The sequence below is a fragment of the Panicum virgatum genome, chromosome 5N (genome assembly GCF_016808335.1).
Source record: "Panicum virgatum strain AP13 chromosome 5N, P.virgatum_v5, whole genome shotgun sequence".
Lineage (NCBI taxonomy): Eukaryota > Viridiplantae > Streptophyta > Magnoliopsida > Poales > Poaceae > Panicum > Panicum virgatum.
This window is the reverse complement of record NC_053149.1, coordinates 51,834,446-52,113,725: the sequence shown is the minus strand read 5'-3', so window position 1 is coordinate 52,113,725 and position 279,280 is coordinate 51,834,446. Positions and strand designations below refer to the sequence as shown.

General features: G+C 48.2%; 24 protein-coding genes and 2 pseudogenes across 45 annotated transcripts; 14 read left to right on the top strand and 12 right to left on the bottom strand.

Moving 5' to 3' along the window:
* Window positions 1–15,016: 15,016 nt before the first annotated feature.
* LOC120675296 (zinc finger protein BRUTUS-like) lies at window positions 15,017–27,338 on the top strand. The gene is made up of 14 exons (XM_039956435.1): window positions 15,017–15,530; window positions 16,465–16,674; window positions 19,567–19,761; window positions 19,856–20,190; window positions 21,379–21,604; window positions 21,679–21,847; window positions 21,953–23,185; window positions 23,713–23,884; window positions 23,955–24,176; window positions 24,600–24,737; window positions 25,732–25,966; window positions 26,065–26,124; window positions 26,485–26,556; window positions 26,641–27,338. The coding sequence occupies exons 1-14, from the start codon at window positions 15,252–15,254 to the stop codon at window positions 26,773–26,775; spliced, it is 3,681 nt and encodes a 1,226-aa protein (XP_039812369.1). The 5' UTR covers window positions 15,017–15,251; the 3' UTR covers window positions 26,776–27,338.
* Window positions 27,339–29,533: 2,195 nt separating this feature from the next.
* LOC120674917 lies at window positions 29,534–31,232 on the top strand. The gene is made up of 2 exons (XM_039956015.1): window positions 29,534–30,739; window positions 31,026–31,232. Exons 1-2 carry the CDS (start codon window positions 29,534–29,536, stop codon window positions 31,230–31,232), a joined length of 1,413 nt encoding a protein of 470 aa, XP_039811949.1.
* Window positions 31,233–34,640: 3,408 nt separating this feature from the next.
* On the bottom strand, window positions 34,641–36,131 carry LOC120675398 (proline-rich protein HaeIII subfamily 1-like). The gene is made up of 2 exons (XM_039956611.1): window positions 35,250–36,131; window positions 34,641–34,955 (listed from the first exon to the last, which is right to left on the bottom strand). The coding sequence occupies exons 1-2, from the start codon at window positions 35,901–35,903 to the stop codon at window positions 34,890–34,892; spliced, it is 720 nt and encodes a 239-aa protein (XP_039812545.1). The 5' UTR covers window positions 35,904–36,131; the 3' UTR covers window positions 34,641–34,889.
* A 5,224-nt stretch (window positions 36,132–41,355) lies between these two features.
* LOC120675408 (predicted GPI-anchored protein 58) lies at window positions 41,356–42,627 on the top strand. Its single transcript, XM_039956627.1, has 3 exons — window positions 41,356–42,055; window positions 42,149–42,208; window positions 42,294–42,627. The coding sequence occupies exons 1-3, from the start codon at window positions 41,501–41,503 to the stop codon at window positions 42,297–42,299; spliced, it is 621 nt and encodes a 206-aa protein (XP_039812561.1). The 5' UTR covers window positions 41,356–41,500; the 3' UTR covers window positions 42,300–42,627.
* A 27,094-nt stretch (window positions 42,628–69,721) lies between these two features.
* Window positions 69,722–74,824, top strand: LOC120675359. Its single transcript, XM_039956563.1, has 11 exons — window positions 69,722–69,863; window positions 71,003–71,195; window positions 71,285–71,370; window positions 71,832–71,916; window positions 72,607–72,685; window positions 72,809–72,936; window positions 73,042–73,128; window positions 73,227–73,339; window positions 73,679–73,809; window positions 74,017–74,142; window positions 74,416–74,824. The coding sequence occupies exons 1-10, from the start codon at window positions 69,781–69,783 to the stop codon at window positions 74,127–74,129; spliced, it is 1,098 nt and encodes a 365-aa protein (XP_039812497.1). The 5' UTR covers window positions 69,722–69,780; the 3' UTR covers window positions 74,130–74,142; window positions 74,416–74,824.
* Window positions 74,825–91,356: 16,532 nt separating this feature from the next.
* On the bottom strand, window positions 91,357–93,334 carry LOC120675357 (adenylate isopentenyltransferase-like). The gene has a single exon (XM_039956561.1). The coding sequence runs from the start codon at window positions 92,838–92,840 to the stop codon at window positions 91,731–91,733; it is 1,110 nt and encodes a 369-aa protein (XP_039812495.1). The 5' UTR covers window positions 92,841–93,334; the 3' UTR covers window positions 91,357–91,730.
* Window positions 93,335–108,792: 15,458 nt separating this feature from the next.
* Window positions 108,793–109,990, top strand: LOC120675410 (glutathione S-transferase T2-like). Its single transcript, XM_039956628.1, has 2 exons — window positions 108,793–109,010; window positions 109,095–109,990. Exons 1-2 carry the CDS (start codon window positions 108,936–108,938, stop codon window positions 109,638–109,640), a joined length of 621 nt encoding a protein of 206 aa, XP_039812562.1. The 5' UTR covers window positions 108,793–108,935; the 3' UTR covers window positions 109,641–109,990.
* A 1,708-nt stretch (window positions 109,991–111,698) lies between these two features.
* Window positions 111,699–116,708, top strand: LOC120674916 (caffeoylshikimate esterase-like). The gene is made up of 9 exons (XM_039956014.1): window positions 111,699–111,915; window positions 112,664–113,160; window positions 113,770–113,799; window positions 114,161–114,290; window positions 114,377–114,523; window positions 114,616–114,746; window positions 115,619–115,756; window positions 116,038–116,136; window positions 116,292–116,708. Exons 1-9 carry the CDS (start codon window positions 111,699–111,701, stop codon window positions 116,499–116,501), a joined length of 1,599 nt encoding a protein of 532 aa, XP_039811948.1. The 3' UTR covers window positions 116,502–116,708.
* A 1,588-nt stretch (window positions 116,709–118,296) lies between these two features.
* On the top strand, window positions 118,297–121,550 carry LOC120675375 (IST1-like protein). Its single transcript, XM_039956587.1, has 6 exons — window positions 118,297–118,452; window positions 119,211–119,343; window positions 119,443–119,546; window positions 119,660–119,831; window positions 119,918–120,058; window positions 120,946–121,550. The coding sequence occupies exons 1-6, from the start codon at window positions 118,403–118,405 to the stop codon at window positions 121,297–121,299; spliced, it is 954 nt and encodes a 317-aa protein (XP_039812521.1). The 5' UTR covers window positions 118,297–118,402; the 3' UTR covers window positions 121,300–121,550.
* Window positions 121,551–121,801: 251 nt separating this feature from the next.
* On the top strand, window positions 121,802–125,493 carry LOC120675364 (serine/arginine repetitive matrix protein 1-like). The gene is made up of 6 exons (XM_039956568.1): window positions 121,802–122,470; window positions 122,577–122,628; window positions 123,535–123,633; window positions 124,786–124,850; window positions 124,956–125,126; window positions 125,208–125,493. The coding sequence occupies exons 1-6, from the start codon at window positions 121,862–121,864 to the stop codon at window positions 125,274–125,276; spliced, it is 1,065 nt and encodes a 354-aa protein (XP_039812502.1). The 5' UTR covers window positions 121,802–121,861; the 3' UTR covers window positions 125,277–125,493.
* Window positions 125,494–127,320: 1,827 nt separating this feature from the next.
* Window positions 127,321–131,259, bottom strand: LOC120675361 (methionyl-tRNA formyltransferase-like). The gene is made up of 10 exons (XM_039956564.1): window positions 131,085–131,259; window positions 130,802–130,999; window positions 130,598–130,700; window positions 129,828–129,898; window positions 129,643–129,747; window positions 129,037–129,070; window positions 128,687–128,787; window positions 128,119–128,178; window positions 127,865–128,062; window positions 127,321–127,749 (listed from the first exon to the last, which is right to left on the bottom strand). Exons 1-10 carry the CDS (start codon window positions 131,202–131,204, stop codon window positions 127,657–127,659), a joined length of 1,083 nt encoding a protein of 360 aa, XP_039812498.1. The 5' UTR covers window positions 131,205–131,259; the 3' UTR covers window positions 127,321–127,656.
* A 3,906-nt stretch (window positions 131,260–135,165) lies between these two features.
* LOC120675382 (acidic endochitinase-like) lies at window positions 135,166–136,480 on the top strand. The gene has a single exon (XM_039956594.1). The coding sequence runs from the start codon at window positions 135,432–135,434 to the stop codon at window positions 136,341–136,343; it is 912 nt and encodes a 303-aa protein (XP_039812528.1). The 5' UTR covers window positions 135,166–135,431; the 3' UTR covers window positions 136,344–136,480.
* Window positions 136,481–138,756: 2,276 nt separating this feature from the next.
* Window positions 138,757–143,754, bottom strand: LOC120675314. 10 transcript variants are annotated; one of them, XM_039956490.1, is made up of 4 exons: window positions 143,248–143,754; window positions 140,405–141,834; window positions 140,141–140,202; window positions 138,757–139,747 (listed from the first exon to the last, which is right to left on the bottom strand). In XM_039956490.1, the coding sequence occupies exons 2-4, from the start codon at window positions 141,783–141,785 to the stop codon at window positions 139,013–139,015; spliced, it is 2,178 nt and encodes a 725-aa protein (XP_039812424.1). In that variant the 5' UTR covers window positions 141,786–141,834; window positions 143,248–143,754; the 3' UTR covers window positions 138,757–139,012. The 10 variants fall into 10 exon arrangements, with proteins under 10 accessions (XP_039812424.1, XP_039812420.1, XP_039812423.1 ...); XM_039956486.1 differs by lacking the exon at window positions 143,248–143,754 and adding an exon at window positions 142,652–143,224; XM_039956489.1 differs by lacking the exon at window positions 143,248–143,754 and adding an exon at window positions 142,994–143,224.
* A 4,066-nt stretch (window positions 143,755–147,820) lies between these two features.
* Window positions 147,821–149,987, top strand: LOC120674915. The gene is made up of 4 exons (XM_039956012.1): window positions 147,821–147,950; window positions 148,027–148,218; window positions 148,294–148,676; window positions 149,931–149,987. Exons 1-4 carry the CDS (start codon window positions 147,821–147,823, stop codon window positions 149,985–149,987), a joined length of 762 nt encoding a protein of 253 aa, XP_039811946.1.
* LOC120675371 (guanine nucleotide-binding protein subunit beta-like protein A) lies at window positions 149,880–152,802 on the bottom strand. Its single transcript, XM_039956579.1, has 2 exons — window positions 151,830–152,802; window positions 149,880–150,202 (listed from the first exon to the last, which is right to left on the bottom strand). Exons 1-2 carry the CDS (start codon window positions 152,718–152,720, stop codon window positions 150,095–150,097), a joined length of 999 nt encoding a protein of 332 aa, XP_039812513.1. The 5' UTR covers window positions 152,721–152,802; the 3' UTR covers window positions 149,880–150,094.
* A 2,326-nt stretch (window positions 152,803–155,128) lies between these two features.
* On the top strand, window positions 155,129–157,948 carry LOC120675391. Of its 2 annotated transcripts, XM_039956603.1 has the most exons (8): window positions 155,130–155,480; window positions 155,745–156,088; window positions 156,608–156,679; window positions 156,922–156,989; window positions 157,081–157,216; window positions 157,302–157,382; window positions 157,483–157,575; window positions 157,655–157,948. In XM_039956603.1, the coding sequence occupies exons 2-8, from the start codon at window positions 155,828–155,830 to the stop codon at window positions 157,748–157,750; spliced, it is 807 nt and encodes a 268-aa protein (XP_039812537.1). In that variant the 5' UTR covers window positions 155,130–155,480; window positions 155,745–155,827; the 3' UTR covers window positions 157,751–157,948. The 2 variants fall into 2 exon arrangements, with proteins under 2 accessions (XP_039812536.1, XP_039812537.1); XM_039956602.1 differs by having other exon boundaries at window positions 155,129–156,088.
* LOC120675388 (ribosomal RNA small subunit methyltransferase nep-1-like) lies at window positions 157,789–161,344 on the bottom strand. The gene is made up of 7 exons (XM_039956599.1): window positions 160,948–161,344; window positions 160,022–160,114; window positions 159,055–159,199; window positions 158,851–158,961; window positions 158,693–158,775; window positions 158,543–158,600; window positions 157,789–158,055 (listed from the first exon to the last, which is right to left on the bottom strand). Exons 1-7 carry the CDS (start codon window positions 161,236–161,238, stop codon window positions 157,976–157,978), a joined length of 861 nt encoding a protein of 286 aa, XP_039812533.1. The 5' UTR covers window positions 161,239–161,344; the 3' UTR covers window positions 157,789–157,975.
* A 2,784-nt stretch (window positions 161,345–164,128) lies between these two features.
* On the top strand, window positions 164,129–177,787 carry LOC120675307. Of its 9 annotated transcripts, XM_039956471.1 has the most exons (19): window positions 164,140–164,281; window positions 166,170–166,298; window positions 167,596–167,745; window positions 167,851–167,967; window positions 168,041–168,125; window positions 168,403–168,511; window positions 168,599–168,666; window positions 168,784–168,909; window positions 169,003–170,108; window positions 170,907–171,110; window positions 171,206–171,266; window positions 171,485–171,598; window positions 171,836–171,949; window positions 172,021–172,110; window positions 172,476–172,534; window positions 172,630–172,790; window positions 173,539–173,604; window positions 176,489–176,635; window positions 177,439–177,701. In XM_039956471.1, the coding sequence occupies exons 2-15, from the start codon at window positions 166,192–166,194 to the stop codon at window positions 172,482–172,484; spliced, it is 2,460 nt and encodes an 819-aa protein (XP_039812405.1). In that variant the 5' UTR covers window positions 164,140–164,281; window positions 166,170–166,191; the 3' UTR covers window positions 172,485–172,534; window positions 172,630–172,790; window positions 173,539–173,604; window positions 176,489–176,635; window positions 177,439–177,701. The 9 variants fall into 9 exon arrangements, with proteins under 9 accessions (XP_039812411.1, XP_039812402.1, XP_039812405.1 ...); XM_039956472.1 differs by lacking the exon at window positions 173,539–173,604; XM_039956475.1 differs by lacking the exons at window positions 172,476–172,534; window positions 172,630–172,790; window positions 173,539–173,604 and having other exon boundaries at window positions 169,003–169,693; window positions 169,811–170,108; window positions 177,439–177,787.
* A 1,602-nt stretch (window positions 177,788–179,389) lies between these two features.
* Window positions 179,390–190,859, bottom strand: LOC120675365 (EEF1A lysine methyltransferase 2-like). 2 transcript variants are annotated; one of them, XM_039956570.1, is made up of 7 exons: window positions 190,366–190,859; window positions 188,913–189,041; window positions 188,251–188,439; window positions 187,284–187,380; window positions 186,510–186,613; window positions 179,991–180,042; window positions 179,390–179,862 (listed from the first exon to the last, which is right to left on the bottom strand). In XM_039956570.1, exons 1-7 carry the CDS (start codon window positions 190,638–190,640, stop codon window positions 179,650–179,652), a joined length of 1,059 nt encoding a protein of 352 aa, XP_039812504.1. In that variant the 5' UTR covers window positions 190,641–190,859; the 3' UTR covers window positions 179,390–179,649. The 2 variants fall into 2 exon arrangements, with proteins under 2 accessions (XP_039812504.1, XP_039812503.1); XM_039956569.1 differs by having other exon boundaries at window positions 188,913–189,044; window positions 190,366–190,771.
* A 382-nt stretch (window positions 190,860–191,241) lies between these two features.
* On the bottom strand, window positions 191,242–192,669 carry LOC120674914 (annotated as a pseudogene).
* Window positions 192,670–206,074: 13,405 nt separating this feature from the next.
* LOC120675289 lies at window positions 206,075–207,107 on the bottom strand. The gene has a single exon (XM_039956414.1). The coding sequence runs from the start codon at window positions 206,953–206,955 to the stop codon at window positions 206,338–206,340; it is 618 nt and encodes a 205-aa protein (XP_039812348.1). The 5' UTR covers window positions 206,956–207,107; the 3' UTR covers window positions 206,075–206,337.
* A 7,625-nt stretch (window positions 207,108–214,732) lies between these two features.
* Window positions 214,733–219,291, bottom strand: LOC120675287 (65-kDa microtubule-associated protein 3-like). Of its 2 annotated transcripts, none has more exons than XM_039956413.1 (13): window positions 219,033–219,291; window positions 218,712–218,813; window positions 218,391–218,597; window positions 217,684–217,932; window positions 217,357–217,566; window positions 217,113–217,268; window positions 216,850–217,009; window positions 216,403–216,554; window positions 216,227–216,314; window positions 216,037–216,110; window positions 215,854–215,928; window positions 215,517–215,751; window positions 214,733–215,425 (listed from the first exon to the last, which is right to left on the bottom strand). In XM_039956413.1, the coding sequence occupies exons 2-13, from the start codon at window positions 218,781–218,783 to the stop codon at window positions 215,037–215,039; spliced, it is 2,067 nt and encodes a 688-aa protein (XP_039812347.1). In that variant the 5' UTR covers window positions 218,784–218,813; window positions 219,033–219,291; the 3' UTR covers window positions 214,733–215,036. The 2 variants fall into 2 exon arrangements, with proteins under 2 accessions (XP_039812347.1, XP_039812346.1); XM_039956412.1 differs by having other exon boundaries at window positions 214,733–215,434; window positions 219,033–219,216.
* A 2,347-nt stretch (window positions 219,292–221,638) lies between these two features.
* Window positions 221,639–226,121, bottom strand: LOC120675286 (ATP synthase subunit beta, mitochondrial-like). The gene is made up of 9 exons (XM_039956411.1): window positions 225,517–226,121; window positions 224,596–224,671; window positions 224,407–224,495; window positions 224,211–224,328; window positions 224,021–224,124; window positions 223,782–223,940; window positions 223,148–223,372; window positions 222,752–223,063; window positions 221,639–222,031 (listed from the first exon to the last, which is right to left on the bottom strand). The coding sequence occupies exons 1-9, from the start codon at window positions 225,982–225,984 to the stop codon at window positions 221,918–221,920; spliced, it is 1,665 nt and encodes a 554-aa protein (XP_039812345.1). The 5' UTR covers window positions 225,985–226,121; the 3' UTR covers window positions 221,639–221,917.
* A 3,687-nt stretch (window positions 226,122–229,808) lies between these two features.
* LOC120675285 lies at window positions 229,809–245,817 on the top strand (annotated as a pseudogene). The gene is made up of 20 exons (XR_005675282.1): window positions 229,809–232,172; window positions 232,255–232,372; window positions 232,479–232,560; window positions 233,047–233,149; window positions 233,345–233,441; window positions 234,020–234,122; window positions 234,533–234,661; window positions 235,155–235,202; window positions 235,724–235,821; window positions 235,896–235,961; window positions 241,510–241,669; window positions 241,795–241,902; window positions 242,758–242,807; window positions 243,342–243,376; window positions 243,472–243,534; window positions 244,081–244,238; window positions 244,301–244,389; window positions 244,480–244,577; window positions 245,049–245,173; window positions 245,328–245,817. The product of XR_005675282.1 is annotated as a DNA ligase 6-like (transcript).
* A 16,484-nt stretch (window positions 245,818–262,301) lies between these two features.
* LOC120675284 (transcription factor RAX2-like) lies at window positions 262,302–263,923 on the bottom strand. The gene is made up of 2 exons (XM_039956410.1): window positions 263,539–263,923; window positions 262,302–263,413 (listed from the first exon to the last, which is right to left on the bottom strand). Exons 1-2 carry the CDS (start codon window positions 263,672–263,674, stop codon window positions 262,596–262,598), a joined length of 954 nt encoding a protein of 317 aa, XP_039812344.1. The 5' UTR covers window positions 263,675–263,923; the 3' UTR covers window positions 262,302–262,595.
* A 3,911-nt stretch (window positions 263,924–267,834) lies between these two features.
* LOC120675283 (protein DETOXIFICATION 14-like) lies at window positions 267,835–271,513 on the top strand. Its single transcript, XM_039956409.1, has 6 exons — window positions 267,835–268,364; window positions 269,398–269,942; window positions 270,050–270,136; window positions 270,242–270,298; window positions 270,408–270,852; window positions 271,009–271,513. Exons 1-6 carry the CDS (start codon window positions 268,086–268,088, stop codon window positions 271,063–271,065), a joined length of 1,470 nt encoding a protein of 489 aa, XP_039812343.1. The 5' UTR covers window positions 267,835–268,085; the 3' UTR covers window positions 271,066–271,513.
* Window positions 271,514–279,280: the final 7,767 nt, after the last annotated feature.

Sequence of the window (279,280 nt, the reverse complement as noted above, 5' to 3'; positions counted from 1 at the left end):
CGCTACCCTCGAGCGAGGCGGCGGTGGTTGGCCCGCTCGAGGGAGGTTCGCTACCCTCGAGCGAGGCGGAGATGCGGGGCGCAGTCGTGGGCCCGATGGGAGCCCTTGAGCGAGGCGGAGATCGTCCCGTGGGCATGAGAGGGGTGCAAATGGGCCGCATGCTGGGCTTCTTTGAGTCATTTACTTTCTTCCAGATTGGAAGAAGGCCGTGGGCCTTTGCTGGCCCAGTTGCCTTTTAACACGTGTTTGCGGTTTTTAGGGTGATCTTAGTACCCCAATTAGAATGTCCCTAATCGTGGTACCCCACGGTAGCATAACAATACATGACATATTTGTCTAATGTAGTGTAAACTATGAATGAAAATAGTCACAATTTAATTGGAACCATAGCAAAAGAATTTGACACCATTTACTGCCTTACTTGCACTTGTAGATTTGTCAATCGGTGTGGGAGCACGGGATCCACATGTGAGAGACACTATAAATTTAAGCAGAATACCCTTCTCTAAATTTTGTTACTCAGCCGAATAGGAAGAATCAATCATGTGTCAGTCTCAGAGTTTTAGATCGTCACCCCAAAATTTTTGAAAACGGAATCTTGCCATTTAGAACTATCAAATAAAATTTATTTATAAAATTTTTTGTAAGGATGAGTTGTAAATCGCGGCACGAATCTAATAAGCATACTTACAATTCATCTGTGCAAAAAAAAATTATACATAGATTTCATTTAGTACTCTATGGATATGTCCAAATATTTGATATAGTGTTTTTAAGTGTAAAAATTTGAAATCTAAACACAAACCCTAATCAGGCAAGGGGGCAACAAGAAAGCTACTTCTACTCCTCGATTGGTCGCCGGGGACTTCGGTGGTTGGAACTTGGACCTTGCCGGTCGTCGTCTCGTCGAGCAGTTTGGGTCGGTACGTCGCCATCGGAGGCTCTCGGTGGGGTCCACCGCTCCCGCCGGGCAGGCTGCTGTGACTGGGAGGTGGGCCCTGGGGGCGTGTGGTCCGACGCGGCACGGGTACGGGCGAGCTCGTGATCCGCCCGTGCCGGGCCCGTCTCGCCACGTGCCTGCCCCCGCCTGGCGTCGCCAGGGCTCATTGCCACGCACCGGCGCGGAATTGCACACGCGGGAAGGGCGTGGGGAGCGATGACGTGGCATGGCAGGTGCAAGCGTGGATCCATGGGGTCCGATTTTGCCACGCCGGCATTGTGTTGACATGAGAAATGATCAGGAGCATAGCACTTTTCCCAGCCACAAGCTTCAGCGTACTTTCTCTCCATCCCGTCTCTCTCTCTTCTCTGTATATTTATAAATCATTTGGCGCGTCCAAATTTAGCTCCAATTAAAGCAGTTCTGGGACATTAGTAATCAATCCGTGAGCTCCAAAAGATATGGTGCACATAGCACTAGGATTAACTCTCAGTTGGGTTAATCAATGAGTAAATATGGCTTGCATGACTGTCCCGCCGTTTTATTAGGAGGAAGCGACTTCGCCTTCCTGGTCAAGAAAATCCCACGGACCATGGCTTCCTCTGGCCTGTTTGTTTCCGTGTCCACCCGCCGCGCGATACGCAAAATCGCGATGGAGAGAAGCGCAAATTCCCTCGCTTCCCGAATAAGCCGCGTTCCAATTGAAAAATGAACAGCTGGCCGCGGCCGCGATAGGGATAAGCGCGTCTGTCACGTGGTGTTTGGCGGGATTCTCCGCGTTTCGTTGCCGCCGCCGCAGAAATCGCGGTCCCAAACACGCCCTCTAGCTAGCGAGGGAAATTTTTTTAATATCAGTCTGAAATTCGCTCCCACACCAGGAGTCGAATTCAGAATCTGAGGTGTGCTACCAGAACCATCGAACTGTGACAGAATCGCCAAATTAAACCATCTTAATTAAGCATAACGGCTATTAATGAACAAATCAGGCTTATTAGCTTAATTAAACGTAACTTGACAGTCTGTTTCAACCCACAATCCGATCGAAACAACACCGGTAGTCCCGCACGAAGGTGGGCTCGAATGGTACAAATATGACATAGTCAACATAACTTTTTACAGACTGAGTACGACATATAAAGTTTTACAAACCAAGTTCCAATATACACATAAGTTTTCAAACTTAACTTCTATTTAAACTCAAGTCTGACAGACGTGAAACGATCGACTTTATACATATTTGCAAAGATGATTTACACACTCAGCCCACGAGTGTGCAAATTCCGCACTTCCAAAACTACGCATCCGGGTCCTCGATGTTCCAGCCCTTCGCGTCCATGCGAATGAACTTGGCGCAGCACGGACAGAAATCCACATGTGCAAGTCCTGAAATAATTGTTCAACAGAGCCCTGAGCAACTAATACTCAGTAAGACTTACCCGACTATTGGTATATACTTAGCCGACTCCTAGTATGCAAGGCTTTTGGCTAGTGAGTTTGTTTTGCCAAAAGCAACTAAAAATAGATCCTTACTTTCAATATTTTAGCTCAAGATTAGAGTTGATTGACTATTCTTCTAAGTTGGCATTTCTATAGCAATCAGGGTGGGAAAACAATTGATTAGATAACATCACACTTTACCATCTCATTTCCATTTCATCCTTCACTACGATGCGACGCGGTGACCAAGGTGCTCATATCCGAGAGCGACTGACGGCGAATCGATCCGATTTAACCTTGCAAGGTGGACCTAACCAACACAGCACGTATTTGCCCCGTCGGACTATACGAGCCAACCATTCCTCTCCCCGCCTCGAACTACAGAACCGCCCCCACCTACATATAGTCAGTCGAGCCCTAAGAGAGACAACCAAAAGTAAATACATACATCTCAATTCTCCGCGGTCACTCGACTGCCCTAAGGGGTGGCGATGAAGTTCTGTACTTTCGAAGTGAGGCAGTACTAGGCTCACCGGTTTCGACTACCTCCTACTCCCGGTATGCGGTTAGTACAATTCAAACTTGATCAGCAGGGCCAACACCGCCCGGTCTCCAATTTCCTTCCTTTCTTCTATTTTCCAGTATTCCATATACCCGAATTATAGAGATATCCTATATCTCGCGAGTAACCGGAAATTACTCGACTTCTACCGAATCTTATTTAGCGTAGCTGTCGCGACCCCCGCTTACACAGGAGTCACATGTGGTACAATTCCAGTCCCAGGAGGCTGGTACACATATTTCAGCAGAATGGATCATTGTCGGTTGTATGACAGCGGTTTATGGATTTCAATCCAAAATAAAAGAAGAACAAAAATAAAGTAAGCTAGTGCTAAAACTAAAACAACATTGATGAAACAGTCAACATCGCAACTCAGCATCGTGAAGGCCCACACCACAGGCAAGTCGGGTGCGGACGCGACGACTACGGGTAGACTTTTCCGACGTAGAACCGTCTCTGTAAACGCAGGCAAGGGTGAGTACAAAAGTACTTAGCAAGACCAACCCCACCCTACGGAGGGGGATAAAAATTCATGCATAATGGAGTACAAGGAAGTGGCTAGGGTTTATTTTGCGAAAAGCAGGTTTTTACCCATGCAAGGTTAATTTTGTAAAGGCATTTTAGCAAAAGAGTAATATAGTCATATTTTTAAGTATTTTTAAAAAGAAGTGAGTTCAACTTTTAATGCTACCGGACACTCCGTCTGCAGTAGCCCACGACACTCTTGCCGGACATTTCCAAAATCAGACCCAAATCCCATTTTATCAAAATGGTTTTAAAAGCTCTAAAATCGGCTGTCTAGTTCAAGCGCTCTTGACCGTGAGCACGGCTATTCGAATAGTTTTACACTCTACAGAGGTTGTACACTTTACCCATACGACATGTTTCGCTTTGATGCCAGCGCGAGGCCAACGCGCATATACACAATTCCTTTGATGTGTCGGCAAGCTAACATGACAAAGCCATTACATCAACCGGACCCAAAATATACTACACGACAGACTGCCGGAGTATCGCGGCTCCGTACATCTGACCGGGTTAGCTACCCCGACACCGACGAGCTCCTCGAGCACTCGGGCGGTAGCATCCTCGTGGGCCGACTGACTTAATAAGCTAAGGCCAGTGCCCATTTAGCCGTATGGTTGCACTGTAATACTTGACTAGAATCCTGCCAATTACCGGTCCTTAATCGAGACAAGGCGGATAACTACAAGAGCATACCACACAGGCTCGAGTCCAATCTCCAGTGGTCCCACACATGGACCCTATTCCGCCCCGTCTCTGGGTAATCACCATCATCGTCCTCATGTTCATTATACTTTTTAAAAAATTTAACTCACACCTTTTAAAAACAACCATCCCATTTTTCTCATTTGTAAATGATTGCATTTGGTAAATAACAGTGAATAAGATTGCATAAATAAATCCTAAGCATGCTAGTATCATTTATCAAGGCATTCATCTAAACAGAGCTAATCATGTTTAGAGATAAATCTTTGGTTGTTAAGGGATAATCAGGATATAAACAATAGCAAGGTATGGCCTTTCAAATGGGTATTTAACTACATCAAGCAGTAAAATAGTTCAAGGTTTCATATACAGATTGAATGCACTTTTAAATAGGCTTCTACGGGTTGTGTTTAAAAACTGGGATAAGCATGATCAAAAGGAAAAATGTTGGACTTGCCTTCGCTCAACAAACGGGTAGTTCAACTCGCGGTACGCGTTTCGATTTTCGGCTCACGGTACTAGTCCTCGTGCTCGCGGTATGTACTCCGGGCTTCTGCTTGCGGTACAAACTTCATAACTCGCGGCACCGGACTCCAGGCTTCTTCTCGTCGTCGTTCGTGAACTCTCGACGACTATTACGCGGCACAAATCAAACAAACAAAGCATACATAAATGTAAACTGAACTCTATAAATTATAAAACTAACAAAAACAATTAGAACTAGGTCTTTAGATAATTTCAGGAAGGGGTCGAGGTACAATATGTGTGCTTACCAAGGGCACGATGAGCTCATTAGGATGAGAGAGTGACGAGCAAATCCTTGCTCTGATGGAACCGAGGAAATGAGTGAGCTCGGGATGGAAAGGTAGCTGGGCTGGCTGGGAAGGAGAGCTCAGCGTCGCCTTTTATAGGCCGGAGGTGGAGGAGCGGTCGGGCATGTGAGGTCTTGCATCGCTATGTCTGACGGCATTTGTGACGAGGCCGGGCAAAAGCCGGCGAGGGCGCTGGTCTTTGACGGTGTTGTAGCTACGCATGCGTGGAGCTGTTGGCGTGGAGCGGCGTGCTGGTGGCCGGTAGCGTGATGCGCGGCGGTCTGCGGCCATGTGACGGATGCGGCAGGGCACCAGGAGGGTACTGTGGTGCAATTGAGTGCAGTTTGCGCGTGTCATGTACTCAGCGAAAGGGGATGGCACCGCGAGGGGCACCCTGAGCAAGAGGTTGGTGCGTGGCAATGAGTCGGCAACGTTTCGTCCGGCAAACGGCTCGGCGTCCATTTTACCGAACAAAAGTGTGCCACGTGTAAGGTGGTAGCCACAGTAGCTAATATACAAACACATGGTTATTATTTAATAGGGATTGTTTTTAGAAGATTTTAGAAAAAAAGAATCACTTAATTCGGAGTTAAAATGAAAAAGATATAGCTAAATTAAGGTTCTAGGGGCCTGGTTGCGAGAATTTTGAAACTTACAGGGGCTAACAGGAGGAAACTAAGGGCTAAAACATAAATAAACTAAAAATACAAGGGTTAGTCTGAAAATAATAAAGGTTGGACGTGCCCCCACAATTTCATAAAAGATCAAGGGCTAAAACATAAATAAAAGAGCCTAAGCCTAATTTCTTTTGAATTGGTAAGGACTGCGGGTTGATTTCCATCAAACCCGGGGGCTCTTTTGCAAAAGCAACATGGCTGACCGGTATTGACTTCGGTTGGGTGGCTGTGATCCGTTGAATCTTGATCCAACGACTGGCATCGATTGGGGATGGTTCGCGGCGGGGCTGACGGCGGTGCGCGACGGCGAGCGGCGGTGAAGCCACCGGAGATGGCCGGGACGGCGCTCTGGAGCTCTGCTGGGGTCGGGACTTGGTGCAAAAGAGAGAGGAGATGACGACGAACTCGATATGGGACTCTGGACGGCAGGGTGGTGCGGCGGAGGGAGTGCTCGGCGGCGAGGGCGGACGCGGTCGCCGGGGGTGGCCAAACCCGGTCGATTCGCGTGCTGGAGCCACGTTCGCACCGAGCCAGCTGTGTGCGCGTGTACGCGTAAGTACGCGCAGTAGGACGGGCCGCAGCTCGGGACTCGAGGGTCGCCAGAGCCATGCTGGCGGCGAGCCACGCGGCGGCCAGGAGCGGGGCAGCGTTGTCAGGCCGATTTGCCCACCGCCAAGCCCAAAGGAGGCATCGGGGAGACTCGTCGTGGCGTGAGGAAGGCCGTGGAGTGGCTGGATTGGGCAGAGGGCGCCCGGAGTGGGCGGTGGACGGTGGCGCTTATGGCGGGCGGCGGTGAGAAGTGGCAGGGGCTCGGGAAGAAGGAGGGGTGGCTCGCACGGAGGATGGAGGGGTCCTGCGAGTCGCGAGCGACAGCTTTTGGGAAGCAGAGGCCGCCCAAGCTCTCGACGCGGCTCGCCGGGGCTCGCCGGCTCCGAGAAAGAAGGTGGTGGCAGGGCTAAGCTGAGAAGGAGGGAGGAAAGGGGGAAGATGCCACGGAGGAAGGAAGTGGTGAGTGGCGCGTGTTGCGGTGCAGATAGGAGCGGCCTATCGCACTGAGGAGAGGGGAGAGGTGGCCATGGTGGGGCCCGGCGGCGAGCGCCACAAGACTGGGAACAGAGAGGAGTAAAGGAGGAGGAAAAGAGGCAGCCCTGAGCTGGTCATGGAGGAGCAGCGCGCGGGCGGCGTGCAGCGCTGGGGCTCCTCCCGGCCTTGAATGCGCTTGTCCAGCGCGCGACCTTGGCCCGGGCGGCGCGGGAGGAAGACGACGTGGTGCTAGTGGAATCCACCATTGCATAGGGGAGCAGGAGGAGACCGAGGCGGCAGAGCACAGGGTGGAGGAGGCGGGCGTGCTGTGCTGGTGGATGACGGGGCGCGGAGGAGCAGTGGCGGCGTTGGCACATGCGGGCGGCGCGGCCGCAGCGACGCGCGGCGCGGGAGGAGGAAGACGACGCTGCTGATGTGCGGGCCTGGCGCGTCGGCGACTCGGGGAGGAGGAGGCGGCCGGGCTGTTGTGGGCCACGGCGGCGGGTTGGACCGGCCCAGGAGGGAGAAGAGGGAAGGGGAGGGGAACTGGGCCGGCTGGGATTCGGCCCAAGTCGAGGTGGTTTTCTTCCTTTTTTGTTTTGATTGAATTTCAGGGATTCAAACTAGAGTTTAAATTCAAACAAAATTTATTTAAACACATTTAGAAGCTTGGCAAGATTAACCTAGTTCTTTTAGCATGGTGTTACTCATCTTTTTACTATTATTTCTTTTTCACAAAAGGACTTTTATGCACAAAAATATGAGAAGAACCAAATAAAAATGAAATCAAACATTGATTTATTTATTTATCTTGGTTTTATTTATATTTGAAATTTGGGTTGTTACAGTAGCAGCGCTAACGATCTACACATTCTAGTATTTCGACCAATGGAACCTAAAGATCATGCAACTAGGGTTTTCATTCGACGCCTAAAAACTTAATGCATAATCAATAAATAGATAACATTGCACAAGTTAAAATAATAGGTTATGCTCCGGGGCTTGCCTTCGGGCTGCTGTTCTGCACTAGGATCGACTGGGCCCTGGGCCGGGTTCTTGCTGACCTCTTGTTGGGCTTGCTCCGATTGCTCCTGCGGTTCCGCAATCGCCTCGTACACGACTTCTTCGGTTGCGGGTTCTACATGAATGCATATGACATGAGAAACACATGCAAAACCTCTAATTATCAAATCAGTATCACCCGAGAGCAACTAATAATCATCTACACAAATTGCAGCAGTCAACCCTGTTGGACCGGTCGGACGACCGGCTCATTCAAGCGGTCAGACTGCTTATGACCGGTCAGACCGGTAGCCACTCCGGTCAGACCGGCCGAGCAGGCCGAACTCGGCCAATGCCGGAGCCGGCGGTGAGGCTGTCCGGCGGCGAGAGATGGCTCTATACGATCTAAGTAACCAGGGACACATGGCTATAGGTGCTATACTCGACCAGAAGTGGCTGAACATGGCCAGCAGCGCGCGGCCTTGGCAGCATGGTCGGAAACATGCACGGAAACTCAACGAACGCGAAGGAACGAGGAGAGCATGAGCTTCAGTGCATCACCTAGAGACGATTTGAGCAGTTGGGCGAAGAAAATGATGGCCGGACGATGGAGTTTGACGATGAGGTGGATTTTGGGCGCACTGGTGGTCGGCGGCCGGAAAATCGGCGATTCCCGGCGGCTCAGGAGATGGGGCTCACGAAGGAGGGGTCGAGGGGAAAGCTAGGGAAGTGGATGAGCTTCGGGTGCGAGGGATTTGGGATCCATGGAGAGGAGCTCGCGGATTCGACTGGAAATCGTGAACTCACTCAAACCCTAGCTATGGTGAAACAGAGGAGAATATGATGAACAAGAGAGTAGAAGAGGTAGAGCTCAAGCTGCGGGAATGGATTAGGACGTCCAGGACACCGGAGGCAGCCGGAAAAGGGGGGGGGGGGCACCGCCGCTTCCGCCGCCGGCGCCGATGTTTGCCACGCGGCAGCCTGTGATGCGAAAACGGTCACCAGAGACGAAGCACCGGTCGGACCAGTCCTCAAGACCGGTCGGACCGGTCTTGCCAAAATTAATCTCCATTTAGCTTCCAATTTGAATTCTGAATTCTGGGCTCTTACACGAACCAAGTCAGCTAGAGGCCCTTTTACGCTAAAGGCCGGCTAACATTCAATCCAAAACAAAATTTCTAGAAGTGCTATGCGCAAAATTCAATCCAATCCAAAATTTCTGGACATGATATACAGGATATATTCAGGGATATCCTTTTTTTAAAAGTTATCACAAAATTTCTAGAAGTGCTTATGCGCAATAATATTGCTTCTAGGCTAGACATACACTATTATAAAAGAGCACAGTTTTTTTACACTATATTATAGAGTCGTGTTTGAAAAAGAAAAAAAATCAGACTTCCTAAACGTTCGTTAAATCTTGAAAGCAGCATTATACATATTGGACAAGCTAATTGGCAGCTGTGGCATTTTTTGTACGGGAAATCGGTGCACCTAACATTTACAGGTGTAAAGGTTGCGTTCGAACTTCTAATAATAATCTACGCGATCATCACCTCAGGGACTGCAAAACGTTACTTTGTTCTGGGGTTATTGGAGTGGTAATACCCGTTCTGCTTGTCAGCTAGCAACGGCATGAGTCACCATGAAACAGACCGCCCCTAATCGGCGATTTATTTAAGAAGACGCGGCCGCACGCATGGACGCGACAAAATGACGCTGAGCGGCTGGGCCTTCCTGAACATCTTCAATTTTTAAACCCTTTGCTATGCATGACTTGTCGATCGTTGGATTAGATTTTGCAGCTCTGTCTCATGTCTGGCCGTGGCCGTGACCATGACCATGACATTACAATGGTTCACCTTTTTTCAGTTTTTTTTTTCCTTCGTTTGGTTTCAGGTTTCAGAAAGTCAAACCATCGACGGAGAGCCAGCCACGCAGTCCTGCACGCAGAATACCAAGAATTTGCTGGAACTAATACAATGGTATACATGTCGAGATGACGTGGCCGTTGGTGGGTGGCGAAGCATTATAGTCCAAACTGTTTGTGCCTTAGTCCTTAGATTATGGTACGGTTGACAAAAACAAGCAGCAGAAAGACGGGATGTTATCGGCGGCCGTATGATGCATTGCTGGATGGAGAGGTTACCCTTTTGTTTTGACTAGCAAATGTGAACTGACTCCCACTTCCTGGACATATCCGGCAGCAAGATCGGCTCGTCGGCGCACACTCGGATCCTACTACCTTCTGTCGTGCCACGCGGCCCGAACCAGCTCTTCAGATTTTTTTTTATTACGTGCCTAAAATGCTCTGTAACAGGAGGATTGAATTTATCGAATCCAATTAAGACCTCATTCGTTTAGGGTGGATTGAGGGTAGGAACTAATCCAGTTGATCACTGCCACTATAAATAAACCTGCCATTCCAGGCTCCAGTTCCAGGTAAACGAAGAGGCCCTAAGACGGTGTCAATGCTAGCCAAACAAGCCATGTGAGTGTGACATCTCGGTTCATCGTTTTATAAGATATTTATGCTAACAAGTTGCAACTTCTTTTTCGGGAACTGATCTCGAAAAAAACTTTGAGGTTAAACATGCTTGACCTGGAACAATTTTCGGGATGGATGACCGACAGGCACATGTATTGCAGTTGCGCTGGCTCGAAAGAACCCTGAGTTTTAAGCATGCTTAGCCTAGTGTGCCCGAGTGAGGATAAAGTGTGTAGAAAAAATATGCGTTGGTCTGTGAGGGCAGTCTATGTCGTAAAAAACTGCCAGATGTAAGCGGACTTGGCCTCGGAGAAGCGGAACGTTACAGGGAGCCAATCCTAAAATCGCTTAATCTTCTTGGTCTTGTGTCAAGTATGCTGTTAGTTGGGTCGTAGTACCGAATCTATCTGTGTCTAAAAAAGATCATATTCTCTTTGCCCTTGTAATAATTAAAGTAAATAATATATACTTGCATTAGCACAAGAACACATGAAACGAACAGTTAAGAATTCACATGAGCCAATTTTAACATCGCCTATGACTAAAACATGCATGAGGGAGTCACCGGTGGCGCACGCCGCAGGGCAGCCGCCGCCCACATTCCGGCGAGCGTTGATGATACTCTCTGTATTATTGCTCTCTCGATGCGCCTTTTGGGACGTCCGTGGAGGCCGCAACCGCATTCCATCCAACGCTGTCTCCTCATCTGATATCTCCTCCGGTCTCTTTTTCATTCTTGGCAAGATTTGTACTGCAGGGAAATGCTGGCTTGCATTGCTTAATCTCCAAACCGAAAATGGGTCGGTGAAGTGGACGATAAGGCGCGCTTCTCCTGAAAGAGGGAGCTGATGAATGATGATAATTAAGGTTCGGTAGACAGAATTAGGTTGACAGAGAGACCGTGGATGTTCTGTATTTTATTCGTTGCTACAACAACAATCTTCTGCATGCTAATTTTCATCTGATGATTTGGGTCAGATTTGGCGGCTTAAATTAGATCTGGCTTTACCTGAATCTAATGGACGTTTTAGCACTGGCTCAAATGGGGTTTGACCCCAAAGGCTCCTTTTCATCATAGGCTCAACTACGCCTGGTTTTATATATAAATATCCTCCTTGGCCAACCTATATCATATTATACTCTTGCTGTTCTTAGCGTGGTAGTCAAAATGAAGTATATATATTACAGATAATATATCCAGTTCGTTTAAGCACCAGCGAGATATGCATCGACACATCCCATTAGCTACCTAGAGATAAGGTGTCGCAAGTGTTTCTTTGTGCTTTGCTTTTGTTTTGAAAGTGACTAGGTGCTCTAGCCTAAGAGGGGGAGGGGGTGAATTAGGCACTAATAAAAACTTAGACCTATGGCTCCAACTAGTTTGCACAAAACTTAAACTAAAAAATGCTATCTAGATGTGCAACTAGGTTGTTCTAGTGTGAAACCTCTATCCCAAAAGAGTTTAATAACCTATAGCCTTTCCTATCAAGAAACTATTCTATGAAAGTAAAGGCACACAAATTGCTAGTATGAAATGCGGAAGCTTAAAGAGAGGGATAGGAGATAGCAAACTCTTGACGCGAGTGTTTATCCCGTGGTTCGGTTAGCCACAAAGGCACACCTACATCCACGTTGTTGTAGCACTCACTAAGAGTATTGCTACTCGGCCACCAAGTCTCTTCCGTGAACACAATCACGGTCACCTTGCCCCCGGGTTCCACTAAGGAGCTTCTCCACAAAGGATGGGGGTCTCCACGTCCCCCGCACAAAGATGTCGTCGTCTCTCCACACCAAGTCGGAGGGTCGATGACGTTGCTGGCGAGCTTCAAAGCTCCAAGGTGCCGGCGCACCAAGCTCTTGTTTTGGTTCACTAGAGAACCACAGCACAAAGGCTCAAGGCCTTGCAATCTCACTCACTAAGAGCTAATTCTTTACACAACACTCTCAAAGTGTGCTAAGGGCTAAGGATATGATCTTGATACTTTTGTATGGCTTGGAGACGTTCTTGGGTGTGTGTGGGATGTCCAGCAACTCCAGCAATCTTCAAATGGCCGGGGTGAGGCGTATATATAGGCCACCAAGTCTTGTAGCCGTTGCTCCAACGGTCAGCTGAAAATCTGCGTATCACCGGAAGAACCGATGCCTCTTGGCGGGGTAGCGTCGGTTCATCCGGTCACTCATAACCCGAAGCAGCCGTTGAAGTCCTGACAGCTGACGCAGAGACCACCGGTTGAACCGATGCTTTGTACCGATGCATCACCGGTTCATCCGGTGCTTAAGAATCTTCTCCTGACAGCTGATGTCATTACACCGATGGTATGCACCGATGCCTCACCGGTTCAACCGGTGCTGAAGAATCTTCTCCTGGGGTCTTGACATTGTCTCTGGAACATTGGACGCCCAATGCACCGATGCCACCTTTTTGACCCGTCGGTTCAACCGGTGCCTATAGGTTGACTTGACTTAGATTCTCTTCTGCACCAAACTTCATAGCGCCGGTTCTTCCGACAAGCGTCGGATGCACCGATGCTTAGGCATCGGTTCTTCCGGTGCTCCTGATCCGAAGAGCTTTCAGGGCGCTGCCCTGAGACCTGCGAGGGGCGGCTCCCCCTCGACCCCCATCCGCTAACCGCGTAGCGGAACCCCGTAGGGGTGGTCCTTCGGGCCTTGCTACGCCTATCTTCTCTTTCTCTTTGTCATCACTTGAACGCCTGAGAATGATCATCTTAACAATTATATTAGTCCAAGTATTGTGTTGTCATTTGATCACCAAAATCACTCGAAATGGCATAAATGGTGCCATGTTCGTTACATGTTTCAATGCCGGATTGCGTGGCTGTCTCTTGCTTGGTTGGGTTTCTAGAGATGTGCTTAGGTGTCTTGTCCTCTACAGATAGGGAAGTTTTGTGTTTGGTTGAGCAAAAAGATGGGCAGCTGTCAGTGTCTCGTGTGGGAGAAAGTGGGTAGTTACGAAGAAGGCACACGGTATCCATTTTGTTGCCCCAAATTTCGTGACTGAGTAAACAAGCATCTTCACTTTGTCACTCACATTTTCTTGGCATTAAAATTTAGGGTAGGAATAATAATACACGCGCGCAAGTTTTTTTTTTGTGGCGAAGTAGGTACTAGGTACAAACATTACACGAGGGGCCTTAAATCTTGTTTAGACCTAGGTATAGTTTGCATTGCATCCGCAAGTGTATGGCATGTACTGCAAAAAAAAGCACTCATGTCTTCTTTGGAAAAATAGGGATTGCTCTAAGAATCCTTTTTTTATTAATTGTGCTAACAAATAAAAATCATAATTTCTAAGTACGCATCTTCTTGAAATCGCAAAGGGAAGTTTGCAGAACCTTTTGTGTGGATTGTTGTATGTAAATTCTTCTAAATTTAATGTACAATATAACAATAACGAGACTCCTAGCAATTTTTTTTTGCTGGAAACTACCTTATTGTATATTCTTAAAACGGCTCTGAAATGCATGCAAAAAGGAGAAATATAATCCTACCATTTTAAAGAATCTCTGTGAGTGGATTGATCTACTTGAACTCTCTTACAATTATTTTATTTGAAAGCTGACTCTTAGAAAGCTTTTTCCGACGATTAACTTCTAAACTGCTCTGAAATGCATACGAAAGGAGAAACCTTACCCTTACTATAGAATATTTTTGCCTAGATTGTTATACGTGAGTTCTTTTAAATGTAATTTCTATTACAACAAGACTCCAAGCAAAATTTTGGAGCACTACCTTATGTATATCTTCTCAAAACTGCTTTGAAATAGTACATGCAAAAAGGAGAAACCCTACCATTTTTATGGAATCACTTTTTCTGTAGGTTGATAATTTGATATATATGCCAATTCTCTTAAATTATTTTTTTTGATTATCCGGCTCTTAGCAAGCTTTTTAGGAGGACTAACCTACACAACTTCTTGAAAGCGCTTGAAATGCATGCAAAACAAGAGACCCTGCTATTTTTACGGAATATTTTTGCATGGATTGATATACGTGAGTTCTTTGAAATGTAATTTCTTTTACAACAAGACTCCTAGTCCTAGCAAAGCACTAACTTGCACATCTTCTTGAAACGGTCCGAAATACATGCGCGAGGAGAAATCCTACCATTTTTACGCAATCATTTGATATATTTGAGTTTTCTTAAAACCTAACTCTTACCGAACACTAACTTACGCAATTACGCATTTTCTGGAAACTGTTTCGAAAATATGTGCAAAAGAGATATCCTAGCATTTTGATGGAATCATTGCATGGATGATATACATGACACATCATGAAGAAGATTGCATCATAACCCACGCTACTAACATACTTTTTACATGAAATTCATCAACTTCGTTCGACAAATGATTCATCCAGACACTAAAGTGGCATGTCTAACTTAGTGGCAGATTATTGAGACATGAATTACATAAATATATTCTACAAACACCGCATCATCTTTTTGCCAATCGTTCATTCTCCATGTCGAGAAATTTCATTTACGTGCAAATGCTTTTGCGTATATGTATATCTATTGCGCCTTTTCTATAGCCATCACCCTACTTCATATATGTGTTTGTTTTGACTGTTGATGGAGGTAGCCTGGTGTTCCTTTCATTGGGACGAGTAGCATAAAATCGTCAGTAGCTTTTTCGAGATGGTTTTTGTTTTTGTGCTCCTCGGTGCTTCCGTGTATATTCTATTCTGGAAGCTTTATAACCCTCTTGACCTAACCGAACGCCTCAAAGTTCAAACCGAGAACAGTAATCCTTGGCGGAAAAATAACCACACGGAGGACAGGGGAGGGATATAAATAAAAATAAAAAAGATTTAAGGGAACTCCGAGCGAAAGAGACCCCGGAAAGAGAAGCCAACGCGACGCCAAGCCAAATCCACTCCACCTCCCTCTTCCACAGGCTGAGGGGCGAGAGGGCCGAAGCCAGCCGAGGAAGCCAGGCGGCAGGCAACGCCAAGTCGCGAACACCCTAGGGGGTCGTGGGCTGCGGGGGAGAGCCGTGGCGGAGTCGCCGTCCGCGCCCACGGAGGAGGAGGAGACGGCTACGGCGCCCGCAGAGGGATGGCGACGCCGACGCCCATGCCCGGCGGCGAGGGGACGCTCGCCGCGGTGATGCCGCGGTCCCCGTCCCCGACGCCGGCGGAGGCGGGGACCTCGGCAGCCGAGACGCCCGTGCTGATATTCCTCTACTTCCACAAGGCGATCCGCGCGGAGCTCGAGGCGCTGCACGGCGCCGCCGTGCGCCTCGCAACGGAGCGCTCCGGCGACGTGGCGGCGCTCGCCGAGCGCTGCCGCTTCTTCTTCAACATCTACAAGCACCACTGCGACGCCGAGGACGCGGTACGGATGCTGGCTGCCCCCGTGCTGGGCTCCGTTTCTGTGTTTTCGTCCATTTTTCCCTGTTGCTTCATGTTGGGTGGTGGCCTGGTGGGGGACTTGAACTGTGGTGGATTTGGGCATGGATGCGCGTGGTTTGGGGTGGGCATGGATGTGAGAATTTCGGTGATATTGGGTTTAGGGTTGCGGAATTGTTGCCTTTGTTTGGATGTACCTGGTGCGATGGGGATTGAATCGGGGGAGCATTGTAGGATCTGAAATTGGGTTATGTTCATACGGTGGTGTTGAAATTTCCCAGCGAGTTAGCGTTTGATGTTCCCTTGATGGTATGGTGGACAGTATGGGATGTGTTTTGGGTTAATTAGCCATGCGAGTACAAACAATTTTTTTCACTTTTATGTCCTTCCGATGTTAACAGAAGGAGATGTAGTCTGAGTTGAACGAAACATGACGGGAAATACCTCTGTTCAATTGAAACTGCCGTGGAAATTTTGATTCATGGCCTTGTCTGCCTAGTTTCTAGGGTAGCACTTCCATCTCTTCACTGTGGTTCTAGCGCAATAATGTTCACATTAGTCAGATTGAATCTGGTAAGCCTCTTATAGTTGTGACCAGTTAGAATCAGTGAATAATGGATTTTGCAACCCATAGAATGAAAGCAAACTTTATTATCTCCTTTTTTTTGTTACAAGGAGTCTAGCTTAAAAGGACACGTACTCTGATCTCCAGCTTTTCCTAAAATGCCGCCAAAAGTATATGTTTGAAACGCAAAAAAGGGGGCTGGTTGTCGTTTTGTAACTGCCTGACTGTTTTTTTAATGCTTGAACGTTATCGCTGTCTATCTTTCTAAAATGATGTCAATGGTTTAGAAATTGATTATATAATAGATATGTTCATTAAAAACATGCCTATATGTTTCATTCCTTTGGAATTGCAGGTTATCTTTCCAGCACTTGATATCCGAGTCAAGAATGTTGCAGGGACTTACTCCTTAGAACATAAAGGGGAAAGCGATCTTTTCAGCCAGTTATTTGCTCTCCTACAATTGGACATACAGAATGATGATGGTCTCCGTAGGGAGCTTGCATCATGTACAGGAGCAATACAAACGTGTCTCAGCCAACATATGTCCAAGGAAGAAGAACAGGTTGGTAGGCAGTACCATATACCCCCTTTTGAATCTCATTTATCACATTAATCATGGCATGCCATGCTGGATAAATAACATAGTTTGGTTGCACAAATTTAGTTTCTATAATCAGCGGATTTTGTTAAGCATAGCATATCCTTGCTATAATTGAAAATTAGTTGTATATGTGTGGCTTATGCACTTATCTGGCATTTCATTAAGAGTTTTATTGTCTCTATTTGGTTGCAGTTTCCTAGGTGGAAAAAATATCTTATTGTAGGCTGCAAAGTATCTTATTTCTTTAAACAAAATTTGAATGGCCACAATCTCTTTCACTGGAGTTATACAAAAATAGTTTATGACAAATCAAGCTGGCAACCTTCTCTCCATCTAAATTGTTTGGTAATTTTGCATCAGTTCTCCATTTAAGATCATTGATGGGTGTCACCTAAGTGACAATGCACTCTCAGGGTCCTGGGTGTTCCAATCGCCTTGCCAAAATTAGTGAGAGGGGGAGGGATGGAGGGATTGAAAAGAGAGGAAGAGCTAGTGGAAAACCAGCTAGCAAGGCTAAGCAGGCAGCACATGCCTCATCTCTGGCAGATCCAGCGCTGGTGGTCGGCATAGCACTCCCTGCGGTCAGCTGCAGTGGCAGGTGTCAAAAGGTTTTCGATCTGAGGGGGCAGGGAAGTGTGAGAGGGAGGAGTGGGGTGCTAGAGGAGCATGAAAAGAGAAAGATGCGGAGGGGAGCGAGGAATTAGGTGTTGCGAGAGAGGGAAGCGGAGAGAGTGGTGCACACAATCTGGGAGAGGAGCTGCATCCACCTTGTGGCTGGGAGGGGATATCTGCAGGAGGGGAGGACCCAGATGTCTGGGTCAATCCCCTTCTCCCTTTCTACTTTCTCCTTTTTCTTTCTTTTTCCTCCTCCCTGCTGCTGTAGTGCTGTTTATCATCCTGGTAAGGCATTGCCCTGGGTCGACATGTTGTGGCTACCAGCGCTGCGGAGGAAGTACGAGTGGCTAGTCGGTGGGCGTGGCTTGGGGTCCCGCCGAGGGCGAGTTCTCGATGCCGTCCTGGCGGCCGGTGGCGAGGAGGAAGGAGGCTAGTGTGAGGGTTCGCCAAAGAGCGAGAGAGATAACTCAATCTCTGGCTAGCTTTCTCATTACTCGATGTTTGGTTCTTATATAAATATCCACAAATATCCTAACAACCTTTAATTATCTGGCCTAACAAACTGGGACTCTCAGTTGATAAGATCCTAGAATCTAGGACGCTGGCGAACGTCCATGCAGCAAGCCCCGCGTGCATGCTCGTGTACACAACTCAGCCACTGCTGCGCCTCCTTCTCTCTGATACACACGGCCTACCATAACACGACACAACATGCCTCGCCTTACCGCCTTAAGAACAGAAACAATGACATTTACATATATGTGCCCTCTTCGATGCATGAAGCATTTAATAATTTCTTTTATTGTTCCCATTGCAAAATATATATCAGCGTAGAATCGCAGATAAGATGATGACTGAAAGTAAGCTTTCATTTCTAGTTCCAAGTTCCTACCTAACGGTAGCATGAATAGCAGTATATCTAGGTTAATTTGCACAGCGAAAGTGTTCTACTTGTAATGGTGTTGTGATAGTTCTCGGTAGCGTTTCCAATGAATAATATCTAGTCTGCTTCTTGTACTTCAAAAAATACTACTTCCTGTTAAGGCTACTTTGTTTTGACTGTCATATTGGCAACTTGGCATTTGAACTGCACTGCATTGTGATCAGAAATGCAACTAAGTTCTGCATCCTAGTTAGAGAAATTGGGATGTCATTGGCGGTGCAGTTGGCTATTGTAATTTATACTACTCCCTCCGTCCTGAAATGTAAGGCATTGGAGGGTTTAAAATTTGTTCCCAAATGTAAGGCATCCTAGAGTCCTTTGGAAAAAAGGCATGCTAATCTTCTTGGTTTTGGTGCTAATTTTGTAAAAAAAATCAATTGCGATGGGCCAGGGGAGTAAAAAAGGCATGCTAATCTCCTTGGTTTTGGTGCGGGCACTGAAAATTAAGCAATTGATTTAACTGAACAATGCACTAATGAGGGGTACATGCGTCTTTTCTCTACCTCTATAATCTGTCTACAAAAACCCAGGACACCCTACATTTCAGGATGGAGGGAGTGTATAGGAAGGTCAAGGTTAAATAATGGCATACTTTGCTATCCTATATATATTAGAGTATAGAGTGTTATTCTTTTACATTGTAAATTTTTGCTCTCTTGCTCTTATGCCACATTTTTTCAAAAAAGAAAGAAAGAGAAAGAGTCTTATCTCATTATGGTATACAAGCTGTTTATCTTGTATTAAAGTTTTTTTTGAGCTATCTAGGCAAAGAAGTGGAGACTTGGTTTTCTATTCTTTAGTACTGGGACAAAATTTTTCTTTTTTGCTGTTTTGATGGATCATGCCTCCACTACGGTGCCTGCATTTCACAAACTTTTTTATTGGAGGCAATTGATTGGATAGACCGATGGAATGAGAATTTATTGATGTAGAAGTGGTAGTCTTTGTTTGTTTGGTGGCATGCGAGTTCAGGTGGGATGTGAGAATTTGAGGGTCCAGCTCCCACCATTTTAAACTTGCGGGGATCGGTAATCGGTCATATCTACCTTTCATCGGGGACTCATTTTAGCATGTATTGTGACTAAAAATCAATTTTCTATAGTTTTCCATCCCTTTTTCCTGATAAGGTCTTGGGGTTAAAAACCAATATCCCATGGCCCATACGATATCTTCAAACTTCCATCCCTCCACCTGGTTGTTACCAAACAGATCTAATTAGCACTTAATGAACATACTGCTGTGCTGTAATGAATTTTTATTGGCGTCTGATCAAGGATCATTTAAATCTGTTTCAGGTCTTCCCGTTGCTTACAAAGAAATTTTCATGTGAAGAGCAAGCTGATTTAGTTTGGCAGTTCTTGTGCAACATTCCTGTAAACATGATGGCAGATTTCCTCCCATGGCTGTCAACTTCTGTTTCCCCTGATGAGCACCAAGATATCCGTAACTGCTTATGTAAAGTAGTTCCTGATGAGAAACTTCTTCAGCAGGTTTCCATGAGCGCACATCTTATATTTTCTTTCAATATGACAATACCTTGCTTTTTTATATCCTGTTAAAAGTTTAATGTTAAAACTTGTGAAGGTTGTATTCACATGGATCGAAGGGAAAACAAAAATAGAAGTGGCAGAGAGTCCTGCTGATGATAATAGTGCTGAGGATGTCCCAGACCAAGGGGAGAAACATATCTGTTCACGTCAAGATTCCAAACTTGGGAGTAGAAACTGTGCAGAGTCTAATGATGGACAGATTCACAGGCATCCTATAGATGATATTTTGCATTGGCACAATGCTATTCGTAAGGACTTGCATGATATAGCAGAGGAGACAAGAAGAGTGCAGCAGTCTGGGGATTTGTCTGATATATCAGCCTTCAATGAGAGACTTCAGTTCATTGCAGATGTATGCATCTACCACAGGTGTGTAGAATTGGACCTTCACTGATGTAAATGTTGTCGCCATGGTAAAATGGTCCTTCACTGAAATGTTTTTCTCACCTTTCTCTTTTTCTACCATGTTTTTGTTTAGTTAAAAGTAATGCCATTCATTGGTCAATTTTAAACTGTTGGCTTTTCTTTGTGTCAGCGACACATTTACCTTTCTTGACATTTTCTGTTGGGTGCAACAACACTAGGTGGCCTGTCCCTGTGTTTGTGTTGTGGCGTTTTCTAAATTGCAGTTTCATCTTACTTTGTCGTCAGCTCCTCTTTTACAGCTTTTTCCTAACTAAATAGGCCCCACAACAATTTTGATAACAGCAAAACGATGGCCAAATCGTTTATTACCACCATGGAATAGGATTGTATCATCCTAAAATTAACAAAAGTGTAGCTTAGTATAAATTTTGTCTTGCTTGAGTCGGGAACAAATGGTTTTGTTCATTTTTAAGCTATTTTATTTTTTTCTAGACAGGATATCATCTTTCCATCTGATGCTATCTGTGACTGCACAAAGCTTGGTCAAGCAGCATCATATGACTTGCTGATTTTCCTCGTGTTTGGGCAGCTTGCGTGCTCATTAGTGTTGTGTATTGTTGTTTTGCTGCATGTTATGGAATTTATGCTACCAGGTATTGTTTGTGTGCTCGTAATTGCTTGTTAAAAAAAACTCGACCGGGCAGGGGAAAGACCGCCCCTGCGGCATTATATTAAGAAGAGGCCAAGTTGACCCCGGCCGAGAAATCCCCCGAACCCCGGCTCTTGATCTTGGGTCTGGTGCCACGTTCCTGGGACCGTTACCCAACAGGCCGGGCCCAAGTTGACAACTCAGCCCACTGGGTCCGGTGCCACGTTCTTGGGACCGTTGCCCACCGGCCGGGCCCAGGCTGACTACACAGCCCAAGTCATCAAGAGCACAGTGAGGAGGGTTTTTTTCCGCAGGCGGGGGAAATCCGCCCCGGTGGGGGTTCGAACCCCCCACCTGCGGGTGCCGCCGGTTGCACCCAGACCGACTGAGCTAACAACCTTAGGCCTCGTAATTGCTTGTTAGGCGATATAACTTAGTTTTTCTTAATTCACTTTGCACAGTTTTCATTTGAACAAAAATGTCCCAGTTGTTAAACTGAACCTTATCTTTAATCTCACTTCCATTCATTTTCTGATCTGCAGTATCACTGAGGATCAGGTCATATTTCCTGCAGTCGACAGTGAGCTGTCCTTTGTGCAGGAGCATGCTGAAGAAGAGCGCCGATTTAATAATTTTAGATGTTTAATTCAGCAAATCCAAATAGCAGGAGCCAAATCAACTGCAGTGGACTTCTACTCGAAGCTGTGTTCACATGCTGATAAAATACTGGAGACAATCGAGAAACACTTCTGCAATGAAGAAACCAAGGTTAGTACCTAGTATTCAGGTAGCTTGGCTGTGTTATATTGGTCAAAGCCTCATATTTTTTTTAACTTAACTAGGTGCTTCCTCAAGCTAGGATGCTTTTCTCTCCTGAAAAGCAAAGGGAACTTTCATACAAAAGTCTCTGTGTCATGCCATTGAAATTGTTGGAGCGCGTTTTACCATGGTTGGTGTCGAAGCTGAGTGATGAGCAGGCATCTTCTTTTCTTCAGAATATGTGCTTGGCAGGTTATCCTTTTACTTAAATCATGCTATACTGACATCTCTATGCATTTATTAGCTTTATTTCTTCAAGAATTACATATTTGCTAAAAAAAGATGCACATGAAACAGCATCACCATCGGAAACTGCACTGGTCACTCTTTTCTCTGGCTGGGCATGCAAAGCCCGGGACAAATCCAACTCAGGAGAATATTTATGCTCAACATCAGGTACAGTGAGATGCCTGTTGGATGATATAGATGATCTGGACAAATGCCGGTCATTCTGTCCATGTGCTTCACGCAACAGTTCAGGTCTTCCTGTGCAGCTGCAAAGTGAAAATGGTTCGAGGCCAGGCAAGCGAGGAAAAGATGCAGAATCTTTTCCTTGTACTAATGGAAGCTACTACTCTCAAACTGCTGTCATTGAAGCAAGTCCATGTAGTAAAAAACCATGTTGTATTCCTGGGTTGAGAGTAGAATGTAGCAATCTTGGTATTCGTTCACTGGCTTCTGCGAAGTCCTTTCGCTCCCTATCATACAATTTTACTGCTCCTTCATTATATTCAAGCCTCTTTTCGTGGGAGAAAGATGCATCATTGTCCTGTCCAGATGGCATTTCAAGGCCAATTGATACCATATTCAAATTTCACAAGGCAATTCGCAAGGATTTAGAATACCTAGATGTTGAATCTGGAAAGCTCATTGATGGTGACGAGTCTTCCCTTCGCCAATTCATTGGAAGATTCCGTTTGTTATGGGGTCTTTACAGGGCTCACAGTAATGCAGAGGATGAAATTGTGTTCCCGGCATTGGAATCAAGAGAAACATTGCACAATGTGAGCCATTCATATACTCTTGACCACAAGCAGGAAGAAGAATTATTCGAAGATATATCTAACGTTCTTCTTGAGCTTTCACATCTATATGATAGCCGGAGTCATGCCCAGACTGAAGTTAATGAAGTAGAGCGAAACTGTTCCGATTCATCTAATGAGGCTGATTGGGCTAGAAAGTATAATGAACTTACCACAAAACTTCAAGGCATGTGCAAGTCTATCCGGGTTGCCTTGACTAATCATGTCCATAGAGAAGAACTTGAGTTGTGGCCATTGTTTGATAAACATTTTTCTGTGGAAGAGCAAGATAAGCTTGTAGGTCGTATAATTGGTTCAACAGGTGCTGAGGTTCTCCAATCTATGTTACCATGGGTTACATCAGCGCTATCTCAAGAAGAGCAGAACAAAATGCTCGATACGTGGAAGCAAGCAACTAAGAATACAATGTTTGGGGAATGGCTAAACGAGTGGTGGAAGGGAGCTCCAACATCATCTGATTCTCCAGCAGAGGCATCCTCTACTCCAGGTCTGTGTAGCTGTTTTCTTTTTGCCTTGGCCTCCACCACTAACAACTTTTCATTTTGAATTGTGCCCCTCTTTTCAATATAATCCGCAATCTAGACGTTTTATTTATTAGAGAAAATCTTTCATCAATTGGTCAGTGTTGTATTTCTTATAAGTTGTAGGTGCAATGTTTGGCTAGATGAACCTCGAATTGTTGGGTCAAACCATTTACTTTGTGGCACATAAATAAATAAAAAATCTGGAATTATTGATATTTCTCTGCAATGGTACAAGCAATAATACTATGGTTTACCGAGGATACATTAAATGAAATCCTTTCAAGGACTATTCATAGGGTGTTTCATAGAGCATAGAAAGACTTTCGGTTCTTAGAATTGGGAAATTTGATGTACAGTGCTAGAGCAACAAATTGATAAAACATATGTCCTTTATGCTTATTAGTTTGAAAGTAGTTCTATGTTTGGTTCCTTTTATTTTCCATTGACGAACAACTTTCGTTATGACTGAGCTTTGCTTTGTCCTCTGTAGATAGTCATTTACAAGATAAGCTTGAACAAAATGACCAGATGTTCAAACCTGGCTGGAAGGACATATTTCGAATGAACCAGAGTGAACTTGAGGCTGAGGTGCGAAAGGTTTCACGAGATCCCACACTTGACCCAAGGCGGAAGGCATATCTAATCCAAAATCTCATGACAAGGTTTGATATCTGAATGTTTCTATGAATTTATTCTTACAAATATAAATATTCATAATTTTGTGCGTGTCAGCCGCTGGATAGCTGCTCAGCAGAAGTTGCCGGAACCAAATTCAGAAGAGTGTACTGATGGTGCCAGTATACCTGGATGTGTTCCTTCATATCGAGATGAGGAGAAGCAAATATATGGTTGTGAGCACTACAAACGGAACTGCAAACTTGTTGCTGCATGCTGCAACAAGCTGTTTACATGCCGATTTTGCCATGATAAAGTTAGTGACCATACGATGGAAAGGTAAATTTCATTGCCTGTTCACATGCACTTGTTTTTATCTTGTTGACCCCGAATGGTAGTGTGTTTCGACTTCTCAGATTTATTTCCTTTAAACCTTAATTGAAACTGCTCAGCATGCTATATCAAAATAATGGAGACGTGTAGGAAAGAGAGATTTTGCAGTTAAAATGTTCTCCAGGTCTGCTGCTCATCATTGTCTATATGGCTGCACGTACCTGTGCATGCGTGATTTGTATTTGTCCATATGGGATTGCAAGTATGTGTAGCCTGGAACTTTTTGTGCCTTGACTTCTCATGTCATCCTCTTAACACTGCCCAAAGCAAAATTTGTTTCTGTCCTTGGGTCTGTCTGCATTCTCTCTGCTAGACATCTGCAAAACATTCCAGAAAATACAATGAACCAACTCTACTTGATATATGTAGGAAAGCAACACAGGAGATGATGTGCATGGTGTGCCTGAAGATTCAACCTGTTGGTCCAATCTGCCAAACCCCATCTTGCAACGGGCTATCCATGGCAAAGTATTACTGTAACATCTGCAAATTTTTCGATGATGAAAGGTAATATTCCTCAACATGAGGCATTGAACAACTAATATTCTAGTCATATTTTAACAAAAATGTGGATCCGTATTGGTTTTCTTATTTGTTTTTGACATATGTAATAGATATGGATCTGTTGAAATGATTACCAATATATATATAAAACCTCGACCTGCGGGGGGGTATGACGGCCCCCGAGCATTTGCTAAGAGAAGACCTCTCACGCAGGTAGAGAGAACCCCCAAACCCTTGCCCCACCCTTACACAGGGGTGCCATAACCCGTACCATTGCCCGTGTGAGAGCGGGCCGGCGGGCTGGGACCACTTTTCATGTGCTTTGGTGTGTAGGCAAGCGAGTGGATCTTTTAACCTCAGCCTGAAATTCGCTCCCGCCGGGAGTCGAATTAGGACCTGAGGAGTGCTACTGAGGCCACCTAACCAGTTTGGTTAGGCGCCCGTTCAAATCTATATAACAAGATGTGTCTTACATATATTTGCATCCAATTCAAATCTGTGGTGTGTCCTACTCTACCTACATTTCAAATTTTCAGGGTTGAATTATTGGTTTTACGAGAAAGAAGAGAGCAAGGAAAAGAGAGGTGGATTTGTTGTTACTGTTGTGTTTGCCATTTTCTTTCTGTTACGCATATAAGAAACATTTCTCTGTTAGCCTAGTAGTCTTGTGTCCACCTTTGTGATTCCTTGAGAGGTTTGTCTGACACCCAAACCGAGGTGTGTTGCAGGGTTGCAGACCACACACCTAGCTGTTGGCTTGACTATATTTGCAAATTCTCTTTGGATTTTACGACACTACCCTGTTGGTTTTTAAAATATTTAGATTTTTTTCCTGTTCATTGTCCACTGCCATCAAACTAGTTGAAACCTTTTAACTTTCAAAGTAGTGTGTTTTTTTATATCGTAGGTTTGTTATCTTGTACCTCATGTTTCAAAATAAACATCTGGATTTGGAAATAAGCAATATGGCTCTTCTAACATTTTTAATGTTCTCCAGGACCGTTTACCACTGTCCATTTTGTAACTTATGTCGTCTTGGGAAAGGTCTCGGTGTTGATTTCTTCCATTGCATGAAATGTAATTGCTGTCTTGGAATGAAATTAACTGAGCACAAATGTCGAGAAAAAGGGCTAGAGACGAACTGTCCAATCTGCTGTGACTTCCTGTTTACATCAAGTGCGGCAGTCAGGGCCCTCCCTTGTGGCCACTTCATGCATTCAGCTTGCTTTCAGGTATGCCTTATGTTGCATTTAGTTGGACCGTGATGTAATTTTGTGATGTATTATCTGGCTGTCAGCAATGATTTTTAACAAGTTAATTGCCAATCCAGGCATACACTTGTAGCCACTACACTTGTCCTATCTGCTGCAAATCCTTGGGAGATATGGCGGTAAGCTACATCACTCTTATGAAGCTGTGGCTATTTTGTGTTTACCCTTAGTGAAGTGTATTCCTCTGTGTTTGATACTCGTGTACGGCAAACTTGCCAATCGGTTTGCATCTGCCTTGGAGTAGCATGGGTTATTGTTGTGGTTCTTAGATTACATGCTGTGACTACATGCAGCAGAAGGAGTACATCATGATGTCTTGTTGTGTGACTTCTGATAGTAAAATCTTCTCACGCAGTCTATTAATATATCTTAAATTATCATGAGGATAATGGTTGCTGTCTGAGCTGATTGTCTAGATTATGGAATCTGCTAATGATCATACCGAGTTAGATTCATAATTCATTTTTCCTGTGCAACAGGTGTACTTTGGCATGCTTGATGCATTGTTGGCTGCTGAAGAGCTTCCTGAGGAATACCGGGATCGGTGTCAGGTAGTCCAGTTCTTTTTTTTTCTTTGATTTTCATTGGGTAAACCAGTACAGTACTTATTTATTTTTATTACATGGCCTGTCCAGGACATACTTTGTAATGACTGTGAGAAGAAAGGGAGATGCCGATTCCATTGGCTGTACCACAAATGCGGGTCCTGCGGTTCGTACAATACCCGAGTTATCAAGACTGACACAGCAGATTGCTCGACACCAAACTAGTGGGAGGGGACATTCGTTCGTATTAGTATCTGTTCTCTCTCTTTTGTAAATATGATCCAGCGAGATGGAAAAAAGGAAAGTTGTAGAAAGCCACCATATTTTGATTCCGTAGTTATTTCAGTTTTGTAAGTGTAGCTTGCAATTGACTAGGTCTAGGGAGGTACATAAATGGACGGTTCTGCATGGGGGGAATACATAATTGGAGAAGGCTGACTCATTGAAAAAAAGGGAGATAAAAAAGAAGTCACCAGGATAACATGTTATACAACTGTTACAGTCACTGGTGGCCTTTTTAGATAGGGAGGATTGGTCTACTGATTTCTGAAATTTAGCTGAGAACAAACATGCCCTGAAGACAATTCTGGACAAATAGAAAAAATCTGGTCCGTACTGTGAAATAACTCCTGGAGGCTGGATACCAATCTGCCGCCGGCATCAACTCATTTTTCTTTTTTTATAAATGGAACCGGCAGGAGAGCTGCCCGTTGTATTAATAAGAAGAGAAACTCCAGATAGCAGTGGCGGACCCAGATTGTGAATGGAGCCTAGGCCAATACAAGGTAGCTGTCTGTTCTCGGCTCTGGAAGAACACATGAATTATAGATTTTACAGCTAGTGTCTTGTGATTGTTGCTTCGGGAGCCCGGGCCGCCGGGCCCTGGGTCCGCCCATGCCAGATAGAGATGCAAATGGCTGGTCCTTAGTTGCACCTCCATACTATTTCAAAATAGGATTGTAGAAGTAGTACAAATATCTGAACTAGGAAGGATTGGAGGTGCACATAAATTCCTATTGGAGGTGTATATAAGAATCACCCACTTGCATAATTTTTAACTTTCACAAGAATCAGTTAAAATTCTCACGTAGAAGCTCGGCATCAACTCTCATGTCGCATCAACGGCTGCCAACCCTTGCTAAGCGGGCATTTGGTCTGGCTTTTTGTCAATAGCCCCGCATCAGGCCCAACTATCTATTATCTTATTATTTGACCAACAAATAGAGTCTCCAAGTTCGCTCTTAAGATCTAGAAAATCTCATATTAATCGGAGAAAAATAAAAAATAAAAATTACCCACCAGCCACCACTGCCATTATAAACAAATTAGCCTAAAATACTTTTGTGCCTAATTAAAACCATTATGAAAAAATAAATATATAATACACTTTAGCTATGTATCAGTTACAAATATATACTATTAATAAAACTTAAAATTAACAACAATCAATCAAAATAAAACCAAAATAAGAAATAATTATATGCATAATATTATTAAAGCTCAATAAATCAAATTGTTATTAAAGGTAGATCATATTTGACATGTTTTAACCAACAATAAGACATAATTTATGATAATGAATATGGTGATGTATGGTAAAAAATAGTATAATATTTAAATAAGGATACAACGACATGTTTTGAAATTTTCAATACTAGCCGCGCAAATGCACATGCTATACGCCTAGTTTATATTATTACACATGAAATGATCAGAGCCTGGCTTGACACCGCGATGCTGAGTTTAAGGTTGACCGTAATTGTAACGACCCGGCCCGGGATAACGGCTAAGATCTACTCTTCAAGTTGAGTAAACCACACCTACTAATTAATCCTCTTGCGCTTTCGTCCTCGCTTCGCGCAAAAAGAATCGATCCGGAATTAATTAGCTTCCCGTGACTCGGTATTTAAATTGGTCTGGCTCTCAATCGGTTTTTGGGACAATTCCCGCGGGTGAACAGTCGATTTCTTTTTCCTCCCCCTTCCCCCGCACCTTTCCCCTTCCTTTCCTCCTCATTCCCTCACGACGGATCGAGATCCCTCCCCTTCCCCCACGCCCCTCCCGAGTGGATCCCGGCGACCCTCCCCTTCCCCCTTCACTCCCCCCTCCCCCGAGTGGATCCCGGCGACCTTCTCCAACCCCTACCACCCGCTGCGAGGAGGAGGAGCTCGAGGCGGAGATGGGCGAGGAGGAAGCCGGCGGCAGGGTGGCCTCGGAGGCGAAGAGCGGTGGCAGCGCGAAGAAGCGCAGGCGGAAGCAAGCGGTGGCGGCGGCGGCCCAACCCGCGGCGGGGAGCGGCGCGGGGAGCAGTGCGTCGGCAGGGGCGGCGGCGCTCGCCACCAGCGCCGCCCCCTGCCCAGATCCAGTTTTTTTTTCATACAAATTTTTTTTGGATGTACTTTTTTTTTCTTCCATTTGACAAATTTCTCTCAGTCAAAATTTTTCTCGTAATTTTTTTTATCTGTCCAATTTGTTTCTTGAAATTTTTTCTACCCACCAAAATTTCATCCGAAAATTTTTTTGACTCATAAAAAAAATCTGAATTTATTTTTCTCAGAAAACGACAAATTTTTTTCTAAAAACAGAAAAAAAAACTATCGGAAAATCGACCGTACGAGAGCCACGGTTGACCGTAAATTAGCGTGGCCCGCTTGACACGAAGCTCTCCCCCATTATTACAGAACTCATCCAGACAGACACCTAAACCCGTGGTGATTATCGGAGTCGGCATTACGCCCCCGGGTGTCCGGTCCCGTCCGTTGATCGATAGGGAAAGAAGGCCTCCTATGAACGCGGGCGAGACGGGTCGGTGGATGGGCTCCACACGGGCCGGGCTTTTCAACGGCCACAGAAGAAAGGCGATGCCACACGACCCCGAAAGGCCGTCGGGTCAACGGCGCGTTCCGTTCTTTATAATTGTTGGATTGGATGCATCCATTGTTCTCCATTCCAATTCCACCTGAGCCGAGGGATCAGGGATGGGATGGAGGTCGGTGGTGAATCGTCCGCCGTGCGCCCCGCCGGCGGCGACAGCTCCAGCTGCTCAGGTACCCACTCGTCCACCTACACACCCGGGGCGTCTCCCGTCTCCTCCTCCTGCGGCTTCCATCCGCCTGGCGCTTCGGAGCTGGACGAGGAAGCAAGAGCCAAGAAGCTCGGCCATGTTAGGGGCCTGCTGGAGGAATTCTGTAGCCACGCCGGCGCGAATGTGGAAGCCCTTATCGAGAGGTGGCTCTCGGAGATGGACGCCGCCTGGGTTCACCTCGCTGGCCACGATTCGCGGCAGCTCCCGCAGCTAACTCGCAGCTGGATCCTGGCTCTACGCGACATCAAGGACTCCATCTTCGCGTACATCGACGGATTGTGCGGCGAGGACGACAGCACTAGTCACAGTCAGCCAGCTCTTTCTGAGTTCTCACGGTTTGTCGAATCCACAATCCTGAAGATGCTCCCCTTTGTTGACGTCATTGTTGCTCTGAATAATACTGTAGCTAGCTCTGGCAGCGAACACATTGTCGCAGCAGCAGCTGAGACTCAGACGAAGCTCCAGGCACTGATACAGGTGCGTGACGCTCTCTCCACGGCCTCCGAAGAGATCCAGTTCTGGCCCCATTCCTCGCTCTACTACCAAGAATCCACACGGATGGTCGACGACATGAGCGACCTCTTGTCATCGCAGCTGGGCAAGCTGGACAAGGCCATATGGGACACGGTGGACGAGATCAGGAATGGCATCATGGACGCCAGCAGAGCAGCAGCAGCCTGCTTGTCACCGGACATCCACGAGCTCACTCGCTCCGTGATCAGCTGCATCAAGCTCCTGGACACGAATTACGTGCTGCTGAGCCGCATCGCGTACGAAGCGGCCCGGCATGGCACCTTCGTGCCTGAGATCAAGAACAAAGCCCCTCTCACCAGCCTCATCATTGAGATGTTCTCCTGTCTGGAAGGAAAGCTCGTCGCAATGTTGCAGTCGTTCCAGCATGACAGCCTTGGGTTCCTGTTCTTGATCAACAATTCGCACTTCGTGTGGCAGCAGCTCCATCCGATGTTCGATCTGGAGTTCCCCATGGCAGTCCTCAATCGCAGGATCGCCGACTACATACAGAGCTACCTCCAGGTGTCCTGGGGCCCGGTCCTGTCATGCCTGTACAATGATCCCAGACCTCTGCGCTTGGGGAGATACCGGGTGTGTTTACATCTGTAAAATAAAATAGGGGTAAAAAGGGTCATATCGGATATTGTGGTACACTGTAGTACTTTTCATTTGTTTATAATAATTGTTGTCCTACTATAATCTAACTAGGCTCAAAAGATTCGTCTCGTCGTGTACATCAAAACTATACAATTAGTTTTTTTATTTATCTACATTTAATACTCCATACATAAGGTAAAAAATTTGATGTGATAGGTGAATAGTGAAGTTTGGAGAGAGAAATTCTGGAAGTGAACACAGTCACTCCCCTATGCGTCAGTTCGGGTTTGAGTTCCAGAAAGTGCACACCACCCAAAGGCTGTGGAAGGTCCCAGACCCTGAGCTGAGGGCAAGGCTGCGGAAAGCTATCGCCAAGAAGATCACTTCAGGCTATGCGAAATTCTTGGAGGATAACCGTGCCACCACCACCCCGAGAGTCACTCCACAGGAGCTTGATGAGATGGTGCAAGAGATTTTCGAAGGGTAGATAGATTATCAAGTGGAAGTGAAACGCACCCCCCCCCCCCCCCCCCCCAAAAAAAAGTTGTTCCTATCGTAGCCCTGCTCTGTATGTACTACTTCTTACTGGTACGTGTAAGTTCCCCACTATTTTTTACACAAATTGAACAATAGTACCCCCCCACTTAGTTCGAGCCTCCTTTTTTTTTCCAAGGACAGGCTTCTATTTTTGTTGTGCTCAAATTGACCAGCAATGGAAAAATGGTATATGCCCAAAATTTAGACCAAACTAAGAGTTTGTACGAGAATAGTAATATATTATTATGGTATGTTTAAGAAGATTAATATTATTATGGTATGTTCAAGAGGTAGACGTTTCTACTTTAACCCAATCGTGAGTTCTGTGACTAGAGTCTAGAACATCGAGAGCTCCGGTGTCCGAGATCCCGTCCGTTGATCGATAGGGAAAGAAGGCCTCCCTAACTTCCTTAGGTTAAGTTGACTTGACCGGATAGAGATTCTTGCCCTATCAGGCCTTTTTGCCCCACCACTTGTGTTCTCTCTCTTTGAAATGGTTATTATTGTACTCCTGTTGACTTGACCCACAAGTAGGCCGTTATTGATTTGTAAGTAAATACTAAGACCTCGTTTAGTTCCAAAAAATTTTGCACAGTACCAGTCACATCGAATCTTTAGATACATACATGGAGTATTAAATGCAGTTGAAAAAATAACTAATTACACAATCTAACTGATTAACACGACCTGAATCTTATAAGACTAATTAGTCCATAATTAAATATTATTTGTAAAGTAACAACGAAAATGTGCTACAGTAATAAAATCTAAACTTTTTCACCAACTAGACACAACCTAAGAGGGTGGATGATTCAAATAGAAGGTAAGGACGAAGATAGCTGAATTTAACGGGAGCGCACTTGCTTCAACAAAATTCAGCTATTATACACCGGTTTTTTTAGCACCTGCGGGCGACGGCGACATGGCCGATGAGCGTCGAGGTTGACCGTCGCCCGTCGTCGTCGGTTCCCGGCTACCGCCCATCGCCCCTGCCCCCTGGTCGCGTCGCGCGGCCCGTAAGGGCAGTTTCGTAAGCTCGTCTTGCCGTTGCCTGGCAGTTTGTTTTCGTCACTCATTCGGCGTACGGTGACTGGGCGAGAGGCCGTCGTAGCCTGACGCGCGTTCCAGGCCGCGACCACAAAAAGGTCGTCGTCGTCAATAAATCATCATGCCAAATAAAGAGCACAGATCAGGGTAATGGTCGCGGGCTTGTGGCCTCCGCCACTGCTGCTCGCCTGCTCCGAACTTCCGAATTTGCGACCTCCGTCACTACTCACTAGTTGACGCTTCAGTAGCAGAAAACGAGAGAGAGAGAGAGAGAGAGAGGAGAGAGAGAGAGAGAGAGAGAGAGAGAGAGAGAGAGAGAGAGAGAGAGAGAGAGAGGGTCCATGGCTTTTGCGCTTGACAACACCTTTGGTCCTGCACGCAGCACTCGCGCCCTTCCCTGCGCCTGTGACGATCCGGATAAGGAAAACACTCGGGCACTGTTCGCGAGTCGCGACTGCTCGCCGTCGCATTCGCGTCCTAAGGTAAGCGCGGCCCGTTTCTGGAAGGAGCGAGCTAGCGAGTCCTCCGCATATGGGGTCGCCATGTCCCGCGCCAAATGGAGCGTGACACGGATGCGATCCGGCACCGGCGGCCTACTACCCGCGCAGCGTCTCGCCGCACGCGCCTTTGTTTGCCACCAAAGAGGCGCCGCGCGAGACGGCACCGGTCCGAGGAACGTTCCAAGCGCACAGACGCGCGCGCGCACGGCGTGCTAGGGGTCCGGGGTGGACGACCGGCGGAGAAAAGAGTACAGGGCAGAGCGGAAGCAGACATCCCTGCCCTCTTCAGAGCGTCGACCAGTCGACGAAGCATCGTATATAGTACAGGATTCAGGACTCGGAGTCGTGCGCCTTCGACGCCCCGCGCGGCCCAAAGACCATTCCAATCCTACGGTGTCCTGGTTATTCGGTTATTCCTTAAGCTTTGGTATACACGTCACCTGCTCAGCTCAATAGGAAAGTTCAAGGTGCCTGTGGCTATACAGCTGCTATTCTATTCGTTTGGCTTATCAACCATCCAGCCGGCAGTATTTTTTTTATATATCAAATCAGTATCAGTCACCAACCACCAGCCAGTCAGCAGTACTTTTCTCTTATAATAAATCAGCACCAGTCATCAGTCACGGCCAAGCGAACAGAGTGCCACCAACTGAATGTCGTGACGTTCGTCTTGCTTCCCAGCCCTGCACATTAGATTTTCTCCTCAAGATTATCCAATTTTTTAAGTAGTATATTTGTTTGTACTGCTTTAAAAATGAAAAAATAAAATAACAAATGAAACGGCAGCTGGCCGGCGGCCTCCGCACCCGCACTCGCCGAGACGCCGCTCCTGCAAACTTCGTGCCTGCTTCAACGCGCGGACCCGGCAATTCGCAAACGCACGGGAGAGAGTGTCCTCTACATGTGGGCCTCCGTTCCGAATCCGGCTCCACGAGGGGAAGCGGCGGCTTGCCTGTCGCTCTAGCAGCTACAGTACACGCCCGGCGCGGTAGCGCGGCTGACGCGTGGGACCGGCCCCGACAACGCCGCGCCGTCGCTTTACGTGAGCTCGCCTTTATTGATCGCGTAGGAGTGGCAAACAAAGGATCGCTCCCGTTACAGAAGATCCGGCGAGCGCACGGGAACGGTGAACCCGACCGGACCGAACCGAACCCGCTTCCCGTACTGCCCCTGGCGGCCTAGCCCCCCACACGCACAGGCGCATCTCGTCTCGTCTTGGCAGGCCATGCGACGCTGGCCAATCATGTGTGCTCGCGCTTCCACGGTGGCTGTACACGTACCCCGGTACCCCCGCGCCATCAACCACATGCCGCGTCCGCATGAATTCGAGTTCGGGGCGGTACCAGGTACCCGGCCATGAGGGATCTGCGTAGCATCTGGACTCGAGCAGCCAAAACCTCAGCATGCCTAGTGATCAGTAGTAATAGGATCCATGGTCCCGTCATGTTAGCCCCAAGTCTCGGCAGCAAGTCCCAACCCCAACAGGTTACAGGCGGGATCCAAGGATCCCCGGACCAGCCCAACCAACGACCTCGCTCTCCCGGCCCGATGGAAAAATCACGCCGCACCCCCCGCTGCCCGTGCGGAGAAACCACGGGGGCGCCCCCCGCACCGCACCCCGACGAGACCACCCCACGGGACGCCGTAACCGGGCAGGGGAGAACGCGACCGACCATCAGGATGCAAGGCCGCCGTGGCGGAGCGGAGTAGAAGCCCTGCCGGCCACTGCCAGACGGCATGGGTGGATAAAGGATCTGGGAGTAGTGGGTTACAAGCATCCGACCAGTCCCGTCCTCTACACCCGGAGAGCGAGAGATCGATCGACACACTCACTGGTTAAGATTTTTAAGTGAAGGGGGGAAAAAGGTTACACGGAATGGGACAAGGCGAGCGAGCGACCACAGGTACCTATCATCAGCTCGACTAGACCTAGCTAGTTACAGACAGGTTCTGCTTGAAGATTTCCGCGACTCGTAACAAGGGTAGTAGTAGAATGGAATGGTGGAGAAAGAACCAGGGCTGCAGCAGCAGGTGGTGGCGGGTTGCTGTTGCAGCTTGCGCTACTCGTCGGCGACCTTGTAGGCGTCGGCGGTGATCTCGGTGAGCCACAGCCCGGGGAACAGCGACTGCACGGGACAACAGCCAGTGTGAGTATTAGCTGGACGGATCGCCAGTGCGGTGCTCCTCCGCCCAAGAATTCATTGTTTATTATTCAATGCTGATGAGAAGAGAGTACCCCTATACTGTTATCATTATACAATAATAATTTGTGCTCGCTAAGCAGAGGCTAATAGCGTATCGAGTGGGTAAAATAGCAGTTTATTTGTTTTTTTTATTTATCCTTTTTTGTGCAAAAAGAGAGGTGTGATTTGGACTTTGGAGGGGAGGGAGGAAGGGGCAGTACGGGGAATTTGCCTTACATCGAGCTGCCGCTGCACGACGCGCGGCCGCTTCCGGGGACGCCGCCGCGGCCGGGCGCCGGTCAGCGCGTACACGTCCTCCTCCACCTCCTCCGCCGTCAGCGCCACGGTGAAGGGCGCGCGCGCGTCGTCGGCCCGCGCCTTCTCCGCCGCGGGCTCCCACGCGGGCGACGCGGCGAGCGCCGCGGCGGCCCCACGTGCCGTCTGCCGGCGGCACTTCCGGTCGCGCAGGTTCCACGGCCGGGCGGCCGTAGCTGCTGGGGCCGCGCCCTCCTGCTGCTCGGGCGGCGGAAGCGGCGCTGCCGGAGGCTGACGCTCGGGCTCCGGCTCCGGCGACCGGGGCTCCGGCTTCCGCGCCGGCGGCAGACGGAGGCGGTCGGCGGCGTCGCGGAGGTGGCCCATGAGCTTGGCCCGGAGATCTTCCAGCCGGCCTTCACACGTCGGCGGCGGCTCCTCCACGGCGGCGGCGCCGGCACGTCGGTGCGACGAGGCGGAGCGGCGCCGATCGCGCGCGCCGCCTCCCTCGGCAACTTGCGGGCGCGAGGGCACGCGGTGGGCGCGAGGCGGCGGCGGCTGGGGCGCCCACGGCTTCATCAGGTGGTGCGACGGCGCCGCGGGCGGCGGCTTCGCCCTCGGATCCGCGGTCGCCGCCATGGGTGGTCGCGGCCGGCCGTCCGCGCGCGGGCCGCGGCAGCCGAGGCGACGGCAGCGGCAGGGGCAGAGGAGGCCACCCGGCGTGGAGCCGGCCGGGTCGCCGGCGGACGTCGAGGCGGCGGCGGGGGCACGCAACGAGGCGAGCGGAGAGGGACGGTGGGGTGGGGTCGTCGTCCGCGTCGCAGCGTTTTGTTACGGGGGCGGGGCGGGGCGGGGCGGGGCGGGCGAACAAAGGCAGGCGGCACGGCGCGGCAGGCGTCGCGAGGGGTGGGATGGTCAGATGGTGCGTGCGCGGGGGGCAGTTCGGGCAATTCCGCGGGGCGGCAGGACACGCGCGCCGGAGGGTCGGGCGGGGGCGACTCGAAAAGGGCGTGAGACCCGAGCTCTCTCAGCAGCAGCAACCGATCACCACCGGGCGGGCCCCGCCGGCAGCGACCGACCGAGCCAGCGAGCGCGCACGAGTCCGCGTGGCGCGGCCGCCGCCGGAGTATACAAGCGGGCCGGTGGTGGGTTCGTTGGAACTCTCAGGTGGCTGCGGAGCACGTGGACCGGGTCCTCCCGGCGGTGCCGGTGCGACGCCGGGTGCGCCGCGCCGCTGCTGCCCGCGCGCCGTGCGGCACACTGCCTCACGCGGGCCAAACACGGCACAACGCTTGTGCGGTGCGCACCCGTATACAGCCTGCGCTGGCTCGTGGCAAGCCCGCACTCATAAACAGTGGCTCGTAACGCTGAGACGGCCGCAACAACTTTGTTTCCAACGAGGGGCCGGCGAATGAAGCTGGTGATTATAAATTTATAATTAGGTTCTGATTAGAGGGAGAAATCAGTGAGGGCGTGCGGGCGGGAGGGGCGCTGTCACGTTAGTGTGAAGCCTCGGCCAGCCTTATTAGCGAGCAGTACGAACAACACCGTACGTGGGGCACACGTTTCCTTCCCCTCCCCTCCCCCGGGGCGATGCGACAGGTGGATGGAAGGATAACGCCACAGGAAAGCACATGGCAGTAGAGAGTTCGCCGGTTTAATTTTGGTGCGGGAGTATCCGGAGCAGTGAGTGGCGTAGCACGTCCTCTGTAAAAATCCGTAGCACGTACTTTTAGACGACACCGAATCGATGCCCGGGCGACCATAAATGGGGCGAGCAGCCAAATCAGCGAGCCGTGCCCATACCACGCGCTGCCGGAGTGCTAGCTCCGGCCGTAGAAGAACGTTCGCACTTCGCAGCGGATAAGTCTGAAGAAGAATCGTTGCACGAAGGATATGAATATATGTATTGTACCCCTCGCCATCAACTATGACTGGGCATTCGGGTTATCCGAATTTTTCGGGTCGGGTAATTCGGGTAATACAAAATTCGGGTAGTAGAAAATGCTACCCGATTTTAACTCTGAAAAATCACTACCCGACAATTCGGGTACCCGCAATTTCGGGTTCGGGTATACCCGATATACCCGAGGTCCTCCCGCTGACCACTGGGCCCTCCCCCATCCATCTCCCTCCAGCAGCCCGAGCAGGGAGGCGCGCGGCCACCTCCCCCCGCGCCGCCGCTGCCGTCCCGCCTCTTGACCGGCGAGCAGGGAACAGGGAGGAGCGGCGGCCATCTCCACCGCCGCCGCCGCCTGCCTCTTGGCTGGCGAGCAGGGAGCAGGGAGGCGCATTGGCCACCTCCACCCACCCTGTATTGCTGAAGATGAAGTTCGCGGCGGGGGCGAGGCGGAGCCGGCGGACGAGATCACCGGCGGGGGCGCAAGTCCGGCGAAGCTCGAGGTCCGCGAGCAGGGGAACACGGCGGGGCGCGGGACCGGCGGAGCTCGCGGTCCGCGAGCAGGAGAACGCGGCGGGGGCGAGGCGGAGCCAGCGGACGAGGTCGCCGGTGGGGGCGCGGGGCCAGCTGAGCTCGCAAATCCGTGGGCAAGGGAACGCGGCGGGGCTGAGGAGGAGCCGACGACGGGTGAGGTCGCCGGCGAGGCGCGGGGTCGGCGGAGCTCGCGGTCCGCAAGCAGGGGAGCGCGGCGGGGGCAAGGCGGAGCCAACAGACGAGGTCGCCGGCGGGGGCGCGGGGCCGACGGAGCTCGACGGAGGCGGGGCCGGTGGATGGAGGCGGGGTGGGCGAGCGGGAAAGACGGACCCTGAAGCTCGCGCTCACGGAGTGGCGGCGGCGGTGCGCCGTACTGGAGGCCTGGGGGCGGGGGCGGCGGCGCGGGCGTAATGGGGGTGGGAGCGGTGGCCTGGTGGAGCGGTGGGCTGGGCCGCTGGGCCAAAAATAAACAAATAGACTTGAGTGGGCTGATTTCGGGTAGTTCGGGTAATTCGGGTACCGTGGCCCAATACCCGAACTACCCGTAATAATTTCGGGTACCGTAGGTTAGAACCCGAATTGGGGTTCGGGTTTTTCGGGTTCGGATTTTTCGGGTTCGGGCTCGGATTTTTCGGATTCGGGCTTCGGGTTTCGGGTATTTTGCCCAGCCATACCATCAACCCTGTCATCAGCAAGCAAGAAGCAACCCCTCGCCCGGATTGGGAAGCCGCAACCTCTACTACTGCGAAGAATCCAATCAACGTCGTCGCCGCGTCTGCATAACCGCGATTAGTAGACTCCAAAAAAAAAGGAAGACACGAGGCCTAACCTTACCCGCGGAATCGATCCCCTCCTCGCGCCGCACCTCATCTCGCAGGCACGATGGAGCGGTGGTGGCTGCTTGTTCATGCGTCGAACAAGAAAGAAAACAGGTGCACGGTGGAGGGCGCCGTCACAGGCACAGTGCCATGTTGGTGTGAAGTCTCAACAGATAAACAGACCCTGTAGCGCGCGGGCTCGCATGTCCGGCGATCAACAGCGGGGCGTCCAGTTAGTACGATGGCGTCACAGGAAATACACTTGCGTGACTTGAGTCTCCGTCGGGTGTACCGGCTGCAGTGTGCAGAGTAGCAGCACTCCCTCGCAGATCTGTTTTACTGTTGGTGACATCGATGCCAAGCGCAAGCGGATCCTAAATTAAGCAGCAAGGCAAAAGGGAACGAGGATGATGCTCACAAGGATTGCAGTTTCTGTCGATCCCCACGACCGCACTGCACAGTTTTTTTTGTCACCTCACCGCATTCCACCGTTCACGACAACGGCTCCGCACGGTGCGATCTCCGTGGACGGAGCCGCCTGCGCGCCGTCGCCCGTCGCGTACGGCCACATTCGCTGCCGCGGGCGCCAGTGCCATGCCACCGCCTCATGGAACAGTGGAAAGAGCCAGGAGCCACCGAGCCGTGAGCAGAGACCGCGGCGTCGGGAAAGCACACGCAGAGCAGCGGGAGAGCGGGACGCATGATGGTCAGGTCGTCGAGGCCCCGGAGCTGTGGCGGATTCGTCAGCAAATGCTCGAACGGAGCACAGCCGGGCCAGTCGGCCAGAGCCACACGTTGGGCCATTGGTGGGCACTGATGATCACGCAGGAGCCTTCAGTCATCACGGGCTCACGGCAAGGACAGCATGCGGCCAACGCAGGCCCTGTTTGGGAGCGTGGATGAGAAACGTGCATCGGCGATAAGCCAACGCGGCTAGCACCTCACTTCTGCAATAAGCCAACCGCGCAGTTCAAACCCGGCTTAAACTGCGGACGGGCGGCCGAGGAACGCGCGTTTGTCGCGCAGCGTTTGGCGGGTTTAATTTGCTTTATTTCGCGGATAAACTGCGCCAATGCGGTTCCAAACACGCCCGCAGCCTGCTTAACGGATGAAACGCCAAAAGCAGACGCCGGCCGCCGGCCGACTTGTGAATTGACGGACGATCCCCATTCCTGGGTGGTCCGGGCAGGCTTGCCTCCTTGCCTTATCTGAAAAACAACGAGCAAAAGTTATATACTACCTATACAGTAGGAATACTGAACATCGGATAGTCAGGTAGGTTTGTACAGTACGGCACCCGGGCTTTCTGTGGTAGTATTAAGCAATGCGTTTTTGTTGCTACAATTCCTCCCAAGAACTAATTGGGAGTCGCTGGGCCGGACCCGGACACGTCTTTCTCACAGTCTATCTTCTAGAAGGATTTTGCTCGCGTTCATCTACGACCGTGTGTTTCGGTCACTATCCGGTAGAGACTACAGCAGACCCCGGCCGCTAACTTATGACGTGTTAGAGTCATCCTCTTTTTTTTTGCCCGTGCCCTGACTATGTTTTGGCCCTGTTCCGCGGTTCGTTACTTAGGTTCCAAAGAATCCTAGTGCAAACGTCCGAATATCTACGGGTCTGTTTAGTTCATTTTGCAAAAAAAATTTGCAAAGGAATCTTGGTCATTTGAAGTACTAAATGAAGTTTATTTGCAAAACTTTTTACATAAATGGGTTGTAAATCGCGAGACGAATCTAATGATGCTAATTAATCCACGTTTAATCAATAATTAGCGGATGGTTACTGTAGCATCACTGTTTCAAATCATGGATTAAGTAGGTAGGCTCATTAGATTCGTCTCGCGATTTACAGCCCAACCATGCAAAAAGTTTTGTAAATAGACTTTATTTAGTACTTCAAATTAGCAAGATTCCTTTTCACTTTAATGCGTTTACGGCTTTTTTGTATTTACATGTAAAGAACTAAACAGGGCCTATGTACGATTTTTATGCTACAACAGTCAACACAGATGCAGAGATGCTCAGGAACGCTGTCTTCACGTATCGCGGTGGCTAGGAAAGAATGAATAGAAAGGGAGAAGGTGGAATTCCCTTTTAAAAAGGGGAGAGGGGAGGGAAATATAGGGAAAGAGGAAAGAGAAAAAAGAGAAAATTAATCTGTTGGAACTAATTTTTTCCCCTAAATCTCTTTTATGGCTAAAAAGTGGAAAAGGAAAAAGGGATGAATCTGTTGGAGTTGCTCTAACAGAGGCTCTCCTTACCTGTCTCTCAGCTTCCAGTTGCTTGCATTGGCCTCTCAATTTTCAGTTCTTGCATTGGCTTCCATGATTCCATCGGAGTGCGAGTGCTGCGGACTGCCATCAAAGACCTCGGAATGAACTGCCGAACAACGAGGCTTGCTGGTCCCCTGGAACCCTGCTCGGTGCGAGTACGACCTGATGCTGACGGCGGCGGCTCGACGCCTCGACATGATGGCAACTTGCGAGCCCCACCCCCACGTGATGTCACCGCCGCCCGTCGTCGGGCCGCACCGCACTGCACCGCACCCGACGGGGCGGCGGGAAGGAACGCGACGCCGCCCGCCCGCGCCACGCCACGCCACGCCACACACCGATCCGGCGGCGATCCCCGTAGGCCCGCGCCGCGCCCGTCCTGACCACGCGCGCGCCACACCCACACCCCCGAACCGAGGGAAGCCCACCAGGCGGAGGCGGAGCAGGCGGCCGCGCCGCAAGAGGCGAGGGCCGAAACAGAACCTGGCCTGGAGTCCGGAAACAATTTTCCGAAGGGCTTGTTGAGAAATAGAGATGGATCCCAGAGGGCCGCACGGAAAAGCGCCTCCCCTTTACCCGCCGTTTAAAAAACCGGCCCTCTTCTCTCCTCATCCATCTCGCCTTCCTCGCTTCCTTCCTTCCCTTCCCTTCCTCCTGTGACAGGTGGGTCGCTCTCACCACGCGCCCGGCCGCCCGCTCCGCCCCTCCCATGGTCCTCATGGGCGCCGTCCACAACGACCACCACCGCGGCGCGAGGTTCTCTCCTCCCCCGCCGAGTTCCCTGGCCCCCGCGCCGGGGGTGCCGCCGCCTTCCCGCACGCGCCTCCACGACTTCTCCTTCCCCACCCTCAGCTGGGGCACGCACCGCGTGCTCCGCTGCTCCAAGAGCGGCCACGCCTCGTCGCCCCCGCCGGCGGCGCCGGAGACTCCGTCCCTGGACAAGGAGAAGACCCGCCGTCCCGACGGCGGCGCCACAGGCGCAGGCGCCCCGCTGCAGCGCCAGCGCGCCGCCCGGCAGCCGTGGAACCTCCGCACCCGCCGATCCGCCGCCGCCGCGCCGGCGCGCCCGGCGGGGTCGGGCGACGCGGCCGAGGAGGCGGTGCCCGCGGAGCGCCCGCCCGCGCCGGCGGCGGAGGCCAAGAAGCGCGGGTTCTCCATCGCGCTGTCCAAGGAGGAGATCGCCGAGGACTTCGCGGCGATTCGTGGGTCGCGGCCGCCTCGCCGGCCCAAGAAGCGCCCGCGCACGGTGCAGTGGCAGCTCGACGTAAGGATCCCCTTTGCCTGTAGAATTGAAATGTTTTGGCTTCCCCTCTGAATTCGGTGTTTCATGCGAATTCTCCTTGTTTCGGGATTGCAGTTGCTGTACCCGGGGTTGTGCCTAGCAGATGTGACGCCGGGCTCCTACAAGATCGAAGAGGTAAGGGGCTGCCCGATTTGTGGTGTTGTTTTTGAGTCGTTTTCTTTGGATTGGCTCTGAAGGTGCAATTTTTGTGTTCCTGCAGAGGTGATTGGGTGCTTTCTTGAAGCTTCAGATGGACGGAGTTTTCGGATGCTCTGATCTTTTTTTTCCTCTTTTCTTCTGATGGCTAACGTGTCTGTTTCATATGTGCTCCGTTCTGGGTGGATTAGAGGAAGTTGAGGTGGAATTGCCTGTGATTATCAATTGGGCTGCGGTTGGCGAGGAGTAGGTTTAGCTTTCGCAATTTGGTTACTGGGCTTGTAGGATTGTCAATTGTAAAAAGGATTATGATCCTGGTGGGGAAGTGTCTTGTCTTGTACATGGTCTAATTTATGAAGCAATCTTAGTTGTTAAATTATCAATTGTTCTTCTGATTCTGGCGCCGTGGTATATAATGCTCTGGTGCGTGTTTGGCTTCCCTTGCTGGTGATTTTTTCCCCAACTTGTTGAATTTGCATGGCAAACATACAGGGAAAGATGAATTGCATAGGAGTTATTTGATTTTGAATCCAGCATTTCTAGGCCGTTCTTTCCGTTGAAAATGTTTAAGCGAGGCTTATTCCTAATTGAAGAGCATGCATGATTGCTGCATAGTTCTGATTCAACAGTCAAAAGTTGGTGAGTGATTGATTTCTCAAAGATAATTGTATTTTAATCTTATATGTTTAATGCTTTTATATGGTGATTGTTCTAGAATATTGGTTATGTAAATGTTGTCTGATATTGACCCAATACTTTATTATGATTACACCATTCTTCTATAGCTCGTTTCAGGCTGTTGGTTTGTTGTGTATCACGCTATTTAGTATTTTAGTGCATATAAGCAAATCTGCATCTCCTTTTGGTTTGAAAATGCAAAATTCTGTAGTCTGATCGCTCGTATAAAATGCAGCTGCCATCAACTTTGATCACTGATATGCAGGTTGTTGATCCTATGCAGCCTTTATGCAAACAAATACTCCTTAACATTACATACCGAAGTTATCTTCCCTCAATCTTGAAGTGCTTGAGGCTTTTAAATTGACCAGCCTGAGTTCAGATCACTTCCATTTTTCCATTTTGGGATAAGGATATCTTCCAGTTTTGGCTGGACTTTGGAGCTAGCTGGGCTGTTCCTGAGGTCATCTGCCACGTCGCTACTGCTTGGGCGGTTGGGCCTGGCAGGCGAAGCCAAGCATTCCTCCGTTTTCATTCGCATTGTGTCTGTTGCCTTGTTGAGCAAGGTTATATCCAGACGTGTCTGTGGACTCTCCGGGTTTGCAACAAATGGTACCCATGCTTTGGCTTTAAGCAAGAGGTGCTCCCTGTCCGTTTTGATTAGAGTGCTTATTTCACTTATTTCAGATAAGATTTTATCAACCATTACTCTATTAGTATAAAGTTTTTTTAAGACAAAATTGATGTCAACAGATTCATGTTAACAATACTGATGATTATTGTCGTGGTGTGCAAACCCACAGCCGGGTGGCGTAGTGCACCTGCTTAAACCCTGAGGGTGCGTACTCGGGGGTTAGCTAGGATTAGCCCAATCTCGGTGGAAGAACGCGATGAACACAACAGTTTAGAGTGGTTCGGGCCGCCGGAGCATAATACCCTACGTCCACTGTGTGTTATATTGCTTGTGCTCTCAAGAAATTGAGAGCAGGGTTGTTCAGTGTGAAACCGAGTTTGTGTTGTGAGAGTCTTGGAGCATCTCGAGTGTGCAGCGAGCGCCTCCCTTTTATATCTCAAGGGGGCGCGTATATGGCCGTTGAGTCCCCGACAGGTGGGCCCAACGATGTAGTTCAAAATAACATACTGTACAGACATTATGGCATTGCAGGCGACGGAGATCTCATTCCTGGATTTTCTTGCTCTGCCCGTGGGAATCTTCTGTCCGGCATAGCCATACCCAGTCTTGTCGAAACGGCGCCATGGTGTAGCTTGCGGTGTTGCCTGCAGCATAGCTGAACAGGCCGTGTAGCTTGCGACGTAGGCGGTATGATGAAAAGGTGTCGTGCCGTCGTATCCATTTAATGCGGCAGACGGGCTCTGCACGGATGCGGCGCATGCGGCTGCACTGTATACCTCTGTAATATGCGGTCTACAGTGAGGCATGACAAAAGCTGCCCCGCGTGCCGCGGCGGCAGAGCACGACTCAACCATCCGCATTGAATGCGGTGGGTGGGCGAGTCTTCCAGCGGAAGACTCGCGCCCGCGCCTGCGCTTGCGGGACACGTGGCGCCCCCGGACCTCGCCCCGGCGGTGTATTGGTTTTATGCGCGTGGGAGGTCCGGACGGGCGCGAGGAGGTCTCGGACCCCTATGGGGGTCCGAGCCCTCGGCTGTTGGCGCGGAGCTTCCCCTCCTCAGGGACACGTGGCGTCTCCGGACCCGTCCTAGAGCGGGGAGCGGGTCCGGGCCCGTTGGCCCGGTGAGGTAAGAGCCTGATTCGTGGGGCCGGCTGCTCCGCCCCTTAGGGCGTAGTTACAGATGACTACGCGAGTCCTGCCTTGCGGCAGTAGGAGTGGGTACCCCTGCTACAGGGTACCGACAGTGGCCCCCGGGCCCCACCTCGGGAGAGGCGACGAATGCTGCAGGAGTCTTGTCCGGCTTTGACCATCCATCGGGTTTCTCGCTGCCTCATCACATCGCAACGGCTTACTGACTCGTGGCCCCCACATACAGTGGTACACCTAGTCACGCGAGCGACGCTCGGCATTGTTGCGGCCGGGGTAAATGAGATATTTACCACCAGCGCAGTTCCCGAAAAGCCTGGTCTTGCCAGCGCTTTGTGCGCGCACGTCAGCTCAGCTTCCGCCTCGCTTCGCGCGCGGGCGACGGTTCAGATCCCGCCTTTTTACACCTTCGCTTGTTACCCGCCTCCCCTGATAGGCGGGCCTGGGCCCCCTGGTCATGGACTGGGCGGCTAACGCCAGGCGTGAACGTCGCTTGGTTTCCGGCGACGGTTCCGGGGCGCGCCGTATGGATCAGGCTTCATAAAGGGCCGAACCGCATTCCGCGGTTACTTTTTCGCATTTGCCTTCTTCCTTCCAAACCTTTGCACCCCTTTGCCTTCGAGCCTCCTCGCCCCTTGCTCTTCTGCGCAGATTGTTCCTCGCCTCCACAGCAAGATGGCGTCCTTCGTTCGTCCCCGTCGTTTCTCAACCGAGGAGGAACTGAACACGGTGTGCCGCCTGCTTGGGTGGAGTCCACAGGAGGCTGCCTGGGGGATTCGAGCAGGCTCGGTTCCCCTCGGCGATCTGCGCATCGGGGAATTTGTGCTGTTTATTTCGCACATTTCCACCGGCTTGGGGCTGCCGATCTCTTCGTTCTTCCTGCTGCTGCTGGAGGATTTCGGCCTCCAGCTCCAGCATCTCACACCAGACTCCATCCTCATGACGTCGATCTTCGTCCACCTATGCGAGATGTTCGTGGGGGTGCGGCCCTGCGTCATTCTCTTCCGCCACTTCTTCGTCCTAGTAAAGTCCGAGAAGGGCAAGGATGAAGTGGGGGCGTACTACTTCCAGACGAGGAGCGATTTGCGGACGCCCTACATTCCCGGGCTTACTGGCGGGAAGTGGGAGGATTGGCGCAAAGAGTGGGTGATCGCCACTACCGAAGCCAACGAGCGCCTCGTCATGCCAACCGGGGGACCCGCCTCCGACCGCCAGTCCTGGAGGGCCAAGCCGTCCCTGCCTTCGGAGTTTGACCCCGTGCTGAGCAAGATCAGGGCGCTGGCGGAGAGCGGCCTCACCTCGCTACACATGCTCGGGGACTTCATGAAGCGCCGGATCGCCCCTTTGACGCAACGGCCGCGTCCTGCCTGGAGCTTCACCGGACTCCAAGACTGCAGCTGGACCCACCGCGGGGAGGGCAGCGATCTGACCCAGGAAGGCCTGGAGGTCTTGGTGCGGGCGGTGACGGGGGAGATCTTCATCCCGGTGCACCTGATCCTCCCTCAGGGCGTCGTTCCTCTCTGCGAGGACTCGAGCCTGAGGGCTGCGGTGCTGGCCACCCTGCCGACCCTCGACGATGGTGGGCTATCAGTGCGCCAAACTGGGGGCGACCCGGACCGTGGGATCCGGATCCCTGGTGCGTCCGGGGAACAGGCCGTGCCAAGCTCCGCGGGGTCTGGCCCTTCTGCCAAGGGAAAGCAGGCCGTGGCTGGTAGCTCCGCCGCGAGCGGTCCCAGCCAGGCCCGGAGCAGCTCCGGCACATCTCCGGAGGAAGTGAGCCGGCATAGGTTGCACCGTAGCGACGGGACCCCAGTTATGGAGCCCGCCGTAAAGCGTCAGAGGACCGCTGAGGACGCGAGCCAGGGTAGCTCCCGGGCCCCCGGCTCACGCGGGACCCCTGGAGTAAATGCGCCGCCACCACCACTGCCGGGAGGTGCCTCCCCCCGGCAGCAACAGCAGCAGCACCAGCCACGAGGTGCACCTCTTCCGCCGCCACGACAGCCACCACCACCGCCGGGAGGTGCCTCTTCCTGGCAGCAGCAGCAGCAGCCACGAGGTGCACCTCCGCCGCCGCCTCGGCAATCACCACCACCGCCGGGAGGTGCCTCTCCCCGGCAGTAGCAGCAGCAGTAGCAGACACGAGGTGCACCTCCGCCGCCGCCACGACAGCAGCAGCCGCAGCCGCCACCTCCACCACCACCGCCACCACCAGGGCAGCAGCAACAGCAGCCACGAGGTGCGCCTTCACCGCCACCACAGCAGCAGCAGTCGCCCAGCCTCCATGGACGCTGGAGACCCGACGCTTCGGGGTAAGTGTTCTTCCGTTCACTCCCCTTATTCACGGTGATTCGCTTTTTGCTGAAGGGCTTCTTCTCTTTGTTTGCCAGGGCCTCTCGCCCAGGCAGTTCTTCCGCCGCCGCTGGCTCGTCAGCGGGGGTCCAATCGACCGGCGCTTCGGCGGCAATGGCGGAAGCGACGACGGATGTGGGGAGCTCGGGTGCGGCGACCTCCACTAACCCGATGGCGCCCAACGCGGCGGCGGAGGATGCGCTAGTGCCATGCGCAGCAACGGCTGACGCGGTGGCCCCCGAGGCCCCGTCTACGGCGGCAGACACGCCGACACCGGGCTTGGCGACGACGAGCACAGCGGCAGCGGGCGCGGCAACGGCAAGCACCTCGGTACCCGAGGTCCCGACTTCTGTGCCGGATATCCCCTCCCCCATCTCCCAACCTGCAGCAGAGGAAGAGATGGAGGTGGTCTCTGGTAGGCGGCTCTTGTAGGGTCCCCCAGAGGAGGATGCGGTTCCCCTCCCCCGGGTGCTGGTCCGGGTCCGACGGACGATAGAAGAGGCGACCTCTACCGCCGAGGCAGCATTCCGGCGGGAGTGGGCAGCTCTAGAGAGCGAGCGTCAGTGCCTCGGCGACTGGCATATTTGCCTGGAGGAGCGCATGAAGGCCGAAGCCTCCCGTGTTGCCGCCGCCCGGTCCGAGCTTGAGGCCGACCTTGAGTCCTACAGGAAAGGGCTCCGGAAGGTGTTCGACCGGGAGCTCGCGGCGACGGGACGGGAGAAAGCCCTGGCGCTGCGGGAGGAGGCCAGCCTTGCGGCCCAGCGATGTGAGTTCGAGCCTCGCAGCCAGGGACTCGAGGTCCGCAAGCTAGAGCTCGACAAACTCTTCGAGTCCCTGCATCAATGGCGCCAGGAGCTGCAGGAAACCGCCAGCCAGCAGGCTGTTGCCGAGACAGAGCTCGAGGGGGAGAGGAAGTCCCTTGCCAGGCGGGAATCCCTCACCACCAGCATGGAGCAGGCCCTTGCGCGCCAGCGCGAGTGTCTTAAGACCCTGAAGGAGTCAGTGGCGCGGAAGGAGGCCTCGCTCCAGGAGAAGGCCCGCCAGCTGGAGGCGGCTCAGGCGGCACTGGATGCCCAGGTGCAGGAGGCGGTCCAGGAGGTAGTCCGGAAGCTGAAGGAGGACCAACGCATGGGGGCCCAGCGAATCATCGACTGGGCGAGCGAAGCAAGCTCAGCTCTAGTGCCACTTGGAATAAGTCCAATCCAAGTGGCGGAGCCGCCAACTTCAATTGCTAATGCCCTCCCAGTGCTGAACTCTTCTTCAGATAGACTCCGGCGCCTGGAGCCGATCCTTGCTGGCCACCTTGAAGCTGAGGGCCGCGAGCTGTGCCGGATGGTGGCGGATTACATTTTGACATGCCTCCGGAGCCATGACCCTACCATCTCGCTTGCCCCCGTCGTCGATGGTCCAGTGGCGGCGACGGAGGCCTTTGCTCGGGAAAGCGTGCTGGATGTCGTCGACTTCATAGCTGCTTATTTCAAGTGGGAGCCTGCAGATTCCTGAGCTGGACCATCACAGCAGGCGAACTTTTGTTTTTTGTGTTATGTAAAAATATTGTACTTGTTGAAATTTTAATAGAAGAAAATTTCAACTTAGCTGTTTATCAGTTGCTCTGGTTTGCGGTATGCAGCACCCCGGTGCCCTGGCCCCCTGGTAGATAGGTTTAGTTGTTAGAACCTATCTGCCATCCGAGCTGAGAAAACGCTCCGGACCCCGTATGAGGTTGAGCAAGTGTCCTTGGGTATAGGTGTAGCATAGATTGCAAGTCAAACGAGCGACTTATTCCCTGTATAGTAGAACAAACTACAGAGAGAAATATCAAACTTGCTGGGATGGTAGTAATGATACTGCAACTTAGCTGTTTGACGCATGCAGAATCGATTCTTGGTGTCTGGCTCAAAGCGAACGCTCCGGGCCCCCTGGGAGACATGCTCAGTTGTTTTGAGTCTGTCTACCACTAAGACTGGATCTCGATCTGCATGAAGCCTTAAAGCGGATGCCGGGACCCCCTGGTAGGTAGGCTCAATGGTTTGAGACTAGCTACCACAAGTCAAGGCCTAACCTGCATACTACTCAAACTCAAAGCTTAGTAGCAGGCCCGCGGGACCTATTCTGGACCGGCCCCCAAGCTAGTACGAGGTCCGGGGCTCCAGATACGCAGGTCCAGGCAGCACAATGCTTGTTACAGAGTGGTGGAGTGTGTAGGCTTAGGGTACGGAACCAGACTAAGGCGTTACACAGGGCTCCGGACCACTCCAGTAAACAAACACGACTTTACCAGACCTGGCTCCGACGTTCCGGATCGCTCCGTAGCAGTGGGTGAGGCCATTCTGTCGTACTCGATCCTTTGAGATATGGAGCTGGAACTGCCGTGTAGGACTTAGGAAGCCAACCCTTGAGCTAGAACGAGGTCCGGGCCCCTAATTACCCAGCTTCGGGTACTAGAGCACTCGTTACAGGGTGGTGGAGAGTGTAGGCTTTGGGTACGGAACTGGCTAAGCGGCTACACAGGACTCCGGACCACCCCAGGAAACAAGCAACCCCTCTCCAGATCAGGTCCCTAGGGGTAAGGATGGATTCGGATGTCTGGAAATTCGAATTATCCGTATTCGTATCCGCTAAAAACGCAAATATGGATATCCGAATTCGTATTCAAATTGAATGTGGATGGCAAATGGAAAGCATCCGAATTCGATTACTAAATCCGGATCCGGATCCGGATATCCGAATTTCTGTCGGATCCGGATCTGAAACCGGATGTATCCGCTATCCGCGAACAATTTCAGCCGCGCGCTCGCGCACCCGCCGCTCGCGGACTTTGCGCCTTTTCCTCCCGCTCACACCATCGCTTCGCGCCATGATTCCTCTGCCTGCGCGCGCAAAAATCCTTTACCCGCAAACCTTATAACCTTATCCATCCATGTACAGCTCCCATTTTCTCCTCATCCAAAGGCAAAAATTCCCACCGTGCACCCTAACCCTACCTGCTCGGGCCCGGCGGCGGCGGCGCGACGGCCCGGCGGCAGCGCCCCCGACGGCTGCTCGTCCTCTGGTCCTCCCACGGCTCCTGCTCCTCCTCCTCATCCTCCCACGGCAGCTGCTCATCTCCCACGGTGGTCTAGTCTGCTACTCCATTGCCTCGCCAGTGAAGGTCTGCGCTCTTACTTCCCCTCCAAATTTGTGCACCTACGACAGCCCCTCCTCTGATTTCAAGGTGACATTTTTTTATGTTTCTATGTTTGGATCATGAACTTGGTGCCCTGTATGATGAACAACAGAGCATATATGGCCATTCATGTGAAAATGTGGGATGTAAAATTATTTTTCTATATTTTTACCTCTCCTGATATGATGCTTGTTATGCTTCTGTGTTCTTGAGCAGCTGTGTCATGCTTCATGCTTTTATGTTGTTGAACTGCTGTTTGCCTAGTTGATCTTTGTGGTTTGCCAAAATATAGATAGAGTAGCTTGTTAAACTGTTGCAAAATTAACTAATGTATGCTTTAAATTTGAAAAAAAAAGATAGATATAATATCAGATCCAATCTAACAAGCCTCTCTAATACTTAACCTCGTGTTTTAGAGAATTGGAATCAAAGGGACAGGTGAAGCATATCAGTAACCATGGTTTCAAGAAACACAAGGTCGTCAAGAAATAACCAGGTATTTCATTTTTAGGCAACCTTTCCCAAAAAAAATAATCTATCAACTGAAATATGTAAATGGATTGAATCTATCAACTTTTACAAGAATTTCTTCGTTGCAGAGGTCAGCGACATCTGTAAATGGAGGAGAACTAAATGGCATTGCTAATGCGAATGCAAGTGAGAGGGACATAGAGGTTAATATAGAAGCAAGTGGTGCAGCTAATGTTGTGACTGAATCTGAGGCTGCAGCAGGAGGAACTCCACCCACCAGAGTCAAGCGTGCAAAGAAGAAAACTTCACCTATTTGGAAGCATTTCACTGAAGTTTTTGTTGAAGAAAAGGTGGATGGCATGGTTATCAAGAAGCCGAGGGCAGTATGCAAGTATTGTGAAGATGTTCTTAGTTCCCAAAGCAATCAAGGTACCACACGCCTATGGAATCACTATCATTCATTTCATGATGAAAAAAATGAGAAACCTAGCATAAAGAAACTAAGTTCAGATTCTTTGAAGTATGATGAGGAGACTAGTGTTAGAAAATACTATCTTGCAATTATCATGCATGAATATCCAATCAACTTTTGTGAGCATGAGTATACAAATGATTTTATTAGATCTTTGCGCCCAAATTTCCCAATAATGGGCCGCAAGGGCAGTAGGACCAATATCATGGATATCTTTCACAGTGAGAAGAAGAGTTTATTTGACTTTTTCTCCACTCTTGACTGCCGCTTTAGCTGCACCATGGATTTGTGGACATCCAATCAGAATAAGGGGTACCTATGTGTGACTTGTCATTTCATTGATGATGAATGGAGGATACATAAAAGGATTATAAACTTCATGCATCTTAAAGGAAGGCATACATGAGCTAATTTGAGTGCTGCATTTATGCAAAACATGGCCTCTTGGAACCTTGATCATAAATTATTTGCATTGACCTTGGATAATGCATCTTCAAATGATGTTTGTGTGGACACGATCGTTTCTATCCTTAAGAATCAAGGTTCTATACATTGTGGTGGCAAGTTCTTTCATGTGCGTTGCGCTGCCCATATTATTAACCTCATTGCTAGGGATGGTGTGAACACAATTTCAGCTGTTATTGCACACATTCGTGCATTAGTAGTTGCTATTAAGAGCTCACCTTTGCAAGAGGAGTTGTTTTTTAAGCAAGCTGCTGATTTGGGAATATTAGAAAGAGGTCTTTCTTTAGATGTGTCCACTAGATGGAATTCAACCTACCTAATGCTAGCCGATGCTCTTCACTTTAAAAGAGTTTTCCAAAGGCTTATTCTACTCCATCCTGAGAAATATGGTCAGCATGCTCCTACAAGAGAAGAATGGGACAATGCTGCTTCCTTATGCAACTGTTTGGAAATCTTTTATGAGGCCACTAAACTTTTGTCAGGATCTTATTATCCAACAGCAAACTTGTTCTTTTCTGAATTTTGTGAGATTAACCTCAAGATCACTGAGTGGCTCAAAAGCAGCAACAATTTCATTGTTTCCATGGCAAAGTCCATGAAGGAGAAATTTGACAAGTATTGGGAGATGAGCAATACTGCTCTAGCTGTTGCATGCTTCTTAGATCCAAGGTACAAGATGAAGGTGGTTGAATTTTATTATACTGAGATGTCAGATGAATATGGATATGATGATATGTATGAATTCAAAAGAATTTTGAAAAATCTTTATGAATCTTATGCCTCTATGTCCAGTTCTTCTACAACTAGCAATGTGCAACAAACTCAAGTTAGAACTGCTAGAAATGCTAGAACATCTCAGTGCTATGCAGACTTGAATGAGGAGCCAAAGAGAAAAAGATTAAGTTCATTTCTAAGGGAAAACACTGAAGTTGGCCAAGAACAATCTGAGTTGGATCAATATAGCAATGAACCATTGCTGAACTGGAAAGAAGATAACCACTTTGACATTCTGAGCTGGTGGAAAGCCCATGGTGCAAACTGTCCTATCCTTGCTCGAATTGCAAGGGATGTTTTGGCTGTTCCCGCGTCAACAGTGGCATCTGAATCTGCATTTAGTGCTGGAGGAAGAGTTGTTCACAAATATCGTAGTCGTTTGGACCCTCATGTTGTCGAGGCACTTATTTGCACAAAGGATTGGATAAGGGCTACAAGGAAAGGTATTTTTCACCTCTATACTTCTCAGTACTGTTTGCTTGTATGTCCAGTTGGTAGATTAGTTGTTGTTGATTTTTCCCATGTAATTGTTGTCTATTCTTTCAGATCCAAGTGATGTATCTTCAATCATTGATGATTTATCTGGTTTTAGTATTCATGATGATGTCGACCAAGATGGAGGTACATAAACTATTTAACTTGACTACATGATGTTAGTTTCAGATGCTCAGATTTATTTGTTTATACATATCATCATTCATGATGTAGAGACTTCTAATGCTGCTGACCAAAATGTCGACGGTGACAACATTGTGGAACTAGAAGATGTTTAGGATTGCTCTCTCTTTAGGTATTCACTATTCCCTTTGGATTTTTTATTAGATAATTGTGTCAAATCTGTACATGTGTTATTAACAAATTAACAATTTTTTTAGGCGATCAGAGGTGCTTGACCTTTTTGTGCTAGTTGTGCTACTGAGCACTACAACTGTTGTCTGCTGCCAGCTCCTACTGATGACTGCTACCAGAAAACACTTTAGTTTTAGTTCACTTGAGTTGAATGTCATGTACTTTGTTATCTAATTTAACATTAATGGTCGTACCATTGTTATTGAGGATGGATTTCACTTTGATTTGGTATGGTACTGTATGAAGAACCCATATTTTAGTTTACTTTGATCTATGTAGTACTTTGATTTTAATTCGAGTTGGCTATCTATGAAGTTGACACTAATATCTTATTCGTCTAGATTAAATTTTAGGAAAATAATTTCGAGTTGATTCTGAGTAAACATCCGAATGCGAATTCGAATTCGAACCATCCGTTTTGTATTCGTATTCGAGAAGATTCGGATTCGTATTCGTATTCGAATTAAAATGTGGTAAAAGGTGATATCCGGATTCGAATTCATCCGTATCCGATCCGAATCCATCCATACCTAGGGGTCCAGACCCCTCTCCCAGCAGCAAGGGGGTCCGGACCTGGACAACAATTTGGCAACTCAATACAGATCTTAGCTGTAGTGACAAGAGTGGAAGTCCGCGCGGGGGTTAGAGAGGGAAAAGCTCGAGAATCGAAATGCAAAATACAATTTTGACACAAAGACAGAACTGGGAGCAAATCTTTCCATTGCAATTTGATATACATGGCTTGCGCGATGGATGCCAGAGGCTGGGTTTATGAGGGCGGACCTCTACCGCTCTGGGCCGCGTGTTAATGTTAGCCGATGGTGCGATGGATGCCAGAGGACGGGTTTACGAGGACGGACCCCCACCGCTCAGGACCGCACGCTAATTCTATCTTATTACAAAGGAAAATTTCATTTTCCTGCTATGTCTAAGTGTAAAACTTACGCAGATGTTCTATGTTCCATGGGTTGGGTAGCGGCACCCCTTCTTCTGTGGCAAGGCGAACGCATCCGGGCCGGCATACTTCTGTAACCTTGAAATGACCCTCCCAGCTGGGGGACAGTTTGTGGAGCCCTACTCGGTTCAGGATCCGCCTCAGGACGAGGTCCCCAGCCCGGAGCTCCCTACTGTTCACGAACCGTTGATGATAGTGTCTGAGCACCTGGTTGTAGCGTGCATTTCAGATTGCTGCTCGCCACCTTCGTTCGTCAACGAAGTAAACATCGTTACGCCGCAGTTTTTCCTGCATGGATTCGTCAAAAGCCTGGACCCGTTGTGAGCCCAGGTGAATTTCCGGGGGAAGGCATGCTTCAGCCCCGTAGACCAGGAAGAATGGGGTCTCCCCGGTGGCTCGGCTGGGTGTGGTCCGGTTGCCCCATAGTACGCACGGAAGCTCATCAACCCATTTTGCACCATGCTTCTTCAAGTAGTTATATGTGCGGGTCTTGAGTCCCCTAAGGATCTCTGCATTCGCTCTCTCGACCTGTCCATTGCTGCGGGGATGTGCCACGGACGCAAAGCATAGCTGGATGCCGATGTCCTCGCAGTACTCTTGGAAGAGTCTGCTTTTGAATTGGGTCCCGTTGTTCGCGATGATGCGGCTTGGGACGCCAAATCTGCACACAATGGACTTGAGGAATGCGACTGCTAATTTTTTGGTGATGTTCACCACAGTAGTAACGTCCGGCCATTTTGTGAATTTGTCAATGGCGACGAAGAGGAACCGGTACCCGCCGACGGCCCGGGGGAACGGCCCCAGGATATCCACGCCCCATACGGCAAATGGCCATAAGGGCGGGATCATTTGCAGAGCTTGAGCCGGTGTGTGTATTTGCTTTGCATGGAACTGGCATGCTTTGCAAGACCTTACCAGCTCAGCCGCATCCTGGAGTGCTGTCGGCCAGTAGAAACTATGCCGGAAGGCCTTACCAACAAGCGTGCGAGATGAGGAATGACTTCCACACTCACCTCCATGGATCTCCGCGAGCAACTCGCGACCCTCTTCCTGGGAAATGCAGCGCATGAGGATACCATTGGCACCACGGCGGTAGAGATCCCCTTCTACCACCGCGTAGTGTTTAGCCAATCGTACTATGCTCTCAGCGGACACATCGTCATCAGGAAGGATATTGTCTTTCAGGTAGTCCCGGATCTCGGAGATCCATACATCGGGACCTCCCTGAGAAGGTGCGAGTGGCGCTATGAGGTCTCCAGGGTCCTCAACAGTGCACACAACCCTGGGCGGGCACCACGGATGGAATGCCGCCGGGACCGCTAGCTTCGAGGTGCTAGCTTGATCCCCTTCACCCAGTTCGGCAGGCTGGGCGGTAAGTCTCAGCAACCGTCTTTCGAAGATGCCCTCGGGCACGGATGCCCAGGTAGATGCTCGCGGAGAGATCATCTACTGCTGAGTTGAATTCACGGGGAACATGTTGCAGTTCCAAGGCATCAAAGTCCTTCTCGAGCTTCCTCACGTGGATGAGGTATGCCGCGAGCTGGGGATTGTTGCAGCTGCAATCCCCTCGGACCTGCTTGATGATTAGCTGAGAATCTCCCTTCACTAGGAGCTGCCGGACCCCCAGAGACAGGGCTTGTGTCAGGCCAAAGATCAAAGTTTCGTACTCTGCCATGTTGTTGGTGGGCTTGAACTCAAGGTGCACCATGTACTTCAGCTGATCTCCGTTTGGGTCGATGAGGACCACACCAGCTCCAGCGCACTACTTGCGGACGGACCCGTCGAAGAATAGTATCCAGTGGGGCTCGGTGAAGACTGGTGTCCTGACTTCCGGCTTCGGGGGTCCAGCGTCGTTGTCCGGACCCCCAGAATTGCTTGGGGAAGGAGTCCATTCTGCTATGAAATCAGCCAGGATTTGGCTTTTGACTGCATGGTGGGACTGGAAGTCCAGCTGGAACTCAGTCAACTTTGCTGCCCACTTGGCGATGTTGCCCGTGGCGTTGGAGTTGTGTAGGATCACTCTCAACGGATAAGAGATCACTACGACAACTCTGTGTGCCTGGCCTTTGCCTCGTGGAGGACTTCACTGACATAGTAGACTTGCTTCTGGATGGTCCGGACCCTGGCTACCGGGTCCGGCTCGCCCTTATCCACCGTGTCAGGTCCTTGGGCCCCCAGCGGTTCTGGACCCCCTTGTCCGGGGTCCGGACCTTCAGACAGAGGAGTGGTTGCCGGATCCCCATGTCCATGGTCCGGCTCACCATCCTTGACCGGGGAGACCCTGGTGTCCCCCTGGCGAGCTTGCTTCGTCCTCTCGGCCACCAGCACCATGCTGACCGCCTCTGCAGACGCAGCAAGATACAAAAACAACGTCTCACCTGGCTCTGGAGCCACCAATACTGGCAGCGAGGTGAGGTGCCGCTTCAGTTCCTAGAAGGCTTATTCAGCCTCTTCAGTCCAAGAGAATGGACCGGACCTCCTCAATAGCTTGAAGAAGGGGAGGGCCCTCTCACCCAGCCTCGAAATGAAGCGGCTAAGAGCGGCCAAAGATCCAGTAAGCTTCTAGACGTCCTTGATGCGGCCAGGAGGCCTCATCACCTCGATCGCCTTAATCTTGGCTAGGTTTGCCTCGATGCCTCGATGTGAGACCAGGAAACCCAGCAGCTTCACCGCCGAGACGCCAAAAACACACTTCTCGGGATTCAGCTTCGTACGCGTGGCGCACAGTCGGTCGAAGACGAGGGACATGTCCTCAACTAGTGTTGACCCTACCTTAGTCTTGACTATAATGTCATCGACATACACCTCAACTATATCTCTAATTAGATTACAGAAAGTTTTGTTCATAGCTCGCACAAACGTGGGTAAGGCATTCCGCAGACCATACGGCATGACAATATAGCAATAAAGTCCATCCACTGTTACAAAAGCAGTATGTTTCCTATCCTCTCTAGACATCTGAATCTGGTGGAAACCAGAGTATGCATCTAGGAAAGACAAAAGGTCACACCTGGAGGTGGAGTCCACAATCTGATCGATACGTGGAAGAGGATAGGGGTCTCTAGGACATGCCTTGTTGAGGCTGGTGTAGTCGATGCACATCCGAAGCTTCCCGTTGGCCTTTGGGACGACGACCGGGTTGGCCAACCACTCGGGGTGGTGGACCTCCTCGATGAAGCCAGCGTGTAGCAGCTTGCGGACTTCTTCACGGATGAAGTTCTGCTGCTCCACAGACTGCATCTGAGGTTTCTGGCGTACCGACGTGGCGTCAGGGTAGATCCTTAGATGGTGCTCGATCACTTCCCTGGGGATCCCGGGCATCTATGACGGTTCCCAGGCGAACACGTCCATATTTGCCCAGAGGAAAAGTGATGAGCACGTCTTCCTATTTCTCCTCCAGGTTTCCCGCGATGCGGGTGGTCCTGGAGGAGTCCGCTCCGATCTGCACGGTCTTCACGGGAACATTGTCCGGGTTGGACGGCTGAACCTTAGGTGCCTTTGCGGGTGCCCTGGCTCGCGAGGTGGATGGGTCCTCCTCGGAACGTGCAGCCTCTGCCACCAGAGCATGCAGTTTCTCAACTGCAGCGACGGCAGCGGTGCGGTCACCCCGCACGGTGAGGACACCGGCAGGGGAAGACATCTTCAGGATCAAATACCCGTAATGGGCAATGGCCATGAAGCGGTAGAGAGCCGGCCTGCCAATGATGGCATTGAACTGGAGGTTTACCTCCGCAACATTGAACTGGACGCTCTCTGTGCGGAAGTTCTCCTCGGTCCCGAAAATGACCGGCAGAGTGATGCTCCCCAGAGGGAACACCGGATGTGGGCCCACTCCGGAGAATGGGCGAGAGGGAGTCAGCTTGGACTCCGGGATCTGTAGCTGCTTGAACGCTGCATAGCTGATGATGTTGAGGCCAGCCCCACCGTCAATCAGCACGTGATAGAGCCAGACGTTGGCTATGACAGGGGCGGTGACTAGAGGTAGTACACCAGCCCCGGCCAAGTTTTTTGGGCAGTCAGATGGCCCGAAGGAGATGGTGGTGTTCCTCCACCTGTGGTGCGGCGCCGCTTTCGGGACCCCTGGCTTCGCCGAAAGGATCTCTCGGCGAAGGGTCTTCACGTCCCACCGGGAGACAAGCACCCAACTCCCGCCGTACATTACGTACAGCTTCTTGCGAGACTCCTCGTTGTCAGAGTCGGAGTTGTCGTGGCTGTAAACGCCCTTCAGCTCCCGAGCGGGGGATTGGTACCCCAGCTCCTTCTCCCCGACAGCGGTCTCGCTGTCGGAGGCTTTCTCCTTGCCAGACCGCTGGCGAGTAGGGGGTGAGCCGTCCTTGGAGGCCTGCTCACGCCGCCCACTGACCCGCTTCGCGAGTTTCTGGATCTTGCGGCAGTCAACGGCGCTGTGGCAAGCGGTGGGATGAACTGGGCATGAACCTCCGTTGCCACCATGCGGGCGCGGGCGCTTGCCACGCGCATTCTGGCCCCAAGCCGCTGCCGCAGCAGCTGGTGCCATTGCTGCAGCGACTGGACCGCCGGGATGTGGCTCCCCGCGACCCCGGTTCTTGTTCTTCTTTTTCTTGCCACCGCCCTAGACGGTAGCCCCGGAGCCACCAGCCTTGGCGTCTCCGTCTTGGGGGGATGAGTGCCATGCGCGGCCCTCAGCGGCCCTGGCACACTTGTCAGCCAGGGAGAAAAGCGTGGTAACGCTTTCTACCTCGTGCGTCGCCAGTTTCTCGAGCATCTTCTCATCACGTACCCCCTGACGGAAAGTAGTAATGATAGATGCGTCAGAGATACGAGGAATGGTACCCCGTACCTTGGTGAAGCGCGAGATGAATGCCCGGAGCATCTTTCCGGGTTTCTGCCTCACGGCGTGGAGGTCAGCCTCCACACCATGCTGCTGGTACGCACTGGCGAAATTCGCAGTGAACCTCGCACATAGCTCCTCCCAGGACTGAATTGTTCCAGGAGTGAGGTTCATGAGCCAAGTCGGCTGGCCCAGTCAAGGCTACATGAAAGTAGCTCGCCATGACAGCGTCATTACCACCAGCTGCTGTGATGGCGGTAACGTATACCTGCAGGAATTCAGATAGATTAGTGGTACCGTCGTACTTCTCCGGCAGGTGCGGGCAGAACATGGACGGCCATGCCACCGCGCGGAGGTGATCCGCCAGCGCAGCGCAACCCACACCAGCCACCGGGGTGCCCCCTGTATCCGGGCATTTCCCGGAGGCTTGGGTGCCACTGCATCCAAATCGGCGTTGAGGTTGCGGCCCTCAATGTTCAGGCGGCGTTCTCGCGCCCTTTCCACGGAGATGCTGGCGTCCTCACCCGCGCTCCTACGGTTGAGCTCCGCCCGCAGGTCTTCTGTTCGTGCACCCCTCACCATGGGTGAGTGCACGGACGCCGACGCACCACCCTGGCGCCGGTGGTAGGGTACCACCACATTGCCAGGAGGAGGTCGTTGCCCAGTCCTTGCAGAACTGGGGGAGGCCTGAGCCAGATGGAGGAGACGGTCAACGTCGTCCCGCCACTGCCTCAGGACGTCTGGCGAGGCTGCAGCAGCTGGAGAGTTGTGAAGCAACTCACTAGCTGCTGCCAGCGCTCCGCCGCTCGCAGCTTGTGAGGGGGCCCTTGACGGGCGTCCTGACTCTTGCCGACGTGCAGCGCGCGCTGTTACCGACGGTGGCTGCTCCACGGGCACGGTTGCCCCTGGCGCAGGAAGTTTAGAGGCGTGGGGCGCGGATGACACTACACCCTCCGTCATCTCCACGTTGTCGTCGTGGTGGGAGTGCTCAACCACCCGAACCATGGAGATGAGCAAGAGATGAACTAAGACCAGCTAAACACCCCTACTTGGCGCGCCAAATGTCGTGGTGTGCAAACCCACAGCCGGGTGGCGTAGTGCACCCGCCTATACCCTGAGGGTGCGTACTCGGGGGTTAGCTAGGATTAGCCCAATCTCGGTGGAAGAACATGATGAACACAGCAGTTTAGAGTGGTTCGGGCCACCGGAGCGTAATACCCTACGTCCACTGTGTGTTGTATTGCTTGTGCTCTCAAGAGGTTGAGAGCAGGGTTGTTTGGCGTGAAACCGAGCTTGTGTTGTGAGAGTCTTGGAGCATCTGGAGTGTGCAGTGAGCGCCTCCCTTTTATATCTCAAGGGAGGCGCGTACATGGACGTTAAGTCCCCGATAGGTGGGCCCAACGATGTAGTTCAAAATAACATACTGTACAAGCATTATGGCAATGCAGGCGACGGAGATCTCATTCCTGGATTTCCTTGCTCTGCCCGTGGGAATCTTCCGTCCGGCATAGCCATGCCCTGTCTTGTCGAAATGGTGCCATGGTGTATCTTGCGGCGTTACCTGCAGCGTTGCTGAATGGGCCGTGTAGCTTGCGGCGTAGGCGGTATGATGAAAAGGTGTCGTGCGGTCGTATCCATTTAATGCGGCAGACGGGCTCTGCACGGATGCGGCGCATGCGGCTGCACTTTGTACCTCTGTAATATGCGGTATGACAAAAGCTGCCCCGCGTGCCGCGGCAGCAGAGCACGCCTCAACCACCCGCATTGAATGCGGTGGGTGGGCAAGTCTTCCAGCGGAAGACTCGCGCCCGCGCCTGCGGGACACATGGCGCCCCCAGACCCCGCCCCGGCGGTGTATTGGTTCTACGCGCGTGGGAGGTCCGGACGGGCGCGGGGAGGTCTTGGACCCCTATGGGGGGGGTCCGAGCCCTCGGCTGTTGGCGCGGAGCTTCCCCTCCTCAGGGACACGTGGCGTCTCCGGACCCGTCCTAGAGCGGGGAGGGAGTCCGGAGCCTTTGGACCGGTGAGGTAAGAGCCTGATCTGTGGGGCCGGCTGCTCCGCCCCTTAGGGCGTAGTTACGGATGACTACGCGAGTCCTGCCTTGCGGAATTCTTCTCCTTCTTTTGCTTGTTCTTCTTGAACTTCTTCTCAACCTTCTTAAGTTGATGGTGAGGCCCATCTTTGAGAAAGACCATATACCCCCATTGAGTTGATTTTCTTCAAGTATTTGTTCATCTTCTTTACTTGCTTGTAGAGGTTGTGATGCATTGGCTCTTTATCATCACTTGAGGAGTTTCTTGCATCCTCTTCTTCCTCATCACTTGAGCTACCTTTAATGGCCATCTTCTTCAACTTCTTGAGTTGTTTGCATGCAAGAGCGCTATGCGTTGGTGAAGAAGAAGACGCTTTTGCTTTGATGTCATTGCGTAGCTCATGGGCGATCACCTTGTTGAGGACTTGATTTGGTGTCATTGTGGTGAGATCTTTTTCATATAGAATTATTGTCACCAAATCATAGTCCGGCCTTCGGAGTGAGTGAAGGATCTTGCGAATGAGTTCCAAATCTTCAATTTGCTTCACACCTGAGGAATTAATCTCATTCACAAGAGTGTTCAAACGTGAGTACATAGATTCGGCATTCTCATCATCAAGTTGCTTAAAGCTATTAAGCTTATAAATGAGAACATGATATCTTTCGTTGGCTACATCCTCCGTGCCCTCATGGTTCTCAATGATAGTCTTCCATAGCATTTTAGCATTTTCACAAGAATAAACCCGGTTGAACACATTATCACTAAGAGAAGACAAGATTATGCATTTAGCGGTGACATCATATTGCTTCTCTTGTTGACCATTATTTTTTACACCTTCACTCACAACTCTCCAAATATTTAATCCCGTTGTTTGGAGATGGGCTTGCATCAAGACCTTTCAATGTTGGAAGCCCGTGCCGTCGAACCGTGGAGTGGGTCTAAAAGGATCAATCCTTTCCCCCTAAGAGCTAACTCACTAGGCGGTGAAGCCTACCGATCTAATGAGCCTCCCGGCTCTGATACCAATTGAAAGTGATCGGGTGCTCTAGCCTAAGAGGGGGAGGAGGTGAATTAGGCACTATTAAAATCTTAACCTATGGCTCCAACTAGTTTGCACAAAACTTAAACTAGATCAAGCTATCTAGATGTTCAACTATGGTTCACCTTAGTGTGAAACCCTCATCCCAAAAGAGTTTTGCAACCTATAGCCAATTCTAGCAAGATACTACACTAAGAAAGTAAAGGCACACAAGTTGCAATATGAAATACAGAAGTTTAAAGGGAGGGATGAGAGAAAGCGAATTCTCGACACGAGGATTTATCCCATGGTTCGGATTGCCACAAAGGCGCCCCTACGTCCATGTTGTTGAAGCACTCACGAAGAGTATCGCTTCCCGGCAATCAAGTCTCTTCCGTGAACACAATCACGGTCACCTTGATCCCGATCTTCACTAAGGGAGATTGCCCATGAAGGAGGGGTCTCCGTCCCCCGCACAATGTTGTCGACGCCGCTCCACACCAAGCCGGAGGTCGTTGACTTGCCGGTGAGCCACCAATTGCTCCTAGGGGCCGGCGCACCGTAATACAAGTGTGGTTCACTCTAGAACCAACCACAAGGATCTCAACCTTGCTTGTTCACTCACTCAAGAGCTAATCTAGCACTCACACTTTATAAAGCTAGTGCTACAACCTAAGGATATGATCAATGAGCTCGTGTATGGCTTGGAGGTGTTCTTGGGTGTGTGTATGACTTCTAGTAACTCCAGCAAGCTTCAAATGGCCCGGGGATGCCATATATATAGGCCTCCAAGTCGTGAAGCCATTGCTGCAACGGTCAGCAAAAATCTACGTACCATTGAATGAACCGATGCCTCTGCATGGGGTAGCGTCGGTTCATCCGGTCACTCTCAGACCCGAAGTAGCCGTTGGCTTCTCTGACACAGTTGCAGCAGTTCCAGGGACCATCGGTTGAACCGATGCTTAGGGTGTCGGTTCAACCGGTCACACACAGCAACTGGATTAGCCGTTGGGCCTCCCTCTTCTGCTGACATCATTACACCGATGCTATACTCTGATGCATCACCGGTTCAACCGGTGCTGAAGACTTGGCTCCTGCGCGCTTGACATCGTCTCTGGAACATAGTACATCCAATGCACCAATGCCTCTCTTGACACCATCGGTTCATGCGGTGCTTCACTTGTTGCTTCACTTAATCACCAGAGGCGCACAGACTTGGGCCACACAGCAGGGCGTCGGATCTTCCGACAACCATCGGATGCACCGATGCTAGGGGCATCGGTTCTTCCGGTGCTACTGGTTTCAGTAGAACTCGTCCAATTCAGCGTTTCTTTGAGTTCTTTCTTCATGTTTTGCTTTGCATGGTCTTTTTACTTCATCTCTGGGATCTAGAAATGTTCACTTAACAATACCATTAGTCCCATTGATTGCGTTGTCATTCGATCACCAAAATCACTCGAAATGGCATAATTGGTGCCATGTTCGTTACAATCTCCCCCTTTTTGGTGATTGATGACAACACAATCAAAGCAAGCTTAATATTTGCAAAAATTGACAAATTTAATCGCTTGATATCAATTGAAACCAATTGAAACCACTTATACTTGCTTGGATGCTTGCCACCATCCAATGATGGCTTGGCCTCCCCCTAAAACCATGATTCCCCTTTGTTCCTCCCCCTATTTGCTACTCTTTTCTCATATGTTGACTTGATCCAGTCTGTATTTTCCCCCTTTGGAATATACTTTTCCTTCTTGGGAACATCTCTCCCCCTTTGTTGGGAACATGCCTTGCTTTGATCCATATTTTCCCCCCTTTGAAATCAAATCACCTAAAAGGTCTTGCAAAACAATATAGCTCAAGAGAAGATTAGTAACCTAGGGAGTTAGTTTCATGACTTATGACCTAATTGTATGATATCAATGAAGATACCAATTGAAATTTTACTATGGAGGATCACAAAATCACGAAACTAGCATGACATGAGCTAAGCTTTCCATAAGTATGAGCACAAAATGATAATGTGAAAATCAAGTGCACAACTAGGTGTTTTAACAAGAAAGCTTAGATCATATCATGTACAGAGGTAGCTCTAAAAAGATAAAGATTTGACAATGATATCAATTGAATAAGTTTAGAACCTTGCATACCTCCGGGGGTTTTGTTTACCTTGCATGTACCAATTTGAAAGTGACTTGCATCCAATTGAAAGTCTTTGAAAGAAGAGCACTTGTTACACCAAGGTTAAGCAAATGTATGAGCGCATAGCCTATGAACTTAGATATGAGCATTTAAGTTTAATAGAGCATGGCTCAATATGCATGAAGCACAATTTATCTAATCACTCTTATAAAGTTGTTTGTTCACATTGAGCGTGAATAACATTCTCTTAGAGTGTTAACTCCACCGTGAGACTACAAAAGATAAACTTGTAAACATGTTAGTCTCAAAATCACAAACCATAGAGTGAACTCCCCTAAATGTGTGCATTTAGTATTTGAATCACCAAGCAAATGTATGCATATTGATTTTGACACAATTGAGAAGTTTACCCTATAGCTTGTGTTCATCTTACACATATGAAATACATACCTCATGAGATCCATGTACCATGAAGGATAACCTTGTGTAGCTTTCTACACACTTATCAAACCATGTAGGTTGCTCATGGGTTAGAATCATGACACAAGCAACTCACCATATATAACACTAGGAGATGCAAGATATGCAAATATCCTAGCAAGAATAATGGAGCTACATGATGCTTGAATTGAAATCTAGCTACCGTTACCTTATGGGGGACTTGGGCAACGAATGTCCAAGTTGTGAGCTTAGCTTGTTTTGGCTTGAACCTTCACTTCAACTTGTAAGCTAAGCCTCCAAATCCCCCGAAGCCGTTCTTGGCTTTAAGTTTCCTTTAGAACCCACACCATTTGAGACCCCTTCATGTTGGTGATGATGCCCTTGGGCACCCAAATGGAGTGGTTCCAACTCTTTTCCTTCTTCCCAACCTTGTGAGCGACCACCTTGCCATTGGTCTTCTTTTTGATCACATAGGAGGTGCTATTGCTTTTATTCCTCTGGTTGGGCTTGGTGTATATGAGAGAACTCTTGATTGTGAGTTTCTTTTTGTTCCTCTCATCCGGAAGCTTCTTCCTTGGTTGAGGACACTTATTGAACTTGTGGCCTTCTTTGTGGCACTTTGAGCAAGTCACGGTGGACCCCTTCTCAAGCTTCTTCACCATGTCTTCACGATTATCTTGAGAAGGTTGGACATTGCTCTATATGCCTTTGCCCTTCAATCTATACAAGTCCTTCATGAGTCTTTCCACTTCTTGCTTGAGCCCATAATTTTCCTTGGCAATGAGATCATCACATGATTCTACAACAACATTCTCATAGAATTTCTCATTGCAAGGGTTAGAGCAAGAATCATCAATTAAATCAATGCAAGAAGTTGAAGCATCTATCCTAGAGATAGGAATTGCACAAGGGATAGTTTGCTTCATTTCCAAAGAGTCATTAGTATCATTAATGCTCTCAAATTTTAATTTGAGCTCTTCATGCTCCTTGCTAAGTAATTTGAATTTGCACATCAAATCTTCAAAATTTGTAGCAAGAGAAGCATTTAGATCTTTGAGAGCGTTAAGGTTTTTAATTTCTTTTGATTGCTTCTTAATGACTTTTTGGTGCTCATGAACAAGGGCAAGAAATTCATCAATTGAAGGAGAGTCGGAGTCATCATCACTTATATCGCTATCCATACCTTTGGCCATAAAGCAAGTGTTGGATGATGATCTCATGCGAGTAGTGAATTTCTTGTTTGATTCATCACTTGAAGTTGATTCTTCACCACCGCTAACCCATTCACCAAATATGGCAAATGATTCATGTTTGGGCTTCTTCTCCTTCTTTTGCTTGTTCTTCTTGAACTTCTTCTCAACCTTCATAAGTTGATGGTGAGGCCCATCTTTGAGAAAGACCATATACCCCCATTGAGTTGATTTCCTTCAAGTATTTGTTCATCTTCTTTACTTGCTTGTAGAGGTTGTGGTGCATTGGCTCTTTATCATCATTTGAGGAGCTTCTTGCATCCTTTTCTTCCTCATCACTTGAGCTATCTTTAATGGCCATCTTCTTCAACTTCTTGAGTTGTTTGCATGCAAGAGTGCTATGCGTTGGTGAAGAAGAAGACGCTTTTACTTTGATGTCATTGCGTAGCTCATGGGCGATCACCTTATTGAGGACTTGATTTGGTGTCATTGTGGTGAAATCTTTTTCATATAGAATTGTTGTCACCAAATCATAGTCCGGCCTTCGGAGTGAGTGAAGGATCTTGCGAATGAGTTCCAAATCTTCAATTTGCTTCACACCTAAGGAATTAATCTCATTCTCAAGAGTGTTCAAACGTGAGTACATAGATTCGGCATTCTCATCATCAAGTTGCTTAAAGCTATTAAGTTTATCAATGAGAATATGATATCTTTCGTTGGCTACATCCTCCGTGCCCTCATGGTTCTCAATGATAGTCTTCCATAGCGTTTTAGCATTTTCACAAGAATAAACCCGGTTGAACACATTATCACTAAGAGAAGACAAGATTATGCATTTAGCGGTGACATCATAATGCTTCTCTTGTTGACCATTATTTTTTACACCTTCACTCACAACTCTCCAAATGTTTAATCCCATTGCTTGGAGATGGGCTTGCATCAAGACCTTCCAATGTTGGAAGCATGTGCCGTCGAATCTTGGAGCGGGTATAAAAGGATCCATCCTTTCCCCCTAAGAGCTAACTCACTAGGCGGTGAAGCCTACCGATCTAATGAGCCGGTAAACACAAATTTACCAATGGAATTGGCTTTTTTGTGAGAGAAGTGAGTCCCGGCTCTGATACCAATTGAAAGTGATCGGGTGCTCTAGCCTAAGAGGGGGAGGGATTGAATTAGGCACTATTAAAATCTTAACCTATGGCTCCAACTAGTTTGCACAAAACTTAAACTAGATCAAGCTATCTAGATGTGCAACTACGGTTCACCTTAGTGTGAAACTCGCATCCCCAAAGAGTTTTGCAACCTATAGGCAATTCTAGCAAGATACTATACTAAGAAAGTAAAGGCACACAAGTTGCAATATGAAATGCGGAAGCTTAAAGGGAGGGATGAGAGAAAGCGAATTCTCGACACGAGGATTTATCCCGTGGTTCGGATTGCCATAAAGGCGCCCCTACGTCCACGTTGTTGAAGCACTCACGAAGAGTATCGCTTCCCGGCAATCAAGTCTCTTCCGTGAACACAATCACGGTCACCTTGATCCCGATCTTCACTAAGGGAGATTGCCCACGAAGGAGGGGTCTCCGTCCCCCGCACAATGTCATCGACGCTGCTCCACACCAAGCCGGAGGGTCGTTGACTTGCCGGCGAGCCACCAATTGCTCCAAGGGGCCGGCGCACCGTAATACAAGTGTGGTTCACTCTAGAACCAGCCACAAGGATCTCAACCTTGCTTGTTCACTCACTCAAGAGCTAATCTAGCACTCACACTTTACAAAGCTAGTGCTAAAACCTAAGTATATGATCAATGAGCTCTTGTATGGCTTGGAGGTGTTCTTGGGTGTGTGAATGACTTCTAGTAACTCCAGCAAGCTTGAAATGGCCGGGAGATGCCATATATATAGGCCTCCAAGTCGTGAAGCCGTTGCTCCAACGGTCAGCAAAAATCTGCGTACCATCGGATGAACCGATGCCTCTGCATGGGGTAGCATCGGTTCATCCGGTCACTCTCAGACCCGAAGTAGCCGTTGGCTTCTCTGACACAATTGCAGCAGTTCCAAGGACCATCGGTTGAACCGATGCTTAGGGTGTCGGTTCAACCGGTCACACACAGCAACTGGACTAGCCGTTGGGCCTCCCTCTTCTGCTGACGTCATTACACCGGTGCTATGCTCCGATGCATCATCAGTTCAACCGGTGCTGAAGACTTGGCTCCTGCGCGCTTGACATCGTCTCTAGAACATAGTACATCCAATGCACCGATGCCTCTCTTGACACCATCGGTTAATCCGGTGCTTCACTTGTTGCTTCACTTAATCACCAGAGGCGCACAGACTTGGGCCACACAGCAGGGCGTCGGATCTTCCGACAACCATCGGATGCACCGATGCTAGGGGCATCGGTTCTTCCGGTGCTACTGGTTTCAGTAGAACTCGTCCAATTCAGCGTTTCTTTGAGTTCTTTCTTCGTGTTTTGCTTTGCATGGCCTTTTTACTTTATTCCTGGGATCTAGAAATGTTCACTTAACAATACCATTAATCTCATTAATTGCGTTATCATTCGATCACTAAAATCACTCGAAATGGCATAAATGGTGCCATGTTCGTTACAACTATGAAAGTGTCTCTTTTTGTGCGGGTCTTCAATCTTCACAACTTCAACAAAATTAGATCAAAGTCGAGTGGACTTTGAAATTTTGAGCGTAGGCATGTACCCTGTTGGATCCTTCTTGGGCCTACTCTGGCAAATACTTCTGAAACACATTGAGACAACAATTTTGAATACATTATTGACAAATATGTAAACTTTGAACATTAATAAGTTGAGACTTTGAAGACATGTATTCAAAAAATAACCAACTCGCTCTAAGCAAATCACACATTTTTATTCCAACTCTAACATTTTAACTTGAAATTCACATAGAAACGCACAAAATCACTTGGGTTGTCCTTCCTTTTTCATCTGAGATCTTTGGGATAGAAAGTAAGGTTTTAAATCTTCGGCTATAGAGATCGATATAACTCACTATAGTTGGGGCATAGTATAATTATTAGTGTTTGTGTACAAATCGTTTTTGCAAAATCATCATTGTTTGCATAAAACATTTTTGTAAGGTGTTTATGTATAAAATTATCCACAAATCGATGGATCTTCTCGATTGGATGATCTCTCATATGTATAATACACATTTCAGTTTTGTTCCGAAACAAAGATATCTACGGAGGCTGGTTCGTTCGTCCTATTATGATATTTGGTCCTGGATTCTCTTTTGGATAGGCCCTGAAAGGAGAAGAGAAGCTGAAATGCCAATTGATCTCTGTCTATTCTCTAATTCACTCGATCCGATAGTACACGTTTTTGGAATATGTCCTTGTTGTATGTCTCAGAATAAGTATCATTCTTCTACCCTTTCCGAGTAGTAGATGACTATTCACAGCTACTACCTTAACACCAAAAAAGAGTTCGACCCAATGCTTTAATTTCGTTACTAGCTTTTTTAAGTCATGCCGCTAAATCCGATAGCGGGAGATTCGGAGATATGACGGTTTCACGAACGATGGCTGGTTGACGGCCTCGAGGGGTTTCTGCCGTCCCCACTGAGGATGCAACCGGATTTGTATTATTCCTTTCACATGTTAACCCAATGCTAGGATATCAATTCGTGATGGCGAGCCTATCAAAAAAAAATCGTGATGGCGAGGGAACAATTTTTTCCCCGAAAACTGAGGGAACAATTTTGAAACCGAGCAGCCCAACTCACCGTGTCCCAGCACCGCGGACCGCTATCCCATCTGGAAGACGGAATCTGTGTCCCATCACGTGCGAAGCAGCGAACGCGTGGTCTGTCACGTGCCGTCGCCGTGACCCCGAAGCGAACCTCACATCTCGAGTCCATCAACAGACCGACCTGTACCGGCGAGTCGGACCAAAGCACCAGCACCGGGCGACTCCGGCGAGATGATGTCGCCGAAGCCCTCCGCCTCCGCCGCGGCGGACGGCGGCGGGGGCGCCTCCAGCTCTCGCTCGGCCCCCACGGCGAGGTGAGGTTCCCTCCTCGTACCTACCCCCATTTCTCTAACCAGTCACCCCTGGCGCGGCACAGCGCGAGATCTCGTTGTTGGATCGCGTTATGCATCGTTTTTTTTCCGTTTACTTTTGAAGCTTAATTCGAGTGGTAACTCTCACGAAGTTAAGTTACTAAGCGGCTTTTAGTCCTGGTGTGAATTTGATTGGAGAGCGCAAAATCTGCGGTAGACTGGTGATGTATGTTAGTTCCAGTGTGCCATTTTTCATACTTTTGGCAGCTCAGTTCTGCATGAATCCTTCGGTATCTCCAGTTGTCCGGGATATGCTACTTTGCTCCATGATGAATAGGATCATCCGTTTTACTTTTAAGTACTAGTTTCGGCATGATTGCCCTGCTATTTGTAGTTGCAATGGTGCTTTAGCTAACTAATACGTGCTTCAATCTCATCCAGATGTAGACAAAATATTAATGTATCATTTATTGAGGAAAGTAAATTAGCTAGATTCATGAAAAAAGATATACTAGCAATGCTCCACACCTTTGTAAATTAATTGGTTATAGAAGGGCCCAGAATTTGCTGCATAGTTATCAGGATCTTGCTGAAGAGGAATTATTATCCTACTCTCTGTGAGAGCACAGATCACTGACACTAAGACTAACAATGAACATGCTGTGGGTTATAGTCTCAGCTAATAGTATAAATTTTATGTTAAGTTTGCAGCTCAATCTATTCTTGAATTTCTGGCAACTTGGTATATCATCTACTCTTAACTGTCTAACATATTAGCTGGTGATCAGTAATTGTTCTGAATTTCTGATTAAGTGATTATTGCTCTCAGTTCCAAGCATCTATTGGCTGAGGCTGTTCATGGTCTATACTGACAATCGACTACCTATATGTGCAGTAATTATGTTGTTAATCCATGTGAACATAGTTTTATCTTTTTTATGTGAGAGAAATGTAAGTGAGGTGAGCTAGAGAAAGATGTGATCTTGACTTGTATCTCTTTTCCTTCTCTGATGTATAAAAGTTTGATTGCCCTTACTATCATATTCACATAAAAAATATTTAAGTTTGCCTTTCCAAACATATGTGATACCAATCACTGGCTACTTTCTGTTGACGAAGCTGCCGTTATTTGCTTTTTGTAGGTCAACACTGTTGCAAGTGATTCATATCTTGGGAAACTTCATGAGAATTTGGTCTGTTTACTCGTTATATAGCTACTTATCCAACAGTGGGGATTCAATAGTTGGCTTTATCTTCAGCTGTCTTGTACCCACATCCGTCATATTCTTGGTCTTACAGAAGCCTTGGAAAGGCCGGCCTTTGCCCAACTCGCAGGTTCTGTGATTCCATCATGTTCTTGAGATTACATCACCTGCTATTAGATGGTCATTTCATTGTATTCATTCTCGTGTATATTATTTCAGGTTGTTCCTACAGTTGTCAATGGAGGAATCCTGGCATTATACTTTGTATTGTGGGGTAAAGGACTTCTTGCTTGTGGCCCACTAATGTAAGCATACTGTTCTTTGAGCACCATGAATTGTCACATAGTTGTGTGATCTGTGGTATGGTGCAAGTATGGCAGGGAATACTAGTTTAAACCTCCTGCCAAGCTAATATGCAATGTGTAAACCATGCTGCGAGCTAATGGTGTCAGGTCATCGCAAAATGACTTGCACTCAATGGACACCGCAGCATAATTTCTCTCTTGATCTAATGAATGATTGCCATTGTGACTGGAGGTGACGACATAAATTTGCATGACTGCATGTAGAGGGGGCCTTGCAGTTACTCTCCTAGGGGTGTGATTCTATTTCTGAACACTTCAATTGCAAAACAACATTCATATTATCATTACCAACAAATCACCTGCATATATTGTGCTGCTTTGAGCATCCTAATTGTGTTACTATGAAAGTGTTTGCTGGCACTTCTGTCTAAACTTCATTTTACTCTGTCTATTGAGTCTAGCGCTCTGCTGGCGGAGTATGCAGGTGCTGTTCTTGGAGTTCTCTCTGCTGCTTTATATGGAAGGAAAGTTAATATCTGGAAAAAGGCAAGTTGCTGATTTTAATCAGAATTTTTTGTGTTTGATATTTCAATTCATGTAATATATTGCTCTATAATATTTTTGGGTTACAAGCATAAGGAATTAGTGCTCATATCTGGCATTGAAACCTTAAGCATTGTGTAATCACTGTTTTTCACTTTTTCGTAGCCCATTTGATATTGATCTGTGCTTTTTCAGTAAATATGTATAAGTGAGATAGTATCATTTATGTGCACATGCACTGGTAAATGTAGTGGGCCAATAGCTGTACAATAAATGTGGATATGGGCACAAGAAATACCATCTCTGTTGTAACCAGTTCATCTTATTTGGTTGGACGTTATGTGCTTCTCATGATCTCATCCTCAAATGTATAACATAATTTAGAATTGTTTTTTATCTGATGGGCATTAAGAACAAATAAATGTGCACACATCGCAATGAGCATAGACATGATCATTGATCTGGGGAATCGACATGATTTTGAGCAAGGTCACCAGTCTAAAATCTCATTAACTAAACTACCATAGCTGGACAAATTAATAAAGAATCTTGTGTTTGATTCTGCTGCATGTTTACTCATCAATGTGTTCTGCATTCGGTGGACTTTCTTGGAACAAAATTTAGTACTTTTAACTAGAAGCTGCGGAATTTCCTAGGAGGTGATACTGACATCTGTTTCCCCTGGATTTGTAGATTGGAGGCCTTGCTGCTATGTTGGTAGCATATTGTCTCTTATCAAAGGGATGGTCTACAAGAACACATTCGCCACTATGTATCCTACAACATACATGTTTCTGAAATGATATACTGTACAAGTGGGAATTTCTGTCAGTTTAAGTATGTCTAGCTTTAATGGACTAATGAATGTGTTTTGGGAGACCTTGACTTCATACAGATAGCTTTGGAAGTGAACCACTGGAGAGGGCAACACAAACTATTGGGATGAAAGAAATGGTGGTGCCAATTACTGCTGGGATTTTATCTGCTTTAAGGAGAGTATTAGCTCGGCGTGTTTCTCTCAAGGTAATCTCAGCTTCTCTGCCATATAGAGAAACCCCTTCAAAGTAATCAATGCATCATAGTTTTCTTTATGGAATTGATAATCACCATCATTCTATTCTTCTACAGAATCAACTTAAAATGCGACTTCATGCTATAACTATAGCTTCTGCAACTTGTTTTCTTTTTCCATTTGCGATGTGGGATACAATCCTTGTGAGTACATACCATCTATGCTCTAATTATTTCTGTGGTTGGGAAGATTTGCAGATGATTCCTTCGATTCGTAGTGATTGTTATTTCCTTGATTGCAGGGCTCAGCATCTGACAGCATAGTTAAACTACAACTACCAAGTTGGGCATACTTGAGTACTGTTCTATTCGGGATGGTGCTCATATTCTATGTTGACAATGTTGCCGAGGAAAAGTAAGATATTTTCTCAGAAGGAAGGCACATTTTGAGTTAACTTTAAAATTTGCTTTGTCAGTTTGTAAAGAAAACCATGATTGTTTTGCTATCATCAGTATGAACCAGATCTCCAGTAGATTATAGATTTGAAGTTATTATTCAATATGCTCAGGTGCAACAATAGGAAGCAATTACTTTTCTTTTTCATGGATGCTTCTTGAAGCATTTTTATTAACTTTTCAATGAATCATAAGACATGAATTTCCTTCCTTTAGTTAACTGCCCTTTTTGCTTCATGATTAGACCATTGCTTCATGTTTGTAACATGTTAACGTGGTTGTTATTCCTACCTGGCAGGTTGCATCTGGTCTTCTCATCTCCAAGGCACTTAATGGTCTCAACAGGTTGCATCATTGTTTTGGAGATATTGTACAAAATGGATTTCTCCCTTTTGGGGTTTCTGGTCTGTTCCGTCATTTTGGGATTTGGTGAGTTTTGACTTTTGAGATCTCATTTGTTGTATCCATGACTGAATTCTAAAATTACTCCCTCAGCTATACTGCTAGGCTAGTTGTCAAACCTTTTCTCCTCCATGTCCTAAAATTTCTCATATCTGCAAGTAGTAATCCCACCAAAACAAAAGGGTAACTTCATTTTGGTTCTTTCTGTTCAATGACCAATGGTATCCCTTTTAGGTATTTTTGAAGCAACTTCTCTGGAGCGCTCAAAGAAGAGCCCTTTAGAGGCACATGAACTGTCGAATGGGGTGTTCCACAATCAGTTGCCAGTTTCAGCACTTCCAAGCTAAAGGATATACCTGGGTGAGATTCATTTAAAACATAATTTTTTTGTGAAACTACTTATCTATTAAGGTTGAGGTTGCTGTGCCCATTAATATTTAGTCACGTGTTTCAAGAGTGGATTCCTGTTCAGTTTCAACTGTGAAGTAGTATCCACTCTGGAAGAGTCTCCAGAAAAGGTCTTTGAATATTGTAAATAGGTCAACAAAAAGTCTTTGAACGCGGTTATATTCTGCCGTAAATAGTCTCTCGACCAACAGGACTAACCATCCTTTTTGTATTCTTGTACCGCAGTCACAACATGGTCAGAGTCCGTGGTTGCACACCTGACACCTCAGATTCGTGGTTTCAATCCTGCCTGAAGTTTGGACGAGACACCCCTCAAAAAAAAAAAGATTGGACGAGACAGAAAGCATGGATTTTTTTTTGACCTGCCAATGTGCATGTCCCTGTGATGACCTGTCCTGCAGCCCACTTGCATCCTGTAATCCCCTGTAGATGTGTATCAATATTCCTCTTGCAGGTATTGCAATTGTCACAGTACCCTGTGTCCCTACGCCCAGTGCTTGTATTGGTGAAGTTTTGCTGTTCTCACTTAGAACGCAGATGATTTTGGTCGGGACAGAAGTGTTTTTTTTTTGTGACAATGAAACGTGTAATCCGTCCATGAAATTATTAACATGCTGACTCTTTTTACCTGTAACTAGTCTGCTGCAGACTGCAGTGTCTCTCACGACGCGCATGTCAATGGTTGAGACACACTTGAGCTGGTCAATTTTCAGGCCTAGTAGCTAGTCATGTGGATGGGCCAAGTCTCAGCCCATGCAAGATCTAGGGGTCTAGGGCCTCCTTCACAGCCCAAATAAGTATAGACTAGACAGGTTGGCGCGCGATGCGCGCCTGTACAAAAAAAAATTATTTAAAATAATTAAAAGAAGAAACATTATATAGTGAAAAAAGTTGTATGAAAATTAAAATTCAATTATTTGGATGTGAATATTTGTTGGGATTTGTACGTTACATTAGAATGGTTCAAGGCTTTTGGTAATTTTTTAAATATGTATTAAAATTTATGATTAATAGTATTTGTGTGAGTGTAGTTGTGAACAGTATGTGGGTCATTGTAAATAGTACCGTGCGATCCGTGTTATGAATTATGAAAACTAATTATTAGAAGGAAATAGGTTTATTTATGTTAGATTAAACTGGTTCATAATTTTAATAACTCTTATAAATATATTTTTAGTTTACGGTTGTGAGGTGTGGGAAAAAATTAAAATGGTGTTGCATATGACTTTTTTATATCAATTATTAGTATAAGAAAAGAGAAAAATAAAAAAAATGAAGAAGGGTAATGTAGAAAGAGAAGCATTGAATTAAATTTAAAAATTACGTGGGTCCCACGTGGGTCCCACCTGAATAGTACGTGGGTCCCATGTGGGTCCCACCTAAATAGTACATGGGACCCGCATGGACAGTATGCGGGTCCCACGTGGGACCCGCGTGAACAGTGCACAGGGCCCACGTGGGGCCGGAACTCACGGGAGGCCAGCAATTCTTGGCCCGATAGGTTTACAGTTGTGAGGTGTGGGAAAAAATTAAAATGGTGTTGCATATGACTTTTTGTATATCAATTATTAGTATAAGAAAAGAGAAAAATAAAAAAAAAATGAAGAAGGGTAATGTAGAAAGAGAAGGAAGCATTGAATTAAATTTAAAAATTACGTGGGTCCCACCTGAATAGTACGTGGGTCCCATGTGGGTCCCACCTAAATAGTACATGGGACCCGCATGGACAGTATGCGGGTCCCACGTGGGACCCGCGTGAACAGTGCACGGGCCCACGTGGGACCCGCGTGAACAGTGCACAGGGCCCACATGGGGCCGGAACTCACGGGAGGCCAGCAATTCTTGGCCCGATAGGTTTACGGTTGTGAGGTGTGGGAAAAAATTAAAATGGTGTTGCATATGACTTTTTGTATATCAATTATTAGTATAAGAAAAGAGAAAAATAAAAAAAAATGAAGAAGGGTAATGTAGAAAGAGAAGGAAGCATTGAATTAAATTTAAAAATTATGTGGGTCCCACCTGAATAGTACGTGGGTCCCATGTGGATCCCACCTAAATAGTACATGGGACCCGCATGGACAGTATGCGGGTCCCACGTGGGACCCGCGTGAACAGTGCACGGGCCCACGTGGGACCCGCGTGAACAGTGCACAGGGCCCACGTGGGGCCAGAACTCATGGGAGGCCAGCAATTCTTGGCCCGATAGTATAGTACTCAATTTCCTGCAGGCCAACATAGCCCGTAGTAGTGTTTACTCCCCCGCACGCTTAAACAGATTGTTCAAATAAATAAGACTACCTCTGTTCCAAACAGTAGATATTTTTAGCAAATCTAGATATATAATTTTTTTATGTATCTAGATATAATATTTATGTAGATACATAGTAATAATTAAATATTTAAATTTGCTAAAACGATCTACAATTTGAAATAGAAGGATACAGTTCACTGTCGCCGATCGCAAATTTGTTCATGGCGTAAAGTTGCAGTTCCACTTGAGTTTCGGACCTTCTTAATCGACATCCGATCGTCTACGTGGCACGATCACTATCTCATGATCCACACGCATCGTGTCCGGAGCGCTCGCGGCTTGCCGCTCCTCCTATGACCGCTGTTTGCGGCGGCCCAGATGCAGACGGGAGCACGAGGCCCAAAAGGGTCAGGTGTAACGGGCGTTTTTTTTTTATTTTTTATAAAAATATATTTTCGATTCGGAAAATTACAGAAATATACCCCGGCCGTCCCGCTGCCGGGCGGCCGAGACCTGGCCGCCCGGCAGCCGGGCGGCAGGGGCTTTTCCGCAAAAAAAGAAGAAAAAAAAATTGCAGACAGGTCTCTGGGGCCGGTCGCCCGGCAACGGGGCGGCCGCCCCCTTGGCCGCCCGGCAGCTGGGCGGCCGGCCCCCCTCCCCTATATAAGGTGTTGGCTGCCCCCTCAACCCCATTTGGCTTACTAAAAATCCAGAAAAAATGAAAAGAGAGGGAGGGAGGGAGGGAGAGGAGGGGTGAGGGAGAGGCAAAGCGGCGAAGTCCTGTCGGATTTTGAAGCCGGCGATTTTAGGTAACTAAAATTTTCTACATTTTATAAATAGATTATGTTGTAATTATTTTTTTGAAACAGTAGATTAGCAATCAGTTCAATTATTGTTAGGAGTGATTAGTGGTACATTTATATTTAGTTACTGATAATGATTAGTGTTGATATAGTATATTAGCAATCTGATTGCTCACTTGTAATTGCCAGGGCTCAACACCATGGCATCCTCAGGATCCACCTACATTCCATGGAATAAGGTGACGGAAACAGTCCCCGAAGGAGTCCAGGTGACTATGTGTTTTTGCGGATCCTTGTGCAAACTAATGAAATCAAGGGTTTTGGGGGACGACTTTGGCAAGAGATTCTTCATGTGCGAGAATTACGAGTACGACCCGCTGAAAGCATCTAGGCCCCTAATTCGAGTTTTGGTAATTAATGACAACGGTCTGTGGATTAACGATTTCATTTGAGATAATGAGTATAGGTTAATCCACGGATGAAAGAGATTTGGTTGTGAACATATGGAGTTTTGAAGATGATGAGCAAAGCTCGGGCTCAAGGCAAAGGTATAAAATAAGGCTTTTGTGTTTTACCGGTCACAAGGCGTTAAGTGGATGAAAAGTGACCGGATTTATTGGATAGATAGCCGTACTATCAAAAGGGGTTGTATACTCATGCTTGACGGGTCTCTAGTGCCATTTTGCTCAAAATGTCTAGTTGCATGCATGAGGGCTAACAACGTTTTGAAAAGATTTGAAAAAGACTAAGTTTGAGAGCTGACTGAGTAACGGCGGACAGTCCGCACCCGAGGGGCGGACAGTCCGATCCCGTTCAAGAGAGCTTGCAGAGGCTCTGGTGGGCTGGCGGACAGTCCGGCCCAGGTGGGCGGACGGTCCGCCACTTTTACTCAGAATTTGTACCAGAGAGGGTGTCTCTCTGGTGGGCTTCAAAGTTGAACGGCGGACAGTCCGCCCATGGGGCGCGGACGGTCCGCTGACTAATCTCAGATTTGTACCAGAGAGGTTGTTTCTCTGGTTTGGGCTGAAAAGTGAACTGCGGGCGGTCCGCTCCTGAGGCGCGGACAGTCCGCATGCTAACTTCAAAGTTGTTCCAGAGACGTTGTTGGTCTCTGGTGGTGTGGAACACATAACTGCGGACGGTCCGCCCCTGGGGCGCGGACGGTCCGCCAGGGCTTAACGGCTAGTTCTGACACGCATTAAATGCACTCTGACTCACTGGTTTATAACGGCGGACAGTCCGGTTTTTGAAATGCGGACGGTCCGTGATTTCGCAGAAAAGAGTGTAACGGCTAGTTTTTGGAGGAATGTCTATATATACCCATTGCCCGGCCTTTGGGAGGTCCTCTTGGCCATTTGGACTGCATTCTTGACATCTTAGAGCTAAGGCATCCCTCTCTCACACACACTTGTTTAGAGATTGCATTCTTGAGAGTGTGAGAGCTTCCTAGTGCATTGCATCAAGAATTTGAGCTTTGTGGCATTAGGGAAACTTCAAGCAAGCGTCATCAACTTGTTACTCTTGGGAGTTGCCGCTCCCTAGACGGCTTGGAGAAGAGGATTTCGTGGAGCTCCTCCAAGGATATTGTTGAGGAGCCCCGATTTCGGTTGTGAGAGGTCTTGTGCTCACCTCACCGGAGTGGTGAAGAGCAACTCTAGTGGAATCGAGGTGTGGAGCGGTTCCTTGATTCAAGCCGGCTCAAGATCAAGATGTTCTTGATAGAGGAGTAGTTGATTCTTGGAATCCACCTCAACGTGGATTAGGGGTGACCGGCAAGTCATCGACACCACGGGATAAACTCTTGTGTCAAGCTTGGTTACTTCTCTTGCTCACTTTAATTCTTGTTTTACTTTGAGCAATTTACTTTACTAGAGCTTGTTTTGCATCTTGTCACACTAGGTTGCAAACCCATCTAGAGATAGTAATAGCTTGACATAGGGCTTTCCTTTATTACTAATTAAATTTCTCTAGTGTTGTTAGCTTTAGATTTTAAACCGCCTATTCACCCCCACTCTAGTCGGTGTTCTTGATCCTACACCCGCCCAAGCATTACGGCAAGGACCGAGCAAAGGTACTACAAAACACTATCAGAGTTTGTCACTTTGAGATCCAGTAATGACTTCTAACATGATTTGGGGAAAGACTCCACCGCCTCTATGTGATTTCGTGCAGTGGTTAAACACCGAGCAATCTCAGCAGGATAAGGACCACGTGGAGCGTCAAGCAAGGTGGGCTGCACAAAGGTGGCAACGAATGCTGCATGAAGAACAGGTGGAGGAGAAGCGCAAGAAAAACTAGGAAGAGATTCAGAAGAGGATTGCAGAAGTGGAACGTCAGAAGGCAGAGGAACGTGAAGCTGATAGGGAGAGGAAGCGAGAGAGGGCCCGCCGTGCTAAGGAAGCAGGGTCTGAAGCTATTAGGAAGGGAAAATATCCCCGGTGCACTCAGTAAAGCACCACCATGTAATCCCGGCATTTTACATTTCCTAAGGCATGTTAGGTTTACTCACAACACGAGGTTATCGTGTTGCACATGCCATGGTTTTCATTGTTCAAGTAACTACCCTTCTATTTTCAGTACACTTTCCAGTTTTTCCAGTGAGATATGAATTTTGAGTTACCACTCTCTTCTGTGTTCTTGGATTGTTCTTCCAGCCATCATATATATAATCAGTGAGCGTACAGTGGAAACTCTATTAAATGCATGCACACTTATCATCTTGTACAAGCGGAGTCTTTGATTTTTCTTTTCATAATTCTTCAAGGAGGGTTGAAAAGTACAGAACAACTCTAAGGAATATTAATTACATAAACTTTTCCTTTTGCTACCGAAGGAACTTTCCTTCAGATGATGATGCCTTTCTCCTTTACGGATGCTCTTATCTTGATTTTCTTTTCTGCAATTCTATCTGGTCAACCAGTAATAGACCATCAAGCAAAACACAGAACAATTCAAATAAAACTTTGAAAATATTGATAGAAACATCAGAAAGTATCACATACAGGCCGGAATACATATTACATGCTACACATTTAGAACTACAACCAAGAAATGTTACTACACAAATACCTTCGTAATATTACATGCTACAATCTGATGCAAATACATATCCATACATAACGAAATGTAATTATCACATACAGGTCGGAATACATATCCATACATCTGGTTCAAATACATATGCACACATAACGAAATCTAGACGCGACGGGCTCCAAAATCCGGAGGCAATCCATCGGTGGGATTTCCAGAAGGTCCAACCTCAGCACCAGCATTATCTTCTTGCATTTTAGGGCACTTCTTGTAAGTGTGACCATCTGCTCCACACAAGTTGCATCTTTTTTTCTTCTTTCCTGCCTCAGACTCATCCATTCAGTTACGGATACGAAGTGTCTGCCGTCGACCTACCCCTCTCCTAGCATCTGGATTGGGAATGTACATTGGAGAGATATTTGGTGTAGTGAATGATCCCAGACTGCCTATGCCATATATCTCATGGCCCCAAGTGTGCACAGCGGTTTCTTTTCTGTAATATTGTGAAACAAAAACCCCAGGATCCTACCCAGATTCTGAACATGCCGCAATGACATGGGAGCATGGTAAGTGAAGAAGTTGTGGCTTCTTGCATCTGCAAAAAAACCTTGCCTTCCGGTGTTATCAAGCAATCCTGAACGACTCTTTGTCTGCGGACACCCTGCCCTGTCCTGTCCTTGCATGAAACCTCAAACCTTTGATCATTTGTGCCCATGGAGACCACTCTGTGATATTGAGCCTTTTCAATCTTTTCTTTCATGTAGCTAGTGACACTATTACAAAAAATCACACCTGGATCATTAAGTAAGATAGCAGCTGCCTGGTACCGCTCTCTGAAGTACCTTGTGCATCCGTATATGATGAATTCAACTATGCCAACAAGAGGAAATCCACGAACATGACGCATTACCATATTGTAACACTCTGCGTGGTTGGTTGTCTCGATCCCATATCGACGACCACCAGTGTCGTATAGAATTGACCACTTCTCCTTAGGTGCATCCTTAATCCACTGTGTGAAAGGTCCGCCGCCGGAACGTCTCCGGCTGGAGGTTGGGGCCTGTTCCTTTAGCAGCTCGGCGCACATGTTATCTAGCACCTGCCACAATGCATCAAACTTCCGCTGCTGATTCTGAGTGCATAATCTCTTGAACAAATTCATAAGTTTCTTATTCTTGAAGCGCTCATAAAAGTTTGCACCCATATGCCTTATGCACCACATACTCACAACATCTGGCCATAGTTACCTTATTGCTGCTAGAAGACCAGCATATCTATCACTGATGAGGCAAACATCAGGCCTTCCTGCAACAACGTGAATCTTCACACGTTCAAGGAACCAGTACCAGCTCTCTGTGTTCTCATTCTCAACAAAAGCAAAGGCGATGGGAACCACCTGCTTGTTGCAATCAACTCCAATCGCTGTCAGTATTGTCCCCTCATATCTTGCTGTCAAGAATGTGTCGTCAATATATAGAACAGGAAGACAATACATAAATGCCCTCACACATGCACCATGGCAGAAGAAAGCACGAAGCAGAAACTCAGGTCCCCCATCTAAACTCGGTACAATGTAGGTATCAGCCGCGCTTCCAGGATTTCTCTGCACAAATGCTGACAGCATGTGAGGCAAGTTATCATATGATGCCTCATATGTGCCAAATCTCATCTCAAACACCTTTTGTTTTGCCCGCCAAGCCTTTGCATAGCTGATTTTGTATTGAAAAACGGCCGTCGACGTCCCTAATTATCAATTTTGGCTCATAATCAATTTTGTCCAGAATCACCCCATACATCTTCTTGGCAACGAAAGTGGATGTGATGTTACGGTGAGTTTGAGCAACAACAGTTAATCTACATGTATATGGTGTAACAATTGAACACTCCCAGTGTGTCTTGTACTTGCCCTTGTAGGCATGTACTCGCCATGTACAATCTCCATTGACACACTTCACCTCATATTCTTTGCTGCTAAACTTCACAACTCTGAATTCCTTCCTCAACGATATAGCCCAAAGCTTCACAGCATCTTTCACAGCTTCAATGCTAGGATACTTTGCCCCCTGCACAACCTCATTCTCTCTGTATTCGTACTCATTACTCCTAATATCCTGTATCACTGGATTTCCAAAACCCTTGCCTCTCCATTCACCTAGCAACGGGTAGTCCTCATCGTCTGATGAGTCCCCACATTCTTCCATCATTCGAGCCTCTTGGTCTTCATTATGTACAGCTTCCACAATTTCAGGTATCCCCTCACCCTCATCAGCTAAACCTTGCGGCTCAGGTTGAATGACATGCACGTTTTGATCTTCTTTTTCTCCTACCTGATCAGCTATACCTTGCGGCTCAGGTTCTGTGACATGCTTGTTCTGATCTTCATTTTCTTGTTCCACTGCTTGGTTCATATGAGATGATGTACTTGTTGATCCTTCACCGAAATGGGCTGTCTTCTGGTGAATCTGAATTAGCATTGCAAGAGACCACCCGCGGTCAAGAGCTGCTTGCATGTAAGTCCGCCATTCTTCGGTGTTTGCTATAAGCATCAACTCCCAGAAATCCCCTTCAGTTCCCCAATTTGTCACAGTCCGAACGGTTAGGAAATGAGTCTTTGGATTCACATTGAATATCTCGTGAAGTCATTTGCATATGGAACCAAAACTCCTCTCTAAGGTTTTATCTATTCCGCACTCTCTTCGTTCAACTCTATCTACTCCATACGCATCATGAGAAATGTATCTGTCACCATAATGAACTTGAAAACGAAGTTTGCTCGACATATTTGGACACATAATCATGATATTAAATTGATTGCTAATCTACTGTTTCAACAAAAATAATTACAACAAAAATAATTGCTCGACATATCTGGACACACAATCATGCTATTTGTAAAGCGTAGAAGAATTTTGGTTACCTGCAGTCGCCGGCTCGAAAATCCGGCAGGGCTTCGCCTCTCTCCCTCCCTCTCTTTTTTTTTTGGTTTCTGGAATTTAAGTGATGCAAATGAGGGGTGGGGGGACCAGCCAACCCTTATATAAGGGTGGGAGAGCCGGCCGCCCAGCTGCCGGGCGGCCAGGGGGGCCGGCCGCCCCGCTGCCGGGCGCCCAGCCCCAGGGACCTGTCTGCAATTTTTTTCTTTTTTTTGCGGAAAAGCCCCTGCCGCCCGGCTGCCGGGCGGCCAGGTCCCGGCCGCCCGGCAGCGGGGCGGCTGGGGTATATTTCTGTAATTTTCCGAATCAAAAATATATTTTTGTAAAAAACAGAAATAAAAAATAAAAAAAACCGCGGGATAACGGTAGAGAAACGACGCAAGCGGTCAGGGCCTCAGGGGGTCCTGCCGCGAGCCCGCACTGCCTGCCCCCATTTCGTTCTTGAACATTTACTGCTGATCGAGTGATCAGCCAGCCCGCGTCACGGGCGGGAGCAACTTTGTCGCCGATATCTTGCTTGCTTGCTGCTTGCAAGCATACAACCCCCATGTCTGAATGTTTCAGCGTCTTTCACCGTCAGCAGGTCAGGGTTTCTCGACGCGCTGTTCTGTTTATCTTTGCATTCTTCGTGTCGGGATATTTGCTCATACAACAGGCCCACCGATGGAGCTAGGGTGTGCTCGGTACAGTAACAACTCATGATCTTTGTTAGCACATACTTAAGGCCACGCTACGGAAAGAAAATGTAGTGCAGAGTTGCTTGCTCTTTCAAATTGCACTTTCATTTTCCTTCAGAAGAAAATGACACTTTCGGTCCTCACATTCAACACCAGCCATGATCTTTGTCCCTCCGCAGTTCGGTGAGCATCACGAGCCAGAAAACCGAGGTCGGCTGAGAGAGGAGTCTTCGCCACTGACGGCGACGGCGCGACGCGCCAGAAGCAAGAAGGCTACGACGACGATGCCCAAAAGGTTCCCCTACGCGCAACGAGTAGCTACTAGCTAGGTAACGACCGCAAAGGAACCGCCACGCTCTCTAGCTCGCGCCCATCTCAGGTCGCCGTCGCGCTCGCACAGGAGAGCCACCCGCGCGTGCCTCCCCCTCCCTCCTCTGGCTGGTCGCCTGGTCGGGGTCGTGGCTCCAAGTCCGCCGGCCACCACCACCGTACCATTCCCATGCTCCTCGATCCGGTCACATCGTTCTGAATCCAGGGAGGTGCTCGACGACGACGTCGCGGTTAACCGCACGATCGCGATCTAATTACTGGCCTTGCAAGGTAAGAATACGGCGATGGGTGGATGTGGACGTGATGGTCGGCAGCCGCGTAGGGATGGATTGCAGGTAACTGTCGGCGTGGCTAGCTAGCTCGCTCGCCGCATGCAGCAGCAATGTGTGACCGGAGAAATGTAGCAGCAACGCTCGTCGTCGTTGCCGCGGGTAACGACCTCTCGGCGGCATCACAATGGACGACGGATAGCGCAGCGTGTCGGCCGTGTGTCTGCGTGTCGAGCTCTCCGGCGACGATGGGCATTGTTGCTACTACTTGCTAGGTCATGCCGCCATGGCACGGGGTGATCGGTCATGGTCATACTAAGGTATCAGCGACTAGATCGGGCACCAACCGTGTGCTACCGTCATTTGGATCGATCGAAGATTCGCAAGAAGTAGGAGCCACTTCACTCCTGCTGCCTTTTCGGACTTGGAGAACGTTGAGTGTGTGGCACAGAGTTCACATGGATACAGCGTCAGCTTCTACTTCGAGTCCCTCCTCGATCGGGACAGGATCACAGGAGAGTGTGGGCTAAGGCTGACGGTCAACTGTGAACTGCTATTACTGCAAGAGAGAGAGAGAGAGAGAGAGAGAGAGAGAGAGAGAGAGAGAGAGAGAGAGAGAGAGAGAGAGAGAGAAGAACTCGATCTAAACTGTTTCAGTTGGAAAAGCATCATTATATTCTTCATGGAGAGAATAACTACTCCTCTTCTTCCTGATCTAACAAGGATCGCACATGGCAGTACGTACGTGAAGGCATTTGAGCACTATTTTGTTTGGGTCAGCATTGCAAATTGCGCACTGCAGAACCCAGGATAGAGTACACCACATTATTGCTGGTCAGTCTCTGTCGGGCAAGGAGTAAAATGCACCGGAGATCCATCAACTTGTAAAGAGGTGTCACTTAGGTCCACTAACTCTGAAAATATATTTTTTGGTACATAAACTTGTTAAGTCGTTCACCATAGGTCCATAACTCTCCACATAAGCATGTAACGCTGACTAGTCATTTCCTCTCTCAGTCCTCTCCTGCTTTCTCTATCTTCGTCTCAAGCATTTTATCGAGCATGTTTTGTGCAACCAGGTGAGCAGCTTCCTACGGTGGGCAAGGCAAGCCGTCATGCCACGCTCCAGCCGCATCCTCACCTCTTCCAGGTCGCGGATGGCGCGGCTCATGGCGTCGCCCGTTGTCTAGAGGCCAGCTTGCAGCGAGGCCATGGCGTGGATGTCCACGTCGGCGCCGGCGCAGAAGGAAGGCGGTCGCATTTGCGCCGAGCCTCACGGCGAGCTCGTTGGCCATGGCGTTGAAGCTCGTAGGAGCACAGGCATCTCCTGGTCTGCGAGCGTGGGCGGCCACGGGCAAGTTGCGGTGGCGGCGGCCTGCGGGCGCAGGCGGGTGTGCCACCACCGCGTGGGTTGCGACCGCTTCGGGCTGGCTCTCCCCTCCTCCCCGGTGCCATTCCCTTCCCTTTCCCCCTTTCTCTCTTCTCCGATCCCAGCTCAGTCCGAGCCGAGCTCCTCCTCCACCGGCAGTAATTCCCCGGCCACACCCCCTCCTTCTACAATTCGCTCTGTGAGAGGCTCCCCCACCTCCTCCTCCACCTTCCCCACCATTTTCCCTACCCGTTCCAGTCGTTTCCTGGGCGGAATCACCTCTGCCCCGACTGATCACTATTGAAGTTTGCCGGAGCTCCGAGCTATACGCCGACGAACTTCCTCCGGTCTTTCTCCACTCAAGCCGAGCCCACGGTGAGCACCACGCCGCCACCCTCATCCTCCCTAGCCCATTTCTTCATTGTCGTGGCCTACCCTCTGTCGCTCCGCTTGTTGCGGCCCGCCTACGCGTGGCCTGCGTCGCACCGCCGCACGCCATGGCTGCACCTTTGCGTGCTGGTGGTGTGCCGCCGCCATCCAGCCCGCCGCCGGTAGCCCATGGCCGCCCATGCCACTGCCGGCCCTAGCCTGGCCATTCAGCTAGCAAACGAGCTCGCCGTGAGGCTGGGCGCGAACGCGGCCGCCTTCCTTCCGCGCCAACGCTGACGAGGACATCCACGCCATGGCCTTGCAGTAAGCTGGCCTCTGGACAGCGGGCGACGCCATGGGCCGCACCATCCGACGTGTTCGACATCACCTTCTGCACGCTCCGCTTCTTCCCGCCTCCACCGCCGTCCGCCGACCTCCTTGCGGTCCTCCCGCGCGCGTTCGCCGCCGCGTTGGGCTTCTTCCCCGCGCTCACGGGCCGCGTCCGCGACATCCACGTCGTCGTCGGCGCCATTGTTCCCCTCGTCCTCGAGGCGTCCGAGCTATCCGTGGCTGACGTCGACACCGACGTTCCTGGCTCGGCCTTGCATGACGCCTCACGCCGGTGGACAGGGATGGCGACATCGCGGATGGCCTGGCGCTCACGCTCCAGGCCACGCGGTTCGCGTGCGGTGGCATCGCGCTGGGGATGCGCATGGCGCATGCGCTCAGCGACGGCGTGGGCGCTGCCCGAACTGGCCACCACCGTGCCTTGCCCATGGACGCTGCTGTGTAGGTCGCGTAAGCCGCTGGCAAGAAGGTGGTAATGCTGGTGTCGCTTGATGAAATGCCTCAACCAGGAGGTGCTTTGAGAAGCTAAGTCAGCATGCCATGTCAGTCAACGCTAGGAGCACGCGTGGACAGTTATGGACCTACAGTGAACAACTTAACAAGTTCATGGACCCAAAAATACATTTTCAGAGTTAGTGGACCTAAGTGACACATCGTTACAAGTTGATGGACCTCCAGTGCATTTTACTCGGCGAGAAGGGAGCGACGAGATGTCCTACTCTGTTCCATAACTCATGCCAAGTTCAGTTCCGAAACGTACAGCATCAGTGCTCTACCTTATGAACATACTCTAATACTCTTACAAAAGACCAGGAGGCTGGATCGGAGTTGTTTAGTCTGAATGCGCCATTGATAGATCTTGGGGGGAAGGAGAAGCATGAAGCATCCAGGCACCGCGCGTGCCCAGCTAGTGGAGCAGCTCGCCGCATCTCCTGTCCGAACGCGCACACGGCACACGGGGAGCAGAGCTGAATTCCTGTCCGGCCGGCGAGGCGGAGCAAGCGCGAGGAGCACGCCTGATCGATCAGGGCTTCAGGAGTCGAAGAAGAATCGGTCAGCTGCTCGCTCGTCTCGATCCGCGCTGCGTGCACGCACCCTGGCGCTGCAGAGAGCGCAAGTAGGGGGGTTGTTACATCTAGAAGAACGCAGCCGCAGCTCGCGGGCGAAGCGAATCGGAGATCATGCTAGCCGCGCCAATTGACAATTCAGGAGTGGACTTTCCGGGGGGGGGGGGGGGGGGGATCCAGATTGTTTTACTCGTCCAGGATGAACTCGTGGAGCGGCGACCAAGAGGCCGCAGCAGGAATGTGTTGTGTTGGCCCGAGCAAGAAGGAAGGATCCGAAGATCAGGAGCGCCGCCGCTAGCTACTCGTTCCCCGGCCGCGTTGACCCCGCGTAAACAAGGCGCAGGTGCAGGGAGGAGGCAGCAGGGGCAATCCAGGCTCTCGAATCTAGCCAGAGCGACGGGGCTCTAGCAGCGGGGGGACGACGACGAGCTGGGCTTCGGCAAGTGGTCCTAGTCGTTAGCGAGGAGGGACAAACAGACAGGGGGTGGGGGCCGTGGTTGAGCTGGGGGAGAGCAGCCGGACGACGGCGAGCAGTTGTATATTGCCGGGTGCCGGCGCCTGGCTCCGGCGGTCCGGCCTCGTACATGCACGGGGGCGGACACGCGCAGCTGGAGAGGCCTCCCCTCGAGCGCCAAAAACAAGCCCATCGCTCGAGTGATGATGCTGATGCCTGGAGACCCGGCAACCGCAACAACTACCAAGGCGAGGCCCGGGGGGTGCGTGCGGGTGCGGCTCCTCTGCCCTCTCCTCAGCATTAGCGCCCGCGGCGGCGCGAGAGGCCAGGCCATCATTGTTCATGTGGGCTGTGTTCAGATCTCTGGAAGAGTGGGAGAAAAAGTCGTATCGGACATTGTAGCATACTGTAGCATTTTTTATTTGTTTGTAGTAAATATTATCCTACCATGACCTAATTAGGCTCAAAAGATTCGTCTCGCAACGTACATCAAAACTATGCAATTAGTTTTTTTATTTATCTATATTTAGTACTCCATGTATGGATCATTTGCTATATTTAATGTTTCGATGTGATGGAGATGTGATGGAAAATTTGGATTTGGGGTTGGGCATCTAAACACACCCGTGGTTGCTTTCAGGGTCAGGTCAGGTCAGGGGCTCGCTGGCTGGACACGCCCAGCCCTGCATCCTTTTGCGTGCCTCCTGTGTTTAGATTCAAAATTTTTCTATCCAAACTTCACTATTCACTTATCACATCAATTTTTTATCTCATGTATAGAGCATTAAATATAAATAAATAAAAAAACTAATTGCATAGTTTTGATGTACACGACGAGACGAATCTTTTGAGCCAAGTTAGGTCACAATATGACAATAATTATCACAAACAAACAAAAAGTACTACAATGTGCTACAGTGTGCAATATAACTTTTTTACCACTATTTTAGTACGTGTACTTTTCACTTTTCAGAGGCTTCCGGTCAATCGTGCGTGCGCTAGCAGCGCAGGGTAGCTGCGTAGGAGACTTCTTGGGTCTTGCGTCCATACATTTTTTAAAATACAATCTTTACACATTTGAAATATTAAATATAGACTAATCACAAAATTAATTATAGAACTCGTCTGTAAACTACGAGATGAATATAATGAGTCTAATTAACCAATCATTAGAGCATGTGTACTGTAGCAATTACTATAGCAATTTAGTGTCTAATCATATCCTAATTAGGCTCATTAGATTTGTCTCGCAATTTATAAGCAAACTATGTAATTCATTTTTTATTTTGTCTAGATTTAATACTTTATGTATGTAAAATTATTTTTCGATGCGATAGATTTGAAAATTTGAATTTTGTATCTAAACAAGGGCTTGGTTGGCTTCTTTACATTGCATTCTCTCACGTGTCGTATTGGCTGTGTTTAGTTCCCATAGGAAAAGCACTGTAGCGCTGAAAAACACTATAGCATACTGTATCACTTTTCGTTTGTTTGTGGTAAATATTGTCCTAATATGACCTAACTAGACTCAAAAGATTCGTCTTGCAACATACATCAAAACTATGCAATTAGTTTTTTTATTTACCTACATTTAGTACTCCATACATGGGTCATTTGCTATATTTAATGTTTCGATGTGATGAAGATGTGATAGAAAGTTTGGAAAGTTGGGAGAAGTTTGGGATATCTAAACACACCCATTATAGCCAGGTAGGTTGTACAGCATAGGAAGTACCCTAGTGTAGCTGTTCGTACGTGCAGGCCATGCCGTCGTTTCGCCCCAAAAAAGAAGCTTCTTTTCACAAGCTTGTTTGGGACGGCTTTTTGTCAGTACAGTACTATATATATTTTCTATACATATCTAGTAGTAGTAGATGTAGAGCTCCATGCCTCCATGGCCCTGCTTCTAGGGGAGGTTGTGCCATTGCAATTTGCAAAGCCAGCATCATCAAGCAATGGTGTCCGGCCGGCGTGTCCGCACGCCGAGGACGGGGGCACGGTAGCCCAGCCGGCATCTGGAACGGCATCCTATCCGGGCCATATTTTATCTTTTGCACACACAGGTGTTAGTTGCTGCGTTGGTAAACATGAGAGCCACAGCTCGGCTGCTCCCGCCCCTGGGAATAATTCTAGCCCGGAATATGGTGGCACATCCAAATCAGAGGCGCACATGACGCCGGCCGGGGGCTCAGGCCGGAACAGCTCGCTCAGCGGTGGTGGTGGACTGGTGGTAGTTTTCACAGCTCACGATCGCTGCCCCCGGCCGCCTCCGACGACGGAGCTAGTAGAATTACGCACCCAGGTGAGCGAGGCCGCTGCAGGAGAATAATAATAACAATGCGGGATCGGACGCGGCCACGTCACCGCGCCGGCGTCAGCGGTCAGCCTGCCTGGGGTTTGGTCAGTGTTATTAGTGCAAATACTAATTACTAGTACAAAAATAAAAGGAGCTGGCCTGGGGGGGCATTTAGCGGTGGCGGCTGGGTTTGGAGGGCGCCCGGATTGGTGGTGGCAGCGATGCGTAGCGAAGCAGCGGGACAAGTGGGAGGCACAACACAGAGCGGCGCGGGAGCCCTCGTGTTTTGGTACGTGGCGGCGGCGCTAACAACCTTCTGGCCGGCCGGCAGCTTGCAAGATGCCGGCGACGCCGCACTGCGTCGGATTTTGTCCGCGATCTATCGACTCGACCGGGCAGTACTGTAGTAATTTGTACGGTAGTGGAGCCGCACGAATCGGCGAGGGACGAGAAGGGAAAAAAAAGCAAATAGTACTCCCTCCGATCCAAATTATAAGTTACTCCAAGAATTTTGGAGAGTCAAACCATTTCAAAGTTTGATCAAAATTATAAAAAGAAACACAAAGATTTATAACATCAAATAGGTATACTATAAAAATATAACTAATAAAGAATCTAATGATACTTAATTAATATCGTAAATGTTATTATCTTGTTGTATAAATTTGGTCAAACTTAGAAAATTTTGACTCTCCAAATTTTTTGAAATAACTTATAATTTGGAACGGAGGGAGTAGTAATGAAGTCATTTCGTTCTTTGTTTATCTAGTGAAGAGGAGGGAGGGGGGCGAGCGCACACGACACGTCTGGAGTCCAACTGACCGCCAAGCTGGCACAGCGCAACCACAACACCAGCTCACGCGTCCAGCACAATCCCCTCCTCCCTAATCACGCATTGAGCATGGGGTTTGCGTTGCGGCGGCCTAATCACATCAGCCCCGCACGCACAAGCTGTCTGTCTCTGGCAGGCGAAAAACCGTATTTCAAAATTCGAAACAGGGGTGAGTGACCTGACCGGCAAGAGATTACGCTCCTGCTGCTGTGTACAAGTGCTGTCTCGCTAGAAAAAGCATCATGGAACACGAAAGGAAGAGAGAGACAGAGAGAGAGGTTACAGAATTCACAGGGCCCGGCTGGCACAACTGGGATGCTGGGCAGTTGCCCGCCGGCCGGCCGCCTCGTCCTGCTCTGTTTCGGGGTGATGCTTTGCTTTGCTCGCTGCTGCGCCGGCCCCACCGACCGACCGGTGCCGCCGGGGCCCTCCAAAATTCGGCGGCCTATCGCAAGAAAAATTTGAACCCGGGAGGAGTGCACAGGCGAGGACTTGACACGCGCCGGGGGTCACACCACCATGCCACGGCATTGCCTCCGCGGCGCCAGCGGCCACCTCTGCTGCTGCGGCCGCGGCTCGTGGCGGTGGGCGTCGAGGAACCGTCGCATGGCGGCGAGCCCGGGCCCGCGCACGTCGCGCTCCCACGCGGCGGCCTCGGCGGCGCGGCCGGCGCCGGCCAGGCGCGCGCGGATCGTGGGCGTCGCGTCCAGGCGCCGCACGGGCCAGCCCCAGGCGCCCGCCATGCGCCGGATCTTGCGCGCCTGCGCCGCCGCCAGCACCCGCGTGTTGGCCTTGATCTCGCCGATCGCCGCGGCGAGGCTCTTGCGGCCCGCGAAGTGGTCGCCGAGCTCCGGCACGCCGATGGCCCGGCCCAGCCCGGGCGCGTGGGAGGCGCGCTCCGCGGGGGACGTCGACGCGAAGTACTCCCAGAGCTCCTCCACCATGCCCTCCCGCACCATGTCGTCCACGCGCCGGTCCAGGTAGTCGTCCAGCACGGGGCCATCCACGTCCACCCAGAGGAGGCAGCACGGAAACCGCAGCGCCGGCCGGTACCCCTCGTCGGCCGCGAACGGGTCCGCGGGCGCCGCGTCGAGGCGGTCGGCGAGCAGCGCGTGGATGAGCGAGTTGGAGCCGCCGGCCACCACGGGCACCCGCCCGCGCGCCGCGACGGACGCCGCGGCCTCGGCGGCGAGCGCGCGGTACGACGCCGGCGGCAGCTCCCCGGCGTCGGCGCGGACCGCGCCCAGCAGGTGGTGCGGGACGCCCCGGCGGTCGGCGAGGGGCACCTTGTTGGTGGTGACGTCGAGGCCCGCGTAGAGCTGTATCTTGTCGGCGTTCACGACCTCGCCGCCCAGCGCGGCGGCCGCGTCGATGGACAGCTTGGTCTTGCCCGTGCCCGTGGCGCCGACGATCACCACCAGCCTCGCCGCCGCGGGCTCCAGCGCCCTGCCGCTGCTGCAGCAGCAGCCGCCTCCCCTGCCCCCGCCCTCCATTCTGACGCCGCCGCCGGGCCGCCGCGGGCGCTTCCGCGGCCCGTCGCTCCTGCCGGCGCCAGCCACCGCCGCGGCCGCCATGGGTGAGCGGACGACGGTGCCGATCCTGGTGGCGAGGCCGCTCATATAGCCACCCGCCGACGACGCCCAGCCCGAATCCCGCGCGGGCCGCGCTCGCTAAAGTGAGCCGCGTTATATACGGCGCGGCGCGGCGCGACGCGAAGCGGGCAGAGAGGGCGGGGGATCACTCGGGGACTTGGTGGCTGGCTGGGCTCGCTACAACTGTGTGTGTGTGTGCGCGCCGTTTGTTAGATACAACTTGTCCTAGACTACTGGACTACTTGTAGAGTACTTGCAGCAGCAGCAGCAGCGGTGGTGGTGGTGGTTTGTTTCTCTGTTGCGGCGTGAGGCAGCTGCTGAACCGTGCCGGTGGTGAGTGAGCGCCACGGCATTCGGCTCACGCGCGCGCTGCTTGCTTAGGAGCCGGGCCTGCAGCTTTGCACGCCTGGTCTTGTGCCGGTGTTCCTGCCTGCGCTGCCTTGTGCCGGGCGCCTGCTCCGGCGCTGTCCCTCGCCTCTCTCCTAGCTGAACACCATCATTGGCGAGTCGCAGGGGAGGGCAAGGCGAGCCAGGGCGACGCATGCTTGGTCGATGGCGCAGGCGGAGGAGATATATATACTCCCCGGCGCAGAAGCTCGGTCCCTTGAGATGAACGCGCAAGCCCATCTTGGGAGGAAGCTGATGCCAACCGTGACACGGCAGTCATTACGAGAGAGCGACACGGCAGTCGGGCAGGGCCTCCAGCAGCCTTTCTCTGGAGTCTGGAGTCTGGAGCCTGGAGCCCTGCCCTTGACTGCTCTGCGGCGTCCATGAACATGCTTGGAAAAATGGAAATGGCCCCCGTCCGATTTTATCTCCACTTGAATCCATTTTAATGAACATGCGAGTGTTTCCATTTCTGCCCGGTCCGATGGACCGATCAGGACCGTCAATGTCTGGTCCAGCCTATCTGATCCAGCAGTAAAATCCTGCGCCGACCAGCAGACCGGGCTTTACGTGGACACAGTTGCCACGCTGGGCACGGTACAGCACGGTCCGTGACCTTGGCTCGGCTCGGCTCGTTTGCCAGCTCGTTTAGCACAGTTGCCACGCTGGGCACGGTACAGCACGGTCCGTGACCGTAGGCGGCCGTGGCCCAGATCGGTAACTAATTCTTGTGAGAGCCAACCAACAATGCCGTCAGGTGAAGTGTGCTGCCGCTCTAGCCTAACCATAAACATGAGGCCATGAGGGGGGCCGCCAACAAGCCTGTCGTGGCAACTAAATGCGCGTGTTTGTTTGGATGCCAAATTTTCCTATGGTACCCCCTCGGGTTGTGTCTATGTTTGAGTTAAACTGTATTGTGACTGATTTTGTATAGAGGATTATTAGCATCTATTGCATCGTAACAGATGGTATCATGCTTTTACTAATTAAACATTAATTCTTGTGGAACGTACTTAAAGAAAGATAAACTATAAAAGTCTTCACAAAGTAAGAAACATCCTATCATCATTCCGGCAGACTATAATGATCACCGATAACAATGTGACTGGATTTATTATGTTCATTAGAAGTTACCCATGTGACCATGTCTTCCATCATGAAAATTAACCTAAGTGTGTAATTTGACTTATAGCATAATGTAAACGGCTAATGACAGTGTTCGTTTGGTTGTGGCTGATGGCTGGTGCTGATTTGTTATGAGAGACCAGTACTGCTGACTGGCTGGTAGCTGTTGGCTGGTGCTGATTTAGTATGAGAGAACAGTACTGCTGGTTGATTGGCTGACAAGCCAAGCGAACACAGCGAATATTTTGAGGCAGAAGGAGAAGATATTTATTCATGATATCTTAGATAAAACTTAACTAGAGATGTAAATCTATGATACACATGCGAGGGGAACAAATTGTTGGTCACAACTACTTGTGTGTGTGTTTTTTTTCTCTGAAACACACACTTTCGCGTGATTTGACATAGGGTGATGAGGATCGTGGCAGGACACCTCATGTACGCTCCGCAGTGCTGCGGGCGGCTGCACGAAACCTTGTCTTAGAGCCCCCCGCTCTGCCTTTCGGCAACGTTATACCACCGCCCGTCGTTGGCTCCCATCCCTCATTGTGTCCCCTTGCCCTCCCTGCCCACGCCAGTACACCACACCATCTTTCTGTTTCTGTGCACGGGATGATCTTTTCTCTCCGTGGAACGAAAGGGACGCCTGATCGTACGGTAGTTTATTGTGGGCATGGTAGCATGGACCTCGGAAAAGCTGACCGAGAGCAAACAGCCTGCGTTCGTACAGGGCCGGCCGGCCGGCATTGCGCGTTCCCGGCACCGGCCGTGCGCAGCAGGGCTGATGCGGCGGCAGGGCACTGGAGAACGGCCAGGAGGATCGGATTCTGCTGGCAAGCGCGCCAGGTGCCCTCCAATCAGACGCGCTGCAGGTCTCCCGCGGCGTCACCGTCGACGCCGCGCGCCGCCGCTTGGTGTTGCTGGGGACCTGGCAGGCTGGCACGCAGCGCTCTGGCATCTGGGGCAGAGGCAGGCGATTATCGGTGCGCAGAGCCGCAGAGCATGCCCTCCTACTCGTTTTTCTCGTGGCTCCGCCTGCGTCGCCAGGATGGTCACGCCACGTCGGGTGCCACTATATATGTGCTAGTATTACTCCTACAGTCCTACTCAGCAAACTATTCATTAATGGGCGTTGCATTGAGACGGACTCCCTCAGACCGGCGATGCGCCGATGCCACTCGCAGACTCGCTAGTGGTTTCTGCAGAAGCTCGACGCGGTAGTTTCTCCATCCTCTGGACTCTGGTCGACAGCACCAGGGCAAACGGGCAACCGAGAGGTCCCTGGCCTACCGTACTAAAGGTTCTTACAAGAATTTTTGTTAGGATAGTACTCCTCTTCGATTACTATTAGTGAAGGGTTCTCTATCAGAAGCACTTTCTCTGTTTTTTACTTACACATCGTATTAGGTTTGGCTTAAATCAAATTTGGTAAACTTTGACCAAATTTATAGAAAAAATAATAACATCTATAATATCAAATTTATATTGGATAGTATTGTTGTTGCTATAATTTTCTATAGATTTAGTCAAAGTTAGTCAGATTTGATTTAGGGCAAATCTAATACGATATGTAAATAAAAACGGAGGGAATAGTAGTATTATTAACTTCGAGGTGGATTGCCCATCCACACAAGCTGTTTTGCTTCGCCTAAAAAACGAGTTCATAATATTTTGTGCAACGAGACTATATATACACCCCCCGAGAACAGTCGACCTAAATTGAAGTAGCATGATGTTGGGGGTTCAGTGGTCATTTCTCCATCTTTTGCATGCAAGTTGCACGCACGTTGATTATTTCCTCATATTGAGGTTCATTGTCTTGGGGTCTTCTAGCGTGCATTACTTGCAACCCAAAGACTAATGTAGTGCTCTTGTTCAGTTGCAGGGTTCTCTGCATTATGGCCTAGCCGAATCTTTGACATGAAGTACCATAGATTTGCTTGATCATATTTTTCTTCAATTCATTCGGCAGTAACACTAGATACATTGCTTTCTCGCTCAGTGCATATATGCACCGGTCCTGGCTCCTGAATCTATGATATCTAAGCTACTAGATTTCTTTGAGAATCGGGTCCGTCAAAGACCTGATTTCTAAATAAACAAACGAGTTTTCTAAGAGGACCATGAGTCAAGCTAATAACCTCAGCTGACTAGCTGAGAAGCAAGCGTAGAAAAATCTTAACCATCAGCTAAAACTGTTTAAATATATAGTATGGTGTTTGACCGTCATGTTTAAAATTAACCAAAAGATTTCATAAATAATTATGAGTGTGGTCCTTCATTAATAAATAATTAGCGTACAATGTATCATCTTCCTTAGCAGGAGTAGCAAAAATGCTCTATCTTTGCTCTATCTTCGACTATATTTAATTTAGATCAATCCTTACAATATGAGTTGCTTATTTTGAATATAAAATTGGATATTGCATTTAGATCAATTCTTACAGTATACTTCTTGGACTTCAAAAGAGGTTCATTGAAACTATTGCAATAACATTGTACTTTTTCTAAAAAGCAAATTTGGACCATACCCCTTATTTGTTGTTTAGAGCGAAAAGTATTCCTCTTATTCATGGTTACAATGATATTACAATGCTATAATATTTATCCATAAAATTATACTTTGACAAGACTAAAATTTCCATTACTGTTGTACTAGCTACTAACAACTAGTGGAACATTTAAGATGGATGGTACTGTAGACAAACAGTTTGAACTCAACAGGGTGATATATCTATTATCTTATTATTTGGCCAACAAACGGAGCCACCACATTCGCTCTCAAAGCCTAGAAATTCCCACGTTAATCAGAGAAAAAAGAAAAATTAAAATTACCCACCACTGTCATTATGAAAAAATTAGTCTAAAATACCTATATACATATTTATAAATTACCCACCAGTGCCATTAAAATATATTTCTATTTATAAATATAAATCTATTCATTGTTTTGCATATCAAGCTACATATCGTGCATATCTATAAGATACTAGCTGCACAAACAATTAACATGTTTTACCACACATATATTTTATTATATTATCAAAATTCCAAATGCACCTTCATTATTATATTATTATTAGTAAAAATAAACAAGATAATTCTAATTTTTGCACTATATTAGACTACCATCTGGTTTGCAGTGATCATGTGGTCAAAGTTGGGCCAGCGATGAGGATCATAGAGTTGGACGCTAAGAGCAAGGATAAGTGCCGCGCCACAAGCTTCTTCATCTTCTGTGGAGTCTGAAAACTGTTCATCATCTACTGCTTACTGATGATGTCTGAACGTGCATGTCCGTAGACCCAATGCAAGCATAAGGCCACTACACATCCAAGCTAACCCTTTTTCGCAATCCTCCTGCATCCCTGTCCTTGCCGAGGCAGGGTCCTTGACATTACTTCAAAGGTTTGTTGCCGAAATTGCTACAAAACACTACCGCACGTCCGCACCCCACAATTAACACCACAAGCTCAAAAAAATTAACACCACAAACAGATTAGGAACCAGGACAATATCGATCTGGCCATAATTGGTATAGTAAGCTCATCATGCTTGAAGATGAGCATAGGTTATTGAAATTTTAAACAGAATCTTGTGCTCTGCACTATGAAGATTTGTTGGCTTCTAAAAAGCAAGAACTTGGATCGATTGTTTCCCAACAGAAACTAGGTCATGGAGGCATGTCGCCATGCAACAGACGACAAAATTAAACATAGTAGCAATAGACGACCAAGAGGATCATAAAGTAGGGAAGCTAGCAAAAGAACAACTAAGTCAGTTGAACTGAGTAGTGGGCAGCACTACTGCAAGGGCTGGCGGATGAGAAATATGTTACTACTACTAGCGAATGGTAGCAGTTAAGATCGAGGAGATAGGCAGTCGTGACAGGATTAGGGCTATGCGCCTGCCATGCGGCTATATCACTGACAAAGAAAGATGTAGGCAAAAGAAAGCACCACTGCACTAGCAGCAGAGAAGCACAGTTGATTACTGAAGCAAGTAGCATGTGATGAGAAAGATTTAAGTTTATGAATAATAATTAGATAGAAAATGGAAGATATATTTAGAATATCAATACTAGCCGTGCAAATGCGCGGGTCACCTCACTAGTATTGTTAATAACACGTGCAAAGAACCCGGGAGAAAACAAAATAAAATGGGGACCAAATATAACAAATACTAGTACACCTACACGCACTTGCAGAAAGGGAGTCATATATGCGGGGAACCTGAATGCATTTTCAGGGCAAACCTTTTCTAGAGACATATTGTAAGTGGAGGAGAATAATGAGGATACCCAGCCGTGCATGCATCTAGCTATGGCACGGAATTTCGTACTCCACCTTTTGTCATCTCACATGGCATATCTTGCAAGTTGGAGAATAATTGAATACGAACAAATATAATGGTCAAAGTGCAGTTGACCACAACCAAATGGGCAAACACGCATGGGGGCTTTGGAAAAGTAAAGAAATACGAAATCTCAACCAGGCGGTCTAGACCACTCATTCTAGTTCTCTTAGCTTACAAACATATAGAAGAATAAACTTGCGATTGAGCTGGAATGGGTAATGAAAAGTTAGGAGCTAGGCAGACATCAAATAGGAAAAAAAATAGAAATAGAGTAATATGTATGAAGTAGTATGCAGCTAGAATAATTTAGTAATATAAACAAAGAAAAATCAGTCAATCAATCGGGCATTAAGATTGAGAATGGCCAATTTTTTTTTTTGAAGAAACAGGGGGATCCCTAGTGATTATAATATATTAAAAAGAGGGGAAAAAACCATTACAAGTGTTTTACAAAAAATCAAAAAACAAAAAGGGTAGAGGCATAAAGAGCTCTATTATTCCCCTCAACGATAAAAATGCGATTTGATGGTGGAAGAATTAGGAATATGATTATGATTGCAACTATACTAGGTCTAGCTTGGGAGGTTTGGAAGCCAGAGTTCTAGGTTTGCTACAAAAAGGTGATCCATCAAGGCATAATGGAGCACCATTTGCGCGAAAAGTACCATCTCTTTTTCGCTACCTTGCGTTGGTGTATCAAGTACCCGATCACCAGGGGCGGAGCTAGGTGCATCTGTTGTTGTCAGCTGACATCGGTGACTCGCTGCAAAATAAGTAGCAAATTACTGTTTTATACAGTTCATCTAAGTAGCTGACACCGGTGTCCAACAGAGCTGACACCGGTGACTTCGTCAGCTGGCTCCGCCCCTGCCGATCACTACGACAGAATCTCTTATCAACACACGTCTTAAGCTTGTTACTTCTGTTGGTACTGTTACGCACGTACTGAGCATCCAGAATCTATTGTCGTTGTGTAGAAAGTGCCCATCTTTATCAACATTCGAAAATCCTGAAAATTTTTATCGGATCAAAGATTGGACAAAGGAATCCTTTTGTTTTCAGATGAACTATTAAGTTCGTGTTTAGTCTTGTTTGTTATCTATATGATATGGATTCATGAGACGGGGGTTGTACGTTGGTTTTCCTTATTTCTGTCCAAAAATAGTAATTTATTTTTCCTATGCATCTATATGACCATTGTTCGGTCCATGTCCATATCAAAATAGTCATGTCACAACTTGTTTCATCCTGTGGAAAACTTATATTTAGGAGATGCCCGGATGCTCTCGCAAGAACTTAGAAGTGACACTAATTTTGTCGTATTAGCCTCCACGAAGACATATGCCTTGCCAAGCTACAAGCCTAATAAAGGTGATTTGTGTTTCAGTTCCACAGAAAAATATTTAAAGGTGTGAAACGATACCTTTTTAAAGGCCGGGACTCAGGGATACAATGAAGAAAAACATTTTTTTTCTAGGAAACCAAGATGAGGCATGCATGGTTTGCAACACTACGAGCAAATAAAGATGTGTGTGATCACAACCATTTTGCTTTGTCTTTCTCAGGGATTTCTTAGCTTTGTCCACAAATTGAACGGTCCGGATCGTATACCACAATACGTAAATGCATGCAAGTTAAGCTGTTGGAGCATCACACGTTGATCCAAAGGCACTAGATTGGACGTGCATCCCGCGGCATTGCACTGTGACGAGGCCCTCTCTAAGCTGAATTCCGATCCCTCTCCAGTGTGTTGTGGTGCCCGCGGAATACGTACCATCCGGACATTGTGTGTCGCTCTCTGGAATCATATGCCACAGCATTCCCCTCATCCTTCATCCCTCCATTTCAGACAATGCGCCGGTGTGACGGAACCACCAAATTAAAACTCTAATTAAGCGTAATGGCCGTCATTTGAACACATCGGGCTCATTAGCTTAACGGCTTAATTTGGCGATCATTTCTCAACCCACGTCCCGATCGAAACATCACCGATAGTCCCATGCGAAGGTGGGCGCAGATGGTACAAGCACGACACATATTTGAAAATACAACAAATATACATAATATTTTACTTTAAATTTTACAAACCAAGTGTGAATAAATATCTAATTTACAAACTTTGTATTACTGACATCCGGGTTCAACTAGAGGAAAGGGGGCCTACTACTAACAAAAGTGTGCCCTAAGGAGATCCCTAACTAAACGTCTGGCTCCACAACTTCCCATCCATCAGCATCCCGGCGGATGAACTTGACGTAGCAGGGATAGAAATCTACATCTGCGTGTCCTGAAATAATGGTGGCAACAAACCCTGAGTATACTAATACTCAGCAAGGCTTACCCGACCAGTGGGTATAATTTAGCCCACATAGCTAGATATGCAAGGCTTTTGGCTGGTGGTTATTTTGCGAAAAATAACGACTAAAGTATTCCTCACTTTCCTTATTTTAGCCAAGTTCTATATAAATTAACGTAGTCTAAAGTTTGCATGACCAAACCTAGAGCAAGAGTAGTGGAGCAATAAATGATAAATCATATATCCATCAACATAGACATAACCATTATTCCATCACCACACTATGCTGCGACACAGTGACCAAGGTGCTCATATCCGAGAGCGACTGACGGCGAATCGATTCAATTTAACCTTGCAAGGTGGACCTAATCAACACGGCACGCGTATGCCCCGTCGGACCACACGCACCAACCATTCCCCTCCCCGCCTCGAACTACAGAACCACCCCACCTTCATATAGTCAGCCGAGCTCAACGTGAGACCACCAAAAGTAAACATATGCATCCCGTTTCTCCGCGACTACTCGACTCACCCTACGGAGTGGTGATGCAGTTCTGTACTTTCGAAACGAGGCAGTACTAGGCTTACCAGTTTCGACTACCTCCTACTCCCGGCATGCGGTTAGTACAATTCAAACATGATCAGCAGGGCCAACAACGGCTCGGTCCTTAACCGACACAGGCGGAACTACACTTCTCCCGCCTGGTCTCAGATTCTATTCTTTCTTTCCTTCCAAGACTTTCATCCATAAATTAATAACTCATATCTAGAACATAAAACTATCATATATCTTGCGAGTAACCAAGAATTACTCGTCTTCTACCGAACCCTATCTAGCATAGCATTTCTAACATCCTATAAATACTAGTATAACTCCAGGACACCTAGGGTTCATGCAGCTAGGGTTTCAAATAACTCCTAAACGTAATGCATAAGCAATAATTATATATATATATATATGTGTGTCATAATTTTAAAAGTAATAGGATGTGCACCGGGGCTTGCCTTGCACCTGTTGCTCAACACTAGGATCAACCGGGCCTTGGGCCGGGTGCTCACACCTCTCCTCCTGGGCTTGCGTTGGCTGCTCCTGCGGTGCCGCAATCACCTCAAAGACGGCGCCCTCAGCTGCGGATGCACGTATGCATATGAAATAAATGAGTGCAGCTCTATGATGTAACTAATTTACTTCAACTGGAAAACCCTGCGGAATGTCCGCACCCAAGCTGCGGACCGTCCGCCGTACTAGTCTACCGACCCCCTAGAACCAAGTACCTCTCTGGACAAACTTCAATCTATACGGCGGACTGTCCGCTCACCCTTAGCGGACTGTCCGCAATACACCTATGCCAACCCACCAGAGACGACAACGTCTCTGGAACAATTTCTAACCCTACCTGCGGACTGTCCGCGCCCAAGTGGCGGACCGTCCGCTCTCCTATAGCGGACCGTCCGCAGTTCATTTCTGTTATCCCACCAGAGACAACATCGTCTCTGGACAAAACCTATCTGACCGGCGGACTGTCCGCGACACCTAACTCTTGACCCGTGCCACATGCGGCAGCGAGTGCGGCGGCGGCGGCGGCGACGGCGGCGGCCATTCACCGGCGCCGGCGACGCACCGCGGAAGGGGAAAAAGACTGGGAAGCGCAAGGAACTCACCACGAAACCATTCCCACGGTCGATTCGAGTGGAGGACGACCGGAGAGGCGAATCGACGGTGGAGCAAGCTTCAAGCACCTCCAATGGTGTGGGGCGGCGGTTGGGCGATTCCGGCCGGGGAGATGCCGGACTGGGGGTTTGGGAAGGTGGAGGAGGTGCCGGGGAAGGTCCTTACGCGACGAATCGAGATTTGGTGGCTGGAGGAGGGAGATCGAAGGAAGGGGGTGACGATGGCGCGGGAGCTCGAGCTCCGCTCGGCTCTGGACGAAGTGAGGAGGAAGAGAGAAATGACAAGTGGGTCCCACACCCATCAAGATAAATATCTGGGGGATGCCTGGCGGACTGTCCGCCGTCCCCTCGCGGACTGTCCGCGAGGCAGGTGTCACAGCCGGTGCATATGTTTAGTTTGACGTGCGACCTTACTTGCACACACTTTTTTAGCATATATAATATAACAGATCGATGAACGAATAAATACTAGCTAGTATACTACGAGTCACATCAATTCCGCCTCCACTACTACCAACTTTGTGCGAGCTCTTAGAGCAACCAATGGGTAGATAGTCCAAAAAATTACTTTTTTCTATGATTAAACACATATTTTCCTCTTGAGAAACTCATATTTTCAACACACTCTAATGTAATAGAAGCACTTACTTCATTGATACACTATATTTATTTTATACCAAGAAATATGTTTGCCATAAGTTTTGTAGTGCATTGCACCGCTACATAATAGCAAATTCGTAACACCTATAATAATCCGTCAGGAAATCCCTAAACCGCTCCAATAATCCAACACGAAAAGCCGGTGATGACAGTGACTGTGGCCCATCCATCACACTGGCCAAGTGCTTCACCAAATTAAATCTGGCATGATGACCAAATACTAACGGAAGTACTATCCTATGGGCATGAATCAAGGTGATATATAGTTTGTAAGGATGACGACTACATGCCTCCTAATCAATTCAATTATTAACATGTTTCGATGATGACAACTACACACGATGGATAGATTGAATAAATAAATTAATTTGACAAATAACAATTTAAGGTCATGGTTGAGTCAATTGCTGCTAGTAGCTTTCAGAAGACAGAGTGATAGAGCTGTGACGGCTTCAGTAAGCTATAATACGTGTCTTCAGATAAAGCTTTTAAAGATGAGCACGTACTGAAGTAACTATTTTCGCTTATCAGACCAATCAGCCTGTATGTATGCATGTATTTTTCGTGTGGCTGATAGCATCAGGTCTGATGTCCTGGATTACCTGGCCCTTTTTGTGCTGAGTTGTTTATTTTTCTCTATAAATTTTGGTACCATTAATCTTACTATACAAATTATTAAGAACTGAATGAACGTGGGATCGGGGAACTGAACTGATTTGAAGAAGCTGATCACATTAATTTGGCGAGTCTCGCATCCCTTCTAACAAGAGAACGCATTAGATGATATCATCTAGGAGTGTGGTATTGTCATCTTGTGATCATTGATGTTCTTGCTAGTTGTTTAGGAGATGAGCTCATATCGTTATTGCGTACTTGCGTACCTAAGTAGAAGTCTAGAGGCACTTGAGCGTTGCCACATGCACGTATGTATAGAAAAAAGAAAACCAAACTATCAAATCAGCAACAGCAACATGGAATTAATTTTACATAACCCATTATAGTCTACTTCCTAATCTTGAATTAAATATGGTGAAGTCCCTAGCTAGCTAGTTTTTTCAAGCTCTGGCCTTTGTAAGTTCAGATCTCATGGCCGGCCATTTACAAATTCAGAACCGGGAAATTAGTTTAACCATGTGCAAGAAATGCATGAAATTACAATCTGGAAAAGACAAAAGAAACATTATTCCTAGTGATACAATAATTAAAACTTCCGAATAAAAGGGAAATCGTGCTCAAAAAAAAATTTTCCTGCTAAAAAAAAGAATAAAAGGGAAAAATATCTCGAGATACGGAAGGGCATAAGAAATTCCCTAGCTAGGTTTGCAATTAGGTCCTTTTTATTATTAACCTACCTATATATATATATATATATATATATATATATATATATATATATATATATATATATATATATATATATATATATATATCGCCATGCATGTAGCCATGACTTCCTATACCTGAGCTCGGTCCAGGGGCACCGCTTAAAATTGTGATCGGATCCATCGAGCCGCCGTTGATGTCTTTCGTGTATTTTCCGCACTGGAAACTGTTTTTCTAGGTCTCATTTGAAGCAAACTTCAGGTGGCGGAAATGGTTGCCGTATGTAATTTGAAGCTTGAGAGCACGAAACCAAACGAAACAAAACTAGTGTTTTTAGCTCTTATTTTCTTTTGTCTGAAACATTGTATAAAAGTCCTGATTATGATTGACTGGCCGCCGCAGTGTATGTATAACGTAACACACCCTCACATAGCTAGCAGATGGTCACACTCACACTGACACCAGAGCACCACGCACGGCACAGATTAATTAATTAATTAATTAGCGTGCAGTTTCCATATCCTGTGCTAGATTATTAGCTCTCGCGCACAGTCACATCGGAGCACCATAAATTAATTAACGGAAGCTAGGCGGGTCAGCTCCTCGTGTCGCTGTATGTTGTACGAACCGAGTCTGCTCCGGAGCTCGATCGATCTGTCAGCTTGTTCTGCCTTGGTTCTAAATTATAAGTTGTTTTGCTAAATTTTTAGATATATATATAACTTTTACTATATATCTAAATTAACATAGTGTTTATTTAGATGCGTTGGCAAAATCTACGACACAACAAACGACCTCAGCACGGCGCCTAGCTAGCAAGCCGTCGTCGTCGTCTGGCGATCGATGCGTTGTATCTGGTTCCTCGCTCCCTGCTGGCGATCGAAGTTGACACTGGGATCTATCGAGAAGAAGCTAAGTGCGGACAAGCGCTGGCTTATATAATAATCAATCTGCTAGCACGATCGATCAGCTAGCCTATGAGCTGAGCATACGCGCGGCCTGAACTGCTGAACATACATAGTACGTACAAGGGTGGCCGGTAGGACGGAGAGAAGAATAGCTATCGGAGATGGATGTCATCTTCGTCTTCGTCTTCGTTCTCCGTCAGAGTGTTATATTATCTCTGTACTACTGTTACACTGAATCATTGATGCATGCATGTATTAAATGGTGAAGTTCATCTACTACGTACTATCTAGCTAGGGAGGGAGAACAAGAGCAAGTACACAAGTGGCACGTAATTATATGGATTTCTCAACCTAATAAGATAACAAATTCATCAAACGTCGTTGATTCCCCGGTTAATTAGATTCTCTCCTTTTCACCTGCCTGTTAGACGGCCGCCGACCTCATGTCCGTTTTGTCGATCGAGTGAGGAGAACACACAAGCGAACATTTCTTTTTTTGACGCGAACTATGATGGATCCGTTGGGTCAGCCTGAACAACATATTGGAAAAAACTGTCAATGACCCATCGTTTAGCAACACGAGCAGCTGGAAAACGAACGGATCAGGTGAGGATATGTGCTCTGCGGGCACGTATGTTGAGCTGCGCAACAAGTAGGATGTACTTATGCACCTTCAACACTGTTTAGTTCAAACATTTGTATCACTTTCCTATTCAAACTAAAGAGGATTGGAGGTACATCTTAGAGTCACCAATTTGCACCTCTAGCAGGAACAACTAGCTGCCGGCCTGTACAGCAAACACACACGACGACGCTGATTATTTCGTCAGAGGGGCTGCATGCGCTTGTGTGCCTGTCTTCATCGTCGGAACCTGTTAACAAATAACAAGTTGCGCATACGAACGGCATTTTCTTTTTTCACGAGACTATACGAACGCACTTATACTTCATTAAACAGGCAGGGCCAGGACGAATACACATCATGACAACGGCACTGCACCTGCGGCCGTTGTTCCATATAGACCATAATGCGTGGGCTTGTTCTTGGAAGGACACCACCCCCCTTCGTCAGAAAAGGTGGTCCGATGGAAATTCTCGTAACATTGCAGCTGTAAGCAATTGCAAGTTTCAGGTTTGCACTAGGTCAACGGAGTCAGCATGTGTGTGACTGAGTGCTAGCTAGCTCGTCTGCGGCGGGAAAAGACGAACGAAATCCTTGTCCAAGAGCCCACAGAGAGGGATTCAAGCCCGATAACCTGCGCCATGCTTATCGGGCTTTTTGTAGGCTTAGCCCATTATCATTTAAATACAATACTGCAGCAGAGCCCGGGCCATGTTATTTTCCTAGCCCAAACGAACAATCAACTGTACGGCCCATTTTTCAGTCCAACTTACCCCTTGTTTAGTTGCCTTCAAAATCCAAAACTTTACAAGATTTCCCGTCACATCGAATCTTTGAACGCATGCATGAAGTATTAAATATAGATAAACAAAATAACTAATTACACATTTTGTCTATAATTTGCGAGATGAATCTTTTGAGCCTAATTAACCAATAATCGGATAATAATTATCAAATACAAACGAAAGTGCTACAGTACTTTACACTCAAAATTTTACGCATCTAAACAAGGGCTTAGGTATGCTCCAGTGGGAGGAGTTATGTTCAACTGCTAGCAGTATAAACTTGAGCGACGAGAGTGACAACATCATCTGGATGTATGATTCTAGAGGGATCTTTTCGGTACAGACTCTTTACTCAGTGCTGAGTTTTCGAGGGGTGAGACCGGTGTATATCCCGGCAATGTGAAAGTTGAGTGTTCCTCCTAGGATCCATATCTTCTTATGGCTGCTGAGTAACAATAAACTTTTGACAAGGGACAACCTTAGCAAGAGGAGAGATTTAAGCGATAAGAGCATCTCCAACCAACACCTCATACGCTCTCTCATCCTATATTTGAGGGCTGAAAGGGAAAAAAACAGCTCCAACGAAACTCTCATCCGACTCCCGACGGATGAGAGAGCCCTCATTTCCGCCAGCGACCTCCCAGATGTAGGAGAGAGAAAGTAGCTCTCTCATCCGCCAACTGCCCCAGCTGCTCCGCCTCCCGCGCCGGCGCGGAGCTCTCCGGGGCCTCTTGTCCGAGTCGAGGCGCAACGGCCGCCCCTTCCCGCGCTGGCACAAACGCCATTTCCGCCAGGTATGCCTCCTCCCCGTCGTCCCCTTCTGTTTTTTTTTCATCTGCGAACTAGATCTAGGGTGAGAGAGGAAGGTCGCTGGTGGCAGCGGACGGCCGAATCGAGCGGTTCGGCCGCCGGATGTACACGCCCGCCGTAGCCGGAGCCACGCCGGCCCCCCGCTCCGCGCGCGCCGAGGCCCTGCCGCTAGGGAGCGGGATTCGTGGCCCCTGAGGCTAGCGCTCACTCGCTTCCCTCTCGCGTGCGGCGAAACGGCTGCGCCCCGCCTCCATCCCTGCGCTCGAGAGGCTTCGATATGCGGCCGCGCTTCGGCGGTAAAATTCCCGCTGCTCCCCCGCCTCCTCCGTTGGTTGCTGTTGGTGGATTCCTGATGCTGACCCACTGCAGATCGATGTGCTGACAGCTGACGCGCTGCTGGTTCAGTGGTTCGCATGCATATTCATGTGCTTATTTATTGAGTGATCAAACACAGTTTGTTCTCACAGGAGGAAATCATGCACAAAAGTTTATGTCAGCAGTTTATGCATTTCTGCACTTTCAAAAGGTTACTGCTTATTGTTTTCCTTTCTTTCATGAATTACACTATTATGAATGTTGGAAAGATTTATTCATCTTATATATCTGATAGATTTGCACACGAGATCCTGTTTATCCCATGCTTGCTGTTTTCCTAGCGAGGCTAGTCATGTTCCATGTATCATGCTCTCCCTTTTAACTACTCACTGTTGTTCATTTTGAATCTCAATTAGATTCGTACATGATGTGTTTGCAATGCTGAAAAGGATGGTCTTCCAACTTGATTAATGCATCATGTGTTTGCAATGCAGGAAGGGACATGGATTTCTTCTCGAACCTGTTGGACCAAAATGGAGTGGGCAGCAGTGCTGATCTAGAGTGGGATGGCTGCCAATTTCCAAGTCCACAAGTGGACCAGATGGTGGTGGAGGAAGCAGTTGTTGAGGTGGAAGCTAGTCCTGTGTTGAAAGGTAATAAAAAGAGAACCAGAAATTTTAGTGTTCAAGAGGACAATTTGTTAGTGGCAGCATGGCTAGAAATTAGCATGGATGCAGTCAAGGCATTGACCAGCCTCGTGCCACCTATTGGGAAAGAATTCATGACTACTATCATTTGCACAAGGAATTTGATAGTGACCGCAACTGCAATTCTCTCACTCACCGTTGGGGTATTATCCTAGAGATGGTCAACAAATTCTGTGGATGGTATGGTCAAGTTCAAAGAAGGGCCCAAAGCGGAACGACAGAGCAAGATAAGGTATAAATTTGTTTAGAATCTTTCGATTGGCTGAAAATAAATATGGGCTCTGTATAATTTCTAACACATGTACCACTTGTGTAGGTACTGCAAGCTTGTGATGTATTGAAAAAAGAGGAAGAGAAATCATTCACTTTGCTGCATTGTTGGAATATCTTGAAGCATGAACAGAAATGGCATGAGGCATGTGCTAATAAGAAACAAAAGACATCCTCCAATTCAAGTCCTAGAACCTCTACTCCTGCAGCCAATGCAAGTGGTGTTGCTGCTCAAGAGGAGGGTGCCAGTCAGTCTACAGATGCTACCAATGCAAGGCCAGATGGTAGAAAGAAGGAGAAAGAGCGGCAACGCAAAGATAAAAATCCCATGTCTCCTGGAGAAAATCTTTACATGGATGCAATGGAGAATTTGTGGGTTAAGAAGAAAGAGGTTGAAGAGCTGAAAGAGTTGAAAAAAAAAGAACGCAATGATGAGAGAATTGCAATAGAGATGAAAAGGCTTCAAATTAAAATGGATGCAGAGAAGGAAAGGTGTGATCTGCAGCGAGAAGAGCTAGAACTAAGGAAAAGGATAGAAGAAAAAAAATGGAAGCAGAGAAGGAAAGGACTGATTTGCAGCGAAAAGAGCTAGAACTAAAGAAAAGGATAGAAGATGATAAAATAATGAAAATGGACCTTACTAGTATGAGTGATCGACAGCGCCTCTACTATGAGAAAATGCAGGATTTGATCATTGCTCAACGCTTTGGTGGTGGTGGCTCCAATTGAGATTGTCATGCGATATGTCAGACTGCAAGATGATATGGACTATCTAGTTAAAGTAGTGTTGTTCTTGTCATGTATGGACTATGTACTCTTATGCTGGTCATGTATGGACTATCTAGACTAAGTAGTGTTATTCCTGTCATGTGTGGACTATGTACTCTTATGTTGGTCATGTATGGACTATCTAATCTAATTAGTGTCGTTCCTATCATGTGTGGACTATCATGCGAGAGTACCAAAATAGCCATTGTAAATATGATCTAGAGTGGGATGGAACTCAATTTGCAAGTCCACCGGAGGTACAGATGTTTTATTAGGATAATACTGGGTACATGGCTAAAATAGAAAAGAGTACATGATGAATATAGAACTGAGTACTTCACTAAGATATAACCATTATTAATAAATAACTAATACATGTCTCCATGACATTGCCAGAGGTGTTGGATCAGATCTTCACGAAGTTGAGAGTGAGTTTGCACATTTCGTATAGCATGATGAGCTTGCATGAACTCAAGGAACTCGTTTGTGCGATTACGTTCTTCACTGGGCGAAGGCCTAACAAGCTGTCCAACACCGTCGTAGCGGAAGTCTGCATTTTCATCTCGCTCATCTTCAACAATCATATTATGCATTATGATACAAGCTGTCATGATCTCTCTAAGGGTTTCTTTATCCCAAAAACGGGCCGGTCCACGAACAATAGCAAAGCGAGATTGTAGAACTCCAAAAGCTTCTAAGACTCTCTATGACAGTGCTTTCACCAATACGAATATATTGATCCATAAAATCTGCAGGTACTCCATAACTTATCATCATGTATGCTGCACAAATCTTCTGCAAACATGATAACCCAAGGCGTCCATTCCCCTCTCTTTTTTGAACAAAATAGTCATCATGTTGCTCTACAGCTTGCACTATGCGCATAAAGAGAGAACGACCCATTCTAAACCTGAGGAAAGAAATACGAATAAGAAAACAAAAGAAAAGGATGAACTGAGAATTTGGAAACCAAATTTGGAGGATTGAATGCAAACCTACGCCGAAAGAAAGTCGGACCATAGGTCGGATTCTCCGAAAAATAGTCATTGTACAACCTCCATGCGCCGCCTACTCTGTCGCGATGAATATACTCTCGACCAACCACCGAACCGCCCCATGTTGGAACATTTCTAGCTTGATATCGTCTGTGTGCTATGTGTAATGCTGAAAGGATGAGTTCGTCGTCGTCGTCTGACGAGGAGGAGGAGGAGGAGTCCAAGCGAGACAAAGAACTCATTTCAGTAGGGGAGGGAAGAATGACTTCATGTGGGAACCAGGAGGGTGGACATGCATATATATAGCGAGGTGAAAAATATAGCCGTTGGAAATATGGCCGTTTGAAATATGACCGTTGCAATATAGCCGTTGAAATATGACCGTTGCAAAAAATCCGTTTGAAATATGACCGTTGCAAAAAATCCGTTTGGAATATGACCGTTTGAAATATAGCCGTTCAAAATATGACCGTTACAAAAAAACCAACCGTTGGAAAATATTATTTCGTACAAAATATAACCCATGTAGAAAATTATTTATTTAACACTATACTCATGGTAATTGGTTCATATCAATAAAATATGAGAGAGTTGAAAGTAGGGGGCCAAATATGAGGGGTTTGTTGGAGTTCATTTCGAAGTAGGAGAGAGAAACTGGATGAAAGGTCCTCATATGGGTGAAATAGGGTTCAAAAATAAGAGTTTGGTTGGAGATGCTCTAAGACCTGTCTATTTTGTACTGACTCTAAAACTATTCATCATCTGTTTGAGTCAGTGGCTAGATGGTGGATAAGTGATAAAAGAAACCTTGTCTTAAATTACACTTGTGCTGCGGTTCTTTGGACAATTTGGAACCTGCGTAATGGTTTGTGTTTTCAGGATAAAAAATGGAGAAGTGTGGAAGTGGTGCTGTCCAGGTGCGCCAAGACGATGAGAAGATGGCGGGCACTGATCAAACCAGACAAGGAGTTGGAGTTGGAGTTCATCATTGTCGAACTGGAGAAAAGAGGAGCAGAACCAGCGAGAATTGCATGGAGCAGCTCAACTTCGTCAAGTTTGGGAGCTTCTCGGTCTCCTCGACGCTGGTTGGCCTCCAGAGGTGCGGTGGAAGGTGGGAGCTAGGAAGATGCGCATGATTTGTCTATGTCTGTCACAATGTATGCTCACTGCTCGTCCAGGTGTTCTCTCTGAATAGAACCTGAATACCTCGCTGGAGCGAGAAGAGCATTTAGGCTGATTTTCTTTAAACTTGTGACACTTTTGTACGCTTTGTTCTTGTAATAAAACGGGGAAGACCTTTTCTCTAAAAAAACAAGGGCTTAGGCTCGCTTGCCCTTGCTCACGAGAGTAGTCACACACACACAACTCGCAAGGCGCACTCGCACTTTTGTAAATCAGAGTCAATCTACAGTATGTGAAAGATTGATTTTGGGTGTGGCCAAATAAATGAACAGGAAATGAAAGTCCAATGTTTATGTAATGTTTATATACTGTAATATTTGTTCTTGTATCAGCATCTCCCCTATAAATAGGGGTCATTTTCACCATTGTAATATATATCAGAAAGTAAAAAAAATATAAGTTAGGGATGCCAATTAGTGATTTTTAGATGCACTTCAAACTCTTTTAGTTCAAAATTATGTACCATTTCTCCAAAATCAAATCTTATTTTAGAAAATTGATATAAACTTTGAAATAAAAGAATATGAGGTGCATCTAAGGATCACCAATTTACACTACTACCGAAAAACTATCTCTCTACTCTGCGCTTTCACTCTTGTGTTCGAGTCTGTGATCTGTGTGGTTGAGTGCTGCAAACTGATTTCTTAACACGCACAACGCGGATGCGAAGGGTTCAAACCGTCAAAGTCAAACAAGCCTCCCCAAGCCGGCGTCCCGAGCGGCGGAGTGGGCAACTCCCCAGACAAGGACACAGACAGGCACCAACCTGCCCACCGCGCCCGGCAACGCCACGCGAAAAATTCCCTCTCAAGCAGAGCGCCCCCCCTCACGTGCGCCCGTGCCACTGCCACAGCTCCGATCGACAGGCCAGCCGAGCAGCGGAGCAGGCAAGGCTCTTCCTCCCCCTCGCTGCCTCCTCACATGGCGGCGATCTCGCACCCCGGCCCGCGCGGCGCCGCGGCGGCGCTGCCTCGCCCGTTGGGGAGGCGCGCCGCCGTGATCGCGGCCGCCGCGGCCAAGGGCGCGCACCGGGCGCGTGCGCTGGAGGGCGCGAGCGACGAGCTGCGGGCCGCCGCGGCGCAGTGCCTGGACTGGGCCCCCGGGCGGCGCCGTGTGCGGGCCGCCTTCGCGCCCGTGCTCCCCACCCTCGACCACTACCTCTTCAAGGTTCGTGTGCCCCGTCGCTCCTCGCGTGATTGGGTTTCGTACGCTGTAGCTCAGGTTCCAAACTGTCAAAATTAATACTCGCGGAACGGTCGAATGCTTCCAGCCCTGCGGAGCTCGCCACCTCATTAAGGTGTGTGAGCAGAAATTGCTCCTCAACTGGTAGGATTTTGTTCTATTGATCTGCGTAGCTCTAGTGCTTGTGTGCCGCTCCAAGCACAACAAATTAGCAGTATCACAATGGAGGCAATAAGAAACGACGTATATGAGATAGAAATGGGCAGACCTATGTGCAATTTGCAATATCCTGATGCCATCTGAGTGAGATGGATTCCATAGTATAACCGAAATCTTCATTTTGCCTCATCTAACTTAATCCGCTTTACCAATTAGGAAACAAAAAATTGAACGGGTGATATTAAAAACAGACAGCATTAGGAGTCCGGACGATAGTCCATGCTAATCTGAGTAAAACTTTTTCCAAGTTTTTCCCTTCTGAGAACGTGACAGACATCTGCACGAGTTATTGAGTTCCAGTTGGTATCCTTGTTGTACTGATTCACACACTAGGCCCCTTCTCTCAATTTCCATGTCCTGCCTTTTATTTTGCAGATGGCTCCCAAGGGAATTCAGATGGAAGAGGTGGGGACATGATGGAATTTCTGAATTGACCTTCCCTTCAATTTGGTTCAAGTAGTTGTACTTTCCCTCACAAATATGCAATACAAGGAGCACAAGTATAATTTCTGCTGCAAAATTTGGGATCACGACATCTAAAAATGTTAGATATGTTGAGCCACTGCAGAAGCTCGTGGTCAGCAAGCATAACTTTACAGGGAGTGGCATGATGCTGGCATTGCCACAATAACTAATGACCCAAATTAATATACTTGTAGACATTAGCCTTCAAGTGAAACTAATAGATCAGTAGTAAGTTTAACTCTTGAAGTAATTCAAGAGCTTCTTTCCTTGCATTGGGTATTGATATTACTTGTTTCTGTAGAATTATGAGACTAATTCAAAGGGAGTTGAAATATTCTGGAAGAGCTGGCTGCCAAGAGAGGGCACTGCCACCAAGGCTGCACTTTTCTTCTGCCATGGATATGGGGATACATGCACTTTCTTTTTTGAAGGTGGCATTTACTTATTCTGTTATGTTTTACTTTGTTTTTTTCTATTCCTTTGCCTGCATGTCTACTAACAAGCTTGAAAATACCAGGTATTGCTAAGAGGATTGCTGCTGCTGGATATGCCGTTTATGCTATGGATTATCCTGGTTTTGGTTTGTCATATGGTCTGCATGGCTACATTGCAAGCTTTGATGGAATGGTGGACCATGTCATTGAACAGTATGCACGAATAAGAGGTTTTTGTTGGCTTATCTTCTGTAGATAAGAGTAGATATGTTATGTAATGATATAGCCTTTGCATCATGATATTAGGATTATTGATGTTCAGGCATGAAGGAAGTGCGTGAGCTGCCACACTTTCTCTTGGGACAGTCAATGGGAGGTGCAGTGGCCCTGAAAATACACTTGAAGCAACAAAAAGAATGGGATGGTGTGCTTCTTGTCGCGCCCATGTGCAAAGTATTTCTCAAATTCCCTTCTTTACTGATCAAATTTGGTGATCTCATAATTGCATTCCTTTGTTTGTACTAGTACAAGTTGGCATATTTTCCAGCACCCACCAATTCTCCAATCATGACTAGTGCTAGCGCACAACTTTGGCTGTGTTAGTTCACAATTGACAGTAGGTGGAAATATAGTGCACTGTGAATGGGGAACCAACAACAACAACAACAACATAGCCTTTTTTCCCAAGCAAGTTGGGGTAGGCTAGAGATGAAACCCGAAAGAAATAAGTTCAAGGTTCAGGCACATTGATAGCTAGTCTCCAAGCGCTCCTATCCAAAGCTATCTCTTTAGAGATATTTCAATCCTTAAGGTCTCTCTTAACCGACTCATCCCACGTCAGTTTAGGTCTACCTCTACCCCTCTTTACATTATCGACCCGCTCAAGAACCCCATTACGCACCGGCGCCTCAGCAGGCCTTCGTTGGACATGTCCAAACCATCTCAGCCGATGCTGGGTAAGTTTCTCCTCAATTGGTGCCACCCCGACCCTATCCCGAATAACTTCGTTCTGGACTCTATCCCTCCTTGTGTGCCCGCAAAACCACCGCAACATCCGCATCTCTGCTACACAGTTGCTGGACATGTCGCCTTTTTGTAGGCCAACATTCCACTGATCAATAAATAACTTATATTCACTGTGCATAGGTACTACAGTCATAGTTCATGTCCAGCTTTACTGCATGATATGACAACTAATCTGAAGCATACATAAACAATTAGCGAGTGGTATTAGGAGTTCTTCAACCCAAGGACTTACGTTACGTACTTGATATGTTTTCTGCCCTCAGTAACCCTGTTTTACGAGACTGAATTCTATTGGCAAGATTTCAGAAGATGTAACACCACCGGCACCAGTTTTGAAGGCGCTGAGCATATTGTCATGTCTTCTTCCTGAAGCAAAGTTATTTCCGCAGAAAGATATAGGAGATTTGGCATTTAGAGATCCAAGGAAAAGAAAAGTAGTAAGTTCCTTGCACACTTTTCTGTGTTATTATCTTCAACATGGTTTGCTTGAATGTAATGCGATATCTAGCAACCAGCATGTATCGTATTATCCATGTGACATTTGTGATCTGCCTCTCTTTTCTGCATTATCATGGTGTGAAATATTCTACATTCTTGTTCAATTTGTCTTGTTCGTCACAACCTTCTAGTAATAGTTTATGTTACCTTTACAAAATGAATCAACACAACACTTCTGGTTGAAATATTTAAGACACTTACCTTGTTTTTTTCATTTCAGGCTGAGTACAATGCCATATCATATTCTGACCAAATGAGATTAAGAACAGCAGTTGAACTTTTGAAGGCCACTAACGACATTGAATCACAGTTGGAGGAGGTAACTATCACTTGCACTTATTCTTATGGCGTTGGATTTCTTGTTTTATATAATTTAAACATAATCCAAATGCAATTCAAGCAATCCCTACTTTTCGTCTCATTGTACAAGTACCTAAAAGAAAAACACATCTAACACATTTGATATTCCTATAGATCTCCTCCCCGTTGCTGATTCTTCATGGAGGCGCAGACATGGTAACAGATCCTCAAGTAAGCAAATTCCTCTATGAGAAAGCTAGCACCAAAGACAAGACCCTCAAGCTCTATGACGGTAGTTACCACTCGATCTTAGAGGGAGAGCCAGACGACAGGATTTCAACCGCAATTAACGACATCATTTCCTGGCTGGATTCACATTGTTGAATGCCCTTCTTATATGGGTCTCTCTAGTGCTTCAAATTTTGGCATGGTAGGCAGAGATTAATCTGAGTAGTTCTTTGGCGCTTGCTATCTCAATGATGTTGACTGACTATGTATTTTTTGTTAATTGTGAACACGGCATTGTATACATAGTCAAGTTTCGCATGCCAAGATCTAAACTAGGCTTCAATTATATTTTGCTTCCCTCTATCTGGTACTTGGTGCATGAATTCTACTGTTCATATACTTGACTAAAAGTTCACGTTAGGTATGCCATTTCAGAAGGCATATCAGAAACCTACCCCGCGTCCTGTTTCCTTGTACTCCAGACACCACAGGATAGTACCCATTATTTTTTTTAGGGCAAGATAATACCACTTCTATTGGAGTACACAAATTATTCCATGGTGTACGATTTATCATGAGAAACTTTTCGTGTGTAAGAGAGGCACAGTAGACATATCCTTGGAGCTGTCATATGAAAGACGCTATCTTGAGTTACTAACCTACTAGCACTTGATGCTTTAAATGGTATCGTAAGACTAAGACCATCCCCCAACAGGTGTCTATAGAATTAAATATACTGCCACATAGGATTTTTTCTTATGTGGCACCATAATAAATGAGAGAGAGTGTGGAAAGAGACACCACATGTTGTGCATTGGGTGTGAGGTGGTGTCTTCATAAAATGGAGAACAAATATGATAGGTGGAGAAAAGAAAGAGAGTTTAGTAGGAATCCACACCAAGAAATCATGTGTTGTAGAGTAGTTTCTAAAGGTGATGTCTTGATGATATGACAACATAAACAATACTCATGGACACTATGGGTTGGAATTGCCCTAAGTTGTAGTAGTGTACGATATGCAATAATGAGGATATAACATTGAATAGAACTATGATATTATGAAACTGCATTTAAAGATGACTTATAACTGCAATGATTCATGTTTTCAATCTTTTTTCATAAAGATTGAAAAGGTACTTTGAAATTTTGACCAAAAATATATTCACAGCCTTGGCCTTTTATTGAGTTGCATGCACCAACCAATTCAACAAAAAAAACTTAAACTGATGAGAAGAGATGGACAATTCTCCTATACTTCAACACTCTCCCTCACGTGCAGGCCCCTCAAGCCTTAAACGTGAATACTAGGAGTTGGTTGTAATTATTTTATTTACTCGCATCCGCCAGAATTCGAACTCGCGACCTTCGGCCCTAATACGATATTGAGTTGCATGCACCAACTAATTTAACTCAAAAGTTTAAGCTGATGGGAAGATGTAGACAATTCATTTATATTTTAACATCTTTTATGATCAACGAGATCTCTATTTCATTGACGAAATTGATATTAAAAACATATATAGTTGATGAAACAATTAGACCTTTCCATACAACAAAGAAAACGCCACTAACACTAACTTCCATAGGAACATACTCCTTTCGTTTCAAATTATAAGTCATTTCAAGAATTTAGAAGAGTCAAAATTTTCCAAGTTTTATCAAATTTATACAACAGGATAATAACATTTACGATACCAATTAAGTATCATTAGATTTTTTGTTAGTTATATTTTAATAGTATATCTATTTGATGTTATAAATTTTTGTGTTTCTCTATAAATTTTTAGTCAAACTTTGAGATAGTTTGACTCTCCAAAATTCTTGGAATGACTTACAACTTGAAACGGAGGGAGTATTAGATGCAAATCAAACTCTTTTGCACGTGATATGTTCCCAACTTAAATTTTATATAAAGAAAATATCCAACTGAAAAAGTCCAAAACGAACAACCAAAGGGGTATAACTGCAAAACTACATGGAAGAGCTTGTCTTTCCCCGTTGCTACTCGCTTGAACTGTTGACATCGGCAGGTCCATCCGCGGGCGACGCCGCCGGCGATGTCGTCCCTCAACTCGCTCTTCAACCGCTCCACCTTCGGCACCAAATGGTTACCCTTCCTGTCCCCTTTCAATCACGAACCCCTGACTTGGCGACAAATTTCCCATTTCGGTTTGGGGCGGATGTTAAGATCGCGAATTCCAGTGTGTTGTTCGGAGTTCTAGATTTAGATTAGGCTTAAAGTTGTTTACTTGATTACCTTTTCTTACGATCTTGCAAAAAACTAGCAGCGCTAGCTGGATCCTGATGATGTCATGGATGCCTTTCTTTGTTCCATCCCCTTCTCCTTGAGTGGCGAATTGCCATTCTTGAAAGCTGTATGCTTAATATAAACGGCAGCTCTCCTGCCCGGTTCGTTTCAAGAAAAAAAAACTGTATGTTAGATGCTGCTGAGCAGTTTCATGTATGCTATGTTTTTGAAGATGTTATATGCTCTTAATCAGGCTCAGTATTAGAAGACAGATTGGCAGCTGTTTGGTAGTAAGGATGGCTGCTTCAGTAAAGATATCTGAATCCACAGGGAGCCAATGAAATTGATAATATATTTAAGTTCCCATGTGTGTTAGTGCAATCGCTTCAACAATAGCCAATGATCTTTCATAATTTACTGGATCTGAGTTATGGAAGTACCAGTCGATTATCAGCTCAGTTGGCTATTCCGCTATTGTTCTTGCCCATAGTCAGTTGACATTTCATGCTACTTCTTGCTTCTTACAGTATTAGTCATTTATATGCATGGTGGACTTAGGGAAGCAAATGTTGTTTTGTTTAAACCCTTAACTAACAGAATTTCTGTGCTTTATGTAGCAAAACATGTTTGAATCTTGTCATTTCGAGGATCAAGCTGCTGCGCAATAGGAGGGAGTTACAACTGATAAATATGCGGAAAGAGATGGTTCAGTATCTTCAGACTGGCCAGGAATCTATCGCAAGGATTCGAGTAAGTTGGAGTTATAGGCTTATAGCTATTTCTTTTGCATAGTTGTCATTTTTTGTATTATTTCCTTTGCATTTTCTGATCTATCACTATTAATCATAGGTGGAGCACATTATTCGGGAGCAAAATATATTGGCTGCATATGAGATTGTGGAGCTTTTCTGTGAATTTGTTCTGGCACGAGTCCCTATTGTTGAGGTTCAAAAGTAGGTTCTGCTTTATCAATTGCGCTTGAATTAAATTATTATTGTCGACTCGAGATACTTTTTTTATCACCTAAAAGAATATGATTACACCTGTTATTTTTCTCATGGACCAGGGAATGCCCCTTAGAACTGCGAGAAGCAATTGCTAGTATAATATTTGCATCAGGAAGATGTTCAGACTTGCCTGAGCTAATGCATCTCCGCAATTTGTTTACCACCAAGTATGGCAAGGAGTTTGTTGCTGCTGCTATGGAGTTGCGGCCTGACAGTGGTGTCAATCGCACAGTAAGTGGAACCTCCAACATGCTCAACCCGGAATTGTGTTGCTCACAAAGTGAGCATCTTTTACCTTTTCAAAATGTTGAGTACAGATAATCGAGAAGCTCTCGGTGAAGGCTCCATCAGGTGAATCAAAGCTGAAAGTTCTGAAAGCTATTGCCCAAGAGTACAACGTTGAATGGGATTCATCTAATACTGAAGCGGAATTCAACAAGAAATATGAAGATCTACTGGTAGTTGGCCTAACATCACCTATATGATGTTTCAGTTGAAGGAATTTACTTAGATCTTTATGCTCATTCTGAGAAACCATTAGTTTCCTCTTGCGATTGTTTAATTTCATGCAAGACTCTCTTTTTTTTCATCTGACATTCAGATAGAAATGTCCAACTGTCAGCTACATACTCCACATGATATGCCATAATTGATTTTCTTATAGCTTTGGTCTAATCTTCTGTATTTACCTCATTTATCTTTTTACCATCACTGTTTGTATGTCCTTGGGTCGATATTGGTTCTTACTGTTTGTACTCCCTCCATCCCAAATAGACTGTTGTTTTAGAAAATTTCAGACATACATCCTGAGAAATGATCTTGTTACCCCTAATTACTTCTAGCAGTTGTGATTGAAAACCGTGTTGTTTATTTGGTTTTCTAGATTCTCAATGAATGCATATGCATTGGAATCAGAAAAGTAGTATTTACTAAACATTTGATCTGCTCCATGCGTTTTTCTATACAGTTTTTTTTACTTGGCATTGCTTTAATTAGATGTATCTCACTACAAGCTAAAACAACACTCTTTGTGGGACAAAACTTGAATGCTAAAACAACACTTATTTTTGGGATGGAGGGAGTATATCATTGGATCGATATTGATCCTTACATATGAGAACTGCAAACATAATCTTTTAATGCTAAAAAAGTTTGTCGGCTGCTTACTAAAACTGGGGGCTGTTGATTCATTAACATGGGGTGGTCAATTAAGGAATTCAGAAGAGAACCAGAATCAACTTGCTACAAGCATATGTGCCTACATAGTTCCATCAAGAACTGTATCCAGTTAAGTTTGATCAAAATCCTTTAGAAATCACTTCATGTGCTTTGTGTTGGTATGCAGGATGGCTCGGGATCTTCAGTCCACCAGGTCCAGCCACCAATTGAGAACTCTCCAGTTGCTTCTGCTTCAAGAGATAAGCCGCCCGCGTTGAAGCCACCTGCCAGGGATGTGGAAAAACATCAAGTTCTTGAGTCTCCAAGTTCACCAGCTGGGGGTTCAATAGCTTATGTTGCCTCTAAGACCATTGTGGCAACCCAGGAGCATCATTCCCCTGCTGAGGAGAGATCCTGCACCAACCCAAGTTCATCAGATGTGCTAGAAAAAGCCAGAGCTGCCATTGCTGCCGCTACCCGTGCATCTGCTGCTGCTCGTGCGGCAGCTGAACTTGCAAAGGTTAAAATCACAAGTCAGTGACGCCTTTGGTTCCAGCAAGGCAGAGTCAGGGAATCCTAGACGGTTTATGAATATGGCAATGAAGCACAATGAGTCTATGGCTGACAAAAATATTTCATCGAATAACTTTATTACTGTATATTCCCTTTGCAAGCACATCAAATGAAATTGTGTGGCTTTCTGTTCCCGTCTTCCTTTGTACTGAGGAAAATGTTTGTGGTATCTGCTCAAGGGCTTGTTTGGAATGCAAGAATGTCACTTATACTGTATCATTGTCTTAGCAAATTGTGGGGATTTCATGAGTCCTGAACGAGCTTTATCATGCATTTTGCTGCTTCAGCCATAACATTTTTGACTGGTATACAGTAACATTGCAGCCAAATGTCAGAAACCTGTATGCGATATCGCTGGGCTGGGCGAGAAAAAGGAATCAGATATCTAAAAGGCCCATCGGATTGTTTAGTCCGAATAGGTATAGCGTTGCAGCTTACGCAGCCCAGTATGCCCTAAAAAAAAGGCCCACTCGCACCGTCCCCGACCGACCCACCGGCCTCGCGTGCCGCACGAGCCGGAGCCGGGAGCGATGGAGGAAGCGAAGGCGGCGGCGTACTACGACGAGCTCAACCGCAAGGGCGAGGGGGCCCGCCGCTTCAAGCAGGGGCTCGGCTTCTCCTCCTCTTCCTCCGATGCTACCTCCTTCCCCTCCAAGCCCACCGCAGCCTCCTCCTTCCTGTCGGGCTTTGTCCGCGCTGGCGCCGCCCCTGCCCCCGGCCAACCCCCTAATCTCGCCAAACCGCCGCCGCGGCATTCTGAGCACCCATCCAGCACGCGCCGTCGCTCCCGTTCACCGCCTCCTTCGCGTCCCAGGACCCGGTCCAGGTCCAGGTCCAGGTCCAGGTCCAGGTCCCCGTCTCGCTCGAGCCGGCGCCGATCGAGGTCCAGGTCCCGGTCGAGGGAGCGCAGGCGCCGGTCCAGGTCTCGGGAGAGGTATCGCAGGTCGTCTCGGAGGCGCTCTAGGTCTCGGTCGAGGTCGCCTTCCCGCCGGAGTGGCAGGAACTCGCTCTCTGAAGGCCGGTGGGACCGGCATGGGGATCGACGGCACGACGACGGCCGTGATAGCTCAAAGGCCCGTGGTGGTAGGGACGGCGGTAAAGTAGACTACTCGCGGCTCATAGAAGGATATGATAGAATGGTTGGTCGCGCCCTGGTCTTACTGCTTTGTAAATTTGTATCTGCTGTACAATTTTGTTGTAAGCTTCCCGGTGTTTTGAAATCATTAGAACTTGATGCTCTTGCAGACACCAGCTGAGAGAGTTAAAGCAAAGATGAAGCTTCAGCTCTCAGAGACATGTAAGTTCCGCACTTCTGATTTCTTCATTTTGTTAATATTTTCAGAGTTCTTCGTTTTTGTTATTACTAGGCTATTATGCCCGTGCATTGCTACGGACAGAGTTTGTACAAATATCGGATACATAGAGCTGTTGTAGGGATCTATGTAATCGTGGATGGAGGGCTAGTTCGACTCGCATACGGAATGGACTATAAGGCTCACCTGTCAATGACACAAGACGGACCAAACCTTATGAGCTAGGGTGCTGCCTTTTTTCAACCAATAGAAATTTTGTGGCTCCTTGTTGGAACACAGCAATGGTCTGGTACTGGTAGCATAGGTTTATTAAATATGAGGTTCTACATTGTAGTAAAATTTTGGAAAATAATTGTACATAAGTTGAGATACTTTGCTATGCTAGCTTGATCAGCTAAAATTCATTATGATTAATTCTAAGCAGTGCAATGCTTATGTACATTTTTGTTTGGATATATATACCTATGCTTCATATGATATAGCTCCGGAACTCAAAATAACTCTTTTATACACAAAGGAAATGCAAAATCCATCATAGATAAGTCTAAGCAGTGTGATGATTATGTGCATTTCTGTTTGTTCATTATTTCTGTGCATCATCATATAGCTCCAAGACTGAAAATTAACTCCTGTTACATAAAGAAAAATGTGAAATCCACCATATATAAGTATAAGCAGTGTGGTGCTTATGTGCATTTCTGTTTATTTATGTAGCTAAGCCTCGTGATATAGCTCCAAAACTCAAAATCAACGCACCTTGTATACCAAAGCAAAATGCAAATGCGCATTGGTTTGCAATGTTTTATGTTGGTCACATTCCATGATAGGTTTGCAGTCTCTTTTTTGACATTTTCATTGTTCTGAAGATTTTCTTTTCCCCTAATTGGCAGCTGCAAAAGATTCCACTCTCGGAAGTGCAACTGTGCGGTGGGAAAGATTTGAATTTAATAAGGATGCTCCACTTGATGAAGATAACGATGATGTTGAAGGTTAGTATTGATATTGCTTCAGTCTCGATTATTCCTTGATATGAGTTTTCATTAACATGGTTCTTGATCAAGTCAGTCTGAATATGGCTGTACTGTCTTGATTATTCCCTTTGTGGCTCTGGACGACATTGTTCATTAAATTATTATTCAGCTCGGTGTGGTATTATTTTAGACACCCACATGGCATACTGATATTGGTTTTTTAAACACCATATGTTTTACAATCCTATTTTTAGGGTGTAGAACACTTTATGGAACCTAGTGAAATATACACAATAGGATGTTCTAATTAAAATACATTTTTATTTGAGTTATCAGATTCCAGAGAAAGCTACGATATCTTAAACATAAGAGGGTCTTTTGTTTCCTCGTAATTTTTCAATTTTTATGCACAATGAAATGGCCCTCCTCTTTATACGAGTGAAAATTTAGAATTCCAACTTTCCCTATGTCAACTGACTACATCAGTTCAACCATTTCAAGAGTTATAAAGGTTAGGCTTAATGTAACAGAGAAATTTTTTTTTGCTTCTTACATAATTTCTGTTATGGAATTGTGGAGCTAAAGCTGTTTATTGCTTGGATGATACTAGCTCAGATCTTTAGATTGATGTAGGGATCGTCTATTGTCTGTACAAAGATAGAACAGCCTGTTGAGCATAAAATAGTTTCCTAGTTACATTGTGTGTGTCGAAGAAGCATCTGAAGTTTGGTACATGTTATCAGGCAATGTTGTTTGATTCAAAATTGGATTATCAGCTGATTATTTTCTGAAGTGAAAAGTGCTAGATAGATGTTTGATATAAAAAAAAACAAGTGAGCAACTGAGCACCGGCAAAGATCTCCTTGTTTAGCTATTCATGCCGCCACTTGTCCCATTCAGGTTCATATGCATCTGTATCAACGGTAAAACTGTTCAACAATAATGCTCACATAATGTGGTTTCCTCAACTAATGCAATTGCTTGACTTCTCAAGTTTTTGAAAGTTGGATGCATCACGGTCAACCTTTTTCTGACTGATGCAGTGGTATAGTTGGTTGCTTAAGCATTTAAGAGGTTTTAGCGCAGCAATATATCCACACAAAAAGGCCATGCATGGGATCTGTTTTTTAGCCTTGGTAACCCAGAATTTACCCTGATTTTTATTTGTAGTTGCTAATGATGATGCTTCACTGGTGAAGAATATTGGAAAGAGTTTCCGGCTTTCTGCTGTGGAGGTATACAGTGGAACAATGAGTTAAAATTCCATATTTCTGCACTCTTTCCATTGTTCGTGACTATACCCCCACCCCACCCCATTCGTTGCTCTTTACATACCATAGTCAAAGCATGAAGATAAAGTCAGGGACGCGCATGAGGAGGCTATATTTGGAGTACCTACAACTTCGTTTGTTAATACTGAAGCTGCTGAGGATGAGCTGAAAGCCAATGATGAGGACGAGAAAGCTGAAGATATAGAAGCTCAACCCAGCAGCTCCCTCATTAGCGACAAAGTAAGACTATCTAGTATGTTTCCCTTGTTTTTTTGTTTATTTCTGTGTATTACAACACCACTCATGAAACCATTTCCATAGGTTTTGGCAATGCAAAAGGGTTCGTGGAGAGAACGGGCTCAAAAGTTGCGACAGGATTCTAATACATGAAGTTTGTCCTCTCTACCGTGCTCAAGCTCGACTTTGCTGGTGTGTAACTGTGACCAAGCATACTATGAAGGATGGAAATTGAGAATTTGTAACCAGTTACCAATTGTATGTATCTTTTGTCTAACGTACTAACAGTAGATTATGGTATTATGTGGTTACGGATCATTTGAACATGATATTAAGGCACAAGTACACTGCAAGTCCAAAAGTTGCATAACCGATCGGCGATTCGGCGTACATGAACATTTGTAAAACAAGCTGGCAATGAAACACGCGCGCACGGGGCCGATCTACTAGACTAGAAGAAGCGGCGCAGCAGGCGGCCAACGATGAAACGCCGAAGCGTCTGCGCTCGGTGGAAGGAGAGCAGCATGACGCCGAGAAGCCAGAGCAGGAAGCCTGCGAGCAGGCAATCGCCGCAGGCGGTGGCGGACGGCGACGTGGCCCCCGCGGAGGCGGAGCGCACGACGACCGACGCGCCCAGCAGCATGAGGAACGCGGGGAGATCAGTGCGCCCACGGCCGCGGCGCATCATTATTATCGGCACGGCCGCAGGCGCCGGCGGTGGAAGCACCCGGCGCCGCGGCCCTTCGCGACGGGCCGCCATTGCTGCGCTCTTGGAGTTAGACGGACCGGGCAATGGCCAAGAATGTACGTGCGTGCCCCCCGTCTGTGGTCGTAGACTAGTACTTGGGCGCGCCTGAAACTAAGATCAGCTCGGATACCCTGGACCTTCCGGGTGCGTGCATTTATAAAAAAAAACTCGGCCGGGTGGGGAAAGACCGCCCCACCGATACTAACTAAGAGAAGACTCGGCTTCCCCGACCAAGAAAATCTCCGAACCCTGGCCCTGTCCTGACACTGGGAGACGTAACCCTTGGGAACTACCTACCTGGGTCATGTAAGGGTCCTCAGGCCGACTTGGGCCATCTCACAACCAGTGCATTGTCACACGGGGCCAGCGAGGGGATTTTTTTACCCTCAGCCTGAAATTCGCTCTCACGGGGAGTCGAACTCAGGACCTGAGGGGTGCCGCCGGAGTGACTAACCAACTGGGCGTGCATTTATAACTGCGCCGTCCAAATGATTTCACGCGATGGCACAAAGGGATAATATACATGTGTTGTGTTGCCTAACATACGTGATGTCACCCCTGAGAGAATCCCCTGACATCAGTCCAGAGCGAGTATTATGGGTGTTAGGAAGCTGGCGAAATTTGACGTGGGGGAGAGAGAAATCAGGAGAGAGAAGAAAGCGAGCGTTTTGCGAGTCATCGGCGGAAGCAAGCGGATGTGCGCGTGGGGTCATCTCATTCGCTGCACTGCTGCGACGCTGGCCATCCATTGGCTGCAGCCAGTGCTCCGTTCGCCGAGACTGCTAGGGCAGCATTTAATAAATGCCACGGTGGCTTCGTTTTCGCCTGCTGCCGGCGCATCCACTAGCTTTGCTCTCATAGTCAAGTCATTTACCTTTCTCTGAAGACATTATCAGCAGCTGTCTGAAGCAGCACTACAAAATCCCGAGAACAGCGATCGATGCAAGGACGCATGAGCCTATGAGGTACACACGGAGATTACAATATTTGCAGGAAGCCGCACGACCGCCATTTGGATGCTCCTTCTGAATGGCGTAATCTGGGCGCAGTTGGTCTTGTCGCTGTCGCATCCCCTTATCTGATTGTCGATCATCCACCGTATCCAACTCCGCATTCCAGGCAGCAGATGCACCGCCGTGGAAGACAAGTCTTTCATAAAGTCACCCCTGCCACTGTTTCTTTATTTACATATAGTTATCTCTACTTCACCTTGCAGAAGTTAAGGAACATTTCGCTTGCATAGATTTGCCAGGCAAGACCGTTCTTCCATTCGGTGGACCATGCCACGAGAAAGAAGCAAGCACCCTTCACAGAATATACACTCGAGACATCTAGCATGGTCGGCTTGAACGTCCACAAGATAGTACGATAAATAAACTATTGCCTCAGCACTTACAAAGACAATTGAGTTTTTCTTTTTCAGATTTGAAGCAATGGCAATCAGTTTAGTGTCGCCATCTCTCAACGGACAGTTCTTTCAAATGATATTGAATCAAACAGTTGACATACCTTAACATCTGTATGTTCTTGTCCAAAATTCATGGGACGGTACAAACTCAATTTGTCCACCTCCTTCCCTCTCAAGTTATCACGAAAAATAAAACTAAAAAAATATAGTATTAAATTGGGACCTCAAGTAATTTTTCAGTCATAGCAACACTTCCCTTGTGGGCGCAGCTAGGATGATGTCAATGCCCCTGCAAAATTTTAGGGGGCCGAGCATGTAATATATCTTGTGCAAAAGATAGCATGCAGGCGCAGCAATGCGAATGCAGATATCCACTCTTATGGTGACTTCAACAGCTTCTGACCACGCAAACCATTCCAAAAGTCCCGAGCCATTGTTACTTTCTTTCCAGGGAGCTGAAGTTCCAACACCTAGCATACGCAACCCAAGATTAAGCTAAGAGAAACACCGAGAGAAAACCACAAGCCCACAGCAAAAACAACTGAATGGCAGAACTGCTATTTCTCAACAAAACTGGATACACACCTCAAGCCAAGTTGATCCACTGCAAGGAATCAGCAAGGAACTCCCGGAGAATAATATCTCGTTTTCATCTCCGGCCTTGTCAAATGATGATGAAACCTTCGTACTGATAACCTTAATCTCTAGCACATCTGCTTCACCATTTTGATTTATGAGTTGCAATTTTGCACGAGTTCCAGGCCACCCTGAAAATGCCCGCACCTAAGGAAGTTGGTTGGCAATAGCTTTAATGAGTACACTAGAAATTACAAACTCACCTTGTTATGGATCTCTTTAGCCTCTTGGTCAAACGATAGCCATGACTCCTCAGAATTTAACTGGAAAACATAGGTCACCAAGGTAAATTAGTAAAACAGACCATCAAGGGAATTTAGTTAGGCTCTATACAACTAGTGAAAATTATTTGAGTGCATTAGCCTGCAGCCTGCTAACTTCTGAAGTGCTTGTAGATTAGAATTCCAAGTCTCTGGTACTAGGTACAACACATTCAGCAAGTGCATCTTATCTATTGAAAAGTAGGCATGACTGTTGGCACGAAAATTCAACAAAACGCCCAAGTTGAATTTGTACAGTTATACAAGGAAGTATGATACACTCAACAGTAGCTTTAGTGCAATGTACTTCTAGAAAGTTGTACATAAGCTCTAAAAACTCAAGTTCTCTATAAAGAAAAGGGTGGAGCCTCCCAGTCATAAAAATAAGTTCTTCTAGATTCCAGTTGCGCCATTTCCAGCTCATAAGTACAATGAAACAAATAACTTAATATATACAAGAAATTTAAGTTCGTCATCTAGTGTAGACTGAACTACTGCTGCCAATGCTTACCTTGGGTGCCAGCGTAGCTTCGGAGTCATCCTGTGGATGTGCCTTTTCTTTAGCCGAACCATCAAGAATGGATGGTAGTTCATTAACCAACAGCTTGGATCCTATTCGATACAATAATCAACATACATTACCGAGTCAGAAATACAAAATGAAGTATTAAAACCATCCATCCTGTTTATTTGCAAAACTTATCAACTAATCATTAGACCCAGCGAAGCGTTAGCAGAATGAGCAGCAAACAAGCCATTAGGACAGGTAAGCTTCTAGAAGCTGTACGAGGACCACTTTAATGAAAATGATCAGGTAGAAATGTGACCTTTTATGTATTATGATTAATTTGTAATCTTTACCTATATCAAACAATGTAGCAAGTAGCTCTGGTGCCTGCAGACAAAGAAAGTGGCATAGAAAATGATCAATGAAGGATAATAGCAACCTGATAACCAAACATCTGATGCTTCACTTTTAGTTTTTTAGTGTGAACTAATCAAATTCTGCTTTGAAACTTGTTCCAGTAAATTGAACTAACAGCATATCATGTTAGTCAAGCAGTGGAAAGTTTTAGCTCTCATCACTAACTAGATGTGCAGTTGGACACCCCCACAAAAATAAGAAATGCGCTATGATGATTAATAATGCTTTAAATTCTTCGTAATATGTAATATCCAGTTTCAGTATGAAGCTAGATAATGAACAAACAAAGCATAATTTTGTGCAATCAAGTTATTCGCAATGGGTACACTGGAACCCTTGTCCACTAACCAATTTTCCTCTTAAAGTTATGTGATTGAACATCAACAGGGAGGCCTAAAATTTATGATTGGTATCATTATGTAATTTGTTTATAATCATATTTCACAGATTCATGTCCATGTAAACAAATTGCAGAATCTATTGTGTAACTTTAAGTTGTCAAGATGATTAATCAAACTAGCAAGACAGTGAATATAAACTACCTTAATGTATTCATCAACAGGAAACCTTTCACACGCAATCACTGGTCCTGCATCCAACGCACAAACAGTATATGCGAGGGAAACACCTGTTTCTGCAACACCATCCTACAGAAATAGTGGGTATAAATAAAAAAGTATAACATAGTTCCAGTGGCACTGAGTTGTAACAAGGAGAGCATTAAGACCTGCAGAGCCCTCTGCACAGGAGCTGCACCACGATATAGAGGCAATAAACTTGGATGTATATTGACTGTACCTGAAATATAGACACAGCAGATTATCAGGGCTTAGGGTTCCCAAGCATTTTAGTACCCGAAACTCAACACTTCCCAACTGTTATCTAGCAAATTAAGGTTTTAAACACCAATTCTTCCAAGCTAGCTTGCCCATGAATTGACTGGAAGTAATGCAGTATATTAGTTGGTTTGTGGTTACCGGAACAAAAAAAAAATCAGGAATATCGTGTGATCATCATGCATTCATCAAGTCTGGTTCCTTTTTTTTTCAGTTACACAGGCCCTTGAAGATTCCAGTAGCTATCTAGTTACCGTTGAAAAGCAATAAGATGATATGAGAAGTAGATAGGGATTCCATACTGAAACCAATGGTAGTATACCATACCAATACAGCACATGTATGAAACCAATGTTTGTATATATGACATGCCAATGTCACTTTTTCTTTAGTTTCACGGTCTGAAATGCAATTATAGATGTTATGAAAATTAGTGTATGTAACTGACAACCTGCATTACGTGATGCACGAATGTTACTTCGGTAGACATGATTATGAAGTAGTTGCTAGTATTCTAACCTGCATTACGTCTTAGAGTTTTGCCAAAAACAGTGAACCGAAGTTCCTACTTCCTAGACAATTATGCTGGGGTACCTTGTGCATCACTGAACTCAAACACTAGAAGGAAAGACAAAACAAGTACTTGGACAAGCAGACGTACCGCACGGTGGGATATCAAGAAATTTCTGGGGCAGAATGTTCCCGTAAGCAGCAGTTATGCAAACATCCGGTTTCACTTCCTTCAAGTCCGACAGGAAGGACTCCTGCATTGCATCAGAAATCACTATCAACTCAGCTCCTCCATACTTCCATAGCCTTAAAGGAGTACAGGACCCAGACTCGAGAATGGCAACCAGGAAGGTACCTCCCGGGCCTTCTCTGGCGTGAAGATGAGTTCCTCCGGGAAGCCGCGCTCGAGCGCAAGCTGGGCGACGGCCGACGGCATCAGCTTCCTACCCCTGTTCTTGGCGGCCGGCGGCTGCGTCACGACGGCAGCTACCTGGAACCCGGAGTCCGGGGAGCCCGACGCGGCCAGCAGCGTGTCCAGGACGGAGGCGGCCACCTGAGTTCGGGAACCGAGTTGAGTAATCATACCACCGAACCTGAGTGCGAACCGAGAAGCCGGAATTTTGCGGGTGCGACAGTACCTGCGGCGAGCCCAGGAAGACAAGGTTCTTCTTCCCAGCGCCGCTGCCTCCGGCGGGCGAAGCGGAGGTGGCGGCGCAGCTGAAGAAGCGGCGCAGCAGCGGTGGGGAGTACCGCGCCATGGTTCCCCCGTGGAGATTGTTTTTTTTTATTTTATTTTTTTATCAGCCCGTGGAGATTGTTGGGATGGGGAAGACGGGGGGATTTCAGGGTGGACCGGTGTGGTGGCTACTGGTGGAAAGTTTTGGAGGTGGAACATGGGCCCCTGACACCCCAGCCCAGCCAGTCTCCTCCTAGGCCGTTCTTGGGCTGCAGAAGCGAAAACAGCCCACCCATCATCACGGATAAAGCTGCCGGCGACGAGCGCCACCGTCTGTCTCCAGTAGAGGTGGGACTTGGGCCCTGACATGCCAGCTCGGCCCAGATCTCTCATGCCAGTGCCGTAGCGGGTCTAAGGGCCCGTTTAGTTAGCAAAAAAATTTGGGCAAATTTTTTTGGCAACGTTTGCAACACTAATTAGAAATATGAAACATAGATTAATTATAAAACTAATTACACTGATGGAAGGAAAATTTCAAGATAAATCTATTAAACCAAATTAATCCATCATTAGAGGTTGTCTACTATCACAACATTGCCTAATCATTGCATAATTAGGTTCATTAGTTCGTCTCGCGATTTCACCCTGGGGTTATGGAATGAGTTTGGTCAGTTATCCACGTTTAATACTCCTAATTAGTGGTTAAACATTCGAAGTTATTGTAGCGTATGGAAAAATTTGGGAACTAAACAGGGCCTAAATTTCTAGGCGCGTTCGATGTATCGTGTCGTGCCGTGCCGACACGACAAGTTCTTTACTAAGCCTAAGGGTGTGTTTAGTTGGTGAAAAAAATTAGGTTTTGGTACTGTAGCACATTTCGTTGTTACTTGACAAATAATGTCCAATTATGGACTAATTAGACTTAAAAGATTCAGCTCGTGCTAATCAGTTAGACTATATAATTAGTTATTTTTTCAACTGCATTTAATGCTCCATGCATGTGTCCAAAGATTCGATGTGACGAGTATTGTGTAAAAATTTTTGAAAACTAAACAGGGCCTAAGTATAGTCCACGCACGCTAGCATTTTTTCTATCATGCCGGTCCAAGCACGATCTTCTAGATACTTGCAATGAACTTATGCACTCATTATTACAAGAGAAGATCGTGACTAAACTATCATGTGTATACATTGCTGCTACTACCACGATAAGAAAAAATGATCAAAGTAAAATAATAAAAATAAGTAAACTTTATAAAGAATGAGAAGAGACAAAACAATGTTAATTAGAAAAGAATATTAACTGTTATAGTAGAAAAACGGACTACATGTGAGCCTACAGGCTATTTTGTGTTGTGCTAATATGGTCCAAAATACAGACCGTGCCATATATACATCCCATCGTGCTAAGATCTTAGTCACAGCACGACATGGTACTCGTGTTCTTGTCGTGCCGGCAAGACCCAAAATGTTCCGTGCTGTGCCGTGTTTCGGGTCGTACCAAAAATCATGCCATAGCCTGCTAAAAAATAACACGGTCCAAGTCAGCTCTAGTTTCTAGAGTCCAGACTCCAGAGTTCTCAACGAGTTGCTCAAAAAAAAAAGTCCTCAACGAAGCATGAGTTTAGCTTCGCACGCCAAGTCTTCAACGGCTTGGCGAGGTCGATGGGCAGCGATGAGCAGCGACGTTGGTGGTGAGACCTTTGAGGCGACCTGGTGTGCCGTGTGTGCCATGGTTTCCTTTGGTTCGTTAGCACTTTTTTTTTGAACGAACCACACATGATACTGTGAGTTTCATTGATATAGAAAAAAATATACAAGACAAAGGCTATGGGAGGCCATAGTTAGGAAAACAAAAATAAAAGAAAATTAAAAAAATAGGACTCGCCCGGTTGGATCGGGGCGTCAACACGGGGAACTGCAACTCAAACTCACCCAGTTAGATTGGGACATTAACGCGGGGAGAACTCGAAAACAACTTCGAGAGACCCTGACCGATTGGATTGGGGCATCAACTCAGTCAACACAACTCCGCAAGACAACATTGGCCGAAACAAATCCAAGCCGGTACGGCAAACCACCTTCTCCTACACTTGAAGTCGCCGCCAAGGTGCAGTCCAAAGCAGGAAGAGAAAACCAAGAAAACAGACAGCCCTGCACCGAACAGGCCACCACCATGCGGGACTCGACGCCGTAGAGCTGCTGCAACAGTACCCACCCCCCGACAGAGTGAAACCACCGAATCCGGACCTCTCGCTGGCTGCCTCGCAGACGGCTCCGCGAAAACACAATGCGCGGGGGCCTCGCCTCGCCCGCCGTTGGACTCCTCCTCACTCTCGTCGCCACGCCGAAGACACCATACGCGGGGGCCTCGCCACGCCCGCCTCAGTACTCCATGTCACGGATCTGTGTATTGTATTGCCGTCGGGAAGATGAATAGTATTGCCCTATTTCCAAGATCTTCATCAAACAGCTTAAATGCGCCCGTCGGTCGACAGCAACTCGTTGCACCACACACGCACGTAGCTTCCACCGCCGTGACAGCAAGCCAGAGTTGTCGCTTGCGCCATCTTCCGACAATGAACCACGCCGGAGTAACTCCAGCATAGCTGAGCCACCCGTCGCAATCCGCTGCAAACCTAGTTGCCCCATGTTGTCATTGCCGCAAGGACCACCGTCAGACGCTGTGCCACGCCGAACTGACAGCTGCTAAGCAGCCGCAGCCGCCGCAAGCAGCCAAGCCAACAGACATGCTGCAACCCCTGGTCGACATCAAAACAAGCGAGACGCCACCGCGTGAGCTTGTCAACCCCCTTTAGCTCGACCTCCTACACGTATCCGTCACCACCCTCGGTCGCCGAATTTCCAAGCTAAGTTGGGTCTCAAGGAGCGGCGCCTCCAAAAAAGTTACGACGCCAGTGGTGCCGCCGTCGCTCGTCCAGGAGCTGGACGGGGCTTTGGCCCAGAGACCCAAATAGAGGTGGGCTGGGCTCGAAGATGACGCCCCCAACGGAGAGAACGACGCCCGAAGACGCCGCTGCCATCACCATCAGCAAATTGACGGCAAATGCTTCGCCCAGAGCATCCCAACTCCAAACCACTGCGCGCCCAGCCCGGAACTGGAACGCACGGAGAACCCAGCCAAAGCGGACCACCGAGGGCGGCGCCGTCACCGTGCCACCCCAACATGCCGCGTCGGGACGAAGCTGTCCAACCGTAGCTCCTCGTGTCGCATCGAAGTCGCGCGCCGCCACGACCACGGGCCGAAGCACCTACCGCCGCCATGACCGCGGGCCGGACCCACAGCGCCCGTCGTCGGCCGAAGCAACGCGCTGCACCAACACCGACGGGCACATCCTCTTCCTGTGTCGCGTCCTCATGCGCGCGTGGTCGTCGCCAGCCTCAGGAGCACCACGCCCGTCTACCTCCGGCCGAGATCTGGAAGCAGCAAGGCACCTGGCGGCCCTCCGCATCCCTGCGCTCGTCCCGACGCATCCTCCTCCTGCACCCTAGCTAGATCTGGACGAGCGGACGGGCTCCTGCTGTCCAAATCGAGCCGCCGGCGCCCGTCGTGGGGGAGAAGCAGGTGGCGCATCCTGCAGGTGGCGCATTCTGCGGGCTCGAGCTGGCAGCTCTAGCGGCCGTGAACGAGCGGGGCGTGTCCCGCCCTGGCCCCGAGACGGGCACAGCGGCGTGAGCCCCATGTGCCGCCGACCCGCGCACGGACACCTGCCTGCACACGCCGAGTCACCTCACCAACCGCCGCGCAGAGGGGCGGGGCCAGCAAATCCGGCGGCGCAAGGGCCGAATCCGCCCGCGGCAAGGCCGGATCTGTGCTGATGAAGCTCCGGTGCGCCGCCAGGCCGAGGACCCCAAGCGTTGTCCCGCCCCGGCGCCCAAGCCCCCTACGGGCCGATTCGCCCGGCCGTCGCCCTCCTCACCGGCCGTCGGGCTTCTGGATACCTGCTCAGGCGACGGCTTCTAGATACACGTGCTATAGTTTGGTCCAGATTTCTTATCTTCGTGGTCATTTCTGTGCTACCTGAATTGGTACGTAGTACAGGTCAGTGTTAGAGCAACACCACCCACTCCTACATCGACACGACTCTTGACTTGGTCGATCCCAAGTCAAGTCAACTATTCTTCCACCGGACAAGTTTGCCGTGTCCATGATCACACGCCATGACGCCAAGCTGCTGCCCACAGGCCACAGGCATGCACGATGCAACAATAACCGTACACCCAGGCAAACTCTACATCACGCTGCGTGTGTGAGCTGGCCTGGGCATACATACACTGCGCAGCATCCATGGCTTCTTTCCGTCAGCCTCACCCCCTCCTCGCCGCCGCGTCCTTCTTGGCTGCCTTCGCCGCCGTGTCCAGCGCCGGCAAGGTTGCCGTTTACTGGGGCCAGGGCGGCGAGGAGGGCACCCTCGCGGACACGTGCGCCTCCGGGCTGTACAACTTCGTGAACATCGCCTTCGTCAGCGCGTTCGGCAACGGCGGCGGCCAGCCCCCGGTCCTCAACCTCGCCAACCACTGCGACCCCGCCGCGGGCACCTGCGCCGTGTTCAGCTCCGACATCAGGTCGTGCCAGGCGAGCGACGTCAAGGTGCTCATCTCCCTCGGCGGCGCCACGGCGACCTACTCCCTCACCTCCGCCGAGGAAGCGCGCGGGCTCGCCGACTACCTGTGGGACAACTTCCTCGGGGGCACCTCGGCGTCCCGCCCGCTCGGCGACGCGGTGCTCGACGGCGTCGACTTCGACATCGAGCAGGGCGGCGGCGACCACTACGACGAGCTGGCCAGGGCCCTGTCGTCCCGGTGCAACGGCGCGTGCCTGCTCACGGCGGCGCCGCAGTGCCCGTACCCGGACGCGCACCTCGGCGAGGCGATCGAGACGGGGCTGTTCAGCCACGTGTGGGTGCAGTTCTACAACAACCCGATGGCCAAGTGCCAGTACGCGCCGGGCGACGCGAGCGACCTGGAGGACGCGTGGGCGCGGTGGACGGCCGGCGTGCCGCCGCCGGCGGACGTCTTCCTGGGCCTCCCGGCGGCGGAGAGCGCGGCGGACAACGGCGGGTACATCGACGCGGACACGCTGAAGTCGCAGGTGCTGCCGGCGGTGCGAGGCGCGGCCAACTACGGCGGGCTCATGCTGTGGGACCGCGCCAGAGACGCCGCCTCTGGTTACAGCAGCAGCCTGCGCGGGAACGTGTGAACGCTTGCCAAGTGAAACCATGCTCAGCTCAGTTACGTCCCCCTTTCTCCTTCAAATGATACCATGTTCAGTTACATGTCCTGTAATCTCTATACACAAATAAATGAATCCGGCGAGGATCTTTTTTATTTCGCGTCTCTCATTGAGTTATTGTTCACCGTCCTCTTGGGATTATCCTTTTCTTTTCTTCTTTCGTGAATATGATCCGTTAGTTTGGCTTGTCGTCCAATCAACCAGCGGTATTTTTCTCTCACACCAAATCAGCACACGTCACAAACCAACAATCAGTCAATAGTATTTTTCTCTCGTAACAAATTAAATCAATACTAGCCAGGCCTGTCGATGGTCACGGGCCAGCTGGGCGACGGCATAGGGCCCCTCAAACGGAGGGGTCCAGGTAATTGGGCCAAGGTACAGCTAGGGCTGGAAACGAGCCGAGCCGAACTGAGCTCGGCTCGGCTCGCTATTTTTGCGAGCCAGAAAATCAGGCTCGGCTCGGTGGAGGCTCGCGAGCCGGCTCGAGCCGGCTCGCGAGCCATACTAAACAATGTGAACTAAACTTAAAATAAATTAATTTACTTTTTTTGAATGATAACAATAATTATGTGGCATATATTTCTTATGTACATACAAATTGCTATGTTATGTGTATAAATATTAATTTATACCACTAATGATGAAGAATTAATTCATCAATCATCGTAAAATTATTCTTAAACTGTATTGGGTCGAGCTCGCGAGCCTAAACGAGCCGGCTCGGCTCGGCTCGCTATTTTTGCGAGCCAAAAAATATGGCTCGGCTCGGCTCGTTTGAGGCTCGCGAGCTGCTCCGAGCCGAGCCGTTCCGAGCCCGAGCCGAGCTACGAGCCACTTTTCCAGCGCTAGATACAGCTGATCTCTCAACTCTAGTCGTACGATGGTAGGACACGCGAGTGAATCAGCGAAATAGAATACAAACCTATCGCTGCTAGCGGGCTACGCGTGCATCCGCCGGCCGTAACGGTAGGCCTGCGTGACGGCTACCTCAGGGGGTGTTTAGAAACAGGGACTTCAAAAAAGTCCTAGGGACTTTTTAGTATTTAGAAGTATTAAATAAATATTAATTATAAAACTAACTGCAGAACCCTGGGGCTAAACTGCGAGACGAATCTAATGAGGTATCTTAATCTATGATTAGCGAATGGTTACTGTAGCATCACTGTAGCAAATTATGAATTTATTAGGCTCATTAGATTCGTCTCGTTAAAAAGCACTCAGCTGTCAAAAAACATTTATAAACAGATTTTATTTAATACTATAAAATAGTAAGATTCCTTTTGATATGATAGGGACTTCTGAAAAAAAGTCCTGGAGCCAAACAATGGCAGTAGCCGCTGGGAGCCTGCCGGCTGCGGCCTACATTGCCTGCTGGGTGCTGGGCCCTAAGAGGACGGGAGACCAATCAACAACCGTGCCTGACACCTTGGGACACCACGCTCCACTCCACAGCAGGTTTGGTATTTTCATTTTTTTGATCTCTTTATTATTTTACCGTTATTGTTTGATATATTTCTAAATAGTGTTTAAAATAATACATACTCAAGTTACATAATTGCATTAAAAATATATTAATTATATTCAAGATATTGCTCTTACATATTTTAAGGTCTCATTTTGCATTTCGTCCTTGGGCCTTGAATTGCTGGAGAGGGCTCTGGCACCGGCCACCAGCCACAACCAAACGAACAGAGTGTATTGTTAATAAAAGAATCATAAATGGTTTATACTTATGAAGTCAATATACCTGATTCTTCATGTAATCATGTGTCGATGATCAAAGTTAAAATATCCAGCAAGAATCGTAAATGACCTTTGGCGGGAATAGTTGTTACGAAATAAAGGGGATACAACACTAAAAAAGTGGAACATGGGCATTGACCATCAAATCAAAATGAGATCTCAAGGATTACAACCACAGAGGCGATTCAGCAAAATGGCCAAAACAGACGAGCATGAAAAAAACAGTGATCTTGCCTAAAGATAACTGAGACCGAAAAAAAAGAAGATACGGTTATTTTTAAGCGATTTTCAGCAATATCCGTTCGGAATTTGTTTTGCAATATAGTTGCACTGAATGTGGCCACAAAGACTAATATGAGGAAGCACTGAGATTAGAAAAGTACAGAGAAATTGCTGCGATAAACTAGGATCTTTTTCCATCCAACCTTTCTGGTGCCACAATAATAATCGCTGTGTTCGCTTGGCTGTGGCTGGTGGTGATTTAGTCTGAGAAAACAGTACTGCTGACTGGCTAGTAGCTGGTGCTGATTTAGTCTGAGAGAATAGTACTGCTGGCTGGTTGGCTGACAAGCCAAACGAACAAAGCAAATGTGTTACAGATAAGTTGCACTGGTGCTCTTCGACATTGTTCAAGGAAGGATAAAGGCCTGCTTATCTTGTCCATTAATGTTACGATCTTGTTTTTCATGGATCACAAAAGACAAATGACAAAATGTAATACATAATAGATACATTGGTGAGAGTGTGAGACACTATAATAGAAGAGAGTAAGATTTAGGACCAAGAATAGACTAGGCAATCACACATTATAGCTACACGTCTTTTTTACCTGCAGATATCTGCTGACAGGCACAGCTAGTGGACAAAAAAAAAAGCACACTTTTAAAATGTCACGGCCCTTGTGTCTTCCACACTACCGAAGGTCCCCTTTTCTGAAGTTCACAAGGCCGCAGCTTGTTCATTGCTCGCCCCATCATCGCCATTGCAGCAATGCTTGGAAACTGGCCTTCAAGATCGTCAGGTGGCATATTAAATTTTGGTGTTTGCTTTTCAACATTTGAAGTGCTATGGTAAATAGAGGTGCCACATTGGCACCATCTTCCTATCCAACTGTTTAGACTTTTTGCCGAAATAAGAGAGCCTTCTAGATTTTGTTGGTTAATCAATCTTCCATACCTTAGCTGGACCTTCTTCACCTGATTGATCATGTCAGCTTTTCCCATATCAAAATTAAGCTCTTGACCAAAGACGGTACATGCTCCTCCAGGTGGTGGACCATCTCCAATCTTTGATCTCTTGGAACAAGGCAAATGAGGATCCAAGATATCATTTTGCAGACGTTTGGGCCACCTGTCACTTGGCTCCGAACATACTGGTGACTCAATTAGAGCACTGGAAATTGGATTCCTCATTCTGCTTATCTGAAAAAGAACTAGATCTAGGTTCATGCTCGATGTCTTTGACATGCTCCATTCTTGCTTATTGGTGCACGATTCTTTCAGACAAGACCTGTGATTTCCTGCACTCGCGTTGAGAGTTTCATTTCCTCCACTGCAGCTTGAAACTCCTCTGATAGATGAAGTTGCTATCTGCTCAGATTTTGCCATGTTTGGACAGCCAGAGTCCTGTGGAAAAAAAAATAAGCTGTTCACAGTCACAACAATGGTAAGAATTGTAAGTTTCCAATATGAAATAGCTTTTTATGATCACTGTCTTCAAAGACCAATATGGAATGAGTGACAAGGTGTCAAGCATATAATAAGGTGAAGCTACTGTAGAATACTCTCTGGGTTATGTTTTGCATAATGCATGTTTCTTTAATTTCAGGCATATTTTGTATTATAGATAGTACCATGATATTCGCAGGATAGCACCAAGACTTGGCAAAATTGCAGAAACTACAAAAAGTTGCATGAAGTTAAAAAATAAGCATGAAGGAAAAGAAGCTCCTGCTGTTGTGTGTCCTATTCGCGTGAAGTTAAATAAAGCTTTATGATTCATGGTGTTTGAGCACTGACACTTTTATGGTTGCAAACACCAAGCTGGTGCAATACCTTGTGTGTTGACGTTGAAGCAAAGCCTGCAAAAAAGCAAGAAAAAGCATATCAATAAATTACAATGAGTAAAGCTATTACAATTTTGTGTTGAGACTATTTCTCTCTCAGTGGTATCACGAGGCACAGCTTTCGGCATAAACAAAAAAGTAAATAGGTTGTGCATTTTTCCATCCAGGTGTACAAGAAGAGCATGCTCTAAAATGGATTATCTCATAATAGCCTCACCTGATGCATGATGTGTGCCACCGTACAAAGTATCGGTCTTAGTTGCGAACTGTTTCTGCGCTCCCAGCGAACAACTACCCATGTTGCCGCAAGATCTACCTGAAGATATGGGATCATTGAAATATGTACCGTGTGATTTGGAAGGTAGTGTTAGCATTTCAAATAAGCAGGGAACTTTTTGCTTGCCATCTGTCAATATGTCCTTTGACGGTTTCCCAAGGGCCAATGTTTCAACCTTACTCTTCATTGCCAGTGTGCTTGCAGTTTTACCAGGTAGGTCACAGGATTCTGTCAACTTCGTTGCAGAATTCACTCTGTGTGCATGCAGATTCTCATGTTCACTCTGTGATAGATTACCAAAGACAATACCATGAACACTAGTTCCCACATCACTCCCTTTACTGGTGGTAGAAGCATTGACCTGTTGCATCTCACATTCTCTACCAAGCAATGGGCCATGATGTGCTACTCTCTCAAAATTTTGTTGCTTAGGGCATCCTCCTAATGCTCCTAATTTCATTTCCAGGAGTGTACCTTCAGCATTTTCATTCTCTTTTCTGCTTCCTGAGAACATGAAGTTGTTCTCATTAGAACAACAAGGTGCTTCCTTTGCATTCACAATAAGATTGCTAGCACAGAGCTTGTCTGTCATTGAACATGATGGATCGGTCTCATTCTTGCTGCAAGAGCTTGACTCTTCAATTGACAAATGACCTTTCAGTTTTTTCCCAGCCTGATCAAAATTGAGACCAATATGTTTATCTTGGTGAGACAGGATGCCACCTGTAGATATGCACTGACTTATATTCTCATCAGCTATTCGATGTGAATGGAACTGATATTCCTTTGATGAAAATGGCATCACATTAGATGTAGACATGTTTACCTTCAAATTTTTCTGCTGAACAAAAGACTTATCAGGTGAAGTACCAAATGCAGTGTGCCTTGGGTTAAGTATACTGTCAATCTTCCGGTTAATTTCAAACATGGGGAAGTGATCCCACTCCAGATTGTCTGAGCTCAAAACTTTATGAGAATTCACAGATATATCTGAAAGCTTATGAAAAGAAAATCTTTCTGATACCACTGTGTTAGCAGCATATAAATTCATTTTTTTTTGCATCGTTGAACTTCCAAAAGGTGTACCAACACGATCAACATTCTTGCATTCGACTCCTTGGCAAACATTATGAGTTATGCCCCACGTCTTAGAACTAAACTGATGTGTATTCTCTGCAGATGCACCTGTATTGCTCACTCCAAGCATCAGTCTTTCAGACACTCTAGCTTTGATGAGCTCAAAAGGTAAACCGAGATCACTTTTGCTCGACAGAATTTGAAACTCTTTCTCCCTAAATATTTTGGCAGGCCAATCTGACATGGTTACAGCTTTCAAGTGCAGTGCAGTTTCATAGATTTGCTTGAATGTTCTGTCAGAATGGAAAGAACGGAAATATAGCTCAAATTAAAGATTTCACTAAAAAAGCGAAGCAATACATTTGCCAAGTGAAAAGGTACAACCAAGAGTGGAAAGCAGAGAGTATTGCAAAGGATCGTAACGATTACTGCCGCTAGAAATTTCACAAACGACTTGCTAGAAATTTCTATAAAAAATCAATAATATATCTACTATAGTTCAATCCTTACTAACTACTTTTGAGTTCCTTTTAAACAAAAGACTTGAAAGAAGAACAAAAAAATGAAACCTCAATGTTCTTTTCTTGTTTTATTCTAAAGATTCTTCGACATGTTCATTTAGTTTATCCTTCTGTGAATAGTAAAACCACAAAATATTTTCATATTGAATAGTAAGTCGAAGACTATCTCCAATCTCCTGTTCATTCTATATTTTCCTCATAGCAAATTGTAAATGGCTCTTTGCACAATATTAAAGGTACACCCAACCAAACATCAAGTTGTACCACCAGAAGTTGTAAAATAGTAGAGGCATTACTGGCTTGAATGAATCCACAAGCCGAAAGTACAAGTCATCAGCTTTAGTTCAACAAAACAAGTTGATGGCAATATTGCCAACAAAGTAGTATGCAGCTTCATTAAAGAATCACACTTCAAGGAATTAATATACCGGTTAGTCAAAATAAAAAGGAGAGGGTGCAGAGGTGTCGTAATAGCCTTGAACATGAAATTAGGATAGCACGAGCTGCCGTTTGATTAGTCACTAACAGTGTTAAGATGCTAGGATCCCCATGATTGTGAGTAAACGGTTTGTGAAGACAATCTTCTTACGTTTACGAGGTTCTTGTTGCAGGCAAGGCTTGTTGTCGAGTGTGTTATGCAACATCAACAAAGGACAGTGGCGAAACTTCTACATACAAAGTACACGGTTGCCTCAAGAATTAGTTGACAAAAGAGACGCCTTAATACTCAACCGAAATCCCAAAACCCCAATCCAAGAGGACTAAAAGAGAATTCTTCATTTGCCATACGAAGCAGGAGAAGTGCTTAGAAAAGAAGAGGCTATCTAGTGCCGTCCTAAGTGAAGTTGGCATGATAATGATGCGATTCGTCGTATAATTAAGAGCCCAAAATTCAAGCAAATCTACACAGCAAAGCAGAACAAGCAACCACTGTTAAGGAGACGGAAGAGGAGACACAGCGACCGCTGGCTTCTTCTTCTCCCCAGGCGCCCGCAAGATCAGCCCGGAACGCCTCCGCAGCGAGATACAGCAACCAGCCAAGGCTTAAAAAGAAGGGAAAATTCGATTCATGCCACCACAACTCCGTGAAATTGGGTGTCATGTTGAAAATCATGCCACTCAATAGCATGATTTTCAACATGAGATCCAATTTCAAAAAATTGGAGTGGCATGGATCCAACTAACCCTAAAAAAGAACCCGGCCACTCCCAGAGAAGCAGCTAGATGCAGCGCCGGCGGCGCCGGGCACCTGTCCTGCCGGCCACTTGCGCCACCACTGCCAGGAAGGAATGGATCAAGTGCCGAGCAGCCCCACCGCTTTGCCGCCCGGCAACATCCCCGTCCCCATCCCGACGGTGGCCTCCGCATCCGCGGGAATCAAAAGGAAAACGTGTGGGCTGAAGGCGCCGCACGGCACGGGGGCGGAGCGAATTTCCGCGCGGCCACCGTCACGGGGAATCCCCTCTTCCCCGGCAAGGGCCAGCGAAAATGAGCCGATCCTGGCGAGCCAGCGCGGGGAAGGCGCAGCGGACAGTGAGCTGTGGCGTATGTGCGGCCGCGTCGGCCGTCCGGTAAGCTGCCGCGGCGTCGCGTGGGTGGCCTATGGGGCTACGGCTACAGGCCGCCATTCGCTGCGGAGAATGCGGCGCGGGGCGAGCAACTGGCGTAGGGGACGTCAAAGCAGCGGGGGTGGGTGACGTCGCCGAGTCTCATGCCTTCGGCTGGCAGATTCAGCCAGCCACACAACAGTATTTTCCTGTCATGCCAAATCAGCCAGCTAGCCAGCCAGCCAGCCAACCAGCAGTATTTTCCTCTCACGCCAAATCAGCCAGCCATCCAACCAGCCAGCCGAACAAAGCATCAGCCAAGCGACGGGGAAGGAGATGACTACCGACGCCCGATGGAAACCTTCTTTGGGTCTACGAGTCAACGGGAAATATCTTAGGGATCGGCTCGTCACTTTTTCGCGTGACTCGGCTTGGATTTATAGATGTCCATTCGGCGCCGTCCGGCCCGGCCCGAGCCCTGGCCCGCCTTTCATCGGGCCATGCCTGACCCAGTCCTATGTCTCACCGGGCCGGGCTGGGCTAGCCCACGTGCCCATTTCTGTGCGGGGCCGGCCCGAACAGCACGGAGGTTCCGTCGTGCCCGTGCCATCCGCCGCCCGTGCACTCGATGGACGCAACGCCCGCCCTTCGTCGCGCCGCTAGCGCCTCCCACCGCCGTGCCCGTTGGGTGCTGGCCCCGCCTGCTGTGCTGCCCCCATTGGCCTCCATCGTGCTGCCGCAGACCGCCGGCTGTGTCTGGCCACGCCACACCCGTCGCCCCCCTGCCGATGTCGTGCCTGTCGGCTGCCACTGCGCCGGCTATGCCGCGGCCTCCGCTAGCCTCCGTCGTGCCGGCCCCGCCTGCCGATGCTGCGCGCACCGGCCGCCGCCGCGCCTCCTGCTGGCCGCCCCCGCGCCTGCGGTGCCACCGACTACTGGGAGTGGGAGCCTGGGAGGTGAGCGAGGCGACGGTCGACTGGGAGCAGGGGGTTGGGGTCTTGGGGAATTGGGGATGAGTTAGGGTTGGGCTGTGGGGGTCGGGGTTGGGGGTTGGCTTGGAGACTGGAGGTCTGGAGTATATCTGTATATGACCTTACCGGGCCGGATGTTATTTCACGGGCAGGGACGGGCTGCCCGACGTGCCAAGGTTACGGCCCAAGCCCGACACGAGGTACCAGGCCGGGCTGGCCCGGGCCCGAAAGACTTGAGGCCATGTCGGGTTTGGGCCGAGCCAAAAATCCATGCTTCGCATGCTTCGCGTCGGGTTTGCGGGCTACGAGCCAAATGGACATCTATGCTTGGATTCAATGCACCTGCAGCCACTTCACCATGGCTCTGTTTCGTAGCAGAACTCCTGTGGTCACCTCGAGAATTTTGAAACTGGTATTAATCCATATGAAAATAGCTAAATTCGGTCACCTCATTCGTCTAACATCCAAACGAAAGTTGAGACTAGGAAGCCCGTGGAATCAAGCTCAGCCCATGACTAGAGACGGCAGGCGGCAGCTTTGGATGGGAGCATGGATAGCTAGAGCAATTCTTGCCATGACCCAACTTCAGTTTAAAAAAAAAACGACTTCCGCCCACGCTAACAGCTTCAACAAACTCTGAAGAATAGCAATTTGGGTGGTGGACGGAAAATCCACTCAGGCGTATACATATTACCAAGCCAATAGAGTCGTCATGATCGCAGCAACTGGTGAGTGAAAGCTATATGAATTCAAAGAATTTCACACAAAAACAAGCAACCAAAATCATGAACACGACTGTATCACCAATTGAGTGCACCCTGACCGGGGTTTACGAAACTGGTGGGAACCGGTCCGGTTTGACCGGTTACTAGTCAAACCGGTCTGGGCCAGTTACGGTTTCGACCGGTACCCAACCGGCCCAAATTCAAAATTAAAATTTAAATTCAAAAAAATGAAAAATTCCCCAAAAAAATCCTTAAAATACTTCAAGGTGCGACGAATCTAATGGTGTCAAATTTTCTCAAAAATTTGTTCATTTAGTATAGTTTGTGGGGATTTGAAGTTAAATCAAAAAAGAAAAAGAAAAAATGAGCCAGCCCATTAAGGCCCACTGTGCTGGCGAGCTTCATAGCGGTTCTGGACAGAGCTGGGGGTCGCGCGACCCCCAGAACCCTACCCCCCACCCACCCCCACCCCGGCTCCCTGTCCGCCGCCCCCAGTTGGGGACCGGCGCCCGCAGCCTGAAAGCCACCCGTCGCGCGTGGCTAGCCGGCCGGTTAGTCCGGTAAGCCGGCCCGGTCGCGGATCTAGTCACCGACCGGCGTGTAGAGGCGGCCGGCCGGCCGGTAGCGCCGGTAAGCCGGTGCGACCGGGAGAGAAGGTATGAACTCCAATTTTTTTAATAGAATGATTTGTTAGGTGTATGATTTAGAATATTAGATGATTTATTTTAGGATTTAGGTAAGAGTTATGTGTATGGCTAATATGTTTTAGGTTTTAGGTAAGATTTAGGTATAAGATTTATGATTTAGGTAAGATTTAGGTGTAGGATTTAGAATTTTATTTATGTGATTGATATATTTTTGTTGTCTATTTATGCAGATAGACAATGGCAGGCAGAGATAGAGATGTTGTATGGGAACATGATGAAAATCTTTATCCCGGATGATGATGCAACTATTGTCGTATGCAAAAAGGAGGAGGTGGTGCGACTAGATTGAAACAACATTTGACTGGGCGCGGGGCGGAGATGGTCCATTGCAGGAATGTGCCACCTGATGTGCTGGAGTTCTTTCAGCGTGACATTGATAGTACAAAGAAGGCAACTGCTGACCGGGTTCGAGAGAGGTTGAGACGGGAGAAGTCTGCGGCAGAGGAAAACTATCTCGGTGATGAAGAAGATGAGGAGGCTCAGATGCAGCGTGCCATCGATCTATCGAGAGCGGAAGCAGAGTTCCGACGGGGGGTGGAACAGAGAGGAGGTGCATACGAGCGTGGAGGTGGTAGTGGTTCGACGAGGGGGAATGCTATGCAGAGGATGTTTCGAAGGGCCACTTCGCAAAGGGAGAGTCCTGTGGTGGAGGAATATAACTTGGCAACCGGTGGGAGAAGAGGAATGACGCAACCAAGGATTGATACGGGATCCTGGACGCAAAAGGGTAAGAATGCAAGAGAAGCTATTGGTAAAGCTTGGCCAAAGTTTTTCCATATTGCAGGAGTACCTGGAAGATAGGCTGACAGTTCATACTTTATCAGCGCGGTCAGGGAGACACAGAAGTGGGGTAAGTTTTCTTTCATTGAAATGACACCTTTGAGATTATGTTCCTGTATCTCATGATTTTCATATGGTTGCAGGTGAAGGTATCGCATCACCCACTGGATGGGATATTGATGGCAAGTACCTTGATCAGAACGAGCAAGACTTGAAGACGAGGTACGTAAAGTTTCAGAAAGACTGGCCCTTATTTGGCGTCACGTTGATGTATGATTCATGGACTGGCCCGACGAGGATGAGTGTCATCAACTTTTTGGTATATTGCAATGGGGTCATGTGGTTCCACAAGTCTATTGATGCGAGTGGAAGAACTCAAGATGCCGCATATTTGCTCAAGGTAACCCCTAAACATGTTCCATTCACATTGAGTATGTTTTGATATGTTACTAAAGAATCTGTCTTTGTTTGCAGGAGATTCTAAAGGTGGTCGAGGAGATTGGACCGGAGAATGTCGTGCACGTAGTCACCGACAACGGCTCCAACTATAAGAAAGTATGCATGGAACTAAGAGAGGTGTATGAACACATTACTTGGACACCTTGTCTAGCACACACCGTCAATTTGATGTTGAAGAATATAGCTCCAAGGCCTGAACATGCTATTACGATCAAGCAGTGCAAGTGAATTTCAAATTGGTTACACAATCATGGTTAGTTGAATACAATGATGAGAAACGCAATCGGTGGTGAGTTGGTCAAGTGGAATGCCACTCGATTTGGAACCAACTACATGTTCCTAGATAGCATATATCGGAAACGTGATCATTTTCATGCAGTGGATGGCATCTACTGAGTTTTTACATAGCAAATGGGCGGATACCGAAGATGGTAGATTCACTCATGCTAGGTTATCAAGTCCGGAGTGGTGGAATGGATTGAAATATATCATCGACACAGTTCAACCAATATACAAGTTCCTTCGCTTTGCTGATCAGGACAAGAGGCCCTAACATGTGCGAAATCGTGATGGCCTACCAGACTATGAAACGGGGGTTGCGGTCTTTCTTTGGAACAAATGTTTTCACTCTGAAGGAGTATCTTGAGGTGGTGGATGAGAGGTTGGGTGACGTGTTCATAGGCACGTATGTCGGTCCAGGTAAGAGACTATACGAGTCATCTATTTTTAATCTCTATTGACCTTATGCTTATTTGAAGTGATTTATATTTTGCAGCTGCTGTCCTTAATCCGAGGTATGCATATACGATGGATCCAACTCCAGAAATGTTTCGTGGACTCAAGGATACATTTCAGCGCATGACGGATCTCCCGAGCGCCGTGCAGTCATTGCAGGAGCTTGATCTGTTTCGGCAGAAGGTTAGCGAGTTTGGCGGTGAAATGGCAATGGACCCAAGGACATCCCCATGTAAGAGTTATTTCGTACGACATTGTTTTTTGCTCTATTCGAATATATTGTTTACATACTCGGTTGCACATGCAGCGTCTTGGTGGATGATGTTCGGATCAAGTACTCCAAAGCTACAGTACCTTGCCATGCGGCTTGTTTCACAATGTTGTTCGTCCAGTGGATGCGAGCGGAACTGGAGTACTTTTGTCTTGCTACATACAAATGTTCACAATCGGTTGTCGCACAAGAAACTTAACAAGCTTGTCTATGTCAACTATAACCTTTGTCTCCGACTTGAGGAGGTCTCCGACCCACCGATGCGTGAAGAACGTGATTTCATTGACCAGCTGGCCCATCTTTCTTTCTATGATGAGAATAATCCGGTGCGGGAATGGATGAAATATGATAGATCTAACCGGGCTCCAGTTCTGGACGAGGATGATGATGACGGCGACGTCCCTCTTCCATCCCATATTGTCAGAGATCAAATAAACCTCTCAGATCTACGTGAGGCTACGGGGGATGATTCCATCAGCGATTGGGCACGTAAAAATATGGATGACACTCACCTAGGGAAGAGGAAGCTCCAGAAGAAGCTCCAGAAGGGGCCTACGAAGGGTGACCCGAAGCGTCAAAAAGAAAAAGGCAAAGCAACAGCAAAACCAGTGAGCAGCGACACCGAGACTGATGATGGCGAAGGTGAGCGTAGTCGTATCAGGAGTCAAGGATAGCAGCTCGGCCGATGATGGTGATGATAGTGACAGTGCTGATGCTGATACTGGTGGTGGTGGTAGTGGTGGTGGTGCTGGTGGTGTTCGTTTCACAGGTATACATTGCACCTATATATGCACACATATTTCTGACTATGAGTACTAATTATGATATATGATTGATTGTAGGGGAGACTCAGTTCACATATGCTACTCAAGACACCAACCATGGAGCACCGCAATCGCAGAGGGGAACGGTTGGACCGACGGACTACGACACTCCTCAGTACTCTTCTTCCTCCTACAGCGATTCCTCGCAGTCTTTTCACTACCCCATACCTGACATCAGCATGCAGCCTCCGACGAGATGGGTGTACGAATGGGAAGATCCTCATTTTTACACTATGTTAGTTCAGAAATGGGAGACAACATCGGCGTGGACGGGCCAAACTTGGCAACACTAAAAGGTTGAGCTGCTTAGAGTGCGAAGTATCGCTGTGATGTCCACTGCCGAATACCAAACTGCGTCCCAAATGGGGGTCTTCCTATTCCTACGTTGAACTTCCTATTCCTACGTTGAACTTTTATTGATGTGTATAAGTGTATGCACACTTATGACTCGATATTTATATACAGGCTTATTACTATTGTATTTATATGCATAATTATAAATTATTACTTTGATGTGATCATTTACATTAATATGTACATAGGTCATGCCAAAATTTTCTTTAATTTCACACCGGGAAACCACTTTTAAACCGTTGGAATTTATTGTTAAAACACCAGTTACCGGTCAGACCGGACCGGTAAACCGGTCTAACCAGTCGGAACCGGTTGCACAGGCATTTTTGAATTCGGATTTGAATTCAACCGGTTTCCGGTCAAACCGGTCCGGTAAACTGCTACCGGAGGCCGGCGGTTTAACCGGACCGGTCTGGAAAATTAACCCTGACCCTGACCAGCATCTATTGCAAGATTCAATAAAATTGGGGCAAACCAAAACATGGTGCAAAACAGATCCTATTCGGCAGTATCCTTGATCTCATGACTGAAGCTACTGACATCAACGGGTAAATTAAGCAGAGGTAGGGCAGATATTATGCCTTCAAACAGTCAAAAAGAAAAACTAAGATACCACAGCCATTCCCCAGGAACTATCAAAACAGATTCATGATTTAGACCTAGTAGCTGAATCCAGAGATCTTAAAGATCCGGATGGTTCCATCAGTGTAACCAGCGTAGAGGGTGCTTCCATCGGCGCTCCAGCTCAAGCTTGTGCAGTACATAATCTACATGCAGCAACAACAATTGTTAAGTTTCTATTCAGACAAGAATACATCACCAAAGTGGCTTTTATTACACTGAGCATGAGATATGTTCCAACAAAACTAACAGAGCAATATGCAACAACATATATATTTCAGACTCTGATAAGAAATGGGCAAAATTGGTGCAAACAGCGCAAATGTATAACTATCACAATCAGTAAAAAGAGCATGGTACAAGGAAAATATAAGCTACATTTTCGGACCAAGTCCAAGAAAATAACAGGGAACTCTCAGTGCTAAATACCAATAATCTAAAACGGTAGGTTTTTTTTACAAATCATAACACCTTCATGCATGAGAAATAAGACACAGAAACAAAAAGCATCAACAAGGACATGAGACGATTATCTTACTTCTATATGGACAGTACATGCAATGTAATGACAGTATAATATACTCCCTCCATCCCAAAAAGACTATTCTTTTTAGAAAATTTCAGACACATTACTCATCCTAAGAAATGACCTTGTTGCCCCTGACTAATGTAGCAATTGTGATTGGAAACTAAATTGTTTATTTAGGTTTCTAGATCCTAATTAAATGCATATGCATTGGAACTAGAAAAGTAGAATCTACTAAGCATTTGATGGGCTATATGCGCTTTTCTATACAATTTTTTCTTAGTACTTGGCATTGTTTTAATACAAGCTAAACAAACAATCTTTGTGGGACAAATTTTGAAGGCAAAAACAACATTCTTTTTGGGACGTAGAGAGTACCAATTAAGAGATACTCCCTCCGTCCCGGAAAGACTGTTCATTTAGCCTACAAATTTTGTCCCACAAAGATTGTTCATCTAGATTGTAGTAAAGTCCATCTAATTAAAGCAATATCAAATACCAAGAAAGAATTGCATTGGGAAGGATGTGAAGCCAATCAAATGTTTAAGTAGATGTTACTTTTCTGGTTCCAATGCATTTGCATTTATTGAGAATCTAGGGAACCAAATAAACAACGCGTTCTTCAATCACAACTGCTATAGTTTATTAGGGGTAACATGGTCATTTTCTAGTACTAGTAACATGTCTGAAAATTTCTAAACGAACAGTCTTTCCGGGACAGAGGGAGTAGGTGGCATTGCAGCATACATTGCAAATCAACATTTACAGTTTGACCTGCACAAACATACTACCGAACTACAAGTCTATACTCTACAACAGTTGAAGCATGTAACAGGATGTGTTCTAATAAACGAAATGTGAGTATCAGCGTAAACCAAACAAGCTAAATTTACAAATGGACGTCAGGACACAACCAAACCTTCAAATAGTGGTACAGTTCAATCAGTGCAGAAAACATCAAATTACTGGCTTACAAACTATAGTTCAGAAAGTAGGACAATTTAATTAGCATTTCAAACAGTCAATTCTTAATATAAACACTAGTGCAGGTGAATAAATCGTTACAGAATAACAGTCCTATACAACTAAATTGCCAATGATACATGAACTAAGTATCTCGAATCCATAATCGTAATAATAATAAGAAATCGGTGAACGACACATAAATGAAGGCATATCAACGTGATCTAGAACTACATTGATCAATAGCAACATCAGAAATGCGAATTGATGGTTGGGGGGCTAACCTGGTTCTTGCCGGCAGTGACCTCAGGCCTAAGATCCTGCACAATGTGCTTCGATTCAAGATCCCAGATCTTGATGGAGTCCTGTGTGGCTGCGCAGAGCCAGTAGCGGTTGGGCGAGAAGCAGAGCGAGTGGATGATGGCGCCCGCGTCCAGCGTGTACAGCCTCTTGCCCTCAGTCAAGTCCCACAGCAAGGTAGCATGGTCTTTCCCTCCGGAGGCGCACAGAGAACCATCAGGGCTCACAGCGACGGCGTTGACGTACCCGCCGTGACCTTGGAGAGTGCAGCGGAGCTTGCAGTTGGTGAGGTTCCAGACCTTGACGCTGCGGTCCCAGGAGCCGGAGACGATCGTCGGCTGTGAGATGTTGGGCGAGAAGCGGACGCACGATACCCAGCCGGTGTGGCCCTCGCCGGCGCCGTGGTCGCCACCAATGGTGTACTTGCACTCTCCGAGTGTGTTCCACAGCTTGATGGTGCGGTCGCGGGCAGCGGACACGATCTGGCGGTTGTCGACGGAGAAGGCGACGGAGAGGACGTCCTTCTCGTGGCCGACGAAGCGGCGGGTGGTGAGGCCCGTGGAGAGGTCCCAGAGACGGAGCTCCCCGTCCCAGGATCCCGAGAGCGCGAACTGGCCGTCGGAGCTGAGGACGACGTCTTGGACGAAGTGGGAGTGCCCGGTGAGGCGGCGGAATGGCACGCCGTAGTCGGCGGTGGTAGTGCCGTCCCCAGCGGCCTGGACGGGGTTGGAGAGGTCCCAGACCAGCAACGACTTGTCGCGGGAGGATGAGACGATGAAGGGGGAGTTGTCGATGGGCGTGGCGATCGCCGTCACGACGTCATTGTGGCCGCGCATCACGCCGGCGAGCACCAGGGTCTCCTGCGCGCCGGCCATGGTGGGGAGGAGGGTTAGGGTTTGCAGGGGCTGCGAATGCGAGGCGGCGGCGCTGGGGGGATGGGAAGGAAGACGGGCGGGGATGGAGGCGTGTTATTTTATACTCGGATGGCCTGGGCGTTAGGGTTTAGCACTAGATGGGCTGTGAAGTTTCAAGGAGAGATCACGAATGGGAGAGAACAAGGCTGATTTCCCAATGGGCTGCCACTATATGGGCCTCATTATCAGACCCCATCTCCTCCAAGTTCATGAGACATGGGCCTAAATCCGAAAACGTTTTGAGTTATGGGCCTACAGCTCATGCACCCGTTTCAAAAAAAAAATCTTGTGACAAGAAATATTCTACAAAAGAAAATTCCTGTCAAGGAGAAAAGGCAATGCACAAGCAAATGAAACTCCTGTACATTCAAGTAAACCGTAAACAGCATTTTTTTTATCTTCAGGGTTACTTTTGTGAGATGAATAGATGATCATGACAAGAGGCGCGATTGCCTATCGCTTCAAGTGATAGTTTGGCGAATCATCAGCCATTGTGTGGAAGTGGAAGGAAATAGTCTATTGGGCTGAATTGGATCTAAATATCCGGACAAAAAAATTTGAGGCGAAACCTAAGCAACATATAGCGCATGGCGAGCGTTCCTTTAAAACAAAATTTATGTGATAAACCAAATATGTTGGTGGCACCTGAACTCTGCTCATTAGCCACAAGGGCACATGGACCAGGCATATCGCCTAGCAGCCAAGCAAAGCTAGAAGCCTACAACCCAGAGGTCTATAAACCATTCGAGATTAGCACCGCGCAAATCAAACTTTCATGGCAACAAAAACACCAATAACATTTCAAGATTATTCTGAACATCAACTTCTTTTCGTACATGTGTTATCTCTCGTGATCATTGAGCAGCTCATGGTAGCACCTAGACACCTAACCCGAATGACTCAGCAAAGCAGAGCAGCCAAAGTACCAAACTCATCACCTTCAACCGGAGAAGTTCAGCGATATATACTACGATACGATGATGGCAGGGAAAGAGCTCTGTTAACCGGAGAAGTCTAAGTAGAATCGTGCTGCTGCGGCAACAATGGTTTAGGGCCAGGAAGAGGGGAGCACACGTGTCGATCGTGCTTGGTAGATCACCACGGCCACAGGGTCCATGGATGGCGGAGGCCAGGCCACCCACGAATCCCATCCTCCCGTCCCCGTCGGGGGATGCAGAGGTGTGCAGCGGCGGCGATGAGTGATGATGGCTGGAAGCGAAGCATCAGGCGGTGCAGTACAACAGCAATGGAGCTCTAATCCACCCCTTCAGTTGTCACCTTCTCCATTCTGCCCAAATGCCGATGGTGGTGTCACCATCGCCGGAAATCGAATTGGAATAGGAGGTTGGTTCGGGGATCGAGTGCTACTGTGCCATGCGAAGTGAATTGTTGTGCAATATTTAAATTGGTACCACTCAAACTCTGGGTGTGTTTAGTTTGTGAAAAAGTTTTGATTTTGGCACTGTAGTACATTTTGTTGTTATTTGACAAATAATATCCAATCATGGGCTAATTATGCTTAAAAGATTCGTCTCGTTGTAATTGGTTAAACTATGTAATTAATTATTTTTTTCAACTGCATTTCATGCTCTATGCATGTATACAACAATTCTTCGATGTGACGGGTACTGTAGAAACTTTTTTGGAAACTAAACACCCCCGATTTGAATTCCAAAATCAATCTTCTTCCCAATTCGGGGCAGCATATTTTTTCTAAAAAAGAAACTACTACAGCCAGGGGTGGATCCAGCTCCCACAGCACAGGGGCTGAATCCTTCTTCCTCTTCTCTCACCTCCTTTCTCTTCTTTTTCTCCCTTCATTTTCTTCATCTTTAGCTCCTCTTGTTCTAATGGAGATGACAGCTAGTAGGGGAGGTTTCAGCCCCTCTAGCCCCATGTAGATCCGCCACTGAGTCACTGACTACAGCTGCCACTTACGATTCTGTTCTTGATTCCGAGGAAACAGAAGAGGAGAGGTGGCCATTGAGTCCATACATCAGAGTTGAGTCGTACAGTTGTGTCAACTGCCATGCCACGTACGTTGTGGATCATCATCAAGCCTTCGTCATGGCCTTGATCCAACAGATGAACAAGTGCCTCTCCGTTTCACAAGTGTCTGGTTCATGCTCATGGATTTTCACTTGCGTCTTTGACCGCACGGTTCTAGAATCTGACACCGCCGTCCCCATCCATCAACCGGTCACGGGAGGGGCCACCGTGATTCCTTGGCGCGAATCGTGAGGCAGCGTCGGAATCAAGATTGTTTCCGGGAGCAAGGAAGGGCCGAATGCCGAGAGGGACCAGTAGGATGCCGCCACCTCGTGCGCTTGCTTGCTTCTCTCCCCAGATCACCCTGGGTGTTTGGGAATTCAGATATCCTAGTCCCGCCTCGCAAGCCGCCTCCTCCTCGCCTTGCCTTGTCGTCTCGTCGCCGCTGCCCCTGCTGCTCTGCTCAGGCTCGCTCAGCTGCTCTCTTCCTTGCTTCCTCCCCCTGCTCCTGGCTCCTGCTCCCTCGCCCTCGCCGTGGCCTTTGCATCGCATCCTTGCCTTTCCTTCCTCCTCCCCTATCCGCGGAGAAAGCCAGCGCCCAGCAGGATCCGTGAGGGGCGGCCAGGGACATACGCGATGCGCGCTAGTATAACGCGCCCCGTGCCGTGAAAAGCTCGCGCCTTTTTCTCTCTGCCTCGGCGAGCCCCCCTTTGCCGTTTGCCCAGGACGCAGGTAGCCTTTTCACACCACACCACCTCCATGCCTCTTTGTTCTCCCTTTCTACCACGAGCGAGAGAGTTCAGCCAGAAAGACGGTCAAAAGGAGACCCTTTTCAGTTGTCTCGTGCCATGCTTGTGCTCCCGTGTTCGTGGATAGTAACATAATTTTTCCCGTGAATCGTATCGGGAGATGGTGATTGGCGTTGCCGCCTGGTTCAGATATGTGTTTGGTTTGGCGGTGCTTGTTCTGAACTCTGAGGAAACTCTGTTTCGGCAGCGTGCCAGCGATCGCCGCCGCCGCATGCCGACCACGGCTTCGCGTTGATCCGGTCTCCGGCATCTCCGGAAGCAGCCTCGAGGATGGCGGACCACTTCGCGCTGATGACGGGCCGGCTGCTCACGGAGTCGACGCTCCGGTCCGCCATTCACGAGTCGCTCGCCGGCGCCGAGCCTTCTACGACGGCCGGCGACGATCGGACCGATGCCTCCGTCGTTCCTCAAGATGCTCAGCTGGGCGTGGGCAAGGCCAAGAGTGGTGTCATGGTGGAGTGCAGAATCTGCCAGGAGGAAGGTGACGAGGCGTACATGGAGACCCCCTGCTCCTGCAAGGGCAGCTTGAAGGCAAGCTTAATTTCCTCTGCTTCTCATTTCGGTGTTCCAGTTTGATCCTTGGCTCTCATGAAGTTCGTGGTTTTCATGACTAGTGTGTAAGAGGCTGCTGAAATGATCGCTTAAAAAGAAAAAGGAAATACAAAGAAACTAGCCTTGATCGATGCTGAAAAGAATAACCCGCCAACATATGCAGTACCTGTTCGAAATTCATAGCTCCATGCCCATTCATGGAATATTGCACTCTTTGATAGTATTTTCTTAAGTCCTAGCAAATTGCTAGCTGCATCAAATTTTCTTTTCATCTCTAACAAGATGCAATCAGAGGGATGTCTTGTGTTATCATTTACTGACTAATCGTAACCAAATTGTACCTCCGAATAGATGCCACAATTGCCTTCTGATCTCCGGCAAAATCCAGACTCGATTATTTTCTTCCATCATTTTTCCATCATCATGCATGCGCACCAGATCTTTGTACTGCCCTGAGGAACGGGAGTCTTACTTGAATTAGTTTGTTGCTGGCTGCAGTACGCTCACCACAGATGCGTCCAGCGGTGGTGCAACGAGAAGGGAGACACCATATGTGAGATATGCTTGCAGGTGACTCATTCCCAAACTTCCTTATCACAACTTAACCAGTCTTAAAAAAACTACATGAAAAGAAGCAGCTGGGTATATTTCAGATGGCCCTTTTTTTTTGCGGGTAGATGGCCCTTTTCTTTTCATAATACAATTCAGGTTTTCTTTTCACTTAAGAAGAAAGTGTCAGCTTTCAGTCTACGGTGCTGAATGACAGGACATGACTGTTGGCTGATTTGTTGTTTCTGCTCTTGATGCCACAGCAATTGACACCAAACTACACTGCTCCTTTGAAGTTGTTTCGGAATGGAAGGCACCTAATAAATTTCAGGTGCCACTAGATGCCCCTCTACATGATAAGATGGGCATTTTTTAGATCTGAAAGCTGATCACACAAGGTCCTAAACTTAACCTCATTACAGGGGAGCTGTAGAAAGACGAGAAAATCACGGTGCTAGTTACGGTCATGTCTTGGATCAAGCTGATAGCGCATCAAGCTTTTATTCTCAAAGTTCCAACACGAAAGGCGTCATGTATTGCCGAGTATTTGCCATTGCTGTAAGTGTCACAAAGCACAAATTTCTACTTTGGGATGACTCTTCTGCAGCCAACTGGCGCACATGTCTATTTAACACACCTGCAGTTGATGACTTTGTTGGTGCTCCGTGACGCAATCTTGCTTATACTCCGCAGCCATGAAGTGTGCTCAATGGAGCTAATCACTGTAAGGCACTGAAATCTCATTCGTGTCTCGCTGTCTTCCTAATCCCAAATTATATGCAAACTGAACACCTGAAACTGTGCAAATCACTCTGCCGGTACAGCTGCTGATGTTCAGAACGGCTGGAATTGTCATACCTGTCTACATCATCTTGATATCAGTTAGCACATTGCTTCATCGGTGCAATCAGCGGCAGGTCTGTGGGATTCAGGCGCATTTTAGCTTGCATTCAAATTCTAGATTCATTAACAATGTGGAGTTTCATGAGAATGCAGGCTGTGCACGAGACGCCGGTTTCAGAACCTCGTGGAGCAGGGGGTTTGCAGCCAATGCCACCTCAACAGCAACAGCATATCATCAACATCCGGTAGGAAGCTGCACAGCGATTCATAACCAAGCAGGCTCTGTAAATATCTGAGCTTCAGGCTAGTCACGATAGGATTCAGAAGATACAAAATCATTGTGATTGACTGTGCGATGGTTAATAGTAGTTTCTGTGTACAAAAGAATTCTATGAAGGATGGAGAAAAAACACAATACTACTGGGCACTAGCCATCGACATCGAGTACATAGATGTCTGTTTCAAAATTTCCATTCATCTGATGTTCCACTTCTGCTCCAGGGCGCTGCATATCCGATTTAAACAACAAGCAGCACTGAGAGGGTAGTTGCAAACTGCACCATCAAGGAAAGTTGTCAATATGGTTGAAAGGAAAACAGATGCACAAAAATGCAAGCATTACATGACTACCTTTACACGTACAGCACCAACAAAAGAACAAAAAACTAGCCAGAAGTGTCAGGATTGAAGTGTATAGTCTTGAACAAAAAACCAGCAAAATGGCTCACGCTCAAACTAGCTAGACGTGGGATAATATCATTATTCAAATCAAACTGGCTATAATTCCAAGTTGCTACTAAGTTAAGGCAGTTGCTGCTGAGTTGAAACTTTCTAAGAAAATTCCTCGAATTAGAAAGTTTTTGAAAAATCGCCCAAACAGTAAAATTACATGGCTGTACAAACTAATTAACAAATAACCTGCACATGTGCATGCGGCAAGTGTAGAACTAATTAACAAATATAGAATGTCACCCTAACCACTGAGTTGATCTTACTTCTCAGCATCAAATAGTTTTATTGTTGCAAGAGATCAGTACTTACTTTGGATGTAATCATCTGTGTATTCCTTGTCGATCTTTCCATGGGCCATGGCACCAACCTGGAACAATATGCAGACAGCATGGGATTAGGCACAAACATTAGGGGATCAAAACAGTTCAGCTTAATATCAATATTACAGCTTTTACTCACCACAAACACAAGGGGTTCATCATCACTGGATTTGGCAACATAGTCAAACAAGTTGACTGACTTCTCAGCACTAAATGAAAGGCCTAAGTATTAAAAAAACATCAATTAGCATATACCTTATAAGGAAACATGTTTTGATAAACAATATAAACTCTCACCAATTTTTTGTGCACCAACAGGTAGATAACGGGTAACAGGATTTTTAACAACATTAAGAAGCTTTTCACGCTTCCCAACTGCTGTAATGCTCAGCTTTTGCAACAATTGTGCTGCAATATTAAATAGTTGCCCACACATCAGCACTACGGAAATAAAACAAACACATAAGGATCACAAGGTATACAAGTTTATAAGTATCTTACACATTAAACCACAAAAACGTTTAAATGTTCGTGGCATGCGGACATGAGGTTTGATTTCAAACAGTACTCCCTTTTCAGTCCTCACATAAACAGCCTGTAAACTTCCAGCTTTTGTTAAAGGGCTGTCAAATATTGCCAGTAGTGCCTGCAAAATATTTTGGAAGCAAATTCAAGGCAGGGAATGATTTTTGGGCAGGTCCAATCAACTATATTCCAACTCTACCAGATCAGTCCATTTCCTTTTCTTTTTTTTGTGTGTGTGCATGGTTCTTATCACCAGGCGCTTGAGGCGAGGCGGTAAGGTGGGCATGGAGGACGCCATACTTTCACAGATAAATTAGAGAAGAAAAGAAAAATAAACCTATCAATGGGACATAACCACAACGATTAATGATCCCACTAGCCAGCTAAAGCCCAAACCAAGACAACAGTCAGTAAAGAACCCCTCCCCTCCCACCTCATGTAACTATCCTCTCGAGTTCCCTTCTGCGCTGCCGCCTCTCTTCTCCCGACACCACCACCCTGCATGAGAAATGACAAGCCGACAAGCATGCTGCCCCCAAGCCCCTCCGCCACCTATGAATTGCCCCTCCCCCCCTACAGAAACGGAACCCCATCACCGTCCCTTCTAGATACCGCCTTCGCGGTTGAGCGGGGGCATATCTGACCCACCAATTGTGATGGAAGCAGTGGGCAGAGCTGCACCAGCCATGGTGCCGGAGCCAGCAAGGATGGGAAAGGAGGAAAGAGAGCCGTGCCACCTGCTGGTTCACCTCGTTCTTACTATCTTCTCTGTCCCCCTCTTCAGAAAATACAGGAGGCAGGAGGACAAATGTAAAATGGGAATAGATAAGGCAACGAAGCAATGGAGCACTTCATAACTTCTTAAAGAAGCAAGGACTTGACAATCAAATATAAAGTGGACAGCTTTAATCCACAGCCACTAGTTTCAAAAAAATTACATCACCTGATGAATGATATCAGGCCTATAGTCAGCGGGATTGCGATTCTGCTTCCTCAAATAATTAGCGTGATCATCTGAGTTCAAGATTTGCATAGTCTGCACAAGATGGTAAAAGAAATTGTCAAATTTCCATGTATGACAATCAGTTGTTTAAAAAGAAAGCATTGTTAAAAACGCTATCTATGTATGACAATCAGTGGTTTGGAAAGAAATCATCCAGATATCATGGTTGAATTTTTTTTCTTCTTCTTTTTTCTTTTTGTTTCAAATGAAGCAGAAGCTGTGGATCTGTTCACAATCAAGAAGTCAGGGAAGTTTGAATAAGCTTTTTACATGATTGAAGTAAACAATCAATCACACAGAGTTCAAAACTGTTCATTGAAGTGGCCGGTTAAGTTTAAATTAACATTGGTATCTATAAGATGGCCATGCAATGATCTTTTTTGTTGAGGAAAGAATTGCATTAGCTATATCCAAAAATTGACAGTGATGAGCCTACTATAATACAAGCCCTGCGAACATCAGAAAATGATTAATTGGTCCTGTGCAAAAAATCATGACCGAACACCTAAAGTCAAGAAACCCACACCTCAAATGGGAATACTGTAAGCACTCTTAATATAAGGAATACACTTAATCCACTAATATTCTAATATCCTCGATTTCTTTCATGCAGTTCCACACGACCTCGAAGGTGTCAAAGCCAGTGCTTTTCCTCGCAACTACCTGCACATCTCACTTCTGCCCCTTTCCCTTCTAATAAAAGCACTAAAACTGCTTGAGCAAACCAATTACTCCACTAAATCACCTAATTTAAGCACAAGACGGAACCCGATCAGTACATAATCACCCAACAAAGATAGCACGAATTCGCTGTGGAACAGCACAATAAAACAGAGCAATTTCTTGCTGAAGCCTAACCACTGTACCTTGCCGACTTTGCCGACCTCGAGGCAGGCTTTCTCGAGCACGAAGATGGCGCCGAGCCGCCGCTTCCCGTCCACCGGCCTGGGCACAATCGGGAGCCCTTCCACAGCCGCGTGCTCCTTCTCCTCCTCTCCCGCCGCCGCCTCTTCATCCTTCCCCTGGTCCTCGCCGCCAGCCTCCTCCGGCAGCGGCAGCTCCTCCGCCTCTTCGGCGGGCGGGCCGGCGTCCGAGGCCGCCGCCTCGTGGAGTTTGCGCTTCTTCTTGCGCCCCTTCACCGCGTAGCCCCGCCCCATCTCTCTCTCTCTCCCTCCTCCCCCGCGCACCGCTGGGGAACGGCTGGAGCCTCGAGGAGGTGCGTCTCTCGACGGCTGCTGGGGTGACTACGCTCCATCATGTCACGGCTTGACTTTACCCTGCACATGCACCCTCCAACAAGACAATCCGAGGACCCAAACGCAAAAAGCCTAGACTCTGGTTTTTCACCAGCGGACGCCGCGACGGTGTCTTGTGCCATGGTCATGCACGCTGACTGTAGCGAGCCGGCTATGCGTTACGGGACCGAGTTCCTGTGCAGTCGCTATAGGCTATAGCGACTGCAACTTAAGCGGCCGCGCCGGATCAGAGCGGGGTCACTGTTTCACTACTGTGGAACACTGTAGCGCCACTGTTCACAAGGCAATGTTTATCACTGTAGCGATAATCTGGTCCGGAGAATGGATGACTCAGATCGCGTGCAGTCGCTATCTTGCAGTCGCAGTAGCGACTGTAGGCGATCTGCGTCGTGCGTTACTTCCTTTGCTTCTCCCGTGGTCTGCGTGGAACGATTTCGTGGACGTGGAGACGAGGTGGGGGAGCCGGATGTGGTTGGCCCGGCCGTGGCCGAAGCTCACGAGCTCCCTCAAAGAGTATGGGAAAGCGCTAGAGGTAAGGAAATTAAACTCGTGGGATGGAGAGAGGGGTGGTGGTGCTTTTTTAATCGTTACGTAAGAGTGTGTTTGGTTAGAGAGCGGAGTAGAACAGAATAGCTCCATTCCTAATTTTAGGAGTGAGACCATTCTACACTATGTGTTTGGTTAGAGGAATGGAGTCATTACATTTCTTGTTTGGTTGGATGTACGAGAATGGATTCGTTATCACCCCGTTAACCACCGTAGGTGGGATCCATATGTCGGTCACCTAATCCTCTCTATTTCCTCTCTCTCCCACCGTAGAGCTTCCTCGCCATAGCTCTGCCGAGCTTTCCCCCGAGCTCCGTCCGCTCCGTGGAGCTGCGCGCGCACCGGCTGCGCCTCCGCCCATGCCGCCGAGCTGCGCGCGCACCGGCTGCTCCTCCGCCTCCGCTTGCTCCACGCCGGCCCGGGCGCCACCTGACCCGAACTCCGTCTGGCCCGAAATCCATCACAGCCTGCTCCACGTCGGCCCGAGCGCCGCCTGGCCCGCGCTCCGCCTCCATCTGCGCCGGCTGTGCCACCTGTCCGAGCTCGTCGCGGAGAGAAAGGATGGCGCTGGCGGGAGCAAGAGCGGGAAGAGCCTGCGTGGAACGGGAGCGAACTCGTCCGGTCGTTTTTGCCGAGCGAGTTCATCCCGAATCTAGAGAGAATATTCGCTCCGAGGAATGGCTCCGTTCCTACGCTCGTGAAGCAAACAACGAACGAAGCGGCTCCATTCCACGCCGCTCCTCAACCAAACGCACCCTAATTGGAAGGGAGGTGATCTATGACTGAAACTTTGCTCAGCATGTGAATTTTAATGAAATATAAAATAGAAGAGAAATCGAAGAAGCTAGCGTCTACATGTGCACAGCGAAGCTAACCCAGGAGGTTTCATCCCGGAATCATCCCCACCTTGTCGCTATTCATCACAACCATACCCATACGTGAGGACAATGCAGAGCAATCGAAACTACTTACAATGACGACACGCTTATATGGCTTATGTACAACAATGCTGACACAAGAACTTCCACCTCCACCTCGTCGCCATTCACTGCAACTATACCCATACATGAGGACTGGGTAGAACAACCAAAACTGCCCACGATGACGACGTGCTCATATGACTCTCTACTCTTTCATTGTCGTGGATGCTGGTGTTTCGAGCAAGTCCAAGCCCTACAACAACGGCTAGCGTCTGCCAGAGCCGACCAAGCGACTCCTCATGCTCAACAAGGAGTGGTAACGGATCATGAGTTTACGAAATTAGTGATCTCTTCACAATGAAATTTAGCTTTTATATATTTTTAGCTTAAAATCATATAAGATTAGCCCCTTGTTTAGTTGCAAAGTTCAAAATTCTAATTTTTTTTCCGGCACCTGCATGGAGACTTAAATCTAGACAAAATAAAAAACGTATTGCACAGTTTGCCTGTAAATCGCGAGACGAATCTAATGAACCTAATTAGGCCGTAATTAGACGCTAAATTGATACAGTAATGCTACAGTAACAACCTCTAATGATGGATTAATTATGCTCATTAGATTCGTCTCGTGATTTACAGACGAGTTCTGTAATTTATTTTATGATTAATCTATGTTTAGTACTTCAAATGTGGAAAGATGCTCTTTCAAAAACTTTAGCAGCGCAACTAAACAAGCCCTAGAGCCCGATTCTTTTAAAGTCGGACTCATAGATCATCTTAATTAAATTTTTAGTCTCCTTACCACCTCCACGTGTCATCAAAACTTAGGGGGTGTTTTGGAACAGGGACTTAAAAAAAATTCCAGAGACTTTTTAGTATTTAGAAGTATTAAATAAAGGTTAATTATAAAACTAACTGCAGAACCCTGGGGCTAAACTGCGAGACGAATCTAATGATGTATCTTAATATATGATTAGCGAATGGTTACTGTAGCATCACTGTAACAAATTATGAATTAAATAGACTCATTAGATTCGTCTCGCGAAAAAGCACTCAGCTGTCAAAAAACATTTATAAATTGATTTTATTTAATACTATAAAATAGTAAGATTTCTTTTGATGTGATAGGGACTTCTGGAAAAAGTTTGGAACCAAACAGGGCCTTAAGCGGAAGAAACCAAGTCCTGAAGTTTTGCTGCCGTTGGATCGAAAACGTACGCTGAGGATGAGTAAAGTCACGTTGTGACTTGACGAAGGAAAGCCTGATGCCTGCTGGCCTGGGCGTTCACGGTTCAGCCCTCCCCCCCCCCCCCCCTTCAGCCCTCAGGCAGTCAGGCTCCTCTCCGTTTCGTCCCCCCCTTTCCCTTCTCTCTCTCTCTTCTCTTGGTCTTCCTTTCCTGGCGGCGACGACTGGGCGAGCGGCGGCGCCATTCGCCACGCCTTCGCCCGCCCCTTTGCCGACGACGAGCATCCACCAGGTATGCCCGCCCCTTCCCTTCCCTTCTGCTGGGCGAGGCGGAGCACCCCAAACCCTAACAAAGCTATCTGTATTCGGATCTGAACCAGTTACAATATACCTACGAACTTCGATTTTGTTTGCAAAAACTATCGGGTGTACACGTGTACGCCCCTGCGCTTATCAAGCTCCGTCCGTTTGCTGATTGGCTCTCAACCCCTCTAGTCTTGACGATTTGCTGCTGAGCTACTTATCGTTTGCCTGATTCACCTACCTTTTTTGGGAGGTGAACACTGAATCTAAATCCCCTCATGGCATACTCGTGACGCATGTCTTTGTTACGTAGTTAATTGGACATGTCCAATCCAAGAAGAAAATGGCTGGGATGTTTTTCCCTTTGCAGAGTTCCTATGCCATTGTATGGTTGCACTATAGAGATTGAACGTGTACTGAGAATCTGTTAGCAATTCCACACATCCATTGGAACCTGAATGCAGGAAGTAAACTTGGAGACCAGATTGTGTTATGATATATTTGGACAGTTATAGATTGTAGATCGAAAAGAACAGTTCAAAAAGATGCAATTAGGTCGTCCAGATGCATTCAGGGCGTGTTAAAGTATAGAAATAAGATAATCCGCATGCTAGTAGTTGCTTTGTACTGCAATTTGTTAGTACACCAATAGGTGACAATATGTACTTGACGTCATATGATGCTGCAAGGTGCAGTGCCAACTATGTCTTATACTCATTGTGTACCAGGGCGTACTGACTGGTAGCATAAGGGTAGGCCCAATAGGGTATGTGACACAACAACAACAACAACAACAACAACATAGCCTTTTTCCCCAAGCAAGTTGGGGTAGGCTAGAGATGAAACCCGAAAGAAATAAGTTCAAGGTTCAGGCACATTGATAGCTAGTCTCCAAGCGCTCCTATCCAAAGCTATCTCTTTAGAGATATTCCAAACCTTAAGGTCTCTCTTAACCGACTCATCCCACGTCAGTTTAGGTCTACCTCTACCCCTCTTTACATTATCGACCCGCTCAAGAACCCCATTATGCACCGGCGCCTCAGGAGGCCTTCGTTGGACATGTCCAAACCATCTCAGCCGATGCTGGGTAAGTTTCTCCTCAATTGGTGCCACCCCGACCCTATCCCGAATAACTTCGTTCCGGACTCTATCCCTCCTTGTGTGCCTGCAAAACCACCGCAACATCCGCATCTCTGCTACACTCAGTTGCTGGACATGTCGCCTTTTTGTAGGCCGACATTCAGCACCGTATAACATCGCCGGACGAATTGCTGTCCTATAGAATTTGCCTTTTAACTTTTGTGGCACCCTCTTGTCACAAAGGATGCCAGAAGCTTGCCGCCATTTCAACCAGCCAGCTGAAATTCTATGCCTAACATCTTCATCAATGTCGCCATCCTTTTGTAGCACCGATCCTAAATACCAAAAAGTATCCTTCTGGACCACCACTTGCCCATCTAGACTAACGTCTCCCCCCTCATGCCTAGTCGCGCTGAAATCGCACATCATGTACTCGGTCTTGCTCCTACTAAGTCTGAACTCTTTCGACTCTAACGTGCGTATCCACAGCTCTAACTTCCTATTAACCTCTGCCCTACTCTCGTCAACTAGCACCACATCATCAGCAAAGAGCATACACCAAGGGATCTCACCAATAGGGTATGTGACATTACTAGTATATTTGAAATTTGTGAAACCACACAACTTTACCATGTCCTGTATTTTCAACAGCTTGTTTATAATTCTGTCTAATTAATTACTGTTGTATGGAAACTTCTATTATCCATTTAACTTCTATCGGCATATAGTGTCACTGTGTTAGAAAAAAGAATTTATCCGATCACAAATTTCATCATTTATTGGCTAATTATTTCCAGGGTAATATACCAAAGGCTTGAAATGGCTGAAAATTGGTTAGAGCATGCAAAGCAAACTTCTACAGCAGCATCATCTTCTGGTTTGCTTTCTAGACATCAAATCCCATCACCAAGAAGATCAAGGCAACGGTAAATGATTCTACAAATACTTATTCCACCATTGCTTGCTCAAATTTTCGGATAGATAAGTTGCACAAGTACTTTATAAGGCATTAGGGTCACCACTCCACTATTCTAATTGTTCTAAATGGCTTTATGTGCGTGGCCGTAATTAGGTGTTAGCCTGTTAGGCAAGTGGTCGGCACCTGGATGCTAATGAGGCTTGCTAGCTGGTAACTAGGCTAGCAGCAATAGTTTGGTGCTTAGCTTGGTAGCCCCTTGCAGTGGTAGTTAGTCACATCTTCAAAGTGGCAAAAGTGGACTACTTTTTTTTTGCTAAAGTGGTTTTAGCTGTAATGGTGGAGATTCTGTGAGTAGCACAGCAGAGTGTGTGGGCCTGCAGGCTAAGATCCCTCTATATTCTTTCTATTGTAAGAACTGCTAGTTAACAGAGTTCTTTTGATTGTATCCCTTATTCAGTACTTGAAATGAATTCTTTATCTTCATTTTCATTGTGTATTCTGCATCACTCTTGCATGAATGTGCAATATCTGGCATAAGAAAGGAGGGATGATGATGTCTGATGCCCAGCTTTTATTTTAAATAGCACCAATAATCCTTTTTTTATTGAATTTGATTCTCACTTAAAAGTTCAACTTACTTTTTATTTCCAGAATGATGCAATTTTTCTGTAATAAAGATTTTTTTGTAAGAACTGAGAACAATATTTTTGTATGCCACTATGTATTTGTTCCGGAAAATAGATTTGTTTGGGGAACTCCATAAAATAGACTTGAAGGCTGATGGCATACAACCTGGATTCAGGCTGATCTGGAGTCTAGCTGTGACAGATTGATCAATGCGTTAATGCCACTACAATTGGTGTCCAATTTTGGAGCTAGTGTGATGGCCTGTGCCGCTAACTTTTCCCTAACAATTTATAAGTTTCCACACACTTTGCATGTCAAAGGGAAGCATGGTGTTAGCACATGCTAATACAATTGCTATTTTCATGAGAGAGCTGTATTGGACGTCTGTCGCCTAAGATACTAGTATACCAAGTTGAGTGTTAACACTATTCCCTATGATACTAGTTTCAGTAGTGCTATTTGCATGGTGTGTAGCGTTAGGCGCTTTTGGTTGTGTCAAAGAGTGGTGAAGATGTGGTCCTGGCAGCTCAATCTATGGCTTTAGTCCTAAAACAAACTTTTAAGGACTTCAAACCATTTCTAGAAGGTCGCTGAAACAGTTGAGTAACATTTCTAACTGTATTAAATATATCCATTTGTTAAAACTAACTTTAGCCTTTTTTTAATGTCATAATCAGGAACATCTTTCATCTATTAGTTCAACGAGAAGTCTCCCCTCGAACAAAACACCAAGCTAGAAGGATATGGAATAACTCTCAAACATGTGATCCTGATTTAATTGAATTAAGATTTGCAGATGCAGATGCTAAACAGGATATTTATTCTTGGTAAGGAAAGCTTGTTTTCATTACAAGAGCAGTTCAAGAGCAACATGTACTGACTGTTGAGTAACATGTGTGAGTAGTTCACATCTCCTGATTTATTGTGTACAGGGCAGAATCGCAGTCCCTGCATCGTTGGTCTGCCAAGTATTGCCCTCTTTTGCCCCCTCCACGGTCAACTATTGCAGCTGCTTTCAGTCCAGATGGGAAAACACTTGCATCCACGCAGTAAGCTTATTGACTCACTGAATAACAAACTAAAATTGAAAGATGTGCCAACTAACTCAATCTGTTTTCTCAGTGGTGACCATACGGTTAAAATAATTGACTGTCATACTGGGAAATGTTTGAAGGTTTTGAGTGGCCATCGACGAACTCCTTGGGTGGTATGTCTCATACTAGCATTTTTTTCTATTGTATTTAGTTTAGCATCATGTGCTCCAATAATGTATTTGGTTTAGCAAAGAAAGGAACCTAGTTATAATGTGCTTGTTGGTTTTTCAATAATACTCTGGCTAGAACATCAACTTGTGATTTCTTTGGCCATATTATATGGTTGTTGCTTGGTGACTTTTTACAAGAAGCCACGGTATAATGTTTTTTGCCGCTTTGTTTATCACATCCTAATATACCTTAGAAATTTAAGGTGCTAATGTATTGCAGGTCAGGTACCATCCATTATATTCTGATATTCTGGCTAGTGGAAGTTTGGATCATGAAGTTCGTCTATGGGATGCTAAGACCTCAGACTGTATTGGATCACAAGACTTCCGTAATATATCTCAGCAAACTCCTTGCATTCTATATGTAAGCAATTTTGGAACAACACTGTAACTTCCTTTTGATGTTCCTCTGGCAGATCGGCCAATTGCGTCCATTGCATTTCATGCAAGAGGGGAGATTTTGGCAGTTGCATCAGGTCACAAAGTGAGACTTAGTGTCAACCTTGAAAAACAAAAGAAAAAGTTTTTCTGCACTTTCTGTACATGGTTGCTAGCAAATTGTATACTAATGCTCAAATCAATTTATACGTTTCTGTGTCAGTTGTACATATGGAACTACAATAATCGAGATTGGTCTTCTATCCCAGCCGTCATACTAAGAACCCGCCGTTCGTTGAGAGCTGTGCATTTTCACCCGCATGGTGCTCCATATCTTCTAACAGCAGAGGTAGAGATATGGAATGCCCTGGGCTCCGCACTTGTGCTTTCCCTTAAGTGTTTCATGTTTGCTGTACAAACTTACACATATCTTTGCTTTCAGGTTAATAATATTGAGTCTGCAGACTCACCGCTGACTCTTGCAACATCCTCTGGCTATTCAAATTATCCTTCGGCCCTGTTTGTGACAAACAGTAATTCTAGATTTTGTCCACATCTTGAGTCCAATGTGGCGTCCCCTTGCTTACTGTTTCCTGCATACCTCAGAGATGATGGAATTTTACATGTGCTTGGCAATGACAGTAGTTCAACCGGTGCGCAGCAGAGATCATCGTTGGTTCAAGTTGCCACATCAGATACTGAAACTCAACAGCCCGACCAGTTTGCTACGTCTATGGATGTATGTCCTGGAGAGCCAACTACATCGAATGACATACCAGATGCAGTCCCTTTGCGTGCTTCAAATGGAATTGACATGCATGGTGCTGGGGGGCAGTCCAACTCAAGACTGCAGGGCAGCAGCTCTATTAGTAATCTTGAGAGGTTTAGTGCAAGAGATGATCTGCCAGTGTCTTCCCTGAGCAACACTGAGCCAATTCCATCAGCGGCTGGGCTTTCAGGATCCGATGCCCGCCGTGCTATGCCACTGAATATGCTCATCTCTGGTGGATTAGATGTTCAAATGTTCCTAAGAAATGTAGAAAGCGGACAACAGAATCATTATCTCTTCAGTGATTCACGTAACTGGGAGTTGCCGTTTCTGCAGGGTTTTTTGATGGCCCAAAACCGTACAGGTTTGCACCCTGCACTTGTGAACAATAATGTCCTTGAAGACCTATCTATCGATGGCACTGCAGGGACTAATAATTTGACTAGAGAGTCACCACATATGCATAACCTTGGACGTTCAGGTGCTTCATCATCAATCCCCATAACTGCTGGCAGTTCTAGAGGATCAAATCGACGTTATGCCTCACGCTCTGTTCCAGGTGTTGGGAGTTCACTCCTAGGTCCTCAAATTGATGAAGCTGAGGTTCATGCTGCTTCACTGGGTGTTGGTTCAGAAATCACTGCACCGATGTTTACTCCTGGTACTGAGTTGCCTTGTACAGTGAAGCTCAGAATATGGCGGCACAATATAAAGGAACCGGGTGTTCCTTTAGAACCTGAGGCATGCCGCTTGACGATTTCTCATGCCGTTCTTTGCAGGTGATTTCGATGTGATGTCATTTCTTCTCCATGATACTTTCTCTGGTTTTAAATATATGACATCTAGGAGAAGCTAATTAGTTCATTTTGAACTAAAAGGTTTTTGCTAATATAATAGTAGCCTGCACAAGTATGCGTAATTTACACCAGGTCGTTTTTGAACTGGAAAAAGTCAAAATTACTCTCCTCAAGTACGGCTAAAGTTTGGATAACCCACTAAACTATTTTTTGGTTCAATTTGCCCGCTCAACTATGTCAATTGGTCCAAATTACCCCTTAATCAGATTTTCCTTTTTTTGTTTCTCCATGCACAAGTTTTAAGCTAAATTTTTGGAATGTAATAGTGGGCATCATAACTTGAGTACAAAAAATATACTATGATTTTTGTCATCATTATTTTCCATACAATTATATTTACGAAGGATTAATTTACTATGGGATGTCCTATCTGACCCAAATAATAACAAAAATAATGTTAATATATATTTAAATTTTGGGCGTAAAAGGCTATGTTGTTGTTGGGCGTAAAACTCCACATGTGCGTGGAGAAAAAAAAAGGATAAATCTTATGACGAAGCGATTGACATACTTGCACACAAAATAATTTAGCGGGTTATCCGAACTCATGCGCAACTAATTGTAGCCAGCACAAGCTCCAGGCCTGTTTACACCGCAAAACAAATTGCTCGGTTGCTTATTTGTCGTGTCATGTGAATTGTACATTTACATTTGTTAAATCTTGAGCATCAGCATGGAATTGGGACTTGATTACTTACTCTGAAGTTATTAATTCTACAGTGAAATGGGTGCCCATTTTTCCCCGTGTGGACGATTTTTGGTAGCCTGTGTTGCATGTTTGCTGCCTCAAACAGAAGGTGACCGTGGCAGCCAATTGCCTTTGCCTTATGAGTCGGCAGGGGCTGGATCATCACCAACTCGGCATCCACTTCCCTCTCACCGAGTTATCTATGAGCTTCGGGTTTATTCGCTTGAGGAGGCGACGTAATTTTCTCTTGATTGCCCTTTTACTATTTTTTGTATATCAGGTTTCTGTTTGTGAATGGTCCATGTATGTTGAAACTGGTAATGCCTTGCAGATTTGGGGATATTCTTGCTTCCAGAGCAATAAGGGCAGCACATTGCTTAACTTCCATTCAGGTTGTTTTATTTTTGTTTATTTGTATCTGTGTGCATTTTTCTATGTCCATAGATACTGTTTACCTTGCTATCTAACCTGTCATTTGTGTCTGGGACTCATGCTGTAACATATTTTTTTATTGTCAGTAGCATTTTAAACCTGAGCCTGATGAAGTTGATATTACAGTTCTGAAGTTCTCATCGTTCAATTGGATCTGTTCGCCTCTCTTTTGATGCAGTTCTCACCTACATCCGAACACATACTTTTGGCATATGGTCGTCGTCATGGTTCTCTCCTCAGGAGCGTAGTCATGGAAGGAGACAATGGGATTCCTGTATATACCATCTTGGAGGTATATGCAATATGATTATATTCCAATTTCCAAATCATAGTTTGATCGGTAACTGATATCATATTAATGATTTTATGGTGATGGTGACAATGCTGGTTTTGCAGTTAAATTATACTTCCTGATGCTTGGAAGTCGCAACAATCAGCTTATTGTTCTCCACACTACTAATATTTCGCATACTTTGTAGGATATAATATAATATAATATATTGATCCATTATTTCATCTATTGCTTCAGGTATATAGAGTTTCAGATATGGAGCTTGTAAGGGTGCTTCCTAGTGCTGAAGATGAAGTCAATGTTGCATGCTTTCATCCTTCACCAGGAGGTGGCCTTGTTTACGGGACTAAGGTGGGTAGAGAATTAGTTCAATAACCAAAGATATTGTGGCTTGCTAATGCTTTCATCATGGTGAACTATAGGAAGGGAAGCTCAGGATCCTCCAGCACAATGGTGCAGACACAACAAGCATGGGGATGGGTTCCCTTGTTGAGGACAATATGCTTGAGGCGGTGAGTTTTTTCCCTGCTGTAGTGCTGTTTAGTCATTGTCGCTTACTTGCATGAATAAAGGAAATGGTCCACTTTATATCTCTAAACTATTGCCAAATCAACCCACCCCAGACTCATTTCGCTTAGTGGTTTAGATGATGCGGACAGTGGTTTTGCCACCAGGGTCCATGTGACCTTCTTCCTACATGTCCCTCCCCTTGTCTCTTTGCATTTGGGGTATTCTTCCCTCCAGATGAAATTATCATGGGCCAGAGCGATTCCAAACTGGACTAGGAAGCCACATATCAATTGATTGATTTTATGCCCGCTATGCTATCTAAAGTCCTGCACGAGCTGATGGAGCTTTGCATGTTCACACTTCACAGCAGCGGTGATGTTGTGCCTACCACTGTTTCTGTTGCTGCTCCTGCACATGAGTGATGCGGTAAAGCACTCGATCCTGGCAATGCGAAGCAGACAGCGAGTACCCACCATTTGAATGCAAATTGATCCGAACTAGCTGTATGGTTGTGCATGCAGACAACAATTACCCTCTGTCCTGGAGATCTGATCCTCATGCCTGATGCGGCCATACAACTGCTGCCAAGGCTCTCCTGACGCCTCACCTTGTCGTACCTCGCAGTTGCTGCATCCTATGCGTGCTGCATGGCCATGTTGGGCACGTTGTGGAACCTTTCCATGTGCGTGCTTCTTGATCCCAGTGGTCACCTATAATATAATTAAGGAATTATCCCTGCTTTCTCTTAATCGTGTATTAGTTGGATGTGATCACAACTAATGCACAATTGCTATGGTCATCCAGCTTGCTTCATGAGGTTGTCATGGGTTATAGAAATGAGAAATAAAAATGCAAATCAAAGTCCTAGTGGCGTTTTGTTAATTGTGTCCAAGTATGCCCGTTGATCGAAGTGCTTGGCCTCTAGCCTTACATGTTTCCTTGGGATATGTTATTGTATGGAAATAACAATCTTACACTAGTGTCTTCAAGCCAACCCTGAGATTTGTTGAGTTTTAACGGATTTTGACAAGGCTAGCAAATTCTAGATACATCTTCTCTTGCTGCAGTCTTGTGCTTATTATCCACACCTTCCTAGGATGATGATCAGACCTGTGATGAGAGGGTTGGCCAAAATTGATATGGGAGGACATTATAAAAATAAACTTGAACGCGATCATATCCCATGAAATGCTATTGGATTGCAGCACATTATAGCCATTCACATGCGAGAACCATGAGCTAGTAATTTAGTTTCTACTATCACCATTGTTACCAATTCCACTACTATATCTCTATTTTTCTTGTACTACTATTTTGGTTTCATCTCTAGACTGTCTCTGCATAGGAGCTGTGACTAGGCTTTGCTGCTGCAGCTGTTTAATTTCATTTCTGAAAAATTCCCTGTTTTGCTTACCTTGTTCAATCTTAAGGGTTAACTGGATTGGTGCCATTGCAAACATCCAAGTTTGGAGATCTACCATAACAACTAGTCTAATGTGAGCCATGTCATTATGATTCTTTTTCTATCTCAGATGTCATTTTGTACATCGTTGATGCTTTTGGGCCCCCAGGAGGCTCCTTTATTTGCATATGGACAAAATGCCCTTGCTACATCTCCCAAGATGTGTGAACCCACGTTCATCCTCTTTCTACTTCCTTTCTTCCCTGAGGCTCTCCCTGTGCATGTTCGCAGCTGGCCTGATCGCCTGATCCAAGCCCTGCTGCCTGCTAACACGTGGGCCTGCACCACTGCCTTGTTGACGTTGTGTCCACTCTGCATTGGTGCCACACACTCTGCCGTTGAGGACCAGGCCCCACCGGTCAGCCGTCATTTCGTCTTCTACTCGCAACAATGCCCTGTGAAACAGTGGCAGAGCCACCACTAGGGCGAGCCAGGGTGGCCGCCCTAGGTCCCTCTAGGCGACATCCAGAGCATATTTGTTAACAGCAGATGTAGCATGGGAGAAATAGGATGGATCTGAGGAACATAGAAAGAACAGAGAATTAGCTTCCGGAGAACAGGTTACTTGAGAAAGGAGTAAGAGTTCATACAAGTTGTTCGATACCATTCCTCCTCGCACGCACTCAGTATTTAACCAGCGACTCTCTTGTGTTTACATGGGCTGGCCCTGATACGTGCGCGCAGACACATCTAGCGAACCCATTCGCTGCCGCCAAAACGAACACTAGGCTTCCTAGTGCGGCGGCTCCATAGTAGTAGATGCTTCCTTCGGTTCGTAGGTGCTGACAATATTCTCCATTCTCAAACTCCAGCAAGGGCTCATGACGGTGCGGCGATGCCCCCCCCCCCAACGCCAGGACGATGGTCCTATACCGCCGAGAGTCGCGAGACTCTGATTGGGCCATTGGGGCATTGGACGAGAGGACTTTATGGCCTTATGGGCCGTCTGGTCCGTCCGGTCGAATGGGCTATGGCCTCTTAAGCGGTTCAACCTAGCGCCTGAGCCCAGCGCTGCGTCTTCTCGCCACCAGATGCCACTGCTAACTTCGGCAGTTCATCATCCACCCCCTCCTGCAGTCCCGCTCAGGCGCTCACGCCGGCGCGTCGCTGTCGTTGCGCGATGGCGCTCCGCGCCCGTCTGTCCTGCAGCCCTGCCTCGGCACCCGCCGGCCGTGCCAGCGGATCCCGTGTGCCGCCGCCGCGGGCGCCTGCAGCCGAGTAGTAAGTCTCGACGCCTCGCTCTGGCCGTGCAAAAATTTTATCGTAGAACTCCGCCCTAGGTCATTTTTCGGGCTGGCTTCGCCACTGCCGTGAAACCTGCGCCACCCATCACCGCTAGCTACTGCCCTACTGTGCCGGTAGCCTGTTCCACCCCTGGCTTCATCCGTCTGCCTCCTCCGATGAGCCTGGCAATCTGTTCCGCCGCCACCGGTAAGAATAATTGCTTTTGTTTTTCTGGTTCAGGAGCTAGTTTGGTAGCCATGGAGGGAAAGGGGTGGTGCTCACTGGTGGCCATGGAGGGGATGGGATGTGCTCATCGGCGTGCATGAGCTTGCGGAAGCGTGAGGGGAGGGCGCAAGAGGAGCTTGTCCTGGGGTCAGGCAACAAAGAATCCATACTCTCTTATCTGATGGACTTCATCAGAAGATTCCTATGAGAAGAACAGATTGGATGTCATGGAATGAATGGGGCACTAAGATAGTGTTTGGTTGGAGAGCGAGTGGAAGGGAATGGTTCCCTTCTAGATTTTCGGAATGGGATGATTCCATTTTCGTGTTTGGTTGGAGGAATGGAACCGTTCCATTTTTCTGTTTGATTGGAGGAATGAGAACGAATCTGCTCATACTCCGATAACTCTCGTTACATGGAGCCAGCTTGTCAGCCGCATTGCTTCCCCTCCACTCCCTGTCGCAGCTCGTCGCCGCGCCCCGCCGCCTGGCCTGCCGCAGCTTGCAGACCAAAAATTGATCCGGTGTAGCACCTGCTGCAAGAGGCAACTTCAAATCAATCGAGACCAGACGAAAAACTAAGGAAGAAAATGCAACTTCCATTCCAAGCAATCCAAATCAAAGTTTGGGCGTAGCCAGCCTCCGCCCCGCATGCCAAATCCATCCAGGAGCTCGCGATTCCGGCCAGCAACTTGCGAATCCGGCTGCTCTTTGCAGACTTGCAGCCGCCTGCTGCTCAAGAATCCAGCTAGGAGATGCCGCGCCTCCGCCGGCCCTCACTTCCTCGAGCCCCGTGCCTAGGCACAGCCCAGGTCCTCGCCTTATGCAGATGCACCTTCTCGCTCACGCAGGTCTGCAGCAGCTCCGTGCGTGCGTGTGGAGAGGGCGACAGCGCTCACGCCGTCCAAGTGGGACGAGCTCGTCCGGCTGTTTTTTTTGGGACGGGCTCGTCCCAGTATCTGAGCGAATATTCCGCTTGGGGAGCCGCTCCGCTCTACCGCTCTTCAACCAAACACCATCCAAAATAGAACCGCTCCATTCCATTCCATTCCTTCTCATCCACCAACCAAACACTACCTAAGTTACCGCAGCTCCTTGCTGGCGGAGGTGGCGGCCGCTCCAGCTCATTTCTCGCAGCTGGTGATGAAGGATCTGTGAGGGAAAGAAAGGTATGAATTGAAGACAGCATGGGCACTTTTGTACATTATGGAAATACCGGAGCCTGCACATAGGCCCAAAAACACCAAAGGCATACAAAATGTTATATCACGTGTAAAGAAAGAATTGTAGTGGCATGGCTCCAATCAGGCTAATTGTAATCACAGATGTCCAAACTAAGGTATTTGCAATGGCACAAACCCAATTAGCCCTGATTTTAACTGCCAGGGATGCATTTAGGCACGTTCATATTAATTTGTAAAAACATGATATGGGTGGATGTGATATGTTTCTTCTGTTCTTTGTTTTCAGATTCAGAGGTATGCATTGGAATGCTGAATGAAGATTGACCACATCACGTGCTTTTATGCTTGCTTCCATGGGAAAACATTAGGTCCATCTCCAACTAGATTATGACAGATAATTCTCGATGAGTTTGTTCAAGTGCCTTGGGGATTGGTATGTAACTGTTTGCACTCTATGATTAACTAATATACCTGGTATGGATATATTATTTTATCTGCTTCTAGCTATAACATAAGCCGTATGGGTATCAATTACGATAATCAAAGTAATTGATGCCATAAGAAATATTGCCAGCTGATTGTCTTATGTTTCATTCAATCCTTCCTATAAGCAAATCTGGAGCACCTGTGACTTTTGTGCACCCTTGTCTGCCTTGCCATCTTCAATAAGTTTACTATGGCTTCATTGTCAAGTGATTTGCCTGGCACATCAACATAATGTAATAATTTTTCCCCTAAAAATGTTCCTGTCACTTGCAGATTAAGTCCTGGGTTCTAATGGACTGTTACGATATTCTTACCTTTTCACTGCTCTTTATGAACTTAATCGGCAAAAAACTAATTTCAACTTGGGGCAATGGTACTATACCAGCTTCTAAAACTTTTGAGCTATCCTTGCGTTCTTCTTTCCTTGGTGACAGAACCTTACTATTTACCCAGAAGCCTGTATACACGAATCATGTTTTGTACAAATGGATATGGTCATCACAATCTCTTGTGGGAACTTTCAGTGGTAGATTTTTCATTCTCCTGGCGCTTTTCTAACCTGGAAAAAATGTTTATTGTCATGAATTTTTCTGCATTCATCGCATTGTTTGAACCCTAAAACTATACTTGGACATTCAGGTGTAAAGTTGATACAGGAAAAAACTGCTCTGCAAAATGCTGTCACTGCATCTAGAAAAAAAATGCTGAAGAATGTTTCTGACCCACCTCACCATTTGCAACTTGGTTCAGGTCTGTGCAGAGGTGGTAGGAGATGTGTAAATCTACATGGCCATTGGCGGGGCGCGTGACTGCCATCACGGTGCTGTAATTATACCTTTGTACATGTATCTTACAGTCAGCTTAACTCAATTGCTGTTGTATTTCAGAAAAAAATTGACGGTGCTGATCCTTTTAATGTCAAGTTCTTTTTGTTTGTTGTATACTTCGCCTGTCAACAATGCAATGTGAAATTACATTGGCAAAGCTGCTGAATTGTTCGGGTTTGCATTTTTCTTTCTTGCCCCTTGTTACACTTGTGAAAACTGTTTAACCTGCAAAATTTTTTAATATGTAATGACTCGAGCATTTCGTGTTACTATTCTAACTGTATTTTCCATGAAATGCCACCTTAGAAGCGTGCTATCACTTGAGGAATCTGTTTCCGTGAGATGTCTACAAGGAGTGGCTGTCCTGAAACGTCATGCGATGTTCTCGTTGAAGCATTCTCTGTCTTACTGATTTTGAACCGCAAAATTTGATGCGTTACGTTCAAAGACTATTAATCGTGTATCATGTAGTGATCAATTACCATGGACATGGAGTCATTTGTTTTCATTGCTATTGAGAATTCTGAACTACTACTTCCGTACTACTCCCTCCAACTCAAATTATTACAAATTATTAGTCATTTTAACTTTCTAATACATAGAATTTACTATACATCTAAGATGTATATATCTTGATGCATAGCAAAATATATGCATCTAGAAAATTCAAAACGCATAATAATTTGAAACGGAGGGATTAAATTATTAGTCGATCTGCTTTTTCTCTATATGTAATTTTTATTTAGGATTATTGCGTTCTAGCTTCTACTTTAAAACCTAATTATAACTTTACCCCTATTTTTTTCCCTACTTTGCATTTTTACCCTTAATGCTTAGAAATGAAAGCTCCGTTTACTCCTATTTCTAACACCGTTAGTTGCATCCCGAATAAAATAATTAAAAAATAATAAATCCCTACGAAAAAACAAATATACCATTATACCTAATCTTTTTCTCCCCGAACTAGATTGAGCTAGACCTCTCTTCCTCCAGTTTTCTCTCGCGTGTGGGGAGCCGGTGCCCAAGTAGCGGTGGCAGCGGCGGGCTTGGGGGGCGCAGCCTAGAGGAGCGCGACAGCGGGAGGGCAGCTTGGGATCTGCACTATCCGCCACCCTTGCTGTGCACGGGCGTGCCCTGATTTGCGCCGCCTGTATGATCAAGGACACCAACTAGAGGGGGTGAATAGGTGGTTTAAAACAAAAAAAATACAAAAACTAGAGAAATTTAATTAGTAACACAAGAGAGCTTCTATGTCTACCAAAACCTATCACTAGTAGGGTTTGCAACTTAAGGTGACAAGAGACAATTTAAGCTCTAGCAACCCGTTTTTGGGTAGAGGAAGAGGATGGTTGAGAAACACAGGGTATTGGAAGAGCTCAAGAGGATGAAGGGAGAGGGGGTGGGCTGGAGAGAGGGGAGTAGTAGGATATGCAGTTTTTATTTGCAATAGCAAGATCATCGTCTTCATGCATAGTACCGATATAGAGTGTTTTCATTTAAGGATTCAACTTTGCTGACATCTGACAAGTCCCAGGGTCCCGGGTTCATCCTCGTTTGGCGGGGAACTTCGTTGACAATCGGCGCTCTCGCCGTCAAACTGAACACCAGCCAATCGGATCAGAAGTGAAGCCCGGCTCCACCACCACTGCCGCTGCGTTCTCGGCTTCTCGGTGCGGCCCCTCGTCTGCCTGCTGGTGCGCACTGCAGGCTCGTGCGACGGCGTCTCCTACCTAGCCAACCTGCTGTTTGCTTGTTTTCTACCGGTGCTGTTCCATCGCCCCTCGTTCGCTTAAATATTTTGCAATGCGCGAGTATAGTCAAAATTTCAATTGCATGAACAATCCACTGTAGGAAACTAGAAACCTGAAACCTCGTACAAAAAATTATCATGGATTGAAACTACAACTCTGTATACCGGATGAAGGGACCAAAATTACAAGGAAAGTTCACGGTACATTAACAATACATCATCTCATGTTCGTTTACAGTTACAGAAAAATGGTTCGGAAGATTCCCTTACTATCCTCACGTTCAGACAGATACAGTGGGAACAGTCCCACAAGTGAAGTAACGAACGTCCTTCTAGAGCCAAAATAGTATTGGACCAAGTATGATGCGTACCTGTGTTTCTTTGTTACATCCGTTGAAAGGCCACGGTGCACACTTGAGACCCCTCGACTCCCCCAAACATTATGGTGGGGTATGTTCGGACATGATCTATGTACCGGAAGATCTGGGACGCAGGTCCTGCACCTTCATCCATGTTCTCCTTGCCAAATTTTCTCTTGCTGAATTCTTCTACTTCTTGCAGAAGCTCATCCTTTGTGTGATTACATGATGTTATGACCTGAAGATATACAACAGAAAGTTTTATGCCAATTTACAAATAAAGCGGGTACAAGCATTACGATAAAAACCGATCCTGGAGGATGAGTCATAAAATATAGTTTAAGAAGTTGTAGGATCAGCACTGACCACAATGCCACCTGGCTCAACCAAGTTTGATACAGACTCCCAATACATTATTCTGAATGAAGTACATACAGAGACAGATGTTAAACCGGTGACGTAGATTTTTCTTCAAAGAAAAATATTTTCAAATATAAGCAAAAGAACATGCTAACCCTCGTGTACCTACGTACTGTGTAGATGTAGTTCTATATTTCTGTAGATCAGAAACTATAAAGCCAATAGAAAGTCAAAGAAGACCGTACAACCTAAAGGCTACAGCTATTTACTATGGCAGGATGGCTTGTCAAGAATTACACACTGAATAGTCTCATCAGAACTAATCCGTCCAGTTATTTCTAGTACCAACAACATTGTCAACTAAGGGTTTGTTCGGTTTGGTGGGGATTGACGAGGATTGGAGGGGATTAAATCCCTTACAAGTCTTAATCCTCCCCAATGATGGATAAGTCTTTGCTGGTTAGTCAGCATTGTACCACTGCAGCATCTCTTTGCTGCAGCACATGGTCCTTGAGGGACAGTCTGTACTGGTGGTCTTTGTGGGGCTGCTGCAGCATCTTTCCTTACTGCAGCACGTAGTGGTCTTGCTGCCCCTAGGACAGCATCTTAGAGGACAGCATATTTGACTGGTTAGTTTTAGCTTTTAGACTAGCATCTTAGACTAATTTGGCATGTGCCTTGGCTGCCTGCACCTGGCTGCCTATAAATATGTACCCACCTCTCCCGTGGAGAGTATGGCATTGTGAGTGTGAATGAAGAAAACCCAGAAAACTTCCCCAACTTGAGTGTCATCCTCTCAGCTCAATGAGAGTGAAAATTGAGCTGCTAACATCTGGTATCCGAGCCGTACTTTCCTGTAGGTTGGATATCTCTTGCTCCTCCCCTTCCCAAGCCGCGGTAGCAGCCCAGCCACCACCACCAGCAACTACAGCAGCAGCAGCAGCTCCGGCTGCCTCTTCTTCCCCGTTCCCTTCCCCCTCTCCACGCAACAGCCCCTTGGAGGCGCGCCATGTCCGACGCACCGTCTCAGCGCTCGGTCGCCTCGAGCGCACGGTGCTAGCGAGACGCCGAGCTCGCCGCGGCAGAGGAGCGCAGGCGAGCGACGGCTCAAGCCGCTGCAGCAGCGGCGAGGGCGGCCAGGCTGGCTGCAGCGGAGCTGGCAGCGGCCAGGGCGGAGGTGGAAGCATAGGAGGCGGAGGATGCAGCGCGTGCGGCGGAGGTCGAGGTTGAGACCTTGCGCGGCAGCCTCAGCGGCTCCATCGCCGGCGACGCCACCGCCGACGAGGACCTTGAGGAGTTGGAGAGGGAGAGAGCGGCGAGAGCGGACCGCGCGGTGGGCAGCAGCCCACCCCAGCGGCGGCGGCCTGGACGCGGCGCGCCCGGCGGCGGTCCAGGGGCCCGCGCGCCCGGCGGCGGCCTGGACGGCGGCGCGCCCGGCGGCGGTCGAGGGGCCCGCGCGCCTGGCGGCGGCCTTGACGCGGCGCGCCTGGTGGTGCGCCCGGCGGCTGCCTGGACGGCGGCGCGCCTGCGGTGCGCCCGGCGACGGTCCAGGGGGCCGCGCACCCGGCGGCGGAGGCCGCGCGCAGGGCGGAGGCCGCGCGCAGGGCTGGAGGCGGCGCCCTGGCGGCGGGCCGCGCCCCTGGCGGCGGCGCGCAGGGCGGTGTGCGGCGCTCCTTGCTTGGGGTGCGCGCGGCGGCGCCCCCGGCTACCACGGCCTCCAGGCGGTGGTCAGGGACGTCGTCCCGGCGGTGGGTGGCCCACCCTCACCAAGACCAACTACGTCGAGTGGGCCGCGGTCATGGAGGTGAAGCTCCAGGTGCGGCATATGTGGGAGGCAGTCCGGTACGGCGACGTCGACTACGATGAGGATCGACGGGCGCTGGATGCTCTCATTGCAGCAGCCCCGCCCGAGATGCAGTTCACGCTTTCCAAGAAGCGAACTGCCAAGGAGGCCTGGGACTCCATCGCTGCGGCACGTATCGGCAGCGATCGCGCCCGCAAGACCACTCTCCAGGCACTTCGCAAGGAGTGGGAGAACCTGGCCTTCAAGCCAGGTGAGGATGTTGATGACCTCGCCCTCCGTCTCAACACTCTGCTGCAGAAGGTGGTGCAGTTCGGCGACGACACCTACGACGAGGAGAGAGCCGTCGAGAAGCTCTTCCGCTGCGTCCCCGAGAGGTACAGGCAGACCGCTCGCTCGATCGAGTCTCTGCTGGACCTCTCCACCATGACGATCGAGGAGGCGATAGGTCGCCTCAAGGTCGTCGACAGCGACGAGCCACAGCCTCCCTCGGGAGGCATCTCCATCGGTGGGAAGCTCCACCTCACTCAGGAGCAGTGGGAGGCTCGGCGCGGTGACAGGAGGAGGGGGGAGCCCTCTTCCTCGACTGGTGGCCGCAAGCGCGGCAAGCCGCGAAAGGGGCGCGGAGGTGCCCAAGCCGGGGCACGAGGGCGCGCCGAGGGTGGCGCCCGCGGAGATGCTCAGGGCGGCGCCGCTGACAGGCCCAAGGCGGCACGAGACGACGCCTGCCACAACTGTGGCAGGCCCGGCCACTGGGCCAGGGACTGCCCGCAGCGGAGGCGTGGGGGCCAAGCCCACGTCGCGGAGGCCCAGCCGGATGACGAAAAACTCTGTTCCTACTCCACGGGGACATGGAGCCGCAGCCGGCGGCACCGCTTGTCACCGCTCTACTCCACCTCGACGAGCCGCGTGCCCGAGTTCTCCTCGGCAACGGCTCCGACGACGACAGGGTCGATGGCTGGTACCTCGACTCCGGCGCCACGCACCACATGACCGGGCGGCGGGAGTTCTTCTCCGACCTGGACGTCGATGTAGGTGGCTCCGTCAGGTTCGGGGACTCCTCCGCCGTGGAGATCAAGGGCGTGGGCTCCGTGATCTTCACCGCCAAGTCCGGAGAGCACCGGATGCTCACCGGAGTCTACTACATCCCGGCGCTGCGGAACTCCATCATCAGCCTTGGGCAGCTCGATGAGAGCGGCTCCCGCGTGGTGATCGACAGCGGGGTCCTCCGCATCTGGGACCACCGTCGCCAGCTTCTCGCCAGGGTGGTTCGAGGGAAGAACCGCCTCTACATTCTCCATGTCGGGGTGGCCCAGCCTCTTTGTCTTGCAGCTCGCAGGGACGACGAGGCATGGCAGTGGCACGAGCGCTTTGGGCACCTCCACTTTGAGGCCCTGAAGCGGCTCGGCGCCAAGGAGATGGTGCGAGGCCTCCCGTGCCTCGACCACGTGGAGCAGCTCTGCGACGTCTGCGTGCTGACGAAGCAGAGGCGGCACTCCTTCCCCCAGCAGGCGAGCTTCCGAGCCAAGGAGCGGCTCGAGCTCGTACACGGGGACTTGTGTGGCCCGGTGACACCGGTCACACCAGGAGGACGGCGCTACTTCCTGCTGCTCGTCGACGACCTCTCCCGCTTCATGTGGGTGATGATCCTCGGCAGCAAGGGAGAGGCTGCGGACGCCATCAGACGTGCTCAGGCCGCTGCGGAGGCGGAGAGCGGCCGCAAGTTGCGCGTGCTGCGCACCGACAACGGCGGCGAGTTCACGGCGGCCGAGTTCACGGCGTACTGCGCGGATGAGGGCATCCAGCGCCACTACTCTGCGCCGTACAGCCCGCAGCAGAATGGCGTCGTCGAGCGGCGCAACCAGACGGTGGTGGGGATGGCCCGGGCCCTCCTCAAGCAGAGGGGCATGCCGGCCGTCTTCTGGGGAGAGGCGGTGGTGACGGCTGTCTACATCCTCAACCGCTCGCCCACCAAGGCACTCGACGGCATGACGCCGTATGAGGCTTGGCATGGGCGTAAGCCGGCGGTCTCCCACCTGCGGGTCTTCGGCTGCCTCGCGTTCGCCAAGGAGCTTGGCCACATCGGCAAGCTCGACGACAGGAGCACTCCGGGAGTGTTCATCGGCTACGCGGCGGGTTCGAAGGCCTACCGCATTCTCGACCCGGAGACACAGCGTGTGCGCACGGCGCGCGACGTTGTGTTCGACGAAGGGCGAGGGTGGGCGTGGGACAAGGCGGTGGACGACGGCTCGGCTCCGACGTACGACGACTTCACCGTCGAGTACGTCCACTTCGAGGGAGCTGGGGGAGTAGGCAGCTCTTCTTCGCCGAGCGTGCCAACCCCGGTCCCCGAGCCTCCACCGACTCCGGCGCCCGCCACACCGGCGGCACCACGCCCTTCAGCTACGACTCCGGCTGCGCCGAGTTCCTCAGCTGTACCACCACAGCCGGCGACGCCGCGCACTCCAGCACCGACAGCCACTCCTCCGGGCACGCCTACTCCAGCACCTGCTCACAGCCCGGTGGAGTTCGCTACTCCGCTCTCTCACGACGAGGAGCGCATCGACGCGTACCACGACGGTGAGCCGCTGCGGTACCGTACGATGGAGGACCTTCTCGGCGATCAGCCGGTGCCGGGACTGGTGCCTCACGACCTGGAGGCGCAGTTGCACCTCGCGTGCGACGACGGCGAGCCTCGGTCTTTTGCAGAGGCCGAGGGACACGCGGCATGGCGTGCCGCGATGCAGTCGGAGATGGACGCGGTTGAGAAGAACCGCACTTGGGAGCTTGCTGATCTCCCTCGCGGTCACCGCGCGATCACCCTTAAGTGGGTGTTCAAGCTGAAGAGGGATGAGGCCGGCACCGTCGTCAAGCACAAGGCTCGCCTGATGGCACGAGGTTTCGTGCAGCAGGAGGGAGTCGACTTCGACGATGCCTTCGCTCCCGTGGCACGGATGGAGTCCGTGCGACTCCTCCTTGCGCTAGCTGCCCAGGAGGGCTGGCGTGTCCATCACATGGACGTCAAGTCGGCGTTTCTCAACGGCGACTTGAAGGAGGAGGTCTACGTGCACCAGCCGCCGGGGTTTGCAATCCCCGGCAAGGAGGGTAAGGTGCTACGTCTGCGCAAGGCCCTCTATGGCTTGCGGCAGGCCCCGAGGGCGTGGAACGCCAAGCTGGACTCCACGCTCAAGGGGATGGGCTTCGAGCAAAGCCCGCACGAGGCGGCCATCTACCGGCGGGGCAATGGCGGAAATGCCCTGCTGGTGGGTGTCTACGTCGACGACTTGGTGATCACCGGCACCAAGGATGCGGAGGTGGTGGCGTTCAAGGAGGAGATGAAGGCCACCTTCCAGATGAGCGACCTGGGGCCTCTCTCCTTCTACCTGGGGATCGAGGTGCACCAGGACGACTCCGGGATCACACTTCGACAGACCGCCTACGCCAAGCGCGTCGTCGAGCTCGCTGGGCTCACCGACTGCAACCCAGCTCTCACTCCGATGGAGGAGAGGCTGAAGCTGAGCCGTGACAGCACGGCGGAGGAGGTGAACGCTACTCAGTACCGGCGTCTTGTGGGGAGCCTCTGCTACCTCGCCCACACACGGCCGGACTTGGCGTTCTCCGTCGGCTACGTTAGTCGGTTCATGCAGCGACCGACGACGGAGCACCAGCAGGCCGTGAAGAGGATCATCCGCTATGTTGCGGGGACTCTCGACCACGGTCTCCACTACCCGAGGTGCCCTGGAGCGGCACACTTCGTCGGGTACAGCGACAGCGACCACGCCGGCGACATCGACACCAGCAAGAGTACGAGCGGGATCCTCTTCTTCCTCGGCAAGTGCCTCGTTAGCTGGCAGTCGGTCAAGCAGCAGGTGGTGGCCTTGTCCAGCTGCGAGGCCGAGTACATAGCGGCCTCCACCGCGTCGACTCAGGCGCTCTGGCTCGCTCGACTGCTTGGTGATCTACTCGGCAGAGACACTGGAGCAGTGGAGCTCAGGGTGGACAGCAAGTCCGCTCTGGCCTTGGCGAAGAACCCCGTTTTCCACGAACGGAGCAAGCACATCCGGGTGAGGTATCACTTCATCCGAGGCTGCTTGGAGGAAGGAAGCATCAAGGCGAGCTACATCAACACCAAGGATCAGCTTGCGGACCTGCTCACCAAGCCCCTTGGGAGGATCAAGTTTCTTGAGCTTTGCTCCAGGACTAGGATGGTCCAATCTTCCCACAAGACGACGCGCAAGACTTAGGGGGAGAATGATGGATAAGTCTTTGCTGGTTAGTCAGCATTGTACCACTGCAGCATCTCTTTGCTGCAGCACATGGTCCTTGAGGGACAGTCTGTACTGGTGGTCTTTGTGGGGCTGCTGCAGCATCTTTCCTTACTGCAGCACGTAGTGGTCTTGCTGCCCCTAGGACAGCATCTTAGAGGACAGCATATTTGACTGGTTAGTTTTAGCTTTTAGACTAGCATCTTAGACTAGTTTGGCATGTGCCTTGGCTGCCTGCACCTGGCTGCCTATAAATATGTACCCACCTCTCCCGTGGAGAGTATGGCATTGTGAGTGTGAATGAAGAAAACCCAGAAAACTTCCCCAACTTGAGTGTCATCCTCTCAGCTCAATGAGAGTGAAAATTGAGCTGCTAACACCCAATCCCCTTAGGGAGGGGATTAACTAAAGCCTTAAATGTGCTCAAAACTCTTTGGGGTCTCCAGGTCACAGTTGTACCTTTTCGCACGACCATCTGGATGCAATCCAATGGCATCCAAAGTCCCTTTGTCTGTAATAATTTTGAATTTCCTATCTAACTTTGTCTCTAGTATATCATCAACCTGAGAGAACAAAAAACCAAAAATATGAGTTATTGCAGAGATGAAAGCACCACATCATAAAAATACTAAAAGCAAATCATTTGATAATATTCAAGTGGCCATGAACCTGGAGTATGTTAGGTGAAATCATTCAAATTGAAATGACAGCTGTTCTGAAGCATTAGTAGTACTCAGCTGCATTTAACAAGTAAAGGGCTTTGAAATTTGACTTAGATAATTCAAGGGTCAGGCTCCAATCCTATACAATTTTGAGCTAAAAATGTATAAAGGCCAAGTAGGATTGTGAAGAGACCACTAGGGCCATGGCCCATTACCACCCCCAAGTACAGGTCCATTTCAGTGAAATTATCAAAATGGTAGCTATTCTAATTAATAGAGAGTATAATGAGATGAGAAATTTTTATGAATCATTTGTCAAATGCAAGTTAAATATCATAACACAAGTACAAGATAATGTTCAATTAACATGTAGCAAGTGGCTATTCTAGAAATTGATTCTACAGTTGTCATGGCCGGACAAGAAATTAGATATTGACTCATTTCCTTGTAATTATATGCTTTCATAACTGTAAGTCCCAAACGATATCCATAACAACAAAGAATGCAATTTCAAGGAAAAAATCATGATTTGACAAGAAAGAAAGAGTTCAATCTGAGCATGTATACTAACCAAAAATTTTATTGAATCGAAGCCATCACGAGTGGCAAGGTTTCTTGCAAGTTCAATGGCTCCTTCACTGTAATCAGTTCCTGTTAAATCTGTAAACCTGGCAAAATAGGCAATGTCATTTGGTCACAATCATACAACCTTAACAGAATACTTTACCATAACTCAAAAACAACCAACACAGAACTAGACTCCCCCACAATAGAGCGCAGCACAACAATGCAAAACTGGCTGTACATTACAAATTGTCAGTTCAAATACACAAGTTCCAAAACAAAATTGTCATATGGCTATCATAGATGATTACCAAAAACTGACTTCAAGATTATCTTATGCAAGTGGCAACAACACAACCTAGTTGAGTGTGATTGCACATTATTTTATATCAAACATCACTCAGAATACCCACAGTAAAATTTCAAGTTATGAACAGATCATTTAAGCTGATTAATCACTTGAGTAACCTAGCATATGGCAGTCACTTTACTTCATGTTGCTTGAATCATGATACTCTTTTTCCTCTCAACACTTGTAGACTACTCATAGTTTCCAAAGAGTGCCACCGGAAGTTACCTTTTTGATTGAATGATGTCTTTCAATGAAAACATGCATATAGTTTTGAGAAGGCTACAATAAGGTATCTTTCAATGATAAGTGTTCTAGTAATAAAAGTTTCTAATATTTTTCACTAACATCCAACTTTTCAACTAAAATGTGCTTAACGAAACTGTATCTTAGGTAGTTAGGTATAATGGTTAATATTAAGTATTTGTTATAGAGCCATTATTTAGAGTAAAGAAAAATTAAGTGACATGACTTTTTAACATGAAAAACATATATATACAAGATTGCAGGTGAATTATAAAATTATTTGCAGAAATCTTCAGCAGACCAAGATTCCGTTTCACTCAACGACAATACATTATTCTAGGGAACTAATTAACCATCATTAAGAAAAATTCAGTAGTACCCCTGCTTAGCAAGTGCTTGCAAGAGAAGGCCGTTCCCAGTTCCAACATCGAGCACAGGGTAGTTGGAGAATAATTGTTCATCGACTTCACTTTTCATGCTGTCATGACCAGATGGAATCCCGCCCTGAATAATGTTACACAAACTCTTTGTCCAAACAGCAACTGTATCCATTACATCTGCACCAAACCTACAAACAGGAGGTTCTGTTCACAACCTAAAATAAAAAATCTTCTAACATTCACAGTATTCTAGGGAAAATTGCAAAAGGAAGCTTAAAAGGCAATGGATCTTTTCTTCATATATAACGATACTCATCTCTCTGCGTGTTAGGGGGAAAAGGCAATGAATCATAATTTCCTATTAACGAAGTATCCCTTAATAAGTGAAGGATAATAATAATTTTTGCCAGATGAATTGTGAGTTCAGTGTGCACAAACTGCGAATCCAAGTATCTATGCTAAGTAACTCATTTACGTTTTTCATGAACATATACATGGCATGAAAAGGAATTCTTTGAGCAAACGAAACAGCAGCTAATATGATAACATGAAATTAATTGGCATAAACAACTTGGCCAATGAACAAAAACGTGCCACTTGTTTTACTTAGTGTGAAGATTTTGATAGTTGATATCAAAAAGGACAGGATGTAGTCAGTCACCATATTTCTCCAGCATGCCCATGTTCCTGAAAATTTGCAAGATCTTCTGAATACGAAGCATCCCAGTAGCTTTGGAGACCCAGCATTGATCCTTCAACATCACCAGGATCTTGATCTTCCTTATCAGAACTGCCGATACAAGGACATTTTAGGAGACATTAAAAAAGGGATTTATTTATTTAACTAAACATGTCAAAAACATTTAAGAATAGAAATAAACAGGTAATAGGCCAGGTTTTCCATTCTTGCCATCTTGTGCACCCAGTTGCAGTATGTCAGATCGAGGAAATTCATCTGACCTCTAACAAGAGATTGTAAATTACAGGTTTTCAGGGTACGGAGAATTTGGTGTATTCTATTAAAGAGACCAGACATATGCCACTTCCATTAAGTGTGATGGAGTGGCACAGATCTGTCTCTAGGTCTCATTCTTTGTGATAATAGATGCCAAGTTGTCACTGTTAGAAGAGAACCACTGCACCACCCCCCCTCCTGCCGGAGGGAAACAAACATGGTCATACTGAATTCGTAGCCTGGTGTAGAAGGAAATATGTGGTTACGCCCAATGTTCTTATGGAGTTGCCTAGGCGTCGCCTAGGCGACAAGGCGCTCCCCTATTTTGGCCCGCCTAGGCGTTTTAGCCCGCCTAGGCGTCGCCTTAGCCCGCCTAGGCGGCTAGGCGGTGGTGACTCGCCACAACTCGCCTTAACGCCGTAAGAACATTGCATACGCCTAATGTAATCTTTTATCATTTGTTAGTTGACACAAACCATGGGTACGAAACTATTGGGTTTGCAATCAGAGTCCATCTGTCAATGTGACTCCAAAATATCACTGACCATATGGAAAACACTTATTTCAAGGCAAAAACTCAGTTTGGATTTTTTTTTCTATCGGTAAAATAAATTACTCACTCGTACAAGGTAAGTTCTAATGCCCCATTTGTATCCTCTCAGCTTGAGTCAGCATAAAGCTTATACAAGCTGGGTAGTTGGATAGTTGAAAAGTGAACTATATGATTGGCTGCAAGCTGGGCTGCTTGGATCAGCTACAGCTTTTTTTATCAGCTCTAGCTGATCGAAATGGGGCCACAAAAGCCGACAAATCACTTTTATGTTCCACTTATCAACTCAAGTATCACAGAACATTAACAAGCGATTGCACATAAAATTGGACATGCATCTGGTCTTCGGATAACAGTAATAGGCAATTCAGGCCAAAAGGCATCCCTCGTATTCAGTCCTAAACATAATCACCGAACTAGACTTTATAAAAACAAGTGCACAAGTCAAAAAGGTGCTGACAGCATCCACAAGAGACCATAACCCCGTACAGCAGCTAAAGCAGCAAGCCCTCTACGATATCAAGCATTATCAGGTCCCTCACGATTCGACAGATCATATCGATAGCATCCAGTTCTCTCACTTGAGACAATTCGGCAGAAATACAGTACCAGTAATCGGAGGCGGCGGAGGGGAAGTTGGCGGAGGCCGCGGCAGCGGCGAGCACCTCCGCGGCGTCGGCGTAGCGCTGGTCGTCGTCGAGCGTGCTCCCGTACTCGCTCCGCACGGACCAAGAGTCGGCCGCCACGGACCGCTCGTCGTCCGACGCCATTTCGAGGCCCCCGCTGCCACCGCCTGCTCCGGCGACGGATGCCGGGAGCTGGGGGCGGGGCGGCGTGCCGACGGGCATCTCGGGCTCCTCGGGCGTCAGCCTTATTCCAGCCATGGCGGATCGGGTATTTGTGCGGGAGATCGCAACGAGGGCGCGGCGCGGCGGCGGACGCTGGGATTTGGGCAGGGGTCTCTGAACGGGGACCGCCGCTTCGAGTTTTTTTTTTTTTGGGCAAGTGCGCGGTGCTAATCTGTAATTGCTGATGGAGATGGCGTTTCTTGTCGGGTCTGCGATCTGTGTGTCTCGTCATCAGAACTCAGAATCTCAGACGTTGCTGCACGCAAGACGCGTATACTCCTGAAATGGGTCACAACCAGTGGAGGAAAAAGTACCCCTAAATCTAGAAAAGAACTTTTTTCCCATACATGTCTGAATTCAGGAAATAATTCCAAAACTATTAGTATTATTTTATATAAATTCAGTCAAATTTAAAATTATTTGACTGCTCAAGTTGCATTCTTTTATCGGCGGAGGGACGACAAACGAACAACGCACACATGGAAAAAAACCTGCTCTTCCTTAAGAGCACGGGACCATACATGATACATGCAATGCAACCCGCGATTATTCTGCTGCACAGCAGCGACGCGACGGGAGCTGCATGTCCCCCAGACTCGCCAGGGCGACCGATGTGCACGACCGAGCGGCGAGCAAGTCAGTGCCGGGCTCCCGCGTGCCTTATCTGGTCAACGAATGCCTGGACGCCGCGGTCCGACGAGCCGCCGCCGCGCGCCTTCTCCTTCCAGCCCGTCGCCCGTCGCGCCATCGCCGCGGCCTCGGGCCCGCCCATCGCCTCCTCGACGCGCTCGCGCAGGGCGTCCCTTGTCAGCGGCGTCGGAGCGCGGACGCCGACTCGGTGCACGTCGACCAGGAACCTCGCGTTGATGCGCTGGTCGGAACACCTCGGGGAAGCGAGGACCGGGACGCCCGCGGCGAGCGCCTCGGTGGTGGAGTTCCACCCGCAGTGCGTCACGAAGCAGCCCACCGCGGGGTGCGCGAGCACGCGCCCCTGCGCGCACCAGGGCACCACCTTGCCCCGGTCGCGGTCGCGGTCGCGGTCGCGGCAGGCGGCGGCGAGGGCGCCGGCGGAGAGGAGCGCGCGGGTGTCGTCGCGCACCACCCACAGGAACGGCCGCCCGGTGCTGGCGAGCCCCGCAGCTATCTCCTCCACCTCGGCGGAGTCATTGTTCACGAGGCTCCCGAACGCCACGAACACGACGGACCGCGGCGGGCGCGCGTCGAGCCACGCCGTGCAACCGTCGTCGTCGGCAGCCGGGGAGGATTCACATTCACCGCCGGCGTCGTCTGGCTCGAGGAGTGGACCGACGGGTATGACCGGTAAGTGCTCGCGAAGCCCCTCGATGGTCGCGTGCGCGAGCTCGTCGAAGGTGTTCACGAAGACCCACTGCACAGTCTCCCGGGCGCGGCCGAGGTCCACGACGAGCATCTGACGCCACAGGTCCTAGCCGGACGCGTACATCAGGAGGGGCTGGAGGTCGTCGGCTTCCAGCTCCGGGAGCCCCGGAAGCGTGACGGAGCCTGGCGCGCCCGCCTCTGGGAACGCCGCGAGCGCGTGGACGTGGTGGTAGTACACGGACAGGAGCGCGCACGACTGGATCCACAGCATGCCGCGCGGGAGGCCCAGTTCGCCGGCGACGCGGAGCGCCCACGGCACGAAGGCGTTGGCCACGACGCACGTCACGGGGCGCCCGGCCTCGGCCTGGCCGCGGACGAGCTCCTCGAGCGCCGCCGGGCCCGCGGCCTCGACGTGGCGCGCCATGTCGCCGGCCACGCGGAACCGGGGGTCATCGGGCGCCCATAGCCCGCCCCCGTGCAGCAGCTCGACGCGGAGCCTCCCGCGGCCGGCTTCCGCTCCCGCGTCCCCGCCGTCGCTGTCGCCGTCCCCGGGGGCGAGGCGGATGCCGGCGCGGAGAGCGATGGTGAAGGTGACGAGCAGGCCCTTGGCTGCCAGGCGCCGGCCGAGGCGGAGGAGCGGGTTGACGTGGCTCTGAAACGGGGCGGTGACGAGCAAGACGTGCGGGCTAGGCTGGGCCGGCCCGGACGTCATGGAGACGGCAACGGCGGCTGGTTCTTGGCTCATATCCCGCGCCGCGGCGGCAGGCTGGCGACCAGTATCCAAGTGTGGTGTCGGACGCTTGCGGTAGCTCGTTTCCATTGCGTATTTGCGTTAAATGTGTCGCCCTGTAAGCAAAGGGCACGTACAACGGCTTGTCGAGTGCCGTCTGTACATGCTAATCGAGACGATTATTAAATGAGGGAAGAGAGTGTGGTCGTCGTCTGGTTCGTCGTCGGCTTCGGCTCGTGCTCCCAGGTCAGAGCAACGCCCAACTCCCCGTTGTACGCGTCGATGCGAGATGTCGCCATCTCGCCCTGATCCGGTGCTCCACGCGCGGGCTAAATCCTCCGCGCTTGTGTGCCCATCACCTAGCCGAGCAGCACGCCAGCCTGAGTGCCGCACCGGGCCAAGCACAGCTCCTCGCCGGCGCCCAGACCAGCAGCGTGCCATACCGAGCGCCAGGCCCCATGAGCGACGCAATAGAGAGGGGATAACATAGGATGACAAAAGAGAGTACATATTTGAGAGAGATGAAGTCCTTGCGCTCACGGTCACAGGACTACGGGAAATATCGAGGTGAAAAGGGACGGTACAATCTTTACAACCTTTTATTTTTCTCTAATTTTTTGAATTATTTAAATGTATTGTGCATTCTCTCATGTATGCTACAAAATGACTAAAAAATCAAATTATGCACTAGATCACTATAATTTGTGTGTCAAAAAATAAATTAAATACCTTGCAGACAGCTAAACAAACGATCTTTTGTACAAGCTGTTTGTTTAGCTGTCGGTTTATGATAAAAAGACAGTAGTTGTCTAAACTATTGTACTTATCCTAAGCTGCTAGTAAAGTTACGCAAAACTAATTGCTAGAGCGCCGCTAGGACGCTTTGTGGCCATCGGTCATTGTACGAGCCCCAGATTTCTGGTCTTATCCTTTCCTCCCGGGGTGAAACCACGTTCATGGTGCCTGGTGCACTGGCACCAGGGTAAAAACGATTTTTTCCACTGTTACCACTAGATTTTTCTAATGCTTAGAATATAATGCTAAGCAGTGCACCAGGGTTGTTTGAGCTCTAGCTTCGCCCCTGCTTTCCTCCTATTCGCGTTCCCTCAATCCGTTATCATTTTTTTCTTCTATTTTATCTCCAGTTTCCCACCAATGGAAGCCGCGATGCCGGCGTGGACATACATCGCTGTTTTCTCTCTCTCTTTTTTCGATTTCATTTGCTTCTTTACATACAACTTTGTTTCAGATTTGTTTGCAAAAGTTTTGCATACAACTTTGTGTGCAAACCAGATTGTGCTCATGAAATTTGTGCTAAAAAATTATCCTTCTAAAAAGTTGATCGGAAAAGGTTATACAAAAAGTTGTGCACAAAAACGTTATACCGCCATCTTATGATAAGTTGTGCAGAAAATAACTATATGTCCAAATTGCACGTATAAGTTGTTCACTATATGTTAAAGTTTTATTTATAAGTTGTTCACTTCCTCTTTTTGCCTAAATGGCCATTTAGTCCTTTAAATATTTAAATGGTAAATAGAGTTTATTTGTGTCGTTTAGATTCTAAACAGTAAATTATACAGTTGGACCATTTAGACCCGTGCAAACCATTAAAAACCATCTAAACGGAGTCAAGTTGAATATGATTAAATGAGCTAAATGATCATTTAATTCATACTTTAGTTAATAGGAGGATTACAACTAGCGCAGTCAATATACTGAACTAATTAGCAGTATATAAAGGGTTGTGGGATTTAGATTACTCGAGCTGCACTGTCAGAGTGTCACTTCTCCTGGCTGGCGTCACTTTTTGTTATTGAATTTGATCTTGAAAACAGGGAGAGGACAGTACTGCTGACATCAATGAATCTTGTTTTCTTGGAAAGAAGATCAATGAATCTTGTTGATATGCACTACGGAGTATGCAGAAACACTTTTCCGCATGATCCCCGTCGCTAGCTTTTTGTTCCGTTGGTTTCCAGGTTGCTGTTGAGAAGTGATTTTTTTGTCAGGTTGTCTGACCCTGAACGGCGAAGAAATTTCTTCTCTGAATGATCCACTCACCTAGCTTCCTGACAGTGGCGGGCGTAGGCACTGAGTGCAGGAGCTCCTCTTACTTCTTATTTCTTCTACTACCTCGAAAAATGAAAGGAAAAATCTTATTTACACCCTCAGACTAAGGTAAAAATTCGATTTTTAATTTTCAACTACAAAATCGGATAACATAAGTCATCCAACTATCGAAACCGAGCAATTTGGCCTCTGGGATGGTTTAGAAGGTGGTTTTTCATTTTGTGAGAATTAAAATATTCAAATTTAAGGTATAAAATTCATATGTAATTCATTTTAAGTAAAAATACGAAATAGATATCAAAAGTTTTCTAAAATATAACCTATCTATTGTCACAATACTTATCAGTTATTCAAATTCAATTTTTATGTTCATGGTTGTCCGTAGTTATACCTATTATTTTCAATAACTAATATTCAAATAGAGCAATAAAAGATACGCTACACTTTTAGAAAATTTTGGAAGTAGTTTCATATTTTTATGATTCGGAATAAATTAGTTTTGATTTTTTTTAGATCTAATTAGTTAAGAGCGTGCTGGCCACTGCCAGTTAAGAGCGTGCGTGCTGATCGCTGCAGGAGTCGCCTCTAGCGTCATCCTTTTTGGGAAAGATTCCACAGCCTGACAGCCACTGATCGCTCGTGCGACACGATCTCCCCTGTTGCAGGCTTGCAGCTTCAAGCGCGTAGTAGGTTGGTGTAGTGTTTAGATGAAACGCAAAAAAAAAATTTGCGATGAAATCTTGCTAATTTGAAGTACTAAATGAAGTTTATTTACAAAACTTCTTGCGCAGATGAGTTGTAAATCGCGAGACGAATCTAATGATGAAAATTAATCCATAATTAATATATAATTAGCGGATGGTTATTGTAGCATCATTGTTGCAAATCATGGATTAATTAGGCTCATTAGATTCGTCTCGCGATTTACAGCCCATCCATGCAAAAAAATTTATAAATAGACTTCATTTAGTACTTCATGCATGTGTCCAAATATTTAATGTGGTGTTTTTTTTTTTGTGTTTACGAGGTTTACGGATTGTAATCTAAACAGAGCTCACGCGTGGAAATGACAAGGTGGGCTTATTTCCGGTTCAGGCAAAGGTGGGCCGTGCAGCCTCCTCGATGGAGCAGGCCGTGCATTCGTCTGTCGCCGCCGCCACCGTCGTTGTCCGTCTTGAGGAGCGGGCCGACGGGGGAAACTGCTGGCAGGTGCGCCAAGCGCTCCGATGGCGGCGTACCGAGCTCGTCGGACGTGTTGACGAGTGACGAGCACCCACGACACCGTCTCCCGGAGGCTGGCAATGTCCGACAATAGCGCCTGGCGCCAGACAAACTCCCTCGGGCGCGTGAATGAGGGCCGGGAGGTCGCCGGCGGTCAGCGCTGTAACATCCCGAGTAAATTCTGGAAGCTCTTCCGGTTTTAACTCTGCTCCGGTGGGCAGAGCACGAATCGCGGCGACGCCGCCGCTGATCCTCGTGCCACGCGTGTCCTGCCGCTCGCCCTTATCCTCCACGACCCAGCCCCGGACTTATCCTCCGCGACCTCCTTCTTCTCCCCCAAACCCTAGCCCTCCATTGCCGCCGCCTGGAGCTTTGCTGCCGGCCGCGATTCGCCTTCTCCGGTGAGCCGCGGCTCGATTCCTCGCTTGGGGAACATCTCTTCCCTCTCCTCGACCCGTTCCCCTCCTCATCCGGCCCTCTCTTTGGCCATGCAGGCCAGCCAGCGAGCGCCTCCGCCCGCCGCCGCCGTTCGTCGTCGCGCCGCCCCGCCGTTGCTCCTCTCCGCTCGTGCTGCCGCCGGTGAGACTCGTCGCCGCCTAGGACACGCTGTGCGTGCGCCCTCTACCCCTCTCCAGCCCTGCCTCGTCGCGCCGCCTCGCGCCACCGTCGCCGTGCGCGACGTGCGCGCACACGCGCTGTGGCCGCGTCCACGCCTTGGCAAAATCCGGTTGAACCCGGAACTGCCGGTTTTAGAAACCGGAACATCCGGTTTTACAACCGGATTTCCTGTTTTGTCAGGCCGGAACCTCCGGTTTTGTCAGGATTGCATATCCAAAATGCTATTTCATGTATATTTTTTCGCGCATATATATATATTGCATTCTTGTACCTATCTGTGTGCATTATCCTTCCTTGATTTGTCATCCTTGTTCTTGGCACTAGTTAGTTAGTTAATTACTTAACCTCACTAGATGCTTAGCTCTGCTTCGATTACTCATCTTGCTTACTAGAAAGAATAGCTGTAGTATCACATTTACCGGCTACCCTTGATCGCACTGGTTTGGTTTGGTTGTTAGTGAAGTGGTAGTACCGAGATTCGAGCGGAATGGTAGGGCCTAGAGAATGAAGTCACATGGGCATAGTTCGCTTGGATCAATTAAGGACCGAGTGGATGCCATCGGCCTTGAGCACATTTCCGTGCTACCACATATCCAAAATAATGGTACGGATGAGCCAATTACCTTCTTTGACTTGATCATTGGGGCCCAGTCCCAGATACGTGGCAAAGGGCTATGCAGGGAGGCTTAGTGTGTCCTCGGGTGGAACTATGTGTAGGAAAGTTTAGAGATGTCCCCGGCGGAACTAAATCTCCACGCGCAAGCTGGGCGTACCCTCAACGGTTGAGCCTAGTTGGGAACGGTTGACGTGAGTACCCCTTGCCCGACGTGATCGGTTGGGTGAGTCGCATGGCCCTCGCGTCGTATGGGTAAAGTAGTACACCCTTACAAGGTTATAATCAAATTGAATTGCCGCGCTCTCGGATATGAGTAAGCTCTTGGTTCATCAAATTTTTCATAGAGAGTTTCGGTGTTGTTGGCTTTGGATTCATGTCATAGTAATGACCTTATGTTTATTATGTTACTCTCTTAATCAACTAAAATATTCTGGGGGTTGGGCAAGATTAATTAAGTTTGCTAGGTGATAGTCTAGACATCTCATGTTTATGCAATAATTACTTAACCGTAAAGCTTTTACTTGAGCCTTTGCATGATCCTTGTTTATTTGTTCGCGTAAGTCTTGCGGAGTACCTTTGTACTCAGGTTGCTTCTAAACTTAGTTGCAGGTGAACCCGAAGTGGTGTTCGGCCACTTCTACCCCGCCGATTCTGGTGCGGGGGAGGAGTAGGTCGTTGAGGTTGGGATGGTGTCCTTGAGCAAGATATCATCATCGTAGTATGTTTTTTATCGTAATCGAACTTCGTGAGAGCATGTAAATATTATAATCTTTAAGTTTCTGAATAATATGGCTTTCGTGAGCCCAAGGCTTGTAATGGAGATTAGTTTGAACCTTTCTATGTTGAACTTGTAATGTTAAGTTTCGAACTCTGGTAGTGTAAAACTGCTCTTTGTGGTTCATTGGCGATGTATTCTATTGTAAACGGTATGTGTATATGCTGATTCTGGGCACATGTTGGAGCACATACCGGGACTACCGGATTTGATATTATTTTAGGCGAATGACGTGTCGGTTATTCGTGTCTCTAGATGTGGGGTAACACGTGGCACGCTCTCTGGCAAGCACGTGTTAACTCTCATCTGAAAGATAATGACTGGCGGTTCACTTAAAATAGTATTAAATTAGGTGGTTCTCACAACGGGTATCAGAGCTGAGGTTTCCATAAAGTGAACCTAAAATTGACTTAGCGGGTTGAGAGTAAAATAAAATTTGATCACTTACACTAAGACTTATTTTTTTAAAAAGTTGAACTTAAGGTAAGATGCTACCTTTTTTCTTTGGTCTTAGAGCTACTTCTCTTTTATTGCTTCACTTGCTTAATTAAGATATGCTTAACCCCTCCTCTCTTCATGAGTAGCGGGAGCATAGGAAAACCCTTACCTGTTGGAAACCTTTTGAGCCTTTTACCAGAGTTGAGAAGGTGGAAATCACCCATTGTCCTGAGCGCTAGTAGGAGGGTTGTAGCGCTGCTGGGCAATGCGGTTGTTTCGGGTCGTAAGTGAGCGCTAGAACGTTAAGGCGTGCTCACGATGTGAGGAGACGTCATGTTGCATTCATATTTCGCATGCATGCATACTCTCTTTTCTGGTCTCCAAATCCATACACAGTTAATCTAGTGTGCTACTGTCAAGATCTTGCTTAGTCGATTCTTGTTAATCTTAGTGGGCCAAATCTACCTTTTTTCTTAGATATGTTATCCTAGTGTTGGTTATGTGTTAGATTTTTATCTACACATTGTCTTTCCACCCTTCCTTTGAGTATCATTCTCTATCTTTCATTCCTGACCGCTAACCGTTTCGTTTATTAACAGGATGGTGTTGCGTTCGGGAACCGAGAGGGATGGTGCTAATGGTTCGGGTGACAATAACAACCGCAACAACGAGGTTCCCCTTCCAAATCCTCCCGTTCACCCAAACCTCGCGGACGTCCTGGCCTGGCAAACTGAACTTATGGCGGCCATAGTCAATCAAATGGGCAATGCCGGCAATCATGGCCCAAGAGCTGAGCCTCAAGTGAACAGGTTCGGGGATTTCTTCCGTACCAATCCTCCTATCTTTCGTGGCTCCAAAGATCCTCTTGATGCAGATTTCTTGCTCAATATCATTGAAGAGAAGTTTGGTCTTATTGAGTGTGAGCCATATGAGAAGGTTTTATTTGCTGCTCATCAACTGCATGACGCCCCTGGGGTTTGGTGGAGGAACTTCAAAACCTCTCACCCTGCTAACCACCATTTCACATGGGAGGAATTTCGGACAGCTTTTCGCTCATTTCATATCCCCAAGAGCATAATGGATATCAAGAAGAAAGAATTTCTGAATCTTATTCAAGAAAATCATGATGTGATGGCATATGTGAATATCTTCAACACTCTCTCCCAATATGCACCTGAAGAAGTGGCCACCGATGCCAAGAAGTAAGAACGCCTATATGATGGGCTTTCTGAAGAATTGCAAGACAAGCACTCCACTACTAAGTTTGAAGACTTCAATGACTTGGTGAATATCGCCATCAGAGCTGAGCATAAGATGAAGAATCTTGAGGCCAAGAACAAGCGTCCCGCTCCTACCTCGGCAGGCGGTAGCTCCTCACGTCCACGTCTGGAGCCTTCTCCTCTTCCACCTCGGGCACCGGGAGCTCAACCTCCCCGTCCTATGTGGATTGTGCGTAATCCTCAACCTCCTCAAGGACAAGCTCCTAGGCCAATCAATGTCTATTGGAGCAACCCAGGTGCTGCCGCAAAGGGGCCATGCTACAATTTTGGTGGCACAGGCCATTTCTCCAGGGATTGCCCCTCTCCGAGGCGTGGTGGTGCCTTCAATGCACCCAGGCCCAATAACCCTCTACCTGAAGCACAGCGCCAAGAAGCCAACCCACAACAAGCTCCTAAACGTGGCCGCCTCAACTACACCACCGCCGAAGAAATTCCGAAGAATGCCGAAGTTCTCATGGGTACGCTCCTAATCAATTCTCACCCTGTGATGGTTTTTTTTATTCTGCAGCAACTTTTTCATTCATCAATAAGAAATTTATGTTGCATAGTAAGTTTGAGATGCAAAACCTACAAGTGTCGTACCATATAGAATCACCGGGCGAAGAGATCATTTCTAGAAACTTTGTGGATAGGGTTCCAATTCTCATTAAGGGAGCTACTTTTTAAGCTAATCTTCTCGTCCTAGATCAGATGGGTTTAGATGTGATTCTTGGAATGAATTGGTTGGGTAAGCATGATGGAGTTATTAAATGTGGGCCCCGTACCATCGATCTTTTGCATTCCTCCGGAAATAGAGTTTTACTCTCTCTTGACAAGATGAAATCTGGTTTATATGCTTTGCTGAGTACCAAAGTCATTGTGTTGGAGGATATTCCTGTGGTGTCTGAGTATCCAGATGTCTTTCCAGAAGAATTACCGGGTATGCCTCCTGATCGAGAGGTGGAGTTCGTCATAGAGCTCATGCCCGTGACTGCTCCTATCTCTAAACAGCATTACCGAATGCCTCCCAATGAGTTGAAGGAATTGAAGAAACAATTCAAGACTTTATTGGACAAGGGTTTTATTCGTCCGAGCTCCTCTTCTTGGGGATGCCCGGCTCTCTTTGTGAAAAAGAAAGATGGTAGTTTGCGGATGTGTGTTGATTATCGTCCGTTGAATGAGGTCACCATCAAAAACAAATATCCTCTTCCTCGAATTGACATCTTGTTTGATCAACTTTCGGGAGCTCGTTATTTTTCCTAAGATTGATTTAAGGCTGGGTTTCATAAAATCAAAATTCGAATGGAGGACATTCCAAAAACGGCATTCTCTACTAGATATGGTTTCTATGAATTCACTGTCATGTCCTTCGGCCTCACCAATGCGCCGGCTTATTTCATGTATCTGATGAATAGCATCTTCATGGAAGAACTTGATGTTTTTGTGATCATCTTCATTGATGATATTCTCATTTATTCCAAGACCCAGGAAGATCATGCTCGTCATATTCATATTATCCTTCAAAAACTGAGAAAACATTGTCTTTATGCCAAGTTTAGCAAATGCGAGTTTTAGCTTGAAAAAGTATCATTTCTCGGTCATATTCTTTCTAAGGATGGTATTGCTGTAGATCCTGGCAAGGTGCAAGATGTCCTCGATTGGAAGCAACCTCAAAATATCTCTGAGATTCGTAGTTTTCTTGGACTTGCGGGATATTACCGCCGGTTTATTGAGAACTTTTCGAAAATTACGAAGCCAATGACTGAGTTATTGAAAAATGGAGTTAAGTTTGAGTGGACTCAAGCTTGTGAAGAAGCTTTCCAAACTCTTAAGGATCGTCTCACTACCGCCCCTATTCTCGCTCAGCCAAATATTTCCAAGAGTTTCGATGTTTATTGCGATGCCTCTCGCATCAGCCTTGGCTGTGTTCTTATGCAAGAAGGCCGAGTAGTGGCCTATGCTTCTCGTCAACTCAAGCGACATGAAGAAAATTATCCTACCTATGATTTAGAGCTTGCGGCCGTTGTCCATGCTCTAATGATATGGCGTCACTATCTGCTTGGCAATTATTGCAATATCTACACCGATCACAAGAGCTTCAAGTACATTTTCACTCAATCTGATCTTAACATGAGGCAACGTCGATGGTTTGAACAGATCAAGGATTATGACATTGAAGTGCACTATCATCCCGGTAAGGCGAATGTCGTCGCCGATGCACTAAGCCGTAAGGCTCAATGCAACTGCTTGACCATAGCTCCTCCTGTGCATACTCTTTGTGACGATCTCTGGAAACTTTTAATTTCCATAGTCAAAGAAGGCTATCTTGCTACTCTCACGGTCAAATCTGACCTTTATGATCAAATTAAGGAAGTCCAACAGAAAAATAAGGGTATGGCTCGAATTTGGAAATTAATGAAGGAGGGCAAAACTCGATGCTTCTCTATGGATAATGAAGGAGTTCTATTCTCTGGGAAGCGTATTGTGGTGCCTAAGAATTATAACCTCAGGCGAATTATCCTGGATGAAGCCCACCGTTCTCAATTTTCTATTCATCCAGGCGGTACTAAAATGTATCAAGATCTCAAGCAAAGGTTTTGGTGGACTCGCATGAAGCGAGAAATCGCTCGGTATGTCTCTAAGTGTGATGTTTGTCAAAGGGTTAAAGCTGAGCATCTCAAACCTGCCGGTACCCTTCAACCTTTGCCTATCCCATCATGGAAGTAGGAAGAAATCAGAATGAATTTTATCATCGGATTACCCAGGTCTTCCCAAGGATATGATTCTATATGGGTAATTATGGATCGTTTGACAAAATCAGCTCATTTCTTTCCGATTAAAACTACTTATCATGCCAAATAATATGCGGAGTTCTATCAAGTACAGCGAGCTAGCCCAATTCCTTGCCCGTGAGCCCGTCTTGTTTGTGAGCGGTTTTTTCTTTTTTATATTTAAAAAAATTAAAATTTCAAAAATATATGTCCGTTTTGGAAAATTTCAAAAATATACCCCGGTCGCCCTATGGGGGGCGACAGGGCTCAAATATAATTTTTTTTCTTCTTCAAATTTGCAACAAAGTCCCTGGAGAAAAATAAAAAAGAGGGGGCCTGTCGCCCCCTCCCCCCCAACGGGCGACAGGCCCCTGTCGCCCACCACAGGGGCGACAGGGGCCTGTCGCCCGTTGGGGGGGCGACAGGGGCCTTCCCCTCTATTTAAGCCCTGGCCGCCATTCGCCACCATTCCCTTTGTCATTTGAGGCTAAAAATTCAGGAAAAAAGATAGGGGTGAGGAGAAGAAAAGCGGCGAAGCTCTGCCGAATTGCGTACTCCTGATCTACAGGTAACTTCCGTATGAATCCATCGATATTGTATAACAATTTAATTTAATTAGTGGATTAGCTGAATTAGATTTGGTGCTTTAAAACACTGGTTTAGTATTACAATTTGAGTACTATTACAGACTTTTTAAAATAAAATAATTATACATTAGAATAGAATTATGACAGTACCTTATTGATATTGCAGCATAAGTCAATGGCTGCCTCAAATTATGATAGTACTTTTTCTTCGGTCTATGAAAATCCTCCACAATTTGAGGCAGTCATTGCCTTATGCTGCAATATCAATAAGGTACTGTCATAATTCTATTCTAATGTATAATTATTTTATTTGAAATAGTCTGTAATAGTACTCAAATTGTAATAATAAACCAGTGTTCTAAAGCACCAAATCTAATTCAGTTAATCCACTAATTAAATTAAATTGTTATACAATATCAACGAATTTATACGGAAGTTACCGGTAGATCACAAGTGCGGAATTCGGCAGAGCTTCGTCGCTTCCCTTCTCCTTACCCCTCTCTTTTTTCTGGATTTTTGGTGGATTTTTTGAGGTCAAATGAGGAGGAGGGAATGAGGGGGGAGGCCTTATATGGGGAGGGCTGACCCGGTCGCCCTCGGGGGGGGGGCGACAGGCCCCCCCAGTCGCCCGCGGGAGGGGCGACCGGCCCCCTGGCGCCTGTAGGCTGGGCCCACTGGTCGGTCGCCCCTGTGGTGGGCGACAAGGGCCTGTCGCCCGTTGGGGGGCGACAGGCCCCCTCTTTTTTTTCTCTAGGGACTTTGTTGCAAATTTGAAGAAGAAGAAAATTACATTTGAGCCCTGTCGCCCCATAATAGGGCGACCGGGGTATATTTTTGGAATTTTCCAAAACGGACATATATTTTTGAAATTTTAATTTTTTTAAATATAAAAAAACCGCTGTTTGTGAATTGTTAGACTGGTGGGCTGCTCGTCCGTGCTGTGATGCGGAACTCAAGCCCACCCGACGATTTCTGCCTGTCTCGTTTTTTCCCCCCAGGTTGCGAACCTGGCTCAGCCAGCTCTCTCCCCCGACACCAACACGTACGCTATTGAGCACGGAGATGTACAGTACAGGAGCCCTCGCAAGGATGGAGATTATGATTCCTTAACCCATCCTCCTTTAAGACCTCTTTCAGATCCCCTGAAATCATTGCCATCACTTGGTAAATAAAAACAATTGCCATCACGCAAGCTCCCTTCGATCTCCACGGCACACTCAACCCGAACCCAACCGATTGGTTCTGACTTGACACGACATTCTAAAATCCCCAGCCCTCTGCAAGTCACCCATTAATTAGAGAAAACAAACCGCGATCATAATTCGGTCGCCGGTGACACTAGGCGAGGTCACATGCCATCGCCCGTCTCCGTGACGATTCGATGCGTTTACCGGTCTCGCTCGCCTGCGGTTGGAATTCCATTGTGGCTTCGCTGGTGCGCTAGTGGGGTGCTCCATGATATTCCCAAGCATCTTTTCCACATCTCTCTCTCTCGCTCTCTCTCTCTCTCTCTCTCTCTCTCTCTCTCTCTCTCTCTCTCTGCTCATCAGTCTACACCTTTCATTTCGTTTCCTTTTCATGTTTGCTGCCGCTTTGCTTTCTTCTGAAGACTTGAGAAGTAAACTAAAAGGCTTCTTCGAAAAAATTCGGCGGGGAAATAAATCGGAAAACAACGTCTTGTTAGCCTTTTCCCCCATTTGAGACTGGTTAATGCTTTAAAGGAAACTAATGAGTGAACCAGTACCATCATTTCTTTGGTTAGCTTTTGTGTAGATGTCGTACCTGCCATTGCTGTCATCGTTCGAGAAAACTTAGAAGCAATGCCATGGTGACCTGAGTTAGCATGACGATCATGGCGTTTCTTTTTTTTGTTGCGATTGACTTTTGCACTGTTGCTTGTTTGTATTTATTTTCATGATGTACGCCTTTTATAACGCACCGTCGGTTAAAAGGCAAAGAACGCCAGCCAAAGCCTCGCTGCTGCTGCGTTAGTTCGTCGTAGTTTTTTTTTCCTGACAGCGGCAGCCATTTAATTTTGTGGAGAAGAAAAAAAGACTTTGTAGCACAGAGCTCATTTTAGTCGCTGGACGATCCATGAGACGCAGCCAATTAAGGTAGTGTTTATTAGTTATTACAAATCGGATTTAGGACGGAGCCATTCCATTTCGTATATTATATTTGGTTGAGGAGCATACGGAATGAAAGGCTCTCCCAAACGAAGTATTCCTATAAATTTTGAGACGAGTTCATTCCACTCGGACGGACGTGAGTTTCATCAAACGCGCCGGCCCTCGCGTTCCGCTCGTTCGGCAGCACCGCTCCTCCCGCGACAGGTAGCATGGTGAGATTGGAACTAACTGACTAGTGGGGCCGGCCCGTTTGATGGTGGTGACAGAAGTTATGTCTATGGATTTGTTTAGATCCATTAGCTAAGTTTTAGTCAGTTAAAAATTATCTCTATCTGGTCCAAACGGGGAGGCTAAAGATTAGTAACAGTTTAGTTCATTAGCCTTCTAAACCCAACTAATGATGTCTAATTTTTCTTGTAGCAGATAGCAAAATACAAAAATAGCCTTCTCAAATGTTATTGTCACGCAACACGCGCTTGGCATAGAGATATAAATGACTTTTATCAACACTACAGCTAAAGTTTAGCCAAGTATCCAAATAAGATATGGATATATAATTTTAGCTAACCAAGATTTAGACGTCTGAACTTTAGCTGTGGCTAAACTTTAGGCTTAGCCCATTCAAACATGGACCATACTCATTCTCATTTGATCTCATCTCTCTAACCAAACAAAAAGTTAACCACTATATCTCCCAACCAAAAATAAAAATAAGCTCGTGGAAACATCTCACCCCGTTAATCTGGAAGTAAATTATCCATCCTACCTTGTTCTCTAATAAAATATTTTAAAAATAAGAAAGTAATATGCACGTCGATTATGGTAGGGCGAGGCAATTTTAAATCATGAACAGTAATTTAATATTCCGAATTCCATGAAATGACAGTTACTACAATACCAAATCCATTGTTGATATATTGATCATAATTTGCGAAATTTGTCTTCATTTCTATTAATTAGTTTTGAAAACCATTTCGATCCAACTCGATCTTGTTCCTCTTTCCTCTCTCTCCAAAATAAATGGAAAAGAGGCAGCACCCAAAAAAAAGTACTGGTATTTTACACAAGGTGAAAAGGAGGAAGCAAGTAAAAGAAAATGAAAAAAAAAGCTATGAGCCTACGAGAGACAGCCTTGGGCATCTCCGTGTCTGGTTGGTCTTGACCATTATTGACCTGCATCAGCATCTCGCTGCCACGTAGCTCTCTTCCTGAATTGTCTCCAGCGTCGGCCGCCTCGACCGGCGGCCGCCGCCGCTGAGCCGCTGCTTGAGCTCCTCGATCTCCGCCGCGGCCGTCGCGTCGTCCACGGCCATCTCCTCCAGCCTCGGGGCCCTCGGCTTGGGCGCGTCCGTCTCCTGAAGCGACGCTTCGGCGGCGGCGGCGGCCTCCAGCACCTCGGGCGGCGCGACGACGGCGGCCACCTTGGCCGTGGCGGCGGGAGACGACCCCGGCCGCATCCTCCTCCTCGCCGCCCGCGCCTTCTCCCCGCTGGCGACCACCGCGGCCGCCAGGCGCGCGACGTCGGCGGGCGCCACGGGCGCGCCGAGGCGCTTCATGGGGAGCGCGGCGTACAGCGCCCCGCGCGCGAGGGCCTCGTCCGCCGGGAGCGCCTCGATCCGCCGCCCGGGGCGCAGCGCGCGCGCGTCCGCCAGGAAGTGGCCCGGCGCCTCGAGCATGAGCTCGGCCGCCGTCGCCGGGAGCGGCACCTGCCGCAGCCGCCCGTCGGGGAGCACGACCCGGGCGCCCCGCCCGCTCCCGGCCGGCGCCGCCATCGTGCACGACGCGAGGTTGCCCATGGAGGCCCCGGCCGAGCTGGCTGCTCTCCCTCCCGGCCCCGCGCGCGGATGAGGAGCCTGCGGGCTGGGGAACCCGGCGGTTTCGCTGCGGGATCGCGTGGGTCTGCTCGTGTTCCGGTGGGCTGCGGATGCGTGTGCCGGCCGGTGGGCGGGCGGCGTTATATAGGTGGGGCGCGTCGCGCGCCGAGATCGGTTGGGCGGGGGCGGGGGTGGAACGGAACGCGTGTGATGGACGCGAGGAGGGGAGGACGGTGATGGCGACGGGCTTGGTGAGTTTTTTTTTTTTGGAAAGGGAATGGGTGAGTTGGTGTTGGTGACCTGGGTGCGTGAGTGGGACAGCACGAAGATGGAGTCTGGTCGAGTCGAGTGATGAGAGCAGGGGAAGATCTATTCCCCGTATATGAGAGAGGGGCGCGGCGCATCGCAGAAGCCAGAGCTGGCCGCCGTCCCGTCCTTGTTCCCCCGCCTCCCGGGCTCCGGCGCCGTCCCCGACGCCGCCGCCAACGCCAACCGAGCTCGTCGTCGCGCCATCCAGCCGCCGCTGCGCTGCCTCTTCTCGCCCCCGCCGCCGGCACTGTCCGGCCGGCAGCGCTCCCGCACCGCCGCGCCCTCCGCCAGCCGAACCACCTCCGCCGCCGGGCCGCCGCCGCCGCCGAGCCCTCCTTTAGGTCCGGTGACCCCCCCACCACCCCAGCAACCCGGATCCATAAGCTCCACCGCCTCCCGCCACCACCTCGGTCGTCGGCAGCCGCTCCGCCTATCTACCACCCATTCCCACCCCCTCCCCCTCCCCCCTTGCTCGCTGGGGCAGTGCTCCCTCTCCTGTCGTGAGGAAGAAGATGAACAGGGAGGAGGGGCGCTTCTGCGACGCGGCGTCCGAATTTCGCACGCGCCATGAATAGATTTTGCCATGAGAGTAGGGGGTGGCGGTGGTGGCACGGTGGGTGGGTTCAGGTCGCCGTCGAGGTGGAATTGCGCGTGGGGCCGACCGACCACGGGTCAGGTCAGGTTGGGCTGGCTGGTCGCTTTGGGGTTGGCATTGCCGTTTGCCGAATTGGAGACCCGATCCGATGGTGGCATGTTGCCCTGCAGTACGGACTTCCGAGGACGTGTGCGTTCAGAATGGTTCCTTTCTTTCCTCACCCTTGTCGTGCCCGCCAGCCGGGCCGGGCAAGCCTGGATGGAACCTGCCCGTAGCAAACCTGTGCCGGTAGTCGCGCAAACGGCACTATCTTGACAGTAACATACCAAAACGGTACATGACCACCTGACCAGGGACGATGCAAGAAACCCAAACTTCCATACAAGATTTAGATCTACTTCCATGCAAGATTAGCTGTTAGAAAATAATGTGGTGCTAATCAAAGACAATATGATCAAAAGGAGATGGCAGGGGGATCCAACCTGCTAGTTCTGTGATCGAAATGAACAGGGTTTTTGTTTCAACTTTCAAGGACACCACGAAACGCTAGTTTTGTGCGCTGCATACTCCACTTTTTGATTTAGACATATGGACACTGTAAAAATATGGTTTTGTGTGAAACACATTGTCCCTTAAATTAGTTTGTTCCAGTCTGGGAAGTGGGGAAATATCTAGTAACTTTTACCGAAATGCCCCTAATTGCTCCAAAATAAGCTACAAGATCACCAACCAGCCTTGCAGCACTTAAATGCTATATATTTTTTTAACATATTTGACTAACAGCAACAATTTACCATATTGAAGTGGACACGCATAATATGTTTTGCACAATTTACCATATCACAAAATAACTATGACATAAGTGACCAACATGACAAATTTTAACATGTCACAAGTTTACATCAACTTGGCATATCCAAAGGCATCTAGTTTACTTCAAGCATACATAAAAACGAGCTGGAAAAATCGATTTGGCATGTTCAAAGGCTAGGAACGGAGGCACGGTGTCTGTGGAGTAGAAAATGAGGAGAAAGAGATGAAGCGGCATGCTGCGTGCAAGCAGGTGGTAGCTGCATTACAACGCTACAGCCACAAAATAAAGGAAGGGTAAAATCGTCTATTTTTTAATGTGGGCGACGTGCAATTGGCAAAATCCTTTTTAAAATGTCCAACTCACACTAAAACAAAGAGTGGAGTGTTTGCTGCACAAAACAGCGTTTTGGAAGTGTCCCATATTCTGAACATTTTTTCTTTAAGGTTGTGATTAGTTGCTTGTACAACCTGTTGTCAAGGTTTATAGAATGCAACCTAGTTTTAATTGGATGCCTACATATAAGCTTTTAGCCTGGCTCTAACAATGCAAAAAGGCATGCAAGCCTGGCTAGTGGGAAACACAAATGAGTTCCGTTCCCCACTATGCGAGCTGTACAAGGTAAAAATGACATATATACTTGGCTATCTTAAGCCACCCAACCAAACACGAGCATCTTGCATTGATTTAGTCTGGTTAAGATTGCCCTTGCATTGGGTTAGAGCTAGCCTGGCTAGGAACTAATGCAACTAACCATTGACAACCTAAATGTCCTATATTTGGGGTGATATGGGGCATCGTGGGGAGCTCCGTTGAAGCAACTGACATCCCGGGGAACCTTTAGCAACGTACATCAATTTGGTCTGTCGGCAATATGTTGGGCCATTTGGAAATGTAGAAACAAAAACGTGCTTTGACAATAAAAACTCACTCGTCATCATGTTGAAATCTTATTTCACGCTTTTTCTCTCATGTTTTACTAGGCAGGTGTATACAATGCTGATTTCCAAGGTGGGCTGTTGGAAGGTGTCATGGCTTTGTTGCCGTGTGCGCACAAAGTCCTGGGGCAACAAGCGGGAGGCGTGCCAGTGAGACTACTTCCTCCGCCTCCAGAAGAGGATCAAGACGACGGAGAGGAAACTTAGCATGAGAAGCGGAAAAGGAGATCATGCGAAGACGTGTTGGGCTGGAAGAAGCTCGAGGGTTTTCCTTATCCTAGAACTTTTGCGTTTGCTCCGCTACTGTTGTTCTCTTTCTCTAGCCCCTCCCCCCGCGCTTGTGAACCCTGAGGGTGTTCTAATCTTGAGCGTTGGTTACGTTTAGCGTCGAGGCCGCGTTTGCTTTTCTTCCCCGTTCTGTTTCTGCCCTACGATCTGTGAACTTCTGAATTTCCGTTCATTATGGAACTAGGCATACGGCCCGTGCATTTACGCGGCTAGTATTGAAAATTCAAAAATTTGCATGTCGTTGTATCCTTACTTAAAGATTAGACTATTTTTTACCATACATCACCCTGTTCATTATCGTAAATTATGCCTTATTATTGGTTAAAACAATTCTAATATGATCTATCTATAATAACAATTTGATTTGTTGAGTTTTAATAATATTATGCATATAATTATTCTTATTTTCATTTTATTTTGATTGATTCTTGTTAGCTTTGGTTTTTAATAATAGTATATGTTTGTAACTAATATATAGCTAAATGATATTTATATTTAATTTTTATAATGGCATTGGTGGGTGATTTTTAATTAGGTACAGGGGTATTTTAGTCTAATTTTTATCATAATGGCAGTGATAAGTAATTTTATTTTTCTATTTTTTCGATTAATGTGGGAATTTTTAGGCCTTGAGAGCAAATGTGGAGGCTCCGTTTGTTTGTCAAATAATAAGATAATAGATGGAAATGGGGCTCACCTCGACTCGAAAGAAAAAATCTTAGCAGCAGCGTAGTCGTGCTTCATCAGTCATCACAATCGAAGCCTAGTCCTGGTATTTTTTTCGCTCGTCGCTCAGATCCGGTGTTTCCAATGGGAAGAACATCTTGCGTTTGCGCGCGCATCTGGTCTCAGGCTCTCAGCATCCCATCCCATGAGACCTCGCCGGACGCGCTAGATCTTGGGCCCAGCGGTGGACCCGGGGTCGCTTCTTCCATGGTTCGGTCAGACGGTCCGTCAGCTTTGAGTAAGCAGCACGCAGGAACTGGCCTTCCGGCGCAGTAGACAAGTAGACGCTTTTGGATCCGACAGTGACCGTCCAGTGTGAAACCAGCTAGCTAATCCAGCTTCAGGAATACCCTACCGCATGCGAGCCTCGCTTGACCCGACCCGACTCGCGACTCGGCTCCAGCAGCACAGCATCATCGACCGCCTGCGCGTGGAAGCATCTGAAGAACATGACGCTATCCAACCGCATCGTGACGAGAATGTCGCGGGCGAAGCTGCCGCGAACCTGCGTGCCCCGGCCGCGAGATGCAACTTGCGAGGAGTGTGCTAGCGAATAAGCACCGCACCGGGGGGCCGGGGCACATGAGTGGCGTAACTGCACCCGAATTATGCGCCTGTGCGCGTGGACTTCAGGTCACGGGGCGGCGGCCGGGGGACCCCGCCACGCCGTGGCTGAGTTGTTCCTCTCGTGGGTGCGCGCGCGCGCGCGGTGTGCACTGTGCAGTGCACGGCGGCCGAGGGGTTCGCTCCGGCATCCGGCCCGCAACCTCATCATTGTGACCGAACCGCCAAATTAAAATTCTAATTAAGCGTAATGGCCGTTATTTGAACACATCAGGTTCATTAGCTTAATGGCTTAATTTGGCGATCCTTTCGCAACCCACGTCCCGATCGAAACATCACCGATAGTCCCACGCGAAGGTGGGCGCAGATGGTACAAGCACGACACACATTTGAATATATAACAAATATATATAGAGCTTGACCTTAAGTTTTACAAACCGAGTTTGAATAAATACTTAATTCATAAATTTTACAATACTGAAATCCTGGTTCATCTAGAGGAAAGGGGCTACAGCTACCAAAAGTGAGCCCTAGGGAGATCCCTAACTAAACGTCCGGCTCCACAACCACCCATCCTTCTGCATCCCGGCGGATGAACTTGGCGCAGCAGGGACAGAAGTCTACGTCTGCGTGCCCTGAAAATATTGTGGCAACAAACCCTGAGTATACTAATACCCAGCAAGGCTTACCCGACCAGTGGGTATAACTTAGCCCACATATCTAGACATGCAAGTCTTTTGGCTGGTGGTTATTTTGCAGAAAAAGCAACTAGAGTAATTCCTTACTTTCATTATTTTAGCTTCAGATTCTATATAAATTAACTCTCATCTAATATTTGCAAAGACCTACTATAGCAATCATGGTGATGCAAGCAAAATAATTCGATGAGCTCAATATTTTATCTAAACATACCTAACTCACATTCTACGTTTTTGCTACGGTGTGATAAAGAGACCAAGGCCCTCATAACCGCGAGACACGGCGAATCGATCCGATTTAACCTTGCAAGGTGGACCTAACCAACACGGCACGTATAAGCCCCGTCGGACCACACGCGCCAACCCTTCCCCTCCCCGCCTCGAACTACAGGACCGCCCCACCATCATATGGTCAGCCGAGCTCAACATGGGACCACCAAAAGTAATACATACATCCTCATTTCTCTGCGACTACTCGACTACCCCAGGAGGTGAGATGGAGTCCTGTACTTTCGAAGCAAGGCAGTACTAGGCTTACCGGTTTCGACTACCTCCTACTCCCGGCATGCGGTTAGTACAATTCAATCCCCGATCAGCACTGCCACCACGACCGGTCCTTAATCGACACGGACGAGGCTAAGACACCCAGGAACCCTGTCCTGCTGCCATACCTATCCATCATCCCCGCCCGGTCTCACATTTCCACATCCATTTCAAAACAATTCTCAAATACTGAATTATATAAAGATAATAATGTATCTCGCGAGTAACCGGAAATTACTCGGCTCCTAACATCCTACATCTCGCGAGTGCAGAAGACCACTCGTCTTCTACCGGTACCATTAAGCTTAGCACAACTATCGTCCTATACATGCTAGTATAACTCAGGGAATCCTATGGAGCATGCAACTAGGGTTCCAAACAATTTCTGAACTTAATGCACAAGTAGTAGAAACATACATATGTGTCATAATTTAAAATACTAGGATGTGCACCGGGGCTTGCCTTGCGTCTGCTGCTCAACACTGGGGCTAGACGGGCCTTGGGCCGGGTGCTCACACCTCTCCTCTTGGGCTTGCGTCGTTTGCTCTTGTGGGGCCGCGATCACCTCAAAGATGGCGTCCTCAGAAGCGGATGCTACACGTATGCATATGAAATAAATGAGTGCAGCCCAAAAATGTAACTAGTTTACTTTAACTGAAATACCCTGCGGACTGTCCGCGCCCAAGCGGCGGACTGTCCGCCGTACTGTCCTACCAACCCGTCAGAGGCAACCACGTCTCTGGAACTCTTTCCCATTATACCTGCGGACTGTCCGGCCACCCCTGGCGGACCGTCCGCAGTTCAAGTACTCAACCCACCAGAGACGAAAACGTCTCTGGACAATTTCCTATACTCTACTGCGGACTGTCCGCGCCCAAGTGGCGGACCGTCCGCAGTTCGCCCCTGCGAACCTCCAGAGACGACATCGTCTCTGGAACAAATTTGAGCCTCAACGGCGGACCGTCCGCTCCCCGGTAGCGGACTGTCCGCACTCAATCTTGCAAAAACAACCAGAGGCACCACCGTCTCTGGACAAAACTATCCTGACCGGCGGACCGTCCGCGCCTCCCAGGCGGACCGTCCGCGATAACTAATTTTCTGACCCACGCCCTAGGCGGCAGCAAGGGCGGCGGCGACGGCGGAGCCCGTGCTCCGGCGCCGGCGACAGGCCATTTAAGGGGAAAAGGCTATGAAGCATAAGGAACTCACCACGAATCCATTCCCGCAGTCGGTTCGAGTGGAGGACGACCGGAGAGGCGGATCAACGGCGGAGCAAGCTTCAAGCACCTCCAATGGTGTCCGGCGGTGGTGGAAAGATTCCGGCCGGGGAGAAGCCGGTCTAGAGTTTGGGGAAGGTGGAGGAGGTGCCGAGGAAGGTTCCTGCGCGAGGAATCGAGGTCTGGTGGGCGGAGGAGGGAGATCGACGGTGAGGGGCTCCGTTGGGGTGAGGGCACAAGGTCCGCTCGGCTCTGGAAGAAAAGAGGAGGAAGAGAGGAATGACAGATGGGTCCCACGATCATCCAGATAAATATCTGGGCGTCGCCTCGCGGACTGTCCGCCGTTACCTCGCGGACTGTCCGCGTGGCGGTTGTTACAATCATCAGCAGGGCAAGCACTTCCAACCAGTTCCTGGGGCGTGTGATTATGGGATGGGTGCCAGCCCCATGGCGCCGGCTTTTGCTGGACCTGCTGGTGACTTCGTTTTTTTTTTTCGAAAGATCACCTGCTGGTGACTATGACTTGCGGGAAAAATGCATTAGCTCGCCAAGGTCGGGTTACCGAAAGAGACGGCGCACTGATGGCTGATCACCGATCTGCGGCCATGACTCGTCGCTGCTGGTCTTCGAGTCTGGGTGTCAACGGACAGTGGCCGTTACTATCTGCTGCGTTGTGTCAACGGAAATGTTTGGGAAAATGAGGGGACACAAAAAGGCTACGTGCCTAGCTAGTCCTTCGTGGCCAGCGCACTGGGTAACGACCAGTGACCCGGTGAGTCCGTGCGTTCCATGGTTTGGTAGCACCACAAGTGCTGTTTGCCCAACTGTCCAATCGCATCTACTAATTTGTGGCGGATAGTTTATCGACGAGCTTGTTCCTGCATGGCGAGTTATACAGAAACACTGGTCAATGCCATTATGTTAACTATTTTAAACCGGGGTTGGATTACAAGAAATTTTGAGATCGCACAATGACAGACTACGACTGCTTCCAGGATGACGATTCTTGCCGACCAAACCAATATCATCCAGAAGATTTGAGAGCAGGAAACACATGGGGGGACAGGGCATTTGGATGACTGTAAACAGAAATAATAATTAGAGTAACAGGTCATCGACGATGCAACCGGATGAAGCTATACAACTTAGGATAACCAATGGCGGCACGGAGCACAAGCTCACAAGTGTAGAACTCCTTTACTGGTTGTACCAAATATGGCTGTGAATCAGAAAAGTACGGCAATGCGCGAAAAGGCCGACTATTGTCGACCAACAGACAAGTACACCATTGGCCTCTGACGAGAAATGGCAGTCAGTTCGACCTTCAACTACGTAATGACTGGGATTTTAGGACGCCCTGGGCAAGTGACGGAGCTAAGCCACTTGCCTGGCAAGGTAAACGGCGAGCCGCCTCTCTTCAAACGAGTACTCAATCTCCTCCGGCAGCATCGGCTGCTCTGGCTTCTCCTGGAAAAGGGAGACAGGAGTGGCTATGACCTTGTTAGCCACTGCAGGTGTCATCGCCACCTGCATCGGAGCCGTCATCGTCATCGGCGTTTTGGGATTGAGCGTTGCAAATGTCTTGGGGGTTTTGTTCTCTTCCTCGGTGTCATTGGAGATGGGTTGAGCAGGCGTCGAAGGGAGACTGTTTCCTGGCATGATCTGGGCAAAAGGCTTGCGAGGTGTTTCTGCCTCACGCTGAGTACTTGCGTTGAAAGTTAACTTCTTGATGGGAAGACCAGCAATGTCCAAGCCTCTACTACCTGAAAGTGCTAGGTAGCCTCAGAGCTGTGCAAAAGTAAAATGAAAAATAAACAGCAGAATTCCTGTAGCTGAATGGACAATGAAGCTTACTAGGAGATAGAGTGCCCAAATCTTCAGTCTTCTTGGCAGCACGAGCAGTCTTCGAATGCAGTATGTCTGTCTTCGGGGCCTGCATTGTGGCTCCACCAAGAGACAGCCTTCGGTTTGCACCACCCATGGAGTTCCTAGGCATCTTCTTTGTACTTTGAGGCTTTGATGGACTAGGTTTTGATCCGTAGAGTGCTTCCTGCTCAGCTTTGATTTGATCCTGGATTTTCTTCTGATCCTGCAATTACATTCAGGTGTTACAACATATTAACTACAGTTAAAGCAGATGGTATATATGCCATGTAGAAATAATGAAATATTGTGCACAAGCATAATATACCCTTTGCCTCTTCTTCTCTAGCTCTTTCTCCTGGCGAACGATCATGTACTCTTCAAGCATTGACAATGGGCGGACCTGAAAATATTGCATGAAAACCATATGTTGGTTGCACAAATAATATTTTAGCAAAATGTAAAAGAGTTAAGAATCCAAGAAAGAAGGGTGAGGGTAAGAAAAACTTACACCATCATATGTGAACTCCTTTTCTCTTTCTTTCTCCCAAGCATGGATTTTCGTGGTCAAAACATCTACCATTCCTGTTCAAGACATAAAAATGGTAAATTGGTTGCAATTATGGTGGAAGAATCAACGCATTCTATGAACAGAGCAGAATTAGTGAACCTGTAATAGATATCTTACTAAGCAACATTACCTGGGATCTTGTTTACCAAAATACGAGCCTTCTCCGCTCTCTTGAGTGTCAGATGGGCCCCCCTACCAGCATTATAACGGTTGTCATCCTAAGCAAAAATAGGTCAGAGAACTGTAACCGTCTATTAAACAAAAATAGGTCGCAGAATTGTATATACAGTTTACAATCATTCTTACTTTGTTGTAATCTTCCAACCACGCTTCCTCCTCACATGCATTCAGCCATCTTTCAACCTTCTCAAGAATATCCTTTCGGCTAAAAGCTTCCTCTTTCACTGAAGCAATGTGAGACTCAATTTGTTCCAGCACCAGCGCAGGATCAACAGCTCCTGTAAAAAAAAAGAATTACAATGTGGATGAGCTAGTTATCAATTATCAAAGGTTTTAAAAAACGCTAGACGCTAGGTGAACGCTAGCCTATGGTTTAGAGTTTTTTGTGATTAAACGTAGATTAAACGACATTGTGATTAAACGCAACGCTAGGCCAAAGTTTAGAGTTTAATCAAGATTAAACGTAGTTTTAAAACGTTTTTTAAAACAGGGATATCATGTGACTATATTTGCAGGCCAACAACAAATTTTTACTGGACACAAGTCGTTAAAAAACAAGGATATGATATTTACCTGCCTCAATAGCCTCAGTGCTAAATTCAGCTGCATAACCTTCCTCACCAATCAGATGAGCACGTCTCCTATGCTCTTCCAGTTCTGTCTTCTTTTTCAGAACGAGGTCTTTCATCTTGCTCGATTTCAATTGTTCAAGCCTTAATACTTCAGATTCCACCTACATTTAATATCAAGATATAATCTCAGATAATTCTTCTCTCAACAGAAAAAACAATAGCAATAGTGGCATGAGAACAATCTCTGCACAACAATGGACTCACATAGCTGAGGAAGTCAATGGAGAGGGTGTTGGGCTCAGTTATTTCATGTTCTGAAGCAGCAATATTGCACGTTACATTCTGGAACATCTGCTGCTCTTCAAGTGGTGTATCCATGAGATTCCAAAGTTCAAGCATGCTAGATGCCAAATCTTGGAGCTGCCATATTCAGAATTTCATAAAAATAATGTCAAGGGTTGACTGGACTGAGTGGTTCAAATTTCTAAAACCATAGACAATCGCTGACCTTTTGCATCCTCTGGACCTTCATTTCACGTAATCCATTTACAGCTGATGCGAGTCTCTCGATTGTACTGTTGCTCAGGTTCTTTGATCCATCAGCCTCACCCAGGCTAGGATGCACCTCATATACTGTTTGCTTGAAGTCTATACCAAGCACCTCGCACAAGGAATGCAAAGTGTTCAAATGTTCCATCACTTGCTTCAGCCGATCACTCTGTCAAAAACAGATAAAAAAAATTATTAACTTCATGAGGAATTAAGGAAAACGAATTAACATTGTAAGGAATATGCAAAGACCAAATGAATCAAATTAAAATAAAGTGAAGCTAACCTTCTCTTTCTGAAGGGATTGTAGCTCCTTCGTTAACTCCTCAAGCTTTCTTAATGACAGATCGGACTGATCCACAGGAACTTTAAAGGGCACAAAATCTGCAGGTCTGATTTCAGATGCAACCTTCTTAATTTGATCCATGACGTCAACAAATTGGTCCCATCTTTCTACTTTCTTCTGTCTCATCTCCTCCAAGTATGGGACAATTGCGTTCAACTCCTCCCTTAAACCATGCAACTTCTGATTTGACTGTCATATTTTCAAAAAGAGAAGTGTACCAATTACTGGTGGAGTCACTACAGAAAAAAATGTCTTAATGTAGAACATTGCATTCAACTGCTCACTTCAATACATGATAATTTCGCCTTGTTCCTCCCCCTTTTAACCATGTGACTTTTGATTTGATTGTCATTTTCTCTCAGGAAAAAAGTACAAATTACTAGTGGAGTCACTACAGAAAAATCGAAGCACTCAATATAGCACGAGTGGTTTTCATATCCAGCTATTGCCACATTATCACAGCCGTAGCAAAGTCAAAATGGCAGTAAAAATAGAGGAGTTTTTTTTGTTCTTGTTGGCAGTAAAAGAGATTGCGAGTGAAAATTACACACAATATCCTTGCCCCTATAGAAAACTAAAACTAGTATTCAAATTGAATTCTGTTCACTTCTTTTATTCCTTTCATGTATCGGCGCACAGAAGCTAACCTGTCTAACATGTATCGGCGGCTCACCCATGCCCGAGCAGATGCCGGCAAGCTCGGCCTCTGCCTCGGCAATGGCCTGCCGCAGCTGTGCCCTGCAGCGATTGGCAAGGTCGACCTTCCTCCTGTAGACCTCGAGACACTCCTGCTCGAGCTCCAGCAGCATCCGGTCCCTCGCGGAGTGGGGCTCCCCGACCTCATCCCAAATCACCTGGGACAACAGAAAACACAACCTCAATTCATCGCACCGGGCGCGCGCGGGACAGCGAAACCAACAACAAAACGAGAGAAAAAAAACGGTGGAAATAGGGGGGGCGCGGCTTACGTTGAGCTCCAGCAGGAGCGAATCGCACGTCGTCGACATCTGTTGCAGCTGGTCCTTGACGGCGCTACTCATCGCGAGAGGGCGAGCGACCGCAGCGGCACCCTGCAAACGCGATGTCACGGTTCAAACCCAACTCCGTGGCAACAACAACACACACTCCCCGGCGCCGCGCGCACCAGGTGCGCAGGCCGACGCCTCAACCGCGCGGAACAGGGAGAAGAGATCCCCTCTGAACCTAGGGTTACCCCCCTCACCGGAGCCGGCACACCACGGCGCGAGCGACCGGATCCAACCCTAGGGAACTGCGAGTAGGGCGCTCACCTCTTCACCGCTCGGCGCGGCCTCGTCGAGCGGGCGGGGCGGGGAGGGGGGCGGCGGGCTGTCGCCGTGGAGGGAGTCGCGCGATCCGGCGTCTCAGGGGCGAGAGAGAGCGGAATGGGAAGGGGATAGATTTTGGGATGAAAGGAAGGGGGCGGAGAGTGTTTGAAATGTTTTGAAATAGTGTAGGGGGAGTCGGAGAAGGCTGGAAGGGCGGAGGAGATTTGGGGGTTTGGAAATCCATTGGGTTCGGGGAGGGGACAGTCGGCAGCAGCAGAGAGCCGTTAGAGGCAATCTTTAATCGTGCCGGATCCCATCACGAGACCTCCGTTTTGAAATAAACGGCGGGGATGGCGGATGGACTCGTCCCGGGGGCGGGGGGGCATGACTGAGCCATGAGAGCACCAGGTGGCGGTCAGCATGTCAGATGCTGTATTTAGTTCCACCCCATAAACGCAAAAAAGCCGTAAACGCATTAAAGTAAAAATAAATCTTACTAATTTGAAGTACTAAATGAAATCTATTTATAAAACTGTTTGCATGGATGGGCTGTAAATCGCGAGACGAATCTAATGAGCCTACTTAATCCATGATTTTGCAACAGTGATGCTACAGTATCCATCTGCTAATTATTGATTAATCATGGATTAATTAGCATCATTAGATTCGTCTTACAATTTACAACACATCTGTGCAAAAAGTTTTGTAAATAGACTTTATTTAGTGCTTCAAATTGGGAAGATTCGAAACGCAAAAAAATTTTGCGTTTACACCCTACCGAACTAAACACACCCTAAGTTTCCTTTTGACTACGAATAACCGTATGTTTGGTTGAAGAGCGGGACGAGCAGGGTCGGAGCGGACCCGTCCCCGCGATTGTTTGGATGGAAGAGTAGAGGGTTGGGTTGGCTCCAGAGGAGAATATTCCCTTTAGATGCGGGTTCACCCCGTTCCTCAGAAAATGGCGGACGGAGTGAACCCACTCCCGTCCGTGAGCTCCGTCAGCACCCGCCGCCCGCCGCCTCCTGCCGCGCAGCCCGCCGCCTCCACCGCTTCATGCCGCGCCGCCCGCCGCCGATTCGCCTCCGACCCGCGCCGCCCGTCCTCGTCCCGCGCGGCCGCCTCCGACCCGCGCCGCCCGTCCTCGTCGCCCGCTGGCGGAGTGCGTCCGTGGCGGCCAAGCTCGCCCGCGGCTGCTCGCGCCCGCGGCGGCTCGCGCCCTCAGCGGCGGAGCTCGCCCGCGGCGGCCCGCGCCCGCGGCGGCCGAGCTCGCCCGCGGCGGCCCGCGCCCGCGGCGGCCGAGCTCGCCCGCGGCTGCCCGCGCCCGCTGCTGCGGAGCTCGCCCGCGGCGGCTCGCGCCCGCGGCGGCCGAGGCCGGCGGCGGCCGAGCTCGCCCGCGGCGGTGGAGGGCCGGTGCGCGCGGATCCGGCGGCGGTGGCGAGGTGGCGAGTGGAGAGAGAGGAGATGGAGAGAGAGGAGTCTGACATGTGGGGCCCACTAACGGAGTTAGTGTTGCCATCCAACCCGTATTCCAATTCTCTCAACCAAACATGTGATGGGTTGACTCCATCCCAAAATCAGATCTACAAACCAAACAATAGATGGGTTGGCTCCGTTCTCAAAATGAGGGTTGGAGCCAACCCAACCCACTGATCCCGCAACCAAACACACGGTAAGAGCACGGTCGCACCACTATTTTTTTTGGGGGGGTGGGGTGGGGTGGAGGGGACGCATATGGTGTGCCATGTACCTGAAGGATGGAGATGAAATTTTGTCAAAGAAACTTCATACTTAGGGGTGCCAATGGTAACCATTAGTTACTCCTCCAATCCTCTCTAGTTCAAAATTTTGTACTAATTCTCCAAAACCATATCTCAATTTGAAAAACTAGTACAAAATTTTAAACTAAAGAGGATTAGAGATGCACCAGAGTCACCCATTTGCACCCTTATTCATACTAAATCGGCAAATTTTTAGAGTCTGATTTCAAAAAGGCGAATCGGCAAAGCCCACAATGCTTCGGTTGCACCGTACACAAAGAGATGTTGCATGATTGCGGTGCATTCCCAGATTGCACAACCTTGCATCCATTCATGCGACCATCATACAAAAAAAAAATCATGAGTTCCAAATAGTGTCGAAACCAAAGGCAATCCTTCATAGCGGCTACCACATACAAACTGACACAATTTTTATGCATCTAAGGCCCTTTTGGTACAACTTCACGCAGAGCTTCTAGTGTGCCAAATAGTTACCAGCTTCACCTCCACCTTGTTGTTTCGCCAAATGTTAATTTAAATTTCACCAAATATTTTCCAAAACAGCTTTACCTTCACCAAAGAGGCTACTTCACCAACCGTTTTAGAAGCCGAAACTATACCAAACAAGACCTAACATTCCATAGACCTTGGATGGAGGTTGCCATTTTACTCACTTTTTTACATAAATAAAGTCGATTTTACTCACCCTAGCTAGTAGCTACCGAAGTCTATGAAGAAATAAGGAGATGAAAGACAACAAACCGTGCAGGGATACCAAAACTGTGCATTCAGCACGAAACGAATTGAGGAGCACAAGTCCACAAACGACTCGATGTGAACAGACAGCTATGCAGTATGAACATGGAGGGGATTCCACTTCCAGTAATTCATTAAGAATTTAAGTTTATGGTTTCGCCATCATCAAAAAAACAATTCTTCCTCAAAGGGCAGTAAACCAAGCATAAAGGTCACTGCGAATTCTTATTAGGGAAAATGTGGAGGGGAAACACATCCATCGGCAGGGCTGGGCATCCTGCATGTAAATACATGTCCTGGCTAACACAGAATAAAACACACATGTTGACCTCCAAGAAGTTAAAAATTTGCAGCGCCTGTGAAGGCGATTGCTTATGATGCGGACTCCTTGGCAATCTTCTCTGCTTTAGCAATAACCTCCTCTATTCCTCCAACCATGTAGAATGACTGTTCTGGAAGGTCATCATACTTGCCATCCAAAACACCCTATATGATATGTCAAGAAGGTTCAATAGCAAGCATTAAAATGGAAAAAACAACGAATGGTTGTCATATGCATTTCAGTAACAAGGGAAAAAATACAAAATTATATGTACATTTAGTATCCTATCGTTGATGATAAGATCCCAGAAACAACTAGAATTCGTACGGCATTTTTCAAGCATGTAGCCAAAACTAATACAATATTACAAACCATCACTGCAGTAAAAGTTTACAAAATGTACACACAAAAATAATAAATAGTTTCAACATACCATATTCAGAATAAAATATTCAACAAAAATATTGTTGTATAAGATGTAAAAGTTGCATTTTATAGACTGTCCCATAGTTTCAACATACCATGTCTAACTGCTTTCATGCTTTGGACATGGGACAGTCTATAAGAAGCAACTTTTACAAACAACTTATACAACAATATTTTTGTTGACAAGCCAAAATGGTAGTCTATTCATTTAGCTGGCCTACGGTTGTTCATGTTAGAAGTTAGGGGGAAAAAACTGTCCTATCCAAAATGGCATGCATTTGCATACACTGGGCTCTAACTTAATACCTAACAAACATATCAACTAACTCATTAAATTTCACAAAATTTGACCTTGCAGAGTACGAAGCTGTAAGGCAAAGGACACCAGTAACAAGCATGTTTAACTAAATAACACTACTTTGGCAAAGGAGACACTGTTGCAATCATAGTGTTCATACCTGGAAACTTTTAACACTCTCCTTCAGCTCAACATACTTTCCAGGTGCACCTGTGAAAACTTCAGCAACATGGAAAGGCTGGCTAAGGAAACGCTGAATCTTCCTAGCACGAGCGACTGTCAACTTGTCATCTTCACTGAGCTCATCCATTCCCAAAATGGCAATAATATCTTGGAGATTCTTGTAATTCTGAAGAACCTTCTGAACACCACGAGCAGTGTTGTAGTGGTCCTCACCCAATACGTGGGGGGACAGCATTCTGGATGTGGAGTCCAGAGGGTCGACAGCAGGGTAAATACCAAGTTCAGAAATCTGCATGAGAAACAATCACATCGTAATCATAATAGTAAGAGTAAATCCATAGCAAATTTGTAACTAGATACGAGACAGGCATACCTGACGTGACAACACAGTAGTAGCATCAAGATGGGCGAAGGTGGTTGCAGGGGCAGGATCTGTCAAGTCATCAGCAGGCACATAAATAGCTTGAACAGATGTAATAGAACCCTTCTTTGTGGTGGTAATCCGCTCCTGCAGTCCTCCAAGATCCGTAGCAAGGGTGGGTTGGTAACCCACAGCAGATGGAATACGTCCAAGCAGAGCAGAGACCTCAGAGTTTGCCTGACAGACAGAGACCAGATGTAAAGGTTTTTAGCTGTAATGTACAGAAAACCAATGGGGGAAAATAGATATAATAGAGACCAAATGCACAGGTTTTTAGCTGAGATATAACAAAATCAACGCACACAAAAAGAGTAGAGACTAAATGTACAGGTTTCCATATGTGTACACAAGGGGGAGGGGGGAGGGGGGCGATTAGAGACCAGATATACTGATTTTCAGCTATGTTGTACACAAATCAAGGCAAAACATAGAGTGATCCAAAGAAGCAGAAGCCCTTTTGTGGCTAAAATACAGATTAGAGAGCACATCAGAGAATGTTCAACTAATGTCATCTGCATACCAAATAAGAAAAATACCATTGCAGGTATTTGCTACACATAAAACAGGAGGACGCCATAGAACCTACCTGGGTGAAACGGAAAATGTTATCAATGAAGAGAAGCACATCCTGTCCTTCAGCATCACGGAAATGCTCGGCAACAGTCAAACCAGTCAGTCCAACACGAGCACGAGCACCAGGAGGCTCATTCATTTGACCGTAGACAAGAGCGCACTTGCTCTCACTCTGCCACAAAGTACAATGTGAGGAACGCTCACCTAACAGATGTGGAACCCAATGACATATTAGGAATCTTGGTCATTTACCTGCTTGTCACCAAGCTTAATGACACCACTCTCAATCATTTCCCTGTACAAGTCATTACCCTCACGAGTACGTTCTCCAACACCAGCAAAGACAGAGAAACCACCTAGATGAAGGAATAAAACGGGTAAACATAAACCACAAAAAAAGAGCTTCATAGTATGACCATCAAGCTCTGTAAAAGCTACAAACCATGGGCCTTGGCGACGTTGTTAATGAGCTCCATGATAAGGACAGTTTTGCCCACCCCTGCACCACCAAAGAGACCAATTTTACCTCCTCTTTGGTAGGGTGCAAGGAGATCCACAACCTGATAGAAGTACAAGTGTTGCATTAATGCATGATAAAAAGAACCTAGCAAGTTTCTTCCAAAAAAAGAGAGGCGCACCTTGATTCCAGTAACAAGAATTTGCTGCTCTGTAGCTTGCTCAACAAAAGCTGGGGCTTCACGATGGATAGGGAGGAAGTGGTTTGTCGCTGAATACAGGAGGAGCAAGCAACAAAGGAAAAATATAAGCATGACTTTTAATAGTGTATACGTAAATGCTACATGTAAATGCAGGCCATGCAGACTTACTTATATCTCCCTTCTCATCAATAGGCTCGCCAATAACATTCATAATACGTCCTAGTGTAGCCCTACCAACAGGGACCTAGAAAAAACGATGCAAGTCATATATGCAGAAACACAATCAGATATTCGGATGTGTTGTTCGGAAGCTGGCAGTTCCAAAGGTGCTAAAGATAACAGTAACAACAAAGATCAGATTCTGCAAGTACCTACAGCCCACAGATACAGTACATATATAAGAATCTTACAAAGCAGGCTGTAACAACTTATTTTCATGTCAATGAAGAAGTATGAGTTAATAACTAGCCAGTATCACAGAACAGAAGAACATATAATCAGCAGGCCATGAATACTGCACGTGCAAATGACTGTAGCTATAGGCTGCATGTCTGCGACTTTATAAGCTGCGTGGATGACAAAAAAGAAAAGGGGAAAACTTTGAATCATGTGCAGAATTGGATAACTTATGATTATCTTTAGTTTCTATGGTCTATTTTGAGACCGCAAGCCTATACAGGCCCCATCCATTCCGTGTCACTGCCCTTGGCTTGCGCAACTCTTGACCACAATGTGAGGCTATACAGCACCGTTTAGATAGAGAAACAAATTTATGGAGCAGAATTTCGATTGTTGTTAAACCATTTTTTTAGATAATGTTGTTGTTAAACCATGATGAGAATGCTACATCAGTTTCAATATTTGATGTTCGCATCCTAAACGTTTGGCATATTGATCATCTACAAAATCCGTACTGCTTACTCCCAGTTGCAAACAACAGTCGAGGATTTAGAAAGCAAGCATTCACTAGACAATAAATGGATCCGTACGGCCAGATCAAATCTAACACCCGCCGATTCGTCAGATTAGATCCAAATAAATCATCTCAAAACACGAAAAAGGACGAGAAACGAGAGGAAATGGGCTTACAGTGATGGGAGAGCCAGTGTTTAACACACGCTGGCCGCGGACGAGCCCCTCGGTCCCGTCCATGGCGATGGTGCGGACCATCTTCTCCCCGAGATGCTGAGCCACCTCGAGCACGAGGCGGATGTTGTTGTCGAGCACCTCGAGCGCCGTCAGGATCGGGGGCAACCCCTCGTCGAACCGCACGTCAACGACAGCACCGATGACCTGGCACACCTGGCCGATGGCGCCGGCGCCGGTGAACTCATCGGTGATCTTGCCACCACTGGTCGTCTTGCCGGTGGACGGGGGCGGCGGGGCGGGCGCCGCCTGTGCCGCGGCGGAGGAGGCGTAGGCGGCGGCGCGGTTGAGGAGGAAGCCCGCAGGGGACGGGCGGTGGTGGAGCGGCGCGCGCGGGCACGGGGTCGGGGAGGCGGCGCGGAGGCGGGAGGCCGAGCGGAGGATGGAGGAGAGGGCCCGACGCGTCGCCATGGCCGGCGGCGAGGGGTCCGGATCTAGGTTTTCCTCAGCGTGGTGTGCTGGTGTGGGGGAGCGGCGGCTCCGCGCTACGGGAAAGGGTGGGAGGGGTTTGGGGATCGGGGTCGGGGTGGAGAATATGGAGGAAGAGGAGGGTGGGGAGGGATTCGCGGCTGGACCTGGGTCTTATTTGGTTTTCAACAAAATTAGCGCGTACATTTTCCGAGAGGAGAATCTCGCATGCATGTATTAAATAAAGTCTATTTGTAAATTTTTTTGGAATGAGTGTAATTTTTCGTGACGAATCTAATGATGATAATTAATCAATGATTAGTTACAGTTATGCTACAGTAACCATCTTCTAGTCGCGCGGTCAAAGGCCTCATTAGATTTTACAGGATCACTAGCGCGGAGGTTCTGAAATTAGTTTTGTAAACTGATTTTATTTGACACTATAATTAGTGGTCAAAGTTATTATTATTCCTAGCACGCTACAATTGTAGCGCGAAGCCCTGGTCCTCAGCGGACCGAGAAGAGTGGAGCGTGCTTGTCTACTTGATGACTTGTCATTTTGCATCCTCAAGTGCTCGCGTCTCGTGGGTCTGTGGTTTACTCCGAAGAAGAATTCAGATAATTGATTTGCATTAGTAAATTATAATAGTTTAAGGATAAATATGTATACAAAATAAGCAGAAACTATATATTTGAAATTATTAATGCATTGGTTGAGGGAGACCCCAAACCCCCAAGTCATCAAATCATCATGCTGTAAAGGTTTGTCAACTTCAATAGTTTTCAACCAAATAATACAAGACCATACTAGACGCACGTGAGCCGGCAAAGAGGAGACATTTGGGGCGAATGTCAATTTTGCCTCTCAAAATTTGTTCATGTAGTCTTGTGTCATAATATCTCTTCTACCTTATTTGTAAACCTTTTCAACACATTTTTATGTTTGTGACTGAAATGAAAACTAAAAGGTATATCTTATAATTCCCCATGTAGAGATCATTTTTCCACTTTAAAACTAAAGTACGCACCATCTTTTTATATTTATATAAAAGGGTTATTGCCACACAAAAAAATGCAGGCACATGGACTGCAAAGTTATTTGAGAATCCAGTGAATTACTTTGTTTCCTTTGTCTGTAGCTAGGTTTTGAAACTTCCTTCAGTAGATTTGATTTCGATGTGACAAATGTCTTGTTATATTTGTTTGATATGGTTTCCTAAATGGTTGGTCAATCAAAACAAGATGTGAATAAAGATAATAGGACTAATACAATGTGTACCTGATGCTGATGCTGCTGCCTAGCAGTGGATAGGGAGAAAAGACAACATGATATATCATATGGGGTGGACCCCACTACTACAAAACAGGGCTTTGTTCCTGCACATTTGTCGCGGTCGTTATTGGACCCGGGACAAATGAAAGCTTTAGTCCCGGGTCTAAAGTCTAGCAGCCAATAAAGAGTAGAAAGAGACATTTTATCCCGGTTGAAGACTTCCACCAGAATAAAATAATATCCTTTAGTCCCGGTTGGAGTCACCCACCGGGACTAAAGGATTTAGTCCCGGTGGGTGACTCCAACCGGGACCAAAAGATAGTCTTTTGTCCCGGTTGGAGTCTCCAACCGGGATAAAAGATAGTCTTTTGTCCCGGTTGGAGTCTCCAACCGGGATAAAAGAGTTTCACGGGCATATCTCTCCCTCTCATTTATTTAACTCTGTCCCCTCTCTTATCTCTTCGACTCTTCTTCTCCCTGGCATCTCTCTCCCTCGAGCTTTCCTCCTCCCCTCCCTCCTCGATCCGGTTCCTCCCTCTCAGGCGCAAGCGGGGGCGGCGAGCCGCGCCCAGGCGCCGGTGGGGGCGGGGGCGGGCCGGCGAGCCAGCCAGCCGCCGCCGCCTCTGCGCGCGGCCAGGAGGCGCGGCCACGCCGGTGGGGGCGGGGGCGGGCCGGCGAGCCAGCCAGCCGCCGCCGCCTCTGCGCGCGGCCCGGAGGCGCGGCCACGCCGGTGGGGGCGGGCGCTGCTGCGGGCCGGCGAGCCGCGGGAAGCGCGCGCGGTTGCGGGCCGGCAAGCCGCGGCCAGGCGCCGGCAGGGGCGGGCGCGCCCGGGTGCGGGCCGGCGAGCCGGCCAGCCGCCGCCGTCGCACGCGGCCAGGAGCGGCAACGACGTTGACGGGGTCGGGGACGGGGCGCGGGTGCGGCCCAGCAAGCCGCCGCTGCCGCGCGCGGCCATATGCAGGGGCCGGCACGCCCGCCGCCGTGGGCCGGGGAGGGCGGCATATGCTTTTTTGTTTTGTTTTTTTTGGTTTGTGACTGTGGTGGTCAATTCTTGTATGGTGAATCAAATCAGTCTCTTGTATTGTGAATTAGATTTTTGCTATTTTACTTGTGTGATGTGTGATGACCATGTAAGATAAGAATGTTTCTAGCTTAAATTTGAAATTTTTTTCAAGTGTGATTGTATCTTTGTGAGGGAGTTCAGCATGTTTTTGTGATGGAGTGATTGGAATTGGAGCTCGAGGAGGGAGGAGCCGGTGGTGCATGCGGAGCTCCGGCGGGGGACGCTAAAAAAAACATTTTGTCCCGGTTGGTATTACCAACCGGGACAAAAAGGGTGTCTTTTGTCCCGGTTGCCAGACCCGGGACAAAAGGGTTCCTCCTTTTGTCCCGGCATGGCGTTCCCGGTTGGGAAACCGGGACAAAAAAGGTTTCCCAACCGGGACAAATCAAGATTTTTGTAGTAGTGCCCAGAGATGCATAGAAACATCAAGTCTAAAATAGAATTAGCAACGAGTCGAATAGGGCTAAGTAGACTAAGAGAATAGATTGCTAATGTAACATGATTAAACATATTTCGGACTGCTTGAGTCTCGAGTATCATCAAAACCAAATTAGGGCTTAACTGACTCAAACCTTATGTTTGGCACAACGAGATAGAATGGGGATAAACATAAATTGTTTTTTTCTTCTAAACTCAAATGAGATAAAATGTTTTGATTCCTCGTATTGCTTGTATCACGCTCGAATCTGACAAACTAACAACCTAATAACTGATCATTTCTAGAACTTCTCATAAAACTGTTTAGAAGATCTTTGATTTGTAATTCTTATGATCCAAACAACCACTAAAGCAGGTGATTCGCGCAAGGAGATAATCGACGCCTCCGACAAGTGTTTGCTCTAAGGTTCGGCGGATTTCTTTTCTCAATGTAACTCACTCCTCCCATCCGAATTAGATTGTTGGAAAAAGATAGCTTATTTTTCTATCACGATTCCTATATATTTTTTCCAACTACCCAAATATGAGATAAAATATATTCCATCCCTCGTTCCCCTATGGCCCTAGGCCTCGTTTAGTTGCCGGTGTAAATTTTTTGAAATGGAATCTTTGCACATTTAAAATATTAAATATGGACTAATCACAAAACTAATTATAGAACTTATATGTAAACTACTTGATGAATTTATTAAAACTAATTAATCCAGCATTAGCACATGTGTACTGTAGCAATTATTATAGCAATTTAGTATCTAATCATAGCCTAATTAGACTCATTAAATTCATCTTGCAATTTACAAGCAAACTATGCATGCAAAATTCTATTTGGATGCGATAATTTTGGAATTTTAAATTTTGCAACTAAACAAGCCCTATTTCATCCACCATTTTCCACGAGCCAACCAAACGCCACCTACAAGGGTTGTATGTACATGCTGGGCATCTGATGGGCCGAGGAAACTGGACAGATTGCAATCCATGACCGAATGCAGCCCAGCCCAGTGAGCCCCGCGAACTCGAGCGACTCCACAGACCGGCAAATCGGCAACTTGACCGACCGTCCTGCGGACACGCTTCCCCCTTCTTCCTCCTCACCTCTGCCCGCGCGCCACCGCCCTTCTCTGCCACCACCGCTGCCGCCTCCAAACCCTAAACCCTCCGCCGCAACCGATGGCCGCTCTCATATCCTCCTCCGATGCCTCCAGATCGCTCTCCATCAACACATCCGCGCTCTTCCTGTCCTCCCTTTCCTCGCTCCCTTCGACCGACGCCCACCCAATCCTCACTTCGGCCTCCACACCGCTCCCGCCCGTACCGGCCTCCGTGCCACCTACCGCGCTCATTCCGGGCTCGCGCTTCCTCATCGACGCCTTCCGCCACGCCGGGGACTTCTCTGTCGCCTACTTTCTCTCGCACTTCCACTCCGACCACTACGGCGGCCTAGGACCATCCTGGCGCCGTGGCCTCGTCTTCTGCTCCGCGCCCACCGCGCGCCTCGTCTCTTCCGTGCTCTCCGTGCCTCCGCAGCTTGTCGTCGCCCTCGATGTCGGTTTCCGTGTCACCGTCGATGGGTGGGGCGTCACCGCCGTCGACGCCAATCACTGCCCTGGTGCCGTGCAGTTCCTCTTCTCCTCCCCTGGACCCCTGGACCGAATGCCGAGAGGTACGTGCACACCGGTGACTTCCGTTACACGGAGTCCATGACGCATGATCCTAACTTGTTAGAGTTCGTCCGTGCTGACGCTGTGTTTCTGGACACCACATACTGCAACCCCAAATTCACATTCCCCTCCCAAGAGGAGTCTGTGGATTATGTGGTGAGTGCGATCAAGCATGTGAAAGAGGAGAGTTCAGCGGCAGGAGAGCGTGTGCTGTGTCTGATCGCGACATATGTCGTGGGCAAAGAGAGGATTTTGCTGGAGGTTGCACAGCGCTGTGGGTGCTCAATCCATGTGGACAGCAGGAAGATGGAGATTTTGACAGTGTTGGGGTTTGGTGGGGAGAATGGAGTTTTTACCGAGGATGCAGCAGTGACAGATGTGCATGTTATCGGGTGGAATATCTTAGGGGAGACGTGGCCCTATTTCCGACCAAATTTTGTAAAGATGAAGGAGATCATGTTGGAGAGAGGGTACATGAAGGCTATCGGGTTTGTACCAACCGGGTGGATGTATGAAACCAAGAAGGAAGGTTTTGCTGTTAGGGTGAAAGATTCACTTGAGATCCATCTTGTTCCTTATAGTGAGCACTCCAGCTATGACGAGTTGCGAGACTATGTAAAGTTTTTGCACCCAAAGCGGGTGATCCCAACTGTTGGAGTAAATGCTGGAAAGCTCGATAGTAAGGAGGCAATTGCAATGCAGAAGCATTTTTCTGGGTTGGTAGATGAGACAGCAAACAAACAGGAGTTCTTGATGGCATTTCATTGTAGGTCAACTAATGCTAAATGCTCAATCCAGAATGATGGGGACGATGCTGCTTTGTTTCCAGCAATCACTTCTGCTTCCGAACAACTTGATACTTTGAAGGAGAATATTACAGAGGAAATGAAGAAAGAACTATCAGATGTCCTGCCCTCATGGGTCAGCGAGGAACAGATCATGGACCTGCTGATGAGCTCATGTGGCGACGTTGTTAAAGCAGCATCTGATTTTTTTGAGCGGGAAAGAGATTTCTTTGAAGAAGCAAATGGTTCTTGTAGCGGGACACCCAAGTCAGAGAAAAACCATACTTCTGATCATGGGTCTTCTGCTGATGCGAGTAGTCAGCAAGAATGTCCTTTGTTTTCGCAGAAGCCTGCGGAACACTCTACAAAACTGGTAAATTTGACCCCTATGAGAATGAAACCAAATACCCCCAAAAAGGAAAAGAGGAAGGGTTCTGGCATTACAAACAAACCAAAAAAGAAAGGACGACTAACTTCCTCAACAGAATCAGGTGGGCGCAAGCAGTCCACAATTACAAACTATTTCATTAGAGCTACAGCCACCACTAGTGGTACAGCTGATAAAGTATATGATGAGGAACACCAAAATAATGTGGAAAGTGACGATCAGTTAACTGATATCGTAAAAACACAAGATCAGAGTGTAGACCAGATTCTTCAGATTGTAGATGGTTGCATGTCCAGAGAATATGCAGTTTCTTTGCTTGAGAGGGCAAAAGGAGATGTAACTGTAGCAGTTGATATATTTTACAGTTCAAGTGAGAACAACAATGTAATTGCTATTGATAAGAATATCACGCTGCAGATTACAGAAAATGAAACTAAAGATAAATGTAGCAATACAGACCTGGCTTGTGATTCTTCTCAGGCTACTCAAAAGATGCCAAACCTACATGTACAGACTTCTTTATCACAAACAGATTCTACCAAGATATCGCTGCCAGTTGAGAAGTATCTACCGATTGAGCATGGTTAGCTGCTTGTTCCTGGTCATTTTACCATCTTGTATTCTTGTTTGGTAGTTAGTCATGCCATGTATCTGGGTTTCTGCAGCTTGCTGGACAGCAGGACAACCTGCACCATACTTGCACTTGGCTCGCACTTTTGATCTAGTTGAAAAAGAAAAAGGAAAGATCAAAACTACGGCAATATTTTGCAACATGTTCAGGAGGTTTCTGAATGTTTACTTTTTAATTGTTCTATACATACTGTTGATCATCCACCAAATATGTTCATTACTGAGGGAAATGGTTGATTCCCTACCTTCTGGAATGCAGTTTGCTTGCCTTATCCCCTGATGATGTTCTACCTGCTGTTTATCTATGCACTAATAAAATTTCTCCTGACCATGAAAATATGGTAAGTACACAAATCCCATACTTCATCTATTTCCCAGATTTAATCTATATTTAGCTACTTCTTATAAGGACATCTTTGGAGTGTGGGTATCTGGTAGGATTGGAGGGATAGAACATCCAATATCACTAAATATGAGGTTTCCTAAGTAAAGTAGTACATTCCAGATCTCACCATAATTTTATGATGAATAAACTGTGTTTCAATACGGTTAAGTTGACTCTAATTTTTAGCTTATTAGCAAGTATTATCAATAATTTTCATGTGAATTGCTTCCCTTTAATAAGTGTCAATGAAAACATGCATGGAACCCCAAGTTGTGATACTTTCTAGTATACAGTATGTTGTTCTTAACGTCATGGTTTACTCATGTTTTTTCAGTATGCTTTTGTTATGCCTTGTGATATGGCAAACCAATCTCTCCTGCATGTTTGAGAAAAAAAATATGGCACTCCAATGCATTAATCTCATGTTTGTTATTGAAGCTAGGAACTGAGCATTGGTGGGAGTCTTGTTGTAAATGCTCTGGAGGAGTCATTAGGAACCAGCAGATCTAAAATACAAGAGATGTACAAAACTTACGGTGATCTTGGCAAGTACCAATTTCTTATGGGAAGACTTTTAGTGTAATCATTCGTGATTGGGTCTTTACAAGTAAAAACATATGAATGCATTTGCGAGGCTTATGGAAAAATCCAACAGCAGTGTGTACTTTTATTCACTTGTTCCTGATTGAGTTTCTGTTATACTAACAAGTATTAATAATGGATGGATTGTAATTTTGTAGGTAATGTTGCCCAAGAATGCCGTCAGAATCAAACATTACTTGCTCCTCCTCGGCCTCTCTCGATTCATGATGTATATTCCATGCTTCGGAAACTAAGGTATTAATTACAAAGTAAAACCCTCTGTCTGCCGTCCTTTGTGATAGAACCCTGTGAATCTTGCCAATGATGGTAATTAAGTACTGAAGATTTAAGTCTCAATCGTAGCTACTTTGAATTCTCACTAATCTTTTCTAGATGATAATTACTAAGTACAATGTCTATTGTGTTCTTTTCTAGATGATAATTGCTAAGTACAATGTCTATGCTGTATTATAATGCAATTTTTGATGATTGTATTTCCAACTTTGTAACTTGATGTGCAATCAGTTCACAGGGCAAACCATCTTCTGATAGATTAGCATACAGCAATTGACATGATAAATAACAAACAGATCTCGTTAGTAGTATCTGCCCATTGTTGATATCATTTTTTTTCTAAAGCTTTTTCTTTTCCAAGTAATGAGAAAATCATTTAAATCTGCAAGATACTCAGGTTTTGTTTGATGCTGTAAACTCGATCCATTGCTTCGAAGATAATAATAAGTCATATTTTGCATGATGTCGTTTGTTTTTATGGGATGTTCTGATAAAGGATTATCTTTTATTGTTCTTTATATCATAATTTTTTTGGTTAGTGTAATATCAGGTAGTGGGAGTGCTGGAAGAAGAAAAATTCTTGTCTTGCATCTTATTCGGTCTTGTAGGGAAATGAAAATTAAATTTCTTGTCAGAACACTGGTAAGCCACCAACTCCTTTCTTCCTTGTAGTTTACAATTTTTATTCTGATGTTGTATTGCATGAATCATTGCAGAAAGCAGATTGTACATGGGTTCCGTGGTTTTGGTCTTTATTTCTTATATTTATCTCTCTCAATCTGAAGTTTTCAAGTATTGTTTTACTGTGTACAACTTTCATGCATTTACAGTATTTTGAAATTCTACTGTGTTCAGATATGGGGAGGGTTGGATCTTAACTTTATTCTGCATTTTGTTGTTATATTCCAGTGACATTAGTTGTAATTCATTGTTCAGTTGATCCCTCCTTGGGATTTAGTATATAGTAGCTGATACATGTTACCAAACTGTGTCCTAACTTCTAATAACCTCCACCACTTCTCCTTTTTTGTGTGTCTATGTTTGCCTAATAGGTTCGTAACTTGCGAATTGGGGCTATGATGAAGACAATATTACCTGCGCTTGCACATGCTGTTGTTTTTGATAGAAAGTGTGCAGGAGATCCTGTGGTGTCCTTGGAAGGCATAAAAACACAACTACAGGTTTGTACGAACATGGAATTTCTTTTGTGCAAATTATGTCGGGAGGGCTTCAGCTTGTTCATAACCCAAGCGGACCCATAAGGTTAGCAAAGGTGGCTTGGAATGACACAGACATATCTTCAAATTTTCTTATAAACCACTCTACAATAGCCAAATTTGTAGCTTTATGCCTTTATTTATTTATTTATCTTTTTACAAGAAGTTCATATCCATAGAGCGTATATGAAGACCCCTCTGATTTACCACAGTGCTTAGGGAAGTAGTCTTGTCCCTTGCTAGAAAATTTCTTTCTAAAGAAAAAGAGGAATTTGGAACATATATTAGACCACAATGCTTGAATTCCAAAAGCTTTACCTTTTCTTTTGTTCTTATGATTTTTGTAACCTCAAGAGCAGCCTCCACTCTCCATTTTAGCACGTCTAATTATATTTTGTTCTCTAACACATATTGTTTTGAACCAAATTTTTATATTTGTACCTTCCTTTTTGCGCAGAGTCTTTCAACTGAAGTTGTCGAGGCATACAATGTCATTCCTAATCTGGTAAGTGATGGAACCAATAGATTGTGTCATATACTCATATACAGTCATGGTACAAATTTTCCTAGCTTTGGTTGCATCCTAACTGCTCAGATTCCTAGAAATTAGACTTCTTGTACATGAAACTTTGTGGACTTACCTAAGCTGTAGGCTTTGTTACACAACTATCTCAACACAGTAAGTCTGTACAGACTGTAATATAAAATAATCTCTCAAAATCTACTTTGTCATTGTACATTGGCTCTTTTAAAAGATATAAATGCTTGACATTTCATATCAAAAGGCATTTTTCCTTTGACAAAGAATAGTTTGCTCCAATCCAACAGTAAGGATGGCTGTTAGTCTATTTATAAATAAATGGCGCAGATGGTAGCTAGGATGCTTTACAGAAGTGATAAAAATGAGTAACATTGTGAAATATATCTGTCAAATAATGGTAATTAAACTCAACTCAGAACAAAAATAAGATGATTCTCGCTTCAAGGGAGAGTTGCTTCTGCTGACAATGATACAATATCTGTCAGGATTTGCTCATTCCTTCTCTTCTGAGAGAAGGCACTGCATTTTCAGCTTCATCCTTGGCAATGGTGCCTGGCACACCTATTCCACCTATGCTTGCAAGGTATGTACATGTCTGAATGAGTGAATTGTATTTCTGTTTTTAGTATCATTATTTGTTACTTTGCTGTTTTTCAGAATTACTAATGGGTCGACTCAAGCACTGAAAGCTTTTAGTGGCAAATCATTTATGTGTGAGTACAAGTATGTCCATTGCTCTCTTCCTCTGTTAAGATACTGTTCTGAACATAGCTACTTAAATAACTATATGGTTGTTTTAACATGGAATTAATTTATGAATTACTTAGTACAACCCCTAGGCATCCAGTTGTACCATGGTTCAGACAGGTTTGCATGCAGTATCTTAATACTGTAGCTTAAACCTACCCAGGAGTTTACTATCACTCTGGAGGAGAATTTCAAATTCTTGACAGCTTAGAAGAATCAATACTGAGAAAGAAATAACTCCTTCATCTTTAAGCTAAGCATAACTGTTGTGGACACTATCTTCGGCAAGAAATATCAGCGCAGGGGCAAGTCTTCAACGTCCACAACAACTTAGGCATATTTATCTTGTTATTTCAGTTTGTTAGGCTTAAATGTAGGAGTGGTTTGTTAGGATACAGGCTATTTAGTCTGGTTGTTGGCGTGTGTTTGGGTAAGCAGAAGGATGACCTTGTGAAGCTCAGAGCCTCCTGCGTGAGGGCGAGCCAAGGGAGATCCAATCTGTTAACATTCTATCCTCATTCAGTTAATAATAGAGCAGACCACATCATTTGGTATCAGTCTAGGTCTTTCCTTGGCTTAATCCAATCCGCTATCGCCTGCCCACGTCCCCCTTCCCCGGCGCGCCGCTAAACCCATCGCTCCACCGCAATGTCCGATGACGGCGACAACACGCCGGCCACCCAAGCCTCCATGGAAGCTATGTTTGACAAGTTGGTCAAGATGGTCGGCGACCTTGGCAAGCGCATGGACGACGAAATCTCTTCCGTCCTCCAAGAAGCCAGCCTCATCTCCGCCTCCGTGAAGAACGTCCAGACCCAGCTCCTGGACAAGCAAGGCCGCTTCGACACCCACGATTCCTCTTCGTCCGGCACGCCGCCGATGTCGGGCCATAAGCTGTGTTTCCCCAAGTACGACGGCAGCGACGATCCCATCACATGGCTGCACAAGGGGGAGCAGTTCTTCTGCGCCTACGGTACACCGGAACATCTCAAGGTTCCGACGGCGTCTTTCTATCTCGACGGCGCCGCCGGTCAATGGTACTACCGTTTGGAGAAGAATCAGGGCGTTCCATCTTGGACGCAGTTCGTCGACGGCATCAACCGGCGCTTTGGGCCGCCGCTCCGCAGCAACCCCCCTGGGCGAACTCACCCAACTCCGCCGCACGTCTACCGTCGACGACTATCAGGAGCAGTTCCTCGTGCTCCTGGCACGCTGCGAGGACGTCACGGAATCGCAGCAGATCTCCATCTTCACGGCGGGTCTGCAGCAGCCCCTCAGCACCGACGTGGAATTGCAGAAGCCGGCGACGTTGGAGGACGCCATGGCACTCGCCCGCGCGTTCGAACGTCGCCAACACGTGGCCACGGAGCTACCCGCCACGGGAGCGCGCGCGCCGTCCCGTGCGTCTCAGCGTTCCCTGGCCTCCTCTTCTCGGTCGACGTCGACCCCAAGCGCCACGGCGCCCAGCCCGGCGGCCGCAACAACCAAGGCGCCAACGCCGACGGACGGCCGCTTCAATCGCTTGTCACCAGAGGAGATGGCCCAGAGACGTCTCGAGGGGCTGTGCTTCAACTGCCCCGAGAAATTCTCCAAGGAACATGCCAAAGTTTGCTCCGGCAAAGGCATCTACTACCTGGAACTCGGTGACAATGACGCATCCGACGACGGCACGGCAGAAGACGACATCACCATCTCAGCGAATGCGGTCACCGGCATCCGCACGAGCTCCACACTCCAGCTCCGCGCGACGATCAGTGGCGCCATCATGATCACGCTGATCGACTCCGGCTCGACCCACTCCTTCATCTCCGACGCGACGGCGCACCGCATCGGCCTCAAACCGGTTCCACAGCCGGGTCTTTCGGTGGCAGTCGCCAACGGCGACAGAGTGCCCACATCCGGGGTCTGTCAAGGAGCGCACATGAACATCGCCGGCGAACCTTTCTCCGTCGACCTCTACACCATTCCATTGGTGGGCTACGATCTGATCCTCGGGCGCGAATGGCTGCGCACCCTGGGACCGGTGGTCTGGGACCTCGACAAGCTGTCCATGACCTTCTGGCGCCATGATCACAAGGTGCAGTGGACCGGGATGACCGCCGTGCCATCACCGCGGTTGACGGCGACTCAGGGCATCAACCCTCTGCAGGCCCTGCTCGCCGAGTTCGATGACCTATTCACGACTCCAGTGGGACTGCCACCGCCACGGTCCCTGGACCATCGGATTCACCTTCTGCCGGTCGCAGTGCGTCCATACCGGTACGCACAACTCCTCAAGGACGAAATTGAGGCCCAGTGCCAGGCAATTTTGGAACAAGGCATCATAAGGGCGAGTACGTCGGCGTTCTCGTCGCCGGTCCTGCTGGTCCGCAAGCGCGACGGCTCTTGGCGCTTCTGCGTCGACTACAGGGCTCTCAACAGCAAGACCGTCAGGGACAAGTTCCCCATCCCGATCGTGGAAGAGCTCCTGGATGAACTGAAGGACGCCGTCTTCTTCACCAAGCTCGACCTCCGCAGCGGATATCATCAAGTCCGTATGCATCCTGACGATGTGGCCAAGACGGCGTTCCGCACACACCACGGCCATTTCGAGTTTTTGGTGATGCCGTTCGGCCTCACAAACGCTCCTTCCACATTCCAAGCTCTCATGAACGAGGTCCTTCGGCCGTTCCTGCGTCGGTGCGTACTGGTCTTTTTCGATGACATTCTTATTTTCAGCCGCACCGAGACGGAACACCTGCAGCACGTGCGCGCGGTCCTCAGCACTCTGCGCCACCATGGGCTGGTGCTGAAGCGTTCCAAGTGTTCCTTTGGGGAACGCCGAATTCACTACCTCGGCCACGTCATCGAGAACGGCGTTGTGTCCATGGACGTCGACAAGATCAAGGCAGTGCAGGACTGGCCCCTGCCGCGCTCCCTCAAGGCACTCCGTGGCTTCTTGGGCCTCACGGGGTACTATCGGCGCTTCATCCACAACTACGGCGTCATCGCTGCTCCACTAACGGCCCTTCTCAAGCGGGACGCGTTCCAGTGGGGCGACGCGGCCACGGCGGCGTTCCACGACCTCAAGCGTGCACTGACTTCGGCTCCAGTGCTTCAGCTACCCAACTTCGCTAAGATGTTCATCGTCGACTGCGACGCGTCCGGATTGAGCTTTGGTGCAGTACTGCACCAGAGTCAGGGCCCGATCTCCTTCAGTCGGACAGTCGCCCCACAGCACGCCAAACTCGCAGCCTACGAACGCGAGCTTATTGGTCTCGTGCAAGCCGTGCGACACTGGCGGCCATATCTGTGGACGACGGAGTTCATTGTGCGCACGGATCATTGCAGTCTCAAACATCTCCTGGACTAGCGCCTCTCCACCATTCCTCAACACACCTGGGTAAGCAAACTATTTGGTTATAGTTTTCAGGTGGAGTACAAGCCCGGGAAGCAGAACGCGGCCGCCGACGCCCTCTCGAGGCGTGACGAACATGAACCAAGCGCGTGGGTTCTTGCTCAGTTGCTCTCCCGACCGGAATTCACCCTGTTCGATGTGTTCCGGCGGGAGGCGGCGTCGCTCTCCGAGCTCGTCGAGAAGCGCCAGGAGATCCGCGACGGCGCTGCTGATGCAGGATGGACCGTGGCCGATGGGTTCGTGCTGCATCAAGGCCGCATCTATGTTCCGGCGTCATCGTCACTCTGGCACCAGCTGCTCGACCACGCTCACGTAACCGCCCACGAGGGCATCCAGAAGACGCTCGCCCGGCTGCGCTCTTCGTTCTACTGTCCACAGGCGACCAAGCTCGTCCGCGACTACATCCGCGGCTGTCTGGTGTGTCAGCGGAACAAGATGGAGCACCTCCACCCGGCCGGCCTTCTTCAGCCCCTCGACGTACCATTGTCCGTGTGGAGCGACATCGCCATGGACTTTGTCGAGGGCTTCCCCAAGATCGGCGGCAAGTCGGTCGTGCTCACGGTGGTGGACCGCTTCTCCAAGATGGCTCACTTCATGCCATTGGGTCATCCGTACACGGCTCTTTCAGTCGCTCAAGCCTTCTTCGACAATATTGTGCGACTCCACGGATTTCCTTGTTCCATTGTGAGTGACAGGGATCCGGTCTTCACCAGCACTCTGTGGACGGAGCTCTTCTCCCTCGCCGGCGTGAAGCTCCGCCTCAGCTCGGCGTTCCGGCCGCAGACCGATGGCCAGTCGGAGGTGGCCAACCGGGTCCTTAGCGTGTACCTGCGGTGCCTGGCGGGTGACCGTCCGCGCAGCTGGCTCCGCTGGTTGCCGTGGGCGGAATACTGCTTGAATACGTCGTACCAGACGGCGCTAAGGGTGACGCTGTTCGAGGTCGTCTATGGACGGCCACCGCCATCCTTGGTGCAGTACGACCCTGGGTTGGCGCGCGACGTCGCGGTGGACAAGCAACTTCAGCACCGCGACGTGTTCCTGGCGGAAATCAGGGAGCATCTTCTTCAGGCCCAGGATTACATGAAGACGTCCCATTACAAGCTCCACAAGGACCTAGCGTTCCAAGTGAACGACTGGGTTTGGCTCCGTCTCCATCAGCGTGCCACATCGGGCATCAATGACGGTGCCAAGTCGAAGCTCTCTCCTCGTTTCTACGGGCCCTTTCAGGTGGTTGAGAAGATCGGCTCGGTTGCTTATCGGTTGTGGCTGCCAGCCAAGGCTCGCATCAACGATGTCTTCCATGTCGTCTACCTCAAGAAGCATCACGGCGAGCCTCCCACGGCCATGGGTTCCCTGCCTCCTATTGCTAATGGGCGCGCCGTGCCTGTTCCAGCTAAGGTCCTGCGTGCCATGCCAAGCAGGAACTTGTGGGATCTCCTTGTCCAGTGGGAGGGGCGCAGTTCAGCGGAGGCTACTTGGGAGCCCCTCCAGGAGTTCAAGGATCGTCACCCTGATTTCAAGCTCGAGGACGAGCTTTTTGGTCAGAGGGGGGGGGGGGGGGGGGGGAGTGTTGTGGACACTATCTTCGGCAAGAAATATCAGCGCAGGGGCAAGTCTTCAACGTCCACAACAACTTAGGCATATTTTATCTTGTTATTTCAGTTTGTTAGGCTTAAATGTAGGAGTGGTTTGTTAGGATACAGGCTATTTAGCCTGGTTGTTGGCGTGTGTTTGGGTAAGCAGAAGGATGACCTTGTGAAGCTCAGAGCCTCCTGCGTGAGGGCGAGCCAAGGGAGATCCAATCTGTTAACATTCTATCCTCATTCAGTTAATAATAGAGCAGACCACATCAATAACTAATGTCAATATTTTAAGGAACATGAAAACTCAGTGCACAGAAAGCAAGTTGGGACTTGGTAGGGAATGTGTCCCTACTTGTGACCATTGTTCAGCTTGCTTAGTTCATATATGATCAGACATTTATAAATATGGAGTTTAGGTTTATATTGACCAGAAGTAGTTACAAGCCTAACCATTCACCATGGCCCATGCTTCGAATTCCAGTTATTGAAAACTCTAAGTCTGGATATAAAAACTTTAGAATTTTCTTATCAATGTTACTTCCAGGTATGATGGTCAGCGTGCCCAGATTCACAGATTACTTGATGGATCTGTGCGAATATTTTCAAGGCAAATGAAAGAATCAACTCCCAGATTTCCTGACCTAGTGAACATGATTACGGAGTTGTGCAGGTCCGAAGTGTCCAGCTTCATACTGGATGCTGAGGTCAGTTTGAATCACAAGGGGTTCTCATCTTTTTTTTTCATGATATCACACTTCTTTACCCTCAAACTTATATATATATATATATATATATATATATATATATATATATATTTGTGCAAATTAAGGTGGTGGGAATCGATAGGAAGAAAGGAAATAAGTTGATGTCTTTCCAAGAACTATCTTCAAGAGAAAGAGGAAACAAACACTCCTCAATTGCGATCGATAACATAAAGGTGATTATGCCATTTGCTAAGCACATTCTTTGGGCCGTCAGTATTGTCTTGTGTTGTATTTTTATATGACTAGTGCCAATAAGTTTTAGAACTTTGAGGCATAAATTTCTTTAATTAGTCATTTATGGTTCACAGCTTGAACTGAACAAATCATATTCCCATCCCAAGTTCCCAACTCCTTAGTGCCCTAGTTATCTTCAATGATTCATATAATGCTACAAATAATCAAGGTTTTTTGGTGTTTTTGCCCCTGCTTTGAAGTGCATTTGTGGTTTTGCCCTTGTTTTTTTTTTGACTTTATGATTTATGATTTTGCCCTTTACTTTTCACAAGTCAATGTGATTTTGCCCTTGGTCTTTGCGTATTGGCCCTTGTTTTGACCGTTGAATAGGGGTGAAATCGTATTGACTTGTGAATAGTAAAGAGCAAAATCACAAAGTTAAAAAAATGAGGGCAAAATCACAATTAAACCTCAAAGGAGGGGCAAGAACACAAATACGGCATGTAGCAGATTCGGCAGTAGATGTTTTTTTTCTTCCGAACACGAAGTTAGGCTGCGTATCTTTATACTAAGAAGGTGAAAAGAAGGGGGTAAAGAGCCTGTACAAAGCCAAAAAAAAAAGCTTTATGGTGTGTAGCGTGTTTCAATTGTACTTGTTGGAATATAAGTGAATTGCCCACCTCTCCCCCATCAGCTTAAGCTTTTGGGTTGAATTGGTCGGTGCATACAACTCAATAGTACTTAGCACAGAACTTATATAGTACTTGTTCAATCAGAATACATGTAGCCAATAAGTATAAAGTAGGAATATGGAGCATTTTTATCCACGTGGTAATGTATTGATGTCTCTGCAGGTTGACATTTGTGTGTTTGTTTTTGACATCATGTTCTGTGATGGAGAGAGGTAACATTAATGAGCACTTTTGAATTCTTTCTTTCTGTGAAAATTCCAGAACAAACTTATTTCTAAGAAATGAACCTTCTTTTTTTTTTAAAAAAAGGTTCTAAGTACAGGGCCTCTGTTGTTCAATCACTTTATTCTCAGCCCTACCCCTACTGTTATTTGGAGTTTTACTGTACCACATTTCAACCACATCTTACATATTTAGTTTGCTGGTAATGTAAAGTTACATACTCTTTTCTGAATCTATAGAATATGAATGGTTCACAGCAATATTATTGTTTTTGTTTATTCATACATAAGTTTGAGGTTGAAATTTTAAAGGGTACTACAGTAATCAATGGTTTATGCAGTAGATCCTCATTAAGGAGGTGTTTGCACTTGACACACTGCCATGGAAATGTCCACCAAAAGCTATATGAAGGCAGTTGAATATTACTTGCTGCAAACTTTTCAAAAAAATATTACTTGCTCCCATGCAGAACATTATTGTTTTTTTCAAAATATGAGGGGTTTTACATTGCCCCCCCACTGCAGGCTACTGGATTGTCCTCTTCGACAAAGAAGAAAGTGTATGTTTCAGTATTAGAGGAATTGCACATTTTATCGAGTAAAGTATCAATGGGTGCCATTAAACTTCTTCCTGTTTTTTTCCCTTTCATTGCAGATATCAACAACTTGTTCCAGGAGAAGCCAGGATATTTTGAGTTAGCTCAGCAGCTAACTGTAAGTTCCATCCCTAAATTACACTTTCCATTTCATGCCTGCATTGTTATTTTCAGCATCATTTTGTGACTGTGACAATATGGGCTTACCTTCTCAGCTTCTCCATCTTAATATACCACTTCTTTCATTTTTTTTTCTGCTTATCAAGACATTGTGGGATGCTTAGGTATATGACCCTCTCCTTTTCTTGTCTTTGACTTTTTGCCGTCATTGACACTACTCAAATTAAAATATATGCTGTGCAGCTTGACATTATAGCATCTCAACATGGCTAATTTGTAAGTTGGAATACGTATCCTAAGATCAAAATGCTAGTGTAATAACCTATATCTTTCTGCCAAATGCCTGCTTGGTTAATGAATGAGCATGACCATTCACATCAACCCTCCAAACTCAAGTGCAAAGCGTATGTGATTTGCTCTAGAATAACATGCACCTTCTAACTATCATTGCCATGAACTTGCACAACCTTACTTTGTTTATTAACTGTACACTGTACATGGATGCTTGTAATTGCACATGAATCAATCAATTTCTACCATGTTGGTAGAAGCCAGCGAAGCATCACCAGACAACTCTAGCACTTTGGATAGAATGGACACATTTTTCAGAAAGGCATGCGAGTCTTCTTGCGAGGGTATAATGCTGAAGACTTTGGATATTGATGCTGGATACTCTGCTTCGAAACGCTGTGATTCATGGTTAAAGGTGCAAACATAGTTCAGGAAGCAATGTTCGACATCTTTTTTTTTCCTCATCATTGTTTGCAGGTCAAGCGCAACTATGTGGAAGGCTTAGGTGATAGCCTTGACTTAGTTCCAGTAGGTGCATGGTATGGAAATGGACGGAAAGCTGGATGGTAGGTTTAGCTCCAGTGGGTTCTCTTTTTTATCTTTTTATTATTTTACCGAACAATACTGACATAGTGTGTACAAATTGGTCTGTACAGGTACAGTCCTTTTCTTATGGCATGCTACAACCCTGAAACTGAAGAATTCCAAAGTGTGCCGTGTTATGTCTGGGTTCTCAGATGAGTTCTATAAACAGGTACAGCTGCATTGCTGCTTGGATGTTTCAACGGAAGACTTGTTCCTAGTACCATTACATCTTTAATAAGAGGACCGGCATTTCCCTACATGCTTGAATTTTGAGGAGCTGGTCCATCCAATCTGTTCGTTTTCTTTCGAATTATGTGGAAGCTTATATAACACCAATCGTGCAGGAATGATCTTAAAAAAGTGAATGTTAAGAACTCATATGATCATTGATGGAAATTAGTGAACCTTTATACGATGCAATTTCCTTAATTGTGAATATGTAATTTTCTGTATCTGCTTTATTTATTTATCTCTATATTAAGTTGCAGCTGAAAGGAGATAATAGCTAATATATATGTGACATGAGTGGTTTATTGTTTTCTGCTTTGAACTCAATGTAAATCATATACAGTGTAAGGGTCCTCTACATTTGTAGAAGAACCTTCTATTATGCTTTTGATATTTGGTATTTAATCTACAGATGAAGGAGTTTTATTCTGGGGAAAGGATATTGCCCAAGAAGCCCGTTTACTACAAAACAGATGAGCAACCAGAGGTGTGGTTCACCGTTCACCACAGAACAAGTTTGGGAGATCCGAGGCGCAGGTAACCTGAAAAACCCTCTTACGAACATTTCCACTTGCAGTGCGTATCATAGGCTGCTACCAATACTAATACCACATAGGCTACACTTATCACGGAGCAATGTATCATGGCCAGCAGTGTGTTTAACTGTTTATCCTCCTTTTTTCCCTTGCAGATCTCACCCTATCCCCTGTTCACCATGCGGCCATTGGGCTTGTCCACCCATCACGGGGCATCTCAGTCAGGATGCCGAGGTACATCCGCTCTGTTCCAGATCGGAGCCCAGAGGATTGCAGCACGGCCACTGACATCGCCACTGTGTTCAAAGCCCAGACCCGGAAGATGGATGTCACCAGAGAGGGCCCGGAGTAGGGATCCAAGCGAGCGGATCAGGTCGGCCCATTGCCTCATCCTAGCTTTTCTTTTGCTTACCAATTTTGTATACAAAATGAACTACCGGTGAACAACACCACCGGTGAAATGGCGAAGTGTCACCACCGATCCCCCTGGCTTCCAAAATTTCCATCTTTTTGTACAGAAATAGAATAGTTGGAAGCAAAAGCAAAGATCTTCTGTCTCATTTTTAGCTGATAGCATGTAAAACCTCCAGATAGCAGCTTTTTACTACAACAAACACCAGCCGATGGATCGTCAGGATTCTGTTTCGTCTGGTCTTTGTCTAGCACAGCGAGTCCCTCCGTAAAGATTGGGCGGAATCGTGGTAGGTTCCTCCGACAAAACGAGGACCTCGTTGTGCATGCCGATATTCTTGCTCCACTATCATCCAGACCATATGAGGCGGCTACCTCATTTTTTTTAATACTCACGACTTCTATAATGAGCATAATTACCAGTTCAATAATGAGCAGTGCCTGCACGAGCACTAGTTAAACCCATGCTCCGGGCAAGGCTGCCCCAGACAACGATCGCTTCCTTTGTTCGTTTGCTTGCTTCACATGAAAGCATAAAAAGGCGTCAGTTTTCCAACTGAGTTTTAAGAGACTTGACAGCTTCTCATCAGAAAGCTAGGTCAACGAGCACAGGGAAAAGCTTGTTGCTGGGACAGCAAACAACATCAACTGGTCCAACTTGTGCACGGCAGGGTAAAAAAAAATACCTGAAGGACGGACGAGTCAAAGCAGCAGGGTCTCTCCAATTGGAGGCCGCATAGTGCCGTAGGTCTTCCCCCGTTCCTTTGCGTGCCTGAATTTTTCAAAGAATGTCCTATACAAAATGGCACCAGACCTAGCTAGCTCTCATCAGCTTCCATGACACCTTGACGCGTTTGCACTCTCGTCTAACATAATCAAATGCCACAAAAGTGTGAAAGCACGAGCTTCTCAGAAGTGCACTAGCTCTCATAATTTTTTTTTATATAGGACTTGTTTAGGTGTGTAAACTTTAGCGTGTAAAGTACGGTAGTACTTTCGTTTGTATTTGGTAATTATTATTCGATCATAGGTTAACTAGGCTTAAAAGATCTGTCTCATAAATTACAGACAAACTGTGTAATTAGTTATTTTATTTAGCTACATTTAATACTTCATATATGCGTTTAAAGATTCGATGTGATGGGAAATCTTGTAAAGTTTTGGAATTTTGAAGGCAACTAAACAAGGACATAGATGTATACCCATTGGTCTTTAGACTACTGCATGACTTGTTATACCATGTGACATATATGTCAATATGTCATGACAAGGTTTCACAAAAAGAAAAAAAATGCCATGACAAAAAGTACCATTGACTCAGCGCTAGGGGGTTCAAGCAGGTTGACAAGTCGACCATGCTCTTTTCAAGAAAACCAGCTGCTGACGAGCGAATGATACCGCATGAGTTCCTAGCTAGGAGCTAGGACTAGGTACAAGCCAATAGCCCCCTTGGCCATCTTCTTTTCGCGCAGAAGCTTTAGGACCATGCATCTCACACTCTAGGTACCATCTTGGTATGCTACCTACAGAGAGTCCAACAGGGCGGCTGTAATAAACCCATCGTTTCGCCGCTGATCTGATCTGATCTGCTGGCCATCACCTCCTATATTTCGCTTGGGAAAAAAAAAGTTGACGTGACGGGCAGGCAGGTCATCCGGCCTCGATGGCCTTCCTTGAAACGCCTCTCCGGCTCCCCCTCTTTCTTCCAGCAGGGCGTGGCCTTGTTTGGTAGCGCGCCTCTTCTAATCTCCGCATAAAAAACTAAATAAAATCTATTTGCAAAATTTTTTCAAGAATGGGTGTAATTTTTCGCGACGAATCTAATGACGGTAATTAATCAATAATTTACTACAGTCCCATCATCTGATCACGCGGTCAAATGCCTCATTAGATTCTTCAGGGTCACTAGTGCGGGGTTCTGAAGTTAGTTTTGTAAACTGACTTTGTTTGATATCGTAATTAACGGTCAAACTGTCACTATTCCCTAGGTGCAAAGCAAACAAGGCCATGATCGCAGCGAGAGAATCGTCAACCCGCTTTCCCTCATGAGCCTGGAGATAAAGGGCAAAGCTGACAGCCCCAGGTCGGCCGGACTGGCCTCTGGCCGGAGGCCGGGTCTCTCTCAGCAGCCCGCAGGCACTAGCAGCTGTCGCCGCCGCTGGTGGCTGCCCCGGCCCGCCGCCCCGCCCGCCGGCCGGGACCCTTTCTTCCTCCCCTCCATCTCGTCCCGTCTCCTATCGTTCCGTTTCGTGGCCTCTCACTCGCTCCGGTTGTTTCCCAGGCCCACCAGCCCTGGCAGCTGATGACAATCATGGAGCTGCCTTTCCCCGCGCCGCGTCTGTGTATTGCGAAGAAAGCAGGCCGCAGCTTTCGCCGCTGCCACCTTTCTTTCTTTCTTTTCCCGGGCGAGTGACGAACGATGAGTGGTCGCCTGTCCATCCCGTTCCATCCGTGCCTTCCTGCTGCACTACCTGCGCGAGGCCGACACGGCGAGCTTGCGAGGTCGTGGAAAAGATGCGGCGTACGGCGTCGACGAGGCGGCGTACTGCCGCGGGCAGATACGTCGGTGTTCCACGTACGGGTAGGAGTACGGAGGGCACCGAGGGGAATCTGTGTACGGTTGATGAGGAGGCCAAGAGGGAGCACAAAGGTATTGGACATGGAAATGCATTCGGACTAGATACACTCTGTTCGCTTGGCTGTGGTTGATGTCTGGTGCTGATTTGTTATGAGAGAACAGTACTACTGACTAGCTGGTAGCTGGTGGCTGATGCTGATTTAGTATGAGAGAACAGTACTGTTGATTGGTTGGCTGACAAGCCAAACCAACACATCGATAACCACAGGACGCCATAGCCTGGCCCTAGGCATGCAGGCAATCTTTCAAACAACGAGCAGCTGATGATTCCCGATGGAAAACCTTTGGAAACTCCTGGGCGAGCCAAACCAAACTTTGACTGCACTTTACAATCCGTACGTTGGTGAGATCGGCGACGGCCGGGTTGCTTCACGCGCACGATCGATCTTTTCCTCCAATGCTTTTACCCGCTGGGTCTGGCCGGGGAACGCAGGTGCCGGGGAAAGATCTGGTCTGGCCGGCCATTGGGTCCGTGAGCAAAGCTGCCAGTCAGCTCCCTGCCGTCTTGTAACTGTCCGGAGACTGGAGCAGATGAGATTCGAGATCAGACGCACGCACGCGTGAATGCATGGCAAGTACGTGCGTGATTTTACAAGAGAGGGGTCGAAAGGAAAGGAAAAGGAAGACTGGAAGAAGAAGAATCGCTGGATCAGGGCCTCAGGGTCAGGGCACTAGGGCGGGGGGGGGGGGGGGGGGGGCATGCCACTGAATACCGCTCGGCCGATTGATGCGTGCGAGCAGAAGCGTTGACCTTGCCCTTGCAGCTAAGCTAGCCCTACATTAGGTGAAAGGCCGATGGCCGACGATGGTTAGCACATCAAACACCACCCCTTCACCACCAGACCAGGGAATATGCACGAGTTAATTCCCTATATACCATCCAAAAATTAGATCCATCCCTTATATGCCATTGAAAATATAGTCATCTCTTCAATGCCATTAATTTCTAATTTTTCATCCCTTCTGTGCCATTCCGTCGATTTCAACCGTTAGGTGTGCCTGACATTGTCTATCTATCGCATTTTACTTCTTCCTAGGGAGTTTTCTACAAAAGCGCCAAGACACAATGTTCTTGAGTTTGGCTTTCACATTTTTGCGAGGGCTTAGGCGCAAAAGTCCTCACGCCATGGGCTATGGCTGACCTTGGGCGGCGGAGGCTTGCTCCCCTTGCCGGAGCTCTGGCGGCCGGGGCTTCAAGAGAGCGTGCGCAAAGGAATGGAGAGGCCCGTGCCCGGCGGAGCTCCTCGGCTGCTCCCTCCCCCTTCCTCTCCCCACGCCGAGTTCTCCTCCTTCCCTGCTCTATGGGCGCCGCCACTCCCCTGCTCTCCAGGCGGCGAGGCGGCCTGCGGGGTGCGGGCGGCACGACAGCCTGCGTGCCGGCATGTGCGGCCGACCAGGGCATTGGCGCGGCGGCTTGCGTGGCCAGCCAGCGCGGCGGCGGGGCAGGCTCGCAACCAAGGCGCAGGGAACGACCGGCGGGCGGCGGCAGAGCGACGCGCACGCGGCGGCGGGGTGGCGCCCGCGCGAGGGGCATGGCGGGGCGGCGGCGAGGCAGGCACAGCTTGCCGCGCGCGGCGGCAGCCCGCGCGCCATGACGAGGCCGGCACGGCGGCGAAGCAGGTGCGTCGGCCGGCGCAGGGCGGCGAACGGCTCCTCGCGGCGCCGGCGGGGCCCTCCTCCCTCCTCCTCCACGCCGGGCGAATGGCTCCTCGACGGGCCGCTCCTCCTCGCCGCCGGGCACGGGCCTCCCCTCCTCCTCCTCCTCGCCACCGGCCACGGGCTGCTCCTCCTCCTCGCCGCCAGGCACGGGCCTCTCCTCCTCCTCCTCACCGGCATCAGCACGCGCCCAATTCTAGGCGGCGCTCGCATGGCATCGTCCTCCGGCCTCGCGCATGGGGCCTCCCCGTGCCACCTGCAGACGCTAGAAATGGAGCCAAGGAGCCCCTGCATTGTGGCCAGGCTCATGGGCCTGGACGCGATGCCGGCCGAGGCACCGCACGCCCCCCCCGGTGCTGCCGCTCCTGCTGCGCCAGAGCCGCTCCGTGAGCTCCGCAGAGGGGTCGCCGAGGCCGCACCCCTGGGATGCGCCGCAGCAGCAGGAGCAGCAGCCGTGGGTGATCCGGGCGTTGGCGTCGCTGAGGGAGAAGCCGATGTACATCAGGCAGGAGAGCGACGAGTTCCTGCTCCTCAGCTTCAGCCCGGAGGGCCACCGCGGGCGCGACGTCATGGAGGAGCTCGAGTTCTTGCTCGCCGCCACGGAGCCGACGGGGCGTGGGGAATGAATTTTAACAGCTCCGTTAGCTCACGTTGATGGCAATGGTATATAGGGGATGAGAAATTATAAACGATGGCATAAAAAGGATGTGTTAATTTTTAATGACACATAAAAAATATGTTGTATTTTCCAATGGCATATAGAGAATTCACTCAATATGCACGCACAGCATGGCGGCTGCAGAGAAGCTGACAAGCGCCAGAGAGCCGATCAGGAAGATACAGAGCTTTTACCTTGTCCCTGATGAGCTCCTAGGGCACTAGCGGGTAGTCCACGCCCAAGTAGCCAGGCTGCTAGCAGCTCGAAAACGCAGGCGGATCATTACCTAGTACCGCAACAGACCAGTTACAGTGATCCGAAGTAACTGACGCCGACGTTGTCGAGCCGTGCCGTGCGTGTCTGACCGCCTGCGCCTGGCCGGTAGTTTTCCTTGGGTGTGTTTAGATGCCCCAACCCCCAAATTCAAACTTTCCATCACATTTCTATCACATCGAAACATTAAATATAGCAAATGATCCATACATGGAGTACTACATGTAGGTAAATAAAAAAACTAATTGCATAATTTTGATGTACGTTGCGAGACGAATCTTTTGAGCCTAGTTAGGTCATAATATGACAATATTTACCACAAATAAACAAAATGTGCTACAATGTGCTACAGTGTCCGATGTGATTTTTTCTCCCACTTTTCCCGGGGAACTAAACACAACCCTTGAGGATAAGGCTGTTTTCAACAGTTCCTCCTAAATTCGATCTCTAAAAAAAGAATATTCCTTCTCTCTTATACTAATTCCATCCCCACACAAAATTTTCCTCCAACAATATCCCCTACACTACTCCCCCTATACCCCACCATCACATATTTTACTTATTTTCTCCCAACTACCACTTCCCTCTTCATTCTCTCTCTTTCCCGTGGTGACCGGGGGAACCCAAGACGCCGGCGAACGGGCCTCCGCTGCCGGTGCTCCTTGGCCCTCGCCGATCCTTCGGAGGGCGGGATCGAGAGTTGGGCCACCAGATCTACCCTTGCTGGTCCGCGTCTGCTCTCATCGTTTGTCCGGCGGCGCGTCCCGTGCAACAAGCAGATGGATCCCCGCCGGCTGTTGTCCGCGGCGCAGGCGGGCGGACGCTGCTGCTGTGACCTCCTGCGTGTCAGCTCGGAAGGCGTTGGCGGCAGACGAAGAGGGTGAACCTGCTGAAGGCAAGTATCTCTGCGTTTTCCAGGGTCAGTGGACCATCTTCGATCCACTCTTCTCTGTCTCCTGCTGTGTTAAATCATTTTGGAACCCGGATTTGTGTTTCGTGGCTGAGAAATCCATTAGAGTGTATGAACTAATGCTTTGTTAAAAATTTCTGAGACGTCATAGTTCATAAATTAGACAATTTGGCATCCGATCCACAATCCTGAGCTAGAGAAACTCATGTTCCTGAGCAATGCAGAGCTATTAATTAGTCATGTCATTACGGTAGGTTCAGTGCAAATAATGTAGGAACCAGTCATTGTCATTAAAGTTAAAATACAATTGAATGAAAACTCAAAGCTGACTGTATATAGCTTTTGTGAATGACAACCAACTTGCCTGATTTCAATTTTTCAGTGAAACTATGCTACTGATTGTAAAAGAGAACATATAAAAACCAATGAGAATTGTGGTTCAAACACAGATGGCATGAAACACACACAATTATATTTAGGCAATAGTCTGCGCATACAAATATCCTTAATCATTAACATGACATGATAATGTATAATACATATATAACACATTTCCTGAGTACCAACATAAAGAGTTCCTCAAAGCTAGCTTTTAAAGCAGACAGTATTGTAGCGAAAATGACCTCTCATGCCATATTTCAATATAATGTTTTGGTGATTTATATAGACAACACAACACTTGGACTAATATGATTGTTAAGATGATCATTCTCAGGCTTTTAGGTTCAAGTGATGACAAAGAGAAAATAGGCGTAGCTAGGCCCGAAGGGCCGCCCCTACGGTGGTTCCGCTAACCGATTAGTGGACGGGGGTCGAGGACAAGAATTGAAGAGACCGTGAAGAAATCCAAGTCAAAGAAATCAAGACAGAGATAATTTAGTATCACCGGTTGAATCGACGCTGAGAAAATCACATACATCGGTGCATTGACTTGGAGCACACCAGGAAGTTTAGTATCACCGGTTGAACCGACGTCAGGAAAGTTGAGAACGTCGGTGCAATGGATCCAGAAGCTGAGGCAAGGTCTATACACCGGTTGAACCGACATCAGGAAAGTTGAGAACGTCGGTGCAATGGATCCAGAAGCTGAGGCAAGGTCTATACACCGGATGAACCGACGATCGGGTCTTGGTGAATGTCGGTGCAGTTGTCCAGAGAGTTTGTTTTTTTCAGAGTTCACAGGATAACTACACTCACCGGTTAAACCGACGCAGCATCGATTGATTGCCCGTACACACAACGGCTAGTTTTTGAGGCGGACAGTTTAGTATCACCGGTTGAACCGACGATGGCTATTGGAGGTGCGTCGGATTAACCGGCGTTAAGTATTTTTCAGGTAGCTTTTCTCCAACGGTTATATTTGCTTATGCTGCCTATATATACCCCCAAGGCCGGGTCATTTGAGGTCGCTGGAGTTGCTGAAAGCTTACTACACTTGAAGAACACCTCCAACCACCATAGAGCTTCATTGTACATCATATAGACTTAAGCACACTTGTGAGAGTGCTTAGTGCTTGATTAGGCTTAGGTCTTGAGAGAACTAGCTTGAGTGAAAGTCTTGCTGCAGCAAGCATCTTGTGTACTCGTCGTGTGACCCTCCGACTTGGTGTGGAGCGGCAACAACACTTTGTGCGGGGAAGGAGACCCCTCTTGGTGAGAAGCTCCAATAGTGAAGACGGTGCCGTTGGTGACGCTTCGAGAGAGACCGTGGCGGTGGCCTTGTCTTGGTGACTTGGGGTCACTTAGCCTTTGCTTGCCGGGAGCCTTGGTGGCGAACGCAAGACGGTGATCAAGCGAAGAGACTTGGCATCACACTTGTTCTCGTTGGACAAGTGGCCGTGGACGTAGGGAGGGACTTGGTGTCCTAACCGAACCACGTTAAATCGTGTATCTTTGTGTCTTCACGGGAGTTTGCCTATTCTCTCCCTTACCTCTTTACTTATCGTATTACGTTTCCGCATTTACTTTATCTTGCGTACCTTTAATTTCCTAGTTAGTTTGATTAGGATTCGATATAGGTTGCAAGTCTTTTAGGGGTAAGTAGAGACTAGCATAGATAAACCTTAGTCATAACTAGCATGTGTAGGACATGTTAGGTTTATCTCATGCAAATAGATTGAGCCCTAGGATAGAAAGCGATTAGCGACCCTATTCACCCCCTCCCCCTCTAGGGTTGGACACCCCGGTGATCCTTACAAGCATACATCAAGACACATGCACATGTGTGAGGTTCTGGAGCATGGAAATATTTGAGTTTATGTGAACCCCAGAGTAAGGGTTCTTGCTCGTTGCAACTACAGCTTGCAAGCTAGGCACATGTATCCCCTCCCCATTGCTCATACAAATATCCTTAATCATGAATATGACATGATAATGTATATTACATACATAACACATTTCCAGAGTACCAATAGAAAGAGTTCGTCAATACTAACTTAAATCAGGCAACATACACCAAGACACATGCACATGTATGAGGTTCTGGGGCATGAAAATATTTGAGTTTTTTTATGTAAACCCCGGAGCAAGGTTTCTTGCTCATTGCAACTACAGCTTGCAAGCTAGGCACATGTATCCCCTCCCCATTACCCGAATGCCCAGAAATCCTAGATCTACCAAGGAAATCTTCAACATGCTCCGTATTCCACTGCCCAAAGCTAATGTGCTAATGGATCTGACTAAATAATGTACGAATCCTTAGCTTCAACATGGAATCAGACTGAGATGCAGTAGAGGTACCTTCTTGTGCGCCAGCGCTTCGTCAAGGACGAGGGATCTCCGAAACTTTGCCTGGATCGACGACGGAGCCGCACAGGCCTCGGCAGCTTCAATGTCGCCCCGGTGCTCTTGCCCACCAACGCCCCTCCTTCCCCTCCGTCGCTGTTGTCGGTGGAGATGCGCTCGGGCTCCGCCAGATCTGGGCCCCACTTCCCCGATGTGCCGCCTTCCTTCGCCGCCGCTCGGTCGCATCGCCGGCACTGGGGCGCTAGCGTACCGGCCTTTTCTTCCACCACGCTCCCGCTGCGCCGCCCCGCTTCCACCCTCGCGCGCGCAGCAACGTCAGTTGGCGACGCGAGTAAATGCTCATCCGATGGGGGCGCTCTGGCCGGCCTCTTCATTTGGAGTGCGCTCGCACCGTCCCCCACTATAGCGTTGCCTTTGGAGTGCACCGTTGGAGCGGTAAGTTTCTACAATACGCCCCTAAAGGACGGTAGGGGAAGGGATGGAGGCAATCGTTGAAAACAGCCTAAGGCCGTGTTTAGATGTTTTGCAAAAAATTTTTGCGATGGAATCTTACTAATTTGAAGTACTAAATGAAGTCTATTTACAAAACTTTTTGCACATATGGGTTGTAAATCGCGAGACGAATCTAATGATGCTAATTAATCCACGGTTAATTAATAATTAGCGGATGATACTGTAGCATCAATGTTGTAAATCATGAATTAAGTAGGCTCATTAGATTCATCTCGCGATTTACAGCTCATCTATGAAAAAAGTTTTGTAAATAGACTTCATTTAGTACTCTATACATATGTCTAAATATTTAATGTGATTTTTTTTTTACGTTTACGGGGTTTATGGGTGGAAACTGTAAAAGGGCGTAAGAGCAGGGGCCCTGGCCGGGGCATCCCCTCCGGTCCATCTCTTTCCTCCCCGTCCGATGCTCCAAAGCGGCGCTGGAATATTCACGGCCGGCTAGGCGACAAGCGCAAGTGGCGCGCGAGGGGGGGGGGGGGGGGGATTATTATATCTCGGTGCTCGGGAGATCGCCCGGGGGGGTTGACGCCTGATGCCCCGAGAGCGACGGCGCAGCGGACAGGATGATCACCGGCGAGGCCAGGGGCAACAGGCCACCACCACTTGAGCTTTCCCGTCGCCTCCGTTCAGACTTCCGGACGGTGCAAATTTGGCTAGTTTTAGCCCCAAGTGAGAGCGCTGTCGTCCTCCTGCGTGCAGCCTCGAGGACGGACTGGTTCGTTTCGTTCGAGAGCTTTCCTTTTCAAGGAACCTACTAGCCTTTTCCAGCGTTTTTCGACGACACCGTAAACGCAAAAAAAAAAACATTACATCGAATGTTTCGACATATGCATGGAGTACTAAATGAAGTCTATTTATAAAACTTTTTACATGAATGGGCTGTAAATCGCGAGACGAATCTAATGAGCCTACTTAATTCATGATTTGCAACAGTGATGCTACAATAACCATATACTAATTATTAACTAATTATGGATTAATTAGCATCATTAGATTCGTCTCGCGATTTACAACCCATCTATACAAAAAAATTTATAAATAGACTTCATTTAATACTTCAAATTAGTAAGATTCTATCGCAATTTTTTTTACAAAACATCTAAACACGGTACTATTCGATTTCCACTGGTACGCTATGAACAAGTACTACTAGTGCCTGCCGGTGACTGAGAAATGCAGCGTACACAAGCGCATCAGACTTTGCAGGGAAATACTGGATCGAAAAAAGAGCAAATAAAAAGTGGCCTGAATGCCTTTGCTAGCCACACCTGAGCCCTGTGATCTGCAGTCCGCAGGTGGTTGCTGCCCGGCCCGGCGGCCCGCCATGCGTTTTGCGAAAGTGCACGTCCTTTTCTGACAGCTTCGTCACACTCGCGGGGGATAGGATGCGGATGCAGCTAGGATGTGTTCGCCCCTTGTTTCCTTTTACCCCTTTTTAGGTTGGTAGGGACGGCGACATGTAAGGAGGGAGCACTGCACACGCATGGTTTCGCCCTCTCAGATCGACTAGCAGCAGCCACCACGGTGTGCTCCCTCCCAATTCCAAGCGCTTTACTTGGAGCCGCCGGCATGCGTACGTGTGGGTGTGGCTGGCTCGCGAGTGAACCAAGCAGCGGGGACACACGTAGTAGCCAGTTCGTTCCCTCGCCTGACGGCCTTAGTCTTGTACCTGCGTGCTCCCTCGTGAAAGTTAGGATTGAGAGCAGCTCCAGCGTTGATTTTTAGAGGGTGCTAGGAGGAGAGAGAGCAAAGATTCCTAGGGTGCTGCACGCTGGATGCAAAGGTGCTAGGAAGCACCTTCCTAGCAGCGGTGTCTTAGTTTGCACCGGGTGCTACTGAGTAAAAAATATATTTTGCACTTGTTGTGTGCAAGTGACTCACTATGACAAGTAGGAGAATGGGGAAAAGTTGGATGGGTACCAAGTAAGAGGGTGCTTCAGGAGGCAAAGGCAGAGCCTCTGAAGTCTGAACGAATCGAAAGCTACGGCGCACCGTACCGTTACAGCGTTGGTCCGAGCTAACAGGTGTGCAGCTTTTTAAACCCTCGGAAAAGGGACGGTTATGTATCTGTCTAGGTGGCGATTGGAGCCCGGCACCTTGTTCTTGTCAGCGTTTCTTCCAGAGTGTCTGATGCATTTGTCAGGATTTACGGTTTTGCGTAAAGTTTTGTGCTTTTGCCAGTTTCGGTTTTACGTCACATGCATCTATCTCCATCCTACCACATAATTCTCCACCTGTCCAGTTGACCGTGCCTAGCTAGCTACAGTAGCTAGCAGTAGGGCAAAAAGGCATGAGTAAATTCCCTGTATGCCATTGTAAAATTGAGATGATCCCTTATGTGCCATTGAAAATTAGCTGATCCCTTTTATGCCATCATTTTTAATTTTCCATCCCCTCAATGCCATTGCTGTTAACTCTCCCTAACAGATCCGTTAAAGCTTATAGCGAAAAGACCAAAATACCCCTCCGTCACCTTATCCCCCAAGCGCACACCCCCCTCCCGTCCCCGACGCCAATCCCCCCTCCCGTCCTCGAACCCTAGCGAGGGCGCGCCGGTGCGGAGGCGAAGCAGGCGCGGCTTCCTCGCGCGGGCCCTGCGGCGCGCTTCCCTCCCTCGCGCGGGCCCCGCGTGCCCCTCTCGCGTGCCCCCTCGCGTGGGCGCGGGCGCTGGGGGGCGCTAGGCCGCGCGTTGCGGGTGGGTGCTGGAGCTTCGGGCGGCGCGCAGAAGCCGCTGGAGCTGCGGGCGGCGCGCAGAAGCGGGAGTGGCAGGCGCGGCCAGCAGCTGCGCACACAAGGGGAGGCCCGTGCAGCCGCGCGTGGAGGGGCCTCGCCGTCAGCAGATCCGCCCCGTCGTGAGCTCCCTGTGGCGCGCGGGGGCCCGTGCAGCCGCGCGTGGAGGGGCGCGTGCACGAGAGGTGCCCACGTGTCCTCGGCGGGCCTCGCCGTAAGTAGATCCGTGCGCACAAGGTGCCGTCGTGAGCTCCACGATGGGAATAGAAGAAAACCACCCCGATTGGCTTCTTAAAGGGTGAGTTCTTTACTTCGTTTCCCAATTTCATCCCCTAATTATCTAAATTAGAACCAGAAACGATTAGTTTTGATGGTCCTTCATTAACAGGATGGACCCTAAGACCAGTTTTCTGCTAGATATACATCTCAAAGCCAATCCTAGAAACTGTAGGAAGGATATTCCATGCTATAGATTCAGCAAAGTCGTGGACTCTGATCTATGCAATTTCAAGGACTTTGTACGAGAAATTGTGGATCAATTCCCTCATGGATACCAGGAAATAGTGCATGTCTTTTATTATGATGGTGTCAAAAAATATTCAGAAGTGAGAACACATGTGCAAGTCTGGAAGTGGCTCAAACCAGATAGAGCAACTTTGCATTGAGTACCCAATGCTACATACACATGAAAGCACTCCACCAGTAGCTATCTTGAAGCCTATAAAAGAGAAGAAAGCAAAAGGGAAGGCAAAGACTGAAGGGAAGGCAGCAACAAAGAAAAAGAAGAAGAATCAAGTTCCAGTGCCACATGATAGTCCAGCGATGGGTACTAGAAGCAAGGCAACCCCCCCCCCCCCCCCCCCCCCCACAAGGATAGCCCTGCCTCACATACTAGAAGCAAAAGAAAGCTTTCCCTGCCAGATCTGAATGTCTAGTTATGCAATTCATTATGTATGGGCTGCAAGTTGATGTGATATATTTTGCTTCCACTTCTGTGAAACCTAGTCTATGCACTCTTGTTATTTTGCTGGAACCTTGTAGAGCTCAACCTTTTGAGGGTGCTGCTACTAGATTGAGGCATGTACTACTGTTGGCATATATGGACAGCACTGGTTGCTTGTAACGATGCATGTTTGTGCATCAAAAACTAGTTGTATGAACACCACTGGCAGCTTGCAATGAATTTTATATATTTGACATCTCTCTATATGGGTTGTTCGATCATTATGTTTGCCTTTCTATCTCCTGATAAAATAACTAGATCAATATATACTGTTCTTGTTTCTAATGGCATGGGAGGAATGAAGGTAAGAAATATGCTTCATCCTACATAGGGGTATTTTGGTCTTTTCGCCATAAGCTTTAACAGATCTGTTAGGGAGAGTTAACAGCAATGGCATTGAGGGGATGGAAAATTAAAAACGATGGCATAGAAGGGATGAGCTAATTTTCAATGGCACATAAGGGATCATCTCAATTTTACAATGGCATACAAGGAATTTACTCAAAAGGCAGAGTTAGCATTCTACTTAATTTTAGCACTCTAGTTTAATTTTTCACCTTTTCCTTCGGTCAAACTTAGTACTAGGAGTTAATTAGGGCACACTGTTTATGGATGGCATATATCTACACACAAGAGTCCAAATGGCGCAAGTTTCCCACAGAAGTTGATGCTTGCAAAGTTACCAAGGCCCTGTTTAGTTCCTTTTACATGTAAACGCAAAAAAAATTTACGTGAGAATCTTGCTAATTTGAAATACTTGCTAATTTGAAATACTAAATGAAGTTTATTCACAAAAATTTTTGCGCAAATAGATTGTAAATCGCGAGACGAATCTAATGATGCTAATTAATCCATGATTAACAATAATTAGCGGATGGCCACTGTAGCATCACTGTTGCAAATCATGGATTAAGTAGGCTCATTAGATTCGTCTCGCGATTTACAGCCCAACCATGCAAAAAGTTTTGTAAATAGACTTCAATTAGTACTTCAAATTAGCAAGATTCCTTTTCACTTTTTTGCGTTTACGGCTTTTTTGCGTTTACGGGGTGGGAACTAAACAGGGCCCAAAGCTTAGCAATCACCTAGGGTGTATTTAGATCACTTTGCATTTTGCATTTTTGTATTTTTAGAAGGAAATCTTCAATATTTGAAGTATTAAATGTAGGCTAATCACAAAACTAATTACAGATCTCGTCTGTAAACTACGAGAGGAATCTATATAATTAGAATATATTTACTGTAGTATTACTGTAACAATTTAGTGTCTAATCACGTCATAATTAGGCTCATTTCGTCTCGCGATTTACAGTCTATTTGTGTAATGCGATTTATTTTTTGACTACATTTAATACACTATGCAAGCGATTTACAAAAATTTTGTGTTTTGGGATCTAAACAAACAAGACCCTGGTATTTCACAAGCTCGGTTTCTAGAACCACGGCGAAAAGGGTCACACACCGTACAGCCACGCCATTTCTGACCACCAAAAGGCCACCGACCTTGAGTTTTTTTTTCATAGTCTCCCTTGCCTAATAAACAATCCCTTTGGCGATCATATGCCAATCAGAGCGAGGGAACGCTTCGCACTTTTCTTTAAACAATCCCCTCCTGATCGACCAGATAAGGATCATGATCGGTCTCGTCCTACACATCGAGCCACCACCCCAGGGGATATATATACACATCTGTCGAGCACAGTCGTCAGGCCGACGCGCCTTTCCGCCCATGTCCGTTGCCCGTGACGCGCGACGTGACGCCGCAGGAGCGCCAATGCATCCCACACCCAGGAGGAGGAGACGCATCATCAGACGCCTGGTGCGCCAGGGCCTGTCCGTGCGAGCGTGCGTGCGTGGTGTGACTGATGAGATGGTTGCGAGACCCATGGCCGGCCGGCCACTGGCGCGCGTGCGTCACCGGACCAGCCGGGACAGGCGGAGACCGGGCACGCCACGGCCAGGCGCCCAGCCCAGTTCGAACCTTCCCTTCGAGTCACTCGGCCAGGTACGTACTGACGCCGCGCGCCGCTGACCGGGGGGCCGCGCGGAGCAGCAGGGCTCGCGGAATCCTGGAGGAAAAAAAAATAAAAATATTGGGGCGCCCACGGCCGTATCCATCCGTCAATCCATATCGCGTCCGGGTCTAGCTAGGGCTTCCGAGTCCCGATGCAAAAGATATACGAGTGCTGTATATATTATATGTATGAGTATAAAATAATGGCGCGATGATTGGTTGCGTGTGTGTCCCTAAGGATGTCATGTATATATGCTCTCCTAGTGCAGCGGTTTTTTTATTGGGAGATTAGCACTCGCGTGCCGTCGCTGTTCGCGTGAAATGTGTGTCCGGTTCCTTGCGGTCCATATGCATTGCATGACAAGGGGAAGATGAGATGAGGAAACGTACTCGGTGCCGATAAAGTTGCCAAATAGTTGTCAAATAAAATCGAAACGTGCTACAACAACTTTTTCGCAAATTTTTCGCAAACTAAACACACCCATACAAAAAAAAGGACTGTCGTACGGTGCGGATGAGTCTTTTTGACGACGACGATCGAGTGAGAACTGCTCGGTATAATTGATGCCTGTTACGGGTGGGGCTAATCGCGTGCGTGCGTGCATGGCAAGGAAGCTTCTTTGAAGCTGACAGTTAGACACGGCCATTCTAGCTAAGACCGGAGCTAGACGGTCACTTTTTCGATCTCTTCGTGGACAAGTGTCGGAACATCCCTGCCATAAACAATGGGGGACGTGCCTAAATGTGGCTGCCTAGTAGTTTATCCCACGCTAACAATCCCAACGCCCATGTGCGGATGTGCTCCAAGGGGGGCAATCATCGGGACGTGACAAAGATCAAGTACTGGAACCAGACGGGAAAAGTAGTATACTAATCAAATGCAACGTGGTTTGGTATATGTAAACAGGGGTCAGGGAATCCAACCCAATCATCCCCTTCCCAAGAGCTTTGCTTCCGTCCACACGCCTCGTTACGTTTTCTGCCGGTGATTGGCGCCGGCCGATCGACCGCATCCAACGGGTCGGCGGGCGAGGACCCGGTCCGCGTGCGGCGCTGGTCCTGGTACCCCATGCACGCGAGCCTCATGTTGCGCTCCATGCCTGCCGGTGCCGCGCGCGCGCACCAACACCCCCCCCCCCCCCCCCCCCCCGCGCCCGGGGCTCCGTCGCCTCCTCGCCGGCCGCCGCCGTCATCACGCGCGATCATGACGAGGGGATCGACGCGAACACATGCAGGGCCGGCGCACCCAGCGCTTCTCTCTCGTAGCCACTCAGGTCGCAAGCACGTAGCGCCCACGCAAGGCGCGGGGGTATTAAATCCAGATGGCGATTTGACAGTCGCCGAAGTGACATGACAGGTCGATCGCGGCTCTATTACGACTACCAGTAGTATAATTCTACGTGAACTAATTGGGTGCTTAGACTTGAGGCGACTTGGTTGCTGCTCGGAAAAACTACGACCTCATCTCTAAGCTTGTGGGGCAGGCATGCAGCTGGGGCCTGGGGAGAGCGAGCGAGCCCTGCCATGTCAATGTGTCATTGTCACAGTCGGAAACAACGGCACGGAGAAGAGGAATAGTTTTGAACAGTGACTGACTGGTTGGTAGAGGCTGAACAGAAGCCAAGCTAGCGCAATGGCGAATTGGCATCAATCCACATCTGCTCATAATTTCCTCTATGACATGGTGCTAGCAGCCACAGACCATAAGAATATAAGATAATGTACATGTGTAATGACCTCATGGCCGGAGAGATCCATGGACGACACAGGGAGAGCCAGGAGCTTGCTAGCAAGAGGAGCTAGCTAGCCGTGAGTCATTGCCGGAGCTTCCGCGGGTGGACGGCGGAGCGTTAGTGCGCCCTCTCTCGGTCAGGTCAAGCTGTGGCACAGGCCGGCCTGCGGCGGCGGCTTGACGTGATCCGCGGCAGCCCACATCTCCGCCGCCTGCGCGCTGGGGAAGTAGCACGCCGCGAGCTCCTGCAGGGACGACGCCCTGTCCGCCTGGAGCTGCGGCGCGAGCCCGACGCCGAAGATGTCGCCGGGCAGGAAGTCGCCGACCCCGAGGAGCTCGGGCAGGAACATGTCGTCGATGGCCAGGCCACCGGCCCAGCTGTTGATGGTGGTGGTGGCGGCGGCCTGTTGCGGCGGGGCGTGGGAGAACTCCGCGAGCGAAGACGCTTGTTGCTGCTGCTGTTGCGGCGGTGGTGGCGGTGGAAGTGGCGCCGTCGCCGCGCCGTCGTAGCGCGTGAGCACCGCGGTCGCCTGCGGCAGCGTCGACGGGGAGGAGTACATGGCCCCGAAGCTGCACGCCGCGTCGCCGGCGCTGGCGGTGGTGGACGCGGGCGACGGCTGCATGGAGGCGCATTGGCTCCGGGGGGTCCCGGCGCCGCGGCGGGCGCGGCCGCCCGAGCCTTGCTGCTGCTGGTGGTGGTTGTAGTACTCCTGCTGCTGCTGCTGGCTGTGCATGGCGACGGCCTTCTTCTTGAGCTTGGTGTTCCAGTAGTTCTTGACGTCGTTGTCCGTCCGGCCCGGCAGCTTGGAGGCGATGATGGACCACCTGCTGCCGATGGAGTTGTAGAGGGAGCAGATGATCCGGTCCTCCTGCTCCGTGTAGCCGCCGTGCTTGATGTCCGGGCGCAGGTAGTTGAGCCACCGCAGCCGGCAGCTCTTGCCGCACCGGTTCAGCCCTGCGCGAGACCCCGACCGACCCCGTCAGAACAATCAATCATACGAGGAAATAAATCGGCTCAGCTCGCCCGGGCAAGCATCTATCTGCCTATGCGCCATCCATCCATGGCGTCGGTGCACGCACCTGCTTTGTGCGGGAGCGCGATCCAGTTGCCGCCGGTGCCGTGGTTCTGGACGTAGCTCCGCAGCAGCTCGTCCTCCTCCGGCGACCACGGCCCCCGCTTCACGCTCGTCTTGTCGCAGCACGGCGCGCGACCCATGCCCGCTCCAACTCCGGCCGATCCGACGCGCGCGCGGCAGCCGGCGGGGAGCCCTTCGCCTCTCGCCGCACGGCCGCGTGGGGAGACGGGAAGGCCGGCGTGGCGTGGCAGGCTGCGGCTGCGGCTGCGTGAGTTTCCGTGCGGGAGGGCAGCCGGGGCGGGCGTGCGGTTCTAGCAGGAGACGGCAGGCAGGCGCGATGATCACTCGCGTAACAAGGCAAGGCTAGCAATCAGGCGAGCGTGCAGCCTGCGGGAGCGCAGGCGCGTTTTATAGCGGCGGTTCCAGCCACCACCTGCAGGTTGGTGCTCGCCCGGGCCGGGTGGGCGTGGGCCAGGCGACGACCATTTTGCGGAGCCGTCCCCTCGTCCCGACCGTAGTGTCTATCCTTCGTCCCTGTCTGCCGCCGTATCGCGCCGTGGCCGCTTGCTTTAAAAAATGTTCCTGCTACTACAATAGCCGCTGTTGACCAGCACGCTCTACGTATACATCTACTTTCGGTTTCGGGCATAGTCAATCCGTTCAGTTGCACTTGCCACGCGGTTTTTTTTTTGGTTATGAAGCCCCCTGCAGGCACGCGCGCGGTGAAGACTGAAGAGCGTCATTTTTTCCCCTTCTTCCCCCCCCCCCCCCCCTTTTGGCGAACAAGAGCGTCGTCTTTTCTTGCGTTTTCCCCCGTGGAAAAAAATGGGTCTCGGAAGTTGCAGTGCAGCTCGTTCTTCCCCGAGCGTGCGCTCCGTGGGCCGTGCCAAAGTGCGCGCGTTTTTTGTTTCCTGGCGGATCCACGGAAACCGTGTTGGCTGCTGCGTAAAACTACTTCACCTCTTTGTGTTTCGCCGACGTCATGCCCCGCGGCCCAGTTCCAGAGTACTGGAGCAGAAGGAGCTACCACCGCCGGACGGAAATAGTGAAATGAAAGGAAGAAGAAGCTGATCGCGGGTGACGCGCGCATCTTCTCCAATCTGCCATCGCAAAACGAACCGAAATAGGTTCGGGCACACGTTGCTAACTGCGGAAATCATTTGCTTCTGAACGTGTACGTCTCGAACAACGGCCGTTCTAGCATCGTAGGCATTGACACAAGCAGGGGGGGGGGGCATCGCTGCCCGTTTCGGAACCTGTCTGCGTACGAGCACGCCCATGCGACGCACGCACGCTCCGTCAAACGCGCACCACCCCATGCGGATGCCGCCACGGGATAAAGAAAGAACACGAGCAGGGCATGGCCACACGAATTGTTTGATCACTCGCGCGTAGCTTTCGGCTGGGGGGGGGGGGGGGGGGGGTGCGGCCGGGTGGAGCGTCAGGCTTCCAGTCCAAGCGCCGCAGAGCCACAGGGGTCAAGCCCTGTGACTCTCAAGTTTGGGCGATACCGGGGCAGTCTCCGCGCCGCCGTTACGATCGAACGGGCACCGAACCCGTTTGACATCATAGCTGTGGTCCGGCCGGTAACACAGGCCGGCCGGGCGCCTTGACCTCGCTTCTTCATCCATCTCCGAGGACATAATAAGCAGCGGCGAAGGGGGCACGCACCTTGACCTTTTGCGTTGGTGAGGACTCTGGACTCTGAAGAGAGAGGAACACGGATACAGTGGCAGGCTGGCAGCCGGGGAGAACCGCAGAAGACAAGAAGCGCGGCTGCTACCTTGGTTTTTTTAGTGTTCGCTAGCTGCGCAACAAGAACATGACGCTGCGCTGTGCGGGGTTTTTCTAGCTTCGAATCTTTGACTAGGGTACCGTTATATATAACACAATGATGCATACGTCGCAACGGATTCACATGTGTGGTCTGATTGAGGCTTTCTGTGCTGTTTGGGTTCTTCTTTTGACGGGAATGTGATACTGTGTATATCTCTTGTTTGACGATTTAGGTTTGCTCCTCTGACTTTGGCTCCTAAGCAGTTCCACACTGCTATGCTTACAAAAGTATACCTCTCAATGTTGCAAAAGAAAACATTTCCTCATGTTATCTAGGGCACTTGCCTTGCTTCCGTACATTTTTTTGTTGGAAAAAGTTTCAACAACCACAATATCGCCTAAAAAAGCCCAACAAGACCGCACAATCCCAGAAGCAAAGACAAGGCCCGCACAGGCCAGCTTCTAGAAACAGCCCAGAATATCACGGCCCGTGTTGTCATCCAGAGCTTCTTCTTCCGCTGCGCGGCCCATATGCTCGATGCTGTTTCAATCTCCACCAAGTCTCCCAGCCGTTCTTGCATCTTGCTCATCGGACGATGCGGCTGGAACGTAACATCTTATCGAGTCAAGCCAAGCGGCATCATGCGTGATCAGACATCAGTGTACGTATGGAGAACCTGAAGCGAAGTCCAAATACACCAGCCTAATCGAATGTATATCCCCAGACCACATCGCTTAAGTCAGATCTCACAAGGCTCGTTTCGCCGAAAATGGGCATAATTGATGATTGTTTTTTTGGAATTTGTTTTCAAATTATTCCATTCAAAGTTTCTTAAGATTTCGGATGAATTTCAATCTACCGGACCCGCCATCTTTTTCAAAAAGGGTAACTTGAACACCGTCCGGCTGCCTTTTTCTTTTGAGGCGTCGTCTTGCTTATCTCCATCCAGTGGCGGATGCAGAACAGAATCGGGGGGGGGGGGGCTGATCTCTTCTTCTTCCACCATCTCTCCATTTTTCTTTTTTCTTCCACCTCTTCTTCTCCCTCACCCTCCCCATATTTCCATTGATGCACCAGCAGTAGGGGGCTGGAGCCCCCCCCAGCCCCCAGCCCCCCCTTTGGATCCGCCTCTGTCTCCATCCACATTCTTGAGCTGCCGGAGGTTATATAGCTAGTGTAATGTTTGGACACGACCCGGCCGTGCACGCCTGAGCCAGCAGCCCACGTTGTAAATGCAGTCGGCATGGTCGCTGTGCACCGTCCCCCCGAGCATTCACGCTAGTGGGCGCTGCCACTGCGAGCCTGCGACCCTTCGAGAGAAATAACTGGGCATGGGCCGCAGTCCGCAGAGGTATAGATGGCCATGTAGCCCGAAGCCCACAGGCCCCACCCAAGCACGATGATTTTGGCCCGGCTTAAACACGGCCCGGCCCGACCCCAACTGTGCCCGGGCTAGCCTGGTCCGCTCCTCGTGCTCGGGCTTGTGCCGTAGGCCCCGCCCGTGGCCCGGCACGGGCGGCCCGCTAACTCCACAGCCTAGGCAGCCCACAGCCGCATAGGCCCCGCCACCCCCTAACCCACACTCCAAACCCTAACACCCGTCCCCCGAGCCTACCCCATCCGCACATCTGTGAGTCGCAGAAACACAGTGGCACCGGCATAGCGCCCTGCCGCCTCCCAGGCCCCCGCACAGTGTGACAGCGCCGCCCCGGCCCCCGCCTCCCCGCCTCGAAGTCTCGGGACGTCGGCCCCGTCGGCGGTCGCCAGCTGCTCCTCGGCTCTGTCGCGCCCGCCGCTCCTCGGTGTGCAGCGACATCCCGCCGGTCGCCACCTCCTCGGCTCCGCTGCTGCCGGATCCGCGGCGCCGGCCGCCGCCTCCTCATCTCTGCCGCCACCGCCTCTGGCCTCTGCTCATTGATGGGTTTTGGGCGGCCCGACATCTGCTGTTGGGCCGGGCTGTCTCGAGCTGGCCCGGCATGAAAGTGGCCCGTGGGTTCGTGCCTGGGCCGCCAGGGGAGCCCGTGGGCAGGCACGGCACGGCCCGCAGCGCAATTGCCGGGCCCGTAAAAAAAACAGGCCAAGGCGGGCCTAGGAGATGACGTGCAAGTGTTCCACGTTGCCTGCATCGCTGTGATGGCAACTCAGCATGGATCCAATCCCCCCCCCCCCCCCCCCCCCCCAAACAGTATAGCTGGCAGTGTAATGAAGTCCCCCAAGGATAATCTATTCGTAAGCAAGGGAGGCTACTTTCTTTACTGGCAAATTACTGCCATGCTACACGCCATACAGTTGAGGCCTAATTTAGGTTAGATCAGACTACAGAAGCTGCAGAAAACTCTTCTCGAGTGGTTATCGTGTCAAGGATACAACGAACTGCATTGCTGCTTCGTGCCGAATGGATGAAGAAGCCACAGTCCCGTTCTCTCTAGAAGAAGTGATGGAACACACGTACACATCACTGCTAGTCTGCTACATACGGAGTACTTCTCGCGGTCGCGAGCGCCCCACAGATAGCGAGGGACGCGTGTTCGTGCCGCCGCCGCCCCGCGATCTCAAGAGGTGGATTCGACGCCGTGCAGAGACCGGCCTGGCAGCGCGCGCGCGGGGTCTGAGACGACGGACAAGCACGCGCTCGAGATCGCCGGCCCGGTCCAATAAGTAGCGCGTGCGTGCACACAGACGCAGGCACATCCACCACATACCGCCGCCACGCCCAGGTCCAAGCAGCCTCCGCCCTCCGGACATCGATCGTCGGTGGAGATCGAGCGGCCGAGATGGCCGCCGCGACGACGGAGGGCGGCGAGGCCGCGCTGCTGCTGCTGCTGCCGGCGGGCGACGACGGCAAGGAGTCGGCGGCGTCCCGGTGGCGGCTGTGGGCGCGCGAGGCCCGGCGGGTGGGGTACCTGGCGCTGCCCATGGTGGTGGTGGCCATGTCGCAGTACGTCGTGCAGGTGTCCTCCAACATGATGGTCGGCCACCTCCCCGGCGTCCTCCCGCTCTCCTCCACGGCCATCGCCACCTCCCTCGCCAACGTCACCGGGTTCAGCCTCCTGGTCCGTGCACGCCTTCCCCCCTCCCCCCCCTCCTCCTCCATTTCCACTTGACCATTTCCGCGCGCGTCCCGTCCCGGCCGCCCGTTCTTTCTGCTGGCACCGTGATATTCGCATGATTTGCTCTTGGTTGGAGAATTGCATGCCTCTGTGATGCGCCTCTCGGCTCTAGTAGTGGTCCAGGTTGCTTTGAGCGCCATGGATCATTTCCGAGTTTTCTTTGGTAGAACCAGCGAGATTTTTCCAGGATAATCTCGAGATGCTAATTAACAAGAAGAGAAACAAACTTTAGTGAGCTGTTTGTCTGTCGATAGGATACGCCTCGTTGCTGTTGGATGATCATGTGACTTTCGCTTTTTTTTACTCTAACTGGAGATTATGTTAGTGAGCTAGTGGATGTGGACGCATGCCTGCTGAACGGTTCAAAGATATTTTGTTGTTCAATTCGTCCGCTATCGACAGGGACGTGTTGCAGGAAAAGTGTATGCCGCAGCCCATGTGTGCAGTACCGGTAGTAGTGCTAGTCTATTCTGTGGACCTGCGAAAGAGAGGGTCTCTCTTTTCCAATGGATTCTCAAGTCATCATCAACACAATTTCGTCAGCATAATAATAAGTTGCCCACCGCAGCTCTGAATTATGACCGGAACATGTTTAGCCGGGACACTGTCAAAGAAATTGACTAGGGGTATGCATACACTTCACTTCAGGCTAGTCATTTGCGCCGGCATAAGTTGCTCGCCGCGGCTACTTAAGATATGTTTTCTTGGTAGAATTATTATGATGGGTACAAGGTGTCGTTTTCCATAGGAAAACATGCGAACGAACTCTCATAAATTGTGATGGGATGACAGCAAGGAACATTTGATTTCGTTCTTTTGTGAGTTGTTATCAGTTTCCAGGACATGTACGTTTAGTCATGATAATGTCAAAGAAGACATTGGCAATAATGACCGCACAATGTTATTGCTAGTAATGACTATTCATTCACCTGTTACTGAACACCCGATAACATCAAGAATCCCCCTTGTGAAACAGATTGGAATGGCAAGTGCACTGGAGACACTATGTGGCCAAGCCTACGGTGCAAAACAGTACCATAAACTAGGGGTCGACACTTACAGAGCAGTATTTACCCTCCTAGCAGTCTGCATCCCGCTCTCACTCATCTGGGTGTTCATGGACAAGATCCTGATCCTCATAGGACAGGACCCCCTCATCTCCCACGGAGCTGGAAGGTACATGATCTGGCTGATCCCGGGGCTCTTCTCCAACGCGGTGCTCCAGCCGGTGACCAAGTTCCTGCAGACGCAGAGCCTGATCTTCCCGCTGCTGCTGTCGTCCGTCGCGACCATGGCGATCCACATCCCTCTGTGCTACGTCATGGTGTTCAAGACCGGCTTCGGGTACACCGGCGCCGCTCTGACGATAGGCGTATCCTACTGGCTCAACGTGGCCATGCTTGTCGTGTACATAATGCTCTCGAGTTCCTGCAAGGAGACGCGCACACGCCCCACGATGGAAGCCTTCAAGGGAGTGGGCGCGTTCCTGCGTCTAGCTCTGCCGTCGGCACTCATGATCTGGTAATCAGCAGCAGAGTGGATCCGACATTCAGAGTCTCTGTTCTGAATTCCCCCTTTTACCTGTGAGACTGTGACTAACAAAATCTAATCCATTCCCTTCTCATCAGTCTGGAATGGTGGTCGTTCGAGATCCTTATTCTCTTGTCAGGATTTCTAACCAACCCAGAGCTGCAGACCTCAGTGCTTTCGATCTGGTACTTGACTGAATCCACGGTCACCGTGTGTATATGCAGACACATGATTCTTCTTCTAGTACAGCAATGTCTAACCTTATGATGCTCGAATCCTTTCTTTTACAGCCTCACAAGTGTAACACTGCTCTTCACTATACCATTTGGGCTTGGAGCTGCTGGGAGGTATGATCAGGAAGAAACCTACCTTTCATGGAGATGCTTACTCTGTCTCCTTTGAAGCAGTTTACCACCCACCAGTTGATGGTAACGGTATCTTCTTCTGAACGAACAGCACACGGGTGGCGAACGAACTGGGCGCCGGGAACGCTGACGGAGCTCGATCCGCTGTCCGCGTCGTGCTCTCCATGGCGGCGTTGGACGCGGTCATCGTGGGCGGGACCCTCCTAGCGGCGCGGCGCCTCGTGGGCCTCGCGTACAGCAGCGAGGAGGAGGTCGTCTCTTCCGTCGCCGCCATGGTCCCCCTGGTCTGCATCACTGTCGTCACCGACTGCGTGCAAGGAGCGCTCTCAGGCGTCGCCCGGGGGTGCGGGTGGCAGCACCTGGGCGCGTACGTCAACCTCGGCTCCTTCTACCTGCTGGGGATCCCCATGGCGATCCTCCTCGGCTTCGCGCTGCACATGGGGACGAGAGGGCTCTGGTTGGGCGTCGTCTGCGGCTCCCTGTCGCAGTCCGCGCTCCTGTCCGCCATCAACTTCTTCACCGACTGGCCCAAGATGGTCCGTTCCGTTCTCCATCAGCAAATAAGCTGTGCACCAATGCACAGTTGATGCAGCAAAAATGAACAAATAACCGTATCATTTCGAAGAGTTTGTGCGTCATCTCTCTCCCCCCTCTCTCTCTCTCATGGTGCATTCGGTTTGTTGTGTATACAGGCTGAGAAGGCTAGGGAACGGGTGTTCAGCGAGAAGGCTCCCGAGCCCGGGCCGTGACGATGTCTGCTGGAGTAGCGGCACCTCTACATTGACAGTCTGATGTTGCAGGGGAGGCGTCTGTTCCTGTGGCATTCACGGAAGGGAGAGGGAGATCAGGCCAATGTGGCTCTTGCCTGTCAAGGCAAACGGGCCAATCCATGCCCGTTTACTCATCAAGGCACACATGGTTCCTGCTTTCAGCTTCATTTCCCAAGATTTATTGATTTTTGCATACATGAACTGTAGAGAAACACGGAAGAATATATATATATATATATATATATATATATATATATATATATATATATATTTGTAGAATGAGCCTTGCACGTACTTCATAAAAAAGAATAATCAAGTAGAGAAATGCTGATAATTGTGTAAAAACTAGGGAAGTATTTGGAAGAGAGAAGAGATGATCGCAGACGGAAATTGAACGGTGATGCGACACTATATTTGAGACGGTCCATCACTCCCGGCTAGCAGAGCAGATGGTCTGCTTGTTTGATTGGCTGCTTCAAATTGAATTTGCCTTTGTGAGGAGGACAATATCTGGCTCACTAGACGTCTAGACCCTTTTCTGAAGATGAGATCAAACCAGCTCTCTTTCAAATGGAAACCAATAAAATGGCAGGCCCTGATAAGATACCAGTTGAGTTCTATCAAGCTTGCTGGGGGTTCATTAAGAGTGACATTCTTGAGCTCTTCAGTGAATTTCATGAGGGTGGCCTCAATGTTAGCAGATTAAACTATGGAATCATTACTCTTCTCCCCAAAATCAAGGAGGCTGCAAAACTCCAACAGTATAGACCTATATGCCTTCTAAACTGCCTTTACAAGCTGATCACCAAAGTCCTCACATTGAGGTTAGACCATGTGATGCATAAACTGATTCTGCAAGCCCAGACTGCCTTCATGAAAGGAAGGAACATTATGACTGGAGTTCTTGCACTGCATGAGATCATGCATGAAACTAAATCTAAAGGAGAAGTGGGAGTGATTCTGAATCTCGACTTTGAAAAAGCATATGACAAAGTATGTCGGGATTTTCTCTTTGAAAACCTAAAACACAGAAATTTCAGTGAGAAACTACAAAACTGGATTACTAATGTTATCACTGGGGGCACAACCTGTGTCAAAATCAATGATCAGACAGGCCCCTATTTTACCAGTCATAAAGGAGTTAGGCAAGGAGACCCTTATCCCCTATCTTATTCAACCTAGTAGGTGACTGCCTGACCAGGTTAGTCAGACAAGCCCAAGAAAATAACATGATTAATGGGCTGGCCCCTCATCTTATCACAAATGGAGTGGCTATACTCCAATATGCAGACGACACCATTATCTGCTTGAAAGATGATATTGAAGGTGCCAGGAACATGAAGCTCCTCTTATATCTATATGAGTTAATGTCTGTCTCAAGATAAACTTCTCAAAAAGTGAGACTTTTCTCATCAATGAAGATGAAAACAAATTCCAGACCTATATGGATCTCTTTAATTGCCAATCTGGTGAATTCCCCGTCAGATATTTAGGGGTTCCAGTCAGCCCTTCTAGACTGCACATTAAAGACTGGACTCCTTTACAAGAGAAAAATGAAAAGAAACTTTCAACTTGGAGGGGAAGTTCCTTGTCCATTGCTAGAAGAACTACAATGATTAACTTCAGCCTAACTAGCACATTCATTTATCACATGTCTATGTATTTGCTCCCCAAAACAGTCATAGAAATTCTGGACAGACAAAGGAGAAGCTTCTTATGGCAAGGAGGGGGACACAAGAAAAATATCATCTGATAAAGTGGAGTATTATCACTTTAAGCAAGAAAGAGGGTGGATTAGGCATAAGATGAATATCAGTTTGTTATGCAAATGGTGGTGGAAATTTGAGAATGAAACTGGGATTTGGCAAGACATAATTAAAGCAAAGTATTTGCATGATAAGCCTATTGATGCTGTTCACCACAGGATAGGTGCTCTCACATATGGTCTGACTTGTTGAAAGTCAAAAACATTTACATGAAAGGAAGGTCTATCCATACCAGAAATGGAAAGAAAACCCTATTCTGGTTAGATACTTGGCTGGAAAACAAACCTCTCTGTGTAATATCCCCAGTGTTGGTTGACACTTGTGCCAACAAATACATCACTGTGTTTGACTTTTTAAGAATGGAGGGCCAACTGACTTTTAATAGATGTGTTAGAGTGCGCAGCGGAATCCGGCCCGACCTGCTATACCCACGAGCCGGCGCCTTATCAGGCCTCAGGTCCACCGGAGCCCAACCGACCAAGGCCTCAAGCCTAACTCAACCTAAAAGACTAGTCTGATGGGTGAGGACTGCCCCACCTTATATATTGGGCTCCCCCACAATCAATTTCCGAGGTGAGACTAAATCTAACAATCTCGCCCGTCACTAGGGATGGCAACGGGTACCCGAAACCCGATGGGTTTTTGCTCCACTAGGGCAGGGTTTGGGTCAATTTCTCGACCCGTAGGTCGACAAATGGGAAAAAAGTCAGACCCGTCGGGTTTGTGGGCACGGGTTTGGAATTGTAGAACCCGAACCCACAAACCCATGGGTTTTTGAAACCAGGTTCATCAAGCAAACATGCCCATAGGTTTATATTTCAGCCAATCTAACTTGGCCCAGTTTATATTTCAGCCCACCTAACTTGGCCCAGTTACTCGAGTATATAATATCGGAACCACCCCCAAACCCTAACCTAATCCTTCCCTTCCCTTCCCTTTCAGCCGCCATGCTCATCCCGTCGCCCTCGGCGACTCGGTCTCCCTCGCGCGATGGCTCGCTCGCCTTAGATGCGTGTGCCCCGCCGCCGCAAGGCCCCCCTCCCGCGCAATCGCGCCTCGTCGCTCGCCACGCGAGCCCCGCCGCCGCATGTGCACCCCCACGAGTGCTCGCCCCGCCACTGCACATGTACCCTGCTCGCTCGTCCGCCAGGATGCGCGTGCCTCGCTCCGCCGCGCCCCCCCCAGGCGAGCGCTGCGCTCGCTTGGCGGCCGCGTGCTCGCTACACCGCCGTGTATGCGTGCTCATCCTTCACGCGTGGCGCGGGCACACCCTTAGCTCGACCTCCACCCCCACTGCCAATGGCGCCGACCCTGTGATGCTCTCGGGCACGGGCGACCCGTGGGTCGCCCGAAACCTGAGCGGGCACGGGTTTGGGCACAAAATCGTGCCCGTGACGGGGTCGTGGGTTTCTTAATGGGCATATTTTTTTCTCACGGGCATGGGTTTGAGATGGGTAAACCCAGCGTGTTTAGACCCATTGCCATCCCTGCCCGTCACACATTGGGCCCAACTCTTCCATCACATACAACCCATGTGGTCTCCCGGAAGACGTTCTCCATACCCCGAGTCCAACTCTCCAGCCACACATAACTCGTGCGACCTTCCGGAGACGTTCACGGGCTCCCCCGTCGCCATGTGACTATGAAGATATTTCAGATTTCCCGACCTTCGACTTTGATACCACTTGTTAGAGTGCGCAACGGAATTCGGCCCGACCCGCTATACCCACGAGCCGGCGCCCTATCAGGCCTTAGGTCCATCGGAGCCTAACCAACCAAGGCCTCAGGCCTAACTCAACCCAAAAGACTAGACTGACGGGTGAGGACTGCCCCACCTTATATATTGGTCTCCCCCACAATCAATTTCTGTTGTGGGACTAAATCTAACCAGATGGCTGCCACCTCTGCTCTTTGAACAATGGCTGAACCTGGTTAACAAGGCCTTCTCATTTCACTTTGAAAATTGCCATGATATTGTAAAATGGAAATGGAACAGTAGGGGACAATTCACTACAAAATCAATATATGACCGAATCTCCAATTGTCAACCAAGGAGATGCTTTAATCATATTTGGAAGTCCAAACTTCCTTACAAAATCAAAATTTTTACATGGCTTCTTGAAAATAAGGACATTTTGACTAAAGATAACACGGTAAAGAAAAATTGGCCTGGCAATCCAACCTGTGCCTTCTTTTCTCAACTTGAATCTCTAGACCATATGTTCTTCCAATGTTCGTTGGCTAGAGTCACTTGGGGCTTTATAGCCTTTTGCCTGGGTGCTCATGAAATACCTAATGATATTCTGAGCTATTCTGGGTGGATTAGGAAATTCTTGCCGGGAGGAACAATAGTCTATCACCTTATCTTTGCTGCCATCTACTGGGCAATTTGGAAATGTCGAAATAAAGCATGGTTTGACTCCAAACTAATCAAGCACCCTGCTGAAATTACTTATCATTCTTGCTCCTTTATGATGTATTGGGCAGGTCTCTACCCACCAGAATTACAAGGGAAAATCCTGGAGGGTGTCAAGACTCTACTGGCGTGTGTGCACCAGGCGGTTGCATTATGCAACCTGACAACATTCCAAGGATCCGACCCGCAGTGACTGAAGAGGACAAGGCTGAGGCGGAAGCTGATGGTTGATCTCTTTGCTGTTGTTTTCTAGTGCTTTTGCCATCTTTGGTTGTTAGTCTTAGCTTGGTGCTGAACTCTTTGTGCTTCTGGGAACCCTGGGAGCTTCCATCGTCTGTAATATGACAGGTCGCAGGGTCTGAATCAGGTCTTGTGCTCCTGAATGTGATGAACTAAACTTCCTCCCCCTCCCCCTCTCTCTTCTTAAACTCTGAACTTCTGTATTTCCGTTATCTTGTAATGGAAATGGGGTGAGCCCGTCTAAAAAAAAATTGAATTTGCCTTCTGTTGACGTCAAAATTTTGCAAAAGTAATTTCGGAAAGGAGATAAAAAACCGATGGAGAATCCTGGAGAAGGCCGATCACGTGTTCTGAAGCATCCCCTCATATGAGAAGACTTAAATGTGATACAATATCAGTCCCAGGAGGTTGATAACACATTTATTACATCAGATGGTACATCACCGTACAACTCTACGCGGAAGTGGGCAGTGATGCGCCACTATTGCGAGGATAACAACTAAAACCCAAACAATGATATTAACTACGAAGAGGTCATCAGAGTCTTGCGCCATACGGAACTCCTGCGGGTGACCCTATCCACAGGCAAGGTTGGGTGCAGAACGGAACCCTTACTCAACATCTTCGGGAAGAAAGTCTGGATCTTCCTCTGTAAAAATTTAGAAAGGGGTGAGTACAAACGTACTCAGCAAGTCCAACCACACCCACGGAGGGGGTATAAACATAATATAATGCACAGGATAAATCAAGGATGAGGCTAGGGTTTAATTTGTGGAAAGCAAATTTTCATGCATGGGTTTATTTGAAAGAACAGGATTTTCAAAGCAATAATCTTGACACGTAGGGTTGATCCACACAGGATCCCAATTTACAAGTTGCTACCGGACTCCCCGTCCGCCGTAGCACACGGCACAGCTGCCGGACACTTTCCAAAACAACTCACACCAACCCATCCATTCCCAAAAGAAATACTAGTTGTGTGACCAAACCATAACTCGCCCAGTACCGTGGGCATGGCTATTCGAATAGATTTTAACTCTGCAGAGATGTGCAACTTTACCCACAAGTGGGGTACCACAGCACGATCACCTTAGTGTCGGTGCAGATCCCAACAAAGCCATTACCCACCTTAGTTAGACCTGACTAGCCAACACAGAATCCACCAAGGGGCCATTGACCTATGACCGAGGTTTAACCGGGGCATAAGTCACACAGAGTTTATCCCTTCTCCTTGGTCACCCGTTGCTCTCAGCTCTCCTGATGGCTATCAGACTAGCTAGTGGGGTTTATGCTAAGCCGTTGCCACATACAACGGTCGAGTGGTTTGCACAATAGTTGAGTTAGGCAAGATGACACATCAACTCGGTCCTTAATTGTGACAAGATGGATATCTCCCAACCTTGCTCAACCATACAGGTACGAGCTCACCATTCGGCAATTCACACAGAAGTGCCATCCATCCCATCTAACTCATCTAAAAAATTTCACAATTTTTCCTTCCCACACACTCACATATTTTCTTTTTATAAAATAAGTTGTACCATGTTCGAGGCCCTACGCATTCTAGCAGCGATTAACATCCAAATAGAATATATCATATTCAGACATTATTCTAGGTGGTCAAGAAATAGGTATACCAAATCAAGGGGCGGCTATCTAACCATGTTTTCAGCAGGCAAAACATATGCAGTTTTGTAAAACTGGCCAATGGGTTGCATTTATAAAACTGGGACAAAACATGTATCAAAGGATGAGATTGAACTTGCCATTCTCAAAGCCTTCCGGGAAGTCCTGATCGAGGTACTGTCCTTCGGGTTCGGGGTCGCGGAACTGGTCCTCGCACACTTCCTTGCGGTACTGCTCGTCGACGGGTTCTTCCTCGTTCACACCGTGATCTACGACGCACACAAGCAAGCACTCAATCATGAAAAAGAAATAAATGTTTTATCGTTGAGCTCGAATCAGGAACAATTAAGATATAGAGATAGGAGTAATATTTTTGGGCAGTTTTCTAATGGCACGGCCGAAACTATATTAGAAATGGCGTGGTAAAGTTTTAGGTCCATCGGGGAATATTTGGCGCATGAAATGATAGATTAAAGGAGTGGTTAGGGCTAAACCGGGGTTTAGGGGCCTCTTTGTAATTATTCTCGGGAGAGAAAGGACTTGGTTGTAATTTCTGGAATTATCCGAGGGCATACTAGAAAGGGCAGGAGTCTATTTATAAATATGTTACATGGTGGAAGGGTTTGTTTTGGAATATAATAAAGGAGAGGGTTTCTTTTGCAAAAAGAGCTAGAGAGAGTGGGAGGGCTCTTTAAAGAATAGGAGAGAGGGGAGGGGGTTTTGGGCAAAATGCCCTCTTCTTCCTCCTGACCGGGAAAACAGGGGAGGGGCGCGTGTGGGGGGCGGGGGGGGGGGGGGGGGGGGGGGGCGGCCTTGCCAGCCGTCCGGGGCACGGCGGCGGCCGAGACTAGGGGGAAAACAGAGAGGGGTCCATGAGGGGTCGACCCCCCCCCTTAATTTGGGCGGTGGCGGTCTGTGGAGGCGGTGCCACGGCGGCGGGCGGCGGTTGGCTCCGGTGTTCGTGGCGGCGGCACGGCAGGGCTCGGCAGCGGCCCGGAGCTGGGGGAAAAGGGAGAGGGAGGCGAGGAGATTCTATCCCCCTCCTTACCTCGAGCAGGGACGGCGCGAGGTGGCGGCTCCGCGGTGGCCGGCGAGAGGTGGCGGCTATGGTGGTGGTGGCGGCGCTGGGGGCAGTGGGAGGGGGCTAGCGGCGGCGGTGGAGGTTGTGGTGGTGGTGGAGCGCGACGTGGAGGCCTATTTATAGGCGAGGAGAGGCGGTGGAGCGGTGGCCGGCCGGCGAGCGTCTCGGGCGGCTTTAATGGCGGTGGGGGCCGGCGCGGCGTCGTGGAGCGGCGGCGCGGACGGCGAGGTCGGCACAGGATGACAAGACGGCTCGGGCAGCGGCGAGCGGCGCGCCGGGCACTGCAGGCGCGTGGAGCGCGTGGGAACGGTGTGCGGGCACAGGAGCGGCCGGTGGCGGAGGCGGGGCGCCGTACTTGGCTCTGTTCCTGGTGGCGCAAGTGCACGAGTGTCGAGGAGGGCAAGGGGGGCACGGCGGTGCCGGCGGGATGGGACGGGGCGAGCAGAGAGCGGCCGCGAGCGGGGGAGGTGCACCCAGGGGAGGCTCGGCGCTGGCGCCGAGCTGCTCTGCGCGCGGCTGAGCGCGGTAGTGAGGGAGAGGGAGGAAGAAAGGAGAGAGAGATGGAGGGAAAAGGAAAAAGAAAAAGAAAAAGAAAGGGAGGGAGAGAAAGAGATAGAGAGGGGGAAAAAGAGAGAGCGGCGGTCGGCGGGATTCGCGGCGACGGTCGTCCACGCGCGGCGGTCAGGCGCAGCGCAGCGCGTTGCGCGGAACGAGGAAGAACAGGGAGACGGGACGGCGTTTGGTACTGGTGTCGGGACGACGGAAATTGCCGAGAAGGATTTTCGGGAGGTTGAGAGTTCGGACGGGAAAGATTTTGAAACGGTTTGAGCTCAACGACGAAGAAGATTTGAAATGGATTTTTTAGCGGCGATTTATTTTGGATGAATTTTACGGGTGTTACATGTTCGGTCAAACCTATCAGAAGACCTAGTTAAAGCTGGCGCAAGCGTGATCAAGGGCTTATTAGTCAAGCGCGTGGACAAAAGAAACAAGTCGGATTGAGAGATGATATCACCAGAAGATCCAATAGAGTCCGATTCTTCTAGAAACTTTTGTAAACTAGTA

Coding starts and splice junctions, on each gene's coding strand:
- LOC120675296 (XM_039956435.1), top strand. CDS start 15,252: ATGGCGACGCCGACGCCCATGCCCGGCGGCGAGGGGACGCTCGCCGCG. Junction 23,186..23,712: donor AGAGGCATCCTCTACTCCAG/GTCTGTGTAGCT, acceptor TGTCCTCTGTAG/ATAGTCATTTACAAGATAAG. Junction 25,967..26,064: donor TGCATTCAGCTTGCTTTCAG/GTATGCCTTATG, acceptor TTGCCAATCCAG/GCATACACTTGTAGCCACTA.
- LOC120674917 (XM_039956015.1), top strand. CDS start 29,534: ATGGAGGTCGGTGGTGAATCGTCCGCCGTGCGCCCCGCCGGCGGCGAC. Junction 30,740..31,025: donor TGCGCTTGGGGAGATACCGG/GTGTGTTTACAT, acceptor CCTATGCGTCAG/TTCGGGTTTGAGTTCCAGAA.
- LOC120675398 (XM_039956611.1), bottom strand. CDS start 35,903: ATGGCGGCGACCGCGGATCCGAGGGCGAAGCCGCCGCCCGCGGCGCCG. Junction 34,956..35,249: donor TCGTGCAGCGGCAGCTCGAT/GTAAGGCAAATT, acceptor TGTCCCGTGCAG/TCGCTGTTCCCCGGGCTGTG.
- LOC120675408 (XM_039956627.1), top strand. CDS start 41,501: ATGGTCCTCATGGGCGCCGTCCACAACGACCACCACCGCGGCGCGAGG. Junction 42,056..42,148: donor CGGTGCAGTGGCAGCTCGAC/GTAAGGATCCCC, acceptor TCGGGATTGCAG/TTGCTGTACCCGGGGTTGTG.
- LOC120675359 (XM_039956563.1), top strand. CDS start 69,781: ATGATGTCGCCGAAGCCCTCCGCCTCCGCCGCGGCGGACGGCGGCGGG. Junction 72,686..72,808: donor AAGAACACATTCGCCACTAT/GTATCCTACAAC, acceptor GACTTCATACAG/ATAGCTTTGGAAGTGAACCA. Junction 73,810..74,016: donor TTCCGTCATTTTGGGATTTG/GTGAGTTTTGAC, acceptor TATCCCTTTTAG/GTATTTTTGAAGCAACTTCT.
- LOC120675357 (XM_039956561.1), bottom strand. CDS start 92,840: ATGAGCGGCCTCGCCACCAGGATCGGCACCGTCGTCCGCTCACCCATG.
- LOC120675410 (XM_039956628.1), top strand. CDS start 108,936: ATGGTCAACAAATTCTGTGGATGGTATGGTCAAGTTCAAAGAAGGGCC. Junction 109,011..109,094: donor GAACGACAGAGCAAGATAAG/GTATAAATTTGT, acceptor CCACTTGTGTAG/GTACTGCAAGCTTGTGATGT.
- LOC120674916 (XM_039956014.1), top strand. CDS start 111,699: ATGGAGAAGTGTGGAAGTGGTGCTGTCCAGGTGCGCCAAGACGATGAG. Junction 113,161..113,769: donor TCGACCACTACCTCTTCAAG/GTTCGTGTGCCC, acceptor TTTATTTTGCAG/ATGGCTCCCAAGGGAATTCA. Junction 116,137..116,291: donor TTGAATCACAGTTGGAGGAG/GTAACTATCACT, acceptor ATATTCCTATAG/ATCTCCTCCCCGTTGCTGAT.
- LOC120675375 (XM_039956587.1), top strand. CDS start 118,403: ATGTCGTCCCTCAACTCGCTCTTCAACCGCTCCACCTTCGGCACCAAA. Junction 118,453..119,210: donor TCCACCTTCGGCACCAAATG/GTTACCCTTCCT, acceptor TGCTTTATGTAG/CAAAACATGTTTGAATCTTG. Junction 119,832..119,917: donor ACAGTGGTGTCAATCGCACA/GTAAGTGGAACC, acceptor TGTTGAGTACAG/ATAATCGAGAAGCTCTCGGT.
- LOC120675364 (XM_039956568.1), top strand. CDS start 121,862: ATGGAGGAAGCGAAGGCGGCGGCGTACTACGACGAGCTCAACCGCAAG. Junction 122,629..123,534: donor GCTTCAGCTCTCAGAGACAT/GTAAGTTCCGCA, acceptor CCTAATTGGCAG/CTGCAAAAGATTCCACTCTC. Junction 124,851..124,955: donor TCCGGCTTTCTGCTGTGGAG/GTATACAGTGGA, acceptor TACATACCATAG/TCAAAGCATGAAGATAAAGT.
- LOC120675361 (XM_039956564.1), bottom strand. CDS start 131,204: ATGGCGCGGTACTCCCCACCGCTGCTGCGCCGCTTCTTCAGCTGCGCC. Junction 129,899..130,597: donor TCTTGATATCCCACCGTGCG/GTACGTCTGCTT, acceptor TCTATATTTCAG/GTACAGTCAATATACATCCA. Junction 128,788..129,036: donor TGCTACATTGTTTGATATAG/GTAAAGATTACA, acceptor TGTATCGAATAG/GATCCAAGCTGTTGGTTAAT.
- LOC120675382 (XM_039956594.1), top strand. CDS start 135,432: ATGGCTTCTTTCCGTCAGCCTCACCCCCTCCTCGCCGCCGCGTCCTTC.
- LOC120675314 (XM_039956490.1), bottom strand. CDS start 141,785: ATGTCAGATTGGCCTGCCAAAATATTTAGGGAGAAAGAGTTTCAAATT. Junction 140,203..140,404: donor TGGCACACATCATGCATCAG/GTGAGGCTATTA, acceptor GCTTTTTTGCAG/GCTTTGCTTCAACGTCAACA. Junction 139,748..140,140: donor GTGTTTGCAACCATAAAAGT/GTCAGTGCTCAA, acceptor TTTTTTCCACAG/GACTCTGGCTGTCCAAACAT.
- LOC120674915 (XM_039956012.1), top strand. CDS start 147,821: ATGGCCTACCAGACTATGAAACGGGGGTTGCGGTCTTTCTTTGGAACA. Junction 147,951..148,026: donor AGGCACGTATGTCGGTCCAG/GTAAGAGACTAT, acceptor TATATTTTGCAG/CTGCTGTCCTTAATCCGAGG. Junction 148,677..149,930: donor TCCCTCTTCCATCCCATATT/GTCAGAGATCAA, acceptor GGTGCAAAACAG/ATCCTATTCGGCAGTATCCT.
- LOC120675371 (XM_039956579.1), bottom strand. CDS start 152,720: ATGGCCGGCGCGCAGGAGACCCTGGTGCTCGCCGGCGTGATGCGCGGC. Junction 150,203..151,829: donor TCACTGCCGGCAAGAACCAG/GTTAGCCCCCCA, acceptor TGCTGCATGTAG/ATTATGTACTGCACAAGCTT.
- LOC120675391 (XM_039956602.1), top strand. CDS start 155,828: ATGGCGGACCACTTCGCGCTGATGACGGGCCGGCTGCTCACGGAGTCG. Junction 157,383..157,482: donor GCTCAATGGAGCTAATCACT/GTAAGGCACTGA, acceptor CTGCCGGTACAG/CTGCTGATGTTCAGAACGGC. Junction 157,576..157,654: donor ATCGGTGCAATCAGCGGCAG/GTCTGTGGGATT, acceptor ATGAGAATGCAG/GCTGTGCACGAGACGCCGGT.
- LOC120675388 (XM_039956599.1), bottom strand. CDS start 161,238: ATGGGGCGGGGCTACGCGGTGAAGGGGCGCAAGAAGAAGCGCAAACTC. Junction 159,200..160,021: donor GGCCTGATATCATTCATCAG/GTGATGTAATTT, acceptor AATATTTTGCAG/GCACTACTGGCAATATTTGA. Junction 158,962..159,054: donor ACGTTTTTGTGGTTTAATGT/GTAAGATACTTA, acceptor TTAATATTGCAG/CACAATTGTTGCAAAAGCTG.
- LOC120675307 (XM_039956468.1), top strand. CDS start 166,192: ATGGCTGAAAATTGGTTAGAGCATGCAAAGCAAACTTCTACAGCAGCA. Junction 168,667..168,783: donor CAGTTGCATCAGGTCACAAA/GTGAGACTTAGT, acceptor TTTCTGTGTCAG/TTGTACATATGGAACTACAA. Junction 172,111..176,488: donor AGGACAATATGCTTGAGGCG/GTGAGTTTTTTC, acceptor CTTTGTTTTCAG/ATTCAGAGGTATGCATTGGA.
- LOC120675365 (XM_039956569.1), bottom strand. CDS start 190,640: ATGGCTGGAATAAGGCTGACGCCCGAGGAGCCCGAGATGCCCGTCGGC. Junction 189,045..190,365: donor TCCGCCGCCTCCGATTACTG/GTACTGTATTTC, acceptor TCCTTGTATCGG/CAGTTCTGATAAGGAAGATC. Junction 187,381..188,250: donor CAAGCACTTGCTAAGCAGGG/GTACTACTGAAT, acceptor CTATTTTGCCAG/GTTTACAGATTTAACAGGAA.
- LOC120675289 (XM_039956414.1), bottom strand. CDS start 206,955: ATGGGCAACCTCGCGTCGTGCACGATGGCGGCGCCGGCCGGGAGCGGG.
- LOC120675287 (XM_039956412.1), bottom strand. CDS start 218,783: ATGAGTAGCGCCGTCAAGGACCAGCTGCAACAGATGTCGACGACGTGC. Junction 217,269..217,356: donor AGGTCCAGAGGATGCAAAAG/GTCAGCGATTGT, acceptor TGAATATGGCAG/CTCCAAGATTTGGCATCTAG. Junction 216,315..216,402: donor GGTTGGAAGATTACAACAAA/GTAAGAATGATT, acceptor ATTTTTGCTTAG/GATGACAACCGTTATAATGC.
- LOC120675286 (XM_039956411.1), bottom strand. CDS start 225,984: ATGGCGACGCGTCGGGCCCTCTCCTCCATCCTCCGCTCGGCCTCCCGC. Junction 224,329..224,406: donor TTCTTGTTACTGGAATCAAG/GTGCGCCTCTCT, acceptor TACTTCTATCAG/GTTGTGGATCTCCTTGCACC. Junction 222,032..222,751: donor AGAGTGTTAAAAGTTTCCAG/GTATGAACACTA, acceptor CATATCATATAG/GGTGTTTTGGATGGCAAGTA.
- LOC120675284 (XM_039956410.1), bottom strand. CDS start 263,674: ATGGGTCGCGCGCCGTGCTGCGACAAGACGAGCGTGAAGCGGGGGCCG. Junction 263,414..263,538: donor CGCGCTCCCGCACAAAGCAG/GTGCGTGCACCG, acceptor GGTCTCGCGCAG/GGCTGAACCGGTGCGGCAAG.
- LOC120675283 (XM_039956409.1), top strand. CDS start 268,086: ATGGCCGCCGCGACGACGGAGGGCGGCGAGGCCGCGCTGCTGCTGCTG. Junction 270,137..270,241: donor ACCTCAGTGCTTTCGATCTG/GTACTTGACTGA, acceptor TTTCTTTTACAG/CCTCACAAGTGTAACACTGC. Junction 270,299..270,407: donor GGGCTTGGAGCTGCTGGGAG/GTATGATCAGGA, acceptor CTGAACGAACAG/CACACGGGTGGCGAACGAAC.